General features: G+C 44.6%; 20 protein-coding genes and 1 long non-coding RNA gene across 28 annotated transcripts; 9 read left to right on the top strand and 12 right to left on the bottom strand.

Moving 5' to 3' along the window:
• The first annotated feature begins 11,362 nt into the window (after nucleotides 1-11,362).
• sap30bp (SAP30 binding protein) lies at nucleotides 11,363-25,454 on the top strand. Of its 4 annotated transcripts, none has more exons than XM_070927112.1 (10): nucleotides 11,363-11,480; nucleotides 12,145-12,254; nucleotides 14,846-14,890; nucleotides 17,329-17,368; nucleotides 20,974-21,062; nucleotides 22,660-22,751; nucleotides 22,915-23,027; nucleotides 23,106-23,164; nucleotides 23,825-23,915; nucleotides 24,674-25,454. In XM_070927112.1, exons 1-10 carry the CDS (start codon nucleotides 11,387-11,389, stop codon nucleotides 24,850-24,852), a joined length of 912 nt encoding a protein of 303 aa, XP_070783213.1. In that variant the 5' UTR covers nucleotides 11,363-11,386; the 3' UTR covers nucleotides 24,853-25,454. The 4 variants fall into 4 exon arrangements, with proteins under 4 accessions (XP_070783213.1, XP_070783212.1, XP_070783216.1 ...); XM_070927111.1 differs by having other exon boundaries at nucleotides 23,825-23,921; XM_070927114.1 differs by having other exon boundaries at nucleotides 11,387-11,480; nucleotides 12,157-12,254.
• A 6,391-nt stretch (nucleotides 25,455-31,845) lies between these two features.
• itgb4 (integrin, beta 4) lies at nucleotides 31,846-53,034 on the top strand. The gene is made up of 42 exons (XM_070926695.1): nucleotides 31,846-32,119; nucleotides 34,528-34,610; nucleotides 35,385-35,467; nucleotides 35,950-36,051; nucleotides 36,165-36,369; nucleotides 36,459-36,555; nucleotides 36,675-36,846; nucleotides 37,892-38,155; nucleotides 38,246-38,335; nucleotides 38,440-38,562; nucleotides 39,263-39,430; nucleotides 39,539-39,615; nucleotides 39,737-39,945; nucleotides 40,461-40,564; nucleotides 40,662-40,757; nucleotides 40,877-41,009; nucleotides 41,180-41,305; nucleotides 41,767-41,885; nucleotides 41,971-42,004; nucleotides 42,103-42,297; nucleotides 42,438-42,541; nucleotides 42,631-42,689; nucleotides 42,809-42,832; nucleotides 42,932-43,080; nucleotides 43,214-43,393; nucleotides 43,549-43,697; nucleotides 43,861-44,068; nucleotides 44,166-44,483; nucleotides 44,655-44,818; nucleotides 44,921-45,101; nucleotides 45,781-45,918; nucleotides 46,017-46,199; nucleotides 46,294-46,422; nucleotides 48,842-49,009; nucleotides 49,119-49,265; nucleotides 49,667-49,801; nucleotides 50,036-50,185; nucleotides 50,322-50,510; nucleotides 50,619-50,774; nucleotides 50,912-51,076; nucleotides 51,618-51,737; nucleotides 51,824-53,034. The coding sequence occupies exons 2-42, from the start codon at nucleotides 34,535-34,537 to the stop codon at nucleotides 51,952-51,954; spliced, it is 5,820 nt and encodes a 1,939-aa protein (XP_070782796.1). The 5' UTR covers nucleotides 31,846-32,119; nucleotides 34,528-34,534; the 3' UTR covers nucleotides 51,955-53,034.
• A 713-nt stretch (nucleotides 53,035-53,747) lies between these two features.
• LOC139303666 (butyrophilin subfamily 1 member A1) lies at nucleotides 53,748-56,776 on the bottom strand. The gene is made up of 9 exons (XM_070927505.1): nucleotides 56,672-56,776; nucleotides 56,477-56,575; nucleotides 56,278-56,385; nucleotides 55,878-56,036; nucleotides 55,563-55,703; nucleotides 55,235-55,286; nucleotides 54,879-54,905; nucleotides 54,405-54,431; nucleotides 53,748-54,307 (listed from the first exon to the last, which is right to left on the bottom strand). Exons 1-9 carry the CDS (start codon nucleotides 56,732-56,734, stop codon nucleotides 53,748-53,750), a joined length of 1,236 nt encoding a protein of 411 aa, XP_070783606.1. The 5' UTR covers nucleotides 56,735-56,776.
• A 2,582-nt stretch (nucleotides 56,777-59,358) lies between these two features.
• LOC139303715 (uncharacterized) lies at nucleotides 59,359-63,776 on the top strand. The gene is made up of 16 exons (XM_070927545.1): nucleotides 59,359-59,471; nucleotides 59,817-59,924; nucleotides 60,227-60,302; nucleotides 60,464-60,620; nucleotides 60,849-60,894; nucleotides 61,012-61,070; nucleotides 61,272-61,307; nucleotides 61,462-61,514; nucleotides 61,621-61,753; nucleotides 62,435-62,649; nucleotides 62,733-62,778; nucleotides 62,872-62,937; nucleotides 63,050-63,109; nucleotides 63,216-63,301; nucleotides 63,497-63,591; nucleotides 63,681-63,776. The coding sequence occupies exons 1-16, from the start codon at nucleotides 59,372-59,374 to the stop codon at nucleotides 63,713-63,715; spliced, it is 1,371 nt and encodes a 456-aa protein (XP_070783646.1). The 5' UTR covers nucleotides 59,359-59,371; the 3' UTR covers nucleotides 63,716-63,776.
• Nucleotides 63,777-63,821: 45 nt separating this feature from the next.
• Nucleotides 63,822-65,861, bottom strand: LOC139303078 (histone H3.3A). Its single transcript, XM_070926781.1, has 4 exons — nucleotides 65,789-65,861; nucleotides 64,903-65,040; nucleotides 64,657-64,810; nucleotides 63,822-64,548 (listed from the first exon to the last, which is right to left on the bottom strand). The coding sequence occupies exons 2-4, from the start codon at nucleotides 65,028-65,030 to the stop codon at nucleotides 64,420-64,422; spliced, it is 411 nt and encodes a 136-aa protein (XP_070782882.1). The 5' UTR covers nucleotides 65,031-65,040; nucleotides 65,789-65,861; the 3' UTR covers nucleotides 63,822-64,419.
• A 451-nt stretch (nucleotides 65,862-66,312) lies between these two features.
• On the top strand, nucleotides 66,313-74,625 carry unk (unk zinc finger). The gene is made up of 15 exons (XM_070926773.1): nucleotides 66,313-66,461; nucleotides 66,970-67,179; nucleotides 68,551-68,727; nucleotides 68,848-68,996; nucleotides 69,269-69,404; nucleotides 69,504-69,621; nucleotides 69,711-69,795; nucleotides 69,912-70,213; nucleotides 70,296-70,361; nucleotides 70,529-70,712; nucleotides 70,854-70,955; nucleotides 71,089-71,271; nucleotides 71,363-71,544; nucleotides 71,699-71,959; nucleotides 72,544-74,625. The coding sequence occupies exons 1-15, from the start codon at nucleotides 66,313-66,315 to the stop codon at nucleotides 72,697-72,699; spliced, it is 2,460 nt and encodes an 819-aa protein (XP_070782874.1). The 3' UTR covers nucleotides 72,700-74,625.
• On the bottom strand, nucleotides 74,054-87,052 carry unc13d (unc-13 homolog D (C. elegans)). Its single transcript, XM_070926772.1, has 34 exons — nucleotides 86,955-87,052; nucleotides 86,010-86,036; nucleotides 84,992-85,048; nucleotides 84,833-84,889; nucleotides 84,637-84,744; nucleotides 84,463-84,522; nucleotides 84,185-84,251; nucleotides 82,997-83,177; nucleotides 82,867-82,911; nucleotides 82,712-82,783; nucleotides 82,551-82,620; nucleotides 82,359-82,463; nucleotides 82,038-82,130; nucleotides 81,840-81,940; nucleotides 81,080-81,197; nucleotides 80,371-80,492; nucleotides 80,184-80,274; nucleotides 80,046-80,102; nucleotides 79,827-79,924; nucleotides 79,464-79,515; nucleotides 79,232-79,362; nucleotides 78,170-78,287; nucleotides 77,922-78,074; nucleotides 77,742-77,837; nucleotides 77,442-77,648; nucleotides 77,267-77,341; nucleotides 77,107-77,186; nucleotides 76,870-76,984; nucleotides 76,478-76,549; nucleotides 76,290-76,373; nucleotides 76,069-76,189; nucleotides 75,862-75,985; nucleotides 75,534-75,751; nucleotides 74,054-74,760 (listed from the first exon to the last, which is right to left on the bottom strand). The coding sequence occupies exons 1-34, from the start codon at nucleotides 87,012-87,014 to the stop codon at nucleotides 74,648-74,650; spliced, it is 3,348 nt and encodes a 1,115-aa protein (XP_070782873.1). The 5' UTR covers nucleotides 87,015-87,052; the 3' UTR covers nucleotides 74,054-74,647.
• Nucleotides 87,053-89,331: 2,279 nt separating this feature from the next.
• Nucleotides 89,332-95,248, top strand: wbp2 (WW domain binding protein 2). The gene is made up of 8 exons (XM_070927006.1): nucleotides 89,332-89,502; nucleotides 90,709-90,817; nucleotides 91,033-91,168; nucleotides 91,256-91,348; nucleotides 91,476-91,622; nucleotides 91,711-91,833; nucleotides 92,627-92,703; nucleotides 95,167-95,248. The coding sequence occupies exons 1-8, from the start codon at nucleotides 89,444-89,446 to the stop codon at nucleotides 95,212-95,214; spliced, it is 792 nt and encodes a 263-aa protein (XP_070783107.1). The 5' UTR covers nucleotides 89,332-89,443; the 3' UTR covers nucleotides 95,215-95,248.
• mrpl38 (mitochondrial ribosomal protein L38) lies at nucleotides 95,208-106,351 on the top strand. Of its 3 annotated transcripts, none has more exons than XM_070927005.1 (9): nucleotides 95,208-95,310; nucleotides 103,817-104,005; nucleotides 104,117-104,248; nucleotides 104,349-104,551; nucleotides 104,689-104,761; nucleotides 104,870-104,915; nucleotides 105,051-105,209; nucleotides 105,816-105,952; nucleotides 106,113-106,351. In XM_070927005.1, the coding sequence occupies exons 2-9, from the start codon at nucleotides 103,852-103,854 to the stop codon at nucleotides 106,247-106,249; spliced, it is 1,041 nt and encodes a 346-aa protein (XP_070783106.1). In that variant the 5' UTR covers nucleotides 95,208-95,310; nucleotides 103,817-103,851; the 3' UTR covers nucleotides 106,250-106,351. The 3 variants fall into 3 exon arrangements, with proteins under 3 accessions (XP_070783106.1, XP_070783105.1, XP_070783104.1); XM_070927004.1 differs by lacking the exon at nucleotides 95,208-95,310 and adding an exon at nucleotides 102,823-102,907 and having other exon boundaries at nucleotides 104,120-104,248; XM_070927003.1 differs by lacking the exon at nucleotides 95,208-95,310 and adding an exon at nucleotides 102,823-102,907.
• On the bottom strand, nucleotides 98,654-102,394 carry trim65 (tripartite motif containing 65). Its single transcript, XM_070927673.1, has 8 exons — nucleotides 102,365-102,394; nucleotides 101,423-101,872; nucleotides 101,195-101,290; nucleotides 100,669-100,899; nucleotides 99,570-99,738; nucleotides 99,369-99,458; nucleotides 99,052-99,269; nucleotides 98,654-98,962 (listed from the first exon to the last, which is right to left on the bottom strand). Exons 1-8 carry the CDS (start codon nucleotides 102,392-102,394, stop codon nucleotides 98,654-98,656), a joined length of 1,593 nt encoding a protein of 530 aa, XP_070783774.1.
• A 4,864-nt stretch (nucleotides 106,352-111,215) lies between the features above and the next one.
• Nucleotides 111,216-119,562, bottom strand: fdxr (ferredoxin reductase). Of its 2 annotated transcripts, XM_070927011.1 has the most exons (12): nucleotides 119,152-119,562; nucleotides 118,637-118,740; nucleotides 117,356-117,451; nucleotides 116,091-116,213; nucleotides 115,859-115,972; nucleotides 115,609-115,710; nucleotides 114,869-114,976; nucleotides 114,382-114,466; nucleotides 112,658-112,857; nucleotides 112,393-112,564; nucleotides 112,123-112,296; nucleotides 111,216-111,672 (listed from the first exon to the last, which is right to left on the bottom strand). In XM_070927011.1, the coding sequence occupies exons 1-12, from the start codon at nucleotides 119,231-119,233 to the stop codon at nucleotides 111,542-111,544; spliced, it is 1,491 nt and encodes a 496-aa protein (XP_070783112.1). In that variant the 5' UTR covers nucleotides 119,234-119,562; the 3' UTR covers nucleotides 111,216-111,541. The 2 variants fall into 2 exon arrangements, with proteins under 2 accessions (XP_070783112.1, XP_070783113.1); XM_070927012.1 differs by lacking the exon at nucleotides 117,356-117,451.
• A 459-nt stretch (nucleotides 119,563-120,021) lies between these two features.
• On the bottom strand, nucleotides 120,022-121,929 carry LOC139303789 (uncharacterized). The gene is made up of 4 exons (XM_070927635.1): nucleotides 121,862-121,929; nucleotides 120,794-121,159; nucleotides 120,517-120,638; nucleotides 120,022-120,425 (listed from the first exon to the last, which is right to left on the bottom strand). Exons 1-4 carry the CDS (start codon nucleotides 121,893-121,895, stop codon nucleotides 120,282-120,284), a joined length of 666 nt encoding a protein of 221 aa, XP_070783736.1. The 5' UTR covers nucleotides 121,896-121,929; the 3' UTR covers nucleotides 120,022-120,281.
• A 656-nt stretch (nucleotides 121,930-122,585) lies between these two features.
• Nucleotides 122,586-124,632, bottom strand: LOC139303707 (uncharacterized). The gene is made up of 4 exons (XR_011598965.1): nucleotides 124,616-124,632; nucleotides 123,510-123,666; nucleotides 123,089-123,415; nucleotides 122,586-122,944 (listed from the first exon to the last, which is right to left on the bottom strand). It is a non-coding gene; the product is annotated as an uncharacterized lncRNA (long non-coding RNA).
• A 13,239-nt stretch (nucleotides 124,633-137,871) lies between these two features.
• On the top strand, nucleotides 137,872-145,105 carry get4 (guided entry of tail-anchored proteins factor 4). Its single transcript, XM_070927399.1, has 9 exons — nucleotides 137,872-138,011; nucleotides 139,166-139,244; nucleotides 139,730-139,811; nucleotides 140,235-140,384; nucleotides 140,928-141,066; nucleotides 141,499-141,639; nucleotides 141,743-141,818; nucleotides 142,127-142,199; nucleotides 142,779-145,105. The coding sequence occupies exons 1-9, from the start codon at nucleotides 137,872-137,874 to the stop codon at nucleotides 142,868-142,870; spliced, it is 972 nt and encodes a 323-aa protein (XP_070783500.1). The 3' UTR covers nucleotides 142,871-145,105.
• A 106-nt stretch (nucleotides 145,106-145,211) lies between these two features.
• On the bottom strand, nucleotides 145,212-155,203 carry vps35l (VPS35 endosomal protein sorting factor like). The gene is made up of 30 exons (XM_070926798.1): nucleotides 155,187-155,203; nucleotides 153,667-153,766; nucleotides 153,254-153,436; nucleotides 153,043-153,162; nucleotides 152,890-152,914; nucleotides 152,431-152,510; nucleotides 151,978-152,106; nucleotides 151,787-151,871; nucleotides 151,648-151,704; nucleotides 151,385-151,481; nucleotides 151,147-151,194; nucleotides 150,785-150,878; nucleotides 150,375-150,575; nucleotides 150,214-150,260; nucleotides 149,563-149,674; nucleotides 149,341-149,457; nucleotides 149,191-149,244; nucleotides 149,018-149,098; nucleotides 148,837-148,899; nucleotides 148,649-148,734; nucleotides 148,455-148,535; nucleotides 148,217-148,280; nucleotides 147,521-147,619; nucleotides 147,340-147,417; nucleotides 147,091-147,205; nucleotides 146,820-146,959; nucleotides 146,478-146,643; nucleotides 146,075-146,193; nucleotides 145,813-145,959; nucleotides 145,212-145,688 (listed from the first exon to the last, which is right to left on the bottom strand). Exons 1-30 carry the CDS (start codon nucleotides 155,201-155,203, stop codon nucleotides 145,590-145,592), a joined length of 2,904 nt encoding a protein of 967 aa, XP_070782899.1. The 3' UTR covers nucleotides 145,212-145,589.
• A 546-nt stretch (nucleotides 155,204-155,749) lies between these two features.
• zdhhc16b (zinc finger DHHC-type palmitoyltransferase 16b) lies at nucleotides 155,750-162,472 on the top strand. Its single transcript, XM_070927127.1, has 10 exons — nucleotides 155,750-155,849; nucleotides 159,018-159,315; nucleotides 159,400-159,594; nucleotides 159,891-159,979; nucleotides 160,078-160,106; nucleotides 160,220-160,353; nucleotides 160,892-160,977; nucleotides 161,072-161,195; nucleotides 161,301-161,371; nucleotides 162,250-162,472. Exons 1-10 carry the CDS (start codon nucleotides 155,821-155,823, stop codon nucleotides 162,350-162,352), a joined length of 1,158 nt encoding a protein of 385 aa, XP_070783228.1. The 5' UTR covers nucleotides 155,750-155,820; the 3' UTR covers nucleotides 162,353-162,472.
• A 1,159-nt stretch (nucleotides 162,473-163,631) lies between these two features.
• Nucleotides 163,632-176,928, bottom strand: mms19 (MMS19 homolog, cytosolic iron-sulfur assembly component). The gene is made up of 31 exons (XM_070926700.1): nucleotides 176,841-176,928; nucleotides 176,241-176,289; nucleotides 175,931-176,031; nucleotides 175,509-175,594; nucleotides 175,259-175,333; nucleotides 174,754-174,823; nucleotides 173,890-174,018; nucleotides 173,678-173,739; nucleotides 172,841-172,927; nucleotides 172,659-172,733; nucleotides 172,303-172,380; nucleotides 171,776-171,914; nucleotides 170,879-171,033; nucleotides 170,579-170,657; nucleotides 170,114-170,239; nucleotides 169,922-170,003; nucleotides 169,609-169,706; nucleotides 169,325-169,471; nucleotides 168,948-169,103; nucleotides 168,723-168,819; nucleotides 168,323-168,425; nucleotides 167,725-167,799; nucleotides 167,491-167,617; nucleotides 167,271-167,377; nucleotides 167,047-167,103; nucleotides 166,755-166,941; nucleotides 166,548-166,630; nucleotides 166,286-166,450; nucleotides 165,873-165,932; nucleotides 165,494-165,594; nucleotides 163,632-165,247 (listed from the first exon to the last, which is right to left on the bottom strand). Exons 1-31 carry the CDS (start codon nucleotides 176,926-176,928, stop codon nucleotides 165,217-165,219), a joined length of 3,075 nt encoding a protein of 1,024 aa, XP_070782801.1. The 3' UTR covers nucleotides 163,632-165,216.
• Nucleotides 176,929-178,112: 1,184 nt separating this feature from the next.
• ubtd1b (ubiquitin domain containing 1b) lies at nucleotides 178,113-185,739 on the top strand. 2 transcript variants are annotated; one of them, XM_070927338.1, is made up of 5 exons: nucleotides 178,113-178,205; nucleotides 180,885-180,888; nucleotides 184,047-184,274; nucleotides 184,388-184,545; nucleotides 184,760-185,739. In XM_070927338.1, exons 1-5 carry the CDS (start codon nucleotides 178,113-178,115, stop codon nucleotides 185,030-185,032), a joined length of 756 nt encoding a protein of 251 aa, XP_070783439.1. In that variant the 3' UTR covers nucleotides 185,033-185,739. The 2 variants fall into 2 exon arrangements, with proteins under 2 accessions (XP_070783439.1, XP_070783438.1); XM_070927337.1 differs by lacking the exon at nucleotides 180,885-180,888 and having other exon boundaries at nucleotides 178,113-178,194.
• Nucleotides 185,740-207,365: 21,626 nt separating this feature from the next.
• Nucleotides 207,366-240,897, bottom strand: antxr1c (ANTXR cell adhesion molecule 1c). The gene is made up of 18 exons (XM_070926968.1): nucleotides 240,740-240,897; nucleotides 229,582-229,653; nucleotides 227,554-227,625; nucleotides 227,010-227,091; nucleotides 226,868-226,898; nucleotides 226,703-226,776; nucleotides 226,513-226,581; nucleotides 225,845-225,925; nucleotides 225,125-225,185; nucleotides 223,705-223,803; nucleotides 223,253-223,322; nucleotides 217,590-217,668; nucleotides 215,502-215,597; nucleotides 215,263-215,301; nucleotides 214,722-214,820; nucleotides 214,468-214,635; nucleotides 213,182-213,262; nucleotides 207,366-207,632 (listed from the first exon to the last, which is right to left on the bottom strand). The coding sequence occupies exons 1-18, from the start codon at nucleotides 240,895-240,897 to the stop codon at nucleotides 207,366-207,368; spliced, it is 1,698 nt and encodes a 565-aa protein (XP_070783069.1).
• A 4,507-nt stretch (nucleotides 240,898-245,404) lies between these two features.
• rbp3 (retinol binding protein 3) lies at nucleotides 245,405-248,733 on the bottom strand. Its single transcript, XM_070927669.1, has 4 exons — nucleotides 247,540-248,733; nucleotides 246,932-247,122; nucleotides 246,373-246,515; nucleotides 245,405-245,730 (listed from the first exon to the last, which is right to left on the bottom strand). Exons 1-4 carry the CDS (start codon nucleotides 248,731-248,733, stop codon nucleotides 245,405-245,407), a joined length of 1,854 nt encoding a protein of 617 aa, XP_070783770.1.
• Nucleotides 248,734-250,447: 1,714 nt separating this feature from the next.
• irbpl (interphotoreceptor retinoid-binding protein like) lies at nucleotides 250,448-253,497 on the bottom strand. Its single transcript, XM_070927502.1, is given in 2 exon segments — nucleotides 250,448-253,329; nucleotides 253,332-253,497. Coding segments are annotated over 2 exon segments (3,048 nt in total).
• Nucleotides 253,498-254,734: the final 1,237 nt, after the last annotated feature.

The following is a 254,734-nucleotide window of genomic DNA, read 5'->3' as shown; positions in this document are numbered from 1 at the left end:
TGCGCCCTCTAGATGTGAAGATAACACGACGACGTCCGTTTGATTAGCAAAGGCACGTGTGTTAAAAGGTAACGTACTATACCAGAAAGCTAAAATGTCAGAGAGCGTGTAAACGCTACATTAGCTCATACTTCTGACTTGTATGTGGAAACATTACGGATTTACGCAGGTTCATCTCACCCAGGCAGTGTTTAATCCACAGTAAAGGTATTTCGTAGTCAGTTATTTAAATTGGTGAACGTAACACACCAACAGGGGTGCATCTCCTGAAACCTGGGTTCAGTTCAGCACCGCTTCCAACTTGGCCCCACTGAACACAACTCGCTTCAGGAGTGGGAAGCCGGTGAGGGATGTTGCACTTGTTGCAGCACTCGTGACATTTACTGATGTATCTGTATGCAGTAAAGCAAAGTAAATTGCATTTACTCAAGTACTGTACTTAAATACAATTCTGAGATACTAGTACTGTACTTGAGTTCCATTTTATGGTATTTAAGGCAAATATTGTACTCTTTACTGCACTACATTGATTTTAACACTTGAATTAGCAGTTACTTTTCATTATTAGTACAAAATATGTGTCAATGATTATAAACTAATCATTTAATTATTTTTTTAATGGGTCATTCTGCATAACGAGTAGTTTTGCTTTTGGTACTTGAAGTATATTTTGATGCAAACACAAGATTTTCTTTACTTCCACTTGTAACAGAGTACTTGTACACTGTGGTATTGCTACTTTTACTGAAGTAAAGGGTCTAAGGCTGTGTAAGGAATACAAGTCACGTCCTTATAATGTATGTATATACATATGCATCTGTCTGTTGCAGTGATGCCGGGTTGGGAGGTGGTGGTGACGGTTGGCGTAGGGGGACAGTAGACAGGTGGGTGTGCTGAGGCAGTTTTTAAAATCACAACACCTCAGTTCATCAAACAGTATATTTGGATATGAATTATTCACACAGTCTACGTGAGTGCATCCAAAGGGAGTCTACTGTCTGGTGCACTTTAGCTCCTGATGGAAGATGCTGCACGGTCTTAGAAACAGCTGCTTCTGCATTTAATCTGAATACCAAAACATACAGTTACAAACACATCTCTTTTTGCCATTTAACAATAGTAAGCCAGAGTTATCGAATGTTAAATAAACAAGAATCGCGCTGAAGTAAAATGAGCAAAATTTCCATTTGCATCAGGAACTGTCTTGTCAGTATCAAAAACAAGTGTTGAGGTTCCAGGTTGAAGCTGCTTTTGGAACTGTGAGACAGTTGTAGCTGAACTCCGTAGTCCAACTTTGGGTGCCTGCATGCAAAATGAATCGGCTCACACCTGCCACAAGCAGTGGTGTGTGTTATTTACACCACTAGAGGGCATGCTGGAGTTTTATACAAGCCACAGTAACATCAGAGTAATACTTCCATGTACACCTCAGAGCTCAGTCCTACGATTAAATATGATTTAGTACATTATTATTATAATAGGTAAGTGGGGCATTTAACATTCAACAGCTCATCAGAATAGTCTAATAAATATAAATAACACATATTAGAATATAAGTGGGCGTACTGCTTTGTTATGTACTGAATTATTGCATTTCACTCAACGAGAGCCATCTCTGTGTCACGGCTCTATGGAATGTGGGTCACGAGATCTCCCTTAGCAACTAATTAAAGGAGGACTGAGACGGAGACTCGTGTTATTACAGCTGGCAATACATGAAGATGACCCTGTTGTCCAAACCAAAAAAATATATATATATATGCGACTCATTCGACTCATGCACGTGTCCATTTGTTTTCACTCTTTCTGACAGCGTGGCATTCTGCCGCGTCACAGGGACTGATCCCCCTCTGAGGACTGCATACCGAAATAGTTGCCTTATCAATACCAGCTGTTGTTGCTGTGATGACTGGGATGGGGCATTTCGAGGGCTGTTCAGTGGTTGTCGTGCTGCGTGACAGCATGTAGCATGACAGCGGCAGACATTTCGGGAGTGTCATTGCGCTCCACTGTTGAATCATTTCGTTGAACTAGCACACACACACATGAACACACATGCGCGGCTACGTTCCCCAACTCTGATTACATTAAATCGGTGGGAAAGAGTTGGGCCGAGGCTTAAAAAAGACAGTGATTTGATTGAAAAACAGGCGCCTGCTTCGTCTCAGTTGAAAGCCCCTCTGCTTGACCAGTTCAGCAATTCAAACGGATGGTTTCTGTGATGAAAGCAATATGTGTCGTTTACCCCCCCCCCATACATGTATCATCAGCCTGACTAAGGAAAAAGAACTATGACATAAGGAACATGGACTGTTCTGCACCACTATAAATGGGATTATTATTATCATCATAATAACTCTCAGAACTGAGGCCTTCTCCTCCCTCTGCCACACACAGGACACACATGTGCACAAAACATACACACAGGACACACACGTGCACAAAACATACACACAGGACACACACGTGCACAAAACATACACGCTGGTACACAACTTCACATTGCAACGCAGATGTTTTGTCGCCTATAAATTCGTCTCTTTTTTTATTTTGACATGAATATAAGGATCCCCCCCACACCCATAAGAGGAACAGCAATGATCAAGGAGAACAAAAACAGGGCTTCCATCATTTTCCTCATCACCCCACTCACTATATGGCACAAAAATATAGACTCACAGCGTGAAATACACAAACTGTTATTGGGTATGCTGTTATGAAGCTGGTATATGGCCGATTACAGTCAGCGTAGTCACTTGATTAAAATACTTTGACAGTTCGTCTTCATCATTTTAATTCCTTAGAAATGACCTTGTGGCATAATTCCCTTTGAATTAGCTGCTTAAATTTACATAGCATAACTTACTCCAAGGGAAATACAGCAAGGAACACAGAAAAGCAAAGAGCCTTATACAGTAATATGGATATATATATATATATATATATATATATACACGGGCATGTATAAAAAAGACCATAAAAAGTAAGCATCTCCACTAACTTCAGGTTTAACCCTTGGAACAAACCAGAAGGCCTCTACAAGAAGGGGGTTGCGAAGCTTTGTAGAGTAAAAGTGATTATTTCTAAATGTTACCAGAAGCCAGAAGAAGTGTGTTAGGCTGCATGAGGTGGACCCTCGGGGAGAGCATTTAAATAGTCTAACTGACAAGAAATAAATGCATGACCGTGTTTTTCTGCATCCATCTGTGACAAGATGCCTCTTACTTTCGATTCGTGTATTTCTTCTGAGTAGCAAAAGGAACTGAGGAATAAGGGTTTATGGGGCGCAGAGTGCTCTTCGTGTCCGACTGCGTCAGGGGTCACAGGGTTAAAGCGCTATCATGTTACAACACTGAGCCTGGAGACTGACTCAACTGCCTCCCCCCCATTCACAAGACCTCCCCCACATCCCATCACTCAGGGGTCAGCACAAACCCGCCTACTGTTGCACACCGTGCTCCCTGCTTTACTCATAAACCACTGACCCTCCCCTTCAACGTCAATGACACCCCCACGACAAATCAATCTTTTCTTCCACAGCACTCAGAATGGAGACGAGGAGTGCCGTTCACATGGAGGACGAGTTCATGAGCGAGGTCTTCCAGTTGTGGGCTGAATCTCATTCTCCCAAACCGTCACTGCTGCAGAGCACAGCAGTCAGACGTCTAAGGATTGTTTTTGTTCCTGGCACATCTTTAGCTGCGAGAAATTCTGTTTCCGCCCAACGATGAATGTGCTGAGGAGTCAGTGAGCAATAAGTGTGAATAGCCCATACACACACACACACACACACACACACAAAACGTCATCCAAAAGGAGAATAACTAATAAATGGCAATTAATAGCTGCATGAATGATGACATTTGTGATCTCGCACAACGTTATCGATGTTTTTATATTAACAACGGGTCAATGTGAAGGATGCCGCTAGTCGTGACGAAGCCACAGAGAATCGGCGGTTCCCCTCAGCTCTGTGTAGCGCTTTAGCATCTTTCAGCTCTTTGTTTCCCCTAACTTTACTGTTTTGGTTCACTCTCACCGCTCTCATGTTTCCCTCAGGAGCTGGTGTTGACCAAAAAGGAGAGATGGTAATGCTAATGTTTATAGACGTTTGCCTGATGTGTACACAGGCAACTGTTCACTTGTTGCGGCGGTCAAAGGAGAGCGGACGCTGGACGTAGCATTCGCCTGGTCGCTGGAAACTATCCTATTCCTATCTGCTGGATGTGTAGATAGGAAACGTCTATCTATCTGCAGTACCCTACAAGACCATTTCTGGCCCGAGACGCACAACTTTAGGCTTACCATTGTCTTTCAACAGCTCCAACTTCAACACACTCCCATCTCAGGAACTCTGCACAGTGTTTTTCCAACAAGTTTTGGGAAATGAGTAATGGCCATTTGTGGATGATTGTGGCTCAGCTTGGAAAGCACACAACAGCCCGGCCGCTTATTTCAGAAAAAACAAACAAACAACGACAAAGAGAAAGGAACGGCCTCATTGTTTTTTCTTTCATTCTTCGCGAGCACAGGAGACCCCCACCTCTGATGGAGGTGGAGGAGGAACTCAGCCTCCAGTGGATCCACCAGCAGTCCCTACATTACCGAAAATGTCTGTTGCACAACTTCCCTCGTGTGCACACGGAAGAAACGAGAGAGAATCAGATGCAAACGTACATGCTCTTGAGAAATATGGGCGTCAGCTGGCGGGACACCAGATGGATGCACACACACACACACACACACACACACACACACACACACACACACACACACACACACACAACCCCCTGCTCCTTTTAGAAGGAGCCTTGTCTCCACGGTGACTGAAGACAAAAAAGAGGCCCTGTCACAGCTGGTCTTTAGCAACCAAGAGAGGGAGAGAGAGAGAGAGAGAAAGAGGGGGGGGGGGGGGGGGGGGCAGTGAGCGGGTGTTCAGATGTACAGACAGGACAGAGGGTGAGGGGGAGTGGGAGACAGCGTAAGCAGCATGTGAACAACTCAGTTTGGGAAGTGGTTGGAGGGGGGGGTGAGGCTGGGAGAGAGAGAAAGAGAGAGAGAGAGAGAGAGAGAGAGAGGGAGGGTGAAACAGGAGGAGAGAGAGGGAGGAGGTGCACAAACTCCCTGAGAACAGGAGTTAGCGGTCATAGTGGGGGAAAGTGAGCACACACCGCAGGAGGAACAGGGCATGCTGATCTGCCGAAAGAGTCCAGGGCTGGTCTCTGCGTCTGGGCAGGCTAATTAGATGAAGAGCCTGAGACTAGCAGGCACCACAAACAAACTTAAGGTGGGGGGAGAAAAAAACAAAAACAAATGAGAGGAGCGAGTAGAGGGGGGTGGGGAGGGTGAAACCAAAGCAAGAAGAGGGAGTGGAGGTCTGTGAAACGTTGTTTGGGGGCAGTGTTTCTGCACAGCTGTGTTTGGTTCATTCACAGAGAGGAGTGGACAAGTGGAAACAGTGACGCTCTTGAAGTGAACTTGCAGAGGTAAGAGCCCTGTTCTTCGCACTTCACAGTGCTACTCGTCCACATACATCACACTCAATGCCAAAGACAGCTGTAATTTTCAGCAAGTAGAAGGAAAACAACTAAGTGGGTGTACTGAAATCCAGAGACGCTTGTTTAATTACGCCACCTTAAGACCCAAGATTCAGTGCAAAGAAGTTATTCTTCGTTGCAGTGAGGTTTTGCGCAGCATGTTTTGTTCTCTGGCTGTGTTCTGCAAATTGTGAAACATGATGTGGGAGGGCAGCGGAAGGACAAAGACAAGAGGGGATTGCAGAGGTCGGACGTTCTTCAGACTAACTCTGGCAGGTGGTTGAGATTTTCACAGTCAGCTGGACAGGCCTAACCCGAACCCAGAAAATCAAACAAGAATGCATGCACCTAAGAACAAATGTGCATGTACCGCATGTTATTGGGGATATTGGTGGTGAATCAAATTGATTTGAAAGGATCCAAACATCCAGAGGACATACAGTATTTCCACACTACAAAGTGATGTCAGGAAATGTGGTTCTTCCTGTATAAGAGCTGCAGTCTGTTGTTACGTCTCTAAACCAAAAACATTGTGACATGCCAACCACAAAAAAAAACATAAAAAAAACCTCCTCAATCAATGTAAGGTAGCAGCCAACGCGTGTCTGGTGTCAGACACACACACACACACACACACACACACACACTCACACACTTCCTGAACCAATAAACAACATCAAGAACTGCAAGATCTTAACTAATGTTTTGCAATACTTCTTATGTATTTACCTGAATCACACTTACTTGTTTCTCTTACAGTTGGCCTTCACTGAATCTACTGCAATGTATGTGTTGTTTGCATTTACTGTATTTACTGTTTATTATGTGTGTGCATCTATTGTTATTGTTACTCTCCTGCACATACATTGAGAAAGTATTATTGTAGTAGTATAGAATAGAATATAGTATAGTATAGTATAGCTTAGTAGAGTAGCCTGTAGTACAATACAGTATAGTTAAGTATAGTATAGTATAGTATAGTATAGTAATAGTAATAGTATAGTGTAGTATAGTATAGTAATAGTATAGTATAGTATAATAAACTCCTTGCCAAACCCTGAGAAACGTAGCCTATTCCTTCCTATTAACGGTTGCCTAGCAACGCAAGCGCCAGGAATTCTGAAGCACAGTATCTAGCTAGCTTTATTTCTTGACATTTCAACAACAAAAAAAGTGATATCAAAATTAGCCATTGAAGTAAACGAACAACTGCCACTTTTAATTTCATAACACGTCGAACGGTATAATTTGCGTCAGGTGAGCAAGAGAGTTAAACTAGCTCAATTAGAGTTCTAGCAAGTGACAGCTGGCCTCCGCTGGTGCGATGTAGTCACGGACAGCCTTAAGCTAGCTACAACTAAATCTTTCTTCATTTTCCAACCAGCCGTTATTTGTAATTGAAAACTGTATATGTTGATGAAGCGGCATCTTGGTAAGACAGTTTGTTATTCCACGTAACAGTGACAGGCAGTGACCAAATCCAGTCGTGACGCAGAACAAAAAACTAACGTTAATCTCCTGCTAAACGTAACGTTAAACTAACTAACTATAGTTGGCTAACTGCCGTCACAGCTTCATTTTATTATAGCAGTATTATACTGCTCTCTTCCTTTGCAGGGCAGTATAGTATAGCTTGGTGTAGTACATATTGTAGAGTGCAAACAGTTGGTATGACCATTAAGTAAGTATAAACAGTTGACTCATTAATCAAATTAGTTCCTGAGTTTATCATTAAGGCACACATGCCCATTCAGAGTTTATCTCTGGGGGCTGGCTGCCTTCAGTGTCCTGTTGTGTTGCCATGTCACGGCCCTGTGTCCTTGCCGCCTGCTCAGCCTGTCTAGTATCAGCCTGTGGGCTCTCCACCCACACACAGCTGCCCCAGTGATGATGACAGGCCTCAGTCTTGAAATGCCATGCCGGAAATAGTCCGTCCCGTTTATAATTAAACTGAACATGCAGGATACCAGTGTACCCAGGCAGGGAGCAGGGAATCACACACTGTCCACGCGGAGCATCCACACACGCACGCACACACACACACACACACCTTCGCATACAGGCTAATCAGTGGGATAATCAGGGGTGCTGATAGGCTGTGTAATGAGTGAGGGCCCACAAAGCACATGGAGTGTTTAGGGATGAAGGGCATATGTTCTTACCAGGCTTGAGGGGTAATTGCAGGGTGGAAGTATAAAATTGCAGTAGTGAAGGGTGGAGCTGAAGATGAAAATAACCTCTTCATCTCTACATTTACAGCGTCTCTCCACAAGACGGTGAAGTTCTCATTCATTCACCGTATCATCTTGTTTTTCAGGTGTAGCTGTGTGAGCTCTAGAAAGACCCATTTCCCGTCCTGAAAGCAAACAAAAAACCAGAGGGATTTTTTTCAGTTTCCCCCACATCTCCACGTGGGCCCTGCATCTGAGTGTCGGTATGGAGGTGAAAGAGGAGGTGATGGATATTCTTCAGAAGGTGTGGACCAAGCTGCAAGGTCTCCCACAAGCCAGTCCTCTGGAGCTGGGAGCCTTCTTTGTGCTCATCCTGTTTGTCGGTGAGTTGTTATTGATTCACGACATTACAAGACGCAGATGCATTCAATGATGTTTAAAGGCTGTAAACGTGGCTGTAGCCAGGGTTTTAGAAACACTGTGATCCCCACAACCCGCCCCCCCCCCCCACCACCACCACCACCCTCAGTGACTTTTGACCACATACTGAAATGAAGGTCTCTCGTATTTACATTTGTGTTTTTATTTTAGCCATTCAGTTCACTCAACATGAAGCTTCAATCTTCTGTCTGCCCTTCCCTTCTCTCCCCTCAGCCACGTTTCTCTTCATGATCGTGCTGTCCTGCGTCCACTGCTGCTGCTGTGGAAAGCCAAAATACCAGGCCTCCAGAGTACAGCCTCTGCAGCCTGTCTGAAGTTGAGACGGAGAACAGACTCCACCGGTGAATGCAGCCTCCGTCATTTCTCTCATCCTTCCTGTAATCACTTTTTATTCAGTTACAAAACGGAAAATGCTTCTTTTTTTTTTGTAGAATTTTTTGATTTCGTGGAGGAAGTCATCAAAGAAGATTCATCAAGGGAAGGATGGGGGCATATTTTCCAGCACTGTGATAAAGACCGGCTCCACATCCAGAGAGCCGTGCCACAGGGATCCACATAAATCAGCAGCAGAGTGGCACAACTCATCAAGATTCACCACAGACCAGGACAATGAAACAGTGTGCGGCAGCCTTTTCCAACAACAAAAACCTTACAGTGGAGCAGTGGATGAAAAGATTCAGTAGCTGATTTGACAGTGACTCCGTTATTACAAATGGACTGGTTTGGTATTCTGCTGACATTCATCAGGAATGTGAAAAACAGCATGGGAGATGTACAGACATTCCAACTTGTGTGTGTGTGTGTGTGTGTGTGTGTGTTTGTGGTGTACTAACTAGTTCCAGTTTTCAGCCGAAACTTGCTGGTGTAAATAAACAGAGCGCCATCTGCTGGCAAAGTGAAGAGAATCTTTTTTTAAAATGTTTTTGTTGCAAATGGTGCCAATGGAAAATGTGAGCTGGTCATTGTTTGACAAACAACAGTTACAAATGTATTCTTGTTATATTGTAACATTGAAGTGTCTTTTTTTACTGAGGCAATGCAACATTGCATTTGTGGATGTAACTGAAATGTAATAAACGTTCAATATTTTTAAAAACAAATATAATACTGACTTGTTTCTTTTTATGGGATCAAATGTAAAGACTTAACTATATCCCAGAGCATGGTGTGACCTTCCATCTAAATAGTGCATGACTTTATTCCAATAACTGCCTCTACTTTGCATCAAAATATGCGTTGGTCTAAATCACATCAGTAAAACACTGCACTGCTGTATGCATACCTTATCATCGGACCTCTCCTTTGCCTCCACCAGTCAATATATTTGAGTAAACATTAACCAGGAGCTGTTGCTTTCTGCTTTGCCCTGCCCACACCGAGCAAATGAAAGTGTCACGCTGGAAAGCAGAACTGGAGCCACTGGATTTATGAAAAGCCTCCTCCGCGCACAAACTGATAGTGGCCTGTAATGTCTGGGCTGCATTCAAATAGTTCGAGTGGCTCAGAACAGTAGCTGAAACCCATCGATTCTCACGCGCGACAGTACATTCACACACTTAGCTGGACATGGCCGTGGAGAGGTGAGTTTCTGAACAGGATTGTTGTTGGGTGACAATAGTTTTTAACATCAGCAGATTTCTATGGAGCATGCTGATAAAAAAAAACGTGTTAGCTTTTGAAAGGTTTTATAGCTGTTTCCAACATTATGTCACCAGCGGATAATGTAGCTCCATGGGTTCTATAAAGCATTATAAGTGCTGGCTAATGGCATCCACTCTCATCAGTTTAATATCCACATTCATTCTCCATTTGAGCTTTTATCTGGTTTCTCTCCCTCCCCGTGCAGTGTGCCTGAGCAGCTGAAACCCACAGGGTCACCCAAGGACTGGGTGGAATGGTTCCTGCATCGGCTGCATCAGGAGCCGTGGGCACTGGGCGGCTTCGTGGTCATAGCAGTGTTTGTGCTGGGGACGCTGTCTCTGATTGCCTTCGCCCTGCTGTACGGATGCTGCTGCGGCCCCAAAGAAGTGAGCCAGCAGAGGAAGAAGAAGAAGAAGAAGGATGGGGTGATCTAAGCCCGTGTGAATGGAACTGACTCATACGTATACTGTCAAATGAATGTTGACAAGATGGAGAATTTGTCTGAATTGACCTGGGGTGTTTTTTTAAATTACCAACACAATAAAGGCACTTTATGAAAACGCATAAAAACCACTGATGTTGCAGGAAGTCCAGGATGTATATATAGAATGACCATGTCAACCATTCCCATTGAAATATAGTAGATTGCTGCTGTTGAAAGAAAGATTTTTGGCAGTTCTAACCTAGCACACAGATGTCTTTTAACCTGCCAATCATCAAATCAGCTTCAACAGGGGGACAGGCGTAGAGCTGGATCATCTCAGCCAGGGTGAGATTCTGCCCAGGCCATCCACAGGAAATCCTGCTGGTCTGTAAAGCAAGATGGAAAAATTAATGTTGTGGCTTTTTTGGGGGATTTCTATAAAACATCCTGCCAACAAACAAAAATAAAACCAATCAACAAAGAGCATGTACAGTCTCACATTAGACTTGATACAAAAGACAGGCCTACATGGCCCAGTTGCTGGTCTTGGTGTGCCCTGCATTCAAGTGAGGGTAGCATCGTTGCACCTCTCCACACTGGTGAAACACTATATAGTCTAATGTTACATATTACATGAACTGCAAACGGAGCAGAAGTGGACGCTGGGTCGGTGTATTATTGTCTTTTAAATTAGATTCCTTTTAAAAATGCAACTGCAGCAGTTGGACACGCAAGGGCACAGAAGAAAATGCCAATTTTATATGATATGGAAGCTGTGAGAGCATGTTTACATATTATGTTGATTCTAGAGGGATGTAGAAAGAGGAAATTACATTTTTCTTTTCTTCTTTACTCTTTCTTGTGGGGGGCATTTCCCTTTTTTATTTTCATTTCATTTGTAGTGTTTTGGCTGAACAGTGACAGCATGTGCTCCAAAATGGAAAATATAGATAGTTAAATGGTGGTTATTTATTGTTCTTATTGTGTTCACTCTAAAAATAATGACGTGTTTAAATTCGACACCTCCCTTTGTTAAGCCACAGGCTGGGGGATTTCACCGTCGCCAAAATAAACATAAGAACTACATCTCCCGGCGCCACACTGGTGCTTGCGCGTTACAATTTCACTGACGTTGTTGCTCTGCGACGGCCGTTTACGCGACGCACACAGCAATGGCGAGCGGTAAAAAGAGTTCTCTGCTGTCCTCTTTGGCAGACTATGGGGACGACTCGGAGCCCGACTCTGAACCTGAATTAGAAGATGCGGGTATGTGATAACACATTTAATCATTTTGTTGATTCGAAGTATGGCGGCTAAAAAACGCTGTCTATTGCTGCGCGACTCTTACCCCGGGTTTTCATGTGGTAGCTAACTTTAGCCTGTAGCTAACGTAGCTAGTTGACAGATAAGACCACGTACGTACCCTAAAACCTTGTTTGTAAAAACCACGAATGTACAAAGTTTAAACATATGAAGTTATTTCAGCGGGGTCTTGCTGGTTTTGTTGTGGTCTCGTTGGCGTGCCCTGGCACATAATGGATATAGAAACGCGAAGATCTCAACGACAGAGGTCTTTTGTTTTGCTGGTTTCACTTCTTCTTCTTCTTCTTCTTCTTCTTCTTCTTCTTCTTCTTCTTCTTCTTCACTTCCGATCCCATGTGTTAATGTAATGTTAGCTTTTATTTTTAAATCTTGAGTGCTTCGGTAGTATTTGTGTGTAGTAAATTTATATTGCCAGATTTTTGAATGGAGTATGGCTGTCAGGTGTCTTCCTGTATCCCGGATACACTGCCAGTGGAACGGGCATGTATTAAAGCTGAAGCTGAACCAAGACTTGCATTCCCTCTTATTGCAGTGCCCAGCTGCTTGTGACGCTGTTCGCCTCTTGTAGTTGTCTGACCTCTCCGTCTCTCTTCCTGTCTGTCTCCAGGGGGGTGTGGAGGAGGCCTGGTGTACAGCTATGGTGACGATGACCTGAACCGAGTCGAGGATGCCGATGACAAAGGGTCGGGAGATGAAGACAGCAGAGAGAGCAACTCGGTCAGTATTTGAGCTCTGCATTTTTATTTATTTATTTTTTGGAAGCGCTTGTTCCTTGCTGCGAGAAACATGGCGTTCCCTAGGTTTTATTTCTACTGACCATTCAGTTGGATTCCACTGACATTTGGGGATTAGGAGGCTGAGAGGATTGCACCAGTGCTTGTTTGGTTGTGGCAGAAGCTGCATTTTATTTGAGATCAGATGTTTTTGCGAAGAGTGTGTAATCACCAAAATAACACCAGTACATCTTGTCACCTAGCGTCCTTTGACATTAAACACTATTAGTACCAGCACTGCAATATCTTTTGAAAAATCCGCTGTCCGATTGGATATTTTGGCCAAGATAGTCTTAATAGTAATAGTCCACTATTGCACTTATCCAGCGTGGTACTATTATGTATAAAATGCTAATCAGGATTTTTTTTTTTCACCATTGAGATTTTGATCTATTATTACATTTATTACTGTATTTAGCTTCTACAGCACCGAAAGTCTCAAGTAAGAGAAGGGGCCGTTCATTTTGATGCATCAGCGTTGGCACTCTCAACACAAATAAAACACATCAGAGTTCAGCTGAGCGTAGAAGTCAAAAATCTTGATCACACTTCTTATGTGTTGTTCAGCCTCGGACTGAAGAGAATCAGAATCAGAAATACTTTATTGATCCCCGGGGGGAAATTGTACAGTATTGGTGCTCCCATTCAAGAGTAAAGCAGCATAATTTAGAACTAAAGGTATGTACAAAATATAAAAATAAGAAATAGAAAATAAAAATATACACATTTACAGTATTTAAGTGAAAAATAAAGTAAAAAATATATACAATAACAATGTATATGTATGTGTGTGTATATATATATATATGTATTGCACTGTTGTGTATGACTATATATGTATTGCACTGAAACATTTAAGAATAAATAGTGAGTAGTAGTATATGAACAGGTGAAGTAGGTCCAGGTTTCCAGTCTCTTCCTGAGTGTCTGACACTCAGAGGGAGGAGTTGAACAGTTTGATGGCCACAGGCAGGAATGATTTCCTGTGTCGCTCTGTTGTACATTTGGGAGGAATGAGTCTCCCACTGAAGGTGCTCTTGTGTCCGACCAGTACGTCATGGAGAGGACATGACAGAACATTGTCCAAGATGCCCCGCAGCTTAGATAGTGTCCTCTTCTCTGACACCACCGTCAGAGAGTCCAGCTCCAGCCCCACAACGTCACTGGCCTTGCGGATCAGTTTGTTTAGTCTGTTGGAGTCTGCCACCCTCAGCCGGCTGCCCCAGCATGCAACAGCATAGAGGATGGCACTGGCCACCACAGACTCATAAAAAATCCTCAGCATAGTCCGGCAGATGTTGAAGGACCTCTGGCCCTTCCTGTAGAGGGCATTAGTGTTCTTTACCCAGTCCAGTTTATTGTCTATGTGAATTCCCAGGTACATGTAATCCTCTACAATGTCCACACTGACCCCCTGGATGGAAACAGGGGTCATTGGCGCCTTGGTCCTCCTCAGATCAACAGTCAGTTCCTTTGTCTTTGTCACGTTGAGCTGCAGGTGGTTCTGCTCGCACCATGTGACAAAGTTGTCCACAGCAGCCCTGTACTCCTCCTCATCACCCTTACTGATACATCCAACTATTGCTGAGTCATCAGCAATAGTTAGCAATAGTGAAACCACTACTTCAGGTGTTAAAGACACAGGCCGTGATCAAAATGTAAACAAAAGGGTCACCTGGCTAGAGTTCAAATTTGTTTTTTGTTTTTTTCGATTAGATGATCCAAAACTGACCATCAGCTCTTTTGATACACAGCGTTGTAGCCTCCTATCACTCTCAAATTTTGTTTTCATATTTTGGCCATGTCTTTTACACAATATAATGAATCTAATATTACAGTAGATTACCCCCTCATCAATGCAACTCTTACACTGTGTCAACAACATTTGACACAAAGGGAGTACTTATTACAGCACTGTTTTATTGTTTTACATTACAGTGTAGTGGGTTTGAATGTGTCCGGTTGCTTAGTGTAGGCTGTCAACTTTCACCATGATGCACGGAGCGCTTTGGAATACTGTAAAAACAACCTTGTTACAGTGTCGGACAATAGTGACGTGTTCAGAAGCTTTGAATTAAAGGCATACTCCAGTGTTTTAGTATTTCACTTCATAAAGTTGGGTACATCAAAGCAGCAGAGGCTGAGATATCCTGACCTTTGAGTCCCTAGTATGGGGCAAGCTCCTAAAAAAACTCTGAATCCTACATTTCCCATAGTGCAACTCACTAGCGTCTTGTTATTAAGCCCTCAAGTCTCCTAAATACCCACTTCTTTCAAACCCCTTACTTTCAGTTTGCGATTAACTTACCTTTGAGCAATAGCCTATTGTGAAAAGGCTTTAAGGCGTCAGACACATTTTTTGTAATGTTCCTTTAACAAAGACATTGTAGTACTAGAACTAAAAAAGGGTCCAACAGTTTTTTATAGTCCATTGCCGGGTGGTGGTTGTCATCCCCACCCCCCCACCACCCTCTGGCCTAATCTCCTTTTGATCCTTACGGTGTTAACCTTCTTTTTTTTCTTCTTTTTTTATAGGAAATGGACGAGTCTGACGAGGGGAGGGACGTGGATGATGTTGAGGTATTTGGACGCCCACCTGGTATGGGATGGGATGGGATGGGATGGGATGATTCATTTCTCAGGTGTTTTGTGACTAACTTTTTAAAACCACGCGCTACGGAGGAGCATGTCCACTAGATGGTGCTGTGGGTTTATGTATGACAGATGAGGCACTTTATGTAGGTGAGACCAGGTCAGTGATTTGTACTGAAGAGCTGTTTTTCTGAGCACACTGCAGGAACCTGCACACCATATTAACCCCACCCTGTGTGTGTGTGTGTGTGTGTGTGTGTGTGTGTGTGTGTGTGTGTGTGTGTGTGTGTGTGTGTGTGTGTGTGTGTGTGTGTGTGTGTGTGTGTGTGTGTGTGTGTGTGTAACAGCTATGTGAGCTGGACAGCATGCCAGCTTCCTGCTGCGCTGTTTGGTACAGGTCAATGAGGTGAGAGTGAGTCACAAACCTAACAAGCAGAAACAATACAAAATCGGAGGATGTCTGCTCTGTCTGAGGCTTTGTTTTGCAGCCTGTCTTTGATTGATCAAAATCTGATAAGCCGCTGTTGTGTGAGAGTTTTGTTTCTCCAATATGCCGTGTCATGAAGCAGAGATAACATCATTGGCAATGTAAGGATCTGGTGATATGGTTAACTGTGAAACCGTGTGTGATGATTTCCCAATAATGCGTGCATGGACAGGTGGAGTGCTATTTCCTTCTGGACCGTATTTCCAGTGAAGTCATGGACAGCAAGGTTTTTCACTGCAAGATGATTATTATGTTTGCGAGGTTTTTATTCAGCCCTCAGGCGTTGGGTTGGCTGATGCGTGTCACTCGTATTGTATCCTGCAGCAGCAGAGGAACGATGTTCAGATTCAGACTTACTAGTTGCCACAATGAGAGAGAGCGTTTATATTAGCTCTCACTCCAGCCTCCCACTTTCTTATGATCCCTTGCAGTTATCTTATCTGCTGCCTGTGAATGGCAGCTGCTCGGTGGTGTTTTGATACAGTGCTGGCTAACCGTAGATAAGAGGGTCACCACACAATAGTTGGGCCCTGTGGAGTGATTGAATACTCAGGAAAGCTTTGAGATATTGCTCCGGCCCTGTGCCAGGTCACATTGGGAAAGAGCCTCGGTTTGCACGTATAATATTTATGGGGTGTTGTAAGATTATGATTGGCTTAAATTCAAACGTTTATGTTGCTGGATTGGAGACAGTGGCGTGATCGCAGGGCTCAAGCCAGCAGGCCTTTTGTTAAGTGTTTGTCTTTTCGATTATAGTTGACATCTATGTATGTATATGTATATAAAAAAAAAAAAAACGCACAGGGAATAAGACCAGTTGTGCCTTTCAGTGCAGTGGTTGGATGCAGTTGCAGGTCCACGTGGCTCTGCTGTTGACAGGACAGGATGGCTGGATGACGTGTACAGTGTATGCATGAGCCTGAAATGGGAAGCGAAGAAATAGATCATTCCCGTGATTAGAAGTGCTCCCCAAAAAAAAAAAAAAAGACATTTTGATGACAAATATTAGGCATTCAGAAGAACAGTTATCTTTTTGTTTCCACACATTTGTTACATGTTAAGGTAAAGGCAGCTTGGACTTTGAACTAGGCATTTTAAATTATTTTATTGGGGGAAAAAAACCTCAAAGACACTGAATCATGCCCGAACCAGTGCTGCAGTTTCGTAGCGCTTGCAAAGGTCGGCCAAATGGGAAAGAAGCTTCAGCTGTGGATCAGTGACCCGAAGACTCCTTTTATTGGTTGTGTCTCAAACAGCAGGTGCCATTTATTCATGTTTTTTGGTTTTTGGATTTCTGCCAGCAGGCTCTGCTGTGCCTCCATGTCTTTGCCTCCACCCACCTCCCTCCCTCCCTCCTCCTCCTTATGATTTGGCCAACTTCAGGACAGTCCTTTGATGTGCCCGCGCAGTTGCTAGGTGACGTCGTGATGCCCGTGAATAACAGTACTGTTCCTTTGTGCTGAACCTGTGTTATGCCCACAGTGCTGGCACAACAGGCGGCATATTTTAGAGGCTGCACGGGACTCCTCCGCCTCCTCCTCATCCTCCTCCTCCTCCTCCCGAGCTCAGGCATTCACTGGAAGCTGCCTGAATTTACTATTCTGGTTTCTATTACTTCTGAGAAACTATTCTCCTGACGGCTTCTCTTCTGTGCAGCCTGTGATTTGTAGGTTTCACGTACAAATGGAATGAGCTTTAGTTTCCAGCTTTTGAGTTCACCCCACCAACCCTCTTGTAATCCACTGTAATGAGCTATATCTGAGTGGGGATCATGGTTTAATAATGTCTACCACTGGTGCTGTTCATATTTCCCTCCACCAAGGGTTGATGATTAGCCTCTCCTGTCCAAAGGAGACCTAAATATCCCATGTATCTCTCTGTTTTTTTCTTCTTCCCCTCTCTTCCCTCTTCTTCTTCTAATTTTGTTTTGATTTTACAGATCACAGAAGTAGAAAGAAAGGACCCCAATGAGCTAGTTGGTGAGTACACATATGCACATACAGGAATTATGATTATGTGCTGCAGGAAAGTACTGAAAAAACATGACATGATAACAAATAATTCTAGGCCATGTTGTCCCTACTGATTTTCCATCATACTTTCATATTTGAGCCAGTATGAACGTGGGTATTAAATTACATTCTATGGGGTATTAAAAAGGTCTTAAATAGTCTTAATGGCCCCAAAGAAATGCACTATTTACTCTTGTTTATGAAACTATATATTTGTGACCTGTCTTTAGTAGTTGGGGGTGAGTGCCATAGACAGGGTAGGAAAGTCAGAAAGTATAAGAACCACATAGAATAACAGCCGCTTCTGGATGTGCATGTAGAATAAAAACAAATGCATGGCAGGATGCTGTGTAAGAATCGGACTTTTACTTGTCACCGCGTCAGTTGGGTGTTGCTGCAGCAAATGTATGAATCACTAACTAGACCCAGGTGAGTTATAAAAGCCTCTTTGTCCACCTGTTGACGGATGGGTCATGAAGGTCCACCCCTGGTGGCGGTTAGTGAGTAATGGCCGACCCATAGAGGTGTGTAAGCGAGCGTCAGGCCATACAGGATGTGAGTGGCACAGGGAGCGGCGTTTCTCACACCGCGTCTGTTTACTACTGACTATAAACCTCTGGCTCCAGCGATTCCCTCTCTTTGCTCTTTGTTTATACGGGTATCATAGCTGGATGCAGATGATGGCACTGATGATGCAATGCAGCACTCCTCCTCAGCAAATAACAGCAGAAAACGATACATTTAACAATGTGTTGCAATGAGGGCGTAGAAGTGATTATAATAATTCAAATAATGTGATATGATTTTATTTTGAAAGGAATGTTTCCATGACTCCAAGTAGGAGGTAATTTATAAAGCGGATTAGTTCTTAAATTGAATTGAAAGTGAAATTCTCACTTTTTTTCTCTTTTTTTTTTGCGTCCTTTCATACTGCCATTGTGTTCTAAAAGTGTACTACACTGAGAAGCCTCCCTTTGGACCCCCTCCAACACGCTCCACGGTAGCAGCAGAGGGAACTTGGCGGCTTCTGCCCACACAATTTGCTCCCTTCTGTCGTCACCACTTCCACAATCTTCCACTGGTTTGTTGCAGCCTTGAAAAGGAGTCGCAAAGGGAAGGGGAAATGCACTATAGCAATTTTTCAGCTTTAAAAGAAACGGCTGCCATGGCTGCATGGCTGCAGCCGCCAGTGCAGCGCGGTGGCAGAGTGTGACTCACAGCCCAGGCCTGGACACTTGACATTACTGCAGCGGCGCTTGGCTCCTCCGTCTTGTCTGTCAGTAAATGTCACAGTGGGTCTGGCAAAAGGCCCCCTGTCAGCAGGCTGAAGACAGCTCTTTGTCTGCTCGCTGAAGGGACAGACATTGTCTGTCCGTCCAAAAAGACCCTCAGGGCACCGATTGTGACTTTCTGTCTGTTTTTCGGGAGCACAGATGGTCATTTTGATGCAGAATATAATCTTTTCTCTGTCTGTTTGCTACTCTCCATGTCCTTCCTGACAGACGGTACTACTAGGATATTCCTCTCGCACTTATAAACATGGATATTTAGTGCACAGGGCGTGACTTGTTCACACTTCCTCTGCTACTCTGGAGGCTACAGAGTTTATTTTGGCGTTTACATTAGTCCAGCAAGGCTACAAAGCTATGAACCAAATCTCCTGTTGTCTAGAGTGGATTAGCAGGCTTCCACGATGCTGAACCCCTGTTGCAGCTACAATGTGTAGTGGTCTGTGACAGTGTGTGCATGTGTGTGTCTGTGAGTTAAATGAAATACCGAGCTACCACCTGATGCCTGTGACTCATCTGACTTGCCCTGTCAGGTTTTTTTTTTTTTTTTATTGTTGGAGGCTACAGTATTTTTGTTGTGTTTTTAAAATATGGGTATATAGGAGTAGAAGCTTTTATCTTTGTCTGTATACCTGCTCACTTCGTTCTGTCAACAAATGTGTGTGTCCCACAGCGGGGAAATTTACAAGTCACAGCAGCAAAGACAGAAAGGTGCAGCAACTCACAGCAGACAAGCACTGTGTCAATAAAAACCAGAAGTATTTAAAAAAAACAAAAACAATATACATTTAATAAATACAGATATAAAAAATATGGGGAACAAAATAAATGTATACACGGAAAATATAAAATATGTACAGATGTGCAGAGTTCCTCATGTGTCTGGCTAACAAGGGCGACGCCCTGCCCCTCCTTTGTTGCGGTTGGGGGTGAGGTAAAACCATAGTCATATCAGCGATGAAGCAAATGGAGGGTGGGGGGAGGTACTGCTGCCGTTCGGAACTTTCCAGACAGAAGGGAGATCAGGGTGGCAAGTCGGCATACCAAGGAAGACGGCAAAGATACCGAAGGGAGGGACAGCTGGAAAGAGTGTGTCGGTATACGACGGCGTCCTGTCTGCACACAAACACTTCAAAAAAGTGCAGCTCTGGCACCATCCCACCGGCAGGGATTGCTTCACCGTGGACCAGCAATGTTTGTGTCAACAGATGTGTTGTAGCCAGCATAGAGGGACGGCAGGCAGTGCAGCTGCTGAACCTGATCCTGGTCAGGTCAAGTGTTGGCCCAAACAATGTCCGCCAGCGTCAACACGTTCGGAATGTAAACGATGGGATCAGTGTCAGTCAACCGCAGCAAAAGAGCACATGCAGTTCGTAGACATTGTCAATGGGTATGGGTGTCTTAGCACAGAAAACCAAAACATCATACCCAACTCAATTATTGATAGGTTATTGGGGCAGGCAGGCTGTACCAGCTATATTGATGTATTATGATAGCCAGGCTAAGTTAGGGGCTCATAAGACATTGTGGATGAGAATGAAATCTCCTGGAGACACCACCTCAACAGTGTGAGAGTACGTGACTGTGGAATTTTCCTTCTTATGTTTTGCAACATGAAGTGTTTCCGCAGGGCTAAGCTAAAAGACTAGCACTTCAGAAAACACTCCCCCCCCCCTCCCCGCGTGTCCTGTCAAGTTTTTACTTGCCGGGCGATCTGCACAGAATGTCGTGCAGGGCCCAGCCCCTGCGTGCGCTGCACACACGCGCACACAGCTTGCAGCACTTATTCAGAGCGTGATTGATAGTGCCGAATGACTGTGTAAAGGCTGTCTGTCTGATTTGGATATAGAGTGACACTGAAGAATGCCTGGCCCGCAGTCAGAGAAAGCGGAGGGAGGCGAGTCGAGCATGGAGAGCAAAACAAGGGATGCGTCCAAAGGGAGGGGAGAGGAGCCTCCCTTCTCCCAGCAAGCCCCAACAACAGCCACTCCCTGCCCGGGACGTGCACTCCTCATACCACGCTACCCTGTAAAACCACTGGCAGACATATAGGACTACAATTCGCCAGCAATGTTTGCTAAATGTTTGTTCTCCAGTGCATATCCATATCCCACCTTCCTCCTCATTTGTCATCCGTTAATTCAGAACACCGAAAACCAGATTTGGTTCTTAATTGATCCTTATTCAGGGTGTAAAGGCACGCGAGGCAGGGCAGAGAGGGCAAGCAGCTGATGTGGAAACATACAGAGGGGCTCACCTTTATGTTTCTGTCTTCTCGCTCAGCTCTATTCTCAGAGAAGGTGAGGAACATGTCACCCGACGAGATCAGGATCCCCCCCGCACCCCCCGGACGCTGCTCGAGCCAACTACAGGTAGACACGCCTCCACTGTTACATGATCATTTAACCACATAGCTTTCACTGGAAAGATTTTCTTGTAGCACACTATTTCAACACAATGTACTGCTGCTCTCGTCTCCTGCAGGCAGTTTTTTTATATCAGCGCCGAGGCCGCGGTTATGTGTGCTAATAAGACCAGAGGCGAGGGTGTGTGGGTATAGCTGGGCTTGTGGGTTTTCTGAGAGCTCTATAGTCCTGGTGCCCTGTGTGTTGTGTGTTTTAGCACGTCTGTGGGCTTGTTTTATGTGCTGGATAAACACTTTCCAGGTAGTAAATGTATCCCACTAAAAAGATGAGGACTTGTCACTGGCTCCTAGAGGAAGATGTTGGTTTCATAAGCAGACACACAGTCTGCACTCGCCCCCTTTGGCATATGTACAACGTTTTAGAGTTGGGAGTTCAAGATCAAGAGTTCGAGTTCGGAGCGTTCAGGGCTAAGGGCTGCCTCATCCAGAGACTAGTCATCTCGGTTTCGATACAGTCAAAATAACCTGTTCTCCACGCCAAGTGAATCATTCAGAGGTTTCACCCATTCCCTCTGGGGTTGGAGATAAATTCTGGTGGCTGCGTAAATCCTGAGACTTTAACCCCTCTAATTAAACCAGCGCACAGTGTCATCTTCTATCAATTTAGCACCACCGGCTCTCTTTCTGCCTCGCTGGTGCTCATTCAGCGCCGCAATAATGTGTGTTCCGCGAGGAGCCGAGGCAGGTCAGGACACACGGCTGACTTAGTGGCTGAACAGCTCAGCAATATCCCCCCTGGGCTGACACTCCCACACCCCCACACCCCCACCTATCAGAGGAACAACTAATGATTCACCTTCACCAGAACGGTCTGGATATCCCTGCCCTGAGGCCGCGGGGGAGCAGAGGCACATGTGTGCTTAGAATTTGTTTCTTACGGTTGAATTGTTTCGGCATTTGCCGGAATGTATCCACTTTATGAACAGTTTCCAAAAGGCCTTTTGCCACCATTCCCCCGACCTCCTGAGATCAGAACACCCCATTGACTCCCAGAATCCCACGAGCTCAGGCCTTCAGTGAGCCCCAAACTTGTCCGTGTTATGACTCATCACAACAGCAGAGTAAAAACCTCCATAGGAAGGAGGTGCAGGTGGATGGTTGGGTCAACAAAGTGTGTGCGACGTTGACATTTGTGGTGGTTTAAGGGAGCTGACAATCAGAAAACACTCGTTTGATAGCTTCTCATGTTTAGCAGCGTTCCCTTCTTCCATCTTGTTCCACGTTAGCCCTCGTTTGTCACTGCGGATGCCCCGGCTACATCTGCCAGCTCCCCTGTGGCTCAGTTGAACCTGGCTGTCAAATATCTCCCAGATGTATCAGAAACTCTCGCACACAATAGCCCCATTCATGTATGTACAGTAGGTTTTTGTTTATCTTGAGGACTTTGACGGTGTGTGTGTGTGTGTGTGTGTGTGTGTGTGTGTGTGTGTGTGTGTGTGTGTGTGTGTGTGTGTGTGTGTGTGTGTGTGTGTGTGTGTGTGTGTGTGCGCGCCTGCTGTTTGCTCACGTCCCTCGTTTATTTATTTGTTTGTTGTTTGTCGCAGGACAAGATCCACAAGCTGTACGAGAGGAAGCTCCACGGAGACTTTGACACAAACAGCCACATCCAGAAAAAGAAAGAATTTAGAAACCCAAGGTATGCGGCGCAGCTGTAGAACGCACCCAAACCAACAAACACACACATGGAGTGCTACCAGATATACTCTCTGGTGTGAACACGTTCATTCATATTCTCTGCCGACGAAACAAAATATAACAACAGATGTGTGTGTCTTTTCTTTTCTTTGGTTTTCTTGTAGCATTTACGAGAAGCTCATTCAGTTCTGCAGCATAGATGAGCTGGGAACTAACTACCCAAAAGATATGTTTGATCCTCATGGCTGGTCAGAGGACTCTTACTATGAAGGCCTAGGTAAGCTCACTTTCTTCGTCGTCTTCTTTCTCACATCTCTGTGTGATCAGGACTCATGTACGTGTCTTATCCTTCCAGCCAAGGCCCAGAAAGTGGAGATGGACAAACTGGAGAAAGCCAAGAAGGAGCGGACCAAGGTGAGCCTCAACAACAACAACGACAGAAAAGGAGGAATATTCAGCCGTCACTTCTCCTCTCTGCCTGCGTCAGGGGCAAGTCTCCACCAGCTGCAGTTCACGCTCTGTTTTTAAGTCCTCCGTCAGATGCACGCAGAAATCAGCATTGCCAAGCTGAGCTCCCGTAACTGCAGCTCAGGCCCAGCCCAGTGCAGCTTTACAGCTCCGCCGTGCCCATTCGTGTGTTTTGTGTTTCTCTCTCCAGGTTTCCATGTATATGCCAACATCTTCAGCAGACGTTTGCTTAAAAACACCTGAGTGTGTCTTTTTTTTTTCTTTTTTCAGCCAGCTATTTTGCTGTTTACCTCTGAAATAATCATTCCGAGGTGATGCATGCTGCTATCATCAGCAGCAGCAGCTGCACCTAAACTGGACTTGAATGAACACGCACCCCCACAGTAGCTGCTCTTATTATTCTCTACTGTGAAATGTAGTCGTAATGTGAAATGTATGCAGGCTTGCAGCAGAGCAGCAAGGTTTTGGTGTTATAGTGAAACCAGACAAAGGGAGCGAGTCATTTTCTTCCCCTCACTCGACAAACACTGTATAGACTGTGGTTGTTGCGCACCAAGCGGCACCAGGAATTGGATCAGTGTCGTAACATTCTGTGTGTTTTCGCAGATTGAGTTTGTCACGGGGACCAAGAAGGGCACCAACCCCTCCAGCACAGCAGCCCCCACCACCAGCAACACCACCACCACCACAGCCACAGGTACAGGTAAACGTCCACCAGTGCAGCACCTCGCACAGCTTGAGCTCCCTTCAGAAAGGCACCATGCCACGAAACAGTCATGGTGACTTTATATGGCTGGTTTAAAAAAAAAAAAGCCGCAACGGCAGTGTTGTTAGGTCGGAACTAGTGACCTTCCAACGCAGCACAAGTCTGGATTGAGTGTTGTCACATTAACGTTAAGGCCACAGCAGCACAATCATCCAACTGTGCCACGTCTGCTTCAAACCAGTGAAAAAAAGCAAGGACAAAAGCAGAAGTACAGAAAGCTCTGCAGAAAATGATGTGTTCATGTTGGACCTCATGGTGTCAAACAGGCTTTTCAGTCATACAACTGCAAAACAAGTTTTAAAATCCATCATTTGATATCATTATTTTCCCAATGTCACATTTATAAATACCACTTGAGCATTGCAGCTCTATCCATAATAATCTTTTCATGTTTAAATAGAGCCTTTAGGGAACATTTAGGGAACAGAGGCTTATGTTTGAATGGCAAAAAGCCATTACGTTGGCAGATAGGCCAAGCCAGCAATTTTACAGATTTCATTTCTGGAGAGGGCTTTAGATGAAAGGAGCTCTGTGGAGTTTTCTTGTAAACAACCCAAACAAAGTTATGTTTACATCGAGTGTTTCTCGCCAACATGCATCATCGTAGCGTCAGGTCATCTGCCTGTGCAGCTGGGGGATGTAAATCCTGAGCTTCTCATCACTCCCCTGTGTTTCCCTCCCCTCGGCAGAAGCCCAGAAGAGGAAAAGCAAGTGGGACTCTGCGATCCCCGTGACCCTGGCGCAGCCCACCATCATCACTACCACCGCGACCCTGCCCGCTGTCGTCTCCGTGACGACCACCGCGAGCGGCACCAAGACCACCGTCATCTCCGCGGTGGGCACCATCCTGAAGAAGGCAAAGCAGTGAGCGCACAGAAGCACGTGTGTCTGTAAGAGCTGGAAGAAGCGCCGTCCCGCGCTCGTTATATATGTGAAAAGATGCAGAGAGAGGACGAATGAACCGATGGACGCTCGGGTGTAACATTTTTAGAAGCAACCTACAACATGCCCTCTGGTACACACAGACTAATCTAAAGACTTACCTGCCTTCTATCTCTGGGATTGTATCCGCATTATTGCATCATAAAGCCAAACTTGCAGTTTGGTGAAAATTACGATAGAGCATCTGAAAATCTGAGTGATGCATGCAGATCCCACGCTGATGAAACACGTCTGTCATCCATTTTTTTTTTTAAATATATGTTGGCAATAGTTTGTTTAAAACAGTTGAAGAGGACAAGAGCACGACAATGATTGAATAACGGTCCTAAACAGACCTGCTAGAGATGGTTTATTTTTCTATCCATAGTTCTGGTGCAGTATTTTCATGCCTCTTGTAGCAGTTACGTGTAATAGCTCGACATGTGCAGCATTTTTTTGTCCCCCCCCCATTTTTTTTTTTTACATTTGTACATACAGTATGTGTTGACGATAAGGTGAATAAATGGATCAGATGTTGCCTTTTCAATAGGACTGTTGTCTGTTTTTGTCATTTACCACAAACTGTTTGTGACCACCACACTTCGTGCTGAAAGTGAAGGCTTCTGCTTATGCGTGGAATCAGGAACAGGTTGGCATCCAGTTTACTATTCAGCCCATATGAAGACAAAATGACTTCCATTGTTTTCTACACTTTTAACAAAGCGTTACATCTGTGTTTTACTCTGGAAATGAAAGGAACAAGCTCTATTGACTGCAGGCATTGGCCTGAATCTGGACTGAAGAATTTCTTTGGCCCTGCTGCTGACACCCGCAAACACACACACACACACACACATACACACACACACACACACACACACACACACACATACACACACTTTCTCTCAGGGAATGCATGTGTGCTCCAGGTGGAATTTTGACTCGTGCTCTCCTCCACATCTGACTTCTATTCAGGCTTGCCTTAAGAGGTCAGTGTACTTCTGAAGCACCACCCGGGCTTATTAAAAAACTGATGGGCCTCACCACTTGTTTACTGTTACAGGCTGCAAATATTTCTGCCATAACCTTTCACACTTGGGTGCAGTCTAAAAACGAAACACTGAAAATATGCGAGGATGACTCTCTTATGTTCCAACTGTATTTATCTAAACCTAATCCTGTATTCCCAGTGATATTAATGTCCTATAAAAGATGGATGATGGTTGGCAGTAAAGCTGTGACTGAAATTTGATTTAAATGTGAATGATTAGAATTTCAAAAAAAAACTACTTTTTAACTTCTGTCTATTTTAGAGGAACAGGAAGGTCGCATTAAAACTGGCCCAAATCTGTAGTGAGATCTGGGTGCGATAGTGGACCCCGCAGAGTTAGAGAGATTGTGGCGTAGCCCTGAGTCATTCGTGGCATCCAGCTGAATCACACACACACACACACACACGCATCTGGCCACTGAGCCATTACAGTAGTCATGCATTTAGTACAGTAGATTAACAAATGCGTCTCAACGTGTTTCTGCAGGGCCTGGAATTCAAATACACCAGGAAAAAGAAGAAGAAGCGCAGTCCCTCATAAAAGTAATTTATAAAGAAAACAGATTTACGTACTCGCCATATTATTGTTGACGCCTGGCTGGCTGCATTGAGGTGGGAGTTATGAAAGTGTTCCTAAACAGACACAACCATGTGAAGATGTAGAAACATGCATGTAGTTCTGGGTACTTTCAACACTTACATAGCATTTCCATATAAACATATTCAGTTATATCCAACTATAGAACTGTAGTAAACCCAAAACACTAGATTAATACTTTGACTTAGCTTTATGTGTTGAACATTTTAAGCTAATTTTTACAACTTAAGATGACCCCCCCCCCCTTCTCTTCACGCTGTAGTGGACTAGCAGCGACAGAAATGTGATACAGAAGGCACCCATAATGTCTGATAGAGCGTGATTCACCGTTAATGAGCTCGTGCGCGTGCGCGAGCATCTTGCAGGTGAGCCCGCGAGACACACCCAACGTACACGGTGTTCGGAACAGGTCGCGACTCCCCCCTCGACACTCTCCCCATCCACCCGTTGTCGTCACGCAGATTTGACTCAGTAGGTGTTTACGCAAGACTTGTAAGAAATATGAGCAAATTATTAAGATATTAAGTATGTGGCTTTGTTAACCCTTATGCTAACTAGGTTGGTCAACTTAATACAAACTTTACGTTGTCCTTGTCACCCTTTATGGCATTTTTGCTAATTGAAGCTATGAATAGTTAGCGTCCTGTCCCTGTGTTAAATGCAGACTGTTTTCACAGGTCTCCTCATATGAAACACTGTCCTAAAAAGTCAGAAAGTGTTTCACTTTTCACACCGAAGTGTCGCCTGTCCTCTGTGCTGTGGTTTACATCAACTCCGGCAGATTTATTGGTGGAAAGAAAAAAGAAAAGGGGGGAGACGCCATTATAAGCCCTGAATGAACTCACTGATCCAAAAAGAGCAGTTTTTGTCATGTAAATTGGCGAGGAGTCGCAGCACAGACTGGACTCGGTTTGAAGTGCGCGAAGGGGAGCTGAGAGAGGAGACATTCTTGTCGGGCTTTCCCTTCTGTGTCCAAAAAATTGTTTTGGTCTCCCAACAGCCTGCTTTGGGAGGGCAGCCCTGTCTTTTCTGCTAATGAGTCTAGTTCACCACAGCAGCATCTTGTTCACAGTAAGTAACGTCTTAATTTTGCATGTTTGCAATGGACAGATAGTTGAATGCAAAATAGTGTATGCTACAGCTGTGGTTGGCCCGTAGTCTGTCTGTGTGTATGTGTTTTGATGGTCCACCTAGTTTCAGGTGACCAATGAACAATTTCATTTCACTTTCGACATGAAATTAAGTTTCTCCTGAGCACAGACAATAACAGGTTTGCTGAGTAAATAAATGATCTCTAACTGGATGTGTTAAATGGGGTTCTTTGGTACAACAAGGAGGTAGATCAAAGAGACCCCCATGGTCTCGTATGTTTCTGTCTGGGGATTCTTGACATGTATTTAAATTAGATCAGGACTTGGGGACAACCATTTTAGGGGTGTGTGGGACACATTCATTTTAAATAAAGCACCTGTCTGGTTTTAGATGACAAAGAAAACTAAAACATTTATATGTAATGAGGAAAACATCTGAAAGGCGTTTTTTTCTAGAACTAAAATGCCATATTCGGCTGTACCAACTGCACAACGTTCTCTTCGTCTCTCACCAACCTGTGGAGAAAGAGGTACGTATCAATCTTTTAATTTTACATAACTACAGGTCAACTTATAGCTGCATTATTGTCTTGGTTCATTGACTGTAATAGTTGCGATATTTGACGGTGATCTGGCAGGAAGCTAGTTAGCTATACGTTTATGTAGCAAACATCTGGAAAAGTGCATTACATTATCGTACTGTCTTTACGGGACGTAAAGGTTATTAAGTGAACTATTGTAATGCGGTCACATTTGCTGCAAAGAAAAAGAAAACGATGCCAGCTAGCATTAGGCTAGCTATTAGCATGTCAGATGTTGTCTCACTGTCATGCTTAAGTATCAAGTAATGTAAGGTTTAATATAGCCTCTTTTATGCTGAGAAGCAGATATGTTTGCTGGGTCAAACCTACTGCAGTTAGCTGTATTATTAAATGTCACTTTTACTGGTTTTGCACAAACTGGTAAACTTATATATATGCCTGTTTTTACACTGTTATACCTACATGCTAACCTAAGAGACACAAATGGATGATTGTCTATCAAAAGAATGCAAACGATTTATGTGGGTAGTTTGACTTCAGCTCCTTTAGAGAAATTGAATTCTTAAAAAAAAAAAAAACAGATTTCAAAGGCGTCTTTTCAGTTACAGTGAAACTTTCAGGAGTTCATGCTAACAGATCTTCAATCCAAGCTGACACCTTTGAGACTACTGGGAGCTTAATGACGGTAAGTGACACAAATTTTAGGTAAAAAATGTGTCACAGTATTTTATGTGTGGAGAGCTGCTTAAAATGTCCGTATTTGTCTGCAATGCAAAGTCATTGTATTTTGTATGTTAATTCACAGGGACGCTGGCATCCACCTGAGGCCAGCACCACACCTTATGATCCTCCACAACCTGTGAGTAATGGTATGTCATGGGCATGACTAGGCACAGGAGAAGCACCAGTCTGCCAGAGTTACTGTGTCAATATTAGCTCTGTGGTCATTTCTGAGTTTGCTGGGTTTACTGAAATCATTCTTTAAGATTTTAGAATTTTGATGTCTTCTCCACTGATCATTAAACGAATTGTTAATTTTTTTAATTTGTCTTTTTGAAAAAATTTTGCCCTCTTAGGACTGCACTGCAACAGAGAAAAAGCATTGCGGCTGACCCTTTGGCGACTCAGAGAAGTGAAAATCATGTTTTTACAAGCGTGAAATCACATGAGATGACTGGATTAGTATTTCATTCACTGTTTAGTTTGCACGAGATGCTGTGATATTATATTTCTAGTTGATATATTTGATGAGTTAGTACAGTTTCATGAATATTAAAAAGAGTTACCCAATGAAAGCAAAAGTTTTCTTGAACTTTATTTGCACGTTGAGAGCAAATGTATACATATAGGAAATGTCATGAAAAGGTTTCTTGTAGTTAATTAGTGTAACATTGTTTCAACTAGTGTCAGTCATGATTGAAAATCTCATGTTTATTCAACATCGGTACAATATTTCGTTGTTGATTCACCCATATTTTGCTATCTGGGGCAGGATCTCATGCCTTAGGCAGTTGGAGATTTTATTCTGTAACTGTGCAGCTTCCCAATATTGGCCACACTAACTGCTGGGAGTCATTACTATGTTTACTGAAAGCTCAAATGGAGCATGAAAAGTGCTTTATTTCGTGCACTCAGGAAACCCTTACACAAAAATGATACAGTAGGTGGGCCACTCCCTTCCAGCTCCTCCTCCACCATGTGAAAGGGCTGTTTAAACTGGCATCCCTGCCAAAGTGTCAGCCAAGAAAGCAGGGGGGCGGGGGGGGGTGGGTCTCTGCAGAGGTTTTGTTCCCCTCGAGAGAAGTTAGCCATTGTATCAAACCAGATCTGGTTGCTAGGAGCGTGACTGTGTATGTAGATTGCCTGTGGTATGTACAGTGAAGAGGAACGAGTCATGTTGACTCCTTGAGTCCCAGATTTGTACCACAGGTTCACCACGGGCTCTGATCTGAGTGCAGTTATAAGGAGGGTGATAAGGTGCAGTACAGTGACAGTGATTGAGAATAACCTTTAACGCCTGATGTGTGGTCTGCTGGAGCCAAGAGGAAAGAGACGCTGGCCCTATCTGGAACTCCTACTGCTTTCTTCTAAATATTATTCCCCATCTAATACAATTCAATTAAAACAGAAGCTATCGGGCAAGAACAAAATAATTAAAAGGCAAGCTTTGAAGGAATGTAGCGATGTAAAAGATAATAGTTCAATACATGTTTAAAAGACCAAAAACATAATCCTTATTCCAAAACAGACATCCCACGACCGAACTTGAACATATGTTTAACAGGCACTGAAATTGATTAGGGCCTGTGCTGCCTGCAGGTTTTCTTAGCTGAATTAGAACTAGATGATTTTACCTTAAAACAAAAATATATCACATTGGCTTTAGACTGGTAGGGATCCATTAAAAGGTTTCACAATAGCAGTTATCAGCGGTTGTCAGAGGGAAACCGGAAATAATTCACCACTGAACTCTGTTGAAACAAGTGTGATTAAGAAGAAAGGATGCTTATGTTGTGTCATTTCTTCTCTGAGAATTTTTCTGTCAATATGCGATACATGTGATGTGTGTATCACAGTGTGTAAACGCAGGTTTCAGGAGGAGGTCTAGGTGAATGGTAGGGTGTACAAAGTGTCTGCAGTTCACGTCCCGCCTCCTATCAACAGGCAGCATTGCTAGTTTTAACCATGACCACGATCGTCTGTAACCTTAACCGTGTGGTTTTAGTTGCCCAAACTTTAACCAAACCTTAACCGTAGCGGCGACTAGAAAACCCTAATTTCATTTTCCATAAGTTTCATTTTGGAAGGCAAGTGATGCAAAATCAGGAAACATTTGTAAGGGTTGGTTTAGAAGGCAATGACAAGTGACCTGTTTTGTTGTTAAGGGTGGAGGATTTGTTTGTCTCCAAATGGTGAGAGGATATTTAAACCTATGCACCTTGAGTTGTGGGACGGTCTAGTCCACAATCTAGTCTGCTCTGTAGGCTCCTTAAAAGGCTGTAGGAACACGATTAAACACGGTGAGCCTTAGGATTGAGTGTCAGGGTCACTGTGCCGTCCTGGTCCCTCTGCTCAGGAATGCAGATCCCCATACTGGTCTTCTACAGAGCGAAAGGACGTGGCTTCACCTCCAGGAAAAAAAAAGGCAATCATAATGTTCATATCACATATTTGACAAGTAGAAAATGTGCCCGTTAGTGTGAGCACCCGATTGTGTAAACACAAGAGTCACAAAGCCGTTTCCCATAGCCTGCAGGCAGGGTTCTGCTCTGTGTGCCACTCCCAAGAGCCTGGGAGGAGGCCACGGAGGGAGGGGAGGGGCCTGGCTACCCACTCTCAAGCCCACACAGGTGAGCTGGGGTGGAATGCAGCAGGGAGGGGGCCTTGACACACAGAGGTGTGGAGCTTTTCATTTCTAACAGGGTGGGGAAGAAATAGATCTACAGGAAGGGAGTTAACCCCCTCCGTCACAGCTACTCACCTGGACAGGGAAGGGAGAGTGTGTGTGTGGGTGTGTGTGTGTGCGTGTGTGCGTGCGCAGAAGCTAAAGGAGAGATCAAGTCGCAGCACACACAGTCTTATTCACTCAGTTGCCTTGAGTCTCCCTGTCTCTCATATCTCTCGCGCATACACACTTAGAAACTCTTTCCCACACGCGGAGACACACAAGCACACCCACACACTCGAAGTCAATATTTGACCAGACCGGACTGTACAGGAACGAAGAAACAAAAGACAGAAAAGAAACAAAAAGTCTGTCCATCTCTTCTTTTTGGAACTTTGAACAGGACACAAGGACTTTTTTTTTTCACAGGTTGGATACAAACTTCACTCCCAAACTCTTGGGTCAAACAAAGCAAAAAGGGATTAGTTTTTTTTTCTTATTTGTTGTTGGACTTTTGGACTTGGACTGGGCGAGAGTGCAGTAAGAGGTTTGTTTGATCAGTAGTCTCTTTGTATCCAGTCATAAATTTCCCAATGGCTCTGTTGTTTTCGGTGTCCTTCACCTTCGCTAAATCGTGCTCCCCTCAGCCCGGCAAAATGTACAGATTGTCATTATGTCATAGTTGTGTGACTTTTTTGAGCGAGGTGAATGGCTGTAAAGTGTCCGTTATGTAACTTTATATCTCAGCATGTGGTTTTGGAATTGCATGCAAGACTGAAGGCTGAGCTCTGGACATATTTGGATTGAGCTTAGTGGTTATTTTCTCTTGAATCTTTTTTTTTTTTTTTTTTTTTTGGTGTGTGCTTCTGCGTGACTGCCCATATCAAAGCACAGACTACAAAGCAGCACAGGTGGAAGAAGCTGGATCGGAGCAAATGGCACAGAGAGAATTCCCAGTGTTTATGTCGCCTGGTGATTCAGACGTTCAAGACCTGCTGTATTAGGTTGCTTTGCGTTGTTTGGGGCTTTTTTTTTTTCTTTTTTTTTTTTAAGGTGGAATGGCAGTGCTAGCTTCAAAGGCTGGGGTTTTCCAGGTGTGTGTAGTTGTGAGTTAGCTCTCGCTGTCAAGGGCAGGCCCCCGAGCATGACCCCTAAAGACCCCAGCCCCTGACTGATGATGTCATGAGCGGTGGTATGTTCACCTGGCAGGCATGTTGTTGAGAGACGACAACTGCGCCTTGGAACTCGCTTTCTGTGCCACGGAGTCATTCAGACCAAAGAAAAAGCAGCATGAATGACTCAGTTCTATTTTCTGTCTCCTGGAAGCTGTAATTTGTGTCTCCCGGTTTATTGTGAGTGTCATAAACGCCTGCGTGCCTTTGGCTTTGTCTGAGGGGGAGGAAGAAAAAAAAAACACACACACACACACACACACACACACACACACACACACAGAAGTGCTTATTCTCTACTCTATTCTGTGACTAATGGTCAAGTTTTGGAGGATAGAAGCTGGTCTGTTCTGTGTTTTTTTTTTTCCCCCTTGACCCCTCTCTGGACAGTGATTTATGTGACACCTCATGGCATGAACTCACACACACACACACACACACACCTGTAGTCAGCTCACAGTGAGGTGCTAAGGTGCCTTTCCCATGTCTTTTCAGCCTGTGTTTTTAAACTTGGACAGGTCATTCTCTCGCCTCAAGGAGAAATTCCTTCTCAGAGTTGTAAACCTTCGGATCTTTTTTTTTGTGTGTGTGTGTCTGTGCTGTGGTGGCACGTACAGTATTCAGTTATCTGCCCACTGAGACAATTACTGAAACATTTCATGCCACATAGTGCCCTTTGTTCACTCTCCACCTCCTGTCTTTAGTGGAGATCGCGTTTGCGGCTTCCTGTGTATCAGATTGTTCTCTATCCAAGATTCCTGCATCAAATTGTAAAGTGGTTTTGATGTGAAGAGTCTACGCAGCATTCTGCCCGGAATATTTCCTGGTCCCACCCTGTATTGGTCCCTTCCTGTCGTAATTCCTCATCATCATCACGTTTCATCATGCCTTATCTGGCACTTTGCAGTATTTGTCTCAAATTAGCAATTAAAGCCTGTATGAATGGCATCACCTAGCTACCTATGTCCGGGTATGAAAAGCGTGTTCATATTATAATTGGAGAATAGGATTAAAAAAGGGTTGTTTCACCCAAATTACTCAGTCTCAGTTTTCTTCCCCAGGTTTTGAGATATCAGCCTTTGAGATTTCTGCTTCCTCCCCAGTATAATGGAGGTGAATGGACTTTTGTGCCTGGTGCTCAAAACAACATCTATTTCCACAATCAGAGACCACCATTACTGCGCAATCTACAGACCTTTATGTCAGCAGTTCTCAAAATGACTACTTCTTCTGTAGAAAGTAGTTTGACAGCGTTTTCATTGGACAGCTACGGTTCCGTTTACCTCCATTGTTTTGGGGTGTTGGCAGAAATCTCAAAACCTGAGCACCAAAACCATCTGCATGGCTAGATACCACGAGATACCAGAAAATATTCTGTACATGTAATTTGGGTGAACAGACTTACTATTTATGCCTATATTGAGTTAGAAGACGAATGTTTATGTTTTTTCAGAACAAAAGTTTGTTATTTTTAGAAGAGGAAAACTGTTAAAGTCTGCTCATGCTGTTATTCTCTGAAAGTGTCTTCCTGTTTTGAACCGCTCTCAGTTAGCAGTAAGAAAAGGTAAGGGGAGTGTCTGGGCTTATTCACTTTCTCCAGGGCTTGACGGAGGGAAAGTACAAGTGGTTCAAGTTACACCTTAGTCTGCAGAGGTATCACCAGGCGGTAAAAGTCTTTCTCTCTGCCTCTTCTCTTTTCTCTCTGTCTCTCTCTTTAACAGTGGATTTTAGCTGCGTTGCACACGTGCACGTGTGAATGCATTTATTTGTGTTTCTGTTGCAGGAAGGAGATGGGGAGATGGACATTACATCTCTCAGTGGGGCTTGGGCTTCTAGCCGTCCTGCTGACCTGCTGTTATGCTGAAGGTGAGGAAGCTCCGAGTCATAATCTGTGATTTGATTTCACTACAAGTCATTTATGTTATTTTGTGTGCAGGTGGTAGCCGAAAAAGATAGTTGGCTATCGACGTCTTACCATATTTTTAGTTTCAGAAGCTTCTTTTCAACGTTAAGAGGGTTGTCTTGACATTTTAGCTAAATGCTAAGTGGGTCACTGAAATCGTGAAACAGAGGTTTAGCGATTATTGACAGTAAATGGGTCAACAACTATTGTAGTAATGTATCAAGTCTCTGAAACGTAGGGATTAGCTGATTATCTTGGATTTATATTATTAAAAATTCAATATTTCTGGGTTTTTTCACAATTGAAGAAGTCACCTTGAACCTTGGGGAAATTGTGAATCGATTTCTTACTAATTTATGTCATTATATCAACTAAAAGATTAATCGATTAACCAATAACATACTAGACATATTCATTAATAATTTGAATAATAGTTTGATGCAGCCCTAAACTGCAGAGGAGTGTATGGCACACAGTAAAATATATAATATACAGTGTATACAGTATATGATTTTTTTAATTATTGAAGATTTATCTCACAAAGATCAGGGCTTTTTTAATATTTTATTTTATCTACTTTTTTTATTACTGTATCACTGTACTGTATTACTGCTTCTTGGTTTCATTTTGAACACCATAAGGAGGAAGGAAGACGTCGTGTTTCGTTTTACTGGAGGTATTCTAGCTATGTTTCTCAGGTTTGATTCTTACTCTGTTGCCTCTCCCTCCGCCTGCAGAGAACTCCTGCTTCGCTTCCAGGGCCAAGACCTGCTCCGAATGCCTGCAGGCCATGAAGGGCTGCGCCTATTGCCCCGAAGAGGTGAGAGCAGAAAACCGCAGGAGTATAAAAGAACTGGATTGAAAGAAAACACTTGACTGTCGATCCCGAGAGAAATCATTAGGGCTGCGGCATTCCTCAGGGAGAAACATTGCTCTTTTTAGCATATCATGTACTTGATTAGTACTTTGAGTTTTGGATGGTAGCTAAGTACTTTGCTAATGTGTACCGCATGGACTGCATTCAGTCCAGAAAACTTTTTTTTTCCCCAAATCCCAAAATTCTAAATGATTTGCTTTATAAAATGATTTAACATCTAAAAATTGCAAAAGAAATAATACAGCGGTTAGGAAGACAAATTCTATAATTTGACCAAAAAAGAAAATTAATTAGCAGATGGAGTTTGCTACCATCTTCAGGCTCAATTTATGATTTGCACGAAACACAAATGATTGTTATATGAAGACTCTGCAAGTTCATGTCAAAAACACAGAAGTCGCTGATGGAACTTCCTGTTCCCTCAGACCTTTAATGGCCCTCGCTGTGACCTGTACGAGAACATACTGGCCCATGGCTGCAGCTCTGCGGCTGTAATCACAGCTCAAAGCAGTATGATGATAGAGAGGGTAAGTCTTCATCACTCCCATTTCTCCTCCAATCATTCCACAATTCTCTAGTCATATGCGATCTCATCTTTCCCTCCGTTTTTTCCCCCCTTGTGCTTCCTTTCACTGCTCAGATGCAAAAAATCAACATCAGCAAACAGCAGTCTCAAGTGTCTCCGCAGCAGATGAGCATGACCTTTCTGCCAGGAGAGGAGAAGCTGGTGGACGTGGAGGTGTTTGCTCCAACCAAAGGCCCTCTGGACCTTTATATTCTTATGGACTTCTCCAACTCCATGGCTGACGATTTGGACAACTTGAAGAGGATGGGCAAAGAGCTGGGTGAGCATCTTTGTGTCTGCGATGTGCCGTAATGCTGACTGTCGAGTAAGTTGTCGCGGTAATACTGATGGTTAATGTGTTCTCTATAGCTACGCTGGTGGAGAAGCTGTCAGAAGACTACACCATCGGGTTTGGAAAGTTTGTTGACAAAGTGATTGAGCCCCAGACTGACATGAGACCCTCCAAGTAAGAGAGAAAATGTGACACGAACATATTGGAGACAGTTAAGCACATACATACAGTACTGTAACCTAAATGCCATTTCCTCTTTGCCTTCCTCTCTTGTGCCTGTCCTCCTTCCACAGACTGAAACAGCCATGGCCCAACAGCGACCCTCCGTTCTCTTTTGAAAATGTCATCAAGCTGACCAATGACTTGGATTTCTTCACCAGTGAGCTCCAGAAGGAGAGGATATCTGGCAACCTGGACGCTCCTGAAGGAGGTTTTGATGCCATATTGCAGGCTGCAGTTTGTGGGGTTAGTAAGAATACTAAATACAAAACAGATTGTTGCTCTTGGCTTGTGACCAGGCACTTGTGAGTTTAAATTCCAGGTCCAGAAATGTCCCTCATACCTCTCTCAGAAAACAAAGGCTAAAACCTGCCTTTAATTCTCTGTTAAAGGCAGACCGTATAACATTTGAAAGAAAATCATACAACAAATGAAATAATTATGGAATAAAACGCACCTTTGCTCGATTCAGTACACTCAGTGGTTTTGTTACTGCAGCCTGGTGTCTGGTATAGCTTATGGTAGCTAATGTTAACTAATGGGTACATATTGCTGTGTAGTGAGTTCACTGACGTTATGACTACTGGTGCATGTCACTGAAAAAAAATTTCAGTGGTTCGATCAAAATTAAGAAGAAGCAGAAGAAGTTAGTTTCCTAATGACTTGTCTTCTCTTTAAAGTGGCTGTAACCCTTTTGTTTTGTTTTGTTTTTAGCTTTTTAGCGTCTTTCAGCTCTCAACTTTACTGTTTTGATTCAGTCTCACTCTGATAGGGTTTTCCGACACAGCAGACAGCTGTCTTCATTAAAAAAGCTCTAAAAAAACCACACTACCTGCCAAGTTAGCAACTAGCTGGTGAACACAGTGGAGCATTTGGTAGCCAAAAAGTCATGTATTTTCCTAAAGAGTTAGGGGAAACCAAAACAGACCATGTTGGATTCGCATTCATCAGCTGGACACAAAAAAGACTCCATATGAATGATATTGCTCTGTATCTGATGGATGTGGAGAAAACTGTTCCCCATGTCAACATAAAAGTTAGTAATATATCACAGCTGTGTTCACAGCTTGTCTCCGCTGCCCCCAAGTGACTAAAAGATTAGCTATTGCATTTTTAAGAATCTTGAGAATGAAGGGAAATTCAATATGTCAATAATAATAATTGTGACATTTGGCCACAATGGTATCTGCCCTGCAGAAGTTGGATCTTTTAATTTCTTTAACCTACATATCCTTGTTCTCTACTAACCACGATGTCCTCTGCTCCCATTCTATTGCTATTCCCATTCCAGGATAAGATCGGCTGGCGCAAACACAGCACGCATCTCCTGGTGTTCTCCACCGAGTCAGCCTTCCACTACGAGGCCGACGGTGCCAACGTGCTGTCAGGCATCCTGCCGCGCAACGACAGGGTCTGCCACCTGAACGAAGACGACAGATACACAGAGGATATACACCAGGATTACCCCTCAATACCCACACTGATCAGTGTGCTGGGCGAGCACAACATCATTCCTGTCTTTGCTGTCACCAACCACTCCTACACGTACTACAAGGTCGGTGGGCTTTCATTGAAGTTGTGCTCCTGAAACATGGCGGTTATGGATTTATTCGTTTTTTGTATTGTGTGTGCGTCTCTCGTGTAGAAACTCCAAGAGTATTTCCCCATCGCTGAGGTTGGTCTGCTGCAAGAAGACTCATCCAATATCCTGCAAGTCATGGAGATTGCCTTCGAGGTAAAACGCCCCCTCTTCTGACAATCGTCACGTTGAAAGAGTATCTTTTTTCTAGCTTTTTGCATGTTGTTGAGTCAAATGTCTGTTCGCTGATATCCTCACAGAATATCCGTTCTAAGATGAGCATCCGTGTGGAGGAGAAACCCAAGGCTTTCGAGGCACAGCTCTTGCACACCAGTGGAAGCGTTGCAGAATACGGGGCCTTTGATTTCAAGCCTGGAGCGATAGTAAGAAGAAGACGGAAACAACTGTTTAAACACACAAACATACATTCATGGATTTAGAAGGCCAAATGTTGGTTTTTACAAGCTGATCCTTACTAAGAATGATATTTTGTGCTTACAACCAATGTATTCATTTTTGCCATTGTCTTTCTTATTGGCAACAATGGGATTTTCATAATTCGAATTACATATAATCCATACACTTCACTCCCTTTTTTTGACAAGTAAGACTTTGCACTGTACTGTGACACATATTTAAGGCACACTTTAATAAAACCTAACCTGTCAAATGGAAATTTAAAAAAGGACCTACAAAAAATACAAATAAAGTACCTCAAGTACCCCCTGGAATTATAAGCAGATACATAGATACATGGCATATCTTTTACGGTCACATTTCTGTAGAAATCTTGCTGCTGTAAATTATATGTTCCCTCAAATCATTTTGTTGCCAAAAATGAGAGGGATTCAGTTTATCACCAAAATTGTAATTTTTGTTAGGATTACTTTACATTACGTCAATCAAATGTTTTCAAATTGGATAATTAAACTAATGACTAAAATCAGTTTTTATGGTATTACAGGCTATTTAGTATTTAGCATTATTGTCCTAACTTGACTCATACAGCTAAATGCTTAGTGGGCACACGCTGCTCTAACGTGTGTGTGTCTGTGTGTCTGTGTGTGTGTGTGTGTCCTCCAGGGCAAGTTCAAGATGTGGCTCAGAGCCCAGCAAATGGTCAATGAGAAGCCCGTCTGTCAGACGGACCCGGACATAAAAGAGGGGACAATGAGAGTCAAACCTACGACCTTCAACGCTGCCGTCAACGTTAAGGCTTCGGTCCTGTGTCCGACCTGCGACTGTGAGAAGGTAAACACGCAGTTCAACACTGAAGTGCACATGAAGTCGAGATGAAGTCACTCTCTCACACTTCTTTATGGCAGACTCATCCCAGTGTCTCTTTTATCCCTCCTCCAGACGTCCATCCCTAAAGCAGCCAGATGCCACGGCAACGGAGACCTGGTGTGCGGGAAGTGTCGGTGCTATGATGGCTGGTGAGACATTAATCATTCATTCTTATTTAGAATAAAACATACCATATTTTTTTTACATTGGTTATGGTCTGTTTCAGGCCTCTGGGTTCAATAAAGTCTTTGTCCATGTGTCTCTCTTCAGGCTGAGTACATTCTGCAACTGCTCAGCAAGTGCTTCAGCTCAAGACACCAACCAGTGTAAAGCTTCAAGCACAGAGGAACCCTGTTCAGGCCGTGGAGACTGCATGGAGTGTGGAACCTGCGTCTGCTACAACCCAAATCAGTTTGAAGGGCCCTACTGTCAGTACGACAAGACCCAGTGTCAAAGATACGGAGGCTTCCTCTGCAACGGTACAACGCGGTTGGGGTTGTTGAATCAAGGGCTTGTGCACGTGTATGATGTCACTATCACCGCCCAGCACCCTGTACTTTCACATACTGTCTCTTTGCATGGCTTTATTGTGCTAATTATATACATACATAATCATGCATGTATCAATCTAGCACATGACACATTGTGATGAAACTGGCTGTCACGCTTTCCATCACAATTTCACATTTCTCACATCACATCAGAAATGCTATAAAAATTATTAACGCAACACCCCTACTTAAAATTATATTTAGTTTCATTGATAGAAACCTAATATTTAATACTATCAGTAATAAGAGTAAAAGGACACACACAGTTCAGTGAGTAAATCAAACTAAAGCGCTCTGATAAACCCACAGCACACTACCTGCCCAGCACCAAACAGCAGACGGACAGTTAGCAATTAGCTAGCTATTGCAGGTTTTAAATTGATTTTCACGCACACACCACTCAGCACATGGATAAAACGGTTAAATCCTCCTTCTCTCATCAGACCGCGGCTCTTGCGTTATGGGTCGGTGCGCGTGCACCATGGGCTGGGAGGGCAACGCCTGCGAGTGTCCCCAGAGCAACCAGACCTGTCTGGACAGCAAGGGCGTGAGTAGAGCCAGCACTTTTTGGTTTGCAGATGAGGGGCTATTGTGTCAACCTTACGTGTCAGCCAGTGCCTGACTGTGTCTTTATCTGCAACCAGGGTGTCTGCAATGGGCGAGGGAAGTGTGTGTGCGGCCGCTGCAAGTGTCCAAAGTCCGGCATGGAGATGACTTCAACCTGTGAGCCAAACTTCCAGGTGTGTGGATGTAATTTATAAATACGTGTGTTTATGCCTCAATTTGTAGTCGTGTAGTTAGTGTTTCTGTATAGTCTGTATAGTCTTTGTGTGTGTGTGTGTGTGTGTGTCCTGTCTAGGCTCAGTTCGGAGTGTGTGAGGCTATGAGGAGTTGCGTCCAGTGTCAGGCCTGGAAGACGGGAGACAAGAAACAGAAAGAGGAGTGTGACAAGTGCCCCTTCAAAATTGTCATGGTGGATGAACTCAAAGAATGTAAGTGCATATAAGAGGAGCAAAACGACCGTGATGATGCTTTTCATTGAATAATTAATTATCCAGATACACTCTGCACATACATGCCGCCTTATTTTCGGTCGTAATGATGATGATGCCTGCAAACACTTAGTAATAGTTCATACGTGCACGTATGTGTGTGTTTTCAGCGGAGAAGGTGCTCGATTCATGCAGTTTCCGCGATAAGGAGGACGACTGCACGTACCACTACACTGTCGAAGACCCCAAAGACCCGAAAGTTAAAGACCTGGAGGTTCAAGTGCTTAAAAAGAAAGGTGAGCTGCAGGTTGGATACGCGTCACATATGTTCCGTTCTCTCAACAAAACAGCAGTATGTTTGTAGACATGTACCAGGATCTCAAAGGGAAGGTGCACCATAATTGCAAAAGAAAGTATTCTCTCACTCACCTGTAGTGGGTAGCCATACAGATGAGATGTGCAGATATTTCAGAGTACCATGAGTTCATGTTTTAATTGTAATTTTTTGAAGATGTGAGCACCACAAACAAAATCCCCCCGCCTTCGCCTCCATTGTATTGGGGTGGAGGCAGATATCTTAATACCTGGTCAGTTAAAGTCAAAACTGTATGCATGGCTGGACACCGCTGGAATTAAACAGTGCTCGCTGTCCGGGACAATGGCTTTAGAACAGGAGTGATGTGAGCACTTTTCTTTACTCCAGTTAAATCTCTGTATGATTCTAATTGTATCTACTTTTTTTGCGATGGACCTTCAGATTGTCCGCCCGCCAGCCTCTTGTGGTTGCTCCCGCTCCTCTTGTTCCTCTTGTTACTGCTGGCGCTTCTGCTGCTCTGCTGTTGGAAATACTGCGCCTGCTGCAAAACCTGCTGCCAGGTATGAACGCTCACATTTACACCCATAAGCATTCATGTTTCTAAGTCTCAGTGAAAGTAATGCCACCTGTCTTCTCTTGACACAGAGCTGTCTTGCCCTGCTGCCTTGCTGTAGGAGAGGTGAGACATTTTGTTATGTTACACGTGACGGTATTGCTTGAAATCCTCCCACCTGGACCACGTCGACCATGAGCCACCTTACGTTGTGTTCTCCCCAGGTCGCATGGTTGGCTTCAAGGAAGATGAGTATTTGCTCCGCCAGTCTCTGCTCACCTCAGACCATCTGGACACACCGATGGTGAGGACCGGCCCACCCAAAGGAACCGATGTGGTACGCTGGAAGGTCACTGATAACGTACACCGAGGACCCAATCACCCGCAGGCTCTGATAAAGCCCAACCCTAAAGAGATCAGTGAGTGATCAGATGTGGCAGCAACAATAAACTGATCTAGTGCATGTCAGGCTAAAGACGTCCGGGGCACAGCAGATGTTGGATGTTGGAACTCTAACCTCTGTTTGCTTTCTTCTCATGGCTCCTCTTTCCCCTTGTAGTCCAGTTCCCGACCTCCCTCCGGCTAAACAGGTTGTTCTCTGAGAACCTGTCTCGCCCCGAGTCCAGAGACGCCGAACAGCTCCGCAAGGAAGTGGCCGATAACGTGAGTGTGTTTTTGTTTGTCCGCGGGCGCATGTGCAAGTGCATGAATGATGACTGTGAGTGCTGAGTGCTGTATTTTCCTCCATCCAGCTAAATGAGGTGTACAAGCAGATTCCCGGGGCCCAGAAGGTGCAAAAGACCTCATTTAGGTAAGATGATACCTGTTTTTGTAAGATACGTTTTTCGTCATATTCCCGTAATCAAAATAAAAATGCAAATGAAATGTCCGGCCTCTCACTCAACTGATACCTGTTTCGGTTTCTTGCAGAATGCAGAGAAATGCCGGAAAAAGGTAACATCCCGTTTCGTACAAACACCAGAGTGCATTGTCTATTTGAAGGACCCGAAGGTCACGCGTGTCTGACTTCTTTGCCCCTCCTGTGCTCTTCAGGCAGGACTATGCCATCATGGACACCATCTTGTCTGCTCCTCGCGGCAGCTACCCCGATATTGTCAAACTCACTGAGAAAAATGTCCAGTCCGGAAACTTCCACGACCTCAAAGTAGTGCCCGGCTACTACACTGTGGCGACAGACAGAGGTGTGTGTTAACTATTTGTGTGTGTGTGGTTGAAATGAGAATTCACGGCTTGTAACGAAGTTAAACCGATCACTCGCTCTACTGAGCAGCGTATATCTTTATCAGACCTGCCATATTTGCCCTTGCTCTGCAGAGGCTGCGGGAGCCATAGAGTTCCAAGAAGGCGTGGAGTCCGTGGACGTTCATGTGCCGCTCTTTGTCAAGGATGAAGACGATGACAAGAAGCAGCTGCAGGTAGAGGCCGTGGATGTGCCACTGGGCATTGCTGAGATTGGGAAACGTTTGGTCAACATCACCATCATCAAAGAGCATGGTGAGAAATCTCAGATTTTATAGATATGCACTTTTGGATTCCAAGAAAATGAGACGATCAACTCTATCAGAGCTCCTGTCACCTGGACTAAAGTGCAAGTGTATGATCTTCACTTTTGGGTTGCTCTAATGGATTCTCTCCTTCCTCTTCGCCAGCCACCAGTGTCTTCTCGTTCCTCCAGCCGGCCTACACCTACAGCAGGCAGGACGGGTTGGCCAACATCCCAATCAGCAGAGAGATCATAGAAGATGGACGCACACAGGTCACCTATCGCACACGGGACCTCACAGCCAAGGATAAGAAGGTGAGCTAATGGCAGTGTACTGATGCACTGCCCTAAATTTAACTTGGTGTCCTTATACGCACAAAACATTTGGGGTTGTTACCAACAGTTGTGGGTTATGTTATATAGGTCTGCAGCAGGGCTGTGTTCCTAACCTGTTCCTCCTATGTATTTTAACACATAGGACTATATAACAGTGGAGGGAGACCTGACCTACGGTCCTGGTGAGACCCAGAAAACAGTGCCTGTTCGTCTGCTGGAGCTGAGCGAGAAAGATGGCCTCCTGGAAGACAAACAGGTCAAGCAGTTTGTCATGGATCTCAGTAACCCACGGCAGGGTGCCAAGCTGGGACGCTACCCGAGAACTACTGTCACCATTGCCGACCAACCAGGTGAAAGGACGTCTTTATACCAGTGTGTCTTCCTCCCAGCCAAAGCACTGATTGCTAAGGTTGCTTCTCTTCCTTCCCATTTTCTTATTTTATCCAGAGCCCAGTGTGGTAATGTTCAAAAAGGGCACCCAGAACTTCAGCACGTCTCACCCAACCTACACCATCCCTGTGGTCCGCACTCGCAACCATGACAGCCCCGCCACAGTGAAGTGGCGCACCAAGAAGGCCCAGCGCTTTGAGTTATCCGGCCCACTAAAGTTTGGTCCTGGAGAGACGGAGAAGAACATAGTGATCGACCCGAAGGCCCACCCTGGCCCAATACAGCCAGAGACCTTCCAACTGGAGCTGTGGGACCCAAGTAGCAACACCTCCATCGGAGAGAGGAAGACCACCCTTGTCAACGTCACTAACGAAGGTAAGACACAATGGGGAAGACAGTTGTCATTTGCCGCAAAAACATGGAACCAAAGATGACATAAGATGGCATTTGTTATTCGAGTTTCTGGAACTGTGACATTTCAGATTTTATATGATTTAAATGTTTGTTTCAGTCTCTAACTTTCTCCACTTCCTGCTGTTCCCAAAGCTCCAGAGATTGAATATAAGCAGCAAAAGGGCTTCATAAATCAGAAAGCCACCTCCCCTAGTGGTCATCTTCAATCCCCAGCAAACCCTAAAGCCAAAGCAACGGGACCTAGAAGCATCCGCCTCAACTGGGACCCACCGCCCGGTAACCCCTTGGGTTACAAGGTACATCGTGTTGAGAAGCTTCAACTTGAGTTAACCCGCATCATCTACAACAGACGCTGTATCTCTCAAATGCTGTATCTTTTGTTTCCTTGTGCTTTTTAGGTAAAGTATTGGATCTATGGCGACCCAGAGAAGGATGCCCAGGTCTTAGACGTGAAGACTCCTCAGGCTGACTTGACCAACCTCTACCCCTTTTGTGACTATGAGATGCGGGTGTGCGGCTACAACGCAATGGGAGATGGCTACGATACAGAAACTGTTGCCTGTCAAACACTGGAGGATGGTAATTACTGAGAATTCAGTTAACTGCTGTTCATGAAAGGCTCTGTAGGAGATACAAGCAGATGTAACTGGTTTCAACAAGATTTCTTGTCGAGAGAATTTTCACGTTTTTTTTGCGTGATTTAATCTTGGGTTGTTTGTACATAATGTTCTTTCTAACAACGAGCCAATTTCAAACTAGTGATTTACTAAACTGGGTTTCACCATTAAAACATATGAAATGTCTTCGCTACAGTTGGACAGCCTTGTCCCTTGGTAATGTCTAAATTAGTTGCTAGGAAACATCTGGAGTGCTGGCCGTGTAGACATGAAGTCACTGTAGCATCACGAGCAGTAGCATGACGTTCATATTTAGTTATATGCAGTTTAGAATAAGTGGGAAATATCCAATTATGCTAACGTAGCTGATTGGTCATTTAGTCAAACATTAACATTTTGTAATTTGAGGTATGTTGCGTAACTTTACAGTTCACTTAAGCTAACTTAAGTTTTGTCAGTGAACTCAGTTAGCTACACCACAGTTACACCATGCAGTGTCAATATTGAGTAACAACTAATCTCTCAACAACTACTGTGTGTGTGTGTGTGTGTGTGTGTGTGTAACCTGTTTTAATTTAGTGATGAGTAGATCTTGAACAACTATGCTGCTTTTGAGCTGTTCCTGTCCTGTTTTTCTCCAGTGCCCGGTGAACCTGGACGCCTGGCCTTTAACGTCATCAGTCCAACAGTCACTCAGATCAGCTGGGCAGAGCCCGCAGAGACCAACGGCAACATTACGGCTTACGAGGTCATCTACACGCCCATCGATGATGAACTGAGTAAGAGCCACCCACCTGAAAAAAAAGAAAGAAAAGGAAATACCGTACAAATGTTTGCGTGATGTCATTTTCATCATTTCCCAATACTTGTCTCACAGAGCCAGTGGGCGCTGCTAAGAAAGTAAAGATCGACAACCCAAAGAAGCGAATGCTGTTGATCGAGAACCTCCAGAATGCCCAGACATACCAGTACAAGGTGCGGGCCAAGAACAGCGTGGGCTGGGGCCCCTACCGAGATGCCACCATCAACCTGGCGTCACAGCCTGCCAGACCTCTGTCCAGTAAGTTGAGGGGCAAACCCACCTCTAGATCACACAACGGGTAAATCTGTACTTCCTCGAAAAGAGATCCATTCCCCTCTCTTTCTGTCCCCAGTTCCCATCATTCCAGATATCCCTATTGTTGACGCAGAGGCAGGAGACGAGTATGACGGCTACCTGATGTACAGCAATGAGGTGCTGAAGTCCCCCGCAGGCTCCAAGACACCCAGCGTCTCTGGTGATGGTGGGTACCCAGAGCCAAAACCACAAGCTGCTCACAACAGCTGACAGTGTCAACTCATTGTGCAAGTGTTCTATTCCGATGCATATTTGGCCCTGGAAAGATGAGTGTAATATGGATCCAATTATTTAAGTCCACATTCTCAGTGCTTCCCAGGCATCTTTGTTCTTGTAATGTGTGTAGGGTTCAACCTCAATGTTTATGCAACGTGTGCTGTGGTGTCATTGCCCTGTCAGAAGGAGAGGGGAGATTTGCGCTTGTGAGGCTCCTCTCGAATCAATCAGGATGAGAAGGCCTCTTCCTCTTTTTTTCCCTCCGTTTCCCTGTGTGACATCAATATTCTTTCCTCATTTTACAAGAGTGACATTGTAAGGGCGAGCTGCAAGAGTTGTGAAGCTCAGAGGTAGCATCATTCTCGTGGCTCTGCCCTTTTTTGTTTTTTTGAATCTATCTGACGGGCATTTTTCCCCGTAGGCAACGCCCCAGCCAGGCAGCAGCTAAATCTGCTTCCAATGCATCCCCCATATTATCTGCAATAGAAGTGCTTTACGATCACAAACCGCAAGGCCTTCGCTCATTAAATCTGCTGTCACTCTCCTGCTCTCTGCAGCCGTTTTTCGTGCTCTTCGTCAGTTTTCCCTGGAAGTTAATCCTGATGTTGCTCCTCGCCTCCAAGACAATCTGGACCTCTGTGACATAATCCTATATATTTATATATATATATATATGTAATTCCCTTTATGTGTTTTATAGCTTTTTTGTAAAGTGATGTATTGTAAAACCCACCATTGATACTTCTTCGCTACAAATCTATCCTTGGCCTGCTTGCTTCTCCCCCTATGACCCCAAATACAAGGCTGGAAATTTGTCAAGCTGGTGGGGTCCAACCTGGATCTCCGTAAGGTGTCGTGGAAAAAGCGAGTGGACGTCATCCCCAGTCGGCTGAGCACAGACACAGAGGCGAGCTCAGATGAGGGCCCCCGCCCCAGCTACACCCAATCACGCCTGCCAGGTGAAGACCACTCCATTAGACCCGCAGATAGACAGACAGACAGCTAGCATGCCAGCTATTATGCACGGCCAGTGCAGGTGCCCGGCAGGGGCCTCCGACGTCTCTCTCTGCCTTCGTGATTTGACCCTGTCAGAAATATCAACATTTGTTCAGTCATTCAAATTCGGGCTTCAGTCCTTGTCCCCCTTGCCCCTAGTTGGCGCCTGTCCCATCTATCCTCCCGCCACCTGCCCAGAGAAGAGCACTGGCATCAACTGCCCCGCCTCCAGTTGATGATCGGGGGCAGGCTTTTCCCGGTGCCCGTCTCTGTCTGTCCTCTCTCCATCCCACTGGGGAGGTAGTGATCTGAATCAGCTTGTCGGGTGTGTGTGTTACTGTGCGGCTGTATGGATATAATGGCTTCTTAATGAAATACAGTCTCATCTCTCTCTCTCTGCAGGGCAGTTTCAATGATGACGCCTTTCCTCAGCTGTTAATTGTTTTTTTCTTGCAGCTGTGTTTGTTTTCATCTTCTGATGTGCCTTTTTAGATGCAAAGCACCTCATGAAACTGGTTTGTAAAAAAAAAAAAGAAAATCACTTATTCACATTTTGCACGCTGCAGATTGTCCACAAGGGGAGCTGTTCAGTCGGTATTAGACCAGTTTTCCACATGCCAAAGTAATAGCAGCAGCGGTTCAGATTTGCAGATGAAGACATGTCGCCACCTACAGGTGAAGACAGCTCAAGCTACTGCAATATTACCACTTGTGTGCCACTTGCAGGAAATGATGTTACAGCTGCATCATTATTATTACCAATGCTATTAATCCTAATGACAAATATTGGATGACTTGCCATTATATGTGGTCCAGCCTGAGCTGCACTTTGTATGCAGCTCAGGCTTTGCAAAGCTATTGCTATTGATGACGTTTCAGCTCACTAACATGCTAACATGATGAACATGGGAAACATTATCCCCGCTCCATATCAGCGCGTTACCATTGTCATTGTGAGCATGCTAGCATGCTGGCGTTAGCGTTTAGTTGTAGTGTAGTAGTGGCTATAGACTAGACGTTACATTTGCCAAATGTTAGCTGTCCCACGACAGAGCCGAGCGTAAAGTTTTGATAATCTCCAAAAAGAAAAAAAACTTGTAACACTCACTGCCTTGCCAGTAGATGGCGCACATCTGCCAGTCTAAGCCGCTGTTGCTGTTCCTGTAACCCGTAGGTGGCACAAGTACGACTGGAGCTGCAGGTCTGAAACTGCTGGTGCTTCCCTCTATAGATTGGCTGAGCCTGGTTTTCGGGAGCTTGACATCAGTGGCACTGAGTCGCCCCAATCAATGTCAGAAGGCTTGAATGCTACCTGCTACATTTTCTATGTTCCGTCTGTTGACAATTCTGGCTCCTGTTGTGGTGTTTCATAGATTACGCGATGAACGGGAAGTGGGACCAGAACTTCCTTTTCCCAGGGGGATCAGCGACCCGCAACCTGTCGACATCATCCTCTCCTATGTCCACTCTGAGCTCAAACTACAGAGGGGCGGGCGGCTCCTTCACCACAGAAACAACCACCACCTACATGTCTGGACCAGGTAAGATGGACGCCAGTAATTGCGTCAGGAAAATGTGTATATATATATATATATATATATATATATATATATTAAGATATGCTTTGTCTTTATCTTTCTCTTTTTGTAGGAGGCTCTCGCAGGCAGGACATGATCGGAGGAGTGCACACATCTGAGGTCATCATGAGGAAGCGCTCAGAGAACAGGGGTTACACAGATGAAAACATCCGGGACTCCATCGTCATGGGAGATGTGCCAAGCAAGTTCCCAGACCTAGGTGAGGCTTGAAACCCCAGCAGTGGTTTGGATTTATTCCAGAGTGAACGTAAAGGCAGTTTTCTTTGATTTTACTCTGGAGTGCAAGATTCGAGATGCCTCGGCAGGTAAACTGTGCAGGCGCATGAGGCCAAAGGCTTGGACGTCGGTTAGCAGGGTTGGGGCTGTTGGCTGCACACTTTGCAGGTGCTATGCTGACTATCGCTGTTTCTCCCTCCCTCCCCTTGTCTCTACTTTGCGCTACTTTCACCTCTTGTGTATATCTTTATTTACTTCACTCCCTACCTGCCCTCCTCCCCCCTCCTCCTCTGCTATTTCCCTCGTTTTTTTCCCCCGTACCTCTCCTCATTACCATCCCTTTCGCCCTCCTCCTTTGCCCTCCCTCGCTCAATGCGCCATCAGGTGGGTTCGGCTACACTGGGATGCAGAGCAGCTCTCAGAGCCAGTTCAGCTACAGCCTGTCTCAGGGTCCGAGGGCCAGGACCCAGTCTTCAGACGTCAACGAAGCCCTGTATAACCTGGACAGGGTGCTCCAGGGTAAGTCTGCGGCATACGAGCATGAAGCACGGGATGTGTTTGCTGGGTGCGACGCATAATGCATAATGTCATCTTTATTCCTGCCTCTGTGCCCCCCACCTCATCTCCCCCTCTGATCTCCTCTTTAAAGATCTCACCCTTTATACCCCGAGTCTAAACAGAGATACACCACATATTTATAGCGATCATATGCAGCGGTATTTTTACTCTTGTCTCCCTGTGTCGCCACATCAGACGCACGACTTTCTCCGGGTGTTCCGGACACCCCCAGCAGACTGGTGTTTTCTGCTCTGGGTCCCACTGCTCTCAAAGTCAGCTGGCAGGAGCCCCACTGTGAGAAAGACATCCTGGGCTACTGCGTTCTCTATCAGCTCCTCAACGGAGGTAAATGAGCCCTGCCTGCCTGCCTGCCGCGCGATACTAAACGCCAGTGTATTTTTAGCAGTCCAAATCCTGTTCAGTTCTCTGCACGCTGCGCATTCAACGACTTTCATACGTAACGTTGCATCCTCTCCCGTAGGCGAGGTGAAGCGCGTTAATGTGACGAACCCAGCAGAGAACTCTGTGATCATCCAGGACCTGCTGCCCAACCACTCCTACCTATTTAAGGTGAAGGCTCAGAGCCAGGAGGGTTGGGGCCCAGAGAGAGAGGGGGTCATCACCATCGAGTCCGCTGTCGATCCCAAGAGTCCCCTCAGCCCCATGCCAGGTGCTGATTCTGCTGAACTCTCTGAATTCTGTTTTTTTCTTTTTTCATGCAGCCACCGGAAGTACAATGTTTCTCCTCTAATTCTGTCTGTCTCATCTTTCACTGAAGGCTCGCCATTTACTCTGAGCACTCCCAGCGCCCCGGGCCCCCTGGTCTTCACTGCCCTGAGCCCCGATTCCCTGCAGCTAAGCTGGGAGAAACCTCGTAAACCCAACGGAGACATCCTGGGCTATGTAGTTACCTGTGAACAGCTGCACGGTGGAGGTGGGGGCTTTTTTATTTTTTTATTTTTAGGAGTTTATATAGTTGGTTTGAGCTTCTTCTTTTTTTTTCAAGCTTCCCATAAGCCTCTTAGTCTTTGTTGTGAAAAGCACTTTATTCTCTGACCTCGCCTCCTCCAGGAGACGTGCGCTCCTTCCAGGTGAACGGCGACAGCTCTGAGACCAGCCTGACCGTCCCAAACCTGACCGAGAACGTTCCCTACAAGTTTAAAGTTCAGGCTCGCACCACGCAGGGCTTCGGCCCCGAGAGGGAGGGAATCATCACCATCGAGTCACAGGATGGAAGTAAGATGAATCTGATGAATTTTTCTTCGGATTTCGTCAGTCGTGGGACTAAAATTGCGAACTCTGTCCTCAGGATGGCATTTGAGGAAAGATCATAGGGTCCTAAAACACAACAAACATGTCTTTCCTATCAGGGGCATGGATGTGCTCAGTAAATTCAGTAAAGGCCTGATGTTGACACTAGAGAAAACCGTATTGGTTCATCTCCTGAGGACCATGAATACTTGCAGCCATTTTCATGGAAATCAGGATTTTACTATCATATGTGAAAAATACTGACAGTTTGACCTAAGGATGGTTACTTAACTGTTAAGGGGGGGGGGGCAAAGACCATAAGATTCATCCTCTGGGGACCATGAATTCCAACAGCAAACGTTGTAGAAATTAGGCCAGTATTTTCCTCTGTGTGCTGTGAATGATCACACCTAAACTGTGGAGATTTCTTGCTCTAAAGTGATTGATATGACCACCCTTTAACTATGTACTCAAGATGATTTCATCTTCACATCTGTACCCCCCCCCCCCCCTCTCGTCCCTGTAGGCGCTTTGTCTCAGTACAACAGCCAATCAATGACGAGGAGGGAGGTTTTCCAGATGCCAGGAGAGGTCAGCACGCTAACCAACGTCTCCCACACCATGCTCAACGACCCCTACTTCTCAGGTGCGAATGAAGCTTCAGTCCTGCTCTCCTAAAAAGATACGTAGATTTATATCCGCCCGTTGATACCAACTTCTCTTTCCTCACAGACGGGATGATGATGACCACCCAGCACACAGAGACCAGCGGCATGTTGACCCGTCAAGTCACCAAGGAGGTGGTCCAGAGGAGCGTCATGGGCGGAACCACCGTCACAAAGAAGATGTTTTATGAATCTTAAGATCTTGTTTAGCGGCGCCCAAGTTAACGCCCACACGCACGACGAGGCGAGGAGTCACATCTGAGGTTCCTCTTTTAAAAAGAGTCGGCTTCAGGGTGCTCATGCGCGATCAGTGTGTGTTTTCCTGTGTGTGTCGTGTGACCATAAAAAGATTTAAAGTCATAAATGGATGGAGAGGAGGCCACTCTCGTGTCTGTTACAAACCGTGGCCGCTTTCCTCCATCATTTTAGCATGTACACTTCATCTTTCACTGTTGCTTCTGCAGCATTTCGCTTCCGACTCCACTCCTTCTGTCAGTGCAGATCTGGGAATGCACACTGGGGCTTTAAATCAGGCCAGCACGGGCCACTAATCTGACCGCGGTTCAGTAATCCAAAGTGACCTTTTCCCCCTTGTCTCCCGTCCTCCACCTGCCTGCGAGAGATGTTTTCTGTGTGTGTGTGTGTGTGTGTGTGTGTGTGTGTGTGAGGTGTTTTGACTGTTTCAGCTTAAACCTCTCCCCCGTCTTTTTGAGACGCAGGAAAGTTTTCTTATCCTGAGCGATCAAGAGTATAAAAGTGGTGTATTTGGGACTTTTGTTCATAGATTTGTATTATAATTTTTTTTGCCCAAGCATATTTAATACTTTTTAAGATTTTTACTTCAGCAGACTGACGTTAAATTGGAATGCCAAATATAGAGGTATTTCAGCAAACACCCGCATTTCCTACTGACAAGCAAGAGGCGTGATTTTACAACAGAGATGATCAGAAATCTATATCTAACTTGTTCTTGCGTTTCATGTTTCCTCACTCTGCGAGGCCATTGTTTTGTTTTTTTTGTTTTTTTATTTGCTCTTTGAGTAGATCAACATCCGAACGGTGAGAGCTTGATATTTCTAGAGAAATGGTATGTAAAGACAGAAAGATTGTATTTGCTTCAAGTCCTACTGCTTATTTTTGACGTGGATAAGCAGATGAACGTTTCACCAAAAACACACTCAGTTAAGTATTCACACATGATCAACGTGTATCACTTTTGCATTTCTTTTTTCTGTTGGTCTGTCAATTCTATTGCACTTAATAAAGATTTGAAATCGGCGTGTTTACATGTGAGTTTTCCTCTAGATCTGCGTGTGTGTGACCACTGAAGACACAACGTGGAGCATTTACAGTTCATTTATTGATGTTGTTGGGGGGGGGGGGCAGCACTGGCATCTTGATATCGCACACACACAAACAAAAACACAACTGCAGAAACGAGCTCATGCCTGGCAAGTGTTTGCAGGAAGCTCGAGGCGAGAGAAGCGTGGGAAATTAACCCTTCACATGCCGGTAATCATCTGCTCTCACAGAGCCTTCATGCTTTTATGTGTGAAGCTTTTTCATCTCTACGTAATAAAAAAAAGAGGAAACAAAAAAATACATTTCCACGAACACTGCAACTCCAGTTTTTAACTTCAAAAGAAAACATATATGGACTTCTAAACCTTATTGGACAGTTTCAATTCCATTTAGCTAAAAACAAGGCTGTTCTGTGAGGGTTTCGACCCGACAGCCTTGAAATATTCATCTCCACAACGCGAACAGTCAAACACCGCGCGTCTCCGTGAAGGCGGCGCAACACAGCGTGTAATGCAAGAATGGTGGCGGTTCTTGTTCCTGTCCTCACGAGGCAACCCGCACAAAAGGGTCCGGCTTCTAGTCCAGAGACAGCGCACGAGACTCGACTTCACTAAGTGGTGGATCGAAGCACAGACTCTGCGGGTTGCTGAGGATCGGGACTGAGGAGTGATTGATGTGCGTCGAGCAGTTCAGTTCCAGAGGCAGGGCCCGGGGCAGAGGCACGGCTGTCTGACATCCGCAGGCCGTATCACCAGCTCTTTCACCACCTCCACAGTCCCGAACACGGGGTACAGTTCCTCTGTGAACTCCTCGTTGTAGGTGTACAGGTGGGAGCGCTTCTCCACGTCGTAGAAAGACAGCTGGCCCTGCTCGAAGTCCAGGTACACCCCAACCTTCCTGGGCACCAGGCTCTGTGAGAGCGGGGTGGCGGGCGCCGTCAGGGCTTTGAGGTCTGCGCCCCTCTCCAGGCGGAGGGTCAGGTAGCCCGTATCCGTGTTGAGTGAGCGGAAGCCCTGCCTTACAGCGGACGCCTTGGCCACGCCCAGCCGCCAGTCCCGCTCGCCCACCTCCACCTCCCAGTAGTGGCGGCCGGATGCGTAGCCCTCCTGGCCTACGGCGCACCACCAGCCGTCGAAGCGCTGCCGGCACCGGGGGGCGTCCCGGCGCTCCAGGCCGCACCGCATGCGCTTTTCATCAGTGGAGATGAGCAGGTCCGGGTTGGCCGAGTCTGAGTCCAAGGTGACTTCCTCTGCGGAGTTACAGAGGGGAGGGGGGGGGGGTTACAAACTGTAAACATCTGATGACAGACTGTGATCTGATGATCTGATGGCAAATGGTTGTCATACCTGCAGCATCGCAAATCCAGTTCCACACTGTCAAGAAAAAGGACAGAAACTCATGAAAGCGGCTGCATTCCAACAGTTTTATATCATCAACGGCTCGAATGACTTGATGTGATGTGAGAGGAGTCACTGCACGCTGCCTGCCCGGCACCACTCAGCAGACCGACAGGCGATCATATGTTAATGTGGCGTTTAAGTGCCAAGTTTTAGTGGTGAAACAGAGAATGAATAGTTGTCATTTACTGAGCAATTCATTACGGGTCTCCTCCCGACATAAATTATTAAACTATTGAACCTTTCAGAATCCCATATGATTAACCAACCAGCTCTAGTCCTCAAGTCCAGTATAATGAACCAGTCGGACTGTAATTAATCAGAACACACACACACACACACACACACACACAGGTGAGGAAATGTGATGCATCGGTGTGTCTCGATGGAAAGTGAGAAATATAGCCAGGACTCTCCACTCACCGCTGTGGGGGATGTAGCGGACGGCGTCTGAAAGAAGAAATACGTGATTAATGTGATGGCAGGGAGACCACCGAGAGTTGTAGCCCTCCCACGTGCTCCTTTCCCCGACCTGCCCTCGGGCACTATCCCTTTAATCACATTATCGATCCTGATTAGTTCTAATGGAAAGGGCTCTCGTGGAGTTTCTGCTGTGTGGACGCCCACTGTTGTGATCAGCAGCAGTTCACACATCATGGACGGCTTTTCATCCTCTTGAATGCTGACTGGCGTCTTTATAATTTGATCTCGCTTGCTTGTTGCTCTTTATCTTCTAACACTTTCCCACATTTACAAGAGACGCTTTGAGGTGCACTCACCGATCTTCTGGCTCCTCTGCTTTCTGACCAGCCATTGCTTGGTCACGTCCTCCTAAACACACACACACACACACACACACACACACACACACACACACATTAAGGCAAGACAATGGACACGTTTAACAATGAGACAGAGAGATTAGCCTGACTGGGTGTCACGCAGCACGTATGCATAATGACTCTCACCACTGAACTGACAGCATCATGCAAATGCACCACTCATGTTAGCGCGTTCATTACATTTAATTCGCGCCCTGCTTATCCCATCACTGGCGACAGACTCGGGAGCAAGACGAAATAATCAACGCAATCTAATCATCCAGACCTTGACGGGGCTGTCGGCGTTCAGCACGGCCAGCATGACGAGCTCCACGGCCGGGAGCAGGTTGGGCAGACGGCCCCTCTTCCACTGGAACTCCAGGTCGTCTAGCATCATGAGCACCGGCTCCCCCGGCCAGACGGTGGGCTGGAAAGAAGTTAAGCAACAATGTTCAACTCACTGTTAAGTGTTTAACTTGCAACCATGGCTCCGGCTCGCTGGTCAAGGGCAGGGTTTAGCATAAGCATCTTTATCAGATGCACGGAGGGAACTGGGTCAAGACTTTAATCACCAAGCGGCCGCCCGCCGCCCCGTACTCACCTGAGGCCTGCTTTTGATCTCCCGCGTCCAGTCCAGGATGACTCTCTTGTGGGGCCCCATGTCGCACTCCCCCCCTGCCTCCAGCATGCAGAGGAGGTGTCCCCTCCAGTCTTTTTTCCCTGGTTTCTCACACTGGTAGTCGGACAGGATGACCCTCGGCTGAGCGAGAAACACAAACATCGACGTTGAGCTGCAGTGAATAGTCGATCGATCGCAATCAATTGACAGCAACTGCAACTATTTTCATGATCAAAGTTTTTTTTTTTTGTGTGCAAAATATGAAGATTTCCTGCTTTCCTCTGTTTTATGTCACATTAAAATGAACATCTTTGGTCCGACTAAACAAGACATTTCAAGACATCGACATGTAGTCGATCGAGTTATTAGTGACCGCGCGTACCTGCACTCTCTTCTCCAGCACGGCAGCCCACTCCACGATGAAATCGCGACACACGCTAGCCGGCCAGATGTCCTCGCTGGTCCAGATGTGGCCGAGGATGTTTGACCTCTGGGGTACGGATAGAAACAACGCGGGTGAGACACATGTAGCCGCATGTTTGGCCTGTGACGGAAAGAGAGGGCAGAGGAGGGGAGCTCACCTGGCAGATTTTGTTGAGTTCACGGGCCAGTTCCATAATAAATAACTGGCTCTCCACCAGTGGCTCCTTCTTCTCAAGTCTCACCCGCTTGCGAGACTCCTGGAGCAAAGAAACACAAGATTAAACATAACATTTTGGAGCAAGATGCGCAAAAGCAACACATGCAGCGAATATCAGGGGAGAACAGAGTCGTACCTTGAGTCGGATCTTGAGCTTCTTGGCCGGCTCGATAAGGAACTGCAGGCAGTCCTTCATCATGCTGGCAGCCGGAGAGTGAGGCCGATGCCCTGTGGCACAATAATAAAAAGCCTGAGCACACACTGGCACTTACTCTGTCAAGAGCAGGAGCTGAAGTGCAGCTGACTGGGCTCCCGTTGCCCACGCAAATCGATGAGAGAGCAGAAATCCGTAATTTACGAGAGGTGGCAAAAAGGTGTGTGTGTGTGTGTAGAGAGAGAGAGAGAGAGAGAGAGAGAGAGCACTGCAGAACTTTCATCACAGCTTTGTGTTGGAGGTCCACAGAGAGCTCATTATTAGGCACTCTGAGCTATCATTAGGTGAGGAGGAGGAGGAGGAGAGAAAAGAGGACCCACACATTGGTAGAGGAGTGAGAAGAGACAGCCCACCCACTCAGCACACACACACACACACACACACACACACACACACACACACACACACAAAGAGACAATGTAGGAACGGGCAACAAAATATATATACATATATATATATATATTGCACAGTAACAGGATTTCCTGCCGTGTGTGTGGGTCGATGCATCTTGATCACGGCCTTGAAATTGGAAATTTTATTCCCAAGGAGATCTGGGCCGGCAGCGCAGAGCTCTTTAAAGGGAGCTGCGGTGTGTGCGGGGGATAGTTGGACCGGTTTGCTGTTGATTCAGCAGTCCGCCCCTGCACGCCAGTTTGATGCGCCGAGGGGATTTGCTGTTCTTTCTGTGATGTAGGGGGCGGCAGCTGAGCCAAAGGATGCTATTATTGACTTTGCGAGGACTGGAGAGCACTATGGTTTTGGGAGTTTGGCAAAAAAAAAAAAAGAAACACCCAGAAAGAGCTTCTAGTGAGTAACACCAGACTGATCTGTGAGCATAGATGATGCTTGAGTGAATTTTGTGGATTTTCTTTCTTCTTTTTTTTTCTCTATGATGGTGACCCCGGAGTGCAGGGACTTGAAAATGCACACTGTGGTGAGGCTTTTCACATAATCGAATAAGCCAGAAAGAGTCGTGTGTCAATACACATGGTCCACGTTAACTGAGGCCACGACACGTGCGGGGAAAGCCGTGCCACTGAGCCTAATTAAGTAGATATGGTATTGCTCAATGTAAGTAAAGTAAGTAAGAGGGGGGGGGGGCATTAGTTTACACGGCTTGTCTATCAAACCGTAGAGAGACGTCTTTACATGTTCGCTCCTGGTTAGACAGAGGGTTTATTTATTCATTTGTGTATTTATTTATTTTTGTGCAGAGTGTGTGTGTGTGTGTGTGTGTGTGTGTGTGCGTGCGTGCGTGTGTGTGTTGGAGAGGAGCTGGAAGATTAGAGGAAATCCAGGATTATCACCGGTGCCACTGCTGCACAAACCCAGGTAGTGACTTTCTATATTGGGACTGACAGACCAGCCCTTGCCCGCGAGTCAGCGTCAAAACACACGAGCTAAAATACGACTACAACGACCGCCACATCACTGGAGAGATGTATTATTTAATAAAGACTGAAAGAACGTTAACAATATCTACGTAGCGGTACTTTCGGGGTCACTCCCTAGGCTATTGTCTGCCGTCGCCCAAATGTCTCCTTCTGAAATGTTAATGCTACGAATAAAAATGAACAAATAAACTGCCCTCGTGCGGACGAGGCTACTGATTTCCAAAGACGGACAACAGTCACTGTGAGGCAGATAAATGGTGTTATTTAATTACGCCCAAAGCAGCGAAGCAGTCAATTAAAACCGACATTTTAGGGAAAAGACTGAAGACTGACCTTCCTATGGAAAAATTTTCTTTTCCGCGGACAACTTCGCGCAGCTCCTCCGTGGTGTTTTGGCCAAAACTCGGACGCGTTCAGCGCTCTCCTTCATCCCCTCCGAGACTCACCGCTTCCTCCTCGCTCCAACTGCGGCAGGAGGGACAGAGCGCGCGCTCTAATCTACCGCCGCCTCCGCTGAGCCGCAGTTCGACGGGAGGGCCGCTCGAGGTCGCCGTAGCCTAAAAATGATGGTATTCTCACATTCTGTCTTAATACATTTCGTTCGGTTTATTTCACTGCACTAAACACAGTTACGAGCCCGTGGGAAACTGTTTAAAGCGCCGGTATTCAATAGATATCCCGTGTTAACGTTGTCTCGTGCTTATGATGGATCTCTTATAGCTAATTAGCTAGCTTGCAAGAAAAAGTAAGTGGGTTAGTTAAAACTGTATGCATTTTCTGTTCTCTGGCCAATGAGGTAATCATTATTTTACATTAGCTGTTTGCTGTAAAGATTTAATGGTGTCTTTTATATATGTTTATATACATTTTATATCAAAAAATAAACTTACAGTTAATATAGCCTAACGTTATACACTGAAGGCAGCACGTCATGCCTTTAGGTTTGGAAGCAGAACAGCAGATGTCACTACAGCCAATTAACACTTCATATCTCGGTGTGTTTTATTTCAAGGCACAGAGAGCGTGTATGAGAGCCGATAGCCGATAGGTGTTTAGGTAATTGTATCTTTGGCGTCCGTTTCAAAGATAAACTAAATGGCACGGCGTTTAATCCAGCCGTCCACTCTCTCCGTCTGTGTGTGGCAGGTACTGTGGGGCGGGAAGGTGTCTCGGTATGTGAGGTAAACTACGCGGAAGTGCGATTACAGCGCGTGTCACCGCTGCTTAAATGACAAGGGGCTTGGTGCGCCTGTTGTCAACGGCAGCCTCCGATCACAGCTGGTCCCCCGACATGGCACCAAAAGACCCTCTACTCGGCACTCTCAAAGGTAAGGACCCGCGATAAACGCCCAATGCAAACGTGGTGTCACAGGATCATCATTCATAATCACAATGACAGTTTCAGATGCAGCTGATTGCACCGTCCAGTTTTGCGCGTCTTATAGCTCGCAGAAACACACAACCGTCTCGATCATTTCAGGGTTTTTTTGTTGTTGTTGTTTTTTTACCTAAACAGCATCTGCCAGACCGTTGATCTTCCTCGCCGCCTCGTCTGTACCCTGAAATGACGATGATCACGCAGGTTGCATGAAAAAAGAAAACGTGTAGGCTATATTTGTGGCCACTGTCACGCGGACAGATCCACTGTCAATTGCTTTTTTTCTTCTCCCCAGTGTGTGTCCTGAACCTCCAGGCAGATGGAGAGAAGGTGACAGACGCCAACCCTCACCTCGCCTCCTGCTGTGAGCTTCTGGAGCTGGTCCTCAGGAAGGGGCTCCAGCGTGAGTATCCCCATTATATGTGCTGCCCCTGAAAAGACACCACATTTGCACATATTTGTTCAAATGTAATGTTCTTTGCCCATATATTGCTGAGAACAAATTGCTGTAGTGCAAGCTTGTATACCTGGCATTAACAACTAAAAATGTTGGGACTTCAGTTTATGCTTCAAATGGTTCTAATTGGTTGTATAAAAACACAATATTTGGGGGCAGAAGTTGATGTATTTGATGTATAATCTGAAGAACTACATGTGAAATACGTTTTTCCAGTATAGTACAGTGTATGTTTGCTCTCCCCCCAGAGCCAGTTCTCAGTCTGGTACACAGAGACTACTGGCAGTGTTTTGAACAGCTTACCCACCAAGATGCCTGTGGCAGGTAACAACATCCTGCTTAGATTAACTGACAGGAAGTGAAACATAAACAACATTTTTAACATTGTTAGAAATGTGCACTGTAAAAGACATTGCTCTAACAAAAATAGCAGTACTTCCAGCCTTGTTAATACCTGTTGTCTCTGCTGGTGTGCGTGTGTGTAGGCTGTCTGCTCTGTCCTTGGCGGTGGAGCAGACCAGAGTTTACAGGAAGCTGCTCTCAGCCCAGGGCCGAGGCCGCTACCTGCTCAGACTGGCCCTTGGCCGCAAGGCTCTGCCACAGTTCATCACACACCTGCTGCACACACCCAGAGTCCTGGAGGTCAGACACATGGACCAGATACATTTTCTATAATGCAAAATATTTAGAGGTTGATGCCTTTTTCTGGTGCTACCCATATGTGTGTGTTTTCTTGGCACTGTTGGGTGCTCTGGGCAAAGAGTCCAAACATAGGGCAAATATACCCATTGCTAGAGTTGGCTGAAGTTTTAGTAAGCCTCTCTGATGGACTAAAACAGCTTCTGTTCAAACTGTTTCTCTCCCCTCCAGTGGTACAGTCCGGCAATGTCAATCCTCAGGAACGAGGAATTTGTGGGTGAGGCTCTTTACTCGACCTGATTGTTTACACTAAATGCTGAGCAAAGCTGTGGAAGTTCTTGTCACCACCGCTATCCATTGTCCAACATCAACAACAGTGTTCTCCCTCTTCCAGAGCCTTTCATGTCGCTGCTGCTGGTCCTATCTCACATGGAGTTTAAACTGGATATGGAGGTCAGAGCAACTTTATTCATCCCATTAAATACTGCACATGTGCTGTCTATCCATTTTCAAAAGCCACATGGGATTTTCCTCCAAAATATAACCTTGACTACTTTAATGCAGACTATCATTTTGTGGAAGCAACTTTTCTTTCAAATCACTTTAAAATCAAAAGACTCTCCACTGATACCTACCCCTGGTCTCTTTACACAGAACTGCAGTTTTCTGGATGAGAGCTGGCTCCTACCGGTAAAAAACAGTGATTACTGCAAAGTAACTCGCAGCATCACAGCAATATTATTATGGTTTTAGTGGCCATGGGAACTTGAATGGAAAAATCTTGCAAGCAGGACACAATTTGGACGTGAGAGGCGGTCTGTTAATTGTTTGTATATGTTTCCAGGTGTGTGAGACATATGAAGTAGTGCCCTGTCGGGAGGTAGGGATGGTGTTGAGGTTTGTATCTTCCACTCTGCAAAGTACTGTCTTTCCATTGGGCGCATCTACTCCCAAACAGATCTGTCCAACCTGCTGCATCATCAACTCTCTGTCTGTCTCTCAGGTATCTCAGTGGGCGCGTCTTCGTCCTCGAGCTGATCCCTGGCAGTCAGGCTCATGTCGACAAGTTTATCTGTCCTGGTGACATTATCGATGAGATCAATGGGACCTCGCTGAAGAACTCCAAGATTGGACAGGTATATCACATGAGTAGGTTGTTGAAAGCCCCAACACAAAACCCACACGGGTGTTTTCCCTCATGTTGCCTGATTGGACCTCCTCTCAGAACCCAGTTAGGGTGGCACAACTTTATCATTTCCCACAATACATGTAGTTCAGTGACATTACGCAATTCCCAGCACAGCCGCACCCAACCTGAGCGGAGCTCTGACCGGCCAGAAAAACTGAACTGAACACCTGTGTGGGTGTGGAGGACTCTTGTTAACATGGTAAACATGACCCCCACTTGAAGATACGATAAGGCCAAAACCTACTTCTAAACAGCGAGGAAGTGAGGAAGTGAGGAAGTGAATTTAACTAAAAATGAGCTAGGTACAATGCAGTGTGATGCTGAAAGAAAACATTAACATTGGAAGAAGTAAATCGCCTGTTTTGATATTTTTGATACGTTTTCTCAAAAATATAGCATTTAACAAGAGCAACCCCAAACCAACAGTCCCACAGCTCTGCTGAGGCTATGATGGGGTTTGCGGTTTCACTGCAGCCCTGTATTATGCTATTGACTAAACCCATGAGACACTGGCCAGTCACACCCTTGACAAAACCTATAGGCATCATTTTAAAAAACTGCCACTACATTTGCTCCCGTACAAGCCTGAGAAGTTGTGGCACATTAATATTTTCTCTATTTTTCCCAGGCAGGTGTGGTTCTGTCTCGGCTGAAGGGCCGCCCTCTCTCCATCAGTGTTCTGCGATGGAGGGCTCGGGATGGAACAGTGTATCGGCCCCTGATCAAACTCCTTCGGGCCCTGAGGATGGAGAACCCAACCCTGCAGCTTGGTCCCGCTCCCTCCCAGCAGTCCGCCACCAAGGACCAGGGAACCTCCCCGTCACAGTGTCTCAAAGAGGGAAGGCAAGTGGGTTACCAAATCCTTAAGGATGATTTTGCCATGTGTACTCCTGGCTTTAAGACACTGACCCACCTCTCCTCAACAGGATTGTGTACATCGTGCAGTTCTTAGGAAAAGCAAACATTGGAATGGTGAATAATCCTTTTTACTTAATTTAATATATGCTCAATCTCTGTGTATACGTATGCTAGCTAGATGTGATATCTGGTCTTATCCTTTCTTAGTTTGGAGACAAGGAAGTGCTGCAGCATGCTATTCCACAAGTGTTGCAGAAAAACCTGCCAAGCAAGGTAATGAAACCACTCCCCTGCCTCAGGCCATGTTGGCCCTAACAGAGGTTGTATTATGTCATGTTCTGCAAAACACTTATTTGTCATGTGCGCAATGCCATTTGTCTGACAGGAAGTGCTTTTAGACATGAAGGAAACACATCTGACATGCACAGACAGAAACAGTAAGCTGGTAAGTTGCTGCATATGTTCAAATCCATCTTTGCTATTGCTGGACAGTGGTCAGATTTCTCTGGCTACAGTTAAGATTCTCCTCAATAGCATGTTTTCTTCCTCAGGAGCTGTTTGAGCATCACTATCCGGAGATTTCATGTGTAGGGAGATTCGGTCAGCCGGACTACACGATATTTGCATTCTGTGTGGCGTAAGTATCCGAAGATATTTCTATCTTGAAAGGGTTTCCCCCCCGACACATCCACATTAATCTAGGCCCACTGTAGTTTAGGTCACACCCCCGCCCCCATAGACACATGGTGATGCAATACCCAAGCCATTACAGCTCCATTGTCATTGGCTGGACCCAGATGCCATCTTAGCATATGATTGGCTCTGTTCACAGAGACTCCCCAGAAACCCATCAGCCAACAGGCTTCTGCTGTGTGGCGCTCCGAGCCAGCACCATCAAGGAGTGTGAAGAGATCGTCTGCCGTATTGGTGAGGCATAGGAGAGCTCTTATATAATCAAATGACTCATAATTCTTTACATGTGTAAGACAACGCTTGTTTGTTTTTTGTTTTGACAGCTACTGGCTTCAAGCATACTGAGTGGTTTGTATGACAACTCACCAACAGTGGTGAGCTCTTGTTCCTTGTGGTTGTAAATAAATGTATAAAATATATAGACACAGTATTACTTTCTGGGACACAACTACAGAACACAAGGCTTTCTACTCATAAAGACCTTTAATAGAAAGACATGTGACAACATTTTCATAAATAGTATTAAATGTAGCTGCCAAGATTGTATGTTGAAAAACACGTAAAAAGCTGTCCAGAAAAATACAGGAGGGGTTTTCCATGCTCGTCACAGAGTGTAGAGTATCAACTGTAGTAGCCAACACCAACACTGCAGTGAGACCTGTTGAGCAAGACATGCTGGCATTTTGTGGTAAATGGTAGATGGGTGAAGGAACCCTGGACCCCCCCATGGAAGATGTGAAGAATTCATCTTCACTTCAAAGAGACAACTCCATCCCTAGACGGATGCCCAATACCCACAAAGAACTTGAGGGGTGGTGTGATGGCTGTAACATGTAGTAATGACCCATGATCAAATAGGCGGATACTCCTACGGCACAACATTTCCATTACCCCAAGTGTACTCAGGCTTGTGGAATGATGGTAAATTGTCCCAATCTAAAATACAATACAAAATTCAAAAAAGAAAAACTTGTAAAAAACACCCAAGAAATAAAATGTCCACAAAAATGGTTAAGTACGATAAATAGGATCATTTGTCTTGACAATGCCACCGCTAGATGCTTAGGCCCTCTCTCCCCTTATCCTACGAGCCAACTGGATGTCTTTGGGCATGATGGTGACACGTTTGGCGTGGATGGCGCACAAGTTGGTGTCCTCAAACAGACCCACCAGGTAAGCCTCGCTGGCTTCCTGTTAACAGAAAAAAACACAACACACAAGTAAGTACACAGAAACTGCTGGGCATTTTGTCCCACTAGTACTTCAACTCTACAGATGTAGTACATATGTCTTGTTTACCTGAAGAGCTCCAATAGCAGCACTCTGGAAGCGCAGGTCGGTCTTGAAATCCTGGGCAATTTCTCTCACCAGACGCTGGAAGGGCAGTTTGCGGATGAGCAGCTCTGTGGACTTCTGGTAGCGACGGATCTCCCTCAGAGCCACAGTTCCGGGCCTAGACAACAGTAGAGTTTAGCGCTAGTTTAGTATTTAAATAGGACAACATCCAAAAACATAGGAGTTTTTGAAAAATAAAGTACTACACACCTGTAACGATGGGGCTTCTTCACTCCCCCCGTGGACGGGGCGCTCTTCCTGGCTGCCTTGGTAGCGAGCTGCTTCCTTGGCGCCTTTCCTCCGGTAGATTTACGAGCAGTCTGCTTGGTACGGGCCATCTCGTACTTGCTAGTAAAAGTAAAAGATTCGAATCCGGTTTTTCTTATTTAAAGTACTAAATGTAGAACCAACCCTAAGGAACCGGTCAAGGTGAGGCGCCAGCCAAGCATACAATTGAATACTGCTCCCCTCCCCCCTAGGTTGTGACCACTGGGAGGCGTCGGGTTTGCGACAGTCAAACTCTACACCAGTCTACCAACAAGGCCTAATATCACAATTAAAACGATTCAAGTTAGATACAATGGAGAAATGGCGCCATGATCATTTACATAACAAATGCATAGGTCCACTGCAAACAGACAGTTCCGCTAGTTAGCTAACTGCTAGCGTCACACTCGGCGCCTGTACCAACCCAGCTAGTCAGCCTTTGCTTTTCCACTTCGCCATTTTCACAGCCTCTCATTTCTCCCCCAGGCGACATTGACGCGATTCAGCTCGAGAAACATTAGCTTATAGTTAGCTTAGCTAATGGCTATCTCAGTACAAAACAGCCACCGTCGACCTCGACAGGCAATTCTAGCCGACCTTGGGTTTGTTTACGGGGACTTTATCGAGCTAAAGGTGACGTTTAACTAGAAACGTCAACTGTAAGAGATCCCATTGTTCTATTTTTAGCTAACGCTAACGTTAGCAAGTCGACATGTTGGCCTGGCTGCCAAACAATGCGTGTAAACAAAAACGCCATCCCCGAACACATATCCCAGTAATGACAACACATTTACGTACATTATCTAGATGGTAAAGAAATTATATTTACCTTTAGGACGTCGGTTGATATGAAGCAATCGCCGTATTTGACAGTCTGAGGTGACCGCTGAAAACGATTTGATTTGGGAGGGGGGTTGAGGTTGAGTATTAATACTTTGTCGTGACGTCATGCTTGAAAACCACTTCACGCTCATTGGTTCACCTTCCAAAGTGACATATGGTACAGCCAATAGATAATGTGCAGCAAATAAAAAACATATGCGAGCTCTATCACTTGTTATTTTCCCATATTTCAATTTTCTACAATCCAGGCGTATGGGACTCTGTAATGCTTTTTTGCAACACTGAATTATCTAATCTCAAGTATTTCATGATCTGCACAATCATTAGCAAGGTTATGATTGAACTTCATGTCCCATAGTTCCGTGTTGTCCCTAGTTGTCCCTTTGCTACTACTTCCTCCTGCCTTGCGCAAGCTCACATCGTTGTAGAATGCGGATTTCGAAGCTAATAAGAATAGCTAGCCAGTAAGCTAAAAACAAGGTTCTTGTTGTTAGGCTTCAAACGGGTAAAATGTCTAAAACACACTCACAGCCCCCGTCATCTTCGGCAGCGGCGACTACCGGGGGCCCGTCCTCGTCCTCTTCGTCTTCGCCCGCAGGGGGCTCGACATCTCCCGCAACCGTGTTGAACGTGCAGCCCGAGAAACCTCAACATTACACGTACGTAGCTAGTTAGCTGGATTAGCTAGCTAAGTGTACACAACCTCACGTGTAGTTGCATATACCAAACTACAGCTATGTTGTACCTGAAAAAATGAGTGAGTGATGCACTGGACATTATTTGAAATGACTGAAACGAACCATAATGTGCTTATTAACCGGAGCAGGTCTCGAGAAAGAGGCCTAACGTTACTCACTAACAGTAGCCGTTGCTTACAAGCTCTGTGGCACAGCATAGTTACACTTCTGTATTTGTGAACATGTCTCCGTGCGGCATAAACGCAATGCTAGTTGAGTTCCTTTGTATATTAGCTTTTCGGGGGAAGAGGTTTGTCACAGCAGCAGAGAATGAGACAGATGGGGATCCCTAGAAAAACAATCACTATAAGCAAGGATTTTGAATGTACTGCATAATATGTATACACTCTTGCTTGTGTAAGAAACTGTAAAAGACTAACTCTGTCTTTAAATGTGTTCCACTCTGTCTTGTTGCTCCCCTCTCTCCCAGATATCTAAAGGAGTTCAGAACTGAGCAGTGCCCCCTGTTTGTACAGCATAAATGCACACAGCACAGGCCTTTTTCCTGCTTCCACTGGCACTTCCTGAACCAGCGGCGCCGCAGGCCCATCCGCAGACGGGACGGGACCTTCAACTACAGCCCAGATGTTTACTGTACCAAATATGATGAGGGAACAGGCACCTGTCCTGATGGAGACGAGTGAGTGCAACTCAGATTTCACTGCTGCACATCATGGTTGCTTTGGTTATCATGGGTTCCTCAATAGACCTGTACATTTAAAATGAAAAGGTAAAGTCAAGGACCTGTGTAAAGGGGAAGTGTTTGTGTTGTTTTGTTACTGAATTGCGTAACTGGCCACACTATCTGGGAAGATGATAATGGTGACTGATGAAACGTATGCGAAAGTGTGTAAAAGTAAATTACAGTGAAATTAATTACTTGGCCTTCTGTTAGAAACCCCACAGACCTAGATTTTTTTAGGGTTTGCAGAAGCCTCTTTAATTCTAAATGGTAATATCTTGCTGGTGTGAAAAGCATTGTCCCTGTCGCATCTCGAACATTTGTAAGCCTTTTACATTTAAAATCACAAATTGCTCAAGAGAATCGCCAGAATGTGCAGGACATTGCATGGCAAAGGAGCTTTTTCAATTGGGTGAAAGCCAGTGGAGTAGTGATTGAGGATACACCCTATCCACAATTGTAAGTCGAGCTGAACACCTTGGAAGAATAGTGGCTGATGCATAATCTCCACTGTGAGCATTAACACCTGAACATAGCCGTTCTCCAACTCTGTGGGTCTCTTTGAGACTTCAGTGTCTTTTATTGTTCTTTATGACGCCCTCTTGGTGACAGACAAAGGGAAAATGCAAATGGCTGAGAAGCTGGAAGCTGATTCAGGGTCAAACTGGGATGTCTGCGATATATGCTAACGAACTGCTTGTTGGACTGCCAAGTGGACATTTCAAACAATTCCTCTTCCAGCTCTCATCTCAAATTGTCAATTGTCAGCTCTTATCTCAAAGTGTCACCATAACAGAGGTTCAAAAAAGTTCAGTCACTTTTATGGAGTTTGGACAGGAACCACAATACTCTGTGGATGTTGTACACTTGCACATGGCTTGTCTGCCGCAGACCTTTCAAATAACTTTCGGTGCCAGTGTTGTGTGCATGATTCAACAGGGATTGTAGCTCTGCAGCTTGGTGGGGTACAAAACTGTTACTGTGCTGTACATTCCAGATATATACAAGATGCTTATTGAAGTCATAGTTGCAGCTGCCTTTTATATAAAAAAAACAGTATGTTTTGCAAACCTTTGTTGGTTCCAGCTTCTTAAAAGTGAGGATTTGCTGCTGTTTTTATATTATTGTAAATGGAACATTTTGGACTGTCCATTTTACAGGCAAAACTATTTATTGATTAATTGAGAAAATAATTGGCAGATTAGTTGATGATTAAAATGATCATAAGTTGCAGCCCTAGTATACAACATATGTATACTGCACACTCTTTGCCTGTATGTCTTTGTGTTTGTCTCCATGTTTTGATTGTGGTTTTCCGGTGTTCTCCAGATGCCCATTTCTACATCGGACAGCAGGAGACACAGAACGCAGATACCACCTCCGCTACTATAAGACGGGATCGTGTATCCATGAAACGGATGCAAAAGGCCACTGCAGCAAAAACGGCTCCCACTGCGCCTTTGCGCACGGATCACATGACCTGCGCAGCCCTGTTTACGATATCAGGTGCCGGAAGAACTCGATTTTAACGCGGAGCCACCCTGCCGGCGGCTTCATGTCAGCTTCTGTATGTGCATCCGCGCTGTAGTTGTTGACGGAGTCTCTTTTAAACTGTGAATTTTGCAGAGAAGTGCAGGTCATGGAGTCTCAGGGAGGCTCGGGGGCCACAGAGGGAGGAGGAGGAGGAGGAGGAGGAGGAGGAGATGGACAGTCAGGGCAGGCAGCAAGTACAGCCCTGATAGAGAAGATCCTGAGTGAGGAACCACGCTGGCAAGGTGAGTCTGCGTTACAGAACTCCAGCAAGCGTTTAAATACAGCTCTGTGTGAAATGAACACTCGGTGCTGCATTGGTGGGAACGTGTTGTTTAAGGTGCTATGAGACATGAAATATGATTGAGCTTTTCTATGTATTTCATATGTCAAACCTTTTAAACGCTATACAATCATTTTACGTTCTGAAAACCGTGGCCTGTTGACTCTTGACCAGCCCTCACTATCTGCCTGCCTCATCGCCTCCTTCCGTGTCTCTGTGTTTTGAACTCCCCAGATAACAACTACGTGCTGTCCCACTACAAGACAGAGCTCTGTAAGAAACCACCCCGTCTGTGCCGTCAAGGTTACGCGTGTCCATACTACCACAACAGCAAAGACAGGAGGCGCAGCCCGCACAAGCACAAATACAGGTGCGCCATCACATCGTGTGAGGTGGAGATATTTGAAGATCATGGTGTTGTTTTGGCCCGATTGTGAATTTTTGCTGCCGTTCGCTCTTGCTGCCACAGGGCGTTGCCGTGTCCAGCTGTGAAACAGAGCGAGGAGTGGGGGGATCCCAGCAAATGTGAGGGAGCGGAGGGGTGTCAGTATTGCCACACAAGAACAGAACAACAGTTCCACCCAGAGGTTGGTCTGTTTCAGAGAGCGTGTAGAATCTAGAGCCACAATCGCAGGAGCTGAATATCAACGTGTGTTGCTTTGTTGCTTTGTCACAGATCTATAAATCCACGAAGTGTAATGACATGCAGCAGTGCGGCAGCTGTCCCAGAGGGCCCTTCTGTGCCTTTGCTCACGTTGAAAGTAAGTTCCCACAATGCATTTCTAAGCACCTCTCCACAACCATATCATGATTCATTTTGTAATCTAACGTTGTATTATTGTAATTTGCCTTTTTTTGTTTTTTAAACCTCCTCCAGAGCCCTTTGTCCCAGAGGAACCGTCATTCCCCACACCAAGCTCTCCTCCACCCCCCAGACCTCCAGACCCTCTCCCTGCCCAGGAAGCTTCTTCGAGCCCCAGCAGACACAACATGGGGCCTGGCTCCGGCTCTGTCTCAGACCCTTTCTACCCGTCTGCAGGGTCGTGTGTGGCGGAGCAGGGGTTGCTGGGTAGCGTTTTGTCTCTGTGCGAGGACGTGAGCGGAGGAGCAGAGCCTCCATCTCCTTGGGCGGGAGAGGGTGGGTACGGCAGGGCGCCTGGATTTGAGAGGGAGGATCAGGTGAGAAGACTGACGAAGAAGAAGAACCCCGTGTGTTTTCACGTCATGGTTCTTCTGATTCTTATATTGTTTGTGGTTTCAGGCTAAGCAAAGGAGTTTTGCTCTGGAGCAGCGGCACAGAGAATTGGCGTCAACACAAAGCAAACAGGTACGATTACAGCCTCGAACGCAAGGTGTTATTTTATACAGTCTGCATACTTTCAGCTGGTCCACATGTTTTTCTTCAGGAAGCAGACTTTTCTTGTTCATACTAATCTTGCTGCAAGGACACTAGAGTAACCTGTTTCCCCAAACACCACACTCGCTCCCCTCCAGGACCTGTTAGTGTTTCTGCCTGTGGGCAGCCCTTTGAGTCTTTCCTCCAGCATCCCCTCCAGTTTGGCCGCCACACCTCCCAGCCCTGCCCCTCTCGGCCCCCCGGGGTCCAGCATGTCGTCGGGCATGAACGCTAACGCCCTGCCCTTTTACCCCACCAGTGAGACTGTCGAGTCAGTTGTTGGTAAGCGAAGAATTCTGAATCCACATTTCAAGCAGCCGTGACATAACACGATGTGAAACAGCTAAAAATAATAATTGTTCTTGTGTGTGTGTGTGTGTGTGTGTGTGTGTGTGTGTGTGTGTGTGTGTGTGTGTGTTGTAGAGTCAGCCCTGGATGATCTCGACCTGAATGATTTTGGTGTGTCGGCGTTGGAGAGGAGCTTGGAGAGCAGCTCCGCTCTGCCCAGTGTGGGAGTTATGCTGGGTATTTCAAAGCCACGAGAATGCAGCACACAGAACTACATACAATTTAAATATGAACGCATGGACACCATTTCGCAGTATGCATACGCACATAAGCATAACTCGTAATTATTTGATCTCTTTGCCTTTTATAGGAGGTAGCCAGTTTCAGAGTTCTGCCCCAGTCAATATCCCAGGATCCTTTAGCAGCTCTGCTCCTTTTAGCTCCCCTTCACCATCTCCCCCAATCAGGCCGCACGCTTCACCATTCTTTTCTCACCTGTCACAACCTGGCCAATCAGAAAGCACCTTCTTGGGACCATCTCATAGCTCTTTAGGTTTGTGGAATTTGATTCGGGACATCAAGTGGTGTAGTGAGGGATGATATTTATTCTTTATTTTCTCAATATTTGTTCTTTCTTTTTGTAGGTCTGAATGGTATGAGCACTAATATCTGGGAGCATTTTCCATCAGGCCAGGGTTCCCCTGGCACCCCCCCCACCCTTCTACCCTCTGGCCCCTGTGCAGAAACTTCCAGGCTCAAACAGGAGCTGGAGGAAGCCCACAGGGCGCTGAAGCAGTGGGGTCACAGCTGGAGACACACAGCTCAGGTAGGTAGGTAGTGGGGCATGTGTGCACTGGTGTCTGCGACATGGTTGTTGGCGTTCAGTGCAGTGACCCGCATGTTCATGATGCATATTGCGATGACTGGGGGAATTAAATTCACTAGTTTTGAGTGGATGTTCTGCACTCTGCCTCTTGTAGTCGTGGGCTGCGCTGAAAGCAGATGCGGAGGAGTCCCGTGCCCATGCAGCGCGGTTAGCCATGGAGGCCGAGAGAGCCCGGCAGGCTGAGGAGGAGGCGCAGAGACAGGCCTCCCTCCTGCAGGAGGCGCTGGAGAGCATAAGGAGCGGAGACAACCCCCATTTAGCGCTGCACCAGCTCCAGCTACTGCACCGGCTTCCCTTGGAGTCAGTCCTCAGTTTGCAGGCTCAGCTCTGTAGCTGCTTGCACGCCGTGGAACAGGTAATACCACAGACTCAGAACTCATGAAGTCAACCTAAAGACCTACATGATTTACTGAACTGATATGGCCACAACATGCTGTGTTCTGATGAAATTGTTTTCCTCAGAGGCCTTGTTTGTACATGCAAACTAGCATTGTAGCTAATCCGTGCTTGTTGGCTTTTAAAGAATGTTAAAGTCAGTTCATTAATGAGGAAATACACAACACACATGATCAGACTTAACATGTAAAGAAAGAGTTGTTCTTTTATTATTTTGGTTATGAAATAACCAAGCGTCCTGATTATTTTTATGGTGTATAAAATGTCAGAAAAAGACAAGAGCCCATCGCAAGTTCCCTCAGCAGCTCGTGTGGCCTTAAAGTTGCTTCCTTTGGACTGGATTTGTCGGTAAAAAAAGGACAAAACAATGCTCCGTATGCTTGCTGGCATAACTTTGTTTTTGGACACCAGCACGCCGCATTTGTCAGTCGTTGTTGACCCTGATTTTTCCTTTTGCTCACAAAATAGTTATGACCGTCGTGTGCGGCCCCCTAAAAGCATCCCACATTCATCAGTTTAATCTTCTCCCGTGTGTTTTCCAAGGTGGTATACAGGAAACAGAGACAGTGCTGTGTGACGTGTGGTGAGCAGGGCTCGGTGTCGCTGCCCTGTGGCCACGGACTACAATGTGAGAGCTGCTCCACCTCCACAGAGTGCCCCCTCTGCCCCGAACAGACCCTGGAGCAGCAGCTCTCTTGACCTCACAGCCCGCCCGGACCACCACAGATTCCAGATCCAGTCAGCCCTGATTCCACAGATGCCAGCCTTGGATCTCAACCGCCATCCAGAATGATGTCGAGGTCATTTTATTAACGTGGTGACAACACGAGCACCGATCTGGTTTTGTATTCTTAAGGTGACGTTTGCTGATGAGCTTCGTGAGCGCAGGTCAATAAGTGAAAGCTCTTAATGTGGAATTTAGGATGAATCGTTTCTTTTCCAGTGTTCCCCATGGAACACCAGTACATTTTACTAGTTATTGCTCTTGACCAGCAACACTGTTCTTTACCCCTGTTCTTGATTTGACCTGCTGTTATTTCTTCTCCAACCCTAACTATGATACATTTACACGCATAGCTCTAAATCATATTTTGATATGTTTTTAAAGCACAAGCTCGCCTGAAGCAAACATTTCCAGAGCGTTATGTATCCGTCTGGATAGTTTCAAGACATTCACTCGCGATAATCCACCATTAAGAGTAGAGCAGCAACTAATCTGCAACTATTTTGATGATCCAAGTTATTTTTCAAGCCAAAAGTCAAAAAATGTGATTGCTTTAAGTTCTCAAATGTGACAATTTGCCCCTTTTCTTGGTCGTGCATTATAATAAATTGAATACTTCTGGGATTTGGCCATTGGTCGGACAAACCAAGGCCTTTCATGAGGTCATCACATATTGTGATGACCGTTTTTCACTGTTTTTATAGACCAAAACGATTAATTGAAGGGAAAAAAAATCAACCAAAACAAAAAGAATCATTAGATGCAGCCCTAGTTAAGAGCAGTCCTCATCACGAGCAGCTTAACAAAGTATTTTCTTCTACATGTATATATCTAGAATGAATTGCACATGCTTTGTGACGACACAGAAGTGAATGTAAAACACAGTGGTGGCCTGGTAGTGTCACTCTGGTTCACTCCGCTGTGTGTTTAGGTCCGGTTCAGGGTACCATGAGCGACTGCATTATCATTACCGGAAAGAGGCTCATTTTGCTGCGTTGTGTGACAGCAAAGATCTCAAAACTATCTAGACGGATTGAATGACACGGCGAGGGCGAGGAGCTGTCTTAACAAAAATCAACAGGTCTGACTGAAAACACTTAAAGGGCGTATTGAGTTTCATCCAGACAACCATCCTGTATTGCTACAGCCAAAAGGGGGTGGGGGGGCTGCTGGTAGCGCTTGTCTAGTTTTATATTGAATTTCTTGTTTCATTTTGATTTTTTTTTTTTTTTTTAGCAAAATACATTTAAAATTGTCTGTTGAATAATGACAGAAACTATTTAAAAAATAAAATGTAGTCATATTTGTTTAAATCTACAACAGATGGCGTCTGTTAAAGCACTCAGGTTTATTCTTCTACGCAAACTGGAAGAGGAAAGCATGTTAACACAATCAAGGCAAATGTACTCAGTCGACTCGTGTAGTCTTAAATTAAAATGACACATTTTGAAATTTTTACTTCAGCGCTTTTCATGTTATCTCAGACATACACTTTTTGTTGTTCTTGTTAAAACCGGCCCATTTGCTATGTTTAAAATCAACGTGTGACAGGTCTTTCTGCCAACATTTTTACATTTGTAGTAATCTTTGACATTTCAGTGTGTCAAATGTAGTCTAATATATATATATTATATATATACACATAGTTATGTGATGTCATACTTATCTCTTGCACTGATTAGACAAAACATCAGGAAGCAGACAGATATGTAAAGGTGTATGAGGTTTAAAACGCAGGTGTGAACGTGTTCACGATCACTGTGACGGTCTTTGGTAAACCCCACTCGGCATACTGTCCACACACACAGCTCATCCAGACACCAGTGTTTCCTTCTGAGTGGATTTTTTTCTTTGTTTTTTGGTACAGATCATTAAAACAAAATTGTATATTTTTGGAGGAAGAGACTTGTCTGTGTGTTTTTGTTACGGTTGAATCCCCTCCTGAGACTGTTTCTCTCTCTGCCGTCGCTTCTTCACAAAGGCCTGAGCCTCTCGCTCCCCTCTCCTGGACTCCAGTAACCTCAGAATGCTGTCCTCTGCAAAGTGTGCACGGAGAGACAAGTTCAGGATATGCAGGGTAGTCGGATTGGCACTAAGGTTTGAATTTGCTCTGTGTGCGACACCAAAATCATTTGAATGAGAAAACTAATTTATAAAAAGAAACGATGTGGTTGTGGTTCTGATGTCTTGAGCTGGATAGTAAAGACAAGACACCAACTAATATCCCAACTAACATTTTCACACCACATATTGCAGGTCTTAAAATTTGAATTTCATGTCAATAAAAGGTCTGAAAAACACAGTGGGAGCACCTGCTATAATAACAAAGGTTTCTGTTCAAAGTAACCCTATGTTTAACCACAGGGGTAGTGGGATGGTTGGGATGCAAATTCTCCATCAAATTCTGAGATAATAATAAAACAACTGGCCGAGTATAAATTAGTAATGGAATAAAATGCATCCTGCCAGTGGCTCTTTAGCTGCTAAATGCTCCTCTGAAGTGGAAGTGGAATTGATGAGAGCGCTGCTGGTGAACCAAAACAGTAAAGCTACAGGCCACAATACCAAAACAATGGACTGAAAGACACTAAAACACTGCATAGAGCTGAAGAGAACTGTCTGGTGTAAAGTAGCTCTTTCATATTACACAGTCATTTGATCTACGGTTCATTTTAAAATATTGTTAGTGCCAGTTCATGGCAGGTCTTTTATTACATAATGTTACGTCATTGCACAGTGAGTCTAAAAGGGGAGGGGGGCGTTAATAGGGGCCCCTAGCAGGTTCATCCAGCCTACTGACAGGTCTTACCATTGGGTTTAGGATGCATCAGAGGCAGTCGGATCTGAGCAGGGGCCTGGTCTGGCAGTGAGCTGAGCTCTCCTTCCCTTCCTCCGCCAACTCCTGGTATGGCCTTGAGGGCCAGGTAGGCCTCGCCCTCAAAGTCATCCGTCCTCAAGGTGTCGTGGTCCAGAACTGTCACCACCAGGCAAGCCCCTACAGCCTGGCACTGATCCAGGGACACCAGACTGTGGTGAGAGCAGAGGGTGGAGATAAAAGGAGGTCAAAAACACCTGGAAAGCAGACGGCTGCACCGGTTCACTTGTGAGAGCAAAAACTGACGAAATATAAGACTTACAATTCAAAGGCCTCATCAAAAAGGGGATTGAGATCGCAGCTTTTGATCTGAGTGCAGCGAGTCTCTACCTCGGGGAAATGGTGATGAGGCTCCAGACACAGCTGCACAAACGGATCGCTAAAACCTGGAAGAAGCATCAAAGCATTAGGCCATCAGGAGAGGTCGCACAGCGATCTATGCGGCTGTGATTGTTCCACATGGTCTTACCATTGGAGTCCATCGGCAAGAGGTTGACTGCGTTCAGCACCTCGACTCTGAGTCTTTGGTCTGATCTCCTGTAGGACGTGAGGAGGGTGACTGCGCCGTATTTCTCTCCGCTGTACACCTTCTGTTGTGCATACGCGAGGAGAGACAAAGAAAGTTTGAATGACCAGTACGAGTTCGCCGTGGTCTTGAGAGGCATTTCCTGCCCGGGGAGGCGGTCTCACCTGCTCCCATATTTTCCTTTCAAGGAACTTCTCCACAAGCTGCTGGCTGCTCAGAGAGTTGTGAGTCAGGTGAGCTTTGAGAGCCTGGGCGCACAGGAGAGAAAAGACGGAACACAAGTTATATTCACGGTTTTCTTTTTGCATCTTAGTCTGAGGAAACACAGGGACAATGGTCTTCAGTTCCTCACCTTGTACTCATCAGAGTGGAGTGTATCCAGAGGGAGCCCATTTCCCTCGGCGTGGAAGCACTGCTCCAGGCACTGAAATTCAACAAGAAATAAAATGTTCCATGAATCTATACACCCCCCCCTCCCCAGCAAACCCCAACATGTTGTTTTTTACATGTTGGTCTGGTTGGTGGATTTATTACACCTTTGGACAGGCTCAAAACTATCTATCTGCTTTCCCCCTGCTTGCAGTCTTTATGCTAAGCTACGCTACAGGGTCTCCTGGCTGTAGCTTCCTCTCAGCAAGAAAGCGAATAAGCAAGTGGAAATCTTTTCCTGAGCTGAATCGACACCCTAATCAACTACAAAAGCTTTCTTCTGCCCTCGTATCGGCCACATGGCCAAGGACCCACCTGCAGTGTATAGAGCAGTCTCTGGCAGAACACCATGAGCCCCTCTTGCTGTGGATGCTGGGTAGCCACCTGGTAGAGGATCTTCACTGAGTTATTCCACAAAGGAGTCAGGAGACTGGACATGATGGTGACGCAGAGAGAAAAGTAAGATCAGACAAAACATGGATAACTCATGGACCCATCGGATCTCACGATGAAATGCTTGTGATGTGGTGAGTTGATATTTGGGCCTCGTACCTGTTGAAGTTCTCTTGAACCAGGTTTTCATTCATGTACTGAAGCTCTTGCTCCAGGTATCGCATCAGAGGGGCGGCAGCCTGAAACAGAGAGGAGGCCACATCAAGCATAGATAAAAGGCATCTGTATTTGTGTCACACTGGCAGTGACGGTCACCTACATCCTCCGTGGACTTGGAAGGAATCCTCCGCCTGGTGGACATGCCTCTGACATGAGTCTCAATGTCTGTGTTTAACTGGAGAGGACAGACAGAAGGCAGACGGAGAGGTCACGTTGAAGGTTTTTCTGTACCTTCAAGGATTCACTGATGATCCAATGTTACGTTTATGTCGCACCTTTTTCCCAAGAGTGTCTAAAGCGGAGCGAATCTCTCGGCCGAGGACGCCCTGAGCTTGCTGAAGCTGCGAGGGCAGGGTGTTGTGAAACTGGCTTTCCCTGATGACATTCTGGGTCCGATCTCGAAGCCCCGGCCAGTTCAGCTGCGTGGGAAGTCGGGTCAGCACTGACCGCAAGTGCTCCAAGTCATTCACCACCACACACAACTACAGACGGAGGAGAGAGAGAGATTTGAGATGTGTGTCACTCAGCATTAAACGTGTTTCTAGTGAAGTCTTTTTCTCCTCGCCTGCGCTTACCATGTTGATGGCACTGCCGTGGTCGGAGTTCTCAGACAGCACCCTGACCCTCTCCTTCAGGATGTGACAGTAGTTCACCACAATCTTGCACACATCCTTGAAAACACACAGAAAGCAAAGATAGACCACAGCCAACTGCCAGCGTTGCCACACTCAGATTCCAGTGGCAGAATACTGTACCTCAGTGAGTTTGACCATGAGCATGAAGGCCTCCTCGGGGTCAGGCCAGGACAGCTGCTCCCACAGCTGGAAGATAGGCTGGATACATGCCACCAGGTCCACTGCTGAGGAACTGTGTTTTATGGGCACCGCGCCAGACTGCAGGGGCTGGAGCTGGGAGGAAAGTTAAGTATATCGTGATAATGCTCCCTGTGGATGAAATAAAGCACGTTCAACGTAACAGTAAAGCATCAAAACGTGCGTGTTACCTGGTCTACCTGCACCGCCCTCTCCACCCTGTCCTGAGTTGTGCTGAATGCCTGGTTCAGCCAGTAAGGCAAAGCCTCTCTGAAGCCCTCTTGAAAGTTTGTCAGCTCAAGTAATCCCCTGAAACAACAGCAATAACTCCTAACATTCTGATGTTTTTTCAGTAGGCATGGTGGAAGTGTTTGTCTGGTTGTAATTGTATCTTGTAGAGCAATGATTCCCAACTAGGGGTACTAAGATTGTGGAGTATCTCAACTAATAGGATAGAAATAGTGTCGAAAGAAAAATTATGATTTGATTAAACCAATATAACCATCCAAATACTACTAATTGGCGTGACCTTTAATAAATGTAAATGATAACCAGTAAGCTACCAGCTATGTTAGGTCATCTGCACAGCACCTTAAAAGTCACCTTAAAGTCATTTGTCGACTTTGAAAGTGAATGAGAACTAATTAGTAAACTAGCAGAGATAGTTAGCTAAAAGTAATGGATAAGCTTTTGAAGTAATTAGCCAAAATGGAAACTGTCAACAATTACCTAAAATGAATGGATAAATAGCTGAAATAGGAAGCTAAAATGGATAAACGGTGTAAATAATTAGCTCAAAGTAACGGATAAACACTTAACATAAGGAATTAAAAGCAAACAGCTGAAATAATTAGCTAAAAGTATGTTAATGGTTAAACATTTGAAATAATTAGCTAAAAGTATGTTAATGGATAAACATTTGAAATAATTAGCTAAAAGTAAACAGCCGGATCAATTAGCTAAAAGTAACGGATAAACTGTTGACATGTGTTAGCTAAAAGTAATAGCCACTCCAAGTTGTTAGTAGCAGGATGCAAACCAAACTGACCTAAACATTAATATTTCAAGTGTATCAAAAAATTATTGAGACAATATCCACTTTTCTGTAGTCTTACTTGACATCCACGTTAACATCAGCTGAAATGAAAACATCTGGAACATGACGGGCGGTGCTGATGAAGGAGTGCCGAGTTATGGGGCAAAGAAGCTTGTGAATAACTGCTGTAGAATATGGTGTGAGCATGATCACTGACCTTCTCTGTAAGAAGGCCTTGTCTTTGTGGATACCCTGCAGGCTCAGGTAAACGGGGAACAGGCTGTTGGCTAGACCCTGCTCCATCTGACCCTCGGTCAGGGATAAGATTTCCCTCACCTCCTTTGCAAGCTATGGAGGAGAGAAGAGGAGTGAAAATTTGGGTGAGATGCGACCGAATCATTAAAAAGAAATGAGTCGAGAAAGCAAGAGGTTGAGGGCGCTCCACTTACCAGGGAGTCAAACGCCTGATAGACAACAGTGAACACATCCACTTGCACGGCACTATAACGAGAAAAAAAACACATTCATTACAAGAGTAATAAAAATTCCTCATGCAATTTGGTTTGGTTTGACTCTCACAGCAAACATTTTACAGGTGTGATTAATAACATTAACAATGGCTCTGTTCCATTTAATTCTCCCAGTAAGCCTGCATAAACAATACCAGGACCCGAGAACTGACAACCCTGAATGGAATGCAGCCATGATCTAGGTTTATTAGTCGCACCTGATTACACCGAGTCAAAATGTCCGTCTAGTCACGGAGAATAGTCAACACTGGCTCTTCCTGTGGTCCAGCAGTCCCACCGTACCTGACAAATACTCTGTTCCAGACATCCTTGTTGTGCTTTATGTCATCCTGCACCTCCCTGATCAACCTGGAGAGGGCGCTCACGATCTCTGACAGCTCCTGCATGTCAGCACAGTGCAAAAATAACACATGCTTTAGTGCTGTGAAATAAAATGGAGAAACCATAACACCCTCAGTTCCAAATACAGCGCGGAGGCCTCCGTGATGTGCTCGTCTGTACCTTGGTCATTGGCTGGTGCAGACCCTTTTTGATGGTAAACCACTCCTGTGTGCCTGTCTGATATGAAAGTCACATTGTAAGTAATTAAAGACTGATATACATACTGTTGGTAATAACCTCACTGGTGTGACTACTGACCTGTATGGCATCTCTGGCCTCATCGTGTAACTCAAACTGAGCCGGGTTCAGTTTCTGAAACGCCTGAGTCTTACAGATCTGGACCAAGATTCTGAAATACAGCACATTCGTGTATTCCTTAATAATCTATGCATTTAATGACAACAACTATGTCAGCAGTTATATGAACATGTATGAATATGTGTACCTGAGCAGTGTGTGTAGTTTCGGAGTAGTACTGGGAGTCGGGGGGAAGATGTCTCTGTATTTGGCCACCAGACACAGTCCATACTGCAGGAAACCATGCAGAGAGTCCCCAAGTTCCTGTTTCTGTGAACAGAGTGCAAACACCTTCCTCAACACTCATGTGTGCTTAGACATTAAGTCCTTTCTTTTTTTTTAACAGCAAAATAAATTGCGTGACAGAAAAATAATCTCTTTAATAAGTGTAAGATTGATGATTGACAAATACTCTATTAAAGTAAAAGTCTTGCATTCAGAATTGTATTATACTAGGAGTATGGAAGTATTAGCAATAAAACATACTCCATAATAAAAGTACTTTTTATGGCTACCGCATACTTATTGGATTTCTTATTACTGAAACAGTACCTTGTAGGCAGATTTTTTTATGTTACAGCTGGTCCAGGTCAAGCTAATTTTAGCTAATATGTATAATGTTGAGTTGTATAATCTGTAACAGTGGATCATATTATGGTTTGTATGTAACATCTTTATGTGCAAGGTAACTGGTAACTATGGATGTCAAATAAATGTAGTGGAATTAACAAGTACAATATGAGCCTCTGAAATGTAGCGGAACAGAAGTATAAAGTAGGATAAAAATGGAACAGTACTCGGTTAAAGTACAAGTACCTCTTGAGCAGAGTACTTGAGTAGATGTACTTTGTTAGTACCTGTTGGTATGGCAGCTCCTGCTGATGCCAGTGGTACTCTATACTGGTCAGCTGCTGGAGCAGCACCGACGAGTCCACCTCTAAACTCTGGTACAGCTTACTGTAAGCCACCCACTTCCTGTCGGGGGACACACACGTCCACGAACACACACACACACTCAGCAGTGCAACGAAAGGACAACGTGGTAACATAGAACCGGACGATATGTGTGAAACCCCTGTCATGATATTTAGACAAATATTTCCGGATATTGATATACATTGGCAAGAGAATGTGATATAATGCTATTCCAAAATTTGAATGCAGTTTATAATTAATTGAATAATATCTGATGTACGGTGCGGTATCAAAATGGGTTCCACTGTTATACTTTACATTTCAAACATGTTAAACAAAACTTTAAATTAATCATTTTGTTAGTTATTATTTAAAATTTGACAGCAGAATTTTGTAAAAATATGTTCATATCACCACACACACAATACTACTGAAAGCTAATAGATCATAATAGTGAATAGTTGACCAGCCCTAAAGAAACATAATATATCCAGACAACAATGTGAAATGCGCTGTAAAGTTTATTTATAGCACATTTCTCAATATGCTTAATATTAGGATTTTTTTTTTTTTTTTTTTTTTTGAATGTGCCGCATCCGTTCCTTTCAGTTTGTGCAGGGCTCCAGAACTGGTCCTATGTTCCCCTCTAAAATCTCCCATATAATCTGCAATGAGGCGGCTCGACGTTAACATGGTGCTCACGCCAGGTCCTGAAGAAAAGCCGAGAGGTCATTCTGCGTAGCGTAGAGCTCCAGCAGGGTCTGAGCCTGGCCACACAGTGCCCCTTTCCACGGAGCAGAGCTCTGAGAGAGGCCGAAAAAGAGGAGGGGCGTTAAGACGAAAAAGTACGAGAAGTAAGAGCTTTCAATGCGGTGTTAAGAAGAACTAAGAGTCCTCTACCTTTTGCTTGGAGATGTAAGCCTGAACAAACTGCTGCAGAATCCCGCAGTAGTTGATGTAAGCACTGCGGCCGGCACTCAGCGTCCCGTCTCTCTGTCAGTCACGGAACACAAATATATGCATACAATTATGTTCATTATTGCCATATTGTATGTCCTACAACACACACTTGAACACTGGTTGACTTCACCACAATCGGGCCATAAATTCCAGTTCCTCTTTTTGCACAAATTTCACCATGAAAGACGTGTCAGCGCGCGCCCATTACGTTTTCGTGCATAAATGTTATAGAACTGCATAAAACCAGGATGGGCTTTTTACCGCTTTATGGATGAACTTGAGATTCAGGTGGCACTGGCCGCGATCGGGATACGTCTCTGTTCTGGGCTCCAGATTGTACCAGTTGTCTTCAATACAGTGGAGATCCTAATGTGAGGCGATGCAAATGGGTTACTTGACCGGGAAGACAGCGAGGAGTAAAACAGCGGGTACGAAAACAGGAACATTTACTACCTGTAGTTTTAGGACAACCTTTCCTAAAAAGTCATCTGTGCCTTTCTCCTTTTTGGCCTCCTTGATCATCCTAAACAAGCACAAGTAGGAAAAGGTCACCTGTTTTGCTTGGTGAACGGTTTGCGTGCGAGTCGCAGAGAGAGAGAGAGAGAGCTTAATACCTTCTTAAACTGTTAAAGTTGGTTTTGATCTCCTCTAGTTTCTGGGTGAGTGAAACCTCTTCGTCCTTATCCCTGAAACAGAAATGGCCCTGTTAAGGTGCATGTAATGTCGAGGAAGATTTCAGAGAAGTGGAGCTCTGGGCGTTTCTCCTCACCACATCTCGAGGTGGAAGCTGGCGCCGGCGATGTCTTCAAACTCTCTAAACCAAAAAGAAAGCTTTTTTAAGAGAAAACAAACGTCAGCCCGGTTCACCTGACACAAATACATTACGCATTTAGACTCACAGTATGAAGGTTTGGTTCCAGATGGGGTTAAGAGTCTGCTTTTTGATGTCCGTCTGGTAGATTTTGTCATCTGATACAGCGTCCTTTACTACAGATTTACAGGGTTTGGCTCTGGATCGGCGTGTTCGACTCTCCTCCTCGTCCTCCAGTATTGTCAGCATGCAGTATGGGTCACTGAAACCTGTTCAAAGCACACAAGAGATGTGCAGTAGTCTCAAGTGGTGACATTATTTCATTATCTAGAGATAACAAGAGACAGATAGGGACAGGTAGGCACAACAAAAGTCAAAGACCACAAAAGTTGACAAGAAGTGAAAGGGGAGAATAAAATGTCCACATGAGAACAGAAAGCGGAACGTGGAACACTTCAATCAATCAAATTCAAGTATTTTAACTGCAGTGTCAGATATCATCTGAAGAATCAATTTACTTCGAAGTGCTAAATGCTAATTTCAGCAAGCTAGAATGCTCACAATGGATAATGGAAGGTATCATTTTTTGCAATGTTCACCATTTTGGTTTAGCGTGTTAGCATGCTAACATTTGCTAATTAGCACTGAACACATAATATGGCTGAGGCTGATGGAAATGTCATTAGTTTTGCAGGTGCTTGGTTAAAAACCAACTGATTGGACACACTGGAATTTTGGTCTAATGGTGACACTCGAAGAAAAATCCGTAATCATCAAAATTTCAATTCATCCGGAGGGGGAACATGTATGTCTGCGCCAAAATTCAATGGCAATCCATCCAATAGTTGTCAGGACATCTCACTCTGTGAGTCTGCTGTCGGCGATAGATGATCAGTGGATCACCGAAGGATAGGATGGGATACATGAACCATGAGTGACTGCACCAGATTTTGTGCCAATCCACTAGATGTTGAGATAATTCTGGCTCAGTGAACACTTTGAGCCGCTGGTGGCACTAAATGAAAAGTCACGGGATCACTCAAGTCATCAGGATTCGCCCTTAGAGAATGAATGTACCAAAGTCCATGGCAGCCCATCCAGTAGTAGCTGAGATACTTCACTCTAGCCTAAAGCTGCGGACCAACCAAACAACCGATGGACTGAAATTGCCCTAGAAACACACGGCTAGTGTGGCTAAAAAGGGCGTTTTAAAATGAGTCCCAGTCAACACATCATTGTCATTTGTATGGTCTGCAGAGTTAAAGCAAGAACTCACCGCTGACGTCTTTTCCCAGGATTCCTTTGGCTTCCTTTACAGTGGCCATCAGGCAGTATACTGGGGGCTATAAGGGTAAGACAGTTATTTGGAAACTTTGTTACTCAGAAAGCCAGTCATTACTGCCCTGGACATGCAGATTACATCAATTCTGCCACTGGTAGACTAAACAGAAGGTGGTGGAAAGTTACGATGCAGTGTCTGAGTACTATAAATAGATATTAGGGGTCTCTAAAGGCGCCTTCATTGGAACAAACATGCTGACTTCCTTTTCTCACCTCTGTGCTCTGTACTCTCTCCATCAGGCTGTCGTGCTCTGACTCCGTCATAGTGAAAGCCTGGTAGATAGGACAGATAGAACCAGAGAAAACAACAATCTCTGTTATCGCGCTCGAACGCCAACGCAGCAGCGAGGTTATGGGTGTTGTTACGTGTGAAGCTGAGATGTCTACCTCTGTGATGTACTGGTGAAGCTGGCTAACCGTGAAGACCTCAGTTGATGACGGGTTGCCCATCTTATGAGCGATGGTGTACAACAGCTCCTTATACAGAGGCTTCAGCTTTAAACAGAAATGAACAGAGTGAGAGCTCGGTTGGAAAAAAAAACAAACCCCTAAAACATTTCATGTGAAGTACAGCACACGATACCTCCAGCTCCTTGTGTCGTCGTGCTTTCTCTTCTGGGTTTTCATCTTCCTTGAAATCCTAAAGGAGAAGAGCAGCACACCTTCTCCATGATTCTGTCACACACATGCAGTAAATGAACATACTCTAAGGTTGAATTTGAGAACATGGGGCGTCGCCTACCCTCCTTTCTCGCATTTTCCTCGTCAACCCCAGTTTACGTACATGGCCGGGCGACAGCTGACAAGAGAAAGACAGAAAGAGGCAAAAGTCAGCCATGGCAAAACAGATACTTAAAGGACCAGCCCATTTATTACAAATCACGGATACTTGACATCACTGTTGACTACTTCCCACACCATGCTGTAGTCCCAACCAGACATTGGTTTCCATTCATTTCCACACAGTATAACATTTTTGCTCATAGACCCTGGAAACCTGCTTGAGTCATGCAACCCCTACATAATGAACGGTAAAGGTCCACTCTGGCAATTAGTATTTCAGTCCCATAAAGTCGGCGGATTAGAAATGGATTATGAAAAAGAATGATCAAAATCAATGCACCAGAGGCCGAGATATCCTGACTTTTAATCCCCAGCTCCGAAAAATGTTGGATCTTACATAATGCAACTCAGTAGTGTCTTTTGGTAAACCCTTGCCGGCTGCTAAATGCCTCCCTTTCAAACACCGAACTCCCACTTTCTAATACAGGACTTTCTGTTAAAAGATTTGTAGGCTCCGAGCCCAAACCAAGATAAATCCATATGACATCATCAGGGGTTATCTGCACTTAAACTAGATTACCATGCAAACCCCCCCCCCCCCCAATACAGACTTGATGTTCACTGTAATGGATTACACAACCTCAAAGAAGTTTTAAGAGCCCGTTAATTGATTCTTTAGCCATGCTAGCGGCGTGCCTCTAAGGACAGTAATGTCAGTCTGTCGGATTGGTCGGTCCACCTCTTTGATCCTGACTAAAATATTTCCAAAACTATTGGATGGGTTGTTTGTACAGACATTCATGGTCCTCACAGGACGAATCCTTTATGCAGTGAAATATCGGTTGATCTTGTTTGCGAGTGTTAAGTAGTAAAAAACAAGGAGCTAAAACTTGGTTTGCTCCATCAGGACAAATCTACTTTGAGAAATACAGAATAAATTACACTTTGAAATGCAGCCAGCAGCTGGTGTGTTTTACCTGTCTGAGTCTTGTGAAGCCATGTTCCTGGAAAAAAAAAAACCAAGATGTGTTTAAATGTATATTTAAATACAGGGAATCTAATAATGACGTCAAAGTTCAATCAAATCAAACTGAAACGTTTTCACAGGTGACCTCATCTCATCATCGCCCTTCATTTGCAAGAAATAGCATCGCTAGGCTCAAGAAACACTTTTGATTCCTGATAAGGCCTGCGTCTGTGAGGGACTTCCTCTATTGCTGATGATGAAAGTGACAACCCACTCAATATTCAAACTAAGGAAATTCGCCTGAAAAGGAATAGAAACCCATCCTAAAAATAAGCATGCAAATACACCCATGACCAACAACATAGCACACTAACTACTTTGATTATGTTTGCATATACAGTTGTAGCAAAGTTGCAAAAAACTCCGAAAGATAGTGTACGCTCTAAACACGGTTCAGTTAACCTTACAAATAGCAAATGTGTTGACTGCCAACAGCTGCAACACACGCAGAAGTACGTCTTCCGTGACACATACAGTATGCTTCATTCTGCATCATCTGACCCAAGCATACATCCAAAACAGTTGTGAATCATAGTCACAGCGTCTTGAAATAGCCATTTGGACAACGTGACTCAGTGTTTGGGTGCAATTTCTTAACACCGTTGTAACTCATCTGACAATTTCAGGTTTGGGGATTTCACAAAGAAAACAAGCCGAAGAAAACGGTCCGCTGAAAAAGCCTGACAATCTGTGCAGAAATGGCAAAAACAAAACAGAAGAGAAACAGAAGAAAAGTCGATCATATTTTGATATATTTGACAGCAGCGTCAGTTTGGCCACAACACCATATAAACTAGGTGGTTAGTAACTGCCAGAGAGCCAAAATGAAACAAATACTTATATATTACGTATATTTCAGACACATCAGCTTATACCAGTGCATTGTAGTCCATACCTGTTCAGGTGTTTGCAGTAGCTTGTCTCCTGTGCTGGTGGGCTCACTTTGACTTGACATATTTGACAACCAGACTCCGTGCCTGGTAAGTTGGTGAGTTTGTGTGTGTATGTGTGTGTGTGTGTGTGATAGAGGGAAGCTGTGTGCGCAATGTGTTTCGATGAACTAGCACGCAGCAGCCGGAAGTCATCACTTCCTGTAGAAGGTGGTAACTTCAGTAACTGTGACTTAAGCCTTTTTTTCTCATGTAGTGCCCTACATTTCGTCCGAATGCAAAATAACAGACCTCTCCCTCCTCCTACTTGTTTGAGCGCACAAACCTCAACACACACACACACACACACACACACACACACACACACACACACAATCACTCCAAGCCAAGGCACAAACCCAAACTGTTTATCGCCTTACTTGCACCTTGGTTGTAATGATGGTGAGAGTTTTGCAAGCCAAATTGTGGCCCAGGCCTACTGTAATTATTCCACTGTTACCATCATCGCCATGGCTCACATGCTAAATCTAAATCTATGGCGCAAACCTCGCATGACACTTGATTAACTGCAGCTGAATGAGGTAATGAAACTGCATGTAACATGAGACAGTCCATCTGTGGTTTGTGTATTCTCGGCCCTACCTGTGCTCCAGTAGTATGGCTCCCATTCAAAGGTTTATTTACCCCTTTATGCTATTGTGGTCTCTGCACTGAGAGTTAATGTCGGCCAATACTCCAGTATGTATTTACACGCCCGTTTCTATACTATCTGTATCTATGACCATTTCTACAGGTGTTCTATGACTGTAGGACCATGGTGCTTGTAAAATGCTTTGGGTCACAATACGGTATAACAAGCACACGAATGCTGGATTAGCTGCTGAAAGTCTTCAGCCACAAAAAGAGATATTTAACACATGTCATACGACACATGTCATATGACAATTAAATATGTTATTTGTACAAAACTGTTTGTACAGATTACAGTATGTGTTTTGTACTATTGTTCTTTCAATACTTTTGTGTTAAGAAGATGGTTCTGTTTAGCTACTTTAGCTAGCTAGTTGGGTAGCTAGTTTAGCTAGCTCTTACACTAATTCTACACCACTGTAAAGTGTAGTGTTAATGGAAAAGAATATCAACAGTAGTATTATTGTGAATGGAAAGTTCTTCCCAGTTTCTTTAGAGTAGGGCTGGAACTATAAATTATTTTCATTATCCATTCATCTGTTGATTATTTTCTCTGACCAGTGTTCGAAACCCAAAGATATTGTGTTTATTACCATAAAAGACCATGAAAACCAGCAAAGATTTGCTTTTGAGAAGCAAGAACAAGTGAATTTGTGGCTTTTTACTTAAAAAGAAATGATGACTCGATTATCAATGATCATTGTGGTTGGGACTGTGTGTGTGTGTGTTGTCAGAGAGAGACAAAGAGAGGGCCAGACAGACAAAGACCTCCACTATTGTTTGCCAACCCACACCATGAATTTGCATTGTTGCATCTTTCACAAGCATGTTTTGCAACCTGGCCGCTCTCCTTCCTTTGACTCATTCTAAAAGCGGTGCTCCTGACTGTGAGAGGCACAGGCCTCATCTGGGTATGCAACAAGAAATCTACCTACATCAACAAATGACTATTATGACCCTGCCCCATTCCTACAGCAAAGCATTTAAAGCACGTGCTTCCACCTTTGTTTGACGAAATATTGCCTTGTTGGCCTATTTGGAACAGATTCTCTGCCCCTTGAATAGATGGGATTCACCCTGGAAATGTCACCATGCACTAAGAGTCTAGTATATTAACAGATATAATATCCAAAAATTGACACACACACAGTATAGAAATGTTCGATAGATGCAAATGTATGTGTGCAGATGCATATACAGATTCATATTTTAAAAGGTTAGAATAGCCGGACGTGTTCACGTGTCATGTAAGTTGTGCCTCTCTATTCTCCTGTTTCTTTAACAGAAGCACATATTAACATTGATGGAACATGGAATATGCAGGGATATACAGGAAAATATATACAAATCACATGAGGGCATATTAACGACAAAAAATGTGTTTAACAAAAACCTTTCCATTCAATGCCCCACCAAACGTCTCCAGAATTTTACTGGATAATACCTGTGTATTCGGTGTAGAACCCTCCAGAAACTTTTCTTACTTCATAACTGACCTTACACATTATTTGTCACCATTCAATCATATCCAAGTGACCCAAAGTTAAAATCTCCTTTTCTTCAGTGAACACATCCTTTGTAAGGCAGCGTGGCGTCACTTTGTGGGCGTTTCCCACGTATGGCGGAAGGGCAGGTGCAGCACCAAAGCCAGCACCGACCTAGCAGCGTTATCACAACAACCGTTATCGTCGCGGAGGGAAGGGCTACCGAGGCTGCAGAAAGGCCTGCGGATACGTTAGTCTGTTAGAGGAGCACAACCTTTAATCTTTTTTTTGCTTGTCGGATAGTCCAGAGGCCCGTCGACATGACTCTGAACCAGAACAACTCTGAGTCCGGCGGAGTCATCATCAACAATAGCGAAAGGTAACGGTGCCACGGGCTAGCTAGCAGTTACCGTTAACCAGACTGACAAGTTTCTACGCTCTCTCCGGGGAGAACGTCGCACCAAACTAATTTAAAGATAAAGACAAATAATGTGGCTTTGCTAATTGGTGAAGGTACTTTACATGCCAGGAGCAAATCCGACATTTCTAACTAATACACAAAGCACACCAGCTAACTAATGCTAACTTAATTGAAATGACAACTTTTAGCATCTGTTAGCTTATTTTTCATACAACCTAATTCTATCAAAAATTGTGCTGTGTGGGCAGCAGCGAGCTCCGTGAAGCAGTCATGCTGCACTTGCCTTTTTATTCTAACAAAGTGCTTTTAGATGTATCACGTATTATCCGAATGGTAGAGTGGCTCCTAATCAGTGGGAAACGACACTTAAATATAAACATAAATGCTAGATGGCAAACAAGGCTACATTAATTGTCATAACGCCATGTTTCTTAAAGGAATATTCACGTTGCAGCCCACGGAACCGAGTCTCGGACTCGTAGCCCAAACATGGCCTTCAACCTGTTATATCACCACTGCAGTCAACCATAGCAGGCTTCACATGTGATTACATAAAGGTTTACTTGTTTTCAGACGTTATATTCAGACAAACATAGCGAGGGTAAACACGTTATTTAATCATATTGTAACAGCAACTTCGCATTCATTGCAGCGCCGTGTAGCTGCATTGCTTACTGCCTTCCACCATCTGCAATCTGGCCTGCTCTGTAATGAAAGGTCTGTTTTGTTTTGTCCACATCCAGACCAAGTCACCACAGTTGACATGAATTAACACCAGTGGCAGATTCTTCTAGAACACACAGGAGCGTAATGATCAACCCATTACAGCTCACCCAGAACCTGTAGTAAGCCCTGTCACTTGATGGCATGTAAGCCTAATCCTTTTACTATAGTACTGTTTGCTGACAGCAACTGATGGGTCATGTTTAGTAACTGGACAGTTGCACAATAACCCAGTGATCTCATTTTTTAAGCTGTTAAGTCAGCGATTATGAAACCAGGGTTTGAGTTATATTGTTAATCAAACAAAACCCCATATAAATAATGTTGTTTTGTACACAATATGATGTTATAAAAATGTCATATAAAAACTCTCTCTTTTTTTTAAGTTATCATATCTTTATGTCCAACGGATTGCTTTTTGTGTCTTATTTCTGTCACCAGTGTGTTGATGAATTACGATAACGTGGAGCTGCTTTTCTGTGATGCGGACAGTCTGCCTGAAGCCTTCCGGAAGAGCAAGAAGGGCAGCGTCTACTTAACTCCATACAGGGTGAGAGACAAGACCCAGATATCTTATTTTGTTATTCACCCTCATGTCTACTTAATGCTGCCGCTGCTGACGGGCAGGTACTCTGATTCCACTAATGAGCTGTATTAGGTTTAGCTTCCCCCAAGTCTCATACGGTGGTATGGAGAACGCTGAGACTGTGTTTTTGTCGCCGTGTGAGCGATGAGATGATGTCAGCTGCCGTCGTTCCCTCCCAGGTGATCTTCCTGGCCAAAGGCCGCGATGCTCTGCAGTCTTTCATGATGCCCTTCTACCTCATGAAGAGCTGTGAGGTCAAACAACCTGTGCTGGGGGCCAATTACATCAAGGGCACCATCACCGCAGAGCCTGGAGGTAGGTGCATGCGTGTCAGTTGCATGAGCATCCAGTGTTCTGTGTTCAGCACACAGTAGCTGCATTGATTCCTCCTCTCTCTGTCAGGTGGCTGGGAGGGCAGTGCTACATTCAAGCTCGTCTTTGCTGCTGGAGGAGCCATAGAGTTTGGCCAGTACATGCTGCAGGTTGCAGCTCAGGGTACGGTTACAAAGCAATGCTAACAGTATCATGAAATTCTTGTCATAGTGCTGACAGACTGTTTTGGCTGATAGTCCTCTAATGTCTCTTCTTCTTGTGTTGTCTCCTCCCGCTGTGTGTCTTGCAGCGTCGAGAGGTCAGCCAGTGACGTCTGGGTTTGGCGGATGCCCCTACATGGCCAATGGGGCCTACTCTTACCCTCCCCCCCCCGCTAACGGGATGTACCCCGCCGGACCTCCGCCCGGCTACTCCTACCCCAACCCTCCTCCACCAGGTAGGGGCTGTAACAATTGCCCTTTGAGTCTTGTGAAAGTGTTCGCTGCAGCTGGATTAATCGGCAACTGTGCGCTCCTGCTGTCCAGGTGGATTCTACCCCAACCCGCCGGCGTTTGATGCCTCTGCGGCCTACATACCTCCACCTCCTTATTCTGCTCCTCTGGGCCAGCAGCCCCCACATGACCCCGACCTCCCCTCCTCGGCAGCAGGTGTGTTTCTTTGGAGTGATCAGTAACTGTCAGTGACTAGGGTGTGACTGCTCGAGCTCAGGTGTATATAAAAAATTTAAATGTTACTTTAGGAAGCTTACCTTGGGAACAGAATTGCCTTTTGTTTAATTCATTGCATTGCCTTTAACTGTTGTTATGATGCTATCCCTTCTTTGTATTCTTATTGTCCCTTTATTCTAATTTAGAGGAGTTGTTTTTGAAGAACCCACCTGCAATGCTGCAGTTTAGACTTTAAACGATTCATGGATTATCAAAATAGTTGCGGATTCATTTTGTGAATTACAAACTAACAAAATTAGCCATTGAGTTTTGTCTAATGTTAAGCTCATCAGTGGAACACAGTTAAAGATCATTTACTCTGAGCAAACTCCTTCCCCCCCGATGACGGCGTGAGATGTGGTTGAAAACCCAAGAAAAAAGCTAGTAAGTGGACCTTGAGTTAAGGTTATTTTTTTGTTGAATTCTTATTAATATCGTGACGCTGAATTCAACCATATCACCTCGCCCTGCTAACAAATCCGTGGCTGGTTGACATTTAAAACATTTCACTCCACGCTGTATGACTTTTATTAGCTCAAGCTGCAGAATAATGTCGTCTTAATGTAGCCTACATTTCCTTTTCCCCCCCTCCTCATTACAACACCCGTCTGTATCAGGCTCGATAAGCTTCAGTCAGCTCATGTATCCCAGGGATTAAGTGTAAGACCGTGTTTAATTAATGTCCCCCCCCCCCCCGTCCTCCTCCTTCCCTCACTCCCCGTCTCTTTCCCAGCGGAGGCCAAAGCAGCCGAGGCAGCAGCGAGCGCCAGCTGCGCCACGCTTCCGCCCACACATGTGTACCTGCCACAGGTAAGCTGCCCTCCATCACTCTGCTGAACAGCTGACGCTGAGCGGATGTATCTACCAGTTTGTGCCAGTATGAGTCGGTGGGTGTCACTCACCTTTTTAGTACAGTAGCTGTTGAACTGCCACTTGTGTCCTTGGAAGCATGGAAGCATTTGTCATGTTTCCCCTCTGCATGTACAGTTGTGTCCAAAATAATAGCAGTGTGATTAAAAAGGTGAGTAAACGTCAAAATCCCTCAAATAAATTGTATTTTAATGAACACAAATGCATTGGGGACACAGCACTTTCTATTTCAAAGCAAGAAAATTGGAAAAAGTAATTGAATTTGATAATATTTTACAGAAAGTCAAGAAATATAATGTTAAAAAAAATAGCAGTCTGTCTTTACAAACTCAAATGTACTGTATAAACTAAGAAATGCTTGAAGATTCAACTTCCTGAGAATCATAAACTAATATTTAGTTGCATAACCACGGTTTCTGATAACTGCTTCACATCTGTGGTGCATGGAGTCGACCAACTTCTGGCACCGGTCAACAGGTATTGCAGCCCAGGACAATTGTACTATGTTCCACAATTCCTCTGAATTTCTTGGTTTTGCCTCATGAACAGCATTTTTCATGTCAGCCCACAAGTTTTCTATGGGATTAAGGTTCGGGGATTGCGCTGGCCACTCCATTACTTGAATGCGGTTTGTCTGGAACCATGATTTTGCTCGCTTGCTGGTGTGTTTGGGGTCATTGTCTTGTTGAAACACCCATTTCAAGGGCATTTCCTCTTCAGCATACGGCAACATGACTTCTTCCAGTATTCTGATGTACTCAAACTGATCCATGATCCCTGGTATGCGATAAATAGGACCAACACCATAGTACGAGAAACATCCCCATATCATGATGCTTGCACCACAATGCTTCACCGTCTTCACTGTGTACTGTGGCTTGAATTCAGTGTTTGCAGGACGTCTGACAAACTGTCTGTGGCCCTTAGACCCAAAAAGAACAATCTTACTCTCATCAGTCCACAAAATATTACGCCATTTCTTTTTAGGCCAGTCAATGTGTTCTTTGGCAAATTGTAACCGCTTCAGCACATGTCTTTTTTTTAACAATGGGACTTTGCGGGGGCTTCTTGCTGGTAGCTTGGCTTCACATAGACGTCGTCTGATTGTTACAGTCCTCACAGGCAACCTTAGATCTTCTTTGATCCTCCTGGAGCTGATCATTGGCTGAGCCTTTGCCATTCTGGTTATTCTCCGATCCATTTGAATAGTCGTTTTTCTTTTTCTTCCTCGCCTTTCTGGTTTTGGCTGCCATTTTAAAGCGTTTGATATCATTTTAGCTGAACAGCCTATCATTTTCTGCACTTCTTTATAGGTTTTCCCTTCTTTGATTAATTCCTTAATCAAAGAACGCTCTTCTTCTGAACAGTGTCTTGAACGACCCATTTTACTCTGTTTTTCAAGGACAAATGCACAGCCAGTATATGCAGCGTCAGTTGCCTTGATCCTTAAATGAGGGCCACCTGTTTAACACCTGTTTTTTTCACATTATCAATGACCTCACTTATAGAACTCAGCACTGCTATTTTTTTGAACACGCCCCTTTCAGTTAATGATTCAGTTTCACAGAATCAGCAGCATGCACGCCATGCCTGTTGGGTCTGTTGGTTTTCTATACCTTTACTAAACCTTCTAGAAACTTACTTGCAGTGTAGAAGTTGAAATTTTAACAAAAACAGGGATTTATCTTGCTAGTGATGTGGGACTGCTATTATTTTGAACACAACTGTAGCTATCCTCAATGCTGCTTCCAGTGTTTCTGTCAGTTTTAAAGATATCAAAGAGAAGCTATTTCACTGAATTTCAGCTGAAACAATTAGTCGAATAACTGATTTAAGTTCTTTTTCAAGCAAAAATGGCAAACATTTGCAGGTTCCTGCTTCTCAAATGTGAGGATTTTATGCTTTTCTTTTTTATGTATATAATAGTAAACTTAATACCTTTTGGGTTTTGGACTTTTGGTCAGATTTAAAAAAAAAAAAAAAAGAAGCAATTTGAAGACGTCACCTTGGGCTCTGGGAAATGTATAATGGGAAATAAATGAGTGTAACGACACACATGCAAGGCAAAATCTGACTGTCTGAAATGCGTCATTTATTTTAGTCGCTTCGTGGTAGATTTTCTCCTGTTTTTCTTTGGGGTAGGACAGGTACAACTAATCACAACAAACTGTCGCACAGTGGCAACAACCAGTGGTGGATCAGCTTATTGTTGGTGTCTTGGCAGCAGCCGGCCCTCTTTGACAAAGTCCATAGGAGCAGAACTCAGATCTTGGCACTTCAGCCCCATAAACTGATGCTAGGGTGCATGTAGTCTATAGCCTGTGACGGCTGTTTGTTGTCATGCTGAATGGATTACTGTACAGTAGGGTTAGCGTTAACCATTTAACTCTTCTCTCTCCGTAGGACAAGCCTCCCCCCTACTCCCCTCCAGAAGACAAGAAGAACCAGTAGACCTGCTTGATCTCACCCTCATCCCTCGCCGTCTCCTGTAATCTCTCTCCTCCTGGATCACCTGGTTTCTCATTCCATTAGCTGGACATCAGGAAGGTCAATGTTTTCCTTTTTTTTTTTTTAAACATTTCCTCCTTCCTAGTCCAACTCATTCCTTTTGGTTTCCCCTTTTTCTCATTCTGTCGCTCTCCCGCCTCTGCGTAAACCGTTTACATTCCCTTTTTAAATGATTCGCACATATAATCCGCTTCATTCTCTTCAGAAGCACCTTTTACTTGATGGGAATTATTAGTATTGGTAAGCAGTCTTTTGAGAGGAACAATAAGATTGTTCAAGCCAAAGTTGTCAGGATTTTTGGGGGGCTTTTTTTTTCCAGTGTAGATGACATAAACTTTGTAACCTGACTAGCTATTTTAGCTTTCATTGCCTTGCAGGTGTCCCCAGAATCATACCAACACCCTAAACCTTAGATTCAGCTATGTTGCTCACTTAAACTGAATCCGTTGGTGTTAATCTAATCCAGAGGCAAGCTGAACGCAGTCTTTTATTTTTCTATGATTTGTGTGTACAGGCTTTTAATATGTAGACTTCTAAAAATGAGAGATTTTCTCAAGAACACTAACCTAGAAGAAAAACTAGCTTTTGTAAAAGAGCAGATTGCAGGGGTGGTCCCAGCCTGCACTGACATGCCCCCCCCTGTGGACGAGAGGGACCGCAAAAGATTTAGAGCAGCGCCGAGCCCTGGCGGCGAATCCCTGATCCTGGATTAGAGCGAGGGCGGACCAGGGCCCGGAGGGGACGTACTGCCAGGAGGGATTATCCTTTACAAATGTGCAAGAGCAGAGCAAGTCAACCCATTGATGTCACTTCCTGTTTTCGTCCACGCCTCTGAACGTTCGAAGAAAAAACGCACGGTCAGACTCCCCCAGCCAGCCAGCCCGCCCGCCCCACCCCTCCCTCTCCCCGACGTATGTTTGAAACATCGCGGAAACAAAACATTAGAAGAGTTTCTACTTTCTGTGGTTGTGATCTTAACTGCTCCAGTTTGAGGTCAGTATTTGGATCTGATCTGAGCCGCTACTCTTCCTTCCCCTCTCGTCACTAATCTATATACTGTATCTGTGGCACATCCGTGGCTGATTCTTTGCACTTTCAGAATGCTATGCATCGGGCTCCTATTTGCTCTGTCATGGCTGTGTGTATAATAATAATAATAATAATAAAGCTCTGTATTTATTTCAAAACTAATTTATTGAACAATTCATGTAACATGGCTCAAGTAAGAAAAACAAAGCATGATCTCAACTAATGCATGTATGCATTGGATTGGATTTTATTAAATGGATCTTGATTCATGTGAAACACAACCGTCTTTGTCTTTATTTCTACACCGAGGAGAGCTGTATCACACATTGATGGGTAACACAGCATAGTGCGTTAGCGTACTTAAAATGAACAATGGCTTTCTGCCATTAGGCCCGAACAGCCTGGAAATGTGCTTCTTTTTTTTCCTTTTTTTCTCCCCTCAGAGTCAATAGTCCTCGCCTGCGCCTTTTCAGACAACTTGTGCAAATCAGAAGACTGACGCATGACGTCCTGAGCCTCGAGTACCCCAAAATTCCAAAAAAAACAAAAAAAAAAAAGGCCAAAAGCCCATTAAAAACATTTGTCCAGTACAGCAGATGTCAGCGTCACAGGTCTTAGACTGTACAGGCAGGACAACTTGTTTGTGCATTCATGCTAAGATCCCAAGATGATTAAAAAAAAAGAAAATAGGCGTCCCGTTTTCAGTTCTGTCTTCTCAGTAGTAATGTACAGCCCACTGCGATTTGGTTTCACCTACATCGCTTTTGTGGTACAACAACAGGCGGAGGGGGGGGGCCTCGTGAAATGCATTAGAATCTTCATGTCCTGTATGCACCACATGATTAACTGGCTCCCATATTTCCCATATTTCTGTAGACTGAATTCCACCCAGAGATGGAAACCCCCTCCAAAAAAAAAAGCAGGGAGAGGTTTGTGCAGGCGAGAGCATTATTTTTTCCTTCTACAGTTATGCTTTAGCGATTCCTCAACAAATGGCTTCTTGTAGCACTGCAAACATGTCTCTCTCTTCTACTTATTTTGCTGCCATGACTTCTTGTGTGTGTCTGCGTGGGTACCAGGTCAGGTTTCAGCCACATCTCCACATTTGAGAAACCGGACTGGATTTAAGAAAAAAAGTTCCTTCATTCGCTTTCAGGCTGAGAGTTAGAAAAATCGATGCGACTCCACGTCTGTACGCCTAATATGAGGCTACACGGTTAGCTTAGCTTGGAATAAAAATGGGAAAACAGCTAGCCGGACTCCAAACATAACAAAAGCCACCTACCAGCAACCTCTAAGGCACACTAACGAAGACAATCCATCTTGTTTGTTTAATCTGTGCAAAAACCAAATGAGTAAAAACAACAAGGTTGTGGTTTTAAGGTTATCTGCTGGACTATTTCTTGGCGCAGTGACTTCCTGGAGTCTCCACTGGTTGCCAGGCAACAAGATCTAAGTTAATTAGTGAGCTTCAGGAGGTGCTGGTAGGCAGATTTTGTTGCCATTGGACAGAGCCAGACTCGCTGTTTTCCGCCTTTGTGCTACGCTAACCAAACCAGCAGCCGGCTGTAGCTCCTCATTTACCGCATCGGCCTGAAAGTGGTGTTGGATGTTCTGACTCTCGAGCGAGGAAGCAGACCTCCCAACAACGATGAAACTATTTCTTCAAAGCAGACTCGGGTCAGACACGGGGAAATCTCGCATGTGTGCGACACCAGCCGGCAGCACACACCGTCGCCCTCTTAAGGTTGTGCATTTGCACGAGCAGCCAAAGTGCACTTCACACGGAGCGCAGGAGTTTAGTTGCAGTCCAGCACTCTTACAGCAACACAATGGACGAACTCATGTACGTATGTGGGTTTCATGAATCAGTGTATTTTACAATGAGCCTCTAAGCCCCGGAATAAATGCCTATTGCCTTGAAGTAGAACGAGAAAACACGCTTTGTGTAGTGGAACAATCTGACACACTGAGTCGAGGATGCTGCCGTTTTCCTAACCGAAAGCAAGACCTCTATCTAGGCTATTTCATACATACTTTGAAGAAAACCAAAACAAACCAGAAGGAAGTAGCGCTGTCCTTTAAACTAGAGCCCTACGGACCTTTAGGACCAGAGTTTGTGACCTATGTTATCGTCGTGTGGTAAGTAATAATGTGAATAAGCCAAAGCCAAGTGGCCAGTTCTGCTTAAAACAACGTAGGAAGGCGGTCATTGTAAAGAGAAGAAAAAATGATTTTTAAAAAACTCCTAAATGGTTACGGGGTTGTCCTCTATGTTGAGTCAGCTAGTGCCCATGTTTGACAGTACTTCTTATCAGCGAGCTGGCTTCTTTACTTCCCTTTCCGAGTCCGCTCATGTGGAGCAGAGAGTGATGCTGACCCCCTCTCCTATCCAGCAGGCGGGGAACAGCTCCTGGGTGAAGGCACAGTGGAAGGCGTGGAGCCTGGTCTGCCCGTCGCCATAGTAGGTGAGCGTCCCCGCCTCGTAGTCCAGCAGCATGCCGATGCGGCTGTGCTGCGAGTGGCCGGCCAGGGTCTCGCGCCGGCCGTTGTGCCAGGCGCTGAGCTGATGCTCGTCCAGCTGCAGGCTCCAGGACAGTTCGTTCATGCCCACCATGCACCTCTTGCCCTTCTCCTTCCTGGGGATGGTCTCGTAGGTTACCTGATTGAGACGCGGGAGAGAGGACGTGGGTGAGTTGAGGGGACTCTCGAAACAACAGCGCACAAACACAACGCGCATTGGCTCTTTACCCCGAGGTAGGCCCAGGGCTTGGACACCTCCAGCTCCCAGTAGTGCTGCCCATGGGTGAAGCCCTGAAAGCAGAGCACCTGCCAGGTGTGATCGAAGCGGGCTTCGTGGGCTGGGACGGGCCGCGGCCCAGAGGTCAGGTGCTCTGCCCTCCGGTTCTCCTGGGACAGAAACAGGTGCCCGTTGGCCGTGCGTGGGTCAAAGGTCAGAGAGCAGCGGTCTGTAATGAGGAAGGAAGGTCTTTAAATGTTTTTTCTGCACAAATTAGAATTCAGAACCAGAAGAACCAGACAATCAGGTAAATACTGTTAAGACTTACAAGCAGTGAGGCCCTCCTTCCCACCAGGGTGGCACGGAGCAGCTGGACTGGGAACCACAGCTAGGATTGGCCTCTTATCCTGGGGAGAACCTGGAGACCAATGACAAGCTTGAGGACGCAGAGCAAAGATCGGAACAGAAGCTGCTGGCAAACGGAGCTAAATTGCAACAGTAGGGAACGTCACCCCCGAAGGCAGGTTACCGTCTTTGTCCTGACCCACAGCCGTGCTCACAGCTTTCTCCAGGTCCTCAGACACCAGCTTGGAGACCCGGGACAGGATGTCTGTGACGCCGTTCAGTCGCTCCTGAAGGGTTGGCGTTACATCCGTGGGAATATCCTCGAAACGTGGGACCTCTATGACCATTGATTCCTGCGAAGAGATACGCGTTTCAAAAGAAGACCCTGGATGATTTGGCGGCTGATGATTTCTGAGTCAGATGAACGTTATGAGTAGAGCTGCAACGGTTAATCGATTCAGTGATTTTTTTTTTTTTCCAAGCAAAAATGTCAAAACATAGGCTGGTTCTAGCTTCCTAAGCGTAAGGATTTGTCATTTATGATACTAAATGAGGACTTTTTGGGGTTTTGGACTGTAGAATTTCCAGAGGGCTTTTCAAAGTCAGACATATAGAAGTCATCATCAAACTTTCTCACTTTATCAGTCTGAAGTCAGAAACTCCCCCCAAAAAAGGTACAACCCTGCTTTTGCTGCCATGTAGCAGTAGAGATATTCACGTTGCTGTCGTATGCCCACTGTTGGGTGTGATAAGAAGTGTGGGACAGTTAAAAACCTACACCCACAGCGTGCTGCACAACGCTGCTTTTCACCACGTCTTTTCTTTCATGAGGCCCCTACAGCACCTGACATCTGACGATTTCTTTAATTGTTCTTTTTCTTTCTGGAGTCTGGTATTCTGGAAAAAAAAAAAACTGCTTGTGAATTCCAACTGAAGGTAAATTGGTTCGTGCTCACAGCCTTTGTGCTTGTTAGTCCCCCGCATCACAAAAAAATAAAAAGATGCAGCGCATGTGGAACTTCAGAAGACTGCGAACCAATTTACCTTCAGTTGGAAATGCAGATTTTGCTGGTTTTCACCCAGCTGGCTGGTGTGTAACTAACACAGACACACAGACAATACAGTATTTGTGGCCTGAGCAATACTCTATTCTCCGAAATGTTGAGATCACAGGACAGAAATCCTGACCCTCTCACAGCAGGAGGAGGAGGATAAAAAGTGCAAGGTAGTCGTAGTCTTTCCATTTAGCCGAACGACAGTGGCGTAAGCGCGGGGTTACAAACCTTGATGAGCTCTGCGTCAGGGAGGTCGTGCACAGCTGCTATCTGCCCCTGGCTCTCTCGGAGTTTCTGCGAGCGCTCCTCGAGTTCAGCCAGCCGAGCCTCCGCCTCGCCGATGGCCGCCTCCCTCTGCTCCTCAATGAAGAGCTCTGTGGCCTCCTGCTTCTCCGCCAGTATCTTTATCAGGGTGGCGAACTTGACACTGACCCAGGTGGAGGTCTGCTGGAGAGTCACCTGTTAGTGGGGACACGCAGAATCACACGCCCGCTTCGAGGAACTTGGGAACATGTGGTCAGTCCAGTCCTGAATCTTTCTCCCTGGTCTCTTTATTTATCTACAATAATGTCAAGCTTGGTTGTTTTCTGGGCTTTTGGCTTCTGTTAGATTACTGGTAATAACAGTATACCAAACCATCGAATCTATACATCCCTCTCTTTGACAGGCAGCTTCTTTTCCTAACTTTGAGTTAAGTCCCTTTTCTGACATGTTCGTTTAAAGCATAGTGAAACCTTTAGGCCTTTTAGCTTACCTTAGCTTGATTGATATTCTCGGCCAAGTCGTGTAAACTTTTCTGCGTCTCTTCAGTGAGTTTCCCCACCTCCGTGCTCTTCCTTTGGAGCAGCAGCTGCAGAGAAAACACATCAAATTGAGACAGCGGGCTTCACACAGTCACAAGTGGACAGTGCTATAAACTGGACTGAAAAGCCCTGTTGGACTCCCAGATACGCAGCTGTGGTGGCACTGTGTTACCATATACCTCTTGATTTTCCCTTTCCACCTCCAACAGGACCTTCTCGTGGTTCACACACTCAGAGATGCCACACTCGCAGCACACAGACATCTTGTGCTGACTGCAGTAGTAAACCAGAGGCTTTTTATGGCGCTCGCACAGCAGCATGGCTCTCGCCCCTTCACTCCCCCTCATGAGCGACTCTCTACAGGAGGGGCCGGTGCTGTTTGCAGCCTCAGTCAGGACGGACAGGGACACGTTGCGCTTGAGAACGGGCCTGCTGGCAAACTTCGCATTGCAGATGGGGCACTGAGGTCCGATGTTAGACTTGCTCTTGGTGTCCCAGTGGGTGGTGATGCACGTTTGGCAGAAGGTGTGCCCGCAGGGGATGGTTACAGGGACTCGGAAGCGCTCCAGGCATATGACACAGGTCAGGATTGAATTCTGGGACTCCATCTCTGAAGGAAGAGCAGACATCTCTCTGGGGGAAAAAAATGAAGAGAAGGGAGAGGATGCTCATGATATGGTAGAACTTGAACACATCAGTACATCACATCCGCACCACACCATGCCAGTAATGCAATTTAACTGCCTTACCTGTCCGTACAAACAGGTTAATATCACATTTCAAGCCCTTTGTATACACAGTTTCTCAGAAGGGCCCGTTTTTGTTAGAGCCAGCCATCAGACTGGGACACAGCAGAGCCACGGCCAAGCAGCAATGCAAGGCTTAGTCTGAAAGGTACCATTGGCTACCACACATTAACTCAGCCAAGTGGAAGGGAGAGCTAGCGTTAGCTAACGTTAGCCTGGAATCAAGTCAGCTCCAGTTCACGTTAGCTGGGACTCTTGGGGACAAATAACAGTCAAAATGTTAAAACACTCGGGTGATTTAACTGTACATTAGCGCACATCTCTTACACTCACCGCCTAGCTATAACACGACAACGGCACAATATTCATTCTTACCACTTCAACAGATACATCCGTGCACAGCATCTGTGTGAATACTGAATATCGTCAGATGAAGCTTCCCTGATGACGGCATACGCAAAAACGACGCCTTCACGTGCTGTCGGGAAAATCGTTAAGAGTTTATATCCGTATAACATGTAACGTTGTGTGCACTGTCTGCTGTCACTCATTCGCTACATTGTGACATTACAACTTGACTAATTGCGTCTGGTTTAACAATAATTAATAATTACGATGGAGGTGTGCTAAAAATGGCCTGAAAATAAAAAAAAAGGTCTGATTGTAGTGGTGAAAATTATATATAATAATAATATACCATCATATATGTTGCTTTCTGCAAGTAGACTGCGGTCAGTCAGTAGTATAGAAACACAAACGTACACGGACTCGTTTTACTCTTCTCGGCCACCGTACTTTCTGGAAAAAAAAAAACACCCAACAGTCAGTCCAAGATGGCGCTGCGCACGGTTTGCGCCGCTACCTTGCGAAGTGGTACAGATTTAGGGGTCAATAATGCGAGGACATTTGTCACAACAGGTATTGTAACGATATTGTTAAATTATATTGGGCTCACGTTTAGGAACTTCGTGCCCGGGCTTCAGGAAGCCTGTGTATGTAAGGATAGATCCGTCTGAGGCAGACGACCCCTGTTACATGCTCTCCTCCTCTGTGGAGAGAGACACGTCGCTACACGTTACTCCATAGAGAAATATGCGAATTAAATGTGAACTTAGTGGTGCAATTGTTGGCAAAGAGAGACATTTCTTAAGAACACGATACGTGACCCAGCTCAAGAATAGTAATAGCGTCAGCACTGATTGGGGTTATCCATCTCACATATCGGTTACCACTGACAATAAAAATGTCATTATTTTGAGCATTAGTTCCTACTATGGGTTTGAGGAAATATGAGGAGAACCAAACATGAAAGGTGAAACAAGTGCTGCTTTATGTACTGAGTGTATTTATTAGTTATTAGTGTGCTGAAATGATGAGAGGAAAATGTATGTAAATTCGTCACGTATGACTTGACGAACAACTAATATTTGAATGGTTCACATGTCCTTTAGTTAGCCCAACCTACTGACTTTGAGGTGGTCAAACCCCCCCCCCCCCCCCCCCCCCCAACAACTTTATCAAGTGAACAATAACATTACAAGACAGGGAGTATAGGAGAAATCAGACCAAAAGCAGGGAATAAATAAATGTAAAAATTAAATGGCACTGACACTGTAAAAAAAACAAAACAATTACAGAATATATAAACAAATCAATTTACAAAATTGTAATCATTCAAATACAAATCAATCTGGCCCACAATCACTGTAAGAGAAGGATGCGTGTGGACAATCTAAACAAATGACAATGATGTGTAATGGCAGGAATAAACAGCATGGCAAACATTTTTTTAAGCTATGTAACTAACTAACTGTTTCCACGTAACAGCATTCCTCTGCAGGCGCATCCCTCCTCTGGGTCCAATGCCGAACGAGGAGATTGATGTTGAAAAGCTGGAGTCATTAGAGAAGTATCGCAGCTACACTCGGTACTTCAGACAAGCTGAGGAGGCGAGGAACAAGGCCGCCTGGTGGAAGACCTACAGGAGCTATGTGGAGAAGGCTGATCCCGAGCATGGTGAGAAACAATGGAGGAAGCTAACTGTTGACCGTGGTCACCCCCACCCCCCCAGTGGTGTGAAAACGCCTGGCCAAGGGTTGTCATTTTGTCTCGTCTGCTTTGTCGCAGGAGCCGAGCGCGTGGACATTGGCTTGCCGTACTATCGACCCGGCAGGACCAATGAAGTGAGGGAGAGGAGGCGGGTGATGAAGGACAACAAGAAGAACGTCGAGCTGGAGAGGGCGTCTCGCCTGCGCACTTGTAAGCTCCCACGGCATTCTTGAACTTCCCGTTGATAATTTGCTTACTCTGTGGTGGAGTGACGCTTCTCTCTCCTCCTCCTCCTCCTCCACACACACAGTTAAGATCCCTCTGGATCGAGTGCAGGAAACCTGGGAGAAGAGCAGCGGTCCGTTTCACATAAAGAGACTGGCAGACCACTATGGAGTCTTCAGAGACCTCTTCCCCATGGCCTACTTTCTACCTCAAGTCTCACTCCACATCTGCTACAGCCAGGAAAACGGTGGTCAAGTGCATTATGGGAATCGGCTGACACCTACTGGAGTACGTTAAAGGAATGGACGTTCTACAGTGTCCTAATCTAGCTCTGTAATTGATATTCTGAGCGTCAAGACCACATCAACGTCTCTGCCCTTTGTCCACCTTGATGCCTTTTCTTTGCTGTGCTTTTTTTCCTTCAGGCGGCATCTGTCCCTCAGGTCAGCTTCGCTGCGGAGGAGGGCTCCCTGTGGACTCTTCTGCTCACCTGTCCAGGTCAGCATCAGCTTTCCCAGGAGGCACTGGGTCCCTAGCTTGTGATAATCAGCCACTTTCCATGCTGCCTTTTTTTTTAGGTCTAAAATAACTGATCATCTCTTTCAGACGAGCATCTCCTGGATAAAGAGGCAGAATACGTCCACTGGCTAGTGTGAGTACTTCAAGTCAGCTGTGCTCTTATTTATAGAGCGCATTAAACAGCGACACATGTTGACCAAGTTGCTTTTTACAGGGAGGTTTAAAATGTTTAAGCTGCTACAACCTCGAATGACCTGTGTTTCCGTAGGGGGAACATACCAGGTGGAGCAGTGCAGGCCGGAGAGGAGCTGTGTCACTACCTGCCCCCCCTCCCTGCCAGAGGAACGGGCTTCCACCGCTACGTCTATGTCCTCTTCAAGCAGGAGGGACCCATCAACTTCCAGGAGGATGTCAGGCCGTCGCCATGGTGAGCAGTACATCCAACATACAGACAGGAAGCTGATGCCTCTTACTATTATTTGCGTTTATTGTATGAAATGAGTGCTCAAATAGAGCTTTTCCTGTTAGCTTGGTTTTCCAAATAAAATCTTGTGCAGTGATCAGCATGTGGTTTTAGCCTCATCCACCAAAACAAAGGTTCTGCCCGAGGAAGTGACAGATTATCTGGCAATAAGTGATAAATGGAAACTTAAAGTAATAGTTTCACGTTTTGAGAGTTGGATGCGAAGACGTATGGCTAAATATGAAGCTACAGTCAACCGCTGGTTAGCTTAGCTTAGCGTAGAGACTGAGAGCAGGGGGAAACAGCTAGCCTGGCTCTGCTCAAATATGTGACATGTGAGTTAGTGAGCCTCAGAGGGGCTTGTAGTCCTATTTAGAACATGGAGTGGTTCTGCACTTCAGTCTCTTGTGGCCAGAATTAGTATTACAACAACAAACACCAGATAAAGCAGGACTTTAGGGGCTCTGTAGAAAAATGATAATAAACACAGGAGCGAAAACAACTTAGATCAGACTTATAAAATGGCTTCCGTATCAAAGACACTAATCATGTCGCGTCTCTCCTCCCTAGCCATTCTCTGGTGGATCGTACATTTAAGACGATGGATTTCTACAGAAAGCACCAGGACAACATGACACCTGCAGGCCTGGCCTTCTTCCAGTGCCAGTGGGATGAATCCGTCACCGACACGTTCCACAACACACTCAGTGAGTCACAAACGTGAACACACTTGCGAGTTCGGTGTTGCTGATCTCGTGACTTTGATTTGAGAACAGACGTGCAACTTTCTTCATCCTTCCTAGATGTGTGCGACAATTGCCTGTCTGTTAATAACGAAGCCCGTCCGTTGTTGTCTCCTTCTTGCAGACATGAGGGAGCCGGTGTTTGAGTTCATCCGCCCTCCAGTGTACCACCCTCCACAGGTCAGGTACCCTCATGGACAGCCCCTACGCTACCTGGACAGATACAGAGATGGAAAGGAGCACACCTATGGAATATACTGATTATGAGACATGCGCTCAGAGTTGAGAAAACAGATTTCTTTGCAAACGTGTAGGTCTGTCTGGCATATTTATGTTAAAATAATAAAGCATTTTTCAACTGTACTGAGACTGAGTTATTTACCTCTGTTTAGTGTTATGTTTGGCCCTGTTTGATCGTATGTCTATTAGTTTATTAGTTTACTGCAGCACTTCTGAGCATTACAGATTTAATAAACAACGCGCAGGCTTCTCTGACTTGTATTGCACCCACATGAGACTGAAACTGAAATCAGTGAGGCGTTGTCGTGCTTTGGGCCGCAGTCTTGAATGGCTGCTGTACGTTTGGTAAAAACCACCAGGTGTCACTGCGCTTGCAGAGTTTGAAGCACCGAAGCTTCACACATCTTTTACCACATCTTTTTGATTTTTTTTCACCACGAACAGAAAGGAAGCCCCAAAGCTTCATTAGCCTTCATCTTCCCATCTCTACTAACTAGTACATGGAGGTTGCTGACCTAACATCAATCCCAGCATAGTCTGTCGGCCCAGACCGGAATATCTCAACAACTTTTAGATGAATTGCAATGAAATTTGCTCCACAGCGCCCCCAGAGGATACATCCCGAAGACTTCAGTGACCCTCTGACCTGTTAGCGCCACCAGCAGGTCAAAGTTTTCACTTAGCCTGTGAAATATCTCAACTTCTACTGGATGGATTGGCACAGATATCCATAGTGACAATGCCCTCCAACAACTTTGCTGATCCCCTGCCTTTTCCTCTGGTGCCACCATCTGGTCAAAAAAAAAACTTTGGTTACTTTGGTTTATGACCAAATACCCACAAAACATAACGACGTTCCCACCAGCATCGGCTGTACTTTGTGTTTAGTGAGAATTAGCGAATACTAGCATGCTAACATACTAAGCTAAGATGGTGAACATGGTAAAAAAAAATTGTGCTCAGATCAGCCTGAAAGAGGCATGGCTGTAGACTCTTATTCTAGTTTTATGTCAAATTTAATAAGCAATTAGTAACTACAGCTGTCAAATCAAATCAGATTGTTGTAGCAGTTCAGGGGAGGGGGGCAATTAGAGAGCCAATTAGAGCTGATCAGCATCAGCCGTGTCACCGGCATCACGGCCCTTATTTTAAAGCCTGCCAATGTGGCCCAGGTTGCACTTTCCCTTGATGACTGAAGCAATGGGAGCTGTTGGAGGCCTGCTTATTTGCGTGCTGGCGGCTTGGCTCGCCAAAGGTTTTTATATTCCTTCTGTTGGAAGCATGTGTTGTGTTGTAGTGTAGCAAATGTATGTTTTTGGCCACTAGCGTATGCCTTGCCTTAACTTTTGAACATTTGTTTCATCATCTAGCTGTGTGGGTGACCTGTTGTGCCGTCAAACATTTTGATTAACAGCAAGTGCTCGGTTCATGTAGGCTCTTGTTTGCCGGTTGATGGAACAAATGAAAGACGTGATGATGGGCTGCAGAGGAGAGCGAGAGGTAAGCGCTCGCGTTTGTGAACAGAGTCTCTGCAGAGCTATGTTCTGATGCTAACTTAACTTCTCATGTTCTGCAGCTCTGTCCCCCAATGAGATCTCCATACAGAAGGCCTTCTCACTTCTCCAGTCAATGGAGTCCATGTTGCAGCAAGATGCTAAAGAAGGTGAGCAGCTTCTGTGACACCCTACTGGCAAAAAGGCAGATCCTTTTTGGTTCTTTGCCTCACAATGTGGCGAATTCAATGCAATGCTTTGTCGGGCTTTTAATTGCCGGAAGTCTACACTGATCATGCAAAGTCAAGTATACAGTGGATTTGTCTACTCAAAATCATGCAAACAATTGCATTATAGTACACATGCATACTATGATGGCATGGATGCAGTGAGAACTCAACTCAATTTGTTCTGCCAGTTTGTAGTAAAACCAACTGGACTGGTCTTCTGGGGCAAGTTTTTGCTTTTTTTTTTTTTTTTTTTTTTTTTTTTGGTTAAAATCTTGGCAGTGAATTCTCTCAGCAGTGTCGAAGTCCAGACTTTCTTTTAGTTCTAAATTGTTTACTCAAATGTCTTTCAGTACAACTGGAAACCAATGAAGTGGAAGCTGAGGCATCAGTTGGCCACCTGAAGCTCGTACCAAAGCCCCCGAACCACCTCCTGAACAGGACTGCAAACGACCTGAACGGGACGGCCAACGACCGCGACCACCTCCTGAACGCGACTGCCAACGACCTGAACGGGACGGCCAACGACCGCGACCACGACCACCTCCTGAACGGGACTGCCAACGACCTGAACGGGACGGCCAACGACCGCGACCACCTCCTGAACGGGACGGCCAACGACCTGAACGCGACTGCCAACGACCGCGACCACCTCCTGAACGCGACTGCCAACGACCTGAACGGGACGGCCAACGACCGCGACCACCTCCTGAACGGGACGGCTAACGACCGCGACCACCTCCTGAACGGGACGGCCAACGACCTGAACGGGACTGCCAACGACCGCGACCACCTCCTGAACGCGACTGCCAACGACCTGAACGGGACGGCCAACGACCGCGACCACCTCCTGAACGGGACGGCCAACGACCGCGACCACGACCACCTCCTGAACGGGACGGCCAACGACCTGAACGGGACGGCCAACGACCGCGACCACCTCCTGAACGGGACGGCTAACGACCGCGACCACCTCCTGAACGGGACGGCCAACGACCTGAACGCGACTGCCAACGACCGCGACCACCTCCTGAACGCGACTGCCAACGACCTGAACGGGACGGCCAACGACCGCGACCACCTCCTGAACGGGACGGCCAACGACCGCGACCACGACCACCTCCTGAACGGGACGGCCAACGACCTGAACGGGACGGCCAACGACCGCGACCACCTCCTGAACGGGACGGCCAACGACCTGAACGGGACGGCCAACGACCGCGACCACCTCCTGAACGGGACGGCCAACGACCTGAACGCGACTGCCAACGACCGCGACCACCTCCTGAACGGGACGGCCAACGACCTGAACGGGACGGCCAACGACCGCGACCACCTCCTGAACGCGACTGCCAACGACCTGAACGGGACGGCCAACGACCGCGACCACCTCCTGAACGGGACGGCCAACGACCTGAACGGGACGGCCAACGACCGCGACCACCTCCTGAACGGGACGGCCAACGACCTGAACGGGACGGCCAACGACCGCGACCACCTCCTGAACGCGACGGCCAACGACCGCGACCACGACCACCTCCTGAACGGGACGGTCAACGACCTGAACGCGACGGCCAACGACCGCGACCACCTCCTGAACGCGACGGCCAACGACCGCGACCACCTCCTGAACGCGACTGCCAACGCCCTGAACGCGACAGCCAACGACCGCGACCACCTCCTGAACGCGACGGCCAACGACCTGAACGGGACGGCCAACGACCGCGACCGCGCCCACCTCCTGAACGGGACGGCCAGCAACAACCTGACTAGCGTTAAAGAAGCTGTTCGTGAAGCCATGGAGGGGGCACCTGAGGGTGCTGCAGCAAATGCAGTCCCAGGTCCTGACTCATCCCTTGGGACCCCAGAACAGACCACAAAGGCTACTGTGCTCACATCAGCGTCTCACACGGTCACATTGAAAGGCGATTAAAGTATGGGACAAGGTTTGAGGAACCATGCAAGAGTTCATTTTGCATCTAAGATGTTTCTGCATGTGTCCAGTTTTTATGTCTCTGCTTTAAATAAAAATCTTAACTGATATTTGTTTCCTTTCTTCCCCCCTGAGATTAGTACATAGGTTAAATGGCACAAATACGCCTATGATTTCTTGTGAAACCTTGTATAGTTTCACATTCAAGTGTGACGCACTTTAAATCGGGAGCATTTTGAGTTGAAGCCGAAGAGCCAGTTGTATGAATTCCACCTGCCCGGATGTGCTTATTTTGTTTTAGTATCCCACACTACATTTTCTTTGTATTCCTGCTTTAAGTTTTGAAACGTCTTAAATCGCCTTTCATGAGTCTTTTTGTCAGTCACACAAATTCCATAAATTTGCCTGAAACCAATGGCATTGGTCAGTCTTTTCGTCTTAAAATGGGGTCTTAATGCCCACTGAATGCTTTCAAAAGCGGGTCACGAATGTAGACTTTTATTTATATAAAAAACAAACTGGTCACTGTAGTTCAGTAAAGGTCACTCAAACAGGAGGAAACTATGCATTTAGGAAGGACTTTTATTTATTTTTTTTTCCACTATAAATTACAGTGGATGTGACTGAAGGAGAATTTCACCCAGTGCAACAGTGTGGCTCACCGATGTGTTTTAACAGTAAACAAAGGACTAAGAAATGCCAACACAAGGCCACTTTTTAAAAAAAAAAAAAAAAAAAAAAAAAAAAAAATGGAATATCAGACTCCATTGAAATCGAGGGCCTAACATTGGGCCATCCTGGGGCTCTTTGAACTCCGGCCCAGCTAGGAGTGAGCACCATGAAATGGGGGACACACTGGCAGGAGAATTGTTACAACAAAAACGTGATATTTAACAAGGTGAAATGTATACAACATGTGTAATGTGCGCCTATGTAATATATTCAAATAGGCCAACTAGAATAGAATAAAAAGCTCCAGAAACACTTGGAAATCGTTTCCAAATCTTAAAAGTAAGGCTATAAATATGGGTGGGAATTCGGAGACATGTCTTTCGTGTAGTGTACGAGAGAGTGCACATGGACAGCAAATTGATTGTACTGGCCTATAAAAATGTCACTTTATTGTGAAGCCTTTTTGTCCCCGTCAAGACCCTTTAGGAATAATGACTTTTCCAGTGACCGTGCGGCAAAGTAAAAAAGAAAAAGAAAAGTGATTAAATATCCCTGTCACAAAGAGTAAAAATAATCATGATCCAGAATAATTTACTGTAGGACATGAAATTGATAGTAGGGAATGTTTAGAATTGCAGCAGTGGGAGATGCTACTAAAAGAATGAACGAAACAAGCCACATTTTATTTAGTATAAAAGATATTCAAGATGGTAAAGATCATTACATGAAGCGTGAGTGTATTAAAAGTAAAAACATATTTCAGTCACCACATAGATTTTGCTCTTTAACATTCATATATAGAGTAATTTACAGTACACATTAACTTCATTAGTCCTGTCTTTTGAGGTTAGTGTAACAGGATTTAGAGGTAAACTACGTGTACAATTTGAATAACGTCCATGTTGAGCCACTTCTTCTCTGTGCTCAGTCACTAAGGTCCCCACTCAGTGTCCAGAGTCTTCACCTGTAAACAGCTCCTCGTCTTCAGTCACTTTCGAGCCACCTGCAGCATTTCCTCCACGCTCAGTAGTTTTTCTCTGGGTTTTCCGGCGGCTTCGCCCCTCCTCATCTCCACACCGTCAATCTTCTCCCAGTCGGAGAAAATCACCGGCGTCACTCCTGCAGGCCGTAAAACACAATAAGCGCTGGTTTTAGAACAGACACCTTCGCGGCATTCACACACACACACACTGGATCTGACCTCAGAAGTGTGAACTTTTGGTCGTGTCGAACCAGTTTTTAGATGTGAGGCACCTCATTAAAAGTGTCTCGTTGAACAGTTTGCAGCTGTGACGCAACCTTTTGTTTTTGTTTCCATTTAAGCGTTGGCAGGAAAAATTTTTGGAACCTGTGAAAACCTGTACTGTTTACATCCATGTTTACTTGCCAGAAGTCTTCTTCACTGCCTTCTGTTGGTGCATTGCTGCATTTCTAGGCACAGTACTGTGAAATGACTTGAAACCATTGGCCATTCATAAAAAAAATAATAAAAAAAAATAAAAAATCGCAGGTCAAATAACCCGGTCTCCACAGAAGGTGACGAAACAACCAAAAGGGACAGTCGAGTACCTCTCTTTTCCAGCAGAGCACTGACGCTTTGTGAACCAGGCTTGGCTGCAGATACATCCAACGTTCCCGACTCCATGTCCTCCGTCACGGATCGCGCGGTGTCAAAACTGTTGTTCATCGTGGTGGCTATCACCCCAGTGGGGCCTGTTTTCAGCCAGCCACTGCAATACAGACCTGGAAAGACAGATGGATTCACTAAATCCTTTCAGTTTTCTTAGAAAACATTTGGCTTGCCAAGTGGTTTTGGTCTTTATGGTATTTACTGAGCACCTGCAGCTTGTTGAACGCGGCCCATGTTGTTCGGAACGACGGCTTTGCGGGAGTCAAACGGCACCGATGGGTCGATGGGGAGGCTCTTGTAGCCGATGCTGCTGATGACCAGGCCGCAGGTCACGTCCTCCACCTCTCCAGTGCGCACAGCCCGGGCTCCCTCGCCTGAGCCCTGGTCCCACAGAGGTAACCAGTTTTTAAATCATGCTTCAATGCTGCACATGGCTACACGAGGGACTTTTTAAAATCCAAATCCTGTTTTTACCTCCAGCCTGTTGATCGCCAGCCGGATGCCGGCAGCTCTGTTGCGGCCGGGGTCGGCCAGGATCTCAACGGGGCTCCGGAAGAAACGCAAGGCCCAGGTGCGGGTGGCCTTGTTTCGCCTCTCCCGCTCCTCCTCTCCCGGGATCTCCAGGGCCGTCTTCAACATGAGCTCCGTCAGACGCTTCCTGGGCCTCGGCACATCTGACACAGCACAGATACTTATGATAAAAACTGAACATCTGTCCGCCTCTGATCCCAGATGTCTTTTCATACATTTAAAGTCGTTACATTGTCTATGCTGAATGACTGTGAGCGTTTCTTATTGTAGCCCAACCATACAGGATTTTTGAGGTCGATAGCGATATATTGGTATATTTAGTCTTCTTAACTAAAACCAGACTAGAGTTATTACAAAGATTTAAAATGTTGATACATTTTAAATTAAAACCAAAATGGACAGAACTGACCTCAGACTAAATCTAAAGACGGTTGACAAAATGCTAGGACGTATACGTGTTTGTGCATGGGATACTGTGTTTGCATGCATGATCATGTGGCTCCTACCATTTTGGTAAATATGGAGGAAAAAAAAAAAGTGTGGGAAGTGTAAAAATGTGTGCGTAGGTGCAGACGTATGCAAATACCAGTCATCAAAAACACATACAAAAAGGACCTGCTCACCCACACGGCTGAAGAAAAGTATCAGAAGCGACAACACTCTGCTGTGAAACTTTGTTTTGGGTTTTTTTTTTTTTTGTAAAAAGGTTTAAACCCTCTGACCTTCACGAATTTCCTGTAACTGCACCATTTTTTTTGCTGTAACCACGAACCCCGTTGCCAGAGCAACGCCGCTAATATTATCGCTCACAGTGCGAGTGCAACAGCAGACACAAACCACCAGCTTCTAATATCACCCGTCACTTGCTTACTTGAACGGAGACGGGATCAAGGTTCTCATAATTAGCCGTGAACCGAGGCCACGAGGCTGTTATCGCTCTGAGTCAGTCGGCCCAATGTCGTTTCTGTAGCAAGGACCTTTGGAACACCAGCTGTACTCGGTGGTTGACAGTTTCCATTCACCTCACAGTATGAGGCCTAGAGGTCTCAACATGTTCCGGCTGTTAACCACAGCACATATGTCTTCCTTCCTTGTGACTTATTTCTTCTGAACTCATACTTTCAACACACGTAGTTGTCTTTGTCTTATTCTGTTGTATCGCATAGAATAAATATGTTACATATATAGTATCCATATACTACCTCATTATTTATTCTTTAAATGTTTCAGTGCAATACATATATAGTCATACACAACAGTGCAATACATATATATATATATATATATATATATATATATATATATATATATATATATATATATATATATACACACACACATACATATACATTGTTATTGTATCTTTTTACTTTTATTTTTCACTTAAATACTGTAAATGTGTATTTTTTATTTTCTATTTCTTATTTTTATATTTTGTACATACTTTTAGCTCTAAATTATGCTACTTTCTACTCTTGAATGGGAGCACCGGTACTGTACAATTCCCCCCCATGGATCATTAAAGTATTTCTGATTCTGATTACTGTATGTCGCCTATTGTATTGCCTTTACTCAAAATGCCCTCATTCTTGTCAGCTGAAAGACAAAAAATGCAGTGCAGATCAAAAAACTAAACAAAACAAAAAAAATACCATTTCATGTCTTACCTTTCAGAGCCTCCGTGACACCCTCGAAATCAGCCGCCACCATCTCGGGCCTGGTGTCCGGCAGGTTCACCATTTCTCTGAGCTCCTGTAGACGAAGCGGAGCACGGCAGGGGTGAGCGGGCAGGACTGGGAAACCATTTACAGCTTTGTGAATGAGTTTAAAAGGGTAATTGTGGTTTACTACAACTTGGGCCTTGTTTTCGTACTCTTGGCCCGCTCGCCACAGTAACGGCTGACAAACGGGATCAGACGCACCTCCCGCCCACCTCAGCCGTGCCCCGTGTTGTCATTGACGCTTTTGTGTGTGTGTGTTTGTGTGTGTGTGTGTGTGTGTGTGTGTGTGTGGTGTATTTCTAATTGCTCTGGTTGCTTGGTGTGGTTTAATGGTGGTCGAAGTACGAAACAGTGGGTTAGAGTAGTGTTAAGACGGTTCCAGCTGGTTTTTCTTTCGTTTTTATTCTTCTCTCAAACAAGCCGTCTCACGCACCTTGATAGTGCACGCGACCTGTATGGGTCCTCTCCTGCCGACGATCAGCACCCTGCGGACCTGGCTCCCTGCCAGAGCCTCCAAGGTCGGCTGGGTGATGTCAGTATTCTGTGGGAAAGAAAAGAAAACGACATTTCTTTCATGAAAGTCTCCTGAAAACTGGATCTCTGAGGGGGTTGTAGAGTTCGTGTGTACTCCAGAAGATTTGGTGTAATTTCTGATGTAGTGTTTTGGGATTTTTGGGATTTGTCAACAAAAACATGCCGTTGGTTACTGTGGATGAAGTGAAGGTTCTTTGTCTGACAGCGTGGGGCTCAATCTCACGAAACCACTGCTTACTGCAATACTGTCATCAACAACATGTTTATTGAAGGTGTATGTGGTGGTTGAACGTGACACGCCTTTGTGGTTCTTTATTATTCACCCATGGGCACCTGACAGTGTGCCCTACTTTTTCCAATTGTCTTTTGTGTCTTTGCTTCTTCAGATGCATGTTTATATGACATACTGGGGACTATTACTTTAGGGAGGCAAGTTTGAGGGCCACATCAACCCAGGTATAGGTGCTGGCATGTTGTACCAGGTGTGAACACGGATCTCCTCTGCCTTCGTTACACTCCTCATTTGGCTTCATGCATTTACGATCATGCCGTGCAGTTGCTTTGCTTTTTTTTTTTTCTCCAAATGATTATTTGGTTATCTTAAATGACCCAAGGCTGTGTGTGTGCGCGGTTTGTCACCTTCAAAATGTCAACGGGAGACAGCAGGATTCTTGCTACATCCAAGGCCACGTTGCCTTGTCCAAGAATGACTGCGGTTTCACAACTCAGGTCTGGACTCAGCTGAATGGAAAAGATAATGAAGAGAAACTGAGATTTGATGATGATGATGATGAAAAAAAAAAAGATGACTGATATGATCATCGCTGTGAGCTTTTTCTTTTTACTCACAGCAACATGATTTATTGGAAACATTCAAAACAGTCCATACCTCTCGACAGCTGGGCAGCCCATTGTACCAGCCCACAAAGTCTTTGGCAGAGTACACACCGGCCAGGTCTTCTCCTGGCACTCCCATGCTCCTGTTTCCCTCTGCCCCGTAACTCTACGACAACATATACAAAACAAAAACAAAAAAACAATGCTTATGCAGACAGGAGGAGAACTTTTATCTAAAGGGGATTTTACTGTCCAGACGCAGCGGCGCGTTGCCGTGCTCTTACCAGTACGACAGCGTGGTAGGCCTGCTGCAGCTCTTCGATGCTCACGTCCCTCCCCACGTTCACATTGCCGTAGAAGCTACAGCGTGAATGCTTGGCCGTCTGTGTGAATGTGTTGATGACGTTCTGGGGAGCAGAGAAGATGAGAATTATCGAAACAAAACAGAGTTTTATAGCTCCTGTAGCGGCGATTCAACCCAGGTGGGTCTGACTTGGCTGTGGGTATAATTGAGTTGTGTTTCATTACAGTATGAGGGAGAATTGGATTAACATGCAGGCACCAGTTTGTTATGGGAACGCAATTATCAGTTCTGATGGCGCAGTGAGAAGACAGACTTTAGAGCGAGCGCACAGCTTTACCTTCTTAAATTTTTACAAATGGTTAAAATCTTCAGCTGTTGAAACCAACTTAGTGGCTACTTACTGTAAATGCTGTCTGACTCTGAATAAAATGACATCATTATACAAGGATGCAGCACTAAGTGGAGTTTTCCTTTCATTTCACTGCTCAACTGTCATTCCGCAGAAAGCAGTTTTGAAACATGTTTGTCTTGTAAAACACACTGCATGACATGTAATGGTGAGTGATAGTACATTTCAAACTAGGGCTAAGTATAGAATCAATTGTATGGGGGGGGGGGTCTTCTTCTAGTTTGGAAGTTCTCAAAATTGGAATTGGCAGTGGCGTTGCAGTTTGATTGCTATTACAGTTTGATGTCCTAAAAAGAGAAAACATAAAACAGTACTTTAATTTCTAAACTCCAAATGTGAACGCAAGTACTTTTAATATAATACAATATATATAACATAGTATGTTTCTGGGACACAGTGAACAACTTTAAAGCACATTTTGAAAAGCACAAAAACGAAAGTGTAACAACAACACATAATGGACATTGTAGAAGGAGCCAGGCACGCTAATGTTTTGTTTTTTTTATTTCCACTTCTTTGCCTGTGGGGTTTTTCCATTGAGACGCTGCTTGCATCACACACCCAATCATTAATGTCCCTTTGTTCCTGAACGTTTCAGGGAGAGACTGCATGTGTGAAAAGGTTTCTTTTTGCCAGAATGTGCCAACTATTGTAATTGACAAACTAATGGAATCATGTCAACATTATGAAAGCATTATTACTCTTTTTGAAGGTCACACTGCATTGCAGTGTACCGCAAAGCCTGCTGAGAGCCCTGTTCTTATACTGCAAACACCCAGATAGTGTAGGACAATTATAATGTACGCTCTCCAACACTGTCTATTTAGGATTAGGACCTTGACTTCAGGATGATCGGGGGCCACCCCGAACCTGACCAGGCCGAAGGGGACGGGCAGCCGCTCATAGATGTCCACCTCGACATCTTGACGGGCCTGGGAGGACGAGAAGGAAAAGAGAGGCACAACATGTAAAATGAAATCCTTTCGATTACAGCAGTTGGAAAAGACGCGGTGATTGGAAAACCTCCCTTTTATGCAGAGTTACAGGAGAACACTGGTGTTGTTTGGTGTGTTTTTTTTTAAACTTTTGGCCAATGCTCACAGTGTGGCTAAAAATGGATAATGTTGGGAAAAATATTTTATTTGGATTAGCTATTTAATGTGCCCTGATCTGTTCTGTTGCATATTCTTTACTGATTTACTTATATTATTATGGTCTTTATAGAATGGCAAACGGGTTGAAGTACAAAGAAAACCCCCACCAAAGAGCCACACTGATGCATTTACAATGAACACCGGCTGGAAAGCTAAAACAACACTTGCTAATGCTTTAAAACATCTCTGTGATATTTCGGACCACTCACCGTTTCGCACAGGAACCGATATAAGGAGATTAATGCATGGTGACAAAGCGCTCTTTGTATAGCAGAGCAACTTATTTCCTGCCCTATATGTAGCAGGCCTGTGAGGTTTGAAAGTGTGAGCACCTATTTAAAAATGAACAGAGAGCTGAAGTAAATGAGTTTCAACCATAAGTGTAGGGGGATATGCAGCAGGGAGGTGCACACCCATCGCCCATTTGCCTGTTCTGACTTGATTGTTTGTTCAAGGTGGATGCATGCAGCCTTTATTTTGTGCCAAAACTATATGCATTCACAAATGAACATTTTGTGCCTGAAATATTCTTAAAAAAATAAAAATAAAAACACAGGAATTAGCTGACAGGAACATTTTCTTTTTGGCTGAAGAGTCTTAAACGTAACTGCCTTTAAAATAAGGAGCATTTAATCCAGAATATAATTTGAAACATACAATAAAGAAGAAAATGTGCGTTAAAGACTGGGAGGGTTTTCTATCTTATCCATAAACATATGTTGTATTTTTAAAAGACAAAAAAAACAATTTGTTTCTGCAAACAAACTCATGTGAAGGCATAAAGAAAAAGTTTATAAAAGGTGAAGCAGATGTGTTAAAAGTTAACTCAGGCAAGGATCAGAGGTGAAACACACAGGTACAAGACCTTATAGAGCTGGGCAATACGACGAGATACAGAGACACCTTGCAATCATATAAATGCCTACTGCCTACATTATGCAGCACTGCCAAAACAGAGGGTACCTTGATCAAATGCTGAGCCGTGTAGAAACCTGCTGGGCCGCTTCCAACAATGCACACCTTCGGGCTGCAAGATGAAAGAGATGCCTTTCCGCGCCCATGTATACCTACAGAATCAGCAGAGAGTTGGGATTGCGGTAACTAAACAGGAAGGTCTGACCTCGCAGTGAAACATCTCATTCAAGGCACAATAAATAGAACTCCCCAGGCAAGTCCGTGTGCAGTTCAAAAACAACAACCAGGGGAAAGGTTACCACTGCTCATGACGATGTTACTACTGTGTCAGTGAAAGAGTTGTACGCCGAATTGCTGAGTGGCGTCACTTTGTTTAAGGTTTCGCATATCTTCAAGCAAGTATGTAGCTTTGTGTGAAGGCAGCTTAGACAGTTAATAATTGACTCAATTTTGTACTGGGTTTGGCGCGTGTTGCCTCCGAACAGGAAAACTAACACTGAACGTAGTAGACATATTAAGCATTAAACGCAGCGGGCTTGACACGCATGTGGTTAGGGTCTCACCACCATGAAGTCGACTTATCCATCTACTTCTTCCTGACGTCCACGACTTCAACCCGGAACACAGCAGTTTATGGCCGCTCATCTTCTCCCCGCCTCTGGCTGCAGACAAGCTGGCCTGGCTTCAAACCAAGAACTAGTTAAATCCACAGCGTAGTTTTCCTGGTATTTGCCGAGCAGCTCCACATCGCTGCCTCCGCTCTGAGCGTCGGGCAGTCGGCAGGGCTGAGAGCAACGAAAACAAAACGCCAAGGTGAAGAACGTTTATCTTCCCGGGGTAACGTCAGTTATCGCAGGCTGAGTGTCCTCAACTCGCAAACTGATGCTAACAGTTAGCTAACGTTTACGCGTCTCTTTTGTTCTGCGAATATTGCCTTTATTATCACATTGTTAAAGTGTTATCACCAAAACAGACTGTTTCCAAGGCTGCACCGCGTGTCACACCAGCAACAGTCCGGGGAACACCGACAATGCAGTCCGGAGGTTCCACAGATTAATAGGCCTACTTTTTAAAGATGAATTAGCTATTTCCCTCTACGGAATTGTGCAAGACGTGAAACCTGACTGGTGCTAACACTAGGAAACATAATGTGGATGCTATAAAGGATAAAGGACACAGTTGAAATGAGTATTTTGAGTCTCTTCAAAGGAACAGCAAACTTCAGATGGAGGAAAAAGGTTCAGATTTAATGTGCATATCAAATCAGGCAGAAAATTGTGGTTTACATTTGTTCGAAAGTTCGAAATCTCTTTTTGTTTGTGTAAGACACAAACGCATAGGATAAAGCATACTGCGAAACTCGACAGGTCAAGCCCACATGTCATGCAACACTTACAGTAGAATAACAGAAATGCTTGATGTGAAGTTTTTTTTTTCTTCACCCCCCCCCCCCCCCCCCCCGCGTCAACCAGGATGTGGTAGCTCTCAATCATTTTTCTGCAAACTAAACACAAATATGTGTATAAAAGGAAATGAGAAGCAGTGCAAAAAAGCTGAGTTGAGCACACACATGTCTCAGTCATCTGTTACAAAGCCATCGTGCATTGTACTGTGCGGTCCAGAGAATTGTCATCTCTTATCATCATCATCATCATCATCATCATCAGCATCATCATCGCTTTGACTCGTAGCATTACAGAATTCCCCTGAAGTCCAACCTATTTACAGATGTGGTCATGTAGGGACAATGCTGGGGGCTGTGCTGAGGGCAGACAGGCTGGGCCCTGTTAGGTCTGGGGGGTTTTACAGCTCCGGCAGGTCTGAAGTGCCTTTTAAACTGTAGGAACACAAAGGAAAACATATTCATTTGCGACACCGTGGCATTGTCTTTGCATGACTATGAGAGCGGGGTCCGTCTGCCCACTTACCCGATTGCGTCTCACAATCAGTGCCCCAATGAAGAGGAGCAACACAGTGAATGCTGTCACACTCAAGGCAATGAAGATGTGATCCAAAACGTGGTGCTTGCATTGCTCCTGGGGATCTCTGTCTGTGAGGAAGAGTGGCAGAAGAAGAAAGGTAAGTCGAGGACGGAAAACCTTTTCTTAATACATGAATGGACAGTGTGTGTGTGTGTGTGTGTGTGTGTGTGTGTGTGTGTGTGTGTGTGTGCATGTTTGAACTCAAACGACTGGTTCTTTCCACCTCTGACAATGATAATGGTGCCGGTGCTGGACATGGTCTGCCGTATGGCCTTCTCTGACTGGAAGCGTATCCAGCTGCAGTCATACAAGTCCGTGTCCTCCAACCTCAGCAGGGACAGCTGCAGGGTGAACCCGTAGCCCTCCCTGGTCTGCTGGTCCGGGGCTATGCGGATTCGGCCCACAAACTCTGTGGCTATGGTATCCTTGGTGATCTGTCCGTTGTCCAAGGCCAGGAACACGACGTCCCCCTCGCCGTGGAAGCGCCTGCGCAGGGAGAACCCCATCGGGTCTGACAGTGACGTGGAGCAGGTGATCTCGACGGATGAGTTGACTCTCTTTAGAGAGATGGATGTGGGGCCTTGAGAGACTGTTGGGGACAGGTGGACTGTTACTATTACTTACTGCCTCACCTGAAGTCACCCTTTATGGAGATGGCCATCATCAGGCCATAATATCACTGGATATTCATGATCATCATCATTGTTAAAGGGAACTCAGGCACTTTGCTACCTTTATACTTCTACTTCACCACATTTCAGAGGGAAATATTGTACTTTTTACAGTACCCCTCAGATTTATCTTGTGACCCAGTGGAGGGGGCCTGATCCCTAGGTGGGAACCACTGGACTAGACTACCTACACTAACGGCATATAAAGTAGCTAAAACGATCCTCACCTCCATCATGTTCAGTAGTAAAAAGCTAATACATCAGTCACAGAGGCTGTTTTCCTTGCAGAACCTGAGCTGTTACTTTTGATACTTGAGTACATTTTCCACATACAATGACTTTTAGTCAAGTAGGACCTTGAATGAAGGACTTTTACTTGTAATTCGTTGTTGTATTGGCACTTTTACCTAGAATCGATAAAGACTGCTGCTTTTAAAGACACTTCTCTAAGGGCACAAACAGGATGAGGCTGCACACAAACCAGAAAAGATGACTCAGACTTGCCTTTGAGGACATCGTCATTGTTTTGGATCTTAAACCCAAAGCTTATCCATCCTTTCTCTCTCTCTTTCTCTCTCTCTCTCTCACACACACACACACACACACACACACACACTCACCTGTCCAGGTGCTGAGTAGTACCTCGGCAGGCATGCAGAGCAACCCCAACACACAGCTCCACCCGTTGGCTTTCATCTCTGCAAGCTGGGCCGCTGGGCAGACTACCAAGACGCAGCAGCCTGGCTGACTGACTGACACATGAATGCTCAAAAGGAGAAGTGCGGTGTGCAGAGGAAACGTGAGACTGAGTCTTGTTGCTTGGTGTTTATCAGCTGTGTGTGTGTGTGTGTGTGTGTGTGGGCGCGTGTCTGCCGTGCTGCGCTAGATCAAAGATGTGCAGGTGCAAAAAACGTAGAGCTTTTGCATCACCTACAACTGTTTCATGCACAGCGACCGAGTCCACCTGCACCACAGTCTACACACACACACACACACACACACACACACACACACACACACACACAGTATATCCAGTACACAATATCACCTTTACTTTTGATTCCTACTTTGCTTTTTCTTTGTCGAATGCACTGAGTGAGCTTTTGCACTTCCACTTGCGAAGAATGTGTGGAATAACAAAAAAGATCTCTGGTTCTGCTGCATTGATTTTTATACTTGCATTAAAAAAAAAACTGTCCAGTGAGAGTTGGACAGTGTTCTTACAATTGTAGGAGTGTATTGCTAAATTGGTGGGACGCTGTTTTAAGAAAGCTCCCTTCACAGCCACAGAAGACATCATACCACTGTTTTCACAAATGAATTTCATAATGAGTGGACCAGACTTGTGTGTGTAAAAAATCGGCGCGGTGGCCCTTTAATCATGTCAAACCATCATATTCACATGCGTCCATCAGTACAGATAAAAGACACACAGCCAGCTGTGGTGAGAAGTACCTCATGAACAACAGATATTTAAAACGTAACACACAGGACTTTCAGAATTTGTCAGGCAATCGGCGTCTGTGTGACTGGTGTCTTTTCCTTCTTGATACATCTGATCACTTTTGCAGCTCTGTCAGTTCTGGACAGGAAACACAAAATGCCCAAAACAATGAGGGTGGCCAGAATGCCCAGCAGGGCCGGTGTCACACCAGACTTGGTGGCCTGCTCGGTGGTCTGCTCAGGGTCCCGTAGCGTCCTTCCTGGCAAGATTAAAAAAAAAAAAAAAAAAACTTAACATGTGGATTACATCCAACTTGTTCTGTATGTCCGGAGTCTGTTTATACAAATGGATGAGAATGATGCACCTGCACTCATTTACACATGTAACTTGCTAAAAGACTCACCAGTGGTGTTGCTGGGGGGCTGTTTGACTTGTACTTTGATGCTGGGTGAGTTAGCAACACCACAGTTTGTGCTTATTTTAACGCTGTAATTTTCCTCCTCCGTGACATTGGAGATGGTCAGCACATAAGTCGGACCATGCCACCCGCAGCTGTATTTCGTCGAGTTGTTACACGTTATGGAACCATTTGAGTTACTCCAAAAAGAATCTACACCCTCACAGCCCTGCAGTCCTGAGTAACCTACAGTGCAGTTTAGTGTCACCGTTCCTCCAGCCACAACTTCCTTAACTGTGCTGCAATTCAGTGACACTCCTGGATTGGATATTCCTGGATGAAAAAAAAAAAAGGCCAATAAATGACATGATTTCCTTTTTGTAAGGATTTTGCAGTATGTTTAAGGGAACAAGCAATATATAAATACCTTTATTTGACGAGGCACTGCTAAGTTGAAAAGTAGCAGCGTAGAACAAATACGTCCACAGGCTGGACATCCTGGAGGTTCCACCGTCTTCAGATACTGGGAGGACCAAAAGAAGAAAACTGTACTGTTCAGATGTCCCGGGCTGCCTGCTGCCACACTGTGTTAGAGAGCAAACAAATAGTCCTCACAACTCCCACAGCTTGCTATAAAACAAATGTGATACGTTCATTCGTGAGCTTCAGAGGGTTTTGTTTCTTGTTTGTTTGCTTTAGCCCCACAGTTAGCATCACAGATTTGTGGTTCAAGACTGTCAAGTGTCATCTCATAACCCTGCATTTTGTGTACTTTATTTCACTTTTAACCCAGACAGGAGGACTGATCACAGAGCAGTTTGGAGTAGGTCTGAACAGCATTTTAGTTATGCTGACGACTTAAGTCTGTATCTATGCTGCATTAAGGATATCTACTGACTTATGCATTTTAACACTTGCATAATGCATCACAGATGGCTCTGCAGCCTGCATTGTGTTTTATATTAACAGTCAACCTAATTTTTTCTCTGGAAATACATCAAATCATAAGCTTAGAGTTTAGTTTAGATAGCAGCAGGAGCAACTACCGTGCTGCGTGTTGATCCTGAAACCAGATTCAGGAGCTTGACAGACCACAACTGAATCTCAGAGCAGGAGGGGCGACTGACACAAGTTGAAAGGAAAGTCTCCAGTGAAGTGTGACTCGAGAGCAAAAGAAATGTGATTACCAGTCGCTGTCTCAGATAAGACCAGGGATGGAAAGTACTATTCACTGACATTGACATTTTGCTGAGGAAATTTTGAATGCAGGACTTTTGTTTGTACCTTTCCAACACATTGTTGTATTGCCGCTTTGACTAAAGCAAAACCCGTGAGTGCCTCCTCCACCACTAGAGACTAACTGCAGCCCCTCAGCAAGCTGTATTAACTTATTAGGATCAATTGCCTCTATTACCCCGATAAAACCACAAATGAGCTCCTTAGTGACTCATTTAAGTTCAGAAAAGCAAATGAACACACCCCTTCACACACTTGCATATAAATATACACACAAAATGAAAGAGGGGTGCTTACCTGAGCGTCAGGGAATGATTCTGAAAAAGTAGGTGCTTGGAAGGTGAAAGTGTTTTTAACCCACATGCCACACCCGTGGGAGGTGGGGTGATTGAGGGGCAGGGCAGAGAAGCAGGGTTTTTCCAGGTGTGGGACTAGAAGAGCAGGTTCAACCTTTTTTGCAGCTTTTCTTTGTTTCATAACATTGTAAACTGAGTATAACTGAGTTTCAGACTGTTAGATGGACAAAACGAGACATTTGAAGTCATATTTGACGTCACTTTTGGCCATTTTTCACTACCTTCACCTTTATTCTAATGCTGGAGTCCTGTAAATCCAATATTAATATGATCTATACGCTGAAAAACAAACATCATTTTGTCCAGCAAGCTCTTGGTGGCCAAGAGGACCCTCCTGACCCTCTGCTGCTGTAGGACCACTTGAAAACTGTGCACTCCTGAGCCCACTTCAGCTTTAATGAGCTGATGACAACTTTTAGGCCTTTACCTGTTCTTAGGTCATTACGTTGCATTTCAATGACATTACAGTCACTCCGGTGGTTGCCACCTGAACCAGAGATAGTAAAAAGTAAATGAAAACCATGGCTTTGCGCTCATTGCTCTGAAAAGGTGCAGGCTACAGAAGAGTCTTTCTACTCCGTTTGGTTTGCTTGGTCTTGGTTTGCTCGGCCTCTTTTCTTGTCCCCCTTTTCAGGAAGAAGCCGAGCAGAGGTCGGAGGTCATCACGAGAGGAGGTTCACCTGGGCCGCTGCGCTGGGAAGCCTTTGAAGCTGGCCTACTGTAATGTAAATGTTGGCTAGCTGTAAAATGAGAGTAAGTTTAAATCTAGCAAAGCCAATAACTATTCACCCAGGATTAACTACTATTTTCCAGAGTGACATCACTGACCGTTGCTCTGGATTTGCTGAAAGTGTTGATTTTCATTTCCTCTTCAGTCATTCATGACAATCATTCTATTTCATCTATTTGTTCATGGTGCAAACAAATGCAAATATAATCAAAATGTCTCTTGGCTACTGAATTTTATAATTTATAATAAGTAAATCACTGCACCACTCAAAAATACATATTAATACCCCAGTCACAGTGGCTTCCACTGTATTGTTAATTAATAAACATTTAATGTTTGTATGAATAAACGCAAACAACAGCCCAGCTTTCCTAGCAAGGCCATTAGAAATGATATTTAAACCTGCGATAACTGTTTTGTTTTTTATGGCCACTTGGCGGCAGCAGAAACAAGTTGTGGACACAATGTTGACATCATCGTCTGTTCCAGCTGTCCCCACTGGTGCTACTGGTCCGCTTTTAAATCATTTTTCAACTTTTCATCTTCAAACTTTACTCAAATGTAACGAAACTAAAAAAAGAAATGATTCATTCACAAATCTTAATTATTTCACGTCTAAATCACCTTTGACAATAAAATGTTTTGTTCCAAATTAAAATCCTTCTGCATCCTTGTGTATTTACTTAGTGAAATATTGCACTGTAAGTACACACAGATGGATGACAACAGACTTGTGTTCTATATTCTCTCATTCATACAGTTGTGCTGCTGACAGAGACCATTCATCTGTTGCTGAACCTGCAGTTACATCATGAATTCACTTTTTATTTATATAGCGCCAAATCACAACAAACGTTATCTGATGACACTTTCCATATATTATTACAGAGACCCAACTGTTCCCACCACGAGGGAAAAACCCCCTTTGAACAGGCAGAAACCTTGAACAGAACCGGGCTCTCGGTGGGCGGTCATCTGCCTTGACCGGTTGTTTAGTTTAAAGACGATAAATAAAAATAAGAAAAAAATACTTTTGAATCTAATTCGGCGAAATATTGGAGAATACATTGATCCAGTATGTTACAATAATTAAGAAGGAGTGAAGGAAATTATTGCAAAACCTGTTTTACATTAAATAATCTTAATAAACAAATACTGTAAATACTGACGTTAATGACGAAATGACGTTAGGATTCTACGGTTGCTATGTATTCCGTATATAAATAGATGAGCTCGTCTTCGCCACCATTTCACATCTGAACTTGGAGAGAGATGCCCACACTGACAGCAGTCAGAAGAAGAAGAACCCCGAAGAAAAAAGGCAGCGACTGACTGCGGTTTATTTCAACACTTCTATATGGAAAAAGTAAGAGTTTTAAAACCATTTTAAAACTTTGGAAGTAGCTTGTTAGCTAACGTTGGCTAACGTTAATGTTAGCTAACATTAGCCGCTGACCTTGGACAGTTCAAATTCAGGAATTTAAAGGAAATAAGTGTTACATTTCAGTGTAAATCATAAAAATTGCCCAAAGGGACAAAAGTTGAATCTTTCAAAGCCTTTTAAAGTATTTATGAGCCTTTTTATTTGACGCTGTGTGTACCTTTTCAAGCTAGGAAACAGGAGTTCAGAATTTAGTGCAGAAGTTAGCTAACTAAATAACTAGTTAGCTACAGTCATTTCACTGTCACGATACCTTAAATAACTTAAATTTAAATTTGACAAAGACAGAAATAATTGTGCAAATTAATTAGCTGAACAAGGGAAGTGACTTTTGTAAACACTGTTTGGGGCAAAAGAAATTGAGGAGTGAGGAGTTGAGAATGTTAATATATATATTTTATATTTTAATGTGACAGCAGATACTGTCTCAATTCGAATAAATAACAAAAAAAAAAAAAAAAAACCCAAACTATCTGAGGAATCAGACCAGACAAACTGAGGGAGTGTGGTACACTACGAAAGTAACTTGCAAATGACAACGTGATGATAGAAACATAGATTCATCTACCTCTGCTTCATCAGTCTGAAAGAGATTCAACTGATCAAAGTTGACTTAATTCCTTCTTTTTTTCCCACTCTCCATATCTCTAACTGGAAAACAATAAGAGGCAGAGGGAGAGCAGCCCCGGAGCCCTCCAGGAGCCTGCAGGAAAAAAGACCTCCTCTGGCTCACAGGTGACCCCTGTGCAGCCAGAGACGAGCACCAGCCCCCAGCCCTCCACCTCTGGACCACCGGATGGAGGACTGCAGGCCCTTGCCCAGCAGCAGGTGAGTAGTCCACCCCAAACACTCTGCTGAAATGTATACACACAGAGAACTGCCTTCTGGGGAGGTTGCCTATAGTGATGCTGGGAAATACAGCTAATCAACAAGTGAAGAATCCCAGTACGCGTTTTGAGAGCACAGCATTTAACAATAAAAGAAAATTTAACTGACTTGTGAATGGTGTGGTGACCTCCGTGATCTCCCACAACCCAGGTGACCCCTGTACAGCCAGAGAGGACCCCAGCAGCGAGTGAGTAGTCCACCCAAATGCTGACAACAGACTTGCGAGTGGTCGTGGTGTTTCTGTTGGCCTCCTCGATCTCCCTCAACCCAAATGTCTTGTCTCATTCTTCTGACCTGTTTCTTCCTTTTTCTCCTCGGTCCATCTCTCTAACAGGCTCGGGAACGGAGGCGGCGGTGGAGGCAGAGGCAGCAGGAGGCCAGACGTGGCTGACTGCGTGGCGGGTACTTCGATGTCCAGGTCATGTTCAGCGGACCCAGGCCCTCCGTCCGCATGCCCCGTTGGGTCCCACCAGCCACTGCCCAGGAGGTAATGGCAGAGGTTTTGGCGTAGTGACTCTCCACTCAGCCCGGAGATGTAAGTACGCCCCCTCACAGGTAAAGGGGCCTCCAGGTGCATTATAATTAGTGGCATTTCCACCGCCGCTCACGCTTATTGTAAATAGTTCTTTCTTTCTTTTCTTCCTTTGAAAAAAAACAACAAAAAACTTGAGTGATAAGATTAGTATATTGTTAAGTGATAAGTTTAGGTTATAGTTAAGTAGCATTAAGTTAAGGATGGATAAGCAGATATAGATAAGGTTGATAAGGTTTAAACTCTTTTCTTCTTTTAAAAACAAACAAACCAAAGAAATGTGTGTAGTTGAAGTATTGATAAGTTTAGGATGTATGTTAGGAGTTAGATAAGTATTTTCTTTTCTTTTAAACTTTATTTAAATAAGTACATTGTAAAATTGTAAAAGAAGTAAAGGGCTTTAAGAGGGTCTCAGGGAAATGTTCCATTCAAATCCTTTTTTCCTGCTGCGTTTAGTTTTAATGACTCAAAAACAAAAGAAAGAAATCATGAATCTGTTTTCATTATTTGGCTATTGTAGTAATTCATATCTCAGTATATTAACAGATGAGCAGTTGAATTTACCTGCTAGATTTGATCGACCAGTGTTAGATTTGTTGTTAAATTAGTGTCTTATTATATCATTACATTGCAGTCTGAGCAGCAGGTAGCATGTATTTGTTTGGAACATTTCCAGTGGGTTCGGGTTAGGGAGGGTGAGACCCTCTTCAAGCCCTTTGCTTCTTTTGGTTCGAGAATATTAAGAGTTGATAAGATATTTTAAATTCTTCAAATCTTCCAAAAAAAAGAAAAAGATCCACTGTACATGAGTAATGATTAGACTTCCAACTGTCTTTTAGGTCAAAATCATAAAGGATAAGTCTGCTGATTTTGTATATTTTCAAACAAATACAAAACAAATCCCATTAAAAGACCAAAACCAACAGTGAGTGAAGACAAGTATTGTCTGTGTGTCCAAAGCCTAAATACATGATATCTTATTCCTCTGTGCTGTAGAGCTCCATTGTTGTCCATCGACTATTAAAAACACATCAGTGAGTCACAGCGGTTCTCTGGCTGACATGTAACACACACACACACTGTAGTTTATCTTGAGTCGGTCCCACACACACCATCCTGCTGCAGGAAACACTCACTAGTGCACTAAATGTGTATTAATCTGAAGCTGAAAATAGTCCCCACAAATGCTCCATTCACTGTTGTTGAGTGATGTTTGTTAAAACCTCCAGTGCACAGCTATTTCAGGAGATCGCTGAGCCTGTTTTTCAAAATAAAACCACATAATTGGGACTAATTTTGAAAGATTTATTCTTCAGCAGGAACCAGTGGGTTTGGGTTTGAGTACCATATACAGAGCAGAGAAGTCAGACAGTACTGAGAGACGCACTAATTCATTGTTGGTTTGGGTCTTTTCATCAGATTTGTTCACAATAAGACAAATATATAATATCAGCAGGCTCATCCTTTAAAATATAAAACAAAGAGTTTAAATGAAGGAAAGGGCTTTAAGAGGGTCTTTTGGCCATGTTCCTTTCAAATCCTGTTTAATTAGTATTAATGTCATTATTAATGATGTCTAATTGATCCATGTTGGGCAATATAAATAAGATCTTCTGTCTTGGGAAATTTACATTATGATATAAAGTGTCCAGATAGGAATGCTGGCTTATGGACAACAATCTCTGCAAACAGGTTTTAAATATTCAGATAAAGATCATCTGTGAGGGAACAAACTCCGCTCTGTAACACCACAATGTGTATTATTATGGAAGCGTATTGCTGCCACGGCAGAAAAAGAAAAAACGGATCAGTATCACGTTATAACGTGAAAGGTTTACTGGCACAAAGACGTCCTGTGGGATGAATTAAGTGCTGTTATCACATTTACAGTTTGTAGCTTGAGTGTTCACTGGGCAGCTGTGTCATTTAGGGAAATCTAAGTATCAGAGCAGCTTTGTTATTAGCAGACACCCAATACTTAAATTGGAATCATTTTTAGAGACCCCTTAAAATGAAGCAACATGTACGTGTGACCTCTTCTATGAACTGTGAGCAGTTCTGCCAAAATGTTTTTTTCCTTCCCCTGTAAACATTGGAAATCGTCTTTCATGGTAAGAAAATATGAACGTAAAACCATCCAGCATTTTACAGGAAAAATAAATAAATAGTGAAATTAACATAATAATATATTTTTTGTGACCTCTTGGTGGCCAAGAAGACCCTCTTGTGAACCACAGCAGGAGTTAAGACTTTGTGATGAGCTTGTAGAACCATGTGAATATACAATACAGCACCTTTTTGAGAGCGCTTCTCTCTCAAAGCTGCTGGCTACAGCAGAGTCTTTCTACTCTGCTTGGTTTGCTCGGCCTCTTTTCTCGTCCCCCTTTTCAGGAAGAAGTTGAGCAGAGGTCGGAGGTTGGAGGTCGTCACGAGAGGAGGTTCACCTGGGCCGCTGGGCTGGGAAGCCTTTGAAGCTGGCCTACTGTAATGTAAATGTTGGCTAGCTGTAAAGTGAGTGTAAGTTTCAATCTAGCAAAGCCAAGAACTATTCACCCAGGATTAACTACTCTTTTCCAGAGTGACATCATTGAACGTTGTTCTGGATATGCGGAATGCGTTGATTTTCATTTCACGAGTCACTACAGAGCTCAGTAAAGCCGAGGGGAGCTGCAGATTTGGGTGATAATTGTCTGTCGGTTCGTCACCACAAGTGACCCCTCTCACATTTCGTCACTTGATTTGTTATGAAAATGTCAAATATAGGTGCTTTAATTTGTTGGCTTTAATAGCCATTTTTTATTATGGTGGCTTCAAGATGGCCTCTAAATAAAAAGTGCATAAGGCCATGGGTGGTGGTGAGATTCAGGATTTTGGCTCTCTGGAGCTGGGACCAGGCCAGCTCCAACACACAAGAAGTGAAGCTGTTGGCTTTAAGTCCAGTTGTAGCAAACACGTCCTGGCTGGTGCAGATGAACGTGGTACTTGAGTTGGATTTGCCCCATTTCTGTTGCTTTTCCTGCTTTTGCCTGATTGTGACTCTGTTCTAGTTTGTGAAACCTCGGTGAGACACATGATGAACCTTAATTTGGTAAGTTATGTTCAAAATCACATAGTCTTGTGTTTGTTTAAACAATATGTTTATTGATTTTTAAAAGTGTCTTGTATTAAATTGTGTGTTATATGTTGTACCTCCGGCTGTAAGTAGGCCTACTTTACAGCATAGTAACATATAGACCGTAGGCCTGTGCCTGGGTCAGGTCCTGTGACTGTGATGTCATAGGACCTGAAATTACAGTTCTATGGCTGTGATGTCATAGAACCTGACATCAGAGCTCTGGATTTCAGCCTGCACCTCAGTCTGTTTGCACCTTTTCAGATGAGACACAACCGTAACCTCTGATTAAGGAAAACTTTTATCCAAACGTTTGATTTTGACTTAAGTCTTATTCAGGGATTCATTCCTCGCACACAGAGAAACACAAGGTAATTTACAGACAGACTTCACACATACATACTTGTTGCCATGTCTGTTGTCAATATTTATGTTTTGTATCATATTGTTTTTATTAATTTTAGTATAATATACGTGCTTTCTAGTTTTTTGTTTGTTTATCATTTTAATGCATTTTAAGTCAAATGACAAATGCACACGCTGGCAATTGCATCTCCCAGCTGCCATTAATGACATTTTTCTATTGTTCATAGCGAACATAGTATACACCATCTGTAGTAAAGAGTGTGTGAATGTGCCAATGTGTGTTACTGACGTGCCCCTCTTGTCTTTCCACAATTTTCCAGTCATGATGATGAGAAGAAGTGTTCGCCTGCAGGAAGCAGGGTATTATACAGGTGGGGGGGGCCCATCTATTTCCTACAAGGAGATCTTGTACAGGTAAGTGTTTGTACATGTTGTGGACTGTATTTGCATATGCTGTGGTGTGGCAAGTCTTTCCTAACTCATGTTGCGTCTTTCAGGGTCTTTCGGAGGAGGACAAGTCATTGGCGTGGTCCCCACAGTCGGAACGCTACCAATGAAGACGAGTCAGTGGGCAGCTACGTCTCCATCGACGACTACCAAGAAGACCAAAACGCTGGAGACATCAGTAACAACAGTGACCCTCAGAACACGTCTCAGGCCACACAGACAACGACCAGGGGGACCAATCCCACCAGGTCCACCGTTACTACTACAACTACTTGGATCCGGACTACTAGGAAGAGGACCCTCAGGAGAAACGATGGTAAGCACTGCCTCTGGCCTGTAACCACAGCAGTTTACGATAATCCTTTATTAATCCCTCAGCGGGTAAATTTGCATTGTTACAGCAGCATACGGGATAGTTTGTAAGAGAGACTAGTTTCGGATGTATTAACATTCTGTTTGCTTCTGTCTGCAGTCAGAACATCGGGCAGCTTTTCTTGGAACGTCGTCAGCTGTTTCTTCCTCCTGCTCCTCCTGGCTTTTGGTAAGTGACTGCAAACGTTGGGGAAACGTGGGACAGCCGTTTTGTATTTTAGTCCCTGGTCCAGGTTTTTGGAGAGCTTCCTTGTCAATAAAAGTCATATTTCTAACCTTTTTTGTGCTCTGTGTCCCTCAGGAATCATGCACTATACAGAAATGCATAGGCAAATGATAGATATCCAGCAGGAAGTGCAGTCTCTCAGACAGCGGCTGAACACGGTTGTTCCACTGGCGGACACAATGCCGAACTTTGCCTCGCAATCTCTACGTAAGTCACCTTCATCACCCATGTGTCTCCTCGTGATTCATACCTGTGTATCATTGTGGTTGAATTATTTTTTTGTGATTGATTATATTATTGAATTTAAGAAAGAAAATACAAGTAAAATCAGATGGAGGTTGATTTCTAACTTTGCTCGCAGGTGCCAGAATTTTGCATCATTTATCTTCGGACACATATATTCCCCAAGAAGACGCTGGAATATTTTGGATCAAAATATACAACTGGTTGTTTTCATCTGTAAAACAGCAAAGAGTGATCCAGGTAAGAATGACACGGCCACATTCATAGATTTTTACATTGGATTGTAATGACACTTCTGCAACTTCTTGTGTCTGATATGAAATAACACAAACTGTGGAGGCTAAAATATTTCCGTTTCTCCCCTCAGGAACATTCAGCGCTACGTCCAGGACAATGCTGGCCCTTTGCAGGCGACCAAGGGCATTTATTCATCTCCCTGTCCCACCAGGTCTACATCACTCACGTGACTCTGGGCCACATAACAAAAAGCCAGTCCCCCAGTGGCCACATCACAAGTGCACCGAGGGAATTTTCTATCTATGTAAGTCCCACATTTTCTGTCATTATCCCCTAATATTATTATTATTATTATTATTCACACAGTGCAAAACATAAGGTTCAACTGATCTCTGTCTCTTTTTCTTCTCCAGGGAATGAGGTCCACCGATGAGGAAGGCACCTATTTGGGAACGCTAGTTTATGATGAAGACGGAGAAGCTCATCAGATCTTCGAACTGGCTGTAAGTATGATAGAAATGGCACAGTACAGCTCTCACAACAATAAGCAGAGATGAGTTCTTCCTGCCATATTAATTGTAGTTAAACAGAACCGTATTATAGATAGAGGTGGAGCTGCTGTTAAGACTGTGGTCCACACAGAATGTCATCCCTCATTTCCTCATTTCTGTCTCTTGTCTCTACCCAGAATCCGGACAAAGGAGTCTTCAAATATGTAAAGCTGCAGATCGAGAACAACTGGGGACACAGAGAGAACACCTGCCTCTACAGCTTCAGGGTCCACGGCCAACTCCCCCCGCCTGACAGCACTGTTCCTTAACCAGCCCCCCCCCCCCCCCCCCCCCGGTGTGTTTGGTTTTAACTAGATAATATATTTTTTATATAATATTATTATATTATAATATAATAATTTATAATTTATAATATAAACTATAAACTAAAACAATTACTTATATAACAATAAATAAATTGAATTGGAGCTATTTTGCTTTGTGTTTTAATTTTAATAATGAATGCACTCATCATTCATCCTTCTTCAATTACTTCAATAACTATTTATTTTTTATGTTAATTCTGTATAAACGGTGAGGGCTTTTAATCAGCCTGTCAGTCCTGTCACAGCAAATAACATCTTCTCTACTGGAACCACAGCAATCTTGTGTGACACCCATACAGTAACTCATTACTTGTCAGAACTTAACATGCGGTATTTTTAAACCATCACATTGTGGTGTTCACAGGAAGACCAGATGGTATTTGGTGGTCTTTTCTGCCACACAACAAATCCATGATAATTGAATACGCTGCAACAAATGCGTCCAAATGCAAAAGGTCCTCTTGGTAAAGCCAGTGATTATAAGCTTGACCTCTGTAGTACGCAGCTACAAGCGCCTCCACTGCTCAAAGTTTTGTCCAGCAGTGGTGGAAGAAGTATTCTAATCCTTTTACTTGAGCAAAAGTACTAATACCACACTTTCAAAATACTCAGTTACAAGTAAAAATCTTAAAAGTAAAAGTACTCACTGCAGAAAAATGTTCCTCTGTGACTGGTATACTATTATATATTATATCATTACTCATACATCCATGTAAAAGCAGCGTTTTACTGTAGTTGGTTAAGGTGGAGCTACTTTCAAACTATTTTGTATAGGACTGTAACTTGTGATTATTTTTCATCATGGGTTTGTAAAAAATGGGAAAACAGCGAGAAATGCCTTCACAATAACCCAGAGCCCAAAGTGCCACCTTCAAAGAAAAGACTCAAGTAAAGTAAAAGTACCTCAAATTTGTACAGAGGCACAGTACTTCAGTAAATGTACTTAGTTACATTGCACCACTGTCAGTCTGCAACATGTCCTACAGAAGGGATGGGTGATACATTTGCAAAAATGAAAAGCAACAGAAAGGACTCCGCACGGCTCCGGGAAGTGAAGAAGAGGATGGTGAAGAGGTTGCAGTAGCTGATGGGTCTTGACCTTGAGGCAATGAGGTAGTTGGTAGAGACAACGTGATGGAGAAGTGGAGACATTCAAGCTCCAGCTTAACACAAACCCTGACCTCTGACCTTCCATCTCGCCATCTGCAGTCCTGAAACAAACAATGGCTTGACTTGTTACAATGAACTGGGCTGTAAATATCAGACCCTCCTATCTGTCCTCTATCATTCAAGGTAATTTTACTCAGTGATCACGTCCATTGACTTGATGGGAGTACAACATAAGGTATCTGGACCAGACTCCATCTCCCCATCCTGCCTGAAGCGCTGCGCCGATCAGCTGTCTCCGGTGTTCACGGACATCTTCAACACCTCACTGGAGACATGCCACGTGCCAGCCTGCTTCAAGGCCTCCACCATCATCCCCGTCCCCAAAAAACCAGGGCCCACAGGATTAAATGACTACAGACCCGTCGCCCTGACCTCTGTGGTCATGAAATCATTTGAACGCCTGGTCTTGTCCCACCTCAAATCCATCACAGACCCTCTGCTGGACCCCCTGCAGTTCGCCTACAGAGCCAACAGGTCTGTAGACGATGCCGTCAACCTGGCCCTACACTTCATCCTCCAGCACCTGGACTCTGCAGGATCCTACGCCAGGATCCTGTTTGTGGACTTCAGCTCTGCCTTCAACACGATCCCGGCTCTTCTTCAGGACGAGGTCTCCCAGCTGAACGTGCCTGACCCCACCTGCAGGTGGATCACAGATTTCCTGTCTGACAGGAAGCAGCACGTGAAGCTGGGGAAACACGTCTCAGACTCGCGGACGATCAGCACCGGCTCCCCTCAAGGCTGCGTTCTTTCTCCTCTACTCTTCTCCCTGTACACCAACAGCTGCACCTCCAGTCACCAGTACGTCAAGCTCCTGAAGTTCGCGGACGACACCACCCTCATCGGACTCATCTCTGGAGAGGATGAGTCTGCCTACAGGTGGGAGATTGACCACCTGGTGACCTGGTGCAACAGCAACAACCTGGAGCTTAACGCTTCAAAGACAGTGGAGATGGTTGTAGACTTCAGGAAGAGCGCAGCCCCACCCGCCCCCATCACCCTGTGTGACTCTCCAGTGGACACTGTGGAGTCCTTCCGTTTCCTGGGCTCCATCATCAGCCAGGACCTCCGGTGGGAGCTGAACATCAGCTCCCTCATCAAGAAAACCCAACAGAGGATGTAGGCAGCTGAGGAAGTTTAACCTGCCACAAACAATGCTGGTTCACTTCTACACTGCCATCATAGAGTCCATCCTCACCTCCTCCATCACCGTCTGGTACACTGCTGCCTCCACCAAGGACAGACGCAGACTCAACTCAACCTCCCATCTCTTCAGGACCTGTACTCCTCCAGGACCCTGAGGAGAGCAGGGAAGATCGCTGCCGACCCCTCCCACCCCGGACACCATCTGTTCGACCCCCTGCGGTCCATCAGGACCAAAACCTCCCGCCACAAAAACAGTTTCTTCCCCTCTGCAGTCAACCTGACAAACTCACATTGACACCCCCCCCGAACACAAACACAAGATATACGTTATATTAACGTACATCACCCCTGTCCCCCCTGCGTTACATTAACGCACCCACCCCCTACTGGACACTTTATCTGGACACTTTACTTTATTCTGGTCACTGCACTGTTTGTTATTTATCTTATTTTTATTTTATTCTTATTTTACCTTTTATATTCTACTTATTTGTTATCGAAACAATAGCACCTTCAGACCACGGCAAATTCCTTGTAATGTATGTTACTTGGCAATAAACAGTTTCTGATTCTGATTCTGATTCTGATCAGGAGCTGGACATATTTCAGAAATTTAAAGGGGCACTCCACAGAAAGGTCGAGTCGCCATGAGGAGCACTGCTCAGCCTGTGAAAACAATTGTCTAATGTCCTCTGTGATTATCATGTATTAAGCCTGGAGATTTTATTTAAAAAAAAAGGCCTAATAATGGAAACATGCTTTGGTTGCATTATGGGAAATGTAGGATGCATGTTTTTGGAGCATGACCCAAAGCAACAAGAAGTCAGGATATCAGCCTCTGCTGCTTTTGAATGCTGAATAAAGAACACATTTATCACATAAATCACCCTTTTCAAATGAGAAGAAATGATGCATGTTCTTCATAAGCTACGATCTAAGAGTCAGTTCATGTGAAAGTGGGTTCAAGGAGTGAATCCAGCTAAAATAGAACAAAACACGTGTATTCTGTTGACACACTGTCTCCTGCAGTGCAGGTACTTTCTTTTTAATAAAGTACCTTGTGTTCTTGGCAATATGTCCCCTATAATGAATAAAAGGGAATGAATACTTGACTCGAGGGAGAGACTACTCGGACAAAACCTCGTGAAACCACGTGTGTGTGACCATGACCGCTATCTTCCACTAACCACCAAGTAGTTATATTTCTCTTAGTCATACTCTAACCATGCCCCCTTTCAGGGTGCACAGTCGGTCATAAGGTTCCATGAACTCTGTCCTTGTTTCCACTATCTCCCAACTAAATAACCACAACACACCGGCTACGGCAAGCGAAGAGGGTCTGTTTTGGTTAAAGCTTTCCGGTTTCCCACTGTCAACACTTGGCTCGAGCGCTGCTGCGGAGCGACGACGATGTCGGAGCAGGAGTCTCTGAGGTGCTCCAGTGCCAGAAACCGTGGAGGCGTACAGAGGGTCGAGGGAAAACTGCGAGCCAGTGTAGAAAAGGGGGATTATTATGAAGCACATCAGATGTACAGGACTTTATTTTTTAGGTAAGACCTCGTTTCACGTTCGTACGTGCAGTTGTAATTGTCATTCGGCTTTGGGGCCTGCCTGTTCCAGATCATTCTGCTGTCAACCTTGCTGCTATGCCTGGCCATTTATGATTGGGTGATTTTCACCGTGGACCCACCCACTCATGTTGGTCCGTGTGCTTGTATGGGCAGCTGTCGTGTCGATCTCTCACAGCCTCAAAATGGGACTGCTAACAACGGCTAGTTAGCTAGCTACGTGCTTAGCAACACAACTAATGATAGCCGAAGCCGAGCTAACTGGACTGCTAATGCAAGACAGACAGGCAGTCTGTGTTTACTCATTATAGGAAAAAATATGTCACATGTATATTAACAGAATATAGCGACTAACTGCTTTGTTAACAGTTGCCATTTCCGAAACGTGTGTTGAAACTGTCCAGCTGTGTTAGCATTTAGTCAGATAGCCACATACTGTACCGCCGCAGTCTGTGCTATGATGGCTAGACATGTTTTTACCTTGTATATTTATTTATTATAGTTACACCTGGTTATGCTTACATGACCATTGGTCAAATGTGCAGAATCTGGGATAAGTCTAGTCTAGAATTGGTTATGGTCTGTTTCCCAGTGTCTGTCCATTTCAGTGAGGAACATTCACACACTTGCTGGTGTACATAGCTAACTGCTCCAAATACAGTATAGAGACATGGATGCTGTTTGGGGCGATGACTAGATTAGTTGCTGCTAAACTGGTTGGATGTCTGCCTCGAGCGTAGTGCACTAAAGAAGGTGATTTGCTCTGAATCCAATCCAGTTTAAGCCAAACCTTCTCCACATCCCAGAGTGAGATTGGTACCCTCCTGCCTCTTTGTGATTGGCTCGCTCTTTCTCATGACTTAATGACCTAATTGCAGTATTAACACCTGAAACCCTCACATACATTCAAGACGAGAAAGTCTTTAAAAACTCCTGCGTCTGTCCTGTGGTCTTCAAGAAAGTCATTGCAACGTTCTCATTGACGCCTTGTTTTGTATCTCAGAGCAGAGCCGGCGTGCATGCATCTTATCTTGCAGACCCCATGTGGGGAATGCTCTTGAGTGATGCAAACTGGCCTCTTGATAAGCGGACAGCATCATCTCATGTGTAACGCTGACACTCCTATCTCCCATCAGGTACATGTCGCAAGCAAAACATGCCGAGGCCAGGGAGCTGATGTACAATGGCGCTCTGCTCTTCTTCAGCTATAACCAGGTACATGTTACACTATGTTTCTGCTTAGCAGGCCACATTTGTTTTGTTTAAGTGTGCACATGTTCATGGAAACACCCCGGTCATGTTTCACAATTGCTTTGTTGGTATTGTATTTATTGTCCACTTTTGTATATTTTATAATACCAGAGTAGCGTCTATAAGTCAATCACAAGTGACACAGCACATGTAAGAATATGCAGCCCTTCTTTATGTGCAAAAGAATGCAGAAATCTAATGTTGACATCACACTACTACCAATTAAACTGCAGGTAAACATTGTTTTTAGGGTAACTAATGCTGCACATCAGGTTTCTTTCGCCGTAATCGAAGCATCCACTCAGAAATCAGTTTTTAGTGTGCATGTGAAATAAGCCAATAAGGTGCCTCCCAGCCTCCAAGGTGCTCGAGTAATAACATCCAGTCCTCTTGAAAATATGGAATTGAACGCATTTTAAGAAACAATTTGGTTGTGTTTTCATCTCCAGCAAAACAGCGCGGCAGACCTGTCCATGCTGGTACTGGAGGTGTTGGAGAAATCTGAGACAAAAGTTGAAGATGAAATATTAGGTGAGTGGGCTTTTTAAAAGAAACATTTGCATTTTGTAATGAGGTGTTTAAGAGCAGATAGCTGCTGGATGTGAAAGTCACATGGGAAATTTGCCCTTGTGTTCACTGCGCATACATGCAGTGCATTTCATAGCAAGATATACACAATTTCAAAACACATTTAAGGAGCACCTTGTTTTCATTGACACTGAAAGATACATCGGAACACTTAGCAAAGTTAAAAAAAACTATAGAAATCAACTTTTCATGGGAGCAAATAATTTACAAGTACAACGTTAAAATGTTTTGGCTTTGTGAGCCGTTGTAAAGTAGGTGTTGTCATTGTCAATTGTCATGACACTCAGGTAAGTCCGCCTTGCAAGAGGACATTTCAGGTTACAAGGGACATTCTCTGATGTGTGTGTGTGTGTGTTTGCTGAGCAGAAAACCTGGCTAAGCTGTTCAGCCTGATGGACCAGAACTCCCCAGAGAGAGTAGCGTTTGTGTCCAGAGCCTTGAAATGGTCCACGGGAGGGTCTGGCAAGTTGGGCCACCCAAAACTACACCAGCTGCTGGCTGTCACCTTGTGGAAAGGTAATCGATTTAATCATTCAACATATAAAAGGTAGAGGATAATGACAGATAATGATAAATATTGAACACATAGTTGAGAAGCTGTAACCAGAAGATGTTTGGCATTTGTACTTGGTAATTGACTGAAGTCTCTCAAGTCATCACCCCAATTATCCACATATCTACCAGTCACAGTCATAAACATGCATCCATAAAACAAGCCTAACAAATCCAACTCAAGGGCAGCATATGATGTGCATCAAAACGCCCATGCCTGTTGTTTTCGTTGTAAGCCCACACACCAGCTGCATCATGATCCGTGTCAACCCACGCAACGATAGGCCGCTGTCCTCCCCCTGTTAACACTCCAGGGAAGCAACTATTTTATTCCCTTCACTCCACAGATTGGCACACCCCAGCTTCCGTCCATCCGGACTAGTTCTTCCGTCTGTATGGCATGTCTGGTGTGTGTTGCCACTAATATATCGGCCTTAATGTGCAAGCTGCTCTGTCCCTGCGTGAAAATGAATATTGTCACAATATTTAACATGTCTGTGTGTTCAGAGCAAAACTACAGTGAGTCTCGTTACCACTTCCTGCATTCGTCTGACGGAGAGGGCTGTGCGCAGATGCTGGTGGAGTATTCGGCGTCACGAGGCTTCCGCAGCGAGGTCGACATGTTTGTGGCGCAGGCCGTCCTACAGTAAGTGAGGCGTCACGGCCACACTTTGGAAAACACCAGTGTTTGTTTCTTGATATCATCACAAAGTAAAAAGCTGAAATCACCTTCCATGTTGTGTTTAAACCAAAAAAAACCCCCAACAACAGGAAATGTTTGGCCTCTGACCTGGAAATGAGCGCAGCGTTGGTCTGTGATGTTCAGTAGACGTAGCTGGTATTGATGCATCCTCCTCCAGCGTGTCGGCCTGCAGTTATATCATTTTCTGTCTGTCAGCAGCTTCTTTAAAGTGTCTTTGATCCCTCTCTGTGTTTCTGGTCTGCTGTCTGTCTCTCTCTCTCTCTCTCTCTCTCCCTCCCTCCCTTCATCCTTTCTGTCATGCTTTCTCTCCCATCTTCTCCTCTTTGTCTCTGTCCTCTGTCCTTTCCCCCCCTCTCTGAACCTCCACCCTCCCAGGTTCCTCTGCTTAAAGAACAAAAACAGCGCTTCCGTGGTGTTCAGCACATACACAGAGAAACACCCGTCCATAGAGAAGGGCCCTCCCTTCGTCCAGCCTCTACTAAACTTTATCTGGTTTCTGCTGCTGGCAGTGGATGGGTGAGGAACACTCAGACTTGATGCCATATAATAATGTCTGTTTCTGTTGTATGTGGGTAGGAATGTACAGTATTTGAAACGGTGCTTCTCCTTGTTTCTTCAGGGGTAAATTAACAGTTTTCACAGTGTTATGTGAGCAATATCAACCTTCCCTGAAGAGGGACCCCATGTATAATGAGGTGAGTGAATCATGTGTTTGTCCTTCAGGAATACACTGTGTGTATATATTTATATATATATATATATATATATATATATATATATATATACACACACACACACATGATTTGACTATAACCTTATTCGGGTTCAAAAGTATGAGCGTGTCTTATTTAAAATATTGTCTTACTTGTGTTATGGTGGAATATCTCAGTCCATGTAAACATTGTCGCTGTCTCCGGCTGTAAATCTGTTACCTGTCTTGCTCACAACCGTGTCTCCCTGTCCTCCTCTCCCTCTTCCCTCGGACATCTTCCTGCCACCTCAGTATCTCGACAGAATAGGACAGGTTTTCTTTGGCGTTCCACCCAAACAGTCCCCATCATACGGTGGACTGCTAGGTGAGCCGGCCGAGACTTCGCCCATTTGAGCAGATGTTAAATGATTATTCACACACACGTTTTGTTCCCTGCACGAGCTGATGAGACTCAACAGTCCCTCTTCACTCTGAATCGCACGTTTCAACCCTCAGGTTTTACAGATTAGGTGTGCTACATGAAATGTGTGTAATTTTAAATACACGAACGTATATTGTTTAGAATTAGTTTGACATTTTGGGATAATATACTCGCTTGCTTTCTTGCTGAGAGTTAAGAGTTGCAGTAGAGAGTTTGTACTGCTAGCTGTAGTGAGCTGTAGAGGTGCTGGTAGGCAGATTTTGTTACCTTTTTGGATAGAGCCAGTTTCCCTGTTTCCACTTTCTATGCTGAGCTAAGCTAACCGGCTGCTGGCTCCAGCCACATAATTACTGTACACACGTGAGAGATTGAATGAGCGTTATTTCCGACATGTCAAATTATCCCTTTTCTTAAAAATGCTACACATAATATTTATTTTGAAAAAGAGTCATTTTTGTACTGTGTCAACCATTGCGCCGCTGTATGCACAGAATGCTGATCACGGTGTGTCACCTCCTGTAGGAAACCTGCTGAACAGCCTGATGGGTTCGGGCGAGGAGGACGACGGGGCTGAAGAAGCCCAGGAGGACAGCAGCCCCATAGAGCTGGACTGAGCCTGCCCCCCTCCCCTCCCCTCCCCTCCTCCCGGGACAAAGAGAACAAACGAACACACACACACACACTCACACACACAAAAAAGAAAGAGGACGACCACACCGCCTCCCTCCTTCACCTCCGCGACGAGGACGGGGGCGAGGCGCCGGGTCCGTGTTTTCAGAGGCGTGCTGTTTCCAAACCCCCCCCCCCATCCAGTCTAAAATCAGAAGTATCGGGCCGCCAAAAACATCCCTCTCAGCACTGCCGGGACTGACTGCGCCAAACTGCAAACTCTTCCCGTGTTGAATTAATTGTTAATTGTTTTTTTTCGGTTAGTTTGGGGACTCTCCCTCTCCCTGCGAAAAAACCTGCTCCCAAGAGCTGGGAGCGGCCAGGAGAGCATCATAACGTTGCCGATCACCACATTATAAGAGGGTTTAGTCTCACTACAATTATCTGACTGTTTGCCAGACAGCCACACGGAGCTCCCTCAGAGCCACGGTGGTGCTGTTGTCTACCTTTCAGTAGTAAATTAAGTTGTACTTGTAGTCAAGGCCGCCGTTCAGTCTGTCACCTCTTTTGTCCATCAGCTACATGGACGAAAAGAACAACAGAGCTCTGTGTAAGTTATTAACGGAGGGCACCTCGCACCTTCAGTGTCAACCAAACGAACCCTCTCTGCCCAGTGGATGATAGCGGTGGCTGTCACGTCCGTTCGAGCGAATCACTGCAAACACACAGCGGTCTGAATATAAACAGCTCCATTGTCGAGGTCCCATTTTCTTTTATTGTGCACTTGCTGAGCTGCTGCGGAGCTCGTCTCCCAAGAGGAACCGTGTGAGGGGAAAAATCCAATCTTGGCATTTTTTATTTTTTTTGTCTGGCAACGAGGCGTTTGAAGCACTTCCGGAGATTGTGTGTTTTGCTTGCTTGTTGTCTCCCTACATGTCGCAGTGAAAAATAAAAAGTCCAAAAAGGTCTGCAAAGTGAGTCATTAGAGGAGCAAAATGAGACACTGTGAAAACCCGTCTTGTCGCTTTTCATGTTGTAAAACGCTGAGATCTAAACCAGCTGACTATATCTGGCTTAGTCTTTTTTTGTTCCACTTTGTTGTCCCTTTTTTGTTTTTTAAATTTCCGTTAAATGAGTCCTCTTGGAGGTGGACCAGGAAGTCCAGCATCAGTTCGGCCAGTGCACAATGGGAAGTGTGATTCATACAGTAGCTGCTGTTTGTCAGTGTTAACACACTCACTCTGCTCGCTCCCCTTGACGGCTTTCTTTCAGCGTCTCTCACGTCGTGTCCTCTTCTTGTCCTCTTTAGTGACATTCGATCAGCCCAGGTCTTGTCGGTCTGCTATTTTAGGAGGTTTTTTTTTTTTAAAAAGAGTGCTAACTGTCCTCCAGATAATCTTATAAAGGGTCAAACCCCCCCCCTTCCTTTGTGAAGTCAAATTTAACACTAGGAAACTAGGAACATCCAGAGGTCTTCCAACGTAGAGTAATGTTTATTTACTTCTATGTAAATGATCTGTGTGGGACCTATGGAACACCAACATGGCCAATACTAAATAAGAAATGATGAAATAAAGTCAAATATATAAATGAACCAATGCATAACTCATTTTTGGGGAATATTATTTGAAGTTTCCTATGCTAATGGCAAAAAAAAAAAAACTGAACTTCCGCAAAAAAGGATGAAATAATTCCATGAGAACTAGTTGTTTTATTAATGTATTTAATTACGTATAATGTATTTACAGCGCAGGCTAATTGGTTCCCTTTTTTAAACATTTTACTCATTTATTTACAGGATCATTTGTTTCATTGTTTCCTAACATCGCTAGTTTTAATGTTGGCCATCTTGGCATGCCATATAGGTCTGGCTGGCCCAGTGTCGTAGCGCCACAGAGGGACAGATGGAGTAGCGCTGAGTGCATCTGTCTCATGTTGGTGTTGGAGGTGCAGACGAGGAGTTGACAGCGAGATCTGAAACTGACATTCCCGTGATTCGGCTACAACAACAGCTGTTATGAAATGTCTCTCCTGCTCGCGTCACACAGGTTGATCGTTTCTTCTTCGCTAACCCGAAAGTCAGTTTACTAAAGGCCTGTCTGTGTCAGAGGACGCCGCCACAGTTCTCCATCGTCGGTTTCCTTTTGACGACTGAAGGGGAGTGTTTGCCTTTCCAATGATTCACTAATCGAGTAAAATAAACTACAACTGAGAAGAGTTTGAGAATGTCTTGAAACAAACATTGTCCTGTCTACTTTTTATTGTGTGTGTGTGAGTGTGAGTGTGAGAGAAAGAAAAGCAAAAAAAAAATCCACTTAATAAGATACTTCATACTCATGATGGGCATTTAAATACAAAAGCAGGGTGTTTATTTCTACAAATGCGTGAGGAGGACAACATGTGAAACCAACAGCATTGCGTTACATAAATCCTATGCGTGGTGCAGAAGAGCGGGAAAAGCGCGAGAGCAGCTTTCTCTAACTTCAGTCTACAAGTATCATGATTTTTTTTTTTTTTTTTACATTGGTCCAAACTGTAAATATTTAATGCCAAGTGCTTTTTGTCCATTCACCCCCCCTTCAAATGTTCACAAAGTGTCCTCACACAAAAGACATTAAGGCATTATTTTCTTCTTCTTCTTTGTGCTTCTTGTTATCTTTTGTTTTTTTTAGTTGTTTTTTTTAACACAAACTTGGTGCACAAACGTGTTGTTGCGGTCGGTGTTCAGGTGCGGGACTGCAGTGCCAGCCTCTGGACTGTATCCGACAGGTGGGTCATGTCGGGCTGCTGAGCCTGGTGTTTGATGCACTCCAGGGTCCGGACCTGGAACAGAGAGAAGAGACGGGAAGTCACTATACACAGCAAACATTAAAACAGTTATGGGTAGAGCTGCTTGAGAAATTTGTTCAGAGTTAAGAGGTGTTTGTGTGTGAGTGTGTGAACTCACTGAGACGCGGGTCTCGCAGTATCCGTGTTTGTGGCTGAGGTTCCACAGGTTTACGGCCAGCTGGCTCAGCTTGTTGTTCCTCAGGTCGCCGTGAGCCAGCAGGACACCGAACAGGGAAAAGGCCAGAGCGCCTTGACGCCGTGTGCTCTGCTGCAAAGAAGACCGTGTCAGTGCAACACAACACGTGACTGGAAAACAGCGGTGTTCATGAACGCAGCGTAATAGATTTAGATTAACCCCCCCCCCACACTTTCAGCCTCACCTCATCCCGACCGAGTGCCTTCAGGTGGTCCAGGATCTGCCCGATCAGAGTCTCGCACAGCTTGTTGATCTCTGATAGAAACTTTGGGTCTCCGCCATAAAGTGTCTCATTGGAGTCCACTTGCAAAAAGATGAAAAGTAAAGCCACGTTGGTAAACATGGTAATCTAAATGTACATCAAAATAAACCTCGGGAGTAATCCATGAAGGAGGGTTAGGGAGTTCTGATATCTGAAAATCGTGAAAATCCTGGATTTTGTAAAAAGCTCACAGAAAAGCTAAATTTACTTTGTCTTTAAGAAAGAAAATAAAACTAAACTTGACCAGTAATTTGGATTTGTGAGTGAAGGATTGTGGCATATCAGAGATATGTTTACGACACTGTGTGTGTGTGTGTGTGTGTACCTTTAGGGATGGAGTAGAGGTACGTCTCCTGGCTCATGGCGGCCAGCAGGGGCAGAGCACTCATGTAGACCCGCACCTTGGCGTCGCTGTAGTCCTCCCAGGTGTAATCCTGGACCATGTTGAGCAGACCGCGGACCAGGTAGAGCACGCCATGCTCTGGATGGTCCTGCAAACACACACACACACACTAAACTGTAACTAAAAAGGGAGTTTTACAGATGTTAGCCTTTTGGTTCGGTACTTCGTCTTTGACTGTAAAGCCACACCTGAACGCCCCACTGAGCTGTCTAAACAGAGCCTTCATGCTCTGAAAGGCTGAGGAAAGGAGATGGATTGTGTTACCGGGACAACCAGCAGCGTCGACAGAAAGTTGTTGATGAAGTCCAGCAGGAAGCTCTCAGAAGAGCGGAGTTTCCCCTCCACGCTGATGGAGCGAGGAACCTCCGGAAGAAGGCTGACCGCTGCCTTTAGGAAAGCATCAGCTGGAGGTGTTGGAAAAATGGTGAAAGGAAAGAGAAAAAAGGGAGGAGAGGAGGGAGATAACAATCTTAAGTTTTGAACTCAACATCCTGAACGTGACCTGAGTGCTTAAAACCAGGAAGCAGCCGCTCACCCTGGGAGAGACACTGGTTTGCCAACGCCACCTGACCAGAGAGCAGATAGAGGCTGAGACGACTGAAGATGCTGCTGAGCGACGGGATGGTGATGAAGCTGTAGGCGGCACACGCCTGGAGGAGAAGGAGAGAGACCACAGCGACCGAGTTAATCAGCCCAACTGCGTTTTGAACGCAACATCTGAAGCTCAAGCTTTCCTGTTCCTCAGACGCCGCTGAAACGCCGGGGGGTCACATTCCCCACTCACCCTGACGAAGGCTGCCGTCTTCCGGGAGTGACTGCCTCTCATCACCCGGCTGGTCTCCATCGCCAGCTGGTTCACAGTCTGGAAAAACGGCAAGGTCAACATTGAGGATGGTGTGTGTGTGTGTGTGTGTGTGTCTGTGTGTCTGTGTGTGTGTGACGTACAAACACAGGTTCATACTGACGTGAATGAGCTGCACCAGCACTGGCTCCAGGTTACAGAAGGTGGCTCTGGCCTCCACACAGAAACTCAACTGCTGCTCGAAGTCACGGCCAAAAGAAACCTAAACACAGGGACGGACGTACGGACAGAATAGACGAGAGTAAGAAGAGAGAGAAGACTCCTTCTTTTACTCAGCGACGGGATTTTATTCATTTTACTTGGATGACATTTGATGTTTTAGCATAATATTGAGGAGCGGTTGGTCACATAAAGATAAAGTAAAGCGGGGTCAAAAATTTAAAAGTTCCACATGTTCCTTATTGTCACTGTAGTTTCTTTTAGATTTATTTCAGTCCCACACACACCGTCCTGCGGCTGGAAAGACCCACCACGAGAGCGCCAAATGTGTATTAATCCGCAGCTGAAAATAGTCCTCAACAACTACACTATTACCTCTTGGTTTCCTAAAAACTACAGTGGCCAGCTGTTTCGGGAAAGCATTTAACCTTTAAGAAAAAAAAAGGAAATTATATATTTGTGAGTTTTGAAATATTTTCACCTTCAGTAGGAATTAATGGTGGCTTGGCGCTGAGAGCATGTAAGGGATAGTCAGAAAGTACTGAGAGACGGACTAATTAGTTGGTTTTGAGCATAAGGAAATAAAAATAAAATCACAGCAGTCTTGTTGTTAAACAGGCAAAAGTCGGAGTGGTCTCACCATGCGGATGAAGCCGATGATCAGAAGGGCCAAAGATCTTTTCTCATCCTCAAGAGTGAGAGCGCTGCAATACACAGAGCAGACGGTTACTGGCCGGAGACTGTCGCCGGGCAAATCAGACGACCAGCCGGCAGATAAAATATCTTATTAACAACCTAAATTAACAAAGAACAACCAAAATCTAAAAGTAATTAAAGGTATATAAACACACACACACACACAAAAACAAATGCCCTACTTGACAGAGTCGTGCATGGTCTTGCAGATGTGCAACATGGCATTGAGGATGACCGGGTCTCTGGTGGGCTCCACCTGGTGTCTGAGACAAACCAACAGATGGAGACGCATTAGACTTCTAGCAATCGACACATTTGTGAAAAGGGGGTCACCTGTCATTATTTTGCCAAACTCTGAGGCGGGGCTGGCTCCTACTTGATGAAGACCTCCATGATGGATCTGCAGACCTCCACCCTCACGCTGTCCTTCTGGAACATGTCCAGGAATGGCAGGAAACGCTCCTGGGGAACAGAAACATGGTGGGAGTGTGGCACGATAAAAGTCACACGTTATTTCAAGTGTGAACGCTTCAGCGCGCGCATTTTGAGGTGGCGGCCGCTCACCATGGAGAAGAGGACGGAGAAGTCGTGGAAGTAGGTGAGGATCTTCCTGATGACCGACTGCAGCTGGATGCGGAAACAAAGAAAAGTAGACTCAGTGAAGAGCAGGGGGGCAAGGGGAGGAAGAACGCTTCTGTGTCAAGGCAACAGGGTGAGTCGTCCTGTTAGCCAATGAGCTGCTAACCTGAGGATAAGCTTCCTCAAACGCCCGGTCCGGTGTCATATGTTTGATGATGTCAGCCAGAACGGTGTTGACCTCACGTTTCTGAGAGAAAAAAACAAAAAACAAAAAGGAAGGACAAACGTGAAAAGTGATTCCACATACTAAAAAAAGTGTCACAACTGTGCTTCACTCACCGTAAAGTGGCGGCAGGTGAACTCCACCCAGATCTCAGCACAGTTGACGTAATCCTAAAAAGCGCAAGCAATCACATAAGCAGTCAGAGCCGGGACGTCTTCATGGAAATAAGCATCTGCGCGAACGCAGCATTATATTTCCGACGGTACCTGGGGACTGCGGACTTTGGTGACCACCTTCCAGGCTTCGTTAAGGATCGTCAGTCTCTCCGACTCTGGGGGGTCGGCACAAGCCAGACTGCGGCCCAGAGACCCAAACAACAGATGCTGGAGAGGAGACGACAGTCAATCGTCCTTTCATCATTTCAAGCAAGGAACATGTACATTTCCATTTATTGGATCCCCATATTACAACTGCTCACGTCCTCTGACCTTCGGGAAGCCGGCCTCGTCGCAGTCTTTGATCATACCGATGAAGTCGGTGGCTCTGGCTGCTACAAACTCCGGCCTGAACGCCCTCATGACTGAATTCAGCAGCAAGGCACTATGGGAAACAAGGAACACGTCGGACCTTTGCGGTCTAAAGGACAGACACCACCACCAGAAACCACTGAAGCACTGAGTGAAAGCTCTGTAAAACTTTTTGCTAAGTTCATTTTGTTTTCTTTGTTGGCAGTGTGTTAACCCGTAAACACTTTCTGGATCCATAAACTGGGTTTTTCATGAAGTGGTTCTCAACCTTTTTGACTCCTTGATCCCTTAAAAACAGAGCAATGTCTACTTCTAAACCCTCGTTGTGACCAGTACAACCAAAAGGTGTCTTTCCCCCCTTGCTTTATCTGAATCATTTGAAGAGAAACATTTTGTGTGGCAGAAATGTGTTTTTCTTTTTCTGCTGTCCTTTCCCGTTAACCATCTTGCGACCCCTTGAGATTTGTCTTGCAACCCTTGGTGGGGTCTGGGAACCCCTGTGCTACATGATATGATGAACTGTAACGTATTACATGTCTCTCTTGAGGAAAATGAATGTACCTCTTGTAACACGGTATCTTTCACCAACAGCAAGTTTTAAAAAGCACTCACTTGTTCCCCAGCTTCTTGCATCTCTCCATCATCTCCGTTAGCAGAGGCTGAAATGGAAACACAAACCGCAGTTGAGGCCGAGCACAGAAACCTCCTGAACTCCGACCATTTCGGCCAACATTCCTAATGATACTTCAGTTTGAACATGTGTGACCACGTGCCTCTGGAGCTCTGTAGGCGATGCACTGCAGGATCCAGTTGATGGCGGGGGAATAGAGCGTCAGGTACTCGGGGACCTCCACCCTCTGCTGGACCAGCTGGTTCTGGACGCTCTCCCCGCTGACCTGCCGGAAGGTGCCCAGCAGGTCGAAGAAGTTGCGGTTCAGGCTGTCTTTCAGGTGGGGGGCGACTTCTATGCCCACCTGGAGGGAGAGAGAGAGGGAGAGCACTGTTATCTCTGGCCCCAGACCTCCTTTTGATCTACGCATCGACCCACCAACAGGGCAACAGTAAGGGCAGGAACAGGCAGTGGGACTGAGCCGACAGATAAGAAATGGAAACAGAAGCAAGGAGAGAAAGACGACAAACGAAACAAACGCAGACTGAAAGGTAAGAAGTGAGCACGTCTCACCCTGCAGAGGTAAGCTCTGGTGTACGCTGCCACCAGAGGGTCTCCGATCCCTCTGATCATGGCTGTCAACCGAGGGAGCGTCTCCTGAATACCGCTGCGGTACGACACGAAGAGGCAGAGGGGACTATTTGTTCAAGTGAATGTAACACATATATCCCACATGTTTCCAATAAGCCAAAAGAGCCATTCTGAAGAGAAGTCTGCATGCTATGATACAGATCTAATGTCGCTTAACTAAGGCACTGGAACAAGTAAAGGTGGAATATTTAAAAGTTGTCATCAAACAGTTAAGCCAAATTTAGTATGCAGACCTGAATTAGGGTGCCAAAGCCCTTATGGGAAAAGGACAGTTAAAAACTCACGATTTGTTCAGGAAGCGGTTGCACTTGAGAATGGCAGCCTCGACATATCTGTTCAGATGTCAAAGAGTCTAATTCGGATGTCATGGAGACAACCTTCAACAAGTGGGTGTCATGTCCATTTCAGTCTGGGCTAAACTGTTTGACAAACAAATGTACGATTGGAAAGAAACAACAAAAATGAGAGTCAATGGAAAGACGGATCAAGCGTTTGAGGGTTGCTGACGGCGGTAAAGGATACAATCTGGGCAGAAGCTCTCTGATGGAGGCGATCTTGAAGAACCAGTTGAGGCAGGTCTCCTTGGCCGTGTCATTCACATCTTCAACCGTGAACGGGTCTGAGGAGGGTGGAAACCGCACGGACAAATCAGACACAAGCCGGACACACAAACAATATGTCTGTCAAGTGTCCCCTCGGGAGCTAGAAGTCTAAATGCTTTAACCTCGAGTGTACCGACAGGCTCAAATGAAACATGACTGGACATGGGAAATCCCATCCCGTACCTGGCAGGGGTCGTGGGTCCGAGCACATGGTCCAGATTCTGTCGTACACCAGCCGGCCTACAAAACAAGTGAGACCACAGTCAGAAAACCTGCATTGGTTTTTCTACTGAATTGAGAGAAACGAGGCTTCTTCACGCACCGAAAGTGTCGAGGATATCGGTGATGAGAACAAACTTGCTGGGGTAGAACTGGATCACCGAGGTGTCGGACAGAAGCTTAGAGCACTGGAACACAGATCGCAGGTCAGTGCTCATGTTTTTCATACAGAAGACAAGAGTTTTTGGGGTTTTTTTTATCTCGAGGGACAAGTGTTTTCAGCTGCTGGATTACCTGGATGACAATCTTCAGGGCTTTGACCTTCTGGTCTGAGGCCCAGGCCTCCTTCAGGGACTGGTTCAGCTCCTCGATGCGGTTGGCATAATCCTGCTGGGAGAGGTTCAGCAGCTCTCTCTGGGAACCCTGCACACCCACACAGACAGACAAACAAGTGGGTCCAAAATACATCTTTGCTCTAATATAGATTCTGCTTAGCAAAAATGATGTTTCCTTCAATGAAAACCTATTGTGTTCATGATTTTTGCAGCTTATTTCGAAGCACCAATGGAGGCAGTGGAAGAAGCTTTTATGTATCTCACAGACAAACAAAAACAGAGCATTTGATGACACCAGGAGTGCAGAATGCTCCCATTTGGGAACGGGACCTCTAACCCTGCCGGAGATAATTCAACACTTGTCCCATCCATACAGTACGGCTCCCATGTGACCTTGCAGACAAAGACGTACCTCCTCCAGATCATCCAGTTCCTCCAGGCGAGTACGAACTTTCTCTGAAACAGCCGAGGATCCTGGACTTGGAGCTTTTCCTACAGCGACAACAGGAATCACCTCATAAAGTTGATATGGCTAACAGTTGCCTATTTACACAATATTAGTCTGCTTTTAGCTCTGGTTTAGCCAGGTGCTGGGCAGCTAGCTGAAAACAGCTGCCTGCTGTGGATGGAGACCAGGCTGATGAGAGCCGCGAGAGTGAATCAAAACAAAAAGTAGCGGGCAACAAAACCAAAACAAAGAGCTGAAAGATGCTGAAGAGCTGAGAGGAAGTGCAGAGTCGGGCGATAATCTTCTGGGGGTTCGTCGCTACGAGCAACCCCTTTCACATTCACGTAGTCTTTACAGTACAGATATAGCCTCAAATGATCAAACACTTTTTGTACCCTTGTGACGAATACAAACAGGTCTTACCTTTATCAGAGCCCATGAAAAGATTCTATGAAGACAAAGAAATTGGAGTTACTGTCTTACAAAGCGTGGCTGCGAAGACAAAGGCTGATTAAATCAACGTCTTTACTTTATAGTAACAGAACAACTCGGCTGTTATGATGGAGGACGACTCACAATTGAGAGTTTTTCGGTGGTGGTGAACCTGGCCAGGATCTCTCCTCGTTTTGCCGACCAGGGCTCAAAGTCTGGTCCCACCGCCTCTTCCTCCTTCTCCTTCTTCTTCCTCCCCAGGTCCTGGAAGCACAACATCTCTCCTTAAAAATCAACCAAGGCTATCATCTTTTTTTTCTGGAACAGCGTTTGTCTGCCCGCAGCGTGAACTGACCCCTGTTGAGGCGCTGTGTGACATGGTAGGAGCCTCGCTGGCCGAGGCGGCGGCAAACATGGAGAGGGGGTCGGTCCCATCCATCATGGAGCTGAGGGGGTCCGGGGGCGCCGAGGAGGAGGAGGAGGAAGATGAGGACGTGCTGCCTTTACGAGCCCCGCGGCGGGTCTTTGTATCCGTCACCTGGGTGAAGAGAAGAGGGGAATGTCAGAGCTGTTAGTGGGACACCGAAGCCAACCATTGAATGCAAGAAACAAACGACTTATAGATTGTGTTTGACTGTGCTGATGGTGGAACTGGTGCAGGTGCTGCGATGTCGTGACAGAGGTCAACATTTTCTGAATGCACGTGTGCGGAGCTTAATAATGGTTGTGATGAGGCTGGAAGACGGTGATAACAGCAGATGGATCTACCATGATGGGTTTGAGGGGATGGTAGTCTCCAAACTCAACCGGAGCAGCCTCAGGACGACATCTCTGCAGCTCGGCCTCATAGTTGCGCCCGTGGGACCGCCTTTGTCACACAGATGTTGAAGGAAACTGTGTCACTTACATGATCAATCTCATAAACTAAGAAGTATTCATTTGATTAAAAGAAAAGCACTGAGTTATGATCAGAAAGCGACACATGAACGTGATGGGAACCAAGGTCCAAGTTTGCTGATTAGCACAGTGAAAGCTTTTTCCCGGGGACAGTCTCTATGAGTCTGGGTACTCCTTTCCAGCACGAGTCTCAGATAAAGTTCACCCCGACAGATGTGTCTCTTAGCGACAGTAAGAAAGTTTCCTTGAGTAATAGCACCTTCAAGTGTAATGGCGTATAACTCATAACCAATCAGAGACTCTCAGTGACTTCTGCGTTTTGATTACGGACCAATCAGGAATAACCCGAACCCATCAGGAGGAGCTTACTTCGAGAGGTTTAAAAACTGATGCCGGGAGAAATGTCGTGGTTCTGCGATTCAGAACGCACTTTCTGCTATCCAAAGAATGAATAAACGACTTTGTACTCTGTAAGTTCAGAGTTTTGTTCTTCTGTATCTCAGTGTTTGTTTCCTACAAACCTCACAGTGGTTATTTATTTCGAGTTACCGAAGGCTGAACCGCTCTATTTGCAGTGCTTTTGTTTTTAAGACAGCACTGGTGAAGTTCCATTAGGATCTGAGATCCTCCCTTAAAACACAGTGACGAGAGTCGGCCGTGGCAAAAGACACCCAGCTGTCATGATGGGAGGCAGATGTCAGCATGTGACAGAGATATGAATTATTATCACTCTAAGGAATCAAAGGCTACCAACATCTTTGTGCACGTTTTGCACACCAATGCTCCAAACAGTACAGCTCTTTCATTTAAATGTAAAAACAGTCATATTTTACATATATTTTACATGTCTTGACTTGGCAGTACTGTGCTTTATCTTTCTTTATAAGTTCTACATACTATGTTTATTGTTATGCACCAACATAAGCAAATTCCTCATATGTGTAAACCTCCTTGGCAATAAACCTGATTCGGATTCAGTGTGGATTTCGCTATAAAACAGCATCTGGACACTGGGACACCTCTGATCTGGGGGAGCCATCACATGCTAAAAACAAAGTGCCAAGACACATTCAGAGTACGTCCTCACGAATCTGTGCATTTACACTTATATCTTAACTACCTGAATATCTGAATATGGGAGTGCTACAAACACCTGTGCAATAACATCCTCATCTGGATTGCTAGACTACAAACAAGTCATAGTCAGAGAGGGCATTTGAATGAAGGCCATAGCCATGACAACACTTGGTAATGCTGCATTTGACTGCCAAAACCTGCAAAAAAACCCCGAACGTACGTCCTCACAATTCGCACAATATCAACAGAAACACGATTAAGCCGGTTTATGTTGATGATACGGAGTGTTTTTATATGAGAGAAGAGCATCTTACCACTGCACCGCAGCCATTTTTCTCCAATCATATGACCCTCCAGTACTTCCTGGTTGTGCCAAATGTTGGGAAAGCGGTGTTTTTGGTTTCAAATAGGCGGCCTGTTGAATATTTACTGTTGTCACCGTAAGGACTGCTACTGTGACTCCGTAAGAGGGTGTTACTTCACCATTTTTGACGACGACAGCGTGAATTGAGACACGTTTTCATGAGATGTACAGCCAAACACAACTTCATTTCCCAGGACACATTGCGCCCTCTGAAGCGAGCTGCTACCAAAGAGAGAAAATAATAGAAGTCCCACTTTGGAGTTACTTTTCGGGCACTGAACACTTTTAGAGAAGCTTCCTGTTGTCTGAAACCAACAGCTTACTTGGAGCAAGTCAGCCAAACTGATTTACCCTTGGCGGAGCAGTAGTTGACCCTTACTGCTACATTCTACACAACTTTTCTCCAGCGGCCAGATGAGCCGCCGGGAAGACGTGTTTGTTTGCTGCTGTTGAGTCAAACCTCTGCCTAATAGACAATCTTCGTGAGCACCGCCGCTCTCTGCTGTGGGTCAGCAGCAGCAGCAGCAGTCAGCGAGGACCTCAGCTAACAGTTTAGCCCGGCCATGACCTGACCGCAGCGCTGCATGCTTGTCCGCCCCGTTCACCTGACCAGGTACAGTATGTCAACGTCAAGCTCGGTCCGGGTCGGTGTAACGTTACTGTATTTATTACAAATGACTTCTAACATGGGCGTGTTGAAGGTGGCTGGAGGCAGCTAGCAGTCAACCGCTAGCTAACGTTAAATCAGGACACACTGAAGCTAATTGGAGGAATGCTTTCACCTACTGGTTGACAACATTACATATTTAGTTAGCTGTAAGACTGCATAGCGTAATTCAGTCGGTGTGAACCATCTTAATGTGGACATTTGTTGAATTGTTTTATCTCACTCGGCTTTGGAATGCTTCAGCCCCCACTTTGACAAAGGTGATATATCCTCTGTGCTGTTTTTAGGGCTACATGAAGTGCTCCAATAAGATAGTGCCTCAGTAACGTTACTTGTATGTATAAAGGTGTGACGGTTGGTGCTATCTAACTATCGGTGCCACTGACCAAATGATGGATTTCATATTTTAGACTGGGAAAATAAATCATTTAAGGTGTGTGTGTGTGTGTGTGTGTGTGTGTGTGTATGTATATACACACAGCCTATATATACATAATTATATAAGACTTCCAAGTAACAGTTATTTCCATTATCAACTCATCTGCAGATTATTTTCTCTAATCAACAATTAATAATTGAGTCCATAAAATGTCAGAAAATATTGAAAAATGCCCATATAACTTCCCAAAGTCCAAGGTGACACCATCAGACGTCAGATTTGTTTTTCATAGATATTCAATTAAAAATGAAATAAAGCAGCAAATCCTCATATTGGAGAGGCTGGAACTGGATATCATGTGAACTGTAATAAATCCACGTTTATGCCCCATTTCAGCCTACCTAGTATACAGTAGGTACAGTAAGTGCAGTAAGCCTGAACTGACATCCAGAGGAGGTACTTCATTAATGGCCAAGTTTCGGAAATGACTTAGTAATGTAGAATCTCACAAATAGTGACGGGCATCGATTGCACCAGAAGTACCAGAGTGACTTCTGTTTTCAGACTGTTCTCCAATAATCTCACCAACAGCCAAACATCCAAAGTATTTATCTTATTTGTCTAAGACAAGCCTGTACATTTTAGTGACTTTTGATGCATTTAATATGTGTCTGCAGTCTCCTCTCATCAACAACTTAGGGATAAATATTCCACTGGAAGAAGACACATGTTGTTCTCCTCCTCCTCCTCCTCCACTCAGACAGACTGAGACAGCAAGACGAAGTAAAGCTTATTACAGCAAGACACACAGGCAGTGATCTTCCTTTCCTCTAAGACCAGATTTAGGGCAGCAGGTTGCCATAGAGACTACGGTGCCCTGCTGTGTGCCACTCTCTCATGTTCTTTCTGTCTCTGCCGGGTACAGAGACGTTAATATTATGCCTCCAAATATGGCCTGGTTAATCACAAATCAAAATACTGAGTTGAGGTGAAAGGTCTTTTGTCATTTGTGTGGAAGCCCATTTCTGCCGGAAAAATAAAAAGATTTGCAGTGACAGAAATGAAAATAATCAAAATCACGAGGGTGTTTGTACGTTTGTACGGTTGAATCAAACTCTGGTTTGTTTTTCCCCCTTGGTGCGATTTCACTTGGGCAGATCTGTGTTTGCTCAAGGTTTGAGCTGTAGCCAGGTGCATTATGGGACATGAAGGGAACCAAATCAACAGATGCTAGCAGCTAGCCAAAAAAATAAATCACGGTCTGACCTGGGCTATGATATTTGGGCTGATATGACCTTCCTCAGGACCTACTTCCTGTGTTTACTTTCTCGGCCCCGCCCCAGACACATCTTGCCTTCTGGGAAATTTTTGCGTTTTTGAATTATATCAAAATGAAGGTTTTTATAGACCAAACGATTAATCAAGATATAATCGGAGGATTCGTCGATAATGAAAAGAATCATTAATTAGTGTCATAATTGGAACAGTGTCAAAATATTTTAATTGTATAAGTCAGAATTGTGGCCTGTCTCACACTGATATATATTGTCCTACTGCACCATATCAAGTAGAGCAGAAAATGATAACCGATTTAATCATTTTAGTAATTTTTTTCAAGCAAGAGAGCCAAACATTGTCTGGTATTAGCTTCTTAAATGTGAGGATTTTCTTTACTTTATTTTTTTGTCATACATGATATGAAGATTTTTGGGTTTTGGACTGGTGGTTGAATAAAAAAAAGGGAATTGAAATGACTTTCTGACATTTTATAAACAATTATTTAATATAGAAAATAATCTGCAGATCAATCAAATAGGAAAATAATCGTCAGTTGCAGCCGGCCATTCCTAAACCTTTTTTATCCATTTTCATTTGTCCTGCCGAAAATGGGCTTCCGTACATTTGTGTGTAGAGTAATGACATTAATGTGGTCATGAGTTATTAACGTTGCATGTCGCGCCTTCTAATGAAGAGCGAATGGAAAACCTATCAGTGTCATCATGTGTGACCCTGACAGATGGGACATGTGTCACACTAGCTTTTTGCTAGCTCACTTATTGCACTCACAGGCTTTTTTTGTGTGTGTGTGTGTGTGCGCAAAACATTATCGAGCACAGTTTTGCAGTGGTCAGTGTTGATCGTCAGGTAGCAGCTGAAGGCAGATTGTTGTCAGGTCTTACTCTTACTGTCTACTAAAGGTCCCTGCTCAGCATCTCTCATTATTAATGCTATCCCTATTTTGGAGAACCTGAACAAGCCTTATCAGTGAAACCAAACACTCACTTTCATGAAATGATGCCCTGGATCAGGTAGCCCACTTTATTTCCTTCTTAAGACACTCATCCCTTTGCATTTCCCTCTTACAGGGTTACCACTCTGCATGTTTCTAAGAGGCTTTTGGCCTGGAGATCTGGATTTGCCGTGAATTATTAATGGGAGAAGTTTATTTGTAGGAGCTGATGGGCGTAGCTCATTACCTGAGAGCCCCTGTCCTTGTTGTCTTTGACGGACATGTGTCACACGGAGGACGCTGTCACTGAACTTGTGTTTTCTTGGAAAGGGGGCCCTTTCTAAGTGTGGAAGTCCCTCGCGCCTTCTCCTGCCTCTGCTGCAGAGATGACGATGGAAACCTCAGAGGCCGTCAGGCTGCGCTACGAGGAGCTGCTGTTCTATGCGGCCTGCGTTTCTAACTGCTGGTCTGTGTGTCTGTGCGTTTGTGTGTGTCTGGAGGGCAGAGCGTGCCGGAGAGGGGGCGGCGGTGGCATGCGCATTGGCAGCAGCTGGAGGTGGCAGCTCTCCCGGGCCATGCGGCTAGCGCTGCGCTGGTGCCGGCTGTGCCGCCCGCAGAAAGGGGGCCGAGGCGGGGGGACCAAGCCGCGGGCCGGCGGCAGGCTTCTGGAGATGTGGAGCTACAGCAAGCTGCTGCTCAAGTCGCTGTACTTCAACAGCCTCAGCAACTCGGACACTCTGCTGGACTGCGCGTTCGAACCCGTCTACTGGATTGTGGACAATGTGACACGCTGGTTTGGGGTGGTGAGTTGTTGGATTTCTGTTCTGGGCGCTGCTCTTCTCGCCCCCCCCTCCCACTATGTCCCTCACCCTCTCTCTCTCTGTCAGGTGTTTGTCTGTCTCGTCATACTGCTGACGACCTCAGTGGTGGTCATCGTCTACCTGTTCGTCCTACCCACCATCATCAGCACTTACCCCGTGCACTGGATCGCCTGGCACCTCTGCTGCGGCCACTGGCTTCTTGTCATGGTGGTCTTCCATTACTACAAGGCCACCACCACCTCCCCAGGACACCCTCCAAAGGTACCGAGCTCCTCATAGGCTGACAGGAAAACGCTGACATGCGTGTAGCAAGATGTATACTGTGTGTGGTCGGGTACAGCTCAGATGAGGCAGTCGAAAAGGTCAAAAGTCTCCTCGAAGCTGTAGTGCTTTAAACAAGAAGCATGATTTTTCGCTTGTGCTTCGGTACCATTTTGTCACAATTATATCATTGGTATTTTGTGGATAAAATGTTCCCGTTTAGATTGACTTCTGTTGTTCCAATGAGACAATAACAACATCCTCTTCGTGTTTTTTATTTTATTTTTTTGTTTTAGGACAAAATTCATATTCCCTCAGTGTCCATCTGCAAGAAATGTATCACTCCCAAGCCTCCCAGGACGCACCACTGCAGCATCTGCAACATGTGAGATAATCAAATAATAATTCTCATGTACATAGTTTGCTAGTTTTGTTTTGTCCTTTTTAAATCCTCCATGGTGAACTGTCTCTGTTGTATTAAAGGTGCGTTTTGAAGATGGACCATCACTGTCGTATCCTTCTCACAAAAAAACAAAAACAAAACCCAAACAGAAAATGCATGAAAAAAAAATTCATTTCTTGTTAATTTCCCACTTTGTACACGTTGTACTGAACATGTTTCCAGCCTGGCTCAACAACTGTGTGGGCCATTTGAACCACCGCTACTTCTTCTCCTTCTGCCTGTACATGACCCTGGGCTGCATCTACTGCAGCATCAGCAGCAGGGACTTGTTTCTGGAGGCCTACAGTGCTATAGAGGTGAGGCCGGGGGGGGGATTTCCACTTTGACCCCCAATATCTGTGGGTAGAGTTTTTTCTTTAACTTTTAGGCTACTGCCACCCCTTAAACCCGTTTGTTGTTGGTATGTTCCAGTTTAGTTCAGACGTTAACTGGCACCTGCCAGGCGGTAGTAAGAAGGCAGAAGCAGAGCTCAGGTGGCAAACGACAAGCGAAACAGGAGACATGAAAAAGGATCTTGGCTTTCTGCTCTCATATTTACCTCTGATCCAGGATGGTCTTATCTCAATGATAAGTGTGCACCAGCTGGTAAACAAACAACTGTAGGCTTGGAATACCAATTAGTTTGAAAGTTTGGAAAGTCCTCAGCACCCAAAGATCACTTAACCAGGAACAGGATCCAGCATGTTAGACTTGTAACTTACCCAAATTGTAAGTAGCCTTTTGACCCCGAGCCAAAATGACATCACATAGCGGCGAGCTAAAACATCCTCGGACCAGATCTGACAAGCGAGGTAACGCCAGTATGAGCGCCCGACTATTTCCTGTCCCTTTCAGAGATACTATCAGACGCCTCCTCCAACTGACACCTCAAGAGAGACCACCGCTCACAAGAGCATCATCTTCCTCTGGGTGCTGACCAGGTAAGGAACACATCACCACATGCAGCAAAGCCCCCCCACGTTTGAAAATTTCAGATAAAGGTTGATAATGTCGTGCCCCCCCCCGCTCCCGCAGCTCTGTGGCGGTTGCTCTGGGAGGACTCAGCCTGTGGCATTCCATACTCATCAGCAGAGGAGAGACTAGCGTGGAGCGGCACATCAACCACAAGGAGACCAAAAGACTGCAGGAGAAGGGCAAGGCACGTACACTCATTGGACCACTGTTGGCTTTGGAGGCAAATGGCTTTTAAGAACATTGTTAACTCTGGAAAATGGCTGTTAACGTTTCTTCTGTTCTGATGCAGGTGTTCAAAAATCCATATCATCACGGTGTGATGAACAATTGGAAGTTACTGTTAGGCGTGGAAGAAAGGAGGTGAGTACAGTTACATTTTCCAAAATGGCGCCCGTTTTAAGATGTTGTAATAATTCAAATTTGCGTCATGGTTGATTTAGTAACACCTGTTGTTACCACGGTGAAAGCAAAGTGCAGCTTAATACTACAGCAAACACTCGTCGAGAAGCTACTAGAAATATAACAGAAGAGCAACCAATGTGTGCTTTAAATAAGAAGTCAGTCCATTTTATGTTTTGTTTCCGGTGACGACGCCAAACCGCGCTTCGCCAGCTGAATGGTCTAAATGTGACGCGGCGGCGGCGGCAGGAAGTGCTTGTTCACTGGTCACTCTGCTAATGCAAACCAGTGAGGCAGCTGTTTTTTGAATGAGACGTTTACACTGGATCACATGCATGCAGTTTCCTGTGAATCCCCTCTGCACCCGAAGGCAATCTGAATCCAGGCAGGAATGGCGGACTCCGTCACCACCAATAAAAACGATAATATCAGAGAGGTAATTACAGGATGTAAATACAATTAATGAAAAATACGGACCATAAATCAGATCAAAAATGGGATTTGATTTGAATGAATATCTTCAGGATTATATTATTATAAAGTTGCTTCCTGTCAAGTGTTTTCCCCTCACTTCAGTCTGTTTGCACATTATCAAAAGGTATTCCACTAAGATCTAAAAACAGTACGACTCAGACTATGTTCATGGTATTGTTTTCCAAAACAACCTCGTCCTGCACGCATTCTGGTGGACACTCCTGTTTGGCAAACTGTATTTAAACGGGATTAAAAAAGCTAAAGTCTGAAAGTCACATTTGAATTCTGATTGACCAACCCCGACCAACCAGACTACATGTTTGAAAACAGCCACATTTCAGGTTATTTGTCCTTCTGCTCCTCAGTCACTGGTTCACGCGGGTCCTCTTGCCCTCCAGCCATCTTCCCAACGGGGATGGCATCACGTGGGACTGCGTCTTCGCCAGAAGAGACCCCATGGCCATCTGAACCTCACCCTTTTTTTACTCTTGACCATGGAAAAGAAAAAAAAAGTTTAACGAGTGCGTCATAATGTGACCAGTGACCAGCTAAGGGACAGAGAGTACAAGAAGAGAAGCCCCCACTTCATCTGCCTCGGTCTGCTGCTGTAACCATTCCACAAGGAAAAAGAAGCTTTGTAGTCGCACAGATCAAGAGTTTTCTTTGCTGTCTTGGTATTTGCACTCGCAGAAGTGGGAACCACCACTAGTGATTCATCTTCTTAGGATCAGTTCCCACCTTTCTGCCGACGTCACCCTGCGACTGCAGCGCTGTTGACCAGTTTGGATCGCAAACGTTGCCGCTGGCCAGCATCGTTGTCAAGCCCAAACCTCTCTCTCCCACACATTCGTAAAGACACAAAAGACTGTTTGTACATTTGTTGGGACTGAAAATCCTGCACCAACGCCGCAGCCTCTTCTGACCAGTGTGTAAGATGGGAGGATGGATAAGGCAGTATGTAAGAACACCGTAACCGTACAGCTACAGCAACTTAAAGGCGCTATGTGTTTTAAAACATCAGTACAGCACATTGATGATTGGCAGCCGCCATCTTATTCCAGTTGTACTGTTAAGACTACATTTCCCTGAAACTTTGTCTTGACCTAAAGAGGTAAATATGACAGCGTTTTGTTTTCCATTTGGCTTTCACTGCTTCTTCCAGAAATGTTATGTTATCCTATTTAGCGCACTTTCCGCTACAAGACCAGCTTCCACTTCCTGTTTCCCTGCAGATTTCCCTCCAAATGTGACGTGTTGGCCGATCACACAGAACGCAGCGCCTCATAGAGGGTCTCATTTGTTTTTTTTTTAATGTGCCAGCATGGATGGTGCAAAACATGGCACCATTAATAAGTGACACTGTGCTGATCTCTGAGCTTTGTCTGTGTCTGCTTTAAGTTTTGATTGTGTAGTTTGTCCATAGTCACTGTGTTTGTGTGTCTTGGGGACAAATCCAAGTGTTTCTTAACATGGAGCAGGCGCAAGTCACACGAGATGAAAACATATTTTGTTTGATAAATGTCCTGTGATTATTTAAATCATTTTCCCCCCCAAAAAAGTTTTGTTTTAAGGTTTACTACTCTTGCATGTTTACACCAGCAGTGTGTTTTTGGGGAGCACTGCTCCAGACTGACGTTCTGGTGCCGAAGAAGAGCGAATAAGCAAGACTTTCATTCACTTGTCTTCATTTAATCACTCGCTTACTTGCCAGTGTAGGTAAAGAAAAACAAAGCTGCACAGCTTTCATTTTATCATCTTTAATGTTTGTTCCTTCAATGCTGATACAGAAATAGTCGTGTGCCTTGTTTGGTTGTTCAGCCACTTTAAGTGAATCAGGCTCTGTGAAATCTAATTCCAGTTTCTTAATCCCCCCCAAACATATTCATACCAACAACTTACTGATGGATGAATTGGATGTGTAGTTGCCATAGAAACATGACGTACAGCCGTGATATCGTTTGTAACCAATGGGAGCTGTGCTCCAGTGATTTATTTGATTTATTCTTTTTAATAAAATACCATTTGATATTTCTTGTTTGTTTCCATTTTCAGGTACTGTTATTTAACATGAAACAAAAATGACAAATGCTTTTTGTAGAATTACAAAGTAAAGTTTTAATGACATGTTAAGTTAGACATGTTAAATATTGTCTATTTCCTTGGCATAAGTTGATGTGAGCTCCAAAGTCAGCCAACCTTACTGAAATGACTCAACAATGACTATGATATTATAGCATCAATATTTGTTCAAATATTGAGAGAATACAAGGAAGATGTTTGACATGTTGTTCACATAACTTGCTTCAATGTACATTGAGCCCCAACATAGATATTTCATTATGTAAACCTTATCTTAAAATTGAACTCATGTCAGTGGAGGTGTGACGCGTTTGGATTCACGTCCAGCAGACAATTGGCACATCCGCATTTTCCCCAGGTCTCGACAACCCCACCCAGCTGGCACACCGGAGCGCCGTGAATCGAACAGCCTGGATGTTGTTCAGACATTGCGGCTCGGCCCCGCATTCATCCAGGTGAGAAGATAAAAGCGCCCTTGCGTGGCCCTCAAGTCCACATCTTCACATGCGGCGGAGTGGAAATCTTTGATGTTTCCAGCTGTCCAAATTCTCAAAATGGTCATAAAGTTTAAAATAAAATAAAAAAGTATGTATGTTTGCGTTCTCTCTTCGTATAGGAGTTGACACACTCAGTGCATTCAAGAAGAGCCATTTTGAATTTTAGCGCTGAAATATCTTTCCAAAAATCTTTTTTGATTTTGATTGTTTTGTTAGTTATTTGACAGAAACTCAGCTGATAATACATAGTTATTTATCAAATAACCCACACTAAACTAAATATACTGTCCTTCATTTCATCAGGATGATGTAATGATTCCGAGTAGGAAAACGTTGCCTCCGTGCAATCTGACGGTACACTGTCTCCGATACGCGGTCGAGAAAGACAACAACATACATGAGGTGTGTTACATAAACCTTCATTCTTTTAGCTCCACAGTCAGTCCACCTACTCTTACTTGTGCGTTCGCGACGATACAGACAGTTACAACAAAAACATGTCAGTAAAAAAGGGAGAGAAGATTGAAGGATGGAGGGATCATGGTTGGAAAGGGGGGAGGGGGAGGGGGGCGTTGTGGGATGCTGGAAGATCCGAAGAAAACTGGAGAGTTTAACCGAGGAGAGAGAGAGAGAGAGCTGCTGGACTGCACAGCTGTGATCCTTGGTACCTGGTCCTGGAGTTTTGACATCTGTATTCTTCCACGTTTAGGGAGGATGGGAGATCAAGAGACTCTGGGCTGTGTTTGTGGGGCAAAATCACCTCCCCCCTGGACTTCCTAACAGGAACCTATGAAGAAAATGAGAGAGAGACACCTGGATGTGAGGAACTATGAACGCACAGTGCAGCAACTGGTGCTTTGCATATTAACACTTGGTTCACAGTCCGTTATGACTCGGTCTACAGGATCAGAGGAGCTACAGTCTGAGCAGGACCGACAGAAAATGTACCACTGAAACAAAGAGCTAGAATGTATGTAGGATTTTTTTAAACATCCTCCAGTGTGTCCCATAAACAGCGGTATCTGACTCTTACCACTCTCCTCTGGCCTGAACCGCCTCGCCCCTCACCAGCCTCTTCCTGTCGTCCAGAGGCCGGGCCAGAGCCCGCAGCACTCGGGCGCGGAACGGCAACACCTGAAACAGTAACGGATGTTGAAAGAAGCTGCTTCTCTCGACATCCGTAAAAATACACGTTTTTCCTCCTCAGGGTCTGGTGAAGATTTCCTTCCAGTGTCCGTAAACATGTGGTAATAATTTGAACAAATTAGTTTCAATAGGTGCAGCCATATTTTATAATAATATTCTATTATATAAAAAAAAACATCTGCGGTTCCCCTCTGTAAGAAGGGTCAGGAGGTTTTGTATTAAAATAGTATTAAACAGCTTGACATCTCAAACGTGGAATATTCTACCTCATGTACGGGGAAGTGGGAAACTGCGTGGATGCAGCGCAACGAGGCGATCCTCACGTTCTGCAAGAAAACAAACGAAATGTTGCAGAGGGCTCATCCACATGTTTATGCTTTAAAAAAAAAGCAGCCTCAACTGTGGAACTGCGCAGTTTGGCACCTTTCAACAGCAGGAAGGAGCTGGTTTCTGTCTTTTCATGTCATTTTCTTACATTTTCTTTTGGGCATTTATGACTGTTTTCTCTTTAGTTGGAATTTAAATGTATTTAAATGTGATTCCTTTATACAGTTATACAATGATATAGTAGTACAACTATATTATTCTGCTGTAGTTTAGAGTTCCCCGACACTGCTGATGAGAAGGATCAGTGCAGAAAAAAAACCCCACACTGCCAGGTGTGATGTCTCTCACTGACCATGGCTGGACTGGAGGTGAGGGCCAGCAGCCTGTTGACCAAAGCCTCGAGCTGCTGGATGAGCGCTGGTGGTGGGTCGACGAGGACGGGCTCCAGACAGGACAGGGTGGACAGCTGGACGCCCTCGTCGGGACCCGACAAGGCCTCCAACAGCAGAGACAGGAGCTGGACGGGGACAAAAAAACCCAAAACACATTAACGCTGATCATTTCCTGGATTTTTTTAATTAAGAAGCGACTGCAGCAGTTTGCGCTTTACTCACCGCTGGCAGTTCAGTGACTTGAACCTGCTTGGGCAGTTTGTTGACTATGTTAGACAGGGCCTTCAGGTAGTTGGGCTTCTTCTCTGTAGGGGAGACAGACAAGGAATACACTTAATCTGTATGAAACACTACAACCTGAGAATACCAGAGAAAAAGCCTAAAACCTGCAACATAGAGAGTCACTTCAGCAGTGCTGTCTCCTCGTACCTTGCGGCGCAGCATTGAATCCCTGGACCAACTTGGCCGAATTCTCACTGAAGAAGCGCTGGCGGTACATGATGCGAACATCGGCGTGGCAAGCGCGGTTCAGGACGTCGGCAGAGTCGCTCATCAGCAGCGAGAAGCCGTCTGCTGCCGCTGGGCCCAGATCGGCGTCATCCAGCAGAGAGAAGAGCTTCCAAAATACACATTTATTTATTTATTTTAAAAGTCTATCACCTTCAGCCTATCATGCCGCGTCAAAGTTGTGAATGGAAAGAGTAAAAATTGTTCTCCAAACCTTGTCAGTCAGTACGGAGGACAGAGTGTGGTATCTAAGAAGCAGAGCCTTGGCAACCTGGACACAAGAGCAACCGTATTGCACTCGCTGCTTCTTATAATGACACACACATTCATTAATGTATTCATTTAACTTGATTTATTGATTGACAGCCGACTGTAGCCGGCTATGAAACCTAATGATGCCAACAGTCAGCAGACGCATTGAAAACAGTGTTGTCTTACCCAGATCATGAGGGTGAAAGCCTGAGTGCGCACAGATGAAGACGCACAGTCCAACTCGCTGCACACCCTCTTCATCGTGCGCCGAATTAGGCTGTCTAGAGCATCACCTGAAGAAGAAACCAAACCACCACAGACGCTTTTTTTAGTGGACAGTGGGGCTCTCAGGCTCTCAGGTTTTGGAGGAAAAACTCCTGACAGGAGCGTCAAGACACAAACTGACCCTGAGCTCTCTTGTTCACCAGGCCAGCGAAGCACTTCGCAGCCGAGGTGTAGGACAGAGGGTGGCTGCAGGTGCAGCTCATCTCCTCCAGCTCTGACAGCAGGGGCTCCATCTGAGGTACCTCCACCTAGATCACATGCACAGCGCTCAGACTACAAGCTTCAGAGGCCGGAACAACTACGTTTTGGAGATTTTCAGTAAAAGCAGAAAAGAGGCGTCCAAGTTGAGACTCACACTGCGAGGTAGCGAACACACACACCCCAAGAGCAGGCAGACCATCTGGGACTGGCTCCATGAGTCCCCCTGCTGCTTCTGGGAAAACAATACATTACAATAACCACACTTTTCAAGGAACTCTGACGTTAAGAAGTGCTGCAAATCCAGATGATCAGCCCCTAAATTAGGTCTGGAAAATATAAAAGATATGAGGAGCACAGATAATAATTCTGTTGGATATTATATTTCAGCATTGGAGGGTTATTGAGGATGCTGAATTCGTTTCTGACGTTTTCAAAATTCAAAAATGTCTGTTTAAACCAGATTTCAACCCCCAGCGAGCCGATTTTGACGGATTTTGCGGTTATTTATATGTTTAATATAACATTGTGCCAATTCGGCCAAGCAGTTGCCATATATTGTCCATATAGGTGATTATGCTAATTATGCTAATTGCCCAACATATGCAAGTTAGCATCCGGCAGTTTCTTAATGCTGGGGACCCATACTGTACTTTGGGGCACTCAACATTTCCGGGTTCACAATAGGGCTCTACAGGCTCTTTTATCTTCTCACTGCAAGCACTCGTATACAACAGATCCATGTGCACACAAACCTTGAGCAGCTGGATGTGCGGAGGGAAGGAGTTGTCGGGCAAAAAGGAAACATCGCCTCCCAGGAAGAGAGATACAGCCCTCGACGCCGTCTGTCCCGCCAACCTGACGGCATGAAAACACCCGGAAAGGGAAAACCACACAAACCTCATGAAACAAGCGAATCTGAGAGTCTGACAACCGGAGAAAAAATGAGAAACAGACAGGAACTTGTAGCAAAAAGCCAAGAAACACAGCAGGTAGCAGCTGTGAGAACAACGAATGACGTTTAGAAAAGCAACCTGTTCTCTTCAACAAGTTTACTAAACACACAGATGTCCTTATCGTGGTGCTGCGGTTTTCAGAACAGGAAAGAAGAGATTCACGACGGATGTGAACGTGTTGAAAAGTGTTTGAACTGACGTGGGCTGGAGCCTGGAGCAGGAAGTACTGATGACAGGGACCATGGCAGACAGGACCGCCTCCTCCAGAAGAGGACTACGACGCCCAGACCCCTCGCCTACCAAACATGAACAGGGAATACAAAAAGTTTGACTTTCAGCTGAAATTATTCACCTTTTCTACTTCCATGCATTGCATTTGAGGGTAGAGAGGAGAGTGGAGGGAAAGAGGAGAAGAACTGCTCACCCTGCAGCGCCGCCTGGAGCGCCAGGGACAGCAGGCTCGGGATGATGACGTCATGGAAGCAGCGCCCCGTCTCCTCGGTGTCCCGAACCTGCTCCGCTATTCTCTGGAGGCTGTGACACGCCAGCACCACCTCCTCCGCCGAGAAACCGACACTACCTGGAAAACAAGACATCTGGATCATAAACTCTTGTTCTTATTCGCTCAAAAAGTTGCAAAAATATACCAACTAACTAACTGAGAAGATGTTCAAAAGCGTACACGACATCCAGATGTTGTGTCATCTCTAAAGATGAATGGCTGCGTACGAAGACTTCCATCAATCAGGGGAGAAGAACATGAGTCTAAACCTGAAGTCTCCATCTGTCCCGACAGATTACCTGTGTGTGCAGAGCTGAGGACCTCCAAGAGGACAGGCGTGCTCTCCTGGACGACGCAGGGCTGGGTGGACACCGCAGCCAGGGCGGACAAACACCGCTGGCGCACTGCATGATGGGAACGCCGCTCAGTAGCAGCACTGTTGTCGTCTTGATCCATGGGCTCTGAGCAGAGGAGAGGAAACGGTTTATAGTATAGTGTTTTCACATGTTGCCTTTATAGCGCAGGTCCTGTCTTTAGTGTGTGTGTGTGTGTGTGTGTGTGTGTGTGTGTGTGTTTCACTTACCGGAAAATATCTCCTCCTTTAGTCTTGGGATCAGTTTAGTGATAAAGGCTGCCGGGTGCAACTCTGCCAAGGCTCCGGCACACTCCACCACAGCAAGACTGGAGGCGGCAACAGAGAGATACCAGTTATGTTTCGCTTTCACTGTATTTAAAAGTCGAGATGAAATGAACAATGCTCTTTTAACCCTTTTAGATCACATTCCCCAGTCACATTGTGCACCGATCTAACAATATATGCCAAACGATTTACAAAAAAAACAAACTATTTCTTTGTATTCTTGTATCAAAATCGAAGGACAGACAGATGAGCTGACCTGACTCTGTCGTCGTCCTCCGTCAGCAGCAGTCTGGTCAGGTGATCGACGGCCAGCTCGACGTCAGAGTCCAACAGCAGACCTGAGAGAGAGAGAGAGAGAGAGAGAGAGAGAGCGAGAGAGCGCTTTTGTAATATTTGGAACAGTGCCAAATTCCTGCCGAAACCGGACTCCGTTTTAAGCTTTACACACCTGTTTGTTGTGCTAGCGAGGTGAGCACAGAGGTGGCTGTGATCTGCAGGGTGGAGTTACTCTCCGTCAGAGCTGAAAACACCATGCTGCACAGAGACGAGCGGAAGGCTAAAAACGCGCTCTCTTCTGATGTGGACGGACGAAATGCAGACGAGGAAACAGAAACGAGGCGAGTTAAAATCTGGAGTTTGGTTTATACATTTAAGGACAGCAAATGCTGTCGTCAGCCTCTATGGTTATGTACAACACAGCACAGCAGAAACACACATTACAGTACATCTGCAAAAGTCACGATTTAATGCCAAGAGACATTAAACTACAGCAGGATTCTCATTCTCCTCACTGTACGGGATGTTTTAGCTCCCAACGCAAACGCCACACTCGACAAGTGTGTGTTAAACAAGACTGCAGCAAAGGATTTCATGAGCGAGTGAATACGATGCTCTGAGGTGAGACAGCACTTGCCGTTCTCTGAAGACTGGGAGGTTTTCGCTGACTGGATGAATCGCTGAACCACCTCCAGCAATGTTCGTCTGTGGGAACACTGCGCAAAGAGGGAAAAAAAGTCACGGATATCCCCACACACACACACACACACACACACACACACACACACACACACACACACACACACACACACACACACACACACACACACACACACACACACACACACACACAAACAGTCTCAACATTCAGCACAGATTTCTTAAATGTGTGAATTAAACTAAACAAACATCTGGACGCCAGTTTCCTTTCATTCACCTGCGTTCTGCTGCTGTACTGCTCCATGAGAGCGGGCATGACAGCGGCTGTCACGACGTGGCTCGCCCTGCTGGAGGCGCTGCAGGCGGCCTGCAGCATCTTGGCGCTGGGCCACACGAGCTTCAGGTCCGGCTCACACAGGTGATGCTTGCAGTCTGGAGCAACAACAACAGCCACACAGTTTCAGTAGGACAAAAAGACAAGACCACTGGACATGTTTCACAGAGTGTGAGACTGGCGTGTTGAAGCTGTTGGTGACTGTTGAAGATGAGATTAAAGAGAGGGTTTCTCTGTCGTTAAGAGCACTAAAATACTCGGGGTTTCATTCATGAGAGTCTTCATTCACACATCTTGTTGGGTTTTGGGATGTGAAGGATCAAAATCTTCACCAACTACTACACGCATCAACCAAACTATTTCAGTCTGAAATATTGACAGTGGCCTTTAAAAGTCAACCAATGTCAGTCACACCCTAGTGTCTATATCGTCATCATAGTCAAGTATGCCTTATCAAGAATGTTATATTTTAAATTAAGGTACTATGAAAGTCTATAAAGACACTTTGGCAGGAAACTGATCATCATCTGTGGGGAAACACTGTAGCACACAGTAGACCAAAAGACGTGAACAGCCACTGTGGTATAATTTCCTGCCCATATACTAGAGCAGTAAACCTTCACATTACCGCCACTCTGACACAGTTAGTTCAACTATTCTTACATACACACACCCTCTCTTACCGCCCCCACTGTAACTCTGCTTAAAACTGCATAAAACTTTTGTCTCTCTCTGGGGAGTTTCCCCCCCCCTTTCTTTCAACATGTTTTCTACACTCCTAAAAAAATGTGCATTTATAATTTCCATGTGCAAAAGAAGCCGGACTTCACAGCGTTTCACCTTTGAGGACGAGCTCCAGGAAGGCGCAGAGGGAGTCTTCAGAGTCAGAGTTGAGGACCGCGCGAGACAGACAGGAAGTGAGTGCGGTGAGAGCGGCGAGGCCAGCGGACTCAATCTTCTCGCTAGATGTCTGAAACACCTGCAATGAAACAACCAGAGGGGGAACGAGTTTCACGAGTTTGTTCTTCAGATTCACAGTTTGCAGTCGGTTAAATGGCAACGGAACGGTTTGTTTTGACGCTTTTCTGTCATTGATTTTTTTTTTTAAATGGCAGATGTGTTTTCTGTGGCTGGAGCACGAAGAATCCGTCTGATGAATATCAGCATCGCTCCAGACTTCACCTAGTTTTTCTTGGCTTTCCAAGCATGAGAAGCTGCATTTGTTCCTGTCTTGGGTCTTTTCCTTTAGATGCTCCAAATCACATTCTCGCTTCTGACGAACCATCCATCAGTTCTATTGTTGACGCACATTTTCACATGTCTTACAGTACCATTACTGCTTTACAATCAATTGATCTCACACAAACCTCTCTGCGCAGTGACGCCCACAGTCCCTCGAGGAATTCTGCCAAGTCCTTATGCTCATATTGCGACATACAAGCAGTCTGAAAAAAACAAAGTGTGGTGAGATAAGACACCGGGTGGAGCTTGCATCACCTCCTCAAGTTTTACATATAACACCCCCCACCCACTCTGGGCCTGTCAGCAGTTCCACTGTAGTTTTAATGACTGTGTTGCTTAAGGGAATGTCAACTGTGTGTCCTCCACATGTGCAGACTTCTTGCTGAGAATATGAGCAGGCAAATATTCAGTAGTCAAATATTTTAAACACCTAACCCAACCGACTACCATACAATAGTAGAGATTAGTCCAGATTTCTGACCAGAGTCTGCAGCGAGTCCAGCTTCGCGCTCTGAACATCGGAGTCCAGCTTCTCAATGATGAGAGGTAACAGAAACTGCAACAGAGAGGTAATAAAACACAACAGAAACTCTCTTTAGGGCCTCATAGGAAAACGATGATCCCCGTCGCACTGAAAAGACAAACGTAAACGTAAGGTGATACCTCAGCGAACCCAGGCGTCCCAGTGAGGACGTCCCTCAGCGTCTGGATGAGTTCCTCTCTGGTGATGCCGTGGGGGTCACTGGGAGGCTGAGGGGGGGGGGGGAGGGGCAAGAAGAGATGGACAGGCTTTTAAAAAACACACAGAAATCATAAATGCACCTACACATGTTCACAGGTGTGATGAGTAGGCTCTGCAGTAATGAAAGGTTTATAATTATAAGACTGTGGTTGTGATATACTACAAACAGTCTGTATGTTAACAATTAGTCACGTCAATAGTTCACATTTTGTCAAACATGTTCTTTTCTGTCGGAGCAGCACAGACACTCGACCTCTGAATGTATTTATACTGTAGATATTCCCAAAACTTATTCTGTTATATAATCAGTCTAACAATATATCAGGTTGGTATTTGTATTTTATATCCAATAACTAACACTAGTCAGTAGTTTAAAGATTCATTTTATGTCATACAAAAGTGAAAACTGTTTCTGGCTTCCCATCATGGAGAGTTATTTGGACAAGCAGCATGTCTTTTGAGCATTTCATTTAGTGTTGATGGTTCACTGTTCGGTTCACCTACTGCCATGTTTCAGGTCATACTTTAAAGACAAAATACCCAACCACAAAACCCCACATCTCTTTTTCTCCAGAGAGTCAACAAACGATCACAGAGCTGTGCTTCTCCGTGACGGAGAGGTGGGAAATGTGCGTGAGCAGATGCTGTGTTATTGTTTTCTACAGAGTTCCCCTGAAGGTCTCAGGAAGTCGGTGATGACATTTCTGTCTGCTTTTGTCTGTTCCCAGGCGAAGGCAGCTGAGTAAACAGGGACTCACGGGGGTGAAGTCGATGGGGAAATAGCAGGACGTCACTTCGAACAGCTCCTCCGTGAATTTACCTGAAACAGCAGACAGGAAATGACCGCGAGGCAAAATAAGAGTCTCGCTTGAACTGTGCGATGGACAGTAACAAAGTTCAAAAAGGGTCAGAGAGGGACGTACAGAGAAAAACAGCAGCGAGAAAGATGCTGTGCGTGTGTGACTCTCACCTAGATCATAACCTCGGTGGATGATGTTCTTGGCTACCTGGAAGGCCAACAGGAGGTTGCGAGGATCCCTCTCTCCGTCCATTGATTGGACAAAACCAAACACAAAGTCTGGCCCCAAACCCTTCAGCTCTGTGGGAGAGTCAAACAGGTGCTGTGAGAAATACAGGCTCATCACATCATGTTTGGAGAGTGGTAACATATTCTTATGGAGGGACTGTAACGACATTGATGCCTCTTCCTGAAAATCTGAGGAACCCAGCCTGAGCACGGGGGACTCATTTTATTATATGAAATTGAGAAAAAAAAGTAAATCTATGACCAGAAACAAGAAAATATTTGGCATAAGGGGATTTATCAGTTGCCAAGAGCCTTAACTTTCTGTTATATCAATTATTTTCTTGTATTTAATTGACAGATACACAGCAAACCATAATTACTTATACTACAGTATAAAATGGGAACACAGAGGTGAGGTCACACTGTGTCATCATACGCTGGTGTGTTCATAAACTACCGGCAGCCACACGGAAAAAACAAAACAAAAAAAAAAAAACCCACTTCATTGTCAGCCCTCTGTTTGCATCTGATACAGTAAGTCTATGCAAAACTATTCAACTGCCAAACAAAGTAGAAGATGGTATGACAGCTCTGTCCTGTATTATGGTAAGAGTTTAACTGCCCGAGGTGAGATATGAGCACCGTGATTAGGCAGCTGGAATTTCTGACTGTCAAAACTCTTTTGAATCAGCTACGTCTTCAACAAAGAACCCCCCCCCCCCCTCAGTCATTGTGGGGACCTGTCAGCGCGCCTCGCTCTATTAACTGAGCTCCTGTGAGTCAGACTCATAACCTGCTGTCTCTTACCGGCTTCTCTGCTCTCCATGAGGTTGAGGAGCATGTTGTAGACGCAGGATCTCTCCGCCAGCATCAAAGACTGCGGGAAAAACAAACAGACCTGATGAGCTTCTTGCCCACAACGCCAAAGACTTAAGAACCATTTGGACGAGTCAAGTTTACCCACAAAGCATACTTAATGACAGAGGAAGCCCTTCTTGGAGGAAATCACACACTCACAAATGTGTGGTCAAATATTGCACGGGTGTGTGTTTGCATATATCAGGATTCAACAGACAGTTCAGTGAATGACATACTACGTCTGTCCAAGAGCAGTAGATGAATGTCTTTGCTGTCTTTGTCCCTCGCAAATATACTAAATGACGATATTTAGTGCAATGATGTACCTCACACAAAACACTCAGGGTCGTCTCACAATAACAGGCTTCCTCAGGTGTGTGTGTTCAGGTACAATCTTGCTTGCTACAACTTCAACATCTTTATCATAACATATACTTATATAGTCAAGTCTCACCTGAACATGAACATCCTGGAACAAAGACCTCAGCATGGACACAGCTGAGCCAGGAGGCAACACTGTACATTTTGTCTGGAGGAAAAGAAAGAAAAAAAAAAAAGGAGTAACACACATAATGTGCACGTCAGTCACCGTTATCACATCTGGAGCTTCTCAAAATGATTCAGAAAACTGTCAACAGAAACTACATTGTCAAACGCATGTTCCAGATGTTGTCACTGAAAATCGATCACGGACAGACACTCACCAGCGCTCTGAGCCCCTGTAAAACAGGCGGTGTGATGACGTAATGGTCCTTTAGACGGTTTTCATAGAAGGCAATGAGCACTTCCACTGCGGAGAACAGAGACAGGAAGACAAGTTGATAAAATATCACTCTTTACATCAATATGTTGCAAATTGCAGTCATTCTGATACATTTTTGATTTGTTTGTTTTTCGATATTTTGGCTTCATGAGCCAGCAAGGCACTGGATTGATAAGTAAAACTTTCTGTAACTGAACGTCATCCTTGATTCTTTTCAGTCCATTTATTGGAAGAGGTTTTGCACCCAAATACTATGTCAGCATCGCTTATGGTAACGAGAAACTGATGATATCTAGAAAACAAGTGTAAAATGGGAGTGGAATAGATTTATTTTTTTTACAAAGTATAAGAGAGGATGTGTACCTTCTCTCTCTGTAAGACCTCCGTAGCACTCGTGTAACACTTCAGAGAGAAGCTGGACTCCTCTGGCTCGGGTGTGAGGCTGAGAGCTGGTCAGACACGGTCTACAACAAGGAGCAAGGGAAAATGTTAATTATTAGTAAATATTAATATACGAGCAACTACAACTTAAGAGGAATTGATGCCTTTTAGTATTCAGCAATATAGTGTATATAATATTTTAAATACAGCATTAATTAATTACCATTCACGAGAAAGCCCTCATCAGATAAACAATCAAATGTTATATTAGAGTAAAATGCTGACATCTTACCCCAGTGCTTCCACCAGCTGTAGTATTGTAAACTGTCCATCTTTGACACCTTAACAGAAAGCCAAGTTTGGTGAATTGTAGCTAAGCACTGGCAAGTTAACCAACTACTAAACATACACAGAAAAAACACAGAAAAAACACACGAGCATGAACTAAGTTATGTCCAGTAGTTAGCAGTTAGCTACAGATTAACTAGCAGCATCGGCGGGGTTCAAAGGTACAGAGTTCACTGACAGGATGCTTTCATTCGGACACAAACACAGCAGCTAGCAAGCGGCATGCGGTGAAAGCACACTGGACTAGCATGAAAAATTCACATTACTAGTCCAGTGACAGTATAATAAAACGCTGGGGATACATTCAGTGTGTGCTGGTGTCTTGATAAAATGAGCAGACCTGTGTCATAACGTGTGTGTGCGTGTTTGTATCATGAGGTTTTAACACCACACAGGATGTTGTGGCGCTAAGTTAGCTAGTTAACCATCATGCCGTGTTGCGCATCCTTGAAGCGGCAGCTCAGCTTCCTCAACAGCGTTTATTTTTTTTGCAACGAGCTGTTCGGGAAAGGTTTGTAAGAAAATGCGATGAAGACTTGTTTACCTGTTGCGGTGTCCTTGGCCTTGCTGTCCTGTAGTCCCGAGACATACTCCTCCACCAGAGACAGCATCAAGGCAGTGTCCGCAGCCATCGTGCCCATGTAACTCAACTGAGACCACGCATGCGCGAAAAGTTAGGGGCGAACCGCTAAAGTGACTGATTTTATCTAAACTTTGATAAAATAGGACAGTTAACGAACAGAGCAACGCCAAATGGATGCCATTTGGGTTGCGTGTATGTTGCTCGAAATTTAAACGTTTGCTGAAAGTTTAAATGAAAAACCACATTTAGTTTTAAGTGCTGCCTTCAGGTGCTGTCCGAATTCCAATACACTGCAAAGAGTACAGCAAAAACCGAATTATCTGTGATATTCTCCCATTTCACTGAGGCACCGTGCTTTTGTACTGAATGAATGAATTACTACCAGTATCATTACAAATAGTATACTGAAAACAAGAAGCATCGTCGCTGTACAAAATAGCTCTGGGATACCTCCGTCGGTGTCGAATTTATTTGCTCTCCTGTCATTTCATAATTGCTTTTCGCCCTGACGTAAGAGAACCCAACACCTGCCTGCGTGCTTACGCGCAGGCGTAAAAAGTTCGGTGGCGCTAGCTCCGCCGCTAGTCACCTTTAACCAGCGGAGAGGGAAGTAACGTTTAGGGGATTTAAAGAAAAACATCTGGAGACAACGCCAACGACTTGAAGTGGCACGCCAAGGGCTGCGGGAAACTGAAACTATCCACTGCATTTGGGAGAAACTCAACGTGCAAGGAAATGGTCACGAGTGCGAGGAAGTTTGTGTTTATACTGATGTTGTGGTAGCTAGCTGGTTGGCCCTGTTAGCTTGTTAGCGAGGAAGGTGCGCGCTGGTTGGACTGCTGGACTACTAGCCCAACTTAACAGGCAAGTTAGACCACTGGCACGTTGCTGGTTATGTTCTGACATTTACAAGAGAGTTTTGCGGATGTTGCGGCGGCTTGCTGGCTTGGCTATCAAACTCTTGTAGCGTTAGTGCGGGCCACGAGCTTTAAATCTTGTGGGGTCGCGTCTTAACACAAACAGCGGCGATACACGAAGAGAGAAAACGCACATTAAGCCACGACCTTACAGACATCTTTGCTGTTACGAATGATCTATCAGGTCTATCAGGCTCGCAACGTTGGACCTGCGACCCGTCCTTCTCACCGGACCTAGTTCACCGTCTTCGTCCGTGATGGCCCCCCTGTTCAGCTAGTAAGACGCTTGGAAACATTCTACAGCCCCTCCAAAACCATGGGAGGCTGTGTGGGGAGATACTGGGAAGGCTGGGAGGACACGCAGAGCCGAGGCTCATCCAGGAACGGTGGACGAGGAGGTAAGACTACAGTGTGCGTGTGTGCGTGTGTGCGTGTGTGTGTGTGAGAGAGAGTGAGAGAGACAGAGAGAGAGAGATGAGATGCAATTTAAAACTGTTATTCTTGCAGCACCTTCCTTCTGTTATCCTAACTGATGGCATTGCGAAATCATGCTGGTTTTGACATCTTTTGCTGGTTCGGTGTGTTAAGCCCTGTTGTGGCATCTGACAACTGCCCAGTATATTAAGTATGTACGCTCCCAATACACTTTAAAGTGCACAAGTCTACCCTCACTGAGACTCACTGTATCCAGGCCTGTTTCACTCCTGCATCAGACACAGATGCATCTCAAGTGACCACTTGTGATTGGGTTTCACCCCCTTGCTCACCTTTTTTTTTTGGTTTACCGTGGGCAAACTGACTGCTGCTCAACAGAGGGATGCATCGCACTGGGTGGTCTTTCTCCGGGGTCAGTGATCCATTTGCGTTCACAAACCTGCATATCTGCAGGCTTAGGGCCAATGTTTATACAGCGCTTTTGTTCACGTGGGTCAGTTAGATAGTGATCATATTGTACAGTCACAAGTGCTGAAGTGCCTGATATAACAAATTACGCAACAGCAAATAAAGGGGAACGACACTGGCAGGTACCAGTTTGAATTTTGGGATTTTGCGTGGAGAGTCAGCTGCTGTTAGTTGAGCACCTACGCAAACACTGCTGTCCCAGACACACTCTCAACACTGTTTACTCCCAAATTCACCGACTCCACAACCTATATTTGCCCGACATTTCACCCACAGCAAGGCCGGCAATTTTCTAACACAGGAGTTTCGAGCGTCACACTTAATCCCGCAGCGGTGAGCTAGTTGGGTGAATTGCTATCTTTTAAAAGTGGCGATATGGTAGCCCTGCGAACACCACTGCAGTTTTAATGTGGACTCGTGACCAAGCAGGAGGCTGTGGTTACTCTAAATGGCAACACTGAAGCTGTAAGAGGCTGCGTTGACTACCAAAAGTCGCTGATATGCCGATTATTCACATCAGGGACTTGAGTTCACGTCCATTAGTCACTCACCTTCCCGGAAGATAACATTCTTCCAAAGATAAACACTGGCGAACTGCCACGTTTTTGTTCTTTTACGCTTGTCTTTGAGGGTGACGGATAGAATTTGGATTGCTGCTTCAGCACTTAGCAAGAGTGAATGTTGTATTTACAACCAGACTAAACTGAATGACGCAGGCGCCGCACAGCGGAAACTGGCAGACGCTCCGAATTTCTGCATAGTTTCGACCCCAGACAACAATGTCAGTGATGTTAAGTGGGACCTTTTTTATATATATATATATATCATTTATGGTGGATGTTTAGAGGCTTTACAGACCTGCAGGTTTATGAATGTTGTTGTAAACTCACTTAGGATGGGAAACGACCTTTAGGCCCCTTCCGAGATGTGCCCTCTGGTAGAATTGAACAACTCCATTGACTTGGGCAGACACTCCAGCAGCTCATCGTACAGACATATTTAACATGCAAGGACTGTAAGAAACAACCATCACAGCAAAATTGTAACTTTGTCTACTCAAAACATCAATAGTCATGTAATCAATGTGAGAAGAGCAGCATTTATGGGCATCAACATATGAGGAAATCTGTGTCTGTCTGCTTCAAAATGACTGACAGAGTACTCCAACCTCCTCTGATAGTGGGGGATACTTTCAATTAGGACCCATGGCAAACATGAACTCAGTAAAAGAGTTCCATCTGTTGAAACTGCATAGGCGGAATTGGGTGCTTTTTGACTGGGGTCCCCCAGGCAGGACCCCGATAAAGCACTAATTTAAACGGAAACAGGAAATGGTGATCTGAAGTCAATAAGAACAAACTGATCTGTGAGATCTGACAAAAAGTGGGATGAGGACTTAAACGAATGCAGTTCAGCACATCCAGAGCAATAAAGTCCCCTTTGTGACTGTTTAGGAATCTAAGTGTCTGTTGTTCATTTGGATGCAGGGCCTGTCCCCTTCGTTTCCTCCTGAATTTACCGATGGAAAGTTTTTTTCAGTCTTTTTTTTTTTTTTTTTTTCCCCAGCAGGAATGTTTTTCTCCAGTTAACATCAGAAAGACGGGACGTTTTGACTCCAGCTTTGTTGCATCAGTCTCAGAGAATTTAAAGTTTTTTGACCCCTGGCCACATGGCTGCGTTCCAAAATGAACATCTGATATAGATTTTGAGAGCAGAATATAATTTGTCTCTCTTTGTTACCTGCCAAAAGGAGCATTGGATGGACTATTTAAAGTTGAGGCCAGGTTTTGGCAGTGGCTCGTGGTAATTTCCCCACCCTGATTGGTATCAACAAGACACTCCCTGCTAACTAGACCGGGCTTCGATCAAAAGGAACAGGTCCCATCATGTCATGTGAGGGGAAGAGCTCAATTTTTCACAACCCATCCCTCGAGGGATAAAACGTCTCAGTTGCCCAATTCCTCAAGGCTGGAATATACTCTGATAGAACAAGGCTTCATCACTGCCTTGAGTTTTGGGGCTACAATAAACGCCAGTGCATTCTTTCAGTTTCCTTTTTTTTTTTAACATCATGACTGCATCTTTTGAACTGCCTTTCATTTGACAGGTGATAGTGGAGAGCAACAGGAAATATGTAGACGGGGCAATAGCTATACAGCAAAAGGTTGGCTAGATCCAAACCCAGGGTGGTGGGGTTACCGGGAAGAAAATGATAATCAGTTCATCGTTTGAAAAATTCCTTAGTTCCAGCTTCTTAAATAATCGGAGAATTTTCTGCTTTTTTTTGCAGTGTAAACGAATAAGCCCTGTTAACAACACATTTCATTGCTACGCTTTCTAGCTAGCCGTAGCATTAATCAGCAAAAACACTTGCTGTAATAGAATCAACCAAAAAAAGGCAGAAAATGTATTTTAGCTCACCCTTGACCCCGGAAATAGATATACCTAAACTCAAAGCATAGTTTGAGATGTCCTGTAGAACATGACCGTTAAAGTAATTAAAGCTAAAGTGAGATGACGCAGATGTGAGTTTGTCAGCTCTGTAGGGAAATTGGAGGTGTGTGTGTGTGTGCGTGTGCGCCCGCGTGTGTCCTGAGGAAATGCAGTCATACATGGATTTAGCCTGTGTCCGGTTAAAGAGGGTACTTCCCTTCTATCCACCGCTCCACTGCGAGTTCACTGATGTCTGGAAACACCCTGCATTTATTTATTTGCCTCATGTCGGGGGAATGTGAGAGGCTGTTAAATGCCTTTTTTTTTTTACAGGCGTTACAGCTGAACATGCTTTTCCAAGAGGCAGGTAATCCTTTAACAGCCACCCATGGCTATGTCGGGTGTGTTGCTGTGTTTGCGTCCTGACGCACGGCACAGTTGTTCGTGACGCATTTCATCACGGCCTCATCACGAGCCCAGCCGGAGAAAAACACCCAGATATTTGCTTCATGCGTCTGCGATGCATTTGCCTCATGTCTCGTGTGTGTTAGATTTTGATACAACAATCCATCCGTTGAATCACTTCCTTTTTTGTTACTGCCCACTTTTTCATGCACTCCATCCACCAGACCACACAAAACCTTTCTAAATCTGGTTTCTTATACCATACATTGTTTTTGGTGTAATCAGTCGTTTCTTTTATATAGAGTTTAAGCTCACTTTTTACTGAGGCGTCCTAAGAAAGGGATCTTCGGATGATTTCTGTCAAATTTCAAAATTCCTAGCTGCCTAGCATGTCACCTCTTCAGAAAATGTCCTCTGTAGATAACGCCATGTGTCACGAAGAGATAACCAGTCTGAGGTCTCGGTCGGCCCTCTTAGGAAAGGGGAGTCATTAGTCTCCTTAGCTGCAATCACAGGATACCTCACAATACAATACTATGACATTATATTGCCAACTGTAATAATATTTGTGACTCTGCGGTCCGCAGTATATAACAAGACATTTATTCTCATCACGTAATGGTACGTGTAAGTAAAGAGTGAAAGAAGAATGGGCCTATTCATGTTCTGCTGCATGTAATCTGCTACAACCAGCAGCCGGTTAGCTTAGCTTAGCGTAAAGACCGGAAATAAGGGGAAGCGGCCCCACTCCGTCCGATGGCAACAACATTAACCAATCAGCACCTCGACCACCAACTATTTTGATAATCAGTGACTTGTTAGGACCGATATATTTCGCTTTAAACCCCCCCGCTTGTCTCTTACATAGACTCTACATGTCCACTGCTGCTTTTGGCCGAGTGGTGGTGAGGAAGCCCCCTTTGCTTCACTCTGGGATTCACTCCTCTCCAAGTGCTAATCCTACACCACCCCGTGTCCTCCAAATTACTCCTCCTAAGCCGTCTGCACTATAAATAATTTGTTTGAAAGAAATGCAACCTCTTGGAGGTGTGCTGTCTCATTTATACTCCTCTTCATTTTCCATCCCTCCTGCTCCTCAGTGACTGGCATCAGCTTTTGGAAATATAAGCTTAGGCTGGTTTAGGGCCTGTTTTTGAGTGCTAAAGGCACTCACAGTGGCTGGAATACTGTTGTCGAACAGGACTTCACCACACCCTGTTCTGTTGAAGCACTACCCATGGTGGGAAATGTTACACCAGTCACCCGACGATAGCTGGCACGGTCTTTGGCAGGTGACCACAGCTTTCAGAATTGCCAGTGAATGTTATGATGTTTAAACTTCTGAATGAAATGGTTCGAAATGTTGGTTCTCTGTCCTGATGCTAGCTCATCTGTGTGTCTTAGTGTGTGTGTGACCCTCAGTCCACTAATATAAGTGCTCTCCTGGCCTAGGTGCGCTGCGTGTTTTTAATATTGAATGGTGGGAAACACAGGTACGGTTACAAGACGCATATAGGCTACACATGCTTCATGCATATTGCAAACTCTGAATGACCTCCTAATTTTAGATTCGGATGACATAGTGGGGTGGGATGTTCTCTGTCTCTGGTGACGGCTAGCGTTTCTCTCTGCTGAGAGTTGCGAGATGAAAGCACGAGACAGGAACTCTATGGGAACGCCGTGCTATTCATGAATCCGTCTGCCTGTTCTTTGCATTCTGCGGTGCACGTTTACCCTAGATTAGCAAATCCATTTGAAGCATTGGTCACAGAATACAATGAATATCAAGTATTGATTAACCTGCAAATATTTTAGCGCACAGACTTGCATTTGTGAATGCTGGACGTTTTATGCTCTGTACTTCCCTGTGTTTGTCAGTTTGTGTCACTGTCTCTCTTTTACAGTGTCATTTCTGTAGTCAAAACCTCTATTTCCATATATTATACCTAATCTGGCAGGCTGCTTTCCCCTTGCTTCTTGTTCTTCCTTCATCCCACGTCATGCCTATCAGTATGCTCACAGCAAGTTTGTTGGGGTCTCGCTGCATAGACCAGAACCGTTCTGCTGTGGAAGCTAACACCATACAGTTGGTGTGCTTTTATTTTTCTTATTCTTGAGAATTTCATTTAAGTTCAACTCAGAAACTTAAGTTTTGCGTCTCTAATCACTGACACGCTGGAGCGTATTGGATCCCAAAAAACTCTTTTAAAATAGTCGGCCATAGGATAACAAATCGCTAAAGGAATAAAAAGCTTTAGAAACGCTAAAGGACCTACACCACATGCCGCTGCTGGGTGATAACTTGTAGCTTGTGGACCGCGACACAAAAGCAAATCCTGTTCTTGTTGAGAAATGGCTAAAAAGGAGCATAAAAGCGCTGCTTGTTTGAGATTCCAGGCATCTGCAGGTAACGGGATCACACTTGTCGCGGCCTGTTTCAAACCAAATGAAGCCACAGGCCGTCTCACTGCCCGTACCGATCCTCCCTTGCTTTTCCTTCCCATCGCAGGGCGCAACGAGCCTCTGAAGAAAGACCGTCCCAAGTGGAAGAGCGACTATCCGATGACGGAGGGCCAGCTACGGAGCAAGCGGGACGAGTTCTGGGACACAGCGCCGGCCTTCGAGGGCCGTAAGGAGATCTGGGACGCCCTGAAAGCTGCGGCGGTGGCACTGGAGTGTAACGACCACGAGCTGGCCCAGGCTATAGTGGATGGAGCCAGTATCACACTGCCACATGGTGAGGACAGAAAACACACAGTTGTTACATCTGAAATGCACAGAACGTAACATATTTTCTCTTGGCAGATTTAAACTGCAGCTTGTCCTGTTTTCTTCGACACCTCTTTCCAGGTACCCTCGCAGAGTGTTACGACGAACTCGGGAACCGCTACCAGCTGCCCGTCTACTGCCTGGCTCCACCAGTCAACCTCATCTCAGAGCGCAGCGATGAGGACCCCAGTGATAGCCCCGAACCCACCGTAGCACCCAAGAAGGAATTCCAGCTCAAGGTACCAGCACAGCTCCTAAATGTCAGCATGCTAACAGAAGCTAAGATGGGTTAACATACTTGCTGAAAGCATGATAGCATTGTCATTGTGAGCATGTTAGCATGCATGGAGGAAATATTACAGTATTACAAGTTACCGTCTTGGTTTATCCTTGAAAGGCACACATCGCCTGTGTTTGTGTGTGTTCATTTTCACACTTCCTGTTCCCCCGTAGGTCCGGCTCTCCACGGGCAAGGACCTGCGGCTCAGCGCCAGCATGGCCGACACCATAGGGCAGCTGAAGAAGCAGCTGCAGGCCCAGGATGACATTGACGCCACCCACCAGCGCTGGTTCTTCTCCGGGAAGCTGCTCACGGACAAGACGCGGCTGCAAGACACTAAGATCCAGAAGGACTTTGTCATCCAGGTCATCGTCAACCCGCAGGCCCTCCAAGCCCCCAAGCTGTCACCCACCACCACCATTGCCTCCTCGCCTGCATCTGAATAACTGAGGACACAGAGGATAGATGGAGGGATGGTGCGGTGGGTGGCAGACACTAAAAGACCAGAGGTGCCTCCTATTGCTGAATAACAGCTACTGTTACTGAAATAAAATTGGACCGCAGAGTTACAAAACTACTTTTGGAGTAAAAACATGAGGGACAAACTCAAAAGTGCTGCTTTCTTTCATCTACCATGTGTCATTTAATTTTTCTGCTGGGTTGTTCTTTAAGTGAATCCAGCCACCACACTAACTCTGGAGATCCTCGTCCCCGTGTCTCTTTGAAGCATCTTGAATAAAAGCAGAACTGATCCTGCTGCTGTGCGGTCGTTCAACCACATGACAAGATGTGCACATCAAGCTGCACATTCAGACTCTGCCTCTGCCCCTGTATCTGCACTAATGCTAACGAAGTGCCAATGGAAGAAATGCAGAGGTGTTTGTGTTGGTTCTAAAGCACATTTCTACTATGACGCCCGTGGGCTCTGCGCTGCAATCCTTTTCCCCTCCACCGAAACAGGAGGGGAAGGCAGAGAGAGTGAGATGCTGAACTATATTTTCTTTTTTTTTTTCTTTTTTTCTCTCCTTCTTTCTTTTATTGAGGAAATAATGTAAACTGAGCTTTTTTTGCACATTTGAAGATTATTACTATACTTTTGTGGTAGTTTGTGTGCCTTCTACAAAACGAAACAAAAAAGGGTTAATGTCCTGAAAGACGCTAGTTTTACCGCTAGGCTAAGACTTCTGTATTTTTTTAGATTCAGGAACTCTTAGATCAATCCAAGCTATAACTGCTGCCTTTTTTCTTTTTTAATGATTTCAAGAATCTTGCAGACAACATTTATTGTGTGTGTGTGTGTGTGTGTGTGTGTGTGTGTGTGTGTGTGTGTGTGTGTGTGTGTCTGTGTGTGTCTGTGTGTGTCTGTGTGTGTCTGTGTGTGTCTGTGTGTGTCTGTGTGTCTGTGTGTGTCTGTGTGTCTGTGTGTGTCTGTGTGTCTGTGTCTGTGTCTGTGTGTGTGTGTGTTGGCTAAAGGAATATGTAGTTAGTCCGTATGATACATTTCAGACGTAGCTCAGAGAGACAAGACTGTTTCCCTGGTGTATAAGTCATAGCATTGCTGTCAATCACATATTGTCTAGGGAAAGAGAAACTCCCATGCAAAAAATGATGGTCTTAAAAGCTGCATTATTGACCACTTGATGACAGGCAGCGACATAGTCCTGAGATAGTCGGTTCAGTTGCTTCGGGCTGGTTGTCCTTTTTGTCCTCACCACCTGATGAATGTAAATCCAGTATTCACTCACCTTTCGTGCTCGACGTGGCCCAACAACTTGGAAGGAAAATATCACACACGCTTGACGTTTGACTTTCTTCACCAGCATCCGGATGTCATTGTGTGAAATGGCGGCCAACACATTTTTATATGTGTGACTGGTGAGAGCAGTTAGGGGGTCTGTATGGAGCGGTGAACCAAAACAATGAGCTGAGGGCCGCAAAAAGGCTGTAGATTCACGGGTTGATTCTCAGTGGAACCGGCAGTACTAGCGACTCGCACAGGAAGTCATTTGTTTTAGTGTTAATATCAATATCAATGTCAATATATTGCTTAAAGGGGCACTCCACCGATTTAGACATGAAGATCGGTTGACGGGATGTGGTTGGTCCTACTGAGCCTGTGAAAACAATTATATAATGTCCTACCCTGATGATGTCATCAAGGTTATCGTGGGTTGGGCTCGGAGACTACAAATTGATCACAAACAGCTTGATTACAAAGTGGAGGTGTGGAGTTGTTTAATAGATGGAGGCAGCAAGGCTCTAATGTAAGACGCTATCCAGCTGCATCATGGGAAATTATATCCAGTATTTTTGGAGCTTGACTTCATACACGGGACTAAAAGTCAGGAAGGGAAATACTAAATCGCTGGAGTACCCCTTTTAATGAGCTGCGAGTCAGCTATTGTTTTTTAAATAGCAGGTAGGAAAGTGGGACATGTGATATTTCTTAAATAAAATAAAATAAAAGTTAAAGCCTCTCACAAGTCCAGAAACGCATTCAGTCTTTGCACAAGCCATTTTTGCCTGTTTCTCAGTTTGACACTGAGTACCAGCAGTACCAGCCCTTTGCCTGTATAGAGAAGAACGGCAGCTGTGACTGATCATTGTTGCATAACAAAGATAATTGTTTTTAATCTGAAAGGGCCCCCCAGCTTCGTCACCAACCACAGTGGCCGCCAGAGGCCAGAAACATGTCGGCCACAAACAGAAGTGGCTGAAGAGCCCATCAGGCCTGACAGTACCTGATTGGTAGAATACTGTGGCTACGTTCACACTGCAGGTCAAATTGCACAGTTTAGATACCCCCCCACCCCCACATGGGACATGTCAGATTTTTGTCGGAATACTGTGAACATAAAAAAAAATGCCAGCTTTAATCAGGCTGTAATGATTTGAATTTTTACCAGAGCTTTTTTTTTTCTTATTGTGAAATACAACCACTGCTGAATGGCTTTGTTAAATACCACTGAGTCTGTAGCACTGGAATATATTTCTGATTTCATATGATTTTGAATTCCCCTGTTTCAAATTCATAGAAAGTCATTTGAAGTTTTTGAAATCGCTTTCTTTCGATCACGTGACTGATTGTTTGTTCCAGTTGGCCTGAATTTCACTGATCCCAACTTGACTTTTTGAGTTGAACTTTTAGATCTGATGATCAACATGATTGACTGAATTAGAGAAACTTGAATATAGTTTATTATTTCCTTTTTCTTTTCTTTTTTTCCCGCCATGCTGGCGCCATGGCTCTGTTGGGTGGTCAGCGGGGAAGTCCACCTCTTTGGGGAAAAATGGAGGTCTGTACAAAAATGTATGGCAAGCCGCCTGGACCAGAGGATGAATCCTAACGTTTCATCTAGCGCCGCTAGATTCTGGTTTTTAGTGATTGATTAAAACATGAAATATGGTTCTTACATTCATGTCCACCTGAGGGTTCATTGTAAACCTTTACATCATCAGGTCCAATATCCAATACTTTTGTTTTACGGCCATATGATTGCAAACGAAAGCCGTCCTCATCAGCCTCAGCTGCATTTTGTGTCCACTGCTAATTAGCAAATGTTTGCACGCTTACCACTAAGATGGTGAACATGGCAAACATTGTACCTGCAGCGCATTCAGCATGTTAGCGTCGTGGTGTGAGCATGTTGCCCATGCTGACGTTAGCATTTAGCTCGAAGCGCTGCTGTGCCCTCAAGTGTAACCTCACAGAGCTGCTAGCATGGCTGGAGACTCGTAGTGTTGTTAGATCTGCAAAATGACAAATTGAATCTGAGCAACTTGAATATATATATATTTTTTCTATAATATCGGACACTTGAGTTTTTGAGTTACTTATTGGACATTTCAGAGAGCAGAACTGAAATCATGCGTATTCTGTCTCAAAGAAGAGAAGCAAAAACCCCTCCTCTGCTCCTCGGCGTCGCTGTCACCTCCCAGGTCATGTTGGTGCCAGATTTGGGTTACATCCCAGAATAGATATTCGGGCTTGATTCAGGGTTGAGAATAGAGACCTGCTGTGTGGATGTAGCCTGCATCGTGCCGGTCATGGTGGACTCGGTGTTTTCTGTTTGTCGGCTTGACGTGCCTTGTTTTCATTCACCGCTCCTGTCCCACAGTTCTCCAGCAGTATGATCATGGAGGGAATAAAACTGAGCCACAGCTCACCACTTCAAGAAAACGCTTTATTTGAAGTGTCTCTTTTCTATCCAGTTTCAGCTCATCACAATCACCCTTTCTTTCTTTTTTTTTTTCTTTTTTCTTCTGGGGACATTTCTTCATCATTGTATGCAAACTTGAATAAGCATTTTATTTTCTCTGTATGTGCAATACAATAGACATAGACCTCATATCATTAGTTTGTTTTGTTTTTGTTCTTCTGACAGATTTCGCAGAGCGCCAGCTAATGAGTATTGTTAAAGACATGTCAAAGCGCAGGTACAAGCCTGCTACGATCTGATGCCCGTGTCCGATAATCAGCCGCCTCTGTCGACTGTCTCACACGTTCGTGTTTGTCACTTTTTTGAAATGTATTCCTAGCTTTTCCCACAGGGTCAATATCTGAACATTAAAAATGCCCCTACAACTTCTCTCTCTCTCTCTCGGTGTCCATTTAGCAGTCTGCCCGGCACGTCTCAGCCGGCGAAGGTCAGGCCGTCATTGGGCCTTTTTTAGTAACGAGCACTGGCCCCAGTGTCGTGTCAGACTATAAGGTGCAACGTGTTACTACAATGTAAAAGGGCTTAACTATAAAGGTGTCCCTCAGTTTGCAAACCACCTCAATGAGGGTTGTAGCAATTACCACAACCGGCCCCCTTTCCCGCTAGCAACTCGATATGGAGTGTCGGTCACATCTTAAGGAGAGCTCGCTGTTTTAAGGGAAGTGCAGACAAATGCGTGATAATGTCCCGTTCCCCTTTTTAAATGTGCTAACCCCACCTCAAGCAGTCATGGTTGTACCGTGTAACAGTTTATCTCCAAAATAATATTTGAGGTTGTCGGATGGAAATTTTAAAGTACCCTTTCCTCCAGACTCGCATCTATTATCGGACTCATGGTCGGACACAGAGGCCCTTTGGACCTCCAGCTGACGGTAAATGAAAAAGGGAAGAAAAGGAAAACCGACAGTAGAGGGTTTAAGAAAGATCTGTTGTTTCCTTCATCTGTCTCCTTATCTTACCTGTGTCTCCAGAGACTTCATGCTGGCTTTTGACGGAGCTTTCAACCACATCCTCCTCAATTTTGAACACATGTCAATACATGCACAGGCAGAAATGAACTGCACTTGAGGTTGGTTATTCAGCTGGTTACAAAAGCCATAATGGGCCAGGAATATTTATTTTACACTTCCATGACAACCAATGCCATCCCTTCTCTCCTTTTTTAAATACTCAAGTTCCCAGAAAGTATTGTAGTTCATCCATAAACCAATATGTTATGTTGAATTGTCCCTTGGAATGGGTCTGTATATTTAGTCAAACAAAGACAGAAATTAAGTCATCATTTCTTGATGACAAATGACACCCACAATTTCTTTTACACTTATTGTGTTCATTTATGTGCTGATTTCATTTTCAGTCATGTTTTTAAACCGTTGAATAAAATTAAGTGTGTGGGGGGAAACTTGTAACAATTCTCGTTCCTCCTTTTTGAATGAAATGAAGGCAGAAGGACAGAGGTTCAAAGTTGATTGACTTTATTCTGCAGCACGTCTCCAGGCAAGAGAAAGATGTTTGTCTTATGGCCACAAGATGGTGCTCTGCTCTTGTTCAAGTGACTCGAGTGAGCTGAGGCCTCCTGGCAGGCGGCGGGAACGAAGGCAGGGAGACGGAACACACACACACACACACACACACACACACACAGCTTTGTCTGTTGTAGCGTCTAACATATTCGGACATGGATCGGATGATTTACAGTATGTGTGTTCCTTGAAAGCAGCGTTGCCCAACCCCAGCAGGGAAAAGCTGCCTTTCGCAAAAACAAACCTGAGCTGAGGAACTACATCTCCCAAAATGCCTGCATATCAAAAGGTGGCTTTATGGGCATGTAAGTGGTTTGGAAGCGCCCAGCTGCACGTGTATACAAGTTACTTCTACGCAGAATTCAACAACCCTCATTTATTCTGTTCTGTTGTGTCACCGCCTCAGTTGGCTCACATTGCTGTCACGTTTCAGCACTGCATGTCCCAGCAGACACCTCGTCAATCAAACGGCGTGGGTGGGGAGGTATTGGTCTACTCTAGAATTTTCTCCGCCGACGATGACACCAAATGACCAATTTTAAGTGTTTGGAGCAGATAATGGATCAGCTTTCTCAGGTTTAGTCAGTATTTCGTCGCAGTAAATCACCAATAGAGGCATTCCCATACTGACGCTAGACTGAAAAAATACTGCACATTATTAATACTAACACCTTCCCAGTAGACGGAGAGGGAGCTTTTCAAGCAGTGCAGCTCTCTCTCTCTCTCTCTCTCTCTCTCTCAGCCTCTGCAAATACAGTCAACACAGGGTCTCCGGAGGGTTGTGGTGCACCGGGCCTGGAAAAAGCCCCTATTGACGGTGGAATTTCACAGGGAGAGCTGTGTCTGTGGTCACTCGCCCAGTCAGCCTTATTCTAAACCCTGTTCCCCCCACTGACAGACCCAGGGTGACCCTGGCGCACCACAGCAGAGAGCTCGGGGAGGTTGGACACAGCATTGTCCCATGCTCGGTTGTTAATTTGACTTTGGATTTCAGTCAATACGTTTTATGAAACTCCATGATGTGTCATGCCTCTTTTCTGTGTGTGGCGCAAAAACCCTCTTGAGTGGACACCGTAAAGTTTTACACTAATCCTCCCCAATGAACTGCAAAGTCGTGAAATTATAGGAGATTACTGTAAAATACTGTGCCCAAATGCACCACCTGGCACAGTGATGTCAAGACTTTCCCTTTACAATATATCATTGAATTTCTTATTTATTTTGTTTTGCGGCATAAACTCCATTCAATCATTTTGTTTTGGGAAACAATAAGCTGTACTTATTTGATACAAACCCAGCTTGCCACATGTAAACACAAAGTGAAGCTACAACCACGCCGTACATTTGCCCAAATGAAATCCTGCTGTCAGTGTGGTGGTAAGTCTGCCCCACAGGAAGTGGTGAATCAAAAATGAGAGTAGAGTAAAACCCGTCCAGAGAAAGCTGGACTCGCCAGAAAATCTCCTGCGTCCCCACCCCCGCCGGACATAAGCACTATGTTCCCTTCAAAGTTGGAAATTCCCGACTTATAGGCTGTAATTATAACTTCTGTGTGGTTCCACTCCGACTGACCGTTCGCTTACCGCACAAAAGCTAATGCTCAAGCTAATGTGTTTGCTAGTCAGCACAGACATTTTGTAATGCTAACATTAAACATTTGTCAGCTAATGCGTTATTAAATATTAGCTTGTAGGCAGCGATATTGTCTCGTCGCTAAAGTTACGGCGGTTAGCTTCTCATCCTAAGCGGGAAGGAGATAATAATTTCTGGCCATTAGCTTACTGTACAAAAGCTAACGCTCAAGCTAATGTGTTTGCTAGTTAGCGCAGACATTTTGAGAAGGGTCGAACCGTAGACCTCATGTTCACAGTGCTTTTCAGGATGAGCAAAAGTATTGTAACTTCTGTGTGAAAAAACAAGTGAAATGAAATCTTTAAGAAAGTCACATGGACCGTCCCGCTGAATAATAACTATCTCCAGTCTTCTGTAAAGACTAATTTAATTATTAGCAAGGTGGGGAAAAAGATCATGTTAACATTAAGCGTTAGTTAGCTAATGTGTCGTTTAATATTAGCTTGTAAACAGTGATATTGTCTTGTCACTGAAGTTACAGTGGTGACCGTCTCTCTGAGGTAACATGTTGTCTTCTCCAGCATCACCGCTACTCAAATGTTTTTATTTAGCTAATTTAGCATAGCATGTCTCTCACAAACTTTTTATTTTTATTTTTTTTACTTGACAAATAACATTCGGTTAGCAGTCCTGAGAAGAGAAATTCTGAACATTTTAAGAAAACATGGCTGCTCAGTTTACGATGTCAATTCTGGGGACCCTACTCTCTTTCCATCGGCTGGCAAACCTGTGTCCCCACATGTCTGTTGCTGGACCCTCTTGGACATCTTGCCACACAAGTGTGTTTTGACGGCTTTTAAAAAGGTGGCACTCGGAGCCCTGAGGTACATTTTCCCCGGCAGTAGTTGTGGAATTTCCTGCTATCCAGAATCCCAGAGAAGCACCTAAAGAACAATACATTTAGTTTACTAAAGGCACTGTATGATATCTGAGTGATGAAACGCTCATGCTTGTGCAACCAAGCCCTGTTTGGCTTCAAAGGCACAGCTCTAATTTCTACTCATTTCCTGCCTTCCCTCACTCTTTTCCATCACCAGTGATTTTCCAGCTTCTACCACTTCAGGAGATTTTTGCTGTTTTTCCCTCGTCACATGTTTTCTTTCTTGAGACATTTTTGACTCTGTAAATTGTGTGAAATCTAGATGTCACTTTTGTTTTCCCTTATCTGACGGCTTGATTGCGCTGTGGCTGACGGCAGAAGAATAAATTAGCTGTGGATGGCTGTGTTTGCTGGAACTTCCATTTCCAAATCTGCTTTGTTTCATAGCACCAGTACACACAGCTCAACATTGGAAAATGTTCCTCTATATCTTGGTAACGTTTTCACTGGGAACACAAATTTGTTTTCCCATTTCTCCTCCCCTCTGCAGCCTCTGGAACAGTGTCATGCTGGCTTGCTTTTTAACAAAACCCACCATTATTTCTGCGGATCCCTTTCGGTGTAATGTGCACTTGATGTTAGTGAACCTACAATAATCTCCTGGGCTGATTTACAGGAACCGGAGGTCATTCATGAGTCATCAGTCAGGATGTTTATGGGAGGAGTGTGTGTGTGTGTGTGTGTGTGTGTGTGCGCTCTGATAAATACAGGGGATTTTATGCAAAGCAGACTTTTGTCCAGAATAACAGCGGCCTCTTAACCAGCATAGATGAAGGAATAAAATCCTCTCAGCACAGGGGTGGGTGGCTGGTCTAGTGTGTGTTTGCGTGTTTATACGTGTGTGTGTGTGTGTGTGTGTGTGTGTGTGTGTGTGTGTGTGTGTGTGTGTTTGTGTGTGTGTGTGTGTGTTTACATGCATACGTGTGCTCGTAGGGCCAGTTATGGTGGCTTTAAAGGTAATCCCTGGTCTCCTGCTCTCACCGGACTCTTATCCACTTACCTAATGCTCACCCAGCGGACACCTAAACCTCACCTAATACTATGGTATGGTGTGTGTGTGTGAGTCTAATACTTTCTACCGTAAACTACAGGTGTGAACCTGGTCACCCCATGGCCTGACAGACCACGTCACAGCGCACAGTGGGAGCAGAGCCAATAGAAGGTGTTACAAAAGGAGGCAGGTTTCCAAGGCTTAGCATGGCGGGAAGTTGTGTGTGTGTGTGTGTGTGTGTGTGTGTGTGGGGGGGGGGGGGATCAGGGGGGTCTGAGAGGTTAATATGAGCCAACCTGTTATGCTGATAAAGCAAGGAACATGCTTGAAACACTCATTTTCAATCATTAGCATGCTAATTTGTAACACTTTGACCTTGAGGTCATTATGATATAATATAATATCAGTTTGTAGTATTCCATTTTCCCCTCATAGGACTGAACAGTTCTCTGATCCACCTCACAAACGGTCGCAAGAAATCCATCCAATCCAAATCATTTGTGTTGTCTCCCCTTTAACGCTTCTCAAAAGGCGGACATTTCAGCTCCTTCAATCCATCGAGGTCTGCTTTCAAGACGAAATACAGGACGTTGTGACAGACTGACAAGGCCATCGTGTAGGCTGCGACACACATCAAGTGCCCCACATGGCTGAGGTTGGACTGCAGCAGGTGGAGCTAGTACGCCTTTCAGATGCACAGAAAGACATAAGACACGCGCGTGGACAGCTGCACATGGGTGGGCATGTTCATTAACACTGAGACAGACCCCCCCCCCCCCCGCAAAGCTGGCCAAGTGTGCCAGCCAAACACACACACACACACACACACACACACACACACACACTCTTCCTCCCCATGCAGGTGAGACACACTGATTAAATCCCCCAGAGCCAAAGTAACCATCTCCTCATTTCCAATCCCTGCCCTGCGGCCAATCAGGAGGCTCCTAGGCTGCTCCATTCTAATTGGCAGACTGTCCCGGGGCTTTTACTGTACCAGACCGTAGCTTAGGAGAATCTCCCGATGTTCAACAGGGTATTAGACGCTGATATGAGCTCCATCAAAGGCAGATTTTCAGTGAGGCAGCGGTCGCCTGGAGGTCAGAGAAACAGACCTCTGACTGGAAGGGTGCAGGTTTTGAGTCAGACTGGCTGACTGTAGTCCACATAGGGTGGCTAACATTGCTTGTGGTCTCATTCCTCCCTAATGTTGTTGTCTGTTTTACGCAACAATAGACAATCCTGTGGGGAAATGCGGAGGAATTCATGTCAATTCTGGTGAGGCGTGCCGTGTTTACTTCCTGTTTTACTTTTGTGATAAACTGAGGTGTTTTATCTGTTTACATGCTTAAACGTAGAGAAGAGGCCTGAAGTCAGAGACCAGACACTCAAAAACTATATATCTAAAGTTTTGCTAGCATTAGCCACCACAAGCTACTAGTCATACCAGACTAAGTAAGACTGTGGCAGCAAAAACTCCTCAGTGTATTGACCTTTACATATTTGAATCTGAAATATCTGATTTCAGTGTGGTGTATATGCAGAGAACAGAAACATGCTCAAGAAAAGCCCATCCATCACATTCAACATCGTGCCTGGTTTTCTTTTTGAAAATGTCACATTATTATTGAACGCTAACACAGATGCAAGTATGGAAAGAATTCCAGTATGGTGCATTTGTGTTCTGGGCTGGAAGGGTGGGTGGGCTGCAACTGGGACTGAGACTTGAGTCGGCTGCCAAACAAATCTTTTCAATGTAAGAATTTACCAAACCAAAATGACTTTTGTTTTTTGCTGCCGAAGGATTTAAGTTTGCCGTAGTGTTCATTTCGAATTGGTGTCTGCGTTCGACCTCATTACCGTGAAATAATACAATCAGGTTTGACAAATATAAAACCAGGAAGTTGCACCCAAAGCTGGTCTTCCTCTCAATTGCCAGACAAATTGAACACAAATCAAATCTAAATGTGTCTAAATGTTACTTTTTACGTGATAAGGACAGGACATCAGCAAAACAAACCTTGATTTATCTGTTTACATTTTCCTTCTACTGTTTTCTTTCTTGTATATTTTGTTGCTGTGCTCTTTTATTATCATCATGAGGCACTTTGTAATTCTGCTTTATAAAAGTGCCATATAAATAAGGTTTATTATTGTGGTTTAATGACACGCATGAATGTTCCTCGAGTCACCCCGGCCTCCCTGTCAGTGAACCAGACAGCCATGACTGCAGTTATTTCCTTCTTCATATAAATCAGTTGGTTGTGACAGAAGAGGGGCAGTTACGTAGTTGATTGAAACACCCACACACACACACACACACACACACACACACACACACACACACACACACACACACACTCTCTCTCGTAATATAGCATAATTACTGCTGGCCTACATAATGCTCCGTCCAAACCGCATGACATGGCAGGATAGTGGAAAAATGACAATTTATGTCTCTAGATTTTTTTTTGTTTGTTCTATCAGGCTGCACTGCTGTTTGTTTTCTTTCTGCGGTTGCCGATGGCATCTGTGCCGCGTTGTCATCGTCGTACTACAGCGCCTCCTCCTACCAGGGAAATGGAGTTTTAGTGAGACTGAGGATTCCTTGTAATTGCTTCGCTTGCTTGAAATGTAAGAACAACCACCAGTCGTGTATAAGCCGAGAGTTAGATCAATATAAAATAAATAAATATGAAGCTAGAGCTAGCCATAAAACCAAACGTGCCGCGTTCAGCGCACTTTTGTACTTTTGTACGTGTCAATCCCCTCGTCCAATGAGACTACAGCACAGCACAGTGACAGGAAGTGGCTGCAGGCGGCCTCAGGAGTGAGCCACGGAGCCTGTGTGAATACATACATAGCAGCACCAACGCTGGCGGATGAAGGCGGCTCCATCCATGAAAAATAAGGAGTTCTGCCTGGTGTGTGTTAAGGTTGATGTGTGATTTAGCATTATTTTCACCGTGCACAGTTACATCATTGGCCCTCTCTGTGTGCGTGCATGGGTGTATTTTTCCACACAGTCATACCACACCTACACTTTTTCTTCAGGCTGTTTTTCCTCAAACTATAAATGTCGATCGCGTCACTCGAGTCAGAATGTGCATAACCCTACATTTCGTCTCGAGACGGTTGCAACCAAAATACAGTTGTTTAAACATGGCCGAAACTATCGTATCAACCCTCCCAGCTCTTCATTACGTCCTCGCTGGATTACAGCCGTTAAACGGCAGATGAAATTTCATGAGGTTCCCCCCCATTTGCGCTCTATGAGAAATGAATAAGCACGACAATGGGATTAATGCAAAGCAGGCCTGCGATATATATATATATACCTGGAAAATACTGAGAAGGAAGTCGCACATGAGCACATTTGTTGGGTGAGGACCAATCCCAGCGAAGCCGACTGTGGGTGTCCTGGCCGCTCCGTTGGCTAATGCGCCCACCATGTAGATGTGGGACTTGTATCTGGTCCTTGACTTTGGTCACATCATGCCCTCCCCGCCTCTGGTCGTGTCTTTATGCTCTGAGGCGTCTACAGTTCCTTCCAAAACCCTAAAAAGCTGGATGCTGTTAGACTTTTGGGATGTGTGCATTACAACTGGAGAAGTCTAAAAACTCTTTAGGGACTGCATGAAAATTATTGGGGGGGTTGGTCAGAAAAGAGGGAGGTATAACAGAATAGATAAAGTCCAAATCAGGCCAAACCACACTTTCAAGAAACAACTTTTGACAGGACAACGTGACATTCTTTTTTCGTGGTTTGAATGTACCTCAGCTTTACCTCCATGTTGTTTCCAAAAGCCCCCTTTAAACCAGCGCGTCCTGGTTTCTCGTGATCCCTGCGAACCAGCTCACATATGTGTGCGCATATTGCGTGGGAGTCTTGGACCACACCGTGATGGTTGCACGGTAACGCAAGTTCTGAAAGGTACAATAATGCTCACTGGGTCAAGCTAACTTCGACACGTCGGCGTTCCCTCACAGAAGAGTCACAGTTACTAATCAGCCGTAGGGAACCAATCTAGAGGGTTCTTCAGGTCGTGACACGAGCTGCACTGGCTCTAGCAGATAAGTAAGGTAAAGAGATGAATGTGCAAGACTCTGCTTTACTGAGTAGATGTGAAGGGAGAAGGAGAAGAAGAGGTGGAGGTGGGGAGGGGATTCTGTGCCACACAAGTTGCCCCTGGGGCCTGAGTGGTCGCGTTGGCAGGAAGAGGGAGGGAGGGAGGAAGCAGAGAGGAGGGGGATGTGTGTGTGTGTGTGTGTGTGTGTGTGTGTGTGTGAGGAGGGGGGGGGGGCTGTAGAGGGCAGCTCCTGGTGCCACGTTTGCATCACAGGACTGTAATTCCTTTCAGTGCTGAGCAAAGCAGAGCTGGCACTGTGGCTGCCTCACTTTTTTTTTTTTTTTTTAACCCTTTTTGACCTGTTTTTTGATTCGTTGTTTGGATCTTCTTAGAATTGACCTTTGCTCCTAAGTTACTGTCTCTGCGCCGGTCGAGCTTTCCGTTTCCCGGCACGCACACTTACGATAATGGTGAAAATCATAAACTCTTACTAGGTTTTGAAACAATGACTTCACACCGAATTAAATATAAGCAGACAACCATCGATTTTATCGCCTAAAATGGCAGATTAAGTCAGCTGTAGCTACGTAGCTAGCTGAGGATTCTCTGTCAACGGAGGACCATTTAGTGTTTCCAGCTGACTGGTTTTAAAATGAGCCTAAAACCTTCCATTTGTTGGCTACACACACGATGTCGTTGTCCTGAATGGGGCTTTTCCTAACTTGTAGTCCCACATAATAACGCATTTAGCTTTAGCAGGAATGCTATGCTAGGTAACTGAGGTAGTAAGCTAGTCAGCGGGGCATGCTAACATTGTGTAGCTGACCCTCTTACACGTGTCTTATGTGTTACGACGTGGAAAAATCAAACGCCCGACAGAAGTGCTGTGCCTGGTTACAGTTGCTAAGCTATGATTGGACAATCACTGTTTGGGGGAGGGGGTTAGCGAACGGTGGGGGGGGGGGGGGGGGGGGGTTCCCAAGTCCACAACATCATCAGTGTTGGAAAATGACTGAAAAGAAGAGCTGCAAATGTTTTGGCTCTGAGTCGACAGCCAGGTGGTATGAATTCAGTGGAAAGGGCTGTTTTCAACCAGGCACTCAACTCCGACCAAAAACACAAATAGATGTGAAATCAAGGACGTGCAAATTCAATAACTTGAGAGATTTTCTGCCATTCGTGTTTCCTAAATATCAACATGATTACTTTATCTTTTACCCCCCCTCTTTCTGGCATCAGCTCAGTCAGTCCACTGAGCCTGTGAGCTAAAATACAAACCAGCTACTTAAAACAGCATTTCAGCTAAAACAGCTGGAAGGGCCTGCTGCAGTTTGCAAAGCTTTAAACAGGGAGCCATGTTGGAAAATTGACATCAAAACGGGCAACGTTATCACTTCTTAGTCCTGACAACAACATTGGCAGTTTGTCGGTACCTTTCAATACCTTACACACGGCTGGTCCAAACTCATGGGAGCATTTTCTGATCTGCCTCCTCTGCAGTTAAGGTATGGTTAGTTTTTACTGACAATTACTTTGTTCTAAATAGGGAAAGTTTTTTTTTTTTGGCCACTTAGAAAGTAGCTTATTATCACCTCATGAGGCCAATATTAAGCACGCAGTTGCCTATTTACACAGCAGACACAGAACAACATCAGCATCCATTTGGAGTTTCTGTTCACCTAATAAATGTCCGGTCCAATATTCCCTCTCCTTTAAGCTCTGTTTTTGGCCTCCACCAACTCCTGAGGGAAATATTTGGCCGTTTAGTGGCTAAATGCTTCACCAGCTAGTCACTAGCTTTGTCTGCGGTTTGGTAATGGGCAGGTCGGGTACAGCGGGTTTACCTGCTGCTGGAAACAACAGCACTGGAATTAAAGCTCCCACGATACGAGTTGACTAACAGGCAACATTTTGACCCATTAGAACCGTGTTTGGTCTCGCGTTCTGTCAGGCAAACGGCCAAACAGGACCGAATGGCAACAATACAAAATCATTTGGCCATGGTCACACGTCAAATTGACACTGTCCTGGAAATATTTCAAGAGAAATTAAAACAAAAGATGATGTTGTAAGATGTCTATGATTAAATGTGGCAAAATATCCAAACATTTAGCAGGAGAGCGAGGTGTAATTCACAAAATAACTGCTTTATATGAAATCCTCATTGAGATGGGGTATGGGTTTATTTTCCATCATCACCACTTTCACTTTTGGAAAAGTTCAAATTAAAATAGATAGAATCGGTACAATATATTTTCACCAAACGCACAGCATCAGACAGTAATTGGACAATTTATATGGTTTCATATGCAAGCGGCACCTCCTTCAAATTAACCTTGTCACTGGCCTTTATTGGATTACAGTAAAAAAAACAACAACACCCTTCCGAGCCAGCTGAATGTGCAGAGCCAAGAAAGCATTACAAGTTTTCCCCGCGCAGCAGCGTACAGAGGATCAGAAACAGCGAATCTGGTCATATAAACTCAGCTTTAACTGCAAAAAACCCAAAAAAAACCCACCAGTGTGCTTACAGGACAGCTTTCCATCTTTCCAGCCTGCTGTTTGCACTCACACCAGTTACCCTGGATACCAGGGGCATCAAAATACAGGCACAATGACAAATACCAGCATCTGTGTGTGTGTGTGTGTGTGTGTGTGTGTGTGTGTGTGTGTGTTGGGTCAGTGAGGTTCAGTCTGGGCGGTAATGTGAGACCAAGATGAAACACTCAGCCATCAGCACATTCCTATGGGCCTCGGTTTTCTTCAGCTTGGAGAGAGAGAGAGAGAGAGAGAGAGAGAGAGAGAAAGAGCAAAGAAAAGACAAGAAAGGAAAGTGATGGCACACAAAAGAAAGGAGAAGAAAAGAAGAAGGAATATCACAGAGGGAGAAAACCAAGCAGCCGTAAACATGTCCGCTCCTATACATGATGCCGTTCAGTAACAATCATAATCCTACAGCAGTAATTCCTCCACCTCTTTACTCTCATTAGAACGGTATGTATACGTCTGTATGGTGTTGTAGTCTTTACATAATGATATGCTCTACGGAGGCCTTTGCACAAATCTGCCTTCAGCCTCGCCTGCTTCACGATGGCGGTCGGACGGAGGAATGCACTTTCCCCACAAATATTGTCTGAATATCTGCGAACCAGACTAGAAACTAGAGAGCTGGCTCAAAAACCATTGTTGTGATGTGGCCGCAGAACCATTTAATAACCTCTTAAAATCCTGTGTACCCAGACGTTTGTTTACAGTTGAAATAAATCAGACTGCAGACAACTTTAAAAACAACAAAAATCCACAGCCTGCCATTCAAGTTGGCTGTCAGTTTGAAAAGACCCGAAGCTGGAAACAACGCAAAGTTTAGCTTCTACGTCGCCTCTTAGGACGGTGGAAAGGTGTGAGCAACCGCATTGCTTTCAAATACAATGACAGCCTCCGGTGTCTCCGCCGTTTTGCTCCTGAAGTTCGTACTGGATATTCTTCAGACCCTCAGAGAGAGGTTGTTTCGTTAGCAGACGTGGTTACTGTCTTATTTTGCTAAACCAAAACACTCCGAGCTACAGCCTTGAGAAGCTAACGTACTGACACGGATGAGGTGTTCGCTAGCAAACTAGCTAGCTAGCCAGCAGAGTCTGTACAATATGTAATTCCACCTGACAAATGTCCATTACTGGCTCGTGGACGCCGTCAGTCAGTAGCTAAATGCCACAAATGTCCAGTTAACGCACCAATGTGGCGAACAATTTCATGAAATTGTCTGAACGTGCTGGCGTTGTGACTTCCTGAAATTACACCATGGGGTGAGACCAGGGGATGTAATACATTTTAAATTTAGCCTCACGTGTCATAGTGCACCCAGCGGGGTAGCTAGCCAGCTAGCTGTCGTGCTAAAATAACTTATCGACGTTTTGTAGCATGCTAGGTTTGAGCTGACCGTGGCTAGCCAACTGTATCACTGACGAGCAAGCCTCCCGTCTGTTGGTTCTTATTGTCATTCACTTCATAGCGCACCATATTTTACCATTTGAGTTTTATTGTGACCGAATTCTGAGTGTGATTTATGCTCTGTGTGCTTTCAAAAAACACCACAGCGGAACAACAAGCAATCCCACAATGCAATGCGGTGCAAACATTACAGCCGCAATTCAGATGCAAAAAACTTCCATTCACTGTTCACTACAGAGTGAAGGTTTGAGTGACTTTAGTATAGGGAGTAATGGATGAGTGAACAAGGGAGGGCTTACAAACGTTATTTAGTGGCAACTTATTGCTTTACATTCCTTCTTTTCGAACAAAGGTGTCAAAAGTGCGGGAAAGTGTGTAATAGATTTTGACACCTGAATGCATCACAGCGCACATCATCCCTCTACGAGTAATCCACCCTGCATGTCAGTGATGTCTCAAATTGTGAATGGATGATTGCACGCAGTGCTGTTCAACACATTAAGGGCCCAGAAAGAATGTGATGGGCAGCGAGGAGACTAAAAATGGTTCAGTCTGTGGCCTGAATATACTGGCACTAAAAATTCCTTACTTTAGGAATCGGTCAGAACAGAAATGAAGCATCCAGCAACGATGGACATCATCATGGTGCCGTATTTCCTTGGGCTTTTTTTTTTTTTTTTTTTTTACAAGTGTAGGATGTCTGGTTTTAATATCATCTGGAAGTATTTTGTAAGCTTTCAATCTGTTTGTCCCACAATTTGTGATTCCGCAAAGCCTGACCTCTATGCTCACGCGTATTGAACTTGTTGCACCTTGTTGCTTGTCTGCCCGGTCGCCGTTGGTAACCGCGCAAACATGCTGTGACAGACGTCCAACATCGTTTCAGGCCATTATGGTGTCATGGTCCGAGAATGCCACTTCAGAGGACTGCAGTCATGAACAAACAGGATGTGTGCTTTGCTTCTTTTTTTTTTGTGCTACAGTGAATGTGTTTGTCTGGAATCCTTTTGGACGTGTAGACGCAGACATTATGTAAAACATATAGGCTAGCCTCACACTCAGATGCCACCAACTTAAAGATGAGTGAAAGCCAGGGCTGGTGGACTGCGAGGGAGAGTCCCAGCTGCTGTTATTCTTGCTTTTTGCTTTGTTCAGCTCTCCCTCGCCCCGCGTATGTCTGCATGGAGGACTGACTGCCCGTCTGCCTCATTTTCTCCATTCTTTTCTCCATTTTTCTGATTCAGCCCACCCCCTTTCAACATCCCACATCCTTCTCTTCTCGCAGACTCTGCAGTAATTATCCAGCTGGAACTGCTCATGGGGGCTGTTCTGGCTGTATTTAATTCATTACCGACCAGAGACACAGAGCATGTTTTTATACACATGGGGGGGGGGGGGGGGGTTATTAATGCGACACCTTGATTGAGAGAGTGGCATCCCTGGAGCTGGAAGGGGGCGCTCAGATACACTTCAGCACGCTTGAATTCAGCTCCAGCAGTGACATTGTTTCCTACCTCCGTGCCTCGTCTCGCGGCGATTTGGGAGGTGGAGGTCGAAAGGTCAGCATTAAGCTTGTGACCGGAAGGTAGCCAGCGGTGAGCCCAGCATGGCAGTGGAAAGAAGTACTTGGAGAAACCCACTGGAAAGCACCCTTCCCCTCCATCAGCAAAGAAGCCTCAGGCGGATTAAAAGGATGAGGAAAAATGGGTTTAGAGCGAGACCACTTTCCTGGTTCTCTCTTCCATAACAGGCTAGCTGGGAATAAGCGACTGGAACTCAATACACGCGCAGGATATTTGTGTCTCTGGCCAACTATACATGCAAACCATTTTTTCATTTGGTTACACAACATACCTTTTTTGGGCTTACTTCACGTACACAAATGTGTAGTAATAATATAGTACTATATAAGTAAAAATATAGTGATACATTTTTTTTGGCCACTTGGGAGCAGCGGAAACAAGCTGTGAGCACAACACAGCAAATTATCCCTTTTAAGTTGATATGGCGAACTGTTTCCACACGTCACAGTGGTGCGAACAGGGTAACATAAATACAGAGGCTGGTGCAGTTCAGTGATTTATTACACGCAAAACGTGCAAAGTCCTGGTGAGGCAGACAAGGGTCGAGACCAGAGAAGCAGTCCAACACAGGCAAGGAAATCCAATTTCATGCGCTTTTCCCACACTTTGACATGTGGACAAAGGCCTGTTGGTGCCGTTGAGACTTTTCTCACAGCAGACAATCTGACTCGTGTGACCACTCCTGTTGAATATGGCTGCTTCACCTTTAGGTGCAGCAGGGCCAGGGTCCTGTTGTACTATGCATGCTGGCTCATCTGTCAGGGTCAGTGGAACCTAATACACACCTGTGCTTTTCCAATGTCTGCTGCGAAAAAGGCCTATTTTTTCAGCTGCAGGTACAGTATAAATAGGACCTAACTAGAGCAAGGCCAAAAGCCAGGTTATTCTGTGCTCATGAGGGTAGCCAAACTGTGTGTGTGGGTAGTATACAGGGCTAACTGTGAACGCTACAGTTGCCCACTGTCCGAACTTGCAGAGGTGGAGCTGCGGACGGGGTATTAGACGGGCGAGACACTGAATGCTGTATTACACACGGGTCCAGGCAGAAATCACACACAGAAACTCTCTAGTAGAAGCTTGGAAGTCAACCTTTATTGATACTGTTAAAAAAAAAAAAAGGAACGTCAACCAACAAGAGAAAATCATATACGTCTTTCATATTTGCTTCAGTACTGCTGTTTATAAAAAAACACTGGTTAACATAATGTATCTCATCTCGATCAGGAGTGACGTTGAGCTCTGACAGAAGTTCCCCCTCAAACGCTGATCCTGCATCAATGCTGCATTCATACTGAAATTCTTTCTCGGGTGATACAGAGGTGAACAGTATTAGCACATGGCAACAAAAAAAAAAAAAAAAAGTCTCTCAAACAATAACTCTTTGAAGTTCTGACCAGAGCGCGGAGATAAAACAAGGAAATGCACGCTGCCGAGTCCAAAGTAATAACACTTTGCGTTTCTATCCAAGCTTTCAAATCAAATGTGGTGATGATGGTGTATGCAACAAGTTAAACACATGCACTCCTCCTGTCTCGTCATTAACACATCTCAGTTTAGTTTGAATCTCTCAGCAACATGACAGGAGGAAAAGGAGGACGTCAAAACCAAGGTGCCCTTTAATGGTGCAGCAAATTACAACGGAATACAAAATGGCCGTGTTCTGGGATTAGGTGTAAACAGTTGACTCTTCGGAGGAAAATTCCTGGTGGTCCCGCCTTGAAGGTAAGACTGCTTAACAAACAGGTATGTAGTCTCAATAATAATACAAAGATCTGTGTAAAAGGTGCAACATGATCTGGCATATTGGTGTAATTACCATAAACTCAAGACTGTACATGATGCTGAAGTCTCTTTCAAAATGTGTCTCATGTTCGTTAAAGACTCAGAAGAAATACATGCAAATATAGCAAAATTGGAGAGAGTTCGCCATAACCCTCAAAAGCCATAAGGGTTATGGGAAATTTGTCAAATTTGATGAAAGAAATTGCTAGCAAAACACGAGGTCATCATACCCGTGTCTCATTTGTTTAGGGTAATTATACCAATACCACCTTGTCATTAAAAGTGTGCTCTAACTCAGCTGAGCTGTATTTGGATTTAGAAGTAAATTTAAAAAAATCAACGGTACAGGACATAACTGGATGACGTACATTAAAAATGAAAGTATAACAAAAAAAATCAAACGAGAAGAAAATTCCAGAAGGCACTGGATAGACAAGGAATACCAGCATTTTTCAACCTCTTTTCTACACCCTGAGGTTAAAATCTTTTAGTTCTCTTCTTTCTTGTTCTGTTCCCCATTTCCCGCCCATTATTTTGCATGTAGTCACTGCTAACGCGTCGCTAGCGGCGTCTTTTCGCCTGCTAGCAAGAAGCTATGGAGCGCGCTAAAGCACACCAAGATTCACCCAATTTGAAGTTTTTTTTTTTCTTTTTTCAATTTACACCGCATAAAATGCAACTGGATCAGTTTCAAATGTTTCTCAGTGTAGCTGAGGGGTTTGAGAAACGCTGGTTAGCCTTATGTGACTTTGAACTGGCTAGCTGTTGTGTTTCTAAATTCTGCGTTCACAGTGTCCGTCTTGGTGGTTGGACACCTTGTCGATATTCAAGTACTCTCCTCTATTTCTTTCGGGGAGTAAAATAAATTAGATGCTCTTTGAACTGCCCTGCAGTTGCAATGTGACCGGTGATGATAAAACTGAAGACATAAAACACACATATCGGTATCAAAGTACAGTATCAGGATGGTGTATAAAAAGAAAACAATGTGAGGAGAGACGTTAACCTGATTTCTGGTTGCTCGTTTCAATGTCCAAATGCTAACAAAAACAAGTACATACTGTGGTTGCCCAGCAGTCTATGTGCGCAGATACCAAAAAAAACCCAAAATATATATATTGCTGTATTCTAAATTCAGCTACATGAAAAGGTGGTTAAGGACAAAATCCAAAGCCTCAAAGATATCAACCGACGTAACATTCAAAAACGCATCTCAAACACATATTGTAAAAACATACCTTCCACATAACGTCTGTACACTTCCCTGTCACTGAATGGTACACAAACTGGACCACAAAATCATGTAACTGTATGACTTCTGTGTTAAAGGGCTGGGATTTGTTGGCAGAAAAATCACTTTGGCACTGAGAAACAAGTAACAATGTCCAAAATCAAAGATGCGTTTCATCTTAGTTACTCAACGCCATTAACAACATGGCCAATTGAAATTGCTTTGAAATCTAATTTCCAAAAAAACTCTGATTCACCATCACAGCAATGGAGGAATAAGCCAATCCATTCTGTTAAAAGATTTTCACGTGCAACCTACTTTTCACCTTAACTCTTGACAGCAATGGCCTAACTCAGTAGTTGATAAAGACAACAGAGAAATTTCATCCATTGCAGTATTCTTCTGTGGGCTGTCCCTACATGCTTTGCTGTCCAGCAACAATCCTCCAACACAAATATCAATGTCAATATTATGTCAAATGTTTCCCCGGATCACCCCATTCACCCTCTGTATGGGACCGAATGTCAAGTCAAACTGCTTGTCAAAATGTTCTTGCTCATCAGCAAATACTCTGTACCCTGTAGAAATTGACCTTTTCCATTTTTTTTGAGGGGGTCCACTCTTCACTTTGCACATCAACATTGCTTGGTGGGTAGCACGTTTGGAAAGACTTAAACTGCCATCTTACAGTTTGACTGGACACTCTTTCCCACGCAAGAAGAGGAACACAGGACGACTGGGACTGGAAATACTGCTGATCTTTGGCTAATAGCAGGAGTATCTTTGGCAGCAGAGGACCACAACCTTCAAACTGAAAGAACTGGTCAACAGAGCGGTAAGTCTGTGATATCAAAGCAGATGCGTTGGGAGGAGGGGGTGGGGGTGGGGTGGGGGGGTAGGAAGGGTTTGTCTGTGTGATTCAGGGTCGAAGGCTGGGCGGGGGACGTGACGGCGGCGCGCAGGGAAGACCCGGGGGTGTGCGAGATGGTGGTGGCCCCGGGGGTACCTGGCCTGACGGGGGTGATCTGGCAGGAGGGCTGGTGTGGGTGGGAGAGGAGGAGTCGCTGTTGGTCACGGGGCGGTAGTCCGGCGGTGGGGGCGAGGGCGTGTGGATCGGGGTGCGAGGTGGGGCCTTGTTGGCTGCCGCTGACTCGTCTTTCACTCGTGTGAAGTTGATGCAGCGACCCTGCAGGGACAGAAAGAGACACGGAAGATGACAAAAAGCAGTTGAGGTGGAAAACTTGAACAGGCTAAAGTTGACTTATCAGACTGTAAAACAAATGAATTTGTTCCGGAAGAAATCACATTTCACTCCTGGGCTACTCGCTACTGTGTTAAATATTACAAGAACCACGAGCTTCACCCGGGTTCACAGAGGTCGCTGTTACCATAGTAACTCAACCCGCTCCATAGTTGCATGTGGCTGGCGGGGCCAGAGCGGGGTGAAGTAATGTTAATCTGCTAATAACCAGCATCGGTGATTGGAGGTTCTAGTGGGGAACAGGGAACAGGCTGTCGCTCACAAAGCTGTGTGGAATGAGTACAGCTCATTCCAGCTTAAAAAAAAAAACCTTACACACAAACCTGTGTTTTTTCATGTTTTTAACAAGATTTTTGTTTACTGAAATGTCTATGGAGAAAAAAAGCATGAATGAATACAGAGAAAACAGAACCACAAAGAAAAATATGATGATGAACCTATTTGAATTGAGGCAGTTCTCCAATATCCCACTCTCAACTTTTGCCCTCTCCTCCAGCCAACCGCTCTTGTCCTCTTCCATTTAGCCGAACATCTCCACATCTACCGCAGACTCCTCTCTCGCACTGTTGTTGAACTTTAACTTGCCACTTATTAGGGCAGAGCAACTGAAGGAGCTGGTGGAACGAGACGTTAGGTGGCCGAGGTGTGCTATACACATACATGTAGCCCCGTGGAGGCAACATTTGGCACAAAATCAAAACGGTCACAAAGGACAACAGGAGCAAAAACAAAGAAAAGTTGAATAAACAGAGTAAAAAAAGACAAGAATCTAGCAGCGACCACCAGTTTCTGGTCCCACTTATCCAGTCTGGCATTCCTAGACATCGATAAAAAAAGATTCTTCTCAAATTCTTTTAAACTGTTTTCTTGCCTCATGGAAATACACACAGATAGGAGATGTGAAGAGACGGCTTTCTTCAACATAACATGAATTCTTCTTTTTTTGTCTTTTTTGTCAGCTGTTAAAGATTACAGCTGGTCTGGGTGACCAGTTGAGTGTTGTGTTATTAATCTCTCTATATCTTTATTCTGGGACTCGACTCGAGCAGCTTTGCATGATTCACAGTTCACAAAAAGTCCTTATTTATCTTCTGCTGGCCCTTCATGCAGCCCCTCAGTTCCCCCTCTGTCTGAAACAAGCCGTTTTAGACAAACTGAACAACCTCCAAAAACTTGAAGAGTCGTCCTGAGCAGAGGACTGGGGGCGTGGCTGAGTGCAGTGACTGTGCAGTTGTGACATCAGAACGTTACCGAAGTCCTGACGGCTCATTTAAAGGAACAGTTTCTGAATGCTGTGGGCGTTTCTTGGTGGACTGAGCGTTTTGATACTTTCACAGTATTTATACAGCACCTAGACCTGTTTTATAATCAAACAAAGACATCGAGATCTCACTTTCTACAATATGGGACCTTTAAAGTGCTTAAAAGAATCTAACACGGCAGATGTTTAACATAAACATAACATAACAATAACAACGATACCATACATATTCCTAAAGAAAAGCGAGACATTTGGGAAATCCACTTATTCTTTTTACTTTTACTTTCTTGCCGAGAGTTAAGAGGAGACACTCCCATGTCTGCATAAATATGAAGCTAGCACCAGTAGCTGGCTAAGCACCGCTAAAGCTCCTTAATTAACAGTCATAGCTAGTTGTTGTTGTTAACTTAGACAATCAAACAAACAAGCTGTAACTTGATAATTGCTGAGCCTTAGAAGCGCTAAGCTAACCGGCTGCTGGCGGTGGCTACATTTTTAGTGTACAGATATGAGAGTAGCATCGATCTTCTCACCTATCTCTCGGCGAGACAGTGCATTCTTGTCGAATTTGTCCTTTAAGTATGTAAGGCCCCAAGTGTTGCCGTAAGCTTGTTGAAACAAGGTGTAAGGTGCCTTTCAGTGTGTGTAGACATGACTGAAGGTTTCAAACCAATCTGACACCAAGCGCGATGTTTCCTTTTATCCCAGCTTGGCTTCATGTACATCGTTCTGTTAGCGCCCAGCTGCGGTTTGAATCTATGAACATTTTCCTGGATTAAAGAAAGCCACACTCGCTCCGTCTTTCTCGCTGACCTCCTCCACCGTCTACAGTCTTACCAAGGTCATAAAATTGTCTAGGCCTGGCTAAATATGTGCGTTAGTGTGTGTGTGTGTGTGTGTGTGTGTGTGTGTGTGAGACATGGTCGGTCAGTTGGTGGAGACAGCCCTGGCAGTGGTCTGCCTTAGGTATTACCTCATGTCCTTTAGCCAGCTAAATGCTTCCCTGGGGAGGCTTGTGTTTATGTGAATGAGAGAGAGAGAGTGTGTGTTAAGTGTGTACCAGCTCTGCCTCACACTGTACACTCTGACGTCAGTGTAATGGATGTGGTTTGGTGACACACACTCTCATAATGGCTGACTCCTGTCTCAAACGTAGATAACTTCATCCTTGTGAGCTTAACTCTGGTCTATCACTGGTGAATTATGTGGCTGTGTATGTATACACACACGCACGCACGCATGCACACACACACACACACGCACACAGCCACTGCTCCACATCATACTGTAAAGAGTCTAAGAGGGGTTACAGGGTTCAGTCAAAGGAGAAAGGCAAAGTGTGTGTGTGTGTGTGTGTGTGTGGGGGTAGTCAGTACAGTGTATGAACACTACAGGAGAGATCAGGAGTTATTGGTGAGAACTGACTACATTACTGTAACTAAAGCGACAGATGGCTCATTTTTACTGCATGCTCACTAAACCGTAGTTACACTTGTCTGTGATAGTATATATATGTAATCTAACATGGAATATTCAGCGTATATTTAAAGTAAAACACCTTGTTTTCAGTTGATTTCACTGTCAATTCCAAGTCATTTTGTGCTTTTATGGCCGGAAGTAGACACGTTGAGACAAAGACAAAGGCAGCAGAGCAAACCCACAGGGGGTGTTTAGAACAAGCAAATGAGGAAAGGTTTAATGACCTGCAGAAATGTTCACAATTCATGGGAAAATCTCAAAGTTTTATTGTAATAAAACACCGGAGTGCACTTTCACTGTAAGAGCTCATTGAGTCCCATGTCTACACTGTGCGGGAGCATAGCCAGGCCGGTCTCAAGGGTGACATTTAGCTGTTGCTGTGGCAATCAGTGCGGCGATTAAAAACGCACCATGGCAACAGAATGACCAGCGAAGAATCCAGACCGATCTCGGCCAACTTGGCTTCGTGTGAGGGGTGAGTGTTGCTATTAATTTGAAGGTCTGCCAGCTTTGGAGTGTGAGACCAGTGCTCTTAAAGGTCTGTTATGGGTGGGACGGTGGCGGGAACTGTAACACCAAATAGCTTTTCAGGTAACACTTTAGCAAGAGGTGTCCAGCGCTTGTTTTCCACTCTTTTCTCTTTGAAATAAAACATTACACTACCTGGAAACGAGCCGGCCCGCTGGCCTCTGAGAAGTTTCTGCCGCTTCGTTACAAACCGCAAATGATTTGAGGAGGCGACATCATTTGAGTGGAAAGAGAGACATGATTTCTTCTAGAAAGTAAGCATTGCGTCATGCGGAGCTTACGTATGAAACCATCGCTGAAAGCTTCTCTGGGTTCCTCTTGACTGAGGAAACCAAATCCAAAACCTTTTTTTTTAATCTGCCAGTGTGCTTTGGTAAAGATGTAATCGTAAACTTTTTTTCTTTTGTCTCATTTGTCTCAGGGAAAGCTGAAAGCAGATCATGTCTCTGTACCTGTATGTGATGCCAAGAAAACACTCTTAAATGTGGAATTCTCGTTAAAAAAGATCATCGGAAATTTCTTCTAATAAAGCATGATTTTAACTAGCACTTGGGACTGGGCCTGATCAGCGGGCGGGTCGGCTGTGGAGAGTAGGGAGAATAGAAAACAACTGATAATAGAAGAACGGGTGGAGAACAGATTGGGAGGGGGCAGGAGAATGAGAGAAAAGGGAGAGAGTGAAGAGAAGTTGGCCAAGATTATAGTATTATTTGATTATGATGTCGCTGTAGAGTAAGAGTCTACAGCCATGCCAGCAGCTCTGTGCTAGCATTAAGCTAAACATGCTCGCAATGACAATGCTAACATGCTGATGTCTATCAGGTAAAATGTTTACCGTGTTCATCATATTTTAGTGTGTTAGCATGCTACTGCAACATTTGCTAATTAGCGCTAAAGACGGAGAACAATGGAGAACTTGGGAGTTTATAAGCCACTGACATACAAAGCGCTTGTTAAGACTAGTGAAGTTGGAAATGATAAAGAATCCCCAGAACACATTTAAACATTAACACTGACTTTGCCGAATGTGTCAGAGGGATTTAAAACATCCCTAGTGAGCATTCTGTACTCAGTGAACTCCACATTCAAACCAAACTCTATCCTTTTAATACAAAGGCACTGGGCATTAAAACTAAACCATGTGGCTGATCTGAGAATTTTTACCAGCCGCTCAGACACACGATCACATCAGAAAACACTCCTATCGAGCATCAAGGATGTGTCTGGGTGCGAGCTGCGGTTCTGCTCTCTATCCGTTTTATGGCGTCTAATGTGAAGCAGGTGTGAGAGCGAGGCTGGCTCAACGGTGTGGAGACGGGCCAACGGAGGTGTTAGCCAGCACAGAAACACCAGGAGTGAATGAGACGGAGAGAGACAGATGGAGGAAGGGAGGACAGGGTGAGTAATGGCCACAGATGACTGAAGCATTTTCAGGCTGTAGACACATTAGACAAGACTTTTAAAAGTGAGCCCGTTTGGAACATAATGTTGGGTTTCTCAACCTCTCTGTCCCTCTGAGATAAATATTCTCACCCAAGGATGGATTATCACACACTTGAAGATATATCTGAAAATAAATTTTCTGATATCTGATGCATCATAAATGACAAACCTTTAAATTTAGGACCTTCAGCGTGCATTAAAGCTGCTCTAAGTAAGAAATTGACTGTTAGCTAAACCCCTCCCCTAATCATAGCAATTGTCCAATCATAGCCTAGCAACTGTGACTAGGCACTGCAGGCCTTTCAAGCTTTGGATTTCTCCACATGTTGAATCGGTGTGGATGGAGCCGTAGTAAGAGCAATACTGTGAGAAATGGGTTAAACTGTGCGTTTGTCTGGCTAACTAGCTTAGCACCTACAGTAGCAACCTAACACAACTACTTTTAAGGCCAAGGAGCACTATTTTGTGGGGTTACAGGTTATGTAAAGGCACATTCACTGTGTGGAAGCTGGTCCTGGATGCTACTATAGCGTAGTGTGAGGGGTAACATTAGCAACTCAGCCCTGCAAAAACGGAAGGGTGAAAGAAAGGAGAGAGAAAGAAGAGTGTGATACAGCCGTGGGTCACCACAGGTATAAAACACTACAGGAGGGAAGAAGTGGAGGCAAAGAAATGTGGAACAGGGGAAGTGAATGCGAGTGGGCGTGGGTGAAAGCTTTTGATGAAATGAAATATTTCCATGGTGCCCCGCTGAGGTACTCACATTATCCCCGGGCTGGGGTCTCATCAGGGAGACCTGGTCGTACCCGCGACGAAACAGAGCCCAGATAGCGTCCAGTTTACCCTGAACAGTGACAGAGGAGAGGGGGAGGTTTAACAGCGGGCCACATCTGGACACCAAAACTCTTCCACACCGCAATCCATAACTTCATAAAATCCTATTAATACTGATTCTACTGTATCAGCGAACATTTGGTCTGTGGGCCTCGGCCGTGTGCCTCCGAAGCCGAGAGTCTGCAGGTTTTAATCCCAAACAAACACTGCAGCAGCTGATTCTACTGATTAGTTCCTTCCTCTCCGGTCGGAGCTGATTAGTCAGTATTTTGGTTCACGTCTGATTAACTGAAGACACGTGAACATTTGAATCCCTGATGAATCCACAAATAAAGCAGTTAGTGTTCCTTTTCACAAATACAACTGGAACTCATTTAACTTTTGTGTTGAGCCTAAATCTGGTATTAAATAGATAAAAGAGGAGAATTCTCCTTCCTTAAACAAGACGTGAGATGCCGCTGTCATGATGCATTTGATTGGACCAAAAAAGTGAGCCTCAATGGCGCGTTCTTGAAAGGAAAAAGTGCATGGGAACCGACTCCTAGCCTGTGTATAAATTCACCTTTTCCCTACCCTGACTGTGGTGTATGAACAGTGTAAAGTCACTGCAGTGGTGTTTGTAGGGCTGTGTCATAGGTAGCAGTGTCTGCAGAAAACAGTAAGTGCTGCTACTGTATGAAAGGCCAGTGCTGCCACACAGTGCTGTATTGCAGTGTACGTTTAAAGCACAAACAGCACTGACGCCAAGTCTAATAATGTCTCTCTGTCTGGAGATGTTATATTACTCTGCTTATGTGTGTACATTGATAGTTGGGGGGGATGTTGTGCTTATGCAACTAATTATACATAAACAGGGCCAGAACAGGCTTTATTCCTCCCTGCTGTCTTGTGAAAACTTTGCGACTCCACTCGTGGCGCTTTTCAAGTTTTAACTTCAGTTGAAGGAGTTCAGGCTTCTCTGTGGGTTGAGAAAATTCTGCCTCCCTCAGTTATTTGAAACTCACCGGGCAAGAGCCCAAAAACGCACGGCGGTCAATCTGTAAACAAGGCGGATTTCTGATTTTTCCTGAAAAGCTGACATTTGTTTACAAGACAGTATGAGGGTCATACGTCTGCGTTCTTCCGTAGCTGCTCTGTGTAAATAAGTCAACTAAATGCCCACATGTTAGTGGCCCCCTGTCTGTTGGACCTGAGGGAAACAGAGTTTGTGTTTACCCGGATGGGCGTGTACCACTTGCGGCTCTGAGGCGCCTTCTTGTTGTGCGCTTTCTTCGGTTTGGGCTCGAAGGGCTCGTACTCCTGCTCGGGCATTTTCACCACAGCGTTCTTCGGCTTCTCCAGCTTAGCCCCCTCCTCGGTTGAGCCCTTCCCTCCCCAACGCACCTGCAGACAGCGGACAGCGACATGAATACACAACAACAGAAGCAGTGTTTTTTTGTTGAGTTGTGGTATTTTTGTCATCTTGTCACCTCCATCCTCTTGATCCCTCCGATTCCTCTTCCTCCGTAATATGAGGCATCCACAGTGGGCCACTTCTTCTTGGGCAGACCGTCTTCATCATCTGACTCCTAAAACACAAATAATTACACAGAAACGGATGTTTTTCCTCTCTTGCATACTGTCTAACACACAGATTCAGAAGCTGTCAGCAAGAACTTTTAGATGCTGACTACAAGTGTCAGTGTCAGTACTACTTGCTGAGGTGAGATCTGTACGTAAACTGGAATTATCCATTACTATCCTTTTATAACCTTTGATGTGTGACATACTACCGATAATTATGAAAAGACAGAGATGTATTTATGAGCTGTCACACCTCTTCTTCCATACTGCAGGTTATTCTTGCAATATTGAAGTATGCAGACTCAAATCAATCAACATTATTCTTCTATGTATTGAGATTCTTTTCGTTCATTGTGACTAATCATGCAACATTATCAAGTATAAGTGTCAAACACACATTCGCCTTTGGTGGGTAAGCATGTGTGGTGTGTGCGTGTTTTGACTCACGGGCTCAGGAGGAGGTGGAGGAGGTGGCTCTTTGATCACCTGGGGAAGAATAAGAGAGACACCGTTTAGCTTTTCACAACCACATTAATCACATCAGCGCTAGATGTCTCATACTTTGGTGAAGTGCTTATTGACCCTTTTGGAGTTTGGACAAACCCCTTTGAAGCCCCGAATAATTGTAATTGTAAGTGTTGCTTTTTCAAATCGCCCACTTCCTGAATGCAGCTCAAGTTTCTTACCACAGTGCAGCAGAGAGGCCAGAACCACCACATGAAGAGCAGGGCCAGCAGGAGGAACAACACCAGCAGGGTGATCAGGAGAATGGTGCCATCGAACTGGAGAGCAGACGCGCACAGTTACTCTCACACGCACAGTACTACTTTACCAAGTACTCACTTCCTCCACCCACATTTACCCGGATGGACAGAGACCTACACTGCTGTCCCCTAAGCAGAGGGAAGACAAGAAAGTGTAAAAGTAGTAGTAGTAGTAGTAGTAGAAGTAACAATCATTTTAGGAGGAGAATTAGCAATAGCAGCAGAAGTAGTGGTAGCAGTAGTAGGAGTAGATCCAGTAATAATACTGGTAGCAATAGTAGCGACAGAGCGATAAGTATAATCATACGTGTAGTGGTATGATGGATTTTTAAGGAAGCTAAGAGAAGCCTTTAGGCTGACTTTCTTTCTGTCCTCAGATCTGTCACTGCAAATATTCATGTGTTTGTTTTTCTCGATGACAGTGGTTCGTGTAAGTTGTGTGATCCCCCCAGCGAATCCATCAGCCAGGCAGGCGTCCATGGGCTAGACATGGTTCCCATTACAGACCACAGATGAGGATCACATGTGGACAGACTTTCCCCTATCTATCATGTTGCAAAGACGGGAGGGGGGTGGGGGGGTTATCTGAACTCGGCAGTGCTGTCCGTCATCGCTGGAACCAAATCGCTGTTGTCCCCAGTCGGCAGGTTTTCTATAACAGCTGACAGGCCAAATCTGTGAAGTGAAGGTTTAGCAAACAAAGACCACATCTGCGCCCCGTCACTCGTGCTCATATGATGTGTGTGTTTTCCCATGCTATATGGACATATTTTGTGGACCGACTACAAAGGCTGTTCAAAGTGGCACATTGGGAGGATTTGAGGAGGGGGTCGCAGGGGTTTGTTGGGTTTGTGGCGTTGGTTTTCAATCCTTGATTTATCCACAGACTTCAGCTTGCATGTTGTTTATTGCACCAGGCCTGCCCATCTCCAGTTAGCAACTTGTCGTGCCTCCTTAAGCCGTGTGTGACTTCAGCCTATATGGTTTAGTTTAGTGGCGAGAAGCAGCTAATTGCAGTGGTGTGTCTAATTGAGCTCCGTATATCATAAACCACAACACAGCCCTTTGAATTCAGTATTGTCATGGATATGATGTCACATGGACTGAGGGAGAACAGCTTCAAAGAGCACATTTCTTTTTGGCTGGGTGGGAGTCTGCTGTGGCTCCGCTCCATATGTTCCAACATGCCTGTTTTATTTGGTTAAATTGCTTTAAATTATCTTAAATTTCATCGAGTTTCATCTTGGGTTTTTCTTTAGGGAATGAAGCTCCACCCTGCTTCACACTGACACAGTCATACACAGTCACACACCTGGGAGCTGCAAGAGTAACCAAGTATCGCCATTGAGCGGCTCCGACTGAGGGCTAAATGCACTTAGAGGATGCTTCTCTTTCACTTTCATGGCCAAAATGTTGGGATTGAACCGGCAGCCTTGCGGTCACGAACCTGCTTCTCTAACCTTTTGTCTCTTGCCTCCCTGTGGGGGCTCAGAAGGTTGGTTTTTTGGGGTGGATCGCTACTACAAACCCCTGTGGTTTGGCTCCCAGAAAAAAAGGGGGGAAAATAACAAAATTGAAAAAGGGAAGATGAAAGAGATAAAGGGGGTAAGGAAACTCACTGCAGAGAAAAAAACAACAGACTTCTAGGAAAAGAGGCTGGATAGGACAGAAGAAGTAGGAGAAAGAAGGGTGGAAACTACATGCAATACAAGACGAAAGGGAAAACCTATTTTATTATATTACAAAACACATCTATACTTCTATTTCTTAAGTTGTTAAAATATTAACTCCAAATTAAACCAGTATACATCACCAGTTTGGAGGAAACAACACTGGTGTAGACAATAATACTACTCAAAGATCCATTTTAATTCCGTTTTACAGGATGTTTTTTTGCATTATTGCACTTAAATGCATCTCAAAGAGGAACTGTAGAGAAAAGAAACTTTTATCTGAATGATGAATAGTCTGCAGTGCTAATGCAGGTTACATGCGTGAACCTTTACTTACACACTCTGTGGTGGTGATGTGCACGTTGCTGCTGATGAAGGACAGCCCATCGTTCATGCTCACTTGGAGATAAATCACCCTGAAACACAACGACACACACACACACACACACACACACACACACACACACACACACACACAGGACAAGTAAGTTCTGTATCCTCATGCTGGTATGTAACATTACGGTCCACAACCAGCATGTTTGCAGCCGTTTATTTAGTCTGAAGCATTTCCTCCTTAAGCTCAAGTTTGTTTGACCAGAATGATGTCATTTGAACTTAGCACCAAAATAACATCACCAAACTGCCTGCAAGCTGTGAGGGGGGGGGTTCGTTTGGAACCAACAGGAAACAACCGCAAAACACAGGGGAGTATGAGCTGGAGGAGATTTTCAACCTAAGAACAAAGTGACGTCTCGACTGACCACATTCAGCTGTTTCTCCTACGGTTACAGAAACTGGGATCCGATTAGCCGACGTCTCGAACCTGGCAGGAGAACACGCTGCCAAAACTACGTCCAATAAATGAGCTGCGTGGTGAGTCGAGTGACTTTTGTTTACGAGCCCCGTTTTTACATGCAACTGAGCAATTGTGAACGCAAATGAAGCGAATACAAAAGTTTTCCAGTGTGGTTAAAAACCCGGAGGAAAAAACAAACAAACTGGTAGGTGTGATCGTGTGACCCACTGAGCCACACAGCAGGCGCGGAGGCCAAGGTGGGATAGACCAACTTGAAGAGATGGAAACAGAAAGAAAACGCGATCTGCTGGCTGAGATTTAGTTTTTATGGCTCTGGGCAAGTTGTGTATTTTTCCAAGACGTGACACCATGCTTGCACTCTCAGGAATGAGAACAATCTCTGCCACCCGTCCTCTTTAAATACGGTCTATGATCTCTACTTAGAGCTACAAAATAATTTCCTCCATGGAATGTAAAGTACAGCAAAGTAAAACTCCTTTCCTCCCTTCTCTCTTTGTCAAAACATGCTTCTGCCCATCCTCCAGTTCCAAACCTCATCCATGTCAGACCTCCTCCCAGGATCTCCTAGCCTCCTAAGAGTTTTGGAACTGCACAAGTCTTTCTTGATGGTCTGAATCCCTTCCTCCTCCGAGTGGGGAAAAACAATTCTGGGAATGTCATGTGACCTCCAGTGGCCTCTTTGGAGCCTGCTCTCGTTCAGATCTTCAAAACATGTGGATGAAAGGCCCCTTCCCCCTCCCACCCACCAGTTCTTATTTGGTAGAGGACCAGGTGGACGTGAATGAGGTCTGGCAGATGGAAAGCAGGCCATTTGACCGATAAACCTGTCTTTACTCTGACTCAGAGAGCTGTTTGTCTGGTTTTAAAATAAAGGAAGGTGGAGGGAGAGAGCCTGTGTTAGTGCGCAAAGTTCATGATCAACAGCATATGTACCTTGCTGACAACAAACAGATGGGCACTAAGGGACTGAAACATCAAAACAGTCTTCAGGCCAAAGAAGGGGCTGTTTGGGTTCATGTTTTTGATGTGACCAGCTACACACAGCCCACATGACGCTACTCAGCCAATCAAATCTGTGCATTCCAGGCGATAAACATTGCAACTCTGAATACAGACAGACGTGAGAGGTGAGTGACAGATGAGAAGACGAGTGAACGATACGGGGAGAGAGACTGTTGAGTCAAGATGTGAAAGAGTTAACAAAGAAAAAAGGGAAACTCAAGCTGCTGCTACACTTTATGTTGTTTTTCTAAAATTAAACACTTTATTTTAAGATGGCCAATTTTTCAAAAGCCATTTTATTTATTTTCTCTATTTAATTTTTAAATGCAGCCCTTCTTTTACTTAATGAGAGAAGAACATTATACATATCTACAGTATTATATATCTGTATAGTTCAATGTTAAGTGACAATAAATATTGTCAAAATGTTTTTGAATTGTACTTTCTTTATTTGATCTGACAGTCAGTTGTTGATCACATGCAGACGTTGATACAACTACTAGGCTACTTCAATATATACCACACTAAATCACAACGCAAGTTTGACATTATGATGTTCTGGACCTTTGCTTGAGGAAATGTTCTCTAACTGGACCTCTTCGAATTTTAGTTGAATACCCCTGACCTACAGCATTTGTTGGGGACTATTTTCTGTGGTGGACTGATACAGATTTGGTTCTCTAGTGAGTACGTATGGCAGGTGAATGTGGGATTGATTCAAAGTTAACTACAGTGCCCATGTTCTTTGTAATGAAAGAACATGTTTCATTTGTTTTTTGGCAACAATGGAGCTCTATGACAATAAGCTATTTCAGGCTTTGGCTAGATAGACAGATAGACATAGAATATAGACACAACGAGGCTGTAAAGGCGGACAAGTAAGTAGATGAGTTTGTGTGTTCGGCATGAAGACGTCAACCACCCACCACTTATTTCCGGGTTTAAAGAGTCATTCTTGCAGCACTCGATTAGTAGGAGCAACTCATTGTGGGTAATGAGAAAAATATTGCCAGCCTTTATAATTGAATCTTTTACTGGCTATTTCTGTCAGAAGAAAGCCCAGAATCCCAGATCATGCCAGAAACTTACTGCAATGGCCTGTGCAGTCAATGGGACAGCTGACAAATATGATACTGAAAAACTGTACAGGAGAGGTGTGATGCTACTGAGTCAACCAGACACCCTGTTGACTTCATTTCTCACAGAATTCAGGGTGTTCTAAAACCAATAATCTCGTCTGGGTGCAGCTCATGAAAGAGGCCACTGACCTTGATTATTTTGGTTTTTATTGCTGATTAAAAAAAGAGACGGGGTGATACTAAGAGGGAAAAAAACTGGTAAGAAGAGAAGAAAGAGCCGGAGAAAAGTGACCAGAGCGACTTTGAGGATGTGGAGGAAATAAAGTAGTGGAGGAGGAAATGTTGGTTGTAGAGTACCGTGTCTGACAGCTGTTAAGCAAAGAAATAAAACAGACAGGCGGTCCAAGCATGAACACACACACACACTCAAATGGGACATAGCAGACATGACACTAGAGTTTGTCTGCCACTCATGGTGTTGTGGGTCACCCTGCCTTAAAAACAAATCTACATTAAAACACTGTCGGTAGCGTGACATAGCATAGAGTGTGTCATGCTACCTTTAATTTTAATTTTCTACTTCCTTTTATAACTGGCCAAACATAGACGACATGATGTCACGTCAGTTTCATGATATGAACAGCTGACGAATCAACTTGATTAGTTTGGGTATTAATGGAGCAGTTTAAACACTCTCTGAAGGTTTTTTTCCACCCGGCCGAGACTCACGCTGCATACAAACACATGGCCACACACTTGAAAGACCAGGCTAGCTGCTACACAGCTTTGATCAGCCAAAACTGGACAAGGGGACTGTTGAAAGAGAGTGGAAGACTGACAGGAGATGAAAGAGGGGGCGACAGAGACAAATAAAAGACAGATACAGAGAGAAAAGTGAACAGACGGGCAGACAGAGATGGTGGTGGAAAACAACCGGCAAGCCACAGTGACATCGAAAGCAAAGGCAGAGGTGGAGAGAAAGGGGAAGGGGGGAGGGGGAAAAAAGATAAGTGTGGGACTGGAGAGTTGGGAGGTTAAGTGTTTGGGGTTGACGGGATGGAAAGTTTAAGAGAACTAAGGCACGAGCTGAAAAAATACACAAAGGCAGAGCTGAACCGGCTTAATGGGACGTGTAAGGGAGGCAAAGGCACACAATGTACCCTCCGTTTTACGACCATACTGCCAAGGTATCGATTAAAGCTTCAGAGTCCGAGTCGTCAGTCCAGGATGTTTAAATCTTTCCCCACTGCAGTTAAAATCTAATTCTCCCTATCTCCACGCCACTGCCAGAGTAAATATTAGCTGAACACTGGATTTATAACTTCTATGGGAGAATAAAACGAAGGAATTTGTATCATAATTAAAGAGGAAAGTTATTACCAACACAAATACCATTAAAGGTCAAGACAGTGAGTGAAAAGAGTCTAATATTGGCTGACAGTCCTCCCCTCTTTGTGTCTTTAACCACCATCCATCAAGCCTTGTCTTCTGTGTCCTGATGTACTTTTCTCCCCATAAAGACGTAGGTTAGAGAGGTTTGTGGACTGTTGATGTTGGAACACGGCCGGGCTCTAAAAAGAGAATATGGCCAGCTGATACAGAGCGACTCTGGCCTGTGGCTGGGGTTACACCAGAAAATGGTGTGACTGTCGTGCGGTGAATGTTTGAGTAAAACAACCTCAGCGGTCTTAGTTTTCACGTCCTGCCGCCTCCCTCTTTTCCCTCAGTGAGCCAGAGAACATTGAAGTGATTGAAACGTATTATATTTTTAATGCATACGACAAGGGGCCTGATTCTGAAATAACAAATACAATCCACTATAATCAGATCTTCTCCCACTTATCTCAGTCTGAAGCGACAACTGAGGTCAAGATGTGTGTTTTCTCGCAGGCAAAATGGACTGCATTGGGTTTTGATCAGATTGGAAATTATCATACATTGTCAACAATATTTTCATTGGAATCAGGCTCTCAAATGCACAAGGATTCTCCAGAATCATACAAGGAAAGGGTCAAAAGTACAGGTACTTAGGCACAGAACATGGTACATCTGGACATTGTGTTGTGAAAGCCTTTAAAGCTGCTTTAGTTGATTTTTTTAAGCCACTTAAGGGCACCGTAACAAGCTCTAAATACAACATTGACATGTTATCACCTTATTAAGTAGTTATGGCGAACATGTTAGCAAGCCTATGTGCACACTGAGCAGATCTGGGTCAACATTAGCATTCATTTGGAGCTGTGTTTCAGGCCACCGGACAAATGTAAGTCCAGTATTCACTCTGCTTTCAGCTCTGTTTTGGTTTCCACCAACCTCTGAGGGAAATATCTGGCTCTCTAGCTGCTAAATGCTCCACTATGTCCCTAACTGTGCTGGGCAGGTGGCACACAGCGTGTCTTTAGACCATTTTAGCAGATATGACTGATGTGAGACTGAACCAAAACAGTACTAAAAGTTGGGGGCTGTAAAACCAAAACAATGAGCTGAAAGACACTAAAACGCTCCGTAAAGCTGAGGCGAACTGCAGAGCTTGCTGATGATCCTTTGTGGGTTTGTCACTACGAGCTACTCCTTTCACATTAAACATTTGATCCATTGTTAATATAAAAAAAAATGGAGACAATAAATGAAGAGCTCCTTTTTTGTCATCAGAATTCAAAACCAATCAATAATAAGTCACAGGCTGAGTCACTTTAGATTAGTCAGTTTCTAGTCTTGACTTACTAGCGTGTATGTAGGTCAAAAACCAATTGTCTCCAGTTGTTTTCACTGCTCTGCTCTAATTCAGGACAGAAGCAGGACCAATGCATGAAGGGTTTACCACTGAATGTGCTGGCACGGCTACAGAGCCCCATATATTTTGCTAAGCTGTACTGGGATCTAGAGAAGAGGAATGTGGCCACGGATGGGGATCGTAAAAAAAAAGGTTCTAATGTATGGCAGGCTTCTTATGGTCTGTGCCTATACACACGTGCATGCGTACATGTGTTTGAGGCAAAGAAGGTGATCTGAGACGATATAAGAGCCTCCCCTTGAGGCTGCTGAAAGAGGGTCTCTGAGAACACATGAAATCATTAAGTCATAAAAAAAAGAGGCACTTACTTGCCAACTTCATCGATGACAGGAGCCGGACACAGTAAGAATGTGTTTTCTACACCGGCCGGCTTTTCATCTAGGAGGCAATGACAACATCTTGATAAATGTACGTTCCTTCAAAGTAGACTCAGTCTGAACTATTTACCTGTGCATTTCTGCAAACTATGGACACAGAAGACAAATACTATACTGATATTTCTGGACCGATGTTATAAAAAGTTGATCTTTTTCATTCATTTGAATTTGATCATTTCCCTGCCATAAAATTAGATGTATGATGAGATAATCTTTATAGGATTCATACTTCCAGTAGTTATTCTGTACTGGCAACACTTTCCAAGGGCGAATACACAGGTTCATACGCAGACAGAAAGACTGAAAATGACCCACACAAAACTGATATAAAGTTGGGTTTACGCCAAGAGACGGAAACAGAAGCAAAGTGTAGCTGTACTCACTGACTGTAATGGTGTCGTTGATTTTGAAGCTGCAGAGCACCTGGTTGATGTTCCTGGCATGGAGGAAACCGTTTCCTCTCACCACCACTTGGAAAGACTCTGGTTTACACACACACACACATTGGCATTTATACATTTTAGACTCCCTTCGCCAAGCAAAACGACATTTTATACTGTATGTATTCTGCATGAGGCTCATTTTCACTCATCTTCATGTTCAAACACAGCCTGGTCAGAAGGGCAGCATTTAAAACTCTGATGACTTCCCCCATTAATCCAGTTTTATTTGTCCGTGTGAGGACAATAACATTTGAACCGTGTCACCAAAAGAAAACTGTACCAACACATCTGGAAATATGAGCCTCAGTCTGCAAGCCTAAAAACTATAATGCAGTTCATGTGAACACATGATGTATCAGCTATATGTATATATATACACATACTGTATCCCGTTTTCCTTATATATTTTGTGTCATCTAAGTTATTGTCACTGTTATATAAACATGTATAACATACTGTACAACATAATTCACAAAAAACGACCAAGAGACACAAAGGTACAGACCGTCCACCATGCTGAGCGAGTTACAGTTACAGAAAGGTTGTCAAAACTTTGTCCACTGAACGGGCAAACTAGTTAGTCATGTGACCTTCACTTATGAGCCCTAATTGGCTGGTAATTGGTCAGAGGGAATCTGAATAAACAAAATACAACAAAGTCAGCTTTTCCACCCCACAACTGAGCCTCGAGGCTTATGAGTGATTCATAAGTGCTGTATATTAACTTAAGTAGTTGCAATGTTGCCGGAAAATACTCATCTATAAATGTATGAAGATGAGACTGAACCTGCAGGACTGAACTGCGCACTCTCTGCAGCATCAGCCCAGACTGTTCAGTTTTATGTGAAATACTTTTCCTCTTGAAGGGTGAAAGTAATTCACTGCTTAATAAAAGACAAAAGCAGATGTGAGAGGCAGTGAAGTCCCTCTGCTTTTGCCAAAAGAGTTTAATCAACCCCTGCTTTTATCTGTTCATTTGTGCCTTTTAATGTCCATTTAATGTTGCTTTAACTGTCATAATCTTTCTCTTGGCAGGACACGAAAGGATGTTGTCTACTTTACATTTCAGCTGCAGCCAATCTCACCACTGTCACTCTCTCACGGTCAATCCTTTTAATAAGAGCCTATAATATCATTCCCACTGTGGTACCCTGTCCCAGTAGACTTCCTGTAAGTGACCTGGATGCCCATATATGGTGGTTTCTCAGTCTGGGATTGCCATTACTGAAGTGAGAGAAGGGGAGACGGGGCACCCAGTAATGAAATTAACACAGTTGAAGAAATGATGGGAGGCTGGCACCGGTGTGGATGACTCAGTTTGTGTGTGTGTGTGAGTGAGTGTGTGTTTTAAGGTCCCCACCTCCTGCGCACACACTGGAGGGCTCAGCTGCCAAAATCTCAATGCAGGACTTCTTGATGATCTGCAGGGGAAACGAGGAGAAAAGACAGCGACCATTTTTTTCTACACTGCTACTGATGCTGGCAGGTTTGTGTGTTTAGAAATGTCTAGAAATGCGAAGCCTACTTTTGTCTATATCTGTCTAAGAATTCTGAGCAGGGAATCTGCCGTGCAAGGATTATATGACAGAAAAAAGATTAACCACTTCACTGTAACAAACAGACTAACGGGGGAAACTGATGAAAATATCAGCTTCTCTCATGAGAAACACAAGTTGAAGTGGGTTTACCCTGCCTGTACTCTACTCTCTAAATATGTGAATGTGTTCCCTGAGGCTATTGTACACAAAGACTTACAGTTCTGCCTGGTGCGCCTGAAAAAATAGTGTGCAGAGTCTGTTTGAGTTGAATCTTCCACTAAAACTGGGCTATATATCAGTGTGGTGACTGGATTGAGAGGCTGATGAGGAACAAGGCTGGAAGTAACTTCTTAAATATACTCCTGTAACAGTAATTGAGTGAGTTTTCTGTGTATTTATACTTTGAGTGTTTTCTGCTCTGACCCCCAAGGGAGTAATAAAAGGTGATTGTATGAACCCAGGATAGACAAATACATGAATGTGGGCGTCTACGCGCCCCCTGCTAGTGAGTTTCATCCCAGCACAGAGAAGAGTTTATTTACCGAATCAATGACTCCCCGGAGGGCATGGAAGCCGCCCAACACAGGAAACACATGCTCGATGGTATCTGCAATGGTGGCCAGCTACAGGGGGAGAGAGGTAGAGACAGAGGTGTGGATTAAGTAACTAAATTAAGTAAGAATTAATTCACAGAACGATTAAGGTTGACCAGCCCTCATGAGAGAGCAAACCCTTAGGTCTCAAATATTAACACACATTAAATACAGGATCCGGAATCCTCCTTGTCGTTGTGTTGAAGCTAATTGTTGAGTATTATGCAAGTCTCAGACATTTCTCCAGTCCGGCCTTGTGTGTTGGCATCCACAGCGGCCTTAGAGGAAGCTCGGGGGTTAAAAATCACTGGGATTAGCTTTCAGGAAATTTTAAATTATGGGCTAACCAAATTGCACAGGGGCCACCGAACACGCACTATGTAACACGGAGGTAACAGCATTTTGAATTTGGTTTTCCACAGCTCTGGATTCCTGAGCACATGTGGTATACAGTACATGCATAGTAAACTGTAACCGGCCTGTAGATTTTAAAGATAATTACAATGAAGCTTAGGGACTTATTTTTTTACTTCAAACCAGATGTATAACATCTGTGGAATATACGTGTTAACCGGCCAAACGCAGCACACATTTATTGCGCTGACATGGGGTGTTACCTGTGTCTCATTGAAGTCTTTGACGCCAACGCAGTACACAATAGCTCCGAGAGACCTGGCTCTCTCTGCCTGTTGGAAGAAAGAGGGAATAAATCCGTTACTTCCACAAAACTGGCACTCACGCAATGAGAGCGTTCCTGCCTCTAGATGAGCCCTGTTGCAAGAGCTATGACTGCAGCAGAGTTGCTACCTCTTGCTGTGCAGTGATGAGCTGATGTTCCTGCAGCTCTCCGTCTGTCAGCGCGATAATCACGCTGGCCGTGCCTGGAAGAAACACGCAGACGAGCTATATATAACCTCAAATAAAATCAGAACTTGAATTGGTTTTCCTGCGAGTGAGTTATCTGATGCTTACCAAAGTTCTCCTGGTGGATCTGCTCGTTTGCCTTCAAATGGAGAGACATTTTCACGGTCAGATTGTCAGGAAGTACCAAAGGTTTCACATTTAAATTGGGCCTTTGACTGTCACATAACAGAGCACTATGACAAAGGCTTACCCTCTGCAATCCGAGGTGCATGAATGTGTCTCCGCCGGGAATCTCTTTTTTCAGAGCGTTCAGCCCCTTTCTGATGTCCACTCTGCAGAGAAGAAAGAATTCTTGTGTTTTTTCTCCCTATTCTCTTAACAATTAGCAGTATTTCTTTTTCCAAACGTTTGCACCTGATTCTGTTCATTTCATTCACTGGAGCTCAAATGCAAACTGGAGACATCTGTAGTGGTAAATAGTGGGTTTCGCCTCTCATGCACAAAACTCTCTCACACAAAATAACACAGGGTTTTATGCAGCAACAGTTACACAGTGACACGGGCCAATGTTCAGCTTCATGTCAGCTCAGAGAGCATCTGCTTTCACTCTGGTGTAATAGTTTGAGTTTACTTTATGGCTGATTCGTTTCTCTTGTGTAAGAGCATTCCATGCTAGAATAACATTTATTTATAAGACAAATTCAGCTCAGGGTTAGTTAGGGTCGGTGGCATTAAAAGCTTGTGTGAATTCATGACATCAATCAACAGACTGCATCAACCATAACTTGGTCTACCTGTTTTCCGTCAGCTTCATGATGGTGGACGCTCTGGAGGAGAATGTTATGAAGGACATCCTCAGCATGGGACTGGAACAGAAAACAGAATCAATCATCACGCTTGTCATTCAGCAGCCCACACTGCTGGCCAGGTTTGGTTCGAAGAGCGTGCGGCACTAAAATCCCCACAGATGAACCAATTACTGGTGACACATGCCAAAAAAACTGACGGTAACCGCCAAAGGCAAAATTCAACAGCATTTGGCAGCTGGTTTGTGATTTCCCACCTTGCACAACATTTAGCAACAACAGACATTTCCACACCATCTGAGATTAATCAGCAACATTGTGTCAATACTTAGTTAAAGCAATGCATCGAAAGCAACACATTGTTTTCCTCAGAAACATAAAATAACCCATCATGTGCTTTACTTTCATGCCAGAATTATAACGAACAAACAATGAATATCTCATTGTGGACAAACTCCTTCACTTCCTTTGAGGTCACTCCAACAGGCTGAATGCATGAATTGCTTCTTGAATGCAGCCCAGCGCACTAAGACACCGAATGACACCATGCATGGATTTGTGCCGGTGTGCAGGATCTGAACCCCTCTGTGCGTGACAATGACTTAAATGTTAGTATTCAAACTACGTCACTGAATCCTCAGATGTGGAAAAGTGTGTTACTTTTGTTTATTGATGAGCAAAATTTGATTTGGAGAGGCATTATATGCACGTAAACACACACACACATGCACAGCGATCTGAAGTAAAGAAAAATGTGTGGCATTGTTTGTGAGAGAAAGTTGAGTTCATGCAGATTTGCGCCGTTTCAAGCGTTTGTTTAAGACAGAAACTTCGAGGAGGGCTGCTCGCTTGTGGCAGAGCTCCAGGTGTTGTTGTGGTTCTCAAGCAGCACGGACAAAACAAAACCACCCACGAGCGGAAGGTCATTTGTTGAAATATCGCATTTTACACCGCATTCTCACTGCTCTAGAGCTGCACTGCATTAAGACATAGTTCATAGTTTCGCCACGAGAGGATGCAAAGACTTCAGTCACATCTACAGCACCTTCATTTGCTTTTCTAGTTACAGAATAAATGCAGGAAGGCACTCTAAATGACTGCCACTGGTCTGACATCATGTAAAAGGGATGAATAAAAGCGATCATGTGCACATCATAGGTAATATTGAGTGTTATGGCCGTTAGCTTAGAGTGAAACTTATTGTCAGATTCCAAAGCCTTTTGTTTTTAACTGTGTGACACTGGGTACATACTGGCAGATGTTTCATTAAAACATGTTAATTGCTAACGGTTGGTTTGCATCAATCATGCATCATGCATTAATCACATAATCACCTTTATGACATGTATGAGTTTTCTATCATATAAAGAGGCTACACTTGATGAATACACTTTATAGTCTGCTTGTTCAATTTGTCAATTAGGGGCAACCATGCTGCTGGGGATTTTATTGATGAGTACTGCAAGATCCCATTACTTTTTATCATTTCAAGCCCTGTATAATATTCCTATAATGTTCATACAATGGCTATATGGCTGTGTTTTTTTGTCAGCCTTGTCCACTGAAGACCTCAGTCATTCTTTCCTCTGCGTCTAAAGAGGCTGTAAAACCCAGGCGGCTCACGTAGAGCAGCCTGTAGTCACTACTGGTGACCCCGCTGACACCACACATCAGCTCAGCTACTGCAGAGACGGCGTGAAACATCAGGCGGGATGCTGAGTGGTTTAGCATATGGCCAGTTGTAGCTGTAGGGGCAGATTTTATTTTACTTCACCGGGGTGACTGCTGTGTAAAGCGTGTGTTTCTCTTTAGTGATCTACATCTCGGGGCTCCAGGAAGTACGGAGGCAACAAGGCCGTTTAGTGTCTGGAGACTTACAGTCCGCTTGTGAAACCTTTCCATAGCGTTCAAATGTTACAGTATACAGTCCACCTATGTGGACCTATATATTTGATGGTTTAGTTGTGTTAACAACACAATGTATGTTAACATACCTGTTTATGAAGTGTCTCTTACCTTTTGAATTTCTCAGCTAAATTCTCCACAAAGTAGTAGATTTCCTCCCAGTGATTCTTCACACTGCCAGACCTAACGAGGACAAGGAACAACCATTAAATCAAACAGCGATCATGTGTAAGAAATGAATCTTCAATGTGATTACAGATACACCAACATCCCTGAAACTACTTGAATCAAATCGTGAGATGTGTACCAATAAAAGCTCCGCACAGTAACTCGCAGGGACTCACCGGTGTTATCAAGCGTGGCTGGATGATAGCACACAGCTCGAATGACGGTTGTAAAATGTAATTTCTGTACACATCTACGAGTTACAGATGATTAGTTTGGCAAGAAATGCCAGACCTTAAGCTATCTATCAGACACACACTAACCTCCATATGGCAGAGCAGTCAAGCAAGAGAAATTCAGCTTTGTTAGCCAAGAAACGACAGGGGGTAAAAGCATTAGCTCCACAACATGAAGAACAAGCTGTATGTATTCTGGGCAACTTTAACTTGTTACAGTAACTTTACTATCTGTCACACTTATTTGTATGTGTTTATTTCATAGAAGGAATATTGCTTTTATTCCATAGTTGCTATCAATAGCCACCATGTTATTTAGCTGTTTACCTAGCAACATATAGATAGCTCCTTTTTTTGGTTACTTAACCTCGGAGGGAAGGATATCAAACCTCAATTTCATAAAGAACATGGACCGTCCCGTTATGTATCACAAACACCATTGGGGGATTAACAATTATCTGCACTATACATTAAGGGCCAGTAAGTGTACTGTTGAGATAAAAGAGACTGGTGGCGTGGCCTGGTGTGTAATTTAGCACCCTCCTATATCCTGAATGAGCCCCCGAAGGCTGAGGGAAATGGGTCCTGGTCTCCCCGGGGAAACGTCCATAAAACTGGACTATTATAAAACAACTCTCTGAGGAGCTCCCTTCATTTCCTCTGGGCAGTGTGTGTGTATGTGTGTGTGTGTGTGTGTGTGTTTGTGGCAATTTTATTAAGTGTGAGCATTAAGGGAGAGGGCTTTCCGGCCTGATGTGACCAGTCAGCAGGTCATCCGTTAGCTAACGAGTGGGCCAGAGAGATGACACATGGGAAATGAGCTAATTGACTGTGGTAGAACTGGAGGCCTGTTTAGAGGATGAAGCTTACTTAGAATAAAGTGCAAGGCTGACTGAATGTTATTCTAGGTGCTGACTAACTGATGTAATGGCGTTAGACACACTGGAACTGGCCAGCATTGATGGGTTGCTATTTGTCTGTATGGGGGCAGAAGGTCAACACCATTTTTCTATCCACAGGGATTAGTTGGATTTACTTATTGAACAGTTTCTATTTACATGCAGTCCAGAGGAGTTCAAATCATGAGGCTAACAATAAGCCTCGAAATTGTCAGTTTGAATCGGCGTGTATGGGAGTTTGTGGGAACCAGACTAAACACTGACTCTGTTATCCTAGCTTACCTTTTAGTTGTATTAGTTCCCAGCACACTCAGAAATCTGCCTGAGAATCACGTCTAGACACAATAAACAGAATGGACTATTTCTCGCATGTGGGCTTTTCATGCTCGGGGGGCTGATGAGAAGAGAAAACATTTGTTCAGTAAATGAGATTACAACAACGTTTATTTTCTGTACAATGTGTTTTGATTCTGTGGATATTTGAAGATACAGGAACCGGCAGAGCCGCAGTCCTCCAGCGAGTTGCTGTGGAAAAAAAAGCACCAGCTACATGGCCAACAATTGAAATGGATATGAATTGTGACTCATGTTATTTGCCTGCAATTGAGTGTCATGGAGGTTATAGCCTATGGTGTTTTTGTGCTATTGCTTGGCAGTGGAGGGGTAATTATTTGGCCAAGCTGGGGGGTAGACTCAGCCAGGAAATACCAGGGACTTTCCCATCATGCCTCAGTCATTTAAAGCTCTTTATCCCGCCAAACAGGACTCGAAATGCTGTGACTGGACAATGTATGAAGAATATTGTTATATTATTATGAGTATATATATTTTTGGGCATTTTTTACCCTTATTTCATGGTGACAGATGAAGAGGTAGACAGGAAACGGGAAGAGAGAGAGGGGATGTGACATGCAACAAAGGTCACTTGCTGGAATTGTATGGCATGCACTGTAACCATTCGGCTACCTAGGCGCTACCAATTTTCCACTTTAAAGAGGCAACAAGAAAGCTTTTTACTATCGAATAGCTCATATAATATCTCCAAGAGGTCGATAGAGCTGTTGATGAGATTGCTTTTGCAGAGGCTGAACTTTTTGGCATTTAGAACCCCTAACAAACAAAAACTCTGCAGCTATGAGAAGAATCAGCACGAGCAACAGTAGCCCGTTAAAATCCAAGGAAAACAAACAGACTGATTGCTCAGAAGAAGGCGAGCTGCTGAAAAGGAAAGCAAGTAAAAACACCAAGAATCTTGCAGGGTAGAGCATTGCACATCTGCCAAAGCTAGAGGTTCAAGTTTGGGTTCCCTTGGGCCACCCATGCTGGTGATTTCTAGACCCTTACTCCAAAAACAATAAAAGCATCCACAATAACACACACATTATGTAAGTCTCAATGTTTTCAGCCATCTAGTCTGAACACATACACATGCCGGTCAACTAAACATCCTACCTAAGCATTTTCTCAGTGTTGCTGTTGATCTGATGACATGACTTGTTCCCCCACATCAAGGCTTTACATTCCTATGAGGCTGACTGAGCAAAACAAGAGGACAAGACCTTACAAGCTAAACTAAATCCTTCCAAAATATAAAAAGCTTGAGGTGGAGGAGGAGGAGAGGATGTTCAACAAAATGTGCAGCGCAAACAGAAGTAGTCACACAAGGATTATGCACACACACAGCCTCTGACCTGAAGGAATGGCAGGAGCCAACTTCTTTTGTAAACTGTTCCATTAAAGCAACGGAGGAGGGGGGGGAAGAGGTCTGGTGAAACTTCCCTGCAGCTAATAGTCATGTAGAGGTGTGGGGACCATTTCTGAGTATTTATATAACATCAGGGTGAATCTGAGGGCTCCCACCTTTGGTTTTCAGCTACTTATCTTTATTTCTGGACCACAATGGATCTTGTTTGCCTTGGAACGGTTCAATTGTCTGAGGTGGCTGGAGTCGTGGGACCGAGGCCTAGCTTGCAGTTTCACTCACCTGTCCAAACAGCGTTGGGAAAGGAAGTGGGCCATTTCATTCTATGACTCTAGATGAAAACATTTTATGCGGTGCCCTTTTCCCCCCTCAATCCTTTGATCTGATTTTAATGGTCTGAGTTGAGCTCTAAAGTTCAGCGGTTTGGGGTTTGGGCGCGGAAAATAAAGGATTTTCGAGAGGTGAGGGGGTGTCACGATTTGCCGACAAAGTGATCAAGCCCGACAGCAGTTTGAGGTTATGTCATAGCAAATCACCAAAGCCCAGTGACAGTGTTTTCTCGATTGGACAGGTTCTCTGCGCAAGATGAGAAGCATGTGTCTGGCTGTACGCCATTTGAGGGCCGAGAGAAAAAGAAACGCAAGAAAAGAGAAGGAAGGAAAGAGCGAGGGAAAGATGAAGGGCCTTATCGGTGAGATCACAGTAAATTCAGCTGACTGGGGGTGAGATAATGCAAAAAATCTTCTGGTTCAGTCTGCAAATTTGCCTGCCAGAGGAAACATGCCGACGATTCGAAGAAAACTTTGACTGCGAGGCCAGGTTTCTCTCCAGCCTGCTTCAGTGTGCTTCAGCCAACACAGCCGGCAAACACGTCAAAACAGCCTGAAGCACCAACCCCACCAGACAACCAAAGCAAGGAATAAACAGATGCCTGATTAAATCACTCAGACAAACAAAGCATGCAGTGATTAGGCATGATGGCAGCACTGGTTGCACTTGAAGCACACAGTAAATAATACCAAAATAACTTTTCCCACTACCATCTTCTGTCATGAATCTGATTCATCTGTCCTCAGCATTTTTCTGAATTATGAAGGTCTAAAGTGAGGGAGATGCTACGTCATGAAGGAGTTTGTATATTAATGGAATTTAACGAGATGCTTTCAGTTACAAATGCTGTGTCTTTATGGAGCATGTTGCAATAATGTTAGCTTTAAGGTTTGTTGTGTGTAGTTAGAGACTATAAAGCCAAGGAGGGGAAATAAACAAGGAATGAACAAATTGATGAAATCACTGTAGCGTGTGCAGGATGTCCTCTACAGTCCTGCTCTGTGTAGAAAACTACAAAGCTAACAGATGCCACTATGCGCCCTAGGGGCTTTAAGGCGCTGACCATAAACCACAGTGTTTCAGCCTCTTGTATATACTGATATATGTGTTCCCAATTTGCTCAAGTTATTGTATATATGTATGCATAATACAATACAGACCAACAGCAGAAAGATAGTACACATCTTTTAAAGGCCCCCGTGAACATTTGTAGACCACTAGCAGCCTGTTAGCATCTTCATGGCTCTTGACGATACTAAAGTAAACCAAAACCCAGGTCTTGAAATGTCCCTGTAGATAAGTGTGACATCATCGATGCTACTTTCATGTTTCACCTCTAAATCTTGTTGTTCTTAATTATACATAGTTAGATACTGGATACTTAGTTCCCTCTGCTGCTACATCAGTACATGTAACTTTCAGGGTAGTGATCTACTGTTTCCAACTAGCTGTGGGCACAAAGGGGAGGTAATGCGCATCATTACTGTTCAGTGATGCTAAACAGACCGTGTCAAGAGGAGACAGGAATTTGCGAGATGTTCCCAGAGGGTCCGAGAGGACCTGAAGAATAAAAACATCTTCAATCATTTTTAATAATGGCCTTTTCTGCTGGCTGGGTGAGATTGCAACGGCTGGATCTGCAGAAATGAGTCAGGCAGTGTGTGTGTGTGTGTGTGTGTGTGGGAGCACACAGTTCAGCTGGAGGAGGGGAAGGGGTTGGACAGAAAGACAGAAAAACAGTGAGACAGAGACAGACCAAGAAAACAAAGACGACAAAGAAATAGCAACAGAACGAGGAAGGAAAACAAGACATTAAAAGGGTGTACCACAGCACATCATACTGCTGCAGGAACGCATACAGAACAGTCTTTAGAGGGCAGTAACAATGTGTTTCTGTGTTTTAGGTCTTTAACTACAAGTAATGTGTACTTTACATTTATGCTGACCATTTCAAAATATAAGCTAGACAGTTCTTTCTAGCTTACCATTTATTTCCATACAGTATGTGAGTTAATTAGCAGACTCTTGATGTGCCCTTGAGCTGTGGATCACAACTTGATGTTCACTGTAATGGATTACAAAACTCAAGCAACTGTTATATAATACAGAAAGAGCCTGCATTATATAACAAGACTAAGAGTTTACAGCCATGCCATAGTGGCTCTACGATGCTAACGTCAGCATGCTGACATGCTCACAATTAATGAATGTGAAGGCTCCATCTTGGCCACTTTAGTTTAGCTTGTTTGACTGCTAAACTGAGCTAAACCGGAGATAGAATATTGGACTTCCATACGTCGGCTGGCCAGAGACACGACCCAAAAGGAATGCTGTGTCGGCTGGGTGTAAATAGGCAACTGTTTGCTAACAATAATTCATATGAATTTGAGATGATATGTACATAATATATCACTGTTGTGTTTACAGCTTCTTCTGCTGCCCCCAAGTGGCCAAGCATATAATAAATACTGCTTGACAGTTGATGTTTCAAAAAATGCTGGTTGTACTAAGGGCCTTAAAGGGGCCATTTTGAACATCAGGGAATTGATGGCTATGCCTGCAATCCTGTAACTCTAGCAAAGGATATTACAGCTGAAGCATGTTCGATATTAAACCTAACTTCTCAACCAAGTCCACTCTCAACTACCCAGCAAGCGCTTCTGTCCCAGAGGGCGACGAGATGACGGCATGTGGGAAAAAGCTGTCGGTCTGAAGGTTTAGCGGCTCTCAGCTTCGTTCTCACGGTTCAAAGTGTCGAAGAAGGAAAATTTGAAAAAAAAATCCACTAAAGAGGCAGTCTGCCATTCCAGCTGGGCCTACCCACACCACCCCAGCCTGCAGCCAATGATGGTGCTCCAATTTAACTGACTGGGCACAAGGATTTGTTTGTTTAAAACCACTAACCTACTTTTACAGCCATTGCAGAAGTCAAAGTCTTTACTGCGTGATTGCTGAGCTAATGCTGCACTGTCTATTCCAAAACCGGGAGGAATTGTTTGGAAAAAGACTAGCTGGTGGAGAGACATTTGAGATGTGTATCAAATGATAGATTTTTCTTCATCTGACCGTCTTAAATGTACTTTTTTTATACTTTTTACTGTAGACTTGAGTCAGAGTCATGTATCAAATATTACCAGGAGGTTCGGATTAGAGTTAATGTGGCAGTCATTCCCTTTAAAACCCTCGTCTTGTTTTTGTCCCTGGGGGACATCAGACAGCATGATATCATTTAACAAGACATTTCTTCCTGCTGAAAACACCGAAGCAGCACGCTGCAAAAAGTGAAATGACAAAACACAGAGCGAGTGCCATTCCACAGCTAGAACGTATTCCACAGCTAGACACATTGAAAATATTTATGGACTGCAGCTGTAGCTTGCTTTTTCTGCTGACTTGCCAGGATTCAGGCAGCATGACCCAACGCCCCAACCGCTGCGCCAACTTGTGACTCCATCAACAACAACCAAAACATTTTGCAGCCGCGATTAGTGCTCTCAAAAATAGGGACAAGGCGGAAATGGCTGTGATTTGGCCCAGGCCTGCCAGAGAAAGATTATTATGAATAGCAGCACTGAAGTGTTGTGAGAATAGTGCATCCCTACATCTTAAAACAGTGACCCCAAGCAGGGCAATGAGGAGTATGGACTGAAGAGGTAATGGGAGTCTGGTGGAAACAAGAGAGAGTGATGACTGGAAACAGCTTGTGGGGAAGAATGTAAGCTTGTAAGGCCACATGCTTGTTGATCTTTCAATGACATTTGCGTTACTAAAACACCACTACAAGGCCAACTCTTCTACCTTCATTGTCCTTATATCGTTATCCATAAATTGAACAGTGATAGCAATACTGTGGAATTACCATGTGCAAGAATGTCTTTTAATTGGTGCCCAATCAACATAAACAAGACGGTTAAATGCAGTTGTCATCGGGAGCTGAACATTAGCATTTTGGTCTATAGGTGAATTCCTTTGTCTCCTATATGAACACACCCAAAACCATTCCCCTGGCTCTGTCTTCCATATAAAACAGCAAGCTGCGGCCCGCCTGTTCTGAATCAGCAAATACATCCTTGTATGCACATACGGCTTAAAGGTATACACCAAATGATCACAGTGACTATTTTAAGGCTTATAGTTTCATAATTTGACAGCTCGACTGATCAACAAGCAAATCTCCTCAACACATACAGTATATTCCCAATGGGAAACTATCATCATCCACTGGCTGGTTGTGTCATTTTGACCCTGTTTTCGCTCCTACTTGACCATCATATACAGTCTCCCATTTAATCCAGCACCTGTATCCTATTAGTTATTAGTGCCTATGTATTAAAGTCATGGTTTAACACCAGTGTGCTGCTGGGACCTGAAGGGAGAACCAACCTTTTAGTCCTGTCGCTGGTTGTTGTGTTGCTGCCCGCACCCCCCTGGCGCCTAGTGGGTAAAGTAACAACTCTACTTTCCATTAGGATATCATATATGGTTCTGCAGGGCACTTGCACAGTTGAGGAAAATGTGTCTCGCAAAAGCCCAAATTTTCCAAACCCGGACACAGATGTCCCACATTCAAACTGGCAACCACACAGTCATTAGCCACCTTCTCTGCCCTTCAGACTGCAGCCACCCGTACATCTCAGAGAGCGCTGTCCTACATGTTCGATTCGTGGGGTGACATCATCCGACCAAGTCTGCAATAAATGCCTTTGGAGTCGACTTTATGAGCCAACGCAGCAGTTATCTTTCCTAATTACTGTGAAAATCTTGACTCTCTTCTCCACCTATGACACAATGGAAGGTGTGTTTCTCATTCTTAAACAAACGCACCCATCCCAATCCCATCCGCGCAACCACGTCTGTGCCTTTTCTGTCCAGCTAAACACAACCGACCCCATCTGCAGATGTGATGTTGATATTGGACAATTCTGCAGAGCCCCAGTTAGCGTTCAGTAATGAGGTTTTGAGCAATGAATGTTCAGCGCCAATAGAGAAATATCTCACAAAACAAATGACATTCCTATCAGCCTCAGCTGTATTTGTGTTAAGTGCCAATTAGCAAATGTTAATATGCTAACAAGCTAAACTAAAATGGTGAACATGGTAAACATTATACCTGCTGAACTTGTCATGCTAAACATGACAGGGCTAACAGCATGCTAGCCTTGTCATTGTGAACATGTTAGAACACTGACGTTAGCATTTAGCACAAAGCATCGCTGTGCCTAAGTACAGCCTCACAGAGCTGCTAGTGTGGCTGTAGACTGTTAGTCTTTATTTCTTATTCCGCTGTGTTTGGGACATTTCTCGGGGCGACCTCTGGGCAGTGGGCGTGTAGCCCCCAGCCAATAACTGCGCGCAGGGTTTGAGGGCGGCATAAAAACGTAGCGACCAGGTCCCACGATTGTAAGCAGCCACCCAAGAGGACGCTACAAGGGAGGAGGGGCCAATTTTGAATGTTGTGTTTACAAACCGCAACAGACAAATCCTACTCATTCTGCCTTTAAAGCTTTACCGGATTTAATTTGCATGCTACAGGACCGTCCAGTCTCAACGTAATTCTGGGCTGACGCTACAGCAGCTATTACTTATGAAAACAGCTTCAACCAGAGGGGAATAGCTAATAAGCAACATCCTCTGTGGTCTTATTTTTTCCTCTGCTCAACCATAGTGCTCAGTCTAGTCTGTTGTACTACTCACTGTATATGAACTTCCCGCATGTTCTATTTTACCTGACTTCAAAGACTACTCCAACATTTCTGAAGTTTGGCCCTTAGGTCACTTTATTCAAAATCTGATGAAACATTGGCAACGAAATCCTCTGTGCCTGTTGTTACTTCTTTAAAATACAATATGATGAGCACTCTTTACAAAAGAGTTAGGAAAATAGAAGCAGCAGGTCTATAGCTGATGGGTTCCAACAACACAACCATGCAGGGTTGGGGTCTGGGTGACCAAATTATTCAAACTGTCCAAAAAATCCTTGCAGTAATTCTTACATTGATGACGGAAGGATTGTCAGCATTTTAGTACCCTGTATCCTCAGCTGTTCTACGGACTGAAACCCCCTTCTCACACTCGCGCACTTTATGCCTTCCATATGGATCAACTAGGGCAGAGAGTTCAGCGTCTCATAAAACCAACTCGGGCCCGAGGGATGGGGTTTGAGGGGTGGCTGAGACAGGTCTCTAACGAGCTTCCTCTTGTTTGAAGTCCACAACCAATGTCTAAACCTTGTTAGTCACCCCAAGAGTGGGCACCAAAGCACGCAGACAAGCCAACAATAGCATCTGACAGAGGGGAGGGGAAAAAAGAAGCTGTTCCCTTATTTGCAGCATGTGTCAGTGTTTAGCACACAGCGCAAGCCAAATGCAGCCCTCCACATCTGGGGAGCAGTCCCATGTTTTGTGTCCACTTCTAATCGGCAATCAGATGCCAGGACGAGTGTCAAAGAAGCAGCGAAGTTCAGTGGGTACAACAAGGCATTCACACTGTCCACTAGGCACTGATTCCCACTGGAGGCTGTCAGTGTGAAAAATGTAAGTCTTTTGGATGAAGCCGTCCACCCAGTGGCATCTGAGATGTTATACAGACACCAGCGAAGCCAATCTGCACGAGACTTCTCTCTCACAGCCTCATAGATGAAACCCCCGCCCCGAAAAAACAGGTTTTTAAAGGTGCTGCGTGCAACGTTTTGTTCTCCAAATTAAGACCACATTTTCCATAAATGTTGTTTGCTTCCTGTCCTTCCTTGTTTCCCCTCCCCGTTCCTGGCATTGCTCCATCGGCGCAAGAAGAATGAGAGCTGATACAGCAACATGCTTTGAATCCAGATTGGATCATCTCAAGGCAGACAGAGTAGTAGAGCTGCAACAAAGTTTTATATTGCTCACAAAAAAAGTTCCTATTTTGATGTCACAAATTTGCCCCCAGAGGTTTACAATGACGATGGTTTGTCTGTATGTCTTTACAATTAATGCAACATTGAGGAGTAGATCTTAAAATTCAACAAGTTGCACCTTAAATCTATGAGTTTTGGTGAATATTGAGTGACAACATGGCACAGAGGATGATTCCTGTATTGCTTTGTGTCAGAAAACACAGGTTAATGCACTTGGACGCACACAAAACCGTACAAGTAAAGGCATTCAAAGAGAAGCAGGCCCTCTAGAAGTTTCTCCTGCCTTTCCCTGACATTTTATTTTCTCCCCCAGCTGAAGTCCACCGCTAAGATGTCACACAACCACAACATTTTTCCTATGTGGGCGTACTGAGAGTGGAAATGAAAGAGTGAACGGTGAGCAGTCACTGAGCAAAGAGCAAAAAAGTCCCCTTTGGCAGGGGTGGGAATGCAAGAAAAGCCTCTTTGCCTTGGAGAGTTTTACAGTTTTTTTTTCTTTCTTTTTCAGGAGAATGACAAAGTGATGTGGAGAAAGAGGCAGCGGGTTTAACTCACACACACACACACACACACACACACACACACACACACAGAGAGACATCATTATTGTAGCATCCAAATCGTCACCCCTCTTTCTGCTTATTCAGCAAAGTGTACTCCGCAAGTCAGCCTTCCTTTCCTGCGTCATCACGCGCGCACTCACACGCGCACAGATGCAGATGCAGCCTAAACTGGAAAACTTACTTACTTCTACATTTTTTTTTTAGAAGTTAAAGTTAGAAGCTTTCACTTCGCTATCCTTCACCGCGTGGTTTAGAAAATAAGGCGCCTGTTTTGTCCTCCATGACAGAAACCCACAAAAGACCGCAATAAGAGCCTGAAAGCAACATGAAAAGTAAATACAAGGTGTTAGCTTAATTTTGGCGTTTTGCTAACTTCTTTCACCGGGGACACTGCCGGGATAAAGGCCGGCTAGCGTTCCCAGTGACGTTCCCATGAAGTCGTTATGAGTAGAAAGGATTTCTAAGCTGTTTCCACTTACTTATCGAGCACAAAGTACAGGTCGAAAGCCCCCTGACAGGAGCTCTCCTCCTCCCCCTCGTCCTGCAGCTCCGGCTCGGCTCTCGCGGATGGAGAAGAGAGCAAAAATAATCCGAATAAAACCAGAACAAGACGCATGTTCAACAAAAAACTCGCCATAGTTTTTCCTCGCGGGGGGAAAAATAAAAAGTTAACTCCTTTGTGGATGAACAGAAAAAAAAACCCCAACAAACCGCAATGCTTTATTGTGTTCTTACATCCCAGAGACAGTCGGGGTATCTATCCTAATTAAAGAGGCAGAGATGCGACGGAGACAAAAGAAAGGATGCACGCGACGCTTCCTCGCCTCTTTTGACACGAGCTCAATTTGAAACCATGACCACGCGCATCCCGGTAAAAAAAAAAAAGGCAGCCGGGGAGATGCTTTCTCTCAGTGGCTGAAAAATAAAGGTTTCGGATATTTCAGAATCCACATTCAGTTTGCAAGTGGGGGAGAGTTTTAAAAACAACCTTTGCAGGAACAAATCCAAACAAGGGGGGGGGGCGGATAAAATGATGGAATGGCTGGTTCGTAATAAAAAAAATTAAGAAGGAAAAGAAAAAGGATAAAAGTTTCCTGTCAAAGTGTCAAAACGGGTTTAGGTCTGAGAGAGCCAAGTGAAGCAGGGTAATGCAGAGCAGTGTTGGCGCTGGAGGAACTGGGAGCCCGGGGGACACAGACTTGGCTGAAATGGACCGTGGTTTCGTATTTCACACCGAGGAGGAGAGAGGAAGAGGAAAAAATGGGTCAGGATCCCAGTTTGCGCCTCCCTCACGTGGCAGACTGGCGCAGTTTGCGGGGAATCGGCGCAGGGCAGGACGGGGGACGACAGTAACTGTGAGACGTATGAGCAGTCACCGCTGAATGCTGGAGTCTGTGGTCATGTATCGGCCTCGCCACCTTAAACCAACGTGTGTGCATCTAAGTAGTTTCTCAGCATTTTCTGTCCTCGTTAAATCACTACAAGTTTGTTTGCTTACTCTGCTGCTACCAGTTAATTACAGCAGCAGGGGGGCATGGACAGCAACATCCTCTGTAATTACAGCATCATAAACCAGAAAATGTGTTTTTGCTGTTCATCAAACACATGGAGGTGATCCACACACACTGTTGATCAATTGTGAAGTATGATATGGGGTGAAGTTGGGAGGACGGAGGGATGGATGGGATTATAAAAATATATATTTTTAAATATAGCCGTCTCATTACTTTGTGTATTGCAACGGCCCTGTTAGACACTGTTACTTGGGCTGTGCTATGATTTGTAATATTTGCAGTTATCACCTGTGATGAGCCTCAAGAAATCAGATCCTTGCTGGCATGGCTGTGGCTCAGAGGGGGCTCACTTACACACCTTCAGTGTCACTGCTGTGAAGTAAAAGGATTTTGGGTTGGTGTCAAAGAGACGTTATGTTCTATATTGAACGTAAATATCCCGCTCCACGGAAACACGTCTGATACCTTTAGTTTTTCTTACAATTAAACGCATTATGCTTTTAAACTGGAGAAATTGATTTGGGGTCAGGGCAAATGTTGGGGGTTTGGTGTCTTACTGTGATGTGTATATTGTATTTATGTTTTTAAAATAATGCAAAAAAAAATCCTCTGATTGCATGTTTGTCCTCCAAACTATCGTCATCATCTCTGTAAGCATGGCCAGATTAACCTGCCAAGGGGGCCCCAGGGTAAAAATTTGCTGCTGGGCGCCCTTTAGCTTTATTGTTAGTGGCGGAGTCCGCCATTCCTGCTCAGGATTCAATTTGCCTTCACATGCAGGAGGAGTTCACAGGAAACGATGCATGTATGTAATCCAGCGTTATTGTTTATAATTATATCTCACTGATATCAGCCTCACTGTACCATTCACTTACCTACAGCTGCATCAGAGCTGTATTAAGTTTCTACTGATGCAAACCAGACATTTCCTACTGCTGTGGCTTCAAATTAAAAGTGTTCAGCTGGCAAAACACCCAGGTGGCTTTTATTGTAAAGCAGTGACAGGAAATGCAATGTATTTGTCAAGTGCTGATCGCAATCATTTTCTCAAAAAAAGAAAAACAAGGCATGATCTTTTTTTGCTTTTTTTGACAGTGGATCACAATAAATTAGTTAGAATTTAAAAGGACAGCTAAAATGACTAACTACAAAGTGTTAATAGCAATTATACATTTCCAAATGGTCAGAAAGGTTAGTTAGTTTTTGCCTTTTTTTTTTTTTCACTGAAATCTGGTGTAATGATGCTTACACAAACAAACAACAAAAACGCTAGTTCCTTAGCTAGGCCTGCTAAGGTATCTTCATCCAGAGCCACTCTCCTTCTGGGAAATATTTGTGTACTTGAACTTTAATCTGCTGTCCTGTCACTTCTACACAAACCAGGCAGACCAACAGATCCCTAAAACGTCAGTAGCGGGCAGACTTCTTCACACAGTCAAACCCGCTGTGGAGTTTTAAGCTTCGGAACCCCCACCCAACCCCTTTCCACACACATACACAATGACCCTTAACCCTTTTCCCCCTGTTTAAAGTCTCAGCACATGTTGATGTGTGCAGACCACTCCCCCCCAACCCAACTGATCCCTTCTGATCCTTGTCGTTTCCAGTCCAGTGCTTCCCAGAGCCCTGCCGTCCCCTCATATCCACTTATATATTGTAGACAATCCAATACACAATAATCTGAAGTGCATCCTAAAACCAGCTTCTTCTCATCAGTCAGTCTCAGATTGTTCCAGCTACATTAGCTGTCTTTGGATTGCAATATTCAATTAGTGAATCTTCTGCATTCTGTTTAACAGAGACGCCGAAAACAATCAAATTCCAATAACATAGCCCGATCCTTAGAAATAAAAACAAAATGTTTTACTTCTAAATGTTTACAAAGCAAATGTTATATATAGACGATATGTTCTTTGTCTTATGAAGTATAGGGACCAGTCCTCTTCAGAGACAGGAGAAATTATTTTTGGTAAGATATGGTCCTCAAGGCCAGGAATCTTACCCACCTAATTATCTGGGTGCATGTTCTGAATTGCGCCACAGAAATAAGAGTTTAAGTGGATTCACATCAAAAGAATCCAACAACCACATGTATGTCTGCGCAACAATTAAGGTCAAGTCCATTATATACAAATGGGAAGCTTCAACCATTTGTTGTATAACTTGAGAGACACTTAGAGTTGGTTTTATTTCATTCTTTTTTTTTATTTTATGAGTTGAGCAGAGTTCTTTAGCACAGAAATATATATAAATATATATATATATTTTTTTACATTTTTTAATAAGATGATACTGAAAAATTGAGATACAAAAGTTTGGTTTCTGTTTTGGCATCCAGTATGCACAACAACAATGGGTTGTGATGCATGTTTCTTTTAGTATATTATCCTTTATTGTATTTTACATAACAAAACCACATGGCCTGCCCTTAAAACGTGATCAAAATTATTCCGAGACTGATTTTTGTTTTTCCGATCAACACGGTGCCACAACTCAGGACCTAAACCACTGAAACCACCAAAACTGCCACCCATCAAAGGCTAACATGTTCCTGCAGTCCTTTGACATACTTGCCCTTAAACACAGTGTAATCTTCACAATTGCACTGTCATTGACAAGGTTTTGCTGCATAACAGCCCCCTTAAGCAGATTGTGCTTGTGGTACAGTTCACTTTCAGTCTTTGTAAAATCCTTCTGTTGCTTGTCTGTTGGATGATTCCTTTGGGCACCAAGACTTTGTCTGTTATGCTACAGATGTAGAAATCCATATTTTTACTCCATTGTTGGCGAACTAGCACTACAATTTAGCAGCTTCGTGACGAGAAATGTTTTGTTCTCTCTTTGCAGCTGTTGGTTAATGGTGTTGTAACTGACAGTTGTAAGATCAAAAAAGGAACTGCCAGCACGATACATGATAAATTCATGAGGACTTATGTAATGGTAAAAACGGGTGTTTTTGTGTCGGATGCCTCCCCTCCGTTGATGTACAATATGACCAGCACACACTGTTGTTTTGTATTTCGTTTTTTTTTATTGTGTCACACCACTGAAATTGTTACGACCCAAGTAGGCCTACATGGCATAATTGGACATACAGTGTTTCCCATACACAATGAGGACATCATTGGATGGTTTTCTGACCAGAGCAACAAGTGTTTTACTTCACAGAGGTCCCAATTCCAAATATCCACAACACAACAAATGAACAGCAAATGTAGTTTGAAAGCATTTTGTGTGTCTATACTTAATTTGTTTCCTCTCTTTTGCATGTGACTTCTCAAAAATTACATTTTTGAAAGTTGTCTTGATGTTACAAGTGATCTTTGACACAGACTTATTCACACCCACCGCATTAAAGAATCGGCATCTCAGCGCCATTCGTACTCAAACCTTCAACAGCCAGTGTAACACTCAGCAGAAAAAGAAAAACTAGAAGTAAATCCTACTGTTGAACCTTTGCTCTACAGGCTAAATTGGCTTAGGTTTTGAGATGATGAATAACAGATTACACTTTGTACTTTGTACTTAATCTACATTCTTCACTTCTTAAACAAATCTAGATTCTAAATTGAAACTATTTGGCTGCCAAAGCAAAAGTGACTGTTGAAACCCTCCTGGCTTTGTTCAGATTTACTTCTGGCCTGCAAAGTGCTTGTTGAAGATGCCCTTGGCGGTCCCGAGGGCGGCGTCAGCTGAGACGGGAATGTGAGGTGCGATGCCAGCTCCCTCCCAGGCTGGCCCGGCGGACGTGTCGGAGTGGACAGTGGGGATGCTGAGGAAGATGTCGGTCTCACCAACGCGGAAGGTCTTGGGTGGGTGGGAAGTCCCGGCGGTGGTCTCTCCGACGATCATGGCGCGGCCGAGCTTCTTCATGATGTAGACAAACTCCTCTGCAGCGCCGGCAGTTGCTCCGCTGGTCAGGATGATCAGGCTCTTCTTGGAGCCGTACCTTGTGCCTGAGAAAGAGGATAAGATGGAGGCAGAGCACCGTTAAAAAGGCGAGGTAGACAAGGTAGGGAAGTGATGGGTGGATGATGAGAAGGGTCAACGTTGAAGAAGTAGAAGTAGTTAATTATACAAAGAAAAAGGTGAAAATAAAGAATTTCTTGCTCACTAAAGATGTCTTTAATGGTGACTTGGCCTACCAGGACAACTTTAAAGACCACTTATTTGAACAAGAATGAGGCATTGCATCCAGACAGCTTTATAGCTTATTGGACAAAGTGGACGGCTCATCTTAAAAAGCGCAGATGCTTATGTGTTCTTATGTGCTTATGTGAACCTGCGTGTAATAGATTTTGAGCCATTTGGGGGCTGTGGAAACGCACTGTAAACTGGCAGATACAGAGTAATGTCAGCATTTAACTGGAGTCGTGTTTCTGGCCCGCTGCGGAATGCAAGTCCAACATAACTTTCCTTTTAGATCTGTTTTTAGTCTCCACCAACTCCTGAGGGAAATATCTGGCTCTTTAGCGGCTAAATGCTCCACTATGTTCACCAGCTAGCTGCTAACTGTGTTGCTAATGGGAATCTACAGCGTTATACACAATGAGTAAAATACAATGACTTGATTTTTTTAATTTATTTATTTTTACTACCAGTGAGATCAGGCAGGGTCCGGAGCTCTGTGGTGGTGCCGGACGGTCTGTCGTACAGCTTGTCCAACACAATCTGCTTGTCGGCATCAAAGAAGTAAGAGCAGAAGCCTGAGATGGCTGTTGTTGGGCCACCAATGTTGTTCCTGCAAAAACAGTTGCAGAACAATCATAGGAAGGGCAGATTCATGATGAAATTGAATCATCCTTTTCATTTATGCAGGCATTGAAAAAGGTGCCATCTCATCTCTTTTAATTAAGAGGTTATGTTTATCAGTCAGTTTATTGAGACAAAATGATCCTGACCACCTTTTTCTTCCTAGATTCAGGTATCATCATCTAGATATGTTGGTGGTCCATATTTTAAAATGATGTATATATTATCAATCAATAAACAAAGAAATCCTCAAAAAAACAATACTGCATTTTTGCAGACTAAGTCTTCTATAGTTAGACATAGACTGATGAGCTTTAGCAGCTTTAGCAGCTTTAGCGCATGATTTGTTTTCCGAAATGGTCACACTGCTTTTTGAATAGAAGCTTTGTGTGCAGGATTACCCACCTGAGGTCAATGATCATGGCATCAGTGTTGACAATTTTGTTCCAGACGTGCTCAACAATAATCTGGGCGATGGCCTTGACCTCCTCAAAGTCTCCGAACATGTCAAAACGCAGGTAGCCAATGTTGTTCTCAAATACGTCAGTGTGGAAGGAGACTTTGATCAGCTCAATGTACATCTCTGGAGAATAATCCTGTGGGGGAAAAAAGAATATTTTCAGCAATTTTCACAAATATCTCACGTATTAATTTAATTTCACATATCCATTTGATTTGCTGCATATTACAAATGTTTCCAAAGTTATGATACTGATATTATATCTACTGCGCTGCAAAATCCTCTGTGTTAATTTGAAAAAAGCTTAAAAAAACATTTTGACAATTCCATTGTTTATCCACTCCACATCATCACATCAATCTAACCAATACTTTTAGGAAAGTTTTGAACAGCAGATAACGTTTAGCGCTACAAGTGAAGTGTAAATGAAAAACTCCTCGATAGAAACTTTTGTCAGTAAATAAGGAAAAGAATAGCTATGTTTGAACATCAAGTGACGATGAAAGATACTTTCACAACCAAAAGCCAATAATCTTATGTACAAGGGTCTCACCATGGGTGGCAGGGCTGGGGTGTTACTGGTGGTCTTCAGACTCTTGTCCCCTGATAGGGTCTTCAGATCAGCGGACAGCTTCGCCTCTAGACTGTCCTTGGAGACAACCATGGTGTACTCGTCGTTTGCCAGGAGCCCTTTCAACTTTTCTGCAACTTCGGCACCGATATCTTCAAAGGCGTAGTTGTCAGCAATCAGGGTCGCTGATCCCTCAATGATGGCAGGAACTTGGACACGGAGCTCGACGATCTTGATGGCGGTAGCGAGGGCGTCCTCTGCATTGACCTCCACGTTAGGGGTCACTCCTGTAACCTCCCAGGAGGAGCCGGTGATGGGATTGACGGATTTTGCGGTTGGCACGGTAACATAGAAGTCAGTGTCACCCACTTTGATTTTATCGACCTTCACAGAGCCCCCGGCGGTCTTCTCGCCCACAATGGTGGCCCTCTTCAGGTTCTGGAGGCAGTAGGCAACATCTTCAGCAATGCCCTTGGTGTTTTTGCTGGTGAGGACAATGAGGGGTTTGGTAATACCATATCTGTCCCCCAGCAGTGTGGACATTGAAAGCAGCTTAGTGGTGGTGTTTGAGGGACGGTCATACACGCTGTCAATGTGAATCTGAGGCTCTGCTTCAGTGAAGTAAGACACAATGTAGGGGATTCCAGAGATGTCCCCGCTGCCGGTGTAGCGCAAGTCAAAGATGAGAGCTGAAGTTGGCAGGATTTTATTCCAGACCAGGTCTAGGAGCAAAGGGCCAACCTTGTCAGCAACCTCCTCCCCAAGGATGTGGTCGATCCTCAAGTAGCCAATGTTGCCCTCCAGGATGTCAAGCTTGATGGAGGTCTGGAGGACGGCAATGAGCTGCTCAGGGGGCAAGGGTGGCATCTTCGGGGGAACCACAGGGACATAGTTTGGCTCAAAGGAGACCATCAAGCGTGGGTCACTTACTGTGGTCTGGACTCCGGCACTGAGGATATTAGCCAAGGATTCACCGTCTGGGATGTTGAGGACCTCTGTGTTGCTGCTGGCTGCTTCGATTGCCTCCTTCATTCCCACCAGCTTCTCTGGTGAGCAATAATTGTCCATGACGATTTTTGCCATATCTATGATGAGGCTGGGCGCAAACGAGGCATGGATAAAGGAAACACTTCCCAAAACCAGCAGAGATGCCACCAGAAAGAGAGCCTTTGCCATTTTTGCCAGTTTAGTCTGACAAAAAGTGGGTAGATGGGAAGTGGAGGTTGCTGAGCTGAACCTCCTTCTCTGAGGTTCTTTGTCAAATGGCACTGTTTTGGTCTGCAAGGTCTGTTAACACACGCATAAGAGGATTTACCCCACAATAAACCTCTAATCGTATTATCCTCAGTACTTCTGTAAGGCAATAACAAGCTAGCCAAGTAGGTGTACTAATAAGGGGGTGTTGCCAAAGATAGTAGTCTTAGTCTTAAATTTACACAAGGTATTTTGAACACCCATTTAAAGCTACCTGTGTCAAATAAGGCAAGCTTTGTAACTGACAAATATCTAGAAAGGGATTGAGGGGGGGTGAAAACGTCCATCCTGCTAGGGTAAGTCTGTTAGGGTAAGTATTTATAAGTGGAAGTCATCACTTTTGTGCTGTTTTTGAGGATGAAAACAGAAACTGTTGAAATAAAGAATGTAAAAACTCATGATTGCCCTATAATTCAACACAAAACTTTCAACACAAAAAGCTGATGTGTGGCCTACTCATTAATTTCTTCATGGTCAAAGAGGAATGTTCCTGTTAATGTCTGGAAAGTGAATCAAAAATAATTCAGAACCACTGAATTCTTTTATTGTTTCATAAATGGTGCACATTTAATGGCAGTTGTTGGTGGCTGCCTCCTTTCTGAGGCGGTACTGAAGTGAGAGTCAGTTTAGGTTTGTTTTGTACTTGCCCCCTCTGCTGGTAGTTTTGTAGTTAAGGAACAGAAAAGCTGAAACATCACCACAGCATACTGAAAAAACACAATGCAAAGAAAATAAGCAAACAATCAAGAACTTTAGCAAAGAAATGACAAATTATCCAACATCATGAAATACATCAACAAACATTGACATAATGATCATATAATTTTTCATGCATTAATGTGGGTCAACAGAATATTTACCTAACGTGACATTTAAAATGGAATCAAAGGAAAAAAATATTAAAACGAGAAAAAAAAAGGTAACTTTACATGGTATGAATGGAAATATGCAAGTGGGGGTGGGGAAGTATAAGCTCATCATATAAATAAAAACAGTGCTATGTTATTTATGAAGTTATTGTAATTGTAATGTCAATGGATTATCAGATATTACATCCTGTTTACCATTTTTAATGCCAGGGTAGGTAAGTAGATTTGAGGTTTGAGCCTATCTACAGCTATTAAGTTCGCTCTTGTCATGAGATACAAATTGAATCCATATTCATCCAGTACAAGTCTCTCTGGATGAAGGCATCAGCAAAACACCTCAAATGTAAGAGTAACTGTCATAGTGGAGACAGCTGTGGAGGAAGAACATATTGTATTTGAGCTACGTATGTTAATAAAAAGGTTTAAAAAGGATTAATTTCTTCCACTTTCTTGTCTAAAGGCCTCTGAAACCAAACATAGACTATGTGACTCTAACCCTCTAAACCAAAACCAGAAAAATGAAATTCTTCTTGTGATGACAGTTAAATCATAGGAAAAGCACTGTGATACATTACTGCCTTAAATGAAGGATCGATGATCAAAAACATTACTCATTTATTACATTTCATTACAGGATGTTTTATATGCTGTGGCTGTGGTCAGTGGGCCACATGACTGATTTATATGTAGCGTTGACTACAAGGCCACACATGCCACACATAAAACCTGGACTTTGACATTGAAGTGGTGGCTAAACAAAAGACAAATTAACTCATATTTTTCTCTCTCTTCAGTCTTGCTGCTGTGATTCTCTGTGCTACAGGAAGAGCGTCATTTGCCTGGGCAACAACATGAGGCTCAACCCCTGAAACGCTCCACACTTTCCCAGTGATTGCACTCAACACAACCTGGTTAGGGATGGAAGCATACAGGACGCTGTCCCCGATCTGATAGGTCCCACTTGACAGGGACCCTCCAATCGTTGGCTCCCCAATGATTGTAGCCCTATTCAGGTCCTTCATAGTGCGGGTGAACACTTCACCTGCTGACCCTGTCATATGGCTGGTGAGGATGTAGATGTCCTTAGAGGACCCATACCTTTGACCGCTGACTTGAGGCAATGTCATGACCTCTGTCATGGTGGTTGTGGTGCGGTCGAAGACAGTGTAAAGATGCCGCAAAGGCTCAGCATCAAAGAAATAGGTGCACAAGAGGGGAATTGCTGTTGAATACCTACCGGTGTTGTACCTCATGTCAATTATGAGGGCATCTGTGTTTACTATCTTGCTCCACACTAATTTTATCAGCTGAGGCCCAATGGCTTTTACCACTTCTACATTTGCCATCATGTCAAACCTCAGATAGCCAACATTACCTGGCAGAAGCTCAATTTTAAACAAAGCGTCAACCATGTATCCCACTTCTTCCACAGTAGGGATCTTTGAGACGTCATGATGCGACTCAGGCTCAATATCGCAGTGGAAGACATGGAGGCGGTGATCCCCTGAAGTTTCTTGGATGTCTGCCGTCAACTGAGAGGCCAAAGATTCAAAGTCAACCACTGACCGGTACAATCCTTCAGCCCATTTGCTCAACAGTACCTTGCTGACCTCTAGTGCGACTTCATGGATTGCGTAGTGTTTTTCTAACAGTTCCCCAGTTCCATCTATGAGGGACCTGAGCCCTTGGTGAAAATCTGCAATCTCATGAACATGCTCCATAGCTTCCTCAGCTAGCACAATGGCATCAGGGACCACACCACCTCCCAGCCAGCTCTCACCATTATTGTCTAAAAAGTTTATGAAAGGGACAGTGATGTAAATATCTGTCCCCTCTATTTGAAATGTCTTTGAGTGCATCAGGGTACCAGATGTAATTTCCCCAATGACTGTGCCACAATGTAGGGACTGTATCAGGAAAGCAAACTCTTCACCGACGCTTGCTGTATAGTAGCTGGTCAACACATAAACCCCACGTTTGGAGCCGTAGGTTGGACCTGTAATTCGAGGCAGAGAGTCATATTCTGTTGTTGTGTTCTGAATTCTGTCATATATTGTGAAAAAGTGATGCTTCTGGGAAACGTCCTGCAGATAGGAGAGTATAAGGGCTAGAGAGGTAGAGGATCCACCAGTGTTATAGCGTAGATCAATAATCAGGTTATTAGTGTCTTTGAGGGGCTCCCATACCTTTTTAGCCATAAGCTCTTCTAGTTTAGCCCCTGCAGATGAGTTGAAAAACTTGTCAAAGCGGAGATAGCCAGTATTGCGTGGGAGAATTTCCACTTTAAACGTTGCATCAACCAGTGCTCTTAATGATTTCATATCATCTGGAATGTTGTAAAGCTCAGAGTTCTCCTCCACTATGGCAGCATTGTCTTGCATGTACTTCATGATCAGTCTTGGATCTTCAGACACAGTCTGGAGGTCATGGTTGAATCTGACTGCTAGGTCCTCCTCAGATATGACAGAGAATAGGTCTGTAGATTGCAGGTGTTGAAGAAGAGCTGGAACTCTGTCAGTGAAAGCATAAAACCTCCCGATTATGTTGGAGATACTCTGCACAATATTTGGAATGGCACTCCTTACAGCCAGAAGGGACTTGGCTTTTGCGACAGCTTCCTTGGCAATGATGTTGACTGTTGGGGAAACGCCACTCACTTCCCAGCTCTGGCCTGTGATTGGGCTGACAGATCTTGCCACAGGAACTGTTATGTAGAAATCCGACTGAGCAATCCTAATCTTTTGGACTTTTACTGACCCACCAGCAGACCTTTCCCCAACTGTGATGGCCCTCTTTAAGTTTTTTAAGGTATATGCCACTGCCTCAGCAGCCCCCACAGTGTGCTTACTGGTCAAAATAATCACATCTTTCTTCTTTCCATACTTTTCCCCTATTACTGATGGAATGGTCCACAGTTCCCTAGTTGTATTCGAGGGCCTGTCATACACAGTGTCAATATGAATGAGGGGCTCAGGGTCTGAGAAATAAGAGATTATAAAGGGAACTCCAGACAATTCTCCAGCTGTGCTATACCTCAGGTCAAGGATCAGTGAGGACGTTTGAGCAACTTTGTCCCAGATGTCCCTCAACAGAGAGCCAAGTTTTGTCGCTGTCTCCTCCCCAGTGATCCGATCCATCCGCAAATATCCAACGTTGTTGTCCAGGGTATCCACCTTGATAGAGTTTTTCACCAGCCAGATCAGCTGCTCTACGGGGAGAGTCGGTGGCATCACTGGGACGAAATTGGGCTCATATGACACAGTCAACCGCGGATCGTTCAGTGCCCCTTGTACTCCGACTGTGAGCACAGCTGCCAGGGTCTTCCTGTCTGAAATCTGCAGGATTTCTCCACTGTTGATGGCTTGCTGGATGGCCTCCTGCATCCCAACCAGGTTCTCAGGGAAGCAGTAGTTTTCCAGAAGAGTCTTGGCCATTTCTAACACCAGGGCGGGCTGGAATGATGAGTCGACAGATAGAGTACATAGGAGAAGCATCAGTAGCAGTGGTGGTGTGTGTTGTGCCATCGCCAATGTCTTCATCGTCACTGATGGAAAGAGAACGACTCTGTCTTCTCTCTCCCTGGGCTGTGTTGGTACATTTGTCTGTGTCAAGAGATTGTGATTTTTGTAGGAGGGAACATTGTCATTGTCGGTTTTTCGGACAACAACATCAACATAAGAGGCTTTTGTCCCCAATAAACCTTTAATCGCATTATCTGTGGTGCTTCAGCCAGCAGACAATAACAGACAAAATAAAAATTGGTAAATGGAGCCTGTGCAGTTCCTTACCTTTTCCCACACAAACACAATGCATGCATGGGTTCTCATTTATATTTGAGTCTTATGCAGTTGCTTTGTCTCTGTCCAGGGGGCTTAATGTACTCGACACAATGTAATATTACTTACAGTAACACAGTAATCTCATTTAGGTTTGAATTACAGTCGACATCGTTTTCCGAATTCGACATATGTTATTGTATTCATACTGAAACCACCTCGACCTTTCTTTTAGATGCAAAACTGGATCGAGGGCCAGGTGAAACACGTGCTCAGGGTGAACTGATTGATGCGAAAGCCTGATCAGAAACTCTCCTGCTCCTTCTCCCTCCCTCTCACTTTCTCTCCCTTCTCTGTTATGAAAGCTTATGGTGGTGTATTTTGGTGCGGTTGGTAGCTTTAGGGGTCATGTCTGGGTCGCTCCACTGGTGACATGATTACACAGTTTGTGGACACGTGGCAAAGCCTTCTTAAAACACATGCAGGATCAGAATTGGGGGGGAAAAAACACACCCATGCTGGATATGGGAACAAAAGGTTGATTGGAAAGTCTTTATCTGGAGTGAATGCTGAATTATTCGCTTACTCTCCTTTTTCTCCTTCTTTGCTATTCTTTCACGGTATTAGTTCCTGTCCTTAGTGTTCTATATTTTCTGATCATTAATGACGTCTTTCCATTCGGTGGATAGTGTAACAAAGAAAGTGCCCATGTGAATAATGCGGAATTGCAAGTGCCAAGTTGACAAGTGTTCATCCTTTCATTTAATTCAAACTCTATATTTGCTGGTGTCAGATCTGTATGTGAGCTTGAACCTGACATCCATCAACGCTGGACCCTGTAAGACCGTGATCCAGACAATTTTGCAGCTGAGTTAAGCGGCCAGACATCTCCCTCCGATTGCTAGATGGTGCTCAGCTAATCTTAACGTCTTAACTATTAATACCGCCTCACGCCTTACATAATACAATCCCCTCTGCCAATTCCCAGTACACCAATCAAGACCTTTAAGCACTGTATTCTGTCACACTTTGTATGACCTGATGATCACATGTATCACATATAACAACAACTAACTTGCTTGAAATGTAACAGCAACCAAATTGTTTAATTGTGGAATTTAAGCTGTACATTAAGTTCTCTGAAGGCTGAAATAATCTCATTGAATAACTTGCATGTTAGTGGGCAGAGTCCAGCTATCTCAGTAAGCAAGTAAGCATGCCCCTCTCAATGTGCATTTTAGTGCATTTTAGCATCTTTTAACACATTGTCTGCCCCAC

The sequence above is a fragment of the Enoplosus armatus genome, chromosome 20 (assembly GCF_043641665.1).
Source record: "Enoplosus armatus isolate fEnoArm2 chromosome 20, fEnoArm2.hap1, whole genome shotgun sequence".
NCBI lineage: Eukaryota > Metazoa > Chordata > Actinopteri > Centrarchiformes > Enoplosidae > Enoplosus > Enoplosus armatus.
The sequence above is the reverse complement of the archived record's forward strand: the minus strand, read 5'-3'. Positions and strand labels throughout refer to the sequence as shown.

What these genes read in the sequence shown, in the direction of transcription:
- sap30bp (XM_070927111.1), top strand. Translation starts at nt 11,387, where the DNA reads ATGGCGAGCGGTAAAAAGAGTTCTCTGCTGTCCTCTTTGGCAGACTAT. An exon ending in GGGACGTGGATGATGTTGAG is followed by an intron (nt 14,891 to 17,328) that starts GTATTTGGACGC and finishes TTGATTTTACAG; the next exon opens with ATCACAGAAGTAGAAAGAAA. An exon ending in GGACCCCAATGAGCTAGTTG is followed by an intron (nt 17,369 to 20,973) that starts GTGAGTACACAT and finishes CTTCTCGCTCAG; the next exon opens with CTCTATTCTCAGAGAAGGTG.
- itgb4 (XM_070926695.1), top strand. Translation starts at nt 34,535, where the DNA reads ATGGGGAGATGGACATTACATCTCTCAGTGGGGCTTGGGCTTCTAGCC. An exon ending in GCCTGCCAGACCTCTGTCCA is followed by an intron (nt 46,200 to 46,293) that starts GTAAGTTGAGGG and finishes TTCTGTCCCCAG; the next exon opens with TTCCCATCATTCCAGATATC. An exon ending in CATCGAGTCACAGGATGGAA is followed by an intron (nt 51,077 to 51,617) that starts GTAAGATGAATC and finishes TCGTCCCTGTAG; the next exon opens with GCGCTTTGTCTCAGTACAAC.
- LOC139303666 (XM_070927505.1), bottom strand. Translation starts at nt 56,734, where the DNA reads ATGATGAAGGACTGCCTGCAGTTCCTTATCGAGCCGGCCAAGAAGCTC. An exon ending in AGCTCAAGATCCGACTCAAG is followed by an intron (nt 56,576 to 56,671) that starts GTACGACTCTGT and finishes TCTTTGCTCCAG; the next exon opens with GAGTCTCGCAAGCGGGTGAG. An exon ending in CTGGATTTGCGATGCTGCAG is followed by an intron (nt 54,308 to 54,404) that starts GTATGACAACCA and finishes GTAACTCCGCAG; the next exon opens with AGGAAGTCACCTTGGACTCA.
- LOC139303715 (XM_070927545.1), top strand. Translation starts at nt 59,372, where the DNA reads ATGACAAGGGGCTTGGTGCGCCTGTTGTCAACGGCAGCCTCCGATCAC. An exon ending in GAGGTAGGGATGGTGTTGAG is followed by an intron (nt 61,515 to 61,620) that starts GTTTGTATCTTC and finishes TCTGTCTCTCAG; the next exon opens with GTATCTCAGTGGGCGCGTCT. An exon ending in AGAACTCCAAGATTGGACAG is followed by an intron (nt 61,754 to 62,434) that starts GTATATCACATG and finishes TATTTTTCCCAG; the next exon opens with GCAGGTGTGGTTCTGTCTCG.
- LOC139303078 (XM_070926781.1), bottom strand. Translation starts at nt 65,030, where the DNA reads ATGGCCCGTACCAAGCAGACTGCTCGTAAATCTACCGGAGGAAAGGCG. An exon ending in AAGAAGCCCCATCGTTACAG is followed by an intron (nt 64,811 to 64,902) that starts GTGTGTAGTACT and finishes ACTGTTGTCTAG; the next exon opens with GCCCGGAACTGTGGCTCTGA. An exon ending in CTGCTATTGGAGCTCTTCAG is followed by an intron (nt 64,549 to 64,656) that starts GTAAACAAGACA and finishes TTCTGTTAACAG; the next exon opens with GAAGCCAGCGAGGCTTACCT.
- unk (XM_070926773.1), top strand. Translation starts at nt 66,313, where the DNA reads ATGTCTAAAACACACTCACAGCCCCCGTCATCTTCGGCAGCGGCGACT. An exon ending in GCTGGAGACACACAGCTCAG is followed by an intron (nt 71,545 to 71,698) that starts GTAGGTAGGTAG and finishes TGCCTCTTGTAG; the next exon opens with TCGTGGGCTGCGCTGAAAGC. An exon ending in GCTTGCACGCCGTGGAACAG is followed by an intron (nt 71,960 to 72,543) that starts GTAATACCACAG and finishes GTGTTTTCCAAG; the next exon opens with GTGGTATACAGGAAACAGAG.
- unc13d (XM_070926772.1), bottom strand. Translation starts at nt 87,014, where the DNA reads ATGTCAAGTCAAAGTGAGCCCACCAGCACAGGAGACAAGCTACTGCAA. An exon ending in AAACTACACACACTGCTCAG is followed by an intron (nt 80,275 to 80,370) that starts GTACACATATTC and finishes GCTGTATTTCAG; the next exon opens with AATCTTGGTCCAGATCTGTA. An exon ending in AAGGCCTTCTTACAGAGAAG is followed by an intron (nt 78,288 to 79,231) that starts GTCAGTGATCAT and finishes CTGTTGTTTCAG; the next exon opens with GGGATTACTTGAGCTGACAA.
- wbp2 (XM_070927006.1), top strand. Translation starts at nt 89,444, where the DNA reads ATGACTCTGAACCAGAACAACTCTGAGTCCGGCGGAGTCATCATCAAC. An exon ending in ATCATCAACAATAGCGAAAG is followed by an intron (nt 89,503 to 90,708) that starts GTAACGGTGCCA and finishes TTCTGTCACCAG; the next exon opens with TGTGTTGATGAATTACGATA. An exon ending in CATCACCGCAGAGCCTGGAG is followed by an intron (nt 91,169 to 91,255) that starts GTAGGTGCATGC and finishes TCTCTCTGTCAG; the next exon opens with GTGGCTGGGAGGGCAGTGCT.
- trim65 (XM_070927673.1), bottom strand. Translation starts at nt 102,394, where the DNA reads ATGCTGTGCACGGATGTATCTGTTGAAGTG. An exon ending in AGAATATCAATCAAGCTAAG is followed by an intron (nt 100,900 to 101,194) that starts GTAAGCTAAAAG and finishes CCCCACTAACAG; the next exon opens with GTGACTCTCCAGCAGACCTC. An exon ending in GAAGGAGGGCCTCACTGCTT is followed by an intron (nt 99,270 to 99,368) that starts GTAAGTCTTAAC and finishes TCCTCATTACAG; the next exon opens with ACCGCTGCTCTCTGACCTTT.
- mrpl38 (XM_070927003.1), top strand. Translation starts at nt 102,823, where the DNA reads ATGGCGCTGCGCACGGTTTGCGCCGCTACCTTGCGAAGTGGTACAGAT. An exon ending in GAAGGCTGATCCCGAGCATG is followed by an intron (nt 104,006 to 104,116) that starts GTGAGAAACAAT and finishes GCTTTGTCGCAG; the next exon opens with GAGCCGAGCGCGTGGACATT. An exon ending in GGCGTCTCGCCTGCGCACTT is followed by an intron (nt 104,249 to 104,348) that starts GTAAGCTCCCAC and finishes CCACACACACAG; the next exon opens with TTAAGATCCCTCTGGATCGA.
- fdxr (XM_070927011.1), bottom strand. Translation starts at nt 119,233, where the DNA reads ATGAGCGGCCATAAACTGCTGTGTTCCGGGTTGAAGTCGTGGACGTCA. An exon ending in GATAAGTCGACTTCATGGTG is followed by an intron (nt 118,741 to 119,151) that starts GTGAGACCCTAA and finishes CTGATTCTGTAG; the next exon opens with GTATACATGGGCGCGGAAAG. An exon ending in TGCTCTGCTGGAAAAGAGAG is followed by an intron (nt 111,673 to 112,122) that starts GTACTCGACTGT and finishes TACGGCCTGCAG; the next exon opens with GAGTGACGCCGGTGATTTTC.
- LOC139303789 (XM_070927635.1), bottom strand. Translation starts at nt 121,895, where the DNA reads ATGCCTGCCGAGGTACTACTCAGCACCTGGACAG. An exon ending in ACTACTCAGCACCTGGACAG is followed by an intron (nt 121,160 to 121,861) that starts GTGAGTGTGTGT and finishes TGTCCCCAACAG; the next exon opens with TCTCTCAAGGCCCCACATCC. An exon ending in TGATTGTGAGACGCAATCGG is followed by an intron (nt 120,426 to 120,516) that starts GTAAGTGGGCAG and finishes GTGTTCCTACAG; the next exon opens with TTTAAAAGGCACTTCAGACC.
- get4 (XM_070927399.1), top strand. Translation starts at nt 137,872, where the DNA reads ATGTCGGAGCAGGAGTCTCTGAGGTGCTCCAGTGCCAGAAACCGTGGA. An exon ending in GGCTGTCACCTTGTGGAAAG is followed by an intron (nt 140,385 to 140,927) that starts GTAATCGATTTA and finishes CTGTGTGTTCAG; the next exon opens with AGCAAAACTACAGTGAGTCT. An exon ending in CTGCTGCTGGCAGTGGATGG is followed by an intron (nt 141,640 to 141,742) that starts GTGAGGAACACT and finishes TTGTTTCTTCAG; the next exon opens with GGGTAAATTAACAGTTTTCA.
- vps35l (XM_070926798.1), bottom strand. An exon ending in TCGCCTACAGAGCTCCAGAG is followed by an intron (nt 150,261 to 150,374) that starts GCACGTGGTCAC and finishes TTTCCATTTCAG; the next exon opens with CCTCTGCTAACGGAGATGAT. An exon ending in ACCATGCACGACTCTGTCAA is followed by an intron (nt 148,281 to 148,454) that starts GTAGGGCATTTG and finishes TGTGTATTGCAG; the next exon opens with CGCTCTCACTCTTGAGGATG.
- zdhhc16b (XM_070927127.1), top strand. Translation starts at nt 155,821, where the DNA reads ATGCTTGTCCGCCCCGTTCACCTGACCAG. An exon ending in TGACACGCTGGTTTGGGGTG is followed by an intron (nt 159,316 to 159,399) that starts GTGAGTTGTTGG and finishes TCTCTCTGTCAG; the next exon opens with GTGTTTGTCTGTCTCGTCAT. An exon ending in GAAGATGGACCATCACTGTC is followed by an intron (nt 160,107 to 160,219) that starts GTATCCTTCTCA and finishes ACATGTTTCCAG; the next exon opens with CCTGGCTCAACAACTGTGTG.
- mms19 (XM_070926700.1), bottom strand. Translation starts at nt 176,928, where the DNA reads ATGGCTGCGGACACTGCCTTGATGCTGTCTCTGGTGGAGGAGTATGTC. An exon ending in TCCAGGATGTTCATGTTCAG is followed by an intron (nt 174,824 to 175,258) that starts GTGAGACTTGAC and finishes TTTTTCCCGCAG; the next exon opens with TCTTTGATGCTGGCGGAGAG. An exon ending in TGTGTTCGCTACCTCGCAGT is followed by an intron (nt 167,618 to 167,724) that starts GTGAGTCTCAAC and finishes CATGTGATCTAG; the next exon opens with GTGGAGGTACCTCAGATGGA.
- ubtd1b (XM_070927338.1), top strand. Translation starts at nt 178,113, where the DNA reads ATGGGAGGCTGTGTGGGGAGATACTGGGAAGGCTGGGAGGACACGCAG. An exon ending in CAGTATCACACTGCCACATG is followed by an intron (nt 184,275 to 184,387) that starts GTGAGGACAGAA and finishes ACCTCTTTCCAG; the next exon opens with GTACCCTCGCAGAGTGTTAC. An exon ending in AGAAGGAATTCCAGCTCAAG is followed by an intron (nt 184,546 to 184,759) that starts GTACCAGCACAG and finishes GTTCCCCCGTAG; the next exon opens with GTCCGGCTCTCCACGGGCAA.
- antxr1c (XM_070926968.1), bottom strand. Translation starts at nt 240,897, where the DNA reads ATGGCGAGTTTTTTGTTGAACATGCGTCTTGTTCTGGTTTTATTCGGA. An exon ending in CTGTACTTTGTGCTCGATAA is followed by an intron (nt 229,654 to 240,739) that starts GTAAGTGGAAAC and finishes TGTCCTCGTTAG; the next exon opens with GTCTGGCAGTGTGAAGAATC. An exon ending in GACCCCAGCCCGGGGATAAT is followed by an intron (nt 207,633 to 213,181) that starts GTGAGTACCTCA and finishes CTGTCCCTGCAG; the next exon opens with GGTCGCTGCATCAACTTCAC.
- rbp3 (XM_070927669.1), bottom strand. Translation starts at nt 248,733, where the DNA reads ATGGCAAAGGCTCTCTTTCTGGTGGCATCTCTGCTGGTTTTGGGAAGT. An exon ending in CCCCAGCCCTGCCACCCATG is followed by an intron (nt 247,123 to 247,539) that starts GTGAGACCCTTG and finishes TTTCCCCCACAG; the next exon opens with GATTATTCTCCAGAGATGTA. An exon ending in GCCATGATCATTGACCTCAG is followed by an intron (nt 246,516 to 246,931) that starts GTGGGTAATCCT and finishes CTGTTTTTGCAG; the next exon opens with GAACAACATTGGTGGCCCAA.